General features: G+C 44.6%; 10 protein-coding genes, 2 long non-coding RNA genes, 9 other non-coding genes and 1 pseudogene across 41 annotated transcripts; 17 read left to right on the top strand and 5 right to left on the bottom strand.

Annotated features, from left to right (window-relative positions):
- The first annotated feature begins 1070 nt into the window (after positions 1-1070).
- trnat-ugu lies at positions 1071-1143 on the top strand. The gene has a single exon. It is a non-coding gene; the product is annotated as a tRNA-Thr (tRNA).
- Positions 1144-3317: 2174 nt separating this feature from the next.
- Positions 3318-3390, top strand: trnat-ugu. Its single transcript has one exon. It is a non-coding gene; the product is annotated as a tRNA-Thr (tRNA).
- Positions 3391-5570: 2180 nt separating this feature from the next.
- trnat-ugu lies at positions 5571-5643 on the top strand. The gene has a single exon. It is a non-coding gene; the product is annotated as a tRNA-Thr (tRNA).
- Positions 5644-7827: 2184 nt separating this feature from the next.
- On the top strand, positions 7828-7900 carry trnat-ugu. The gene has a single exon. It is a non-coding gene; the product is annotated as a tRNA-Thr (tRNA).
- A 2177-nt stretch (positions 7901-10077) lies between these two features.
- trnat-ugu lies at positions 10078-10150 on the top strand. Its single transcript has one exon. It is a non-coding gene; the product is annotated as a tRNA-Thr (tRNA).
- A 2180-nt stretch (positions 10151-12330) lies between these two features.
- Positions 12331-12403, top strand: trnat-ugu. The gene has a single exon. It is a non-coding gene; the product is annotated as a tRNA-Thr (tRNA).
- A 2185-nt stretch (positions 12404-14588) lies between these two features.
- Positions 14589-14661, top strand: trnat-ugu. Its single transcript has one exon. It is a non-coding gene; the product is annotated as a tRNA-Thr (tRNA).
- A 2182-nt stretch (positions 14662-16843) lies between these two features.
- Positions 16844-16916, top strand: trnat-ugu. Its single transcript has one exon. It is a non-coding gene; the product is annotated as a tRNA-Thr (tRNA).
- A 5384-nt stretch (positions 16917-22300) lies between these two features.
- trnat-ugu lies at positions 22301-22373 on the top strand. Its single transcript has one exon. It is a non-coding gene; the product is annotated as a tRNA-Thr (tRNA).
- A 15519-nt stretch (positions 22374-37892) lies between these two features.
- LOC112236807 lies at positions 37893-46378 on the bottom strand (annotated as a pseudogene).
- An 11389-nt stretch (positions 46379-57767) lies between these two features.
- Positions 57768-61586, top strand: LOC112236806 (SPRY domain-containing SOCS box protein 2). 2 transcript variants are annotated; one of them, XM_024405415.2, is made up of 4 exons: positions 57768-57968; positions 58203-58414; positions 59616-60387; positions 60650-61586. In XM_024405415.2, the coding sequence occupies exons 3-4, from the start codon at positions 59682-59684 to the stop codon at positions 60778-60780; spliced, it is 837 nt and encodes a 278-aa protein (XP_024261183.1). In that variant the 5' UTR covers positions 57768-57968; positions 58203-58414; positions 59616-59681; the 3' UTR covers positions 60781-61586. The 2 variants fall into 2 exon arrangements, with proteins under 2 accessions (XP_024261183.1, XP_024261185.1); XM_024405417.2 differs by lacking the exon at positions 57768-57968 and having other exon boundaries at positions 58005-58414.
- A 10367-nt stretch (positions 61587-71953) lies between these two features.
- msh5 (mutS homolog 5) lies at positions 71954-90376 on the top strand. 4 transcript variants are annotated; one of them, XM_042319297.1, is made up of 26 exons: positions 71954-72412; positions 72599-72700; positions 72800-72923; positions 73191-73271; positions 73527-73580; positions 73700-73821; positions 74376-74485; positions 74604-74639; positions 74784-74866; positions 74997-75042; positions 75213-75351; positions 75463-75525; positions 75626-75754; positions 75856-75928; positions 76196-76305; positions 76595-76675; positions 76762-76849; positions 79797-79864; positions 79953-80071; positions 80201-80327; positions 80502-80651; positions 81906-81980; positions 82144-82206; positions 82548-82685; positions 83915-83988; positions 89567-90376. In XM_042319297.1, exons 2-26 carry the CDS (start codon positions 72611-72613, stop codon positions 89676-89678), a joined length of 2355 nt encoding a protein of 784 aa, XP_042175231.1. In that variant the 5' UTR covers positions 71954-72412; positions 72599-72610; the 3' UTR covers positions 89679-90376. The 4 variants fall into 4 exon arrangements, with proteins under 4 accessions (XP_042175231.1, XP_042175230.1, XP_042175229.1 ...); XM_042319294.1 differs by having other exon boundaries at positions 71957-72412; positions 82144-82290; XM_042319296.1 differs by lacking the exon at positions 75856-75928 and having other exon boundaries at positions 71956-72412; positions 75626-75779; positions 82144-82290.
- On the bottom strand, positions 90353-103756 carry LOC112236811 (sperm acrosome membrane-associated protein 4). 2 transcript variants are annotated; one of them, XM_042319298.1, is made up of 3 exons: positions 101290-103756; positions 91074-91214; positions 90353-90903 (listed from the first exon to the last, which is right to left on the bottom strand). In XM_042319298.1, exons 1-3 carry the CDS (start codon positions 101318-101320, stop codon positions 90683-90685), a joined length of 393 nt encoding a protein of 130 aa, XP_042175232.1. In that variant the 5' UTR covers positions 101321-103756; the 3' UTR covers positions 90353-90682. The 2 variants fall into 2 exon arrangements, with proteins under 2 accessions (XP_042175232.1, XP_024261188.1); XM_024405420.2 differs by lacking the exon at positions 101290-103756 and adding an exon at positions 94759-95172.
- Positions 103757-104429: 673 nt separating this feature from the next.
- LOC112236802 (lethal(3)malignant brain tumor-like protein 3) lies at positions 104430-123208 on the bottom strand. The gene is made up of 21 exons (XM_042319282.1): positions 122910-123208; positions 118411-118546; positions 118153-118330; positions 110759-111305; positions 110512-110629; positions 110364-110415; positions 110069-110163; positions 109871-109975; positions 109606-109741; positions 109296-109387; positions 108944-109172; positions 108769-108854; positions 108430-108540; positions 108244-108361; positions 107833-107932; positions 107503-107700; positions 107271-107381; positions 105582-105646; positions 105304-105467; positions 105073-105135; positions 104430-104880 (listed from the first exon to the last, which is right to left on the bottom strand). Exons 1-21 carry the CDS (start codon positions 122960-122962, stop codon positions 104752-104754), a joined length of 2886 nt encoding a protein of 961 aa, XP_042175216.1. The 5' UTR covers positions 122963-123208; the 3' UTR covers positions 104430-104751.
- A 478-nt stretch (positions 123209-123686) lies between these two features.
- Positions 123687-126113, top strand: LOC112236809 (transmembrane protein 244-like). Of its 2 annotated transcripts, XM_042319329.1 has the most exons (6): positions 123687-123841; positions 124319-124404; positions 124687-124766; positions 124847-124972; positions 125374-125418; positions 125592-126113. In XM_042319329.1, the coding sequence occupies exons 1-6, from the start codon at positions 123809-123811 to the stop codon at positions 125684-125686; spliced, it is 465 nt and encodes a 154-aa protein (XP_042175263.1). In that variant the 5' UTR covers positions 123687-123808; the 3' UTR covers positions 125687-126113. The 2 variants fall into 2 exon arrangements, with proteins under 2 accessions (XP_042175263.1, XP_042175262.1); XM_042319328.1 differs by lacking the exon at positions 124319-124404 and having other exon boundaries at positions 123755-123841.
- A 13960-nt stretch (positions 126114-140073) lies between these two features.
- LOC112236808 (tyrosine-protein phosphatase non-receptor type 3-like) lies at positions 140074-169343 on the top strand. Of its 9 annotated transcripts, XM_042319347.1 has the most exons (48): positions 140079-140323; positions 141400-141567; positions 141905-141997; positions 142232-142357; positions 142812-142854; positions 143604-143685; positions 143975-144019; positions 144124-144176; positions 144453-144570; positions 144684-144771; positions 144857-144945; positions 145030-145093; positions 145194-145396; positions 145490-145615; positions 145725-145886; positions 145993-146092; positions 146189-146266; positions 146350-146406; positions 146504-146660; positions 146749-146924; positions 147079-147169; positions 147381-147442; positions 147556-147702; positions 148170-148298; positions 148881-149026; positions 149104-149239; positions 153882-153986; positions 155815-155857; positions 156294-156372; positions 156671-156715; positions 158634-158686; positions 158836-158956; positions 159959-160046; positions 160124-160212; positions 160330-160399; positions 160634-160803; positions 161640-161752; positions 161915-161945; positions 163026-163059; positions 163202-163323; positions 165075-165226; positions 166424-166539; positions 166629-166739; positions 167640-167692; positions 167793-167951; positions 168136-168271; positions 168412-168539; positions 168657-169343. In XM_042319347.1, the coding sequence occupies exons 3-48, from the start codon at positions 141929-141931 to the stop codon at positions 168718-168720; spliced, it is 4629 nt and encodes a 1542-aa protein (XP_042175281.1). In that variant the 5' UTR covers positions 140079-140323; positions 141400-141567; positions 141905-141928; the 3' UTR covers positions 168721-169343. The 9 variants fall into 9 exon arrangements, with proteins under 9 accessions (XP_042175284.1, XP_042175282.1, XP_042175281.1 ...); XM_042319348.1 differs by having other exon boundaries at positions 140077-140323; positions 141400-141997; positions 146011-146092; XM_042319346.1 differs by having other exon boundaries at positions 141400-141997.
- Positions 169344-170819: 1476 nt separating this feature from the next.
- Positions 170820-189007, bottom strand: esrp1 (epithelial splicing regulatory protein 1). Of its 7 annotated transcripts, none has more exons than XM_042319278.1 (15): positions 188629-189007; positions 188192-188320; positions 187190-187306; positions 186381-186492; positions 185268-185447; positions 185115-185169; positions 184881-184991; positions 184651-184783; positions 183047-183409; positions 179683-179907; positions 179306-179573; positions 177423-177600; positions 174862-174988; positions 173913-174039; positions 172684-172820 (listed from the first exon to the last, which is right to left on the bottom strand). In XM_042319278.1, the coding sequence occupies exons 1-14, from the start codon at positions 188758-188760 to the stop codon at positions 173938-173940; spliced, it is 2232 nt and encodes a 743-aa protein (XP_042175212.1). In that variant the 5' UTR covers positions 188761-189007; the 3' UTR covers positions 172684-172820; positions 173913-173937. The 7 variants fall into 7 exon arrangements, with proteins under 7 accessions (XP_042175209.1, XP_042175211.1, XP_042175210.1 ...); XM_042319280.1 differs by having other exon boundaries at positions 179318-179573; XM_042319279.1 differs by having other exon boundaries at positions 184881-184988.
- LOC121846134 lies at positions 183531-184415 on the top strand. The gene is made up of 3 exons (XR_006083060.1): positions 183531-183678; positions 184086-184241; positions 184290-184415. It is a non-coding gene; the product is annotated as an uncharacterized LOC121846134 (long non-coding RNA).
- Positions 189008-189842: 835 nt separating the features above from the next.
- Positions 189843-212795, top strand: virma (vir like m6A methyltransferase associated). The gene is given in 27 exon segments (XM_042319274.1): positions 189843-189989; positions 190627-190739; positions 193139-193225; positions 194532-194580; positions 194692-194852; positions 194959-195019; positions 195021-195084; positions 195274-195513; positions 199776-200494; positions 200594-200731; positions 201104-201330; positions 201435-202117; positions 202847-202929; positions 205697-206179; positions 206264-206419; positions 206614-206791; positions 206794-206848; positions 208099-208348; positions 209178-209395; positions 209534-209666; positions 209819-209968; positions 210072-210226; positions 211244-211340; positions 211417-211580; positions 211682-212031; positions 212135-212287; positions 212436-212795. Coding segments are annotated over 27 exon segments (5403 nt in total). The 5' UTR covers positions 189843-189926; the 3' UTR covers positions 212609-212795.
- Positions 212796-212993: 198 nt separating this feature from the next.
- On the bottom strand, positions 212994-218132 carry LOC112241092. The gene is made up of 5 exons (XR_006083059.1): positions 217794-218132; positions 217532-217671; positions 214137-214300; positions 213831-213949; positions 212994-213754 (listed from the first exon to the last, which is right to left on the bottom strand). It is a non-coding gene; the product is annotated as an uncharacterized LOC112241092 (long non-coding RNA).
- Positions 218133-219712: 1580 nt separating this feature from the next.
- Positions 219713-242981, top strand: LOC112236411 (DNA repair and recombination protein RAD54B-like). The gene is given in 16 exon segments (XM_042319342.1): positions 219713-220158; positions 220682-220854; positions 221994-222189; positions 234437-234658; positions 234853-235152; positions 235264-235426; positions 235567-235716; positions 235718-235772; positions 236620-236706; positions 236863-236983; positions 237064-237203; positions 240218-240508; positions 240574-240737; positions 241543-241804; positions 241991-242255; positions 242761-242981. Coding segments are annotated over 15 exon segments (2805 nt in total). The 5' UTR covers positions 219713-220158; positions 220682-220686.
- Positions 242982-279375: 36394 nt separating this feature from the next.
- On the top strand, positions 279376-283424 carry gem (GTP binding protein overexpressed in skeletal muscle). The gene is made up of 4 exons (XM_024385404.2): positions 279376-280200; positions 280454-280530; positions 280683-280887; positions 282673-283424. Exons 1-4 carry the CDS (start codon positions 279846-279848, stop codon positions 282954-282956), a joined length of 921 nt encoding a protein of 306 aa, XP_024241172.1. The 5' UTR covers positions 279376-279845; the 3' UTR covers positions 282957-283424.
- The last annotated feature ends 4934 nt before the right edge of the window (positions 283425-288358 follow it).

The following is a 288358-nucleotide window of genomic DNA, read 5'->3' as shown; positions in this document are numbered from 1 at the left end:
TCAGATAATCACATGGTATGCTTCCGCGGTAAAGCCTTTTGAAATCTGGCAATGTATTTGGATTAACAAGCAGTTAAGCTTTTAAATGATATGACACACTTCTATCTTCACGAATGTTTAATATTATGACTTTGTCATTTGAATTTGGCGCTCTCAATTTCACCGGATGTTGTCGGAAGAGGGTATTACTGTCAAGAGGAGTGAAACAAGGTTGTCCACTGTCGACATATCTATTTATTATGGCCATCGAAATGTTAGCTATTAAAATCAGATCCAACAATAAAATCAAGGGGATAGAAATCCGGGGCTTAAAAACAAAGGTGTCATTGTATGCTGAGGACTCATGCTTTCTTTTAAAACCACCATTTGGATCGCTGCACAGCCTCATAGACAATCTAGATCATTTCTCGAACCTCTCTGGAATACAACTGAACTATGATAAGTGTACCATTATAAAGTTGGATGGTTTTCAGAGATTGGTGGGAGGGGTTGAGGGTAGCTGAAGGGTGGGACTAAAATTAAAAATATGAAAATATGACTAATGTAAAATATACTGTGTCCCTAATATGTTTATACTATGTATAAGCTAGAAGTAGAAGTCTAAGTATTGATGTTCATTAATTTACTCCAATTAGGGGAGGGGTGGTAGGGTTAAGGGAAAATAATGCAATGGAATGTTTGTAAAAAAAAAAAATGTATGGGGGATTGGAAATGATGCAGACAGTTACATTGAAAGGACACACAATCTATCTGCAGTATTAAAGCTGATCTACCCCTAAAAATAACAAAATAGATGGTCATGAAGGAGAGGAGACAATGAAAGGAGGAGAGGAGACAATTAAAGGAGAATTCTGAAGAATGATGACCACTAGACCAGACCTGCCTGTGGGTCACATAGACCTGGGAGAGTTTGTCATTAAATGTATAACAAAGGATGTCAAGGAATCTGCTTTTACTGTAGGAGCCAGACTGGGAAACCTGCATGTTTGGTTACTTAGGTGTGTCTCTTTTTTTAACTGTATGACGTGTGTGTTCTTTATAGCGTTCCAATTATTCATACATAGCTGTATGGCTCCATAGCTCAGGGGTTAGAGCACTGGTCTTGTAAACCAGGGGTCGTGAGTTCAATTCTCACTGGGGCCTTAATTTTGACACTACCCTCAGTGACATTCATCTGAAACTTTGCAAAGGGTGGGAGTTACCATTTGCCGATTCTGTCCTGGGCTGCCCATCATGATTTAAAAAGTGCTGAAACTAGAGACAGGAGTAGCAGAGGTCATGTAGTCCAGTGATGCATGTTGAAAGAATAACAACATTAACTTGAACTTTTCCTTATATTAACTGTAACTCAGTAAAAACATTTCAATTGTTGCGTGTTGCATATATATTTTTGTTCAGTATAGTAAATAATGGCTACTTCTGAGAAAGTATTAAAACTTCTTAAGGATAGGGGGCAGTATTCTGAATTTCTGCCTGACTGACGTGCCCAAAGTAAACTGACTGTTATTCAGGCCCAGAAGCTAGTAAATGCATATAATTGGTAGAATTTGATGGAAAACACTTTGAATTTTCTAAACGGTTAAAATAATGTTTGTGAGTATAACAGAATTCATATGGCAGTCGAAAACCCAAGGAAAATCCATCCAGAAATCGTTTTATTTTTTGGCGCTAAGAAGCCTTTCCAATGCAAGTCTATGGGTCTGTATATAAAAATTCCTCCCAGATTGCTGTACCTATGGATTCCACTAGATGTCAACAGTCTTTAAACAGGGTTTCAGGCTTGTTTGTTGAAATACGAACTACTAATAGTAGTTTTTCCCAAGGGAGCTCAACAGGAAAAGTAGGCTTTTGGCGCCCATGAATGAGGGTGCGCTCTTCGCTATTTTCCTTTCCTATTGAACACCGTTCTTTCTGTCTGGAGTATTATCCTTTATTTACAAATTAGGGTAACTGAGGATTGAATAGAACATTGTTTGACTTGTATGAACAAAGTTTAGCGGTAGCTTTTTGGATTCCTTTGTATGCATGTTGAAGGAGTGGATTACTGAAATCAATGGCGCCAACTAAACTAACTTTTTTGGATATAAAGAAGGACTTTATCAAACAAAACGAACATTCATTGTGTAGCTGGGACCCTTGGGATTGCAAACAGAGGAAGATCTTCAAAGGTAAGTGATTTATTTCATCGCTATTTGCGATTCTGTGAAGCCTGTGCTGGTTGAAAAAATATTTTGATGTGGTGCGCTGTCCTCAGATAATCACATGGTATGCTTCCGCGGTAAAGCCTTTTGAAATCTGGCAATGTATTTGGATTAACAAGCAGTTAAGCTTTTAAATGATATGACACACTTCTATCTTCACGAATGTTTAATATTATGACTTTGTCATTTGAATTTGGCGCTCTCAATTTCACCGGATGTTGTCGGAAGAGGGTATTACTGTCAAGAGGAGTGAAACAAGGTTGTCCACTGTCGACATATCTATTTATTATGGCCATCGAAATGTTAGCTATTAAAATCAGATCCAACAATAAAATCAAGGGGATAGAAATCCGGGGCTTAAAAACAAAGGTGTCATTGTATGCTGAGGACTCATGCTTTCTTTTAAAACCACCATTTGGATCGCTGCACAGCCTCATAGACAATCTAGATCATTTCTCGAACCTCTCTGGAATACAACTGAACTATGATAAGTGTACCATTATAAAGTTGGATGGTTTTCAGAGATTGGTGGGAGGGGTTGAGGGTAGCTGAAGGGTGGGACTAAAATTAAAAATATGAAAATATGACTAATGTAAAATATACTGTGTCCCTAATATGTTTATACTATGTATAAGCTAGAAGTAGAAGTCTAAGTATTGATGTTCATTAATTTACTCCAATTAGGGGAGGGGTGGTAGGGTTAAGGGAAAATAATGCAATGGAATGTTTGTAAAAAAAAAAATGTATGGGGATTGGAAATGATGCAGACAGTTACATTGAAAGGACACACAATCTATCTGCAGTATTAAAGCTGATCTACCCCTAAAAATAACAAAATAGATGGTCATGAAGGAGAGGAGACAATGAAAGGAGGAGAGGAGACAATTAAAGGAGAATTCTGAAGAATGATGACCACTAGACCAGACCTGCCTGTGGGTCACATAGACCTGGGAGAGTTTGTCATTAAATGTATAACAAAGGATGTCAAGGAATCTGCTTTTACTGTAGGAGCCAGACTGGGAAACCTGCATGTTTGGTTACTTAGGTGTGTCTCTTTTTTAACTGTATGACGGGTGTGTTCTTTATAGTGTTCCAATTATTCATACATAGCTGTATGGCTCCATAGCTCAGGGGTTAGAGCACTGGTCTTGTAAACCAGGGGTCGTGAGTTCAATTCTCACTGGGGCCTTAATTTTGACACTACCCTCAGTGACATTCATCTGAAACTTTGCACAGTGCTGCAAAGGGTGGGAGTTACCATTTGCCGATTCTGTCCTGGGCTGCCCATCATGATTTAAAAAGTGCTGAAACTAGAGACAGGAGTAGCAGAGGTCATGTAGTCCAGTGATGCATGTTGAAAGAATAACAACATTAACTTGAACTTTTCCTTATATTAACTGTAACTCAGTAAAAACATTTCAATTGTTGCGTGTTGCATATATATTTTTGTTCAGTATAGTAAATAATGGCTACTTCTGAGAAAGTATTAAAACTTCTTAAGGATAGGGGGCAGTATTCTGAATTTCTGCCTGACTGACGTGCCCAAAGTAAACTGACTGTTATTCAGGCCCAGAAGCTAGTAAATGCATATAATTGGTAGAATTTGATGGAAAACACTTTGAATTTTCTAAACGGTTAAAATAATGTTTGTGAGTATAACAGAATTCATATGGCAGGCGAAAACCCAAGGAAAATCCATCCAGAAATCGTTTTATTTTTTGGCGCTAAGAAGCCTTTCCAATGCAAGTCTATGGGTCTGTATATAAAAATTCCTCCCAGATTGCTGTACCTATGGATTCCACTAGATGTCAACAGTCTTTAAACAGGGTTTCAGGCTTGTTTGTTGAAATACGAACTACTAATAGTAGTTTTTCCCAAGGGAGCTCAACAGGAAAAGTAGGCTTTTGGCGCCCATGAATGAGGGTGCGCTCTTCGCTATTTTCCTTTCCTATTGAACACCGTTCTTTCTGTCTGGAGTATTATCCTTTATTTACAAATTAGGGTAACTGAGGATTGAATAGAACATTGTTTGACTTGTATGAACAAAGTTTAGCGGTAGCTTTTTGGATTCCTTTGTATGCATGTTGAAGGAGTGGATTACTGAAATCAATGGCGCCAACTAAACTAACTTTTTTGGATATAAAGAAGGACTTTATCAAACATAACGAACATTCATTGTGTAGCTGGGACCCTTGGGATTGCAAACAGAGGAAGATCTTCAAAGGTAAGTGATTTATTTCATCGCTATTTGCGATTCTGTGAAGCCTGTGCTGGTTGAAAAAATATTTTGATGTGGTGCGCTGTCCTCAGATAATCACATGGTATGCTTCCGCGGTAAAGCCTTTTTGAAATCTGGCAATGTATTTGGATTAACAAGCAGTTAAGCTTTTAAATGATATGACACACTTCTATCTTCACGAATGTTTAATATTATGACTTTGTCATTTGAATTTGGCGCTCTCAATTTCACCGGATGTTGTCGGAAGAGGGTATTACTGTCAAGAGGAGTGAAACAAGGTTGTCCACTGTCGACATATCTATTTATTATGGCCATCGAAATGTTAGCTATTAAAATCAGATCCAACAATAAAATCAAGGGGATAGAAATCCGGGGCTTAAAAACAAAGGTGTCATTGTATGCTGAGGACTCATGCTTTCTTTTAAAACCACCATTTGGATCGCTGCACAGCCTCATAGACAATCTAGATCATTTCTCGAACCTCTCTGGAATACAACTGAACTATGATAAGTGTACCATTATAAAGTTGGATGGTTTTCAGAGATTGGTGGGAGGGGTTGAGGGTAGCTGAAGGGTGGGACTAAAATTAAAAATATGAAAATATGACTAATGTAAAATATACTGTGTCCCTAATATGTTTATACTATGTATAAGCTAGAAGTAGAAGTCTAAGTATTGATGTTCATTAATTTACTCCAATTAGGGGAGGGGTGGTAGGGTTAAGGGAAAATAATGCAATGGAATGTTTGTAAAAAATGTATGGGGGATTGGAAATGATGCAGACAGTTACATTGAAAGGACACACAATCTATCTGCAGTATTAAAGCTGATCTACCCCTAAAAATAACAAAATAGATGGTCATGAAGGAGAGGAGACAATGAAAGGAGGAGAGGAGACAATTAAAGGAGAATTCTGAAGAATGATGACCACTAGACCAGACCTGCCTGTGGGTCACATAGACCTGGGAGAGTTTGTCATTAAATGTATAACAAAGGATGTCAAGGAATCTGCTTTTACTGTAGGAGCCAGACTGGGAAACCTGCATGTTTGGTTACTTAGGTGTGTCTCTTTTTTAACTGTATGACGTGGTGTTCTTTATAGCGTTCCAATTATTCATACATAGCTGTATGGCTCCATAGCTCAGGGGTTAGAGCACTGGTCTTGTAAACCAGGGGTCGTGAGTTCAATTCTCACTGGGGCCTTAATTTTGACACTACCCTCAGTGACATTCATCTGAAACTTTGCAATTGCTGCAAAGGGTGGGAGTTACCATTTGCCGATTCTGTCCTGGGCTGCCCATCATGATTTAAAAAGTGCTGAAACTAGAGACAGGAGTAGCAGAGGTCATGTAGTCCAGTGATGCATGTTGAAAGAATAACAACATTAACTTGAACTTTTCCTTATATTAACTGTAACTCAGTAAAAACATTTCAATTGTTGCGTGTTGCATATATATTTTTGTTCAGTATAGTAAATAATGGCTACTTCTGAGAAAGTATTAAAACTTCTTAAGGATAGGGGGCAGTATTCTGAATTTCTGCCTGACTGACGTGCCCAAAGTAAACTGACTGTTATTCAGGCCCAGAAGCTAGTAAATGCATATAATTGGTAGAATTTGATGGAAAACACTTTGAATTTTCTAAACGGTTAAAATAATGTTTGTGAGTATAACAGAATTCATATGGCAGTCGAAAACCCAAGGAAAATCCATCCAGAAATCGTTTTATTTTTTGGCGCTACGAAGCCTTTCCAATGCAAGTCTATGGGTCTGTATATAAAAATTCCTCCCAGATTGCTGTACCTATGGATTCCACTAGATGTCAACAGTCTTTAAACAGGGTTTCAGGCTTGTTTGTTGAAATACGAACTACTAATAGTAGTTTTTCCCAAGGGAGCTCAACAGGAAAAGTAGGCTTTTGGCGCCCATGAATGAGGGTGCGCTCTTCGCTATTTTCCTTTCCTATTGAACACCGTTCTTTCTGTCTGGAGTATTATCCTTTATTTACAAATTAGGGTAACTGAGGATTGAATAGAACATTGTTTGACTTGTATGAACAAAGTTTACCGGTAGCTTTTTGGATTCCTTTGTATGCATGTTGAAGGAGTGGATTACTGAAATCAATGGCGCCAACTAAACTAACTTTTTTGGATATAAAGAAGGACTTTATCAAACAAAACGAACATTCATTGTGTAGCTGGGACCCTTGGGATTGCAAACAGAGGAAGATCTTCAAAGGTAAGTGATTTATTTCATCGCTATTTGCGATTCTGTGAAGCCTGTGCTGGTTGAAAAAATATTTTGATGTGGTGCGCTGTCCTCAGATAATCACATGGTATGCTTCCGCGGTAAAGCCTTTTGAAATCTGGCAATGTATTTGGATTAACAAGCAGTTAAGCTTTTAAATGATATGACACACTTCTATCTTCACGAATGTTTAATATTATGACTTTGTCATTTGAATTTGGCGCTCTCCAATTTCACCGGATGTTGTCGGAAGAGGGTATTACTGTCAAGAGGAGTGAAACAAGGTTGTCCACTGTCGACATATCTATTTATTATGGCCATCGAAATGTTAGCTATTAAAATCAGATCCAACAATAAAATCAAGGGGATAGAAATCCGGGGCTTAAAAACAAAGGTGTCATTGTATGCTGAGGACTCATGCTTTCTTTTAAAACCACCATTTGGATCGCTGCACAGCCTCATAGACAATCTAGATCATTTCTCGAACCTCTCTGGAATACAACTGAACTATGATAAGTGTACCATTATAAAGTTGGATGGTTTTCAGAGATTGGTGGGAGGGGTTGAGGGTAGCTGAAGGGTGGGACTAAAATTAAAAATATGAAAATATGACTAATGTAAAATATACTGTGTCCCTAATATGTTTATACTATGTATAAGCTAGAAGTAGAAGTCTAAGTATTGATGTTCATTAATTTACTCCAATTAGGGGAGGGGTGGTAGGGTTAAGGGAAAATAATGCAATGGAATGTTTGTAAAAAAAAATGTATGGGGGATTGGAAATGATGCAGACAGTTACATTGAAAGGACACACAATCTATCTGCAGTATTAAAGCTGATCTACCCCTAAAAATAACAAAATAGATGGTCATGAAGGAGAGGAGACAATGAAAGGAGGAGAGGAGACAATTAAAGGAGAATTCTGAAGAATGATGACCACTAGACCAGACCTGCCTGTGGGTCACATAGACCTGGGAGAGTTTGTCATTAAATGTATAACAAAGGATGTCAAGGAATCTGCTTTTACTGTAGGAGCCAGACTGGGAAACCTGCATGTTTGGTTACTTAGGTGTGTCTCTTTTTTTAACTGTATGACGGGTGTGTTCTTTATAGTGTTCCAATTAATCATACATAGCTGTATGGCTCCATAGCTCAGGGGTTAGAGCACTGGTCTTGTAAACCAGGGGTCGTGAGTTAAATTCTCACTGTGGCCTTAATTTTGACACTACCCTCAGTGACATTCATCTGAAACTTTGCACAGTGCTGCAAAGGGTGGGAGTTACCATTTGCCGATTCTGTCCTGGGCTGCCCATCATGATTTAAAAAGTGCTGAAACTAGAGACAGGAGTAGCAGAGGTCATGTAGTCCAGTGATGCATGTTGAAAGAATAACAACATTAACTAGAACTTTTCCTTATATTAACTGTAACTCAGTAAAAACATTTCAATTGTTGCGTGTTACATATATATTTTTGTTCAGTATAGTAAATAATGGCTACTTCTGAGAAAGTATTAAAACTTCTTAAGGATATGGGGCAGTATTCTGAATTTCTGCCTGACTGACGTGCCCAAAGTAAACTGACTGTTATTCAGGCCCAGAAGCTAGTAAATGCATATAATTGGTAGAATTTGATGGAAAACACTTTGAATTTTCTAAACGGTTAAAATAATGTTTGTGAGTATAACAGAATTCATATGGCAGGCGAAAACCCAAGGAAAATCCATCCAGAAATCGTTTTATTTTTTGGCGCTAAGAAGCCTTTCCAATGCAAGTCTATGGGTCTGTATATAAAAATTCCTCCCAGATTGCTGTACCTATGGATTCCACTAGATGTCAACAGTCTTTAAACAGGGTTTCAGGCTTGTTTGTTGAAATACGAACTACTAATAGTAGTTTTTCCCAAGGGAGCTCAACAGGAAAAGTAGGCTTTTGGCGCCCATGAATGAGGGTGCGCTCTTCGCTATTTTCCTTTCCTATTGAACACCGTTCTTTCTGTCTGGAGTATTATCCTTTATTTACAAATTAGGGTAACTGAGGATTGAATAGAACATTGTTTGACTTGTATGAACAAAGTTTACCGGTAGCTTTTGGATTCCTTTGTATGCATGTTGAAGGAGTGGATTACTGAAATCAATGGCGCCAACTAAACTAACTTTTTGGATATAAAGAAGGACTTTATCAAACAAAACGAACATTCATTGTGTAGCTGGGACCCTTGGGATTGCAAACAGAGGAAGATCTTCAAAGGTAAGTGATTTATTTCATCGCTATTTGCGATTCTGTGAAGCCTGTGCTGGTTGAAAAAATATTTTGATGTGGTGCGCTGTCCTCAGATAATCACATGGTATGCTTCCGCGGTAAAGCCTTTTGAAATCTGGCAATGTATTTGGATTAACAAGCAGTTAAGCTTTTAAATGATATGACACACTTCTATCTTCACGAATGTTTAATATTATGACTTTGTCATTTGAATTTGGCGCTCTCAATTTCACCGGATGTTGTCGGAAGAGGGTATTACTGTCAAGAGGAGTGAAACAAGGTTGTCCACTGTCGACATATCTATTTATTATGGCCATCGAAATGTTAGCTATTAAAATCAGATCCAACAATAAAATCAAGGGGATAGAAATCCGGGGCTTAAAAACAAAGGTGTCATTGTATGCTGAGGACTCATGCTTTCTTTTAAAACCACCATTTGGATCGCTGCACAGCCTCATAGACAATCTAGATCATTTCTCGAACCTCTCTGGAATACAACTGAACTATGATAAGTGTACCATTATAAAGTTGGATGGTTTTCAGAGATTGGTGGGAGGGGTTGAGGGTAGCTGAAGGGTGGGACTAAAATTAAAAATATGAAAATATGACTAATGTAAAATATACTGTGTCCCTAATATGTTTATACTATGTATAAGCTAGAAGTAGAAGTCTAAGTATTGATGTTCATTAATTTACTCCAATTAGGGGAGGTGGTAGGGTTAAGGGAAAATAATGCAATGGAATGTTTGTAAAAAAATGTATGGGGATTGGAAATGATGCAGACAGTTACATTGAAAGGACACACAATCTATCTGCAGTATTAAAGCTGATCTACCCCTAAAAATAACAAAATAGATGGTCATGAAGGAGAGGAGACAATGAAAGGAGGAGAGGAGACAATTAAAGGAGAATTCTGAAGAATGATGACCACTAGACCAGACCTGCCTGTGGGTCACATAGACCTGGGAGAGTTTGTCATTAAATGTATAACAAAGGATGTCAAGGAATCTGCTTTTACTGTAGGAGCCAGACTGGGAAACCTGCATGTTTGGTTACTTAGGTGTGTCTCTTTTTTTAACTGTATGACGTGTGTGTTCTTTATAGCGTTCCAATTATTCATACATAGCTGTATGGCTCCATAGCTCAGGGGTTAGAGCACTGGTCTTGTAAACCAGGGGTCGTGAGTTCAATTCTCACTGGGGCCTTAATTTTGACACTACCCTCAGTGACATTCATCTGAAACTTTGCACAGTGCTGCAAAGGGTGGGAGTTACCATTTGCCGATTCTGTCCTGGGCTGCCCATCATGATTTAAAAAGTGCTGAAACTAGAGACAGGAGTAGCAGAGGTCATGTAGTCCAGTGATGCATGTTGAAAGAATAACAACATTAACTTGAACTTTTCCTTATATTAACTGTAACTCAGTAAAAACATTTCAATTGTTGCGTGTTGCATATATATTTTGTTCAGTATAGTAAATAATGGCTACTTCTGAGAAAGTATTAAAACTAATTAAGGATAGGGGCAGTATTCTGAATTTCTGCCTGACTGACGTGCCCAAAGTAAACTGACTGTTATTCAGGCCCAGAAGCTAGTAAATGCATATAATTGGTAGAATTTGATGGAAAACACTTTGAATTTTCTAAACGGTTAAAATAATGTTTGTGAGTATAACAGAATTCATATGGCAGTCGAAAACCCAAGGAAAATCCATCCAGAAATCGTTTTATTTTTTGGCGCTACGAAGCCTTTCCAATGCAAGTCTATGGGTCTGTATATAAAAATTCCTCCCAGATTGCTGTACCTATGGATTCCACTAGATGTCAACAGTCTTTAAACAGGGTTTCAGGCTTGTTTGTTGAAATACGAACTACTAATAGTAGTTTTTCCCAAGGGAGCTCAACAGGAAAAGTAGGCTTTTGGCGCCCATGAATGAGGGTGCGCTCTTCGCTATTTTCCTTTCCTATTGAACACCGTTCTTTCTGTCTGGAGTATTATCCTTTATTTACAAATTAGGGTAACTGAGGATTGAATAGAACATTGTTTGACTTGTATGAACAAAGTTTACCGGTAGCTTTTTGGATTCCTTTGTATGCATGTTGAAGGAGTGGATTACTGAAATCAATGGCGCCAACTAAACTAACTTTTTTGGATATAAAGAAGGACTTTATCAAACAAAACGAACATTCATTGTGTAGCTGGGACCCTTGGGATTGCAAACAGAGGAAGATCTTCAAAGGTAAGTGATTTATTTCATCGCTATTTGCGATTCTGTGAAGCCTGTGCTGGTTGAAAAAATATTTTGATGTGGTGCGCTGTCCTCAGATAATCACATGGTATGCTTCCGCGGTAAAGCCTTTTTGAAATCTGGCAATGTATTTGGATTAACAAGCAGTTAAGCTTTTAAATGATATGACACACTTCTATCTTCACGAATGTTTAATATTATGACTTTGTCATTTGAATTTGGCGCTCTCCAATTTCACCGGATGTTGTCGGAAGAGGGTATTACTGTCAAGAGGAGTGAAACAAGGTTGTCCACTGTCGACATATCTATTTATTATGGCCATCGAAATGTTAGCTATTAAAATCAGATCCAACAATAAAATCAAGGGGATAGAAATCCGGGGCTTAAAAACAAAGGTGTCATTGTATGCTGAGGACTCATGCTTTCTTTTAAAACCACCATTTGGATCGCTGCACAGCCTCATAGACAATCTAGATCATTTCTCGAACCTCTCTGGAATACAACTGAACTATGATAAGTGTACCATTATAAAGTTGGATGGTTTTCAGAGATTGGTGGGAGGGTTGAGGGTAGCTGAAGGGTGGGACTAAAATTAAAAATATGAAAATATGACTAATGTAAAATATACTGTGTCCCTAATATGTTTATACTATGTATAAGCTAGAAGTAGAAGTCTAAGTATTGATGTTCATTAATTTACTCCAATTAGGGGAGGGGTGGTAGGGTTAAGGGAAAATAATGCAATGGAATGTTTGTAAAAAAATGTATGGGGGATTGGAAATGATGCAGACAGTTACATTGAAAGGACACACAATCTATCTGCAGTATTAAAGCTGATCTACCCCTAAAAATAACAAAATAGATGGTCATGAAGGAGAGGAGACAATGAAAGGAGGAGAGGAGACAATTAAAGGAGAATTCTGAAGAATGATGACCACTAGACCAGACCTGCCTGTGGGTCACATAGACCTGGGAGAGTTTGTCATTAAATGTATAACAAAGGATGTCAAGGAATCTGCTTTTACTGTAGGAGCCAGACTGGGAAACCTGCATGTTTGGTTACTTAGGTGTGTCTCTTTTTTAACTGTATGACGGGTGTGTTCTTTATAGTGTTCCAATTATTCATACATAGCTGTATGGCTCCATAGCTCAGGGGTTAGAGCACTGGTCTTGTAAACCAGGGGTCGTGAGTTAAATTCTCACTGTGGCCTTAATTTTGACACTACCCTCAGTGACATTCATCTGAAACTTTGCACAGTGCTGCAAAGGGTGGGAGTTACCATTTGCCGATTCTGTCCTGGGCTGCCCATCATGATTTAAAAAGTGCTGAAACTAGAGACAGGAGTAGCAGAGGTCATGTAGTCCAGTGATGCATGTTGAAAGAATAACAACATTAACTAGAACTTTTCCTTATATTAACTGTAACTCAGTAAAAACATTTCAATTGTTGCGTGTTACATATATATTTTTGTTCAGTATAGTAAATAATGGCTACTTCTGAGAAAGTATTAAAACTTCTTAAGGATAGGGGCAGTATTCTGAATTTCTGCCTGACTGACGTGCCCAAAGTAAACTGACTGTTATTCAGGCCCAGAAGCTAGTAAATGCATATAATTGGTAGAATTTGATGGAAAACACTTTGAATTTTCTAAACGGTTAAAATAATGTTTGTGAGTATAACAGAATTCATATGGCAGGCGAAAACCCAAGGAAAATCCATCCAGAAATCGTTTTATTTTTTGGCGCTAAGAAGCCTTTCCAATGCAAGTCTATGGGTCTGTATATAAAAATTCCTCCCAGATTGCTGTACCTATGGATTCCACTAGATGTCAACAGTCTTTAAACAGGGTTTCAGGCTTGTTTGTTGAAATACGAACTACTAATAGTAGTTTTTCCCAAGGGAGCTCAACAGGAAAAGTAGGCTTTTGGCGCCCATGAATGAGGGTGCGCTCTTCGCTATTTTCCTTTCCTATTGAACACCGTTCTTTCTGTCTGGAGTATTATCCTTTATTTACAAATTAGGGTAACTGAGGATTGAATAGAACATTGTTTGACTTGTATGAACAAAGTTTACCGGTAGCTTTTTGGATTCCTTTGTATGCATGTTGAAGGAGTGGATTACTGAAATCAATGGTGCCAACTAAAGTAACTTTTTTGGATATAAAGAAGGACTTTATCAAACATAACGAACATTCATTGTGTAGCTGGGACCCTTGGGATTGCAAACAGAGGAAGATCTTCAAAGGTAAGTGATTTATTTCATCGCTATTTGCGATTCTGTGAAGCCTGTGCTGGTTGAAAAAATATTTTGATGTGGTGCGCTGTCCTCAGATAATCACATGGTATGCTTCCGCGGTAAAGCCTTTTTGAAATCTGGCAATGTATTTGGATTAACAAGCAGTTAAGCTTTTAAATGATATGACACACTTCTATCTTCACGAATGTTTAATATTATGACTTTGTCATTTGAATTTGGCGCTCTCCAATTTCACCGGATGTTGTCGGAAGAGGGTATTACTGTCAAGAGGAGTGAAACAAGGTTGTCCACTGTCGACATATCTATTTATTATGGCCATCGAAATGTTAGCTATTAAAATCAGATCCAACAATAAAATCAAGGGGATAGAAATCCGGGGCTTAAAAACAAAGGTGTCATTGTATGCTGAGGACTCATGCTTTCTTTTAAAACCACCATTTGGATCGCTGCACAGCCTCATAGACAATCTAGATCATTTCTCGAACCTCTCTGGAATACAACTGAACTATGATAAGTGTACCATTATAAAGTTGGATGGTTTTCAGAGATTGGTGGGAGGGGTTGAGGGTAGCTGAAGGGTGGGACTAAAATTAAAAATATGAAAATATGACTAATGTAAAATATACTGTGTCCCTAATATGTTTATACTATGTATAAGCTAGAAGTAGAAGTCTAAGTATTGATGTTCATTAATTTACTCCAATTAGGGGAGGGGTGGTAGGGTTAAGGGAAAATAATGCAATGGAATGTTTGTAAAAAAAAATGTATGGGGATTGGAAATGATGCAGACAGTTACATTGAAAGGACACACAATCTATCTGCAGTATTAAAGCTGATCTACCCCTAAAAATAACAAAATAGATGGTCATGAAGGAGAGGAGACAATGAAAGGAGGAGAGGAGACAATTAAAGGAGAATTCTGAAGAATGATGACCACTAGACCAGACCTGCCTGTGGGTCACATAGACCTGGGAGAGTTTGTCATTAAATGTATAACAAAGGATGTCAAGGAATCTGCTTTTACTGTAGGAGCCAGTCTGGGAAACCTGCATGTTTGGTTACTTAGGTGTGTCTCTTTTTTTAACTGTATGACGGGTGTGTTCTTTATAGCGTTCCAATTATTTCATACATAGCTGTATGGCTCCATAGCTCAGGGGTTAGAGCACTGGTCTTGTAAACCAGGGGTCGTGAGTTCAATTCTCACTGGGGCCTTAATTTTGACACTACCCTCAGTGACATTCATCTGAAACTTTGCACAGTGCTGCAAAGGGTGGGAGTTACCATTTGCCGATTCTGTCCTGGGCTGCCCATCATGATTTAAAAAGTGCTGAAACTAGAGACAGGAGTAGCAGAGGTCATGTAGTCCAGTGATGCATGTTGAAAGAATAACAACATTAACTTGAACTTTTCCTTATATTAACTGTAACTCAGTAAAAACATTTCAATTGTTGCGTGTTGCATATATATTTTTGTTCAGTATAGTAAATAATGGCTACTTCTGAGAAAGTATTAAAACTAATTAAGGATAGGGGGCAGTATTCTGAATTTCTGCCTGACTGACGTGCCCAAAGTAAACTGACTGTTATTCAGGCCCAGAAGCTAGTAAATGCATATAATTGGTAGAATTTGATGGAAAACACATTGAATTTTCTAAACGGTTAAAATAATGTTTGTGAGTATAACAGAATTCATATGGCAGGCGAAAACCCAAGGAAAATCCATCCAGAAATCGTTTTATTTTTTGGCGCTAAGAAGCCTTTCCAATGCAAGTCTATGGGTCTGTATATAAAAATTCCTCCCAGATTGCTGTACCTATGGATTCCACTAGATGTCAACAGTCTTTAAACAGGGTTTCAGGCTTGTTTGTTGAAATACGAACTACTAATAGTAGTTTTTCCCAAGGGAGCTCAACAGGAAAAGTAGGCTTTTGGCGCCCATGAATGAGGGTGCGCTCTTCGCTATTTTCCTTTCCTATTGAACACCGTTCTTTCTGTCTGGAGTATTATCCTTTATTTACAAATTAGGGTAACTGAGGATTGAATAGAACATTGTTTGACTTGTATGAACAAAGTTTACCGGTAGCTTTTTGGATTCCTTTGTATGCATGTTGAAGGAGTAGATTACTGAAATCAATGGCGCCAACTAAACTAACTTTTTTGGATATAAAGAAGGACTTTATCAAACAAAACGAACATTCATTGTGTAGCTGGGACCCTTGGGATTGCAAACAGAGGAAGATCTTCAAAGGTAAGTGATTTATTTCATCGCTATTTGCGATTCTGTGAAGCCTGTGCTGGTTGAAAAAATATTTTGATGTGGTGCGCTGTCCTCAGATAATCACATGGTATGCTTCCGCGGTAAAGCCTTTTGAAATCTGGCAATGTATTTGGATTAACAAGCAGTTAAGCTTTTAAATGATATGACACACTTCTATCTTCACGAATGTTTAATATTATGACTTTGTCATTTGAATTTGGCGCTCTCAATTTCACCGGATGTTGTCGGAAGAGGGTATTACTGTCAAGAGGAGTGAAACAAGGTTGTCCACTGTCGACATATCTATTTATTATGGCCATCGAAATGTTAGCTATTAAAATCAGATCCAACAATAAAATCAAGGGGATAGAAATCCGGGGCTTAAAAACAAAGGTGTCATTGTATGCTGAGGACTCATGCTTTCTTTTAAAACCACCATTTGGATCGCTGCACAGCCTCATAGACAATCTAGATCATTTCTCGAACCTCTCTGGAATACAACTGAACTATGATAAGTGTACCATTATAAAGTTGGATGGTTTTCAGAGATTGGTGGGAGGGGTTGAGGGTAGCTGAAGGGTGGGACTAAAATTAAAAATATGAAAATATGACTAATGTAAAATATACTGTGTCCCTAATATGTTTATACTATGTATAAGCTAGAAGTAGAAGTCTAAGTATTGATGTTCATTAATTTACTCCAATTAGGGGAGGGGTGGTAGGGTTAAGGGAAAATAATGCAATGGAATGTTTGTAAAAAAATGTATGGGGGATTGGAAATGATGCAGACAGTTACATTGAAAGGACACACAATCTATCTGCAGTATTAAAGCTGATCTACCCCTAAAAATAACAAAATAGATGGTCATGAAGGAGAGGAGACAATGAAAGGAGGAGAGGAGACAATTAAAGGAGAATTCTGAAGAATGATGACCACTAGACCAGACCTGCCTGTGGGTCACATAGACCTGGGAGAGTTTGTCATTAAATGTATAACAAAGGATGTCAAGGAATCTGCTTTTACTGTAGGAGCCAGACTGGGAAACCTGCATGTTTGGTTACTTAGGTGTGTCTCTTTTTTTAACTGTATGACGGGTGTGTTCTTTATAGCGTTCCAATTATTCAAATATAGCTGTATGGCTCCATAGCTCAGGGGTTAGAGCACTGGTCTTGTAAACCAGGGGTCGTGAGTTCAATTCTCACTGGGGCCTTAATTTTGACACTACCCTCAGTGACATTCATCTGAAACTTTGCACAGTGCTGCAAAGGGTGGGAGTTACCATTTGCCGATTCTGTCCTGGGCTGCCCATCATGATTTAAAAAGTGCTGAAACTACAGACCGGAGTAGCAGAGGTCATGTAATCCAGTGATTCATGTTGAAAGAATAACAACATTAACTTGAACTTTTCCTTATATTAACTGTAACTCAGTAAAAACATTTCAATTGTTGCGTGTTGCGTATATATTTTTGTTCAGTATAGTAAATAATGGCTACTTCTGAGAAAGTATTAAAACTTCTTAAGGATAGGGGGCAGTATTCTGAATTTCTGCCTGACTGACGTGCCCAAAGTAAACTGACTGTTATTCAGGCCCAGAAGCTAGTAAATGCATATAATTGGTAGCATTTGATGGAAAACACTTTGAATTTTCTAAACGGTTAAAATAATGTTTGTGAGTATAACAGAATTCATATGGCAGGCGAAAACCCAAGGAAAATCCATCCAGAAATCGTTTTATTTTTTTGGCGCTAAGAAGCCTTTCCAATGCAAGTCTATGGGTCTGTATATAAAAATTCCTCCCAGATTGCTGTACCTATGGATTCCACTAGATGTCAACAGTCTTTAAACAGGGTTTCAGGCTTGTTTGTTGAAATACGAACAAGTAATAGTAGTTTTTCCCAAGGGAGCTCAACAGGAAAAGTAGGCTTTTGGGGCCCATGAATGAGGGTGCGCTCTTCGTTATTTTCCTTTCCTATTGAACACCGTTCTTTCTGTCTGGAGTATTATCCTTTATTTACAAATTAGGGTAACTGAGGATTGAATAGAACATTGTTTGACTTGTATGAACAAAGTTTACCGGTAGCTTTTTGGATTCCTTTGTATGCATGTTGAAGGAGTGGATTACTGAAATCAATGGCGCCAACTAAACTAACTTTTTTGGTTATAAAGAAGGACTTTATCAAACAAAACGAACATTCATTGTGTAGCTGGGACCCTTGGGATTGCAAACAGAGGAAGATCTTCAAAGGTAAGTGATTTATTTCATCGCTATTTGCGTTTCTGTGACACCTGTGCTGGTTGAAAAAATATTTTGATGTGGTGCGCTGTCCTCAGATAATCACATGGTATGCTTCCGCCGTAAAGCCTTTTTGAAATCTGGCAACGCATTTGGATTAACAAGCAGTTAAGCTTTTAAATGATATGACACACACAGCAAATAATATTCCATCACATATGATATGGTAAGGGCTATAGTGTATAACACAGAACCTCACAATCCCCCTTTTTACACCCCTGTGGTTTGTAACCACACCATCCGATACACTAGGTTGCTGATGAACCCAGGAACTTTAAACCTTTATTTTGTGAATATATGAAGTGATGCACATCCCTTTGTTGATTAACATATATATATAAACTGGAGTTTTTGATTCCCCCTTTTGACACCCACAAGGGTGTCAGTCATTATGCTTTATTTCAGTGGTCCCAACATAGTAATATGTTAATAGCATTTCATGAAAATAATAAAAAGTATATTATTTATTTAATTTGTTTATTTTTACAGAAAAACATAAAAGAAAAATCAACAACTAAAAATATGCTTTTGTCTCTCCCTTTTGACACCCACAAGGGTGTCACTTATCAAAAATAGGATAAAACTTTATTGTTTATTGCCATGTTAGATATAGGATAAAACTTTGGTCATGGAAAACAGAGTAAAGCAGAGAAAAACATTATTATAAACCATCTGGTCCTCTTAGCTATTCCTATCCTGTACCAGGTGGGCTCCTTGCCACTCAGGGACTCTAACCCTTCACATAAGAGAGGACAACTTATATCGTACATGTTATGTATTTAAGAAGTTATCATTCCACGACCTCACCCACAGCAAACCAGGGGTCATCCTCAGACAGCCCCATCTTTCTAGATGTTAGAAGTTAGATTCCGTATCTGCATCTCCTTCAGGAGCATCAAGCAAGGGCATTATACCTGAAGCCTGTACCACATCTGTAACAGACTTCTTCAAACAAGGTATGATGCAAGCAGCACAACACATCAATAACAAAAACACTAAAATTAGGGTCAGAAATCCAGTAACCACCATGCATACTCACCAAGCCACACTCCCATCCAAGACATCCAGCCAGACTCCTCCACCCCAGCCACGCCCTTCATTTCTGCCGAAAGCTTTTCCAACCCAACCAATGCTTTTGATATACTCCCATCAGGACTGGTATTGTTAGGTATAAATGTACAACATTATTCACCAAACATTTTGTAAACCCCTCCTTGGCTGGCCAGGATCATATCTAAAGCCAACCTATTCTGCCTGGCGGTCCTGGTAGTAGCCTCCAATTGCTCAGCCATACCAGTAAGAGTTGTGTGGGTGTAATTAACAAAACGTTGTTGATTATAGTATATATAATTTATCCATGAGGTCTGTTTGGCATCCACAATAGCAGGGCCAAGAATTGGTAGTAGATGCCATAAACCATAATTCCTGTTTAGGGCCTAGAATTCCTAAGGAACACCTACTGGTAAACCTAGTAGGTTGAAATGTATATTATCTGTTTCCTCAGACCAAGGTGCATCACGCTTACATCTGGAGTACGGGTGAACATCATTAGGTGCTTTTCTAGTAGATCCCAGGAGCTGATTAGCTGTAACTTCAATAATGGTTAGTGGTATTATCAGACTGGCTAAAGCACACGTATCTTGACAGTTACCTCTAAGGACAGGTGTCAAATGCCTGTTTGGGCCACACATCCACCATACATCAGCAACACCCTTAGTTTGATTCAAGCCTTTCACTGGCCAGGTGGCATTAATGGTTATGTAATTACTACAATCTGCTGCAGGCAACTGCCCATAGTCAAAACCCCTACCTGTACCAGTGATGCAACTGTAGTTACCTCTGTATGCCTTAACACCCCATGGAGCCTTTTGAGGAGGGACTTCCGGGAACACTAGAGACAGAGTCTTACAAAGGGTGGAGTTGGGTTTATCATGGTAAAAACTTTCTAGTATACACATCCATCCTTCCCCCTTTCCCAAGGCAAATGGTTGAGTAGCCAATACAGGCCTAGTATGAGCACAAATAACACAGTCCTTCCTTTGTAATGTCTTGGCAGTATATCGCATGTATGCCAACCACATATGTTCCCTACTGTCATATCCAGTTTCAGTACCCAATTGGTAGCTATCTGTGATAACCTTAACATTAATTACATGGATAGGGTTTGGTATTTTGGTAGGTGGAGGCAGGGTTGGGCCTGGAGTGGTGGAGGAGTGTGTCTGGGTCTGGCTCTGGTTCGTCTGGGACCACTGTGGCCTCGGCAGCACTTTTACAGAGAACACACCCATCGTGTCAGCCCCATTCCTTTCCAGACCGAGGGTATAGGTTCCTGCATCAGAAAGCTTAATGGACCTAATGGTTAGTAGGATTTCATCACCTTTACAGAGTTCAACAGTGCTCCCAGGTTTTCCCCATATCATGGAAAACCTATCCATCTTTGTGGGATCCCCTATGCTATAAGGATACCTTCTTCTCCAATCCCAAAACTGTCCCAAGTTGGTTATCATGTAATCCCTTCCCCATTACACAGGTACACTGGCACCCTCCTATACACAGGTGTTAAAACCAAACACAAATATCTCAATTTCTTCCCTGCCCTGTTGGCTCAAAATATGTCCTAAATACTTAACATGAGTCTACCTTAATTAACACTTATCCTAGCTAATTTTCACACCACATTCATGAGAGAAAATATAATGACACTATAATGTAAATTTCACTGCCTTTTTGTATTAAATTACCTTAATATCAGTATTACAAATGACCCTAGATTCTCCATCCAAATGGCTTTCCAATGAGGCTGATCAGACCACAAAGGAAAGTCACAATGGAGGTCATAAGTCATACCACCCCTCCAAAGAAGTGTTTCTTACTATATTAAACAACATTCCTTTATCAAAAGATTTAACCTATTTAATTAAGACTCAGACAATAAAAACTTCTAATATTTCATATGTGAGTGTGCCCCTTTAAGATATCATGTCTCTGGGAAAAATGGAAATGTACTCCCTCCAATCATTAGTTTTAAATTTACTCGATGTTTCATGTAACTCATTCAATCTTTCTCCAAATAAACTCAACCTGCAATCCATTGTGGTTGTTGGTATTGTTGACCTTGTGAACCCCCTCTCTGACCCTGCCAGCTCTCTGAGTTCCTGCGTGTCCCCCATTGGCCTCTCCCCCTTTTGGGTCCAAAAGGTCCCCTACCTCTTCTCCAGACTACTCCTGATGACTGCCCACAACTCCATGCCCAGTGACCATAGCCTCCACTTCTATAACAGGTGAGGTTAGCCCTCTGTCTGGATCTTGATTGTAGCTTGGCCATCCTGTGGAGGGTGGTTGCCCCCCCATACGCATTCCTTTGGGGTGTCATCAATCCCACCATAGTCTGCACCACAGCAGTAACAGTGTCACTGGTGTTGGCTCCAGAAGGTTGTGGTGCAGGTTGAGGAGTGCTGGTTAGAGGCATCTGTTTTGCTGGCTTATCCTCTGCCAGTTGCTTCTTCAAGAATTTCTTCTGTAGTTGCTTTATTTCATCCTCTTCCTTCCTTTTTCCTTCTCTCCATCTCTCCACATGGTGTTGAGCAATCTCAGTGAATTCCATCACATTCTTCGCAGTGATCCCCACCACTTTTTCACACTGTGCGCACCTGGTCCGGCAGCCCTTTCATGCACTGTTCCAGAAATAGATGTTTCATCTCATTCTTATCTGGCTCAGCATTCCAGGCCTGTCTCCACAGGATCCTGGCTTTTTTCATATAAACCGGCACAGTTTCATCCTCTTCTAGGGTCAATGATTTCATCATCATTAAATCATTTGATTTTACCCTTACTCGGCTCTCCTCCCTGTTTCCACTCGGAACAGGTTTTGTATGCTTTACGCTTCAGCGCTTCCAGCATTCTACCAGGCTCCCCGTCGACTGGGAGCCAGTTGGGAGAGGCAATACTGCCCTCTTCGTCTGTATAATTTTTCTCCTTTCTTTCTCCAATCTTTTCCCTCTTTTCCTCCATTGGTCTCTAATGCTGATTTCAATGTTTTCAACACCTTCTCTGCCTCCTGATTAGCCATTGTCTGATGTATTTCAATTACTTGTTTTAATTTGAAAACAATATAAATTATCAGGTTCAATTGTGTGCTGCCTTTAGAATATGTCCCAATCTAGCCACTGTCTAGTAAACACCGTGCACTTCTCCTTTACCGTTTCAAAACATAACCTAGGTCTCACTCCTGTTATTTATCTTTTAAGTGTATGACGGGTGTCTTCTTTATAGCGTTCCAATTATTTATACACAGCTGTATGGCTCCATAGCTCAGTGGTTAGTGCACTGGTTTTGTAAACCAGGGGTCGTGAGTTCAATTCTCACTGGGGTCTTGATTTTGACTCTAACCTCTGTGACATTCATCTGAAACTTTACACAGTGCTGCACAGGGTGGGAGTTACCCTTTCTGGAGACCTGGTGCATGGTACCGGGCTGAGGACACGCACCTCAGGGCGAGAGCAGGCACAGGACATACTGGGCTGTGGAGGAGGTCTGGAGTGTAGAGCTGACACAACCCGTTCTGGCTGGATGTTTATACTTGCCCTGCAAATGCAGGGCACAGGGCTGTGCAGACTCACAGTACGCAGAGCCGGCGCAGGATATACTGGTCCATGGAGGTATACTGGAGACCAGGAGCGCTGAGCCTGCACCCTCCTTCCTGGCTGGATGCCCATTCTGGAATAGAGCGCACCGGGCTAGAAATGCGCACTGGAGACACTGTGCGTTCACTGCATAACATGGTGCCAGACCAGTAACACGCTCCCCACGGTAAGCACGAGAAGTTGGCTTAGGTCTCCTACCCGACTCAGCCAATCTCCTCGTGTGCCCTCCCAAAAAAATCTTGGGGCTGCCTCTCGGGCTTCCGTGCTAGCCGTTCCTCCATTCTCCCGTATCCCTCCTCGCACTGTCCCATAGAATCCCAAGCGGGCTCTGGTACTCTCCCTGGATCGATCGACCACCTCTCTATCTCCTCCCAGGTTGTTACCCACTCATCCTTCTCCCGGGTCCATTTTTCCACCAAGCGCTGTTCCTCCCATTCACGCTGCTTGGTCCTTGTTTGGTGGGTTATTCTGTCACGTTTGTTGAATGGAGGAGACCAAGGCGCAGCGTGATGTGAATACATTCTTCTATTTATTAACGAAGAACACTTAAACAAACTTTACAAAACAACAAAACAAACATGAAGCCATATATAAACAAGTGCAGACACAGGCAACTAACCATAGACATATAAAACTCCTAGACAGGAACAAAAACACATACATCACCCATGTCACACCCTGACCTAACTCAAATAATAAAGAAAACAAAGAGTACTAAGGTGACGGCTTGACAATATGTGCTATTTATTTTTATTTTTTTACAAGAGGTAGAAGCGATTTTCGAGTCTCTGCCCCAGATAGTTTCATTAGAGACAATGAAAATAATTACCAAGATCTACTTGATCCAATTGAAGAGTAAGAAGGCTATATTTAAGTTGTGATATCGATAGGAAATATTTAGGCCTACTATGTTAAGGCAAATTTGGTTTGTTTAGAAATAATATTGATTTTAGAGTGGTTTCTATCCAAATCTACCAATTATATGCATATCCTAGCTTCTGGGCCTGAGTAACAGGCAGTTAACTTTGGGCACGCTTTTCATCCTGAGGTGAAAATAGTGCCCCTACCCTAGTGAGGTTTTGGCAAATTTGGTTTATTTGGAAATAATTATTTTTTGTTGATAACGTATGGTCGAAAGCAAGTAGGCAATATTATTTACTGAGGAGTTCATATGTTTTCCCAGAGGGTTCGTGCTATCCAGAATCCTTGGGATGTCCCTATCTCTATCAAGTATAAATGTATAAAATGGTTAAGTTTAGTGTTAGTTTAGGGTTAGTTTAGTGTTAGTATAGTGTTAGTTTAGTGTTAGTTTAGTGTTAGTTTAGTGTTAGTTTAGTGTTAGTTTAGGGTTAGTTTAGTGTTTAGGGTTCATGGGTTTAGGGTTCATGGTAAGGACGTTCCAAGGAATCCGGATAGGGTTAGTTTAGTGTTAGTGTAGGGTTGGTTTAGTGTTAGTTTAGGGTTCATGGTAAGGACGTTCCAAGGAATCCGGATAGTGATAGTTTAGTGTTAGTTTAGGGTTAGTTTAGTGTTAGTGTAGGGTTGGTTTAGTGTTAGTTTAGGGTTCATGGTAAGGACGTTCCAAGGAATCTGGATAACAGTGACCATTCACAGAGAGAGAGACTGGCACGGTATTTGAGAGCTAGGCGGCAACACAGACATTCATTTGTTTGTTCTCCCTCCACAAGTAACCACATCCTCTTCTCCTGTTCAACTACTTTGCCACCACACTAAAAATGACTGTACATATATCCCTGTGCCCAACTCAGTGTAACATGATCCATCCAAGGCCTCAGTTGGATGCCTGAAATGTAAGCAAGAGACTATAGTGTGTGTGTGTGTGTGTGTGTGTGTGTGTGTGTGTGTGTGTGTGTGTGTGTGTGTGTGTGTGTGTGTGTGTGTGTGTGTGTGTGTGTGTGTGTATGTGTGTGGATGGAGTTCTAAGTAAAGACTTTATAAGATGGCAAAGGAGATAGTGATGATAGTGAGAGCATAGAGTATGAAAATAAAGACCCCTGGGATCTAAAATGAGTGTGGGGTGCCTCTTGTGTCTCCTTTTTGTCTGTTTGGGGATACTACAGTCACCCCTGGTGGAGGTTTTTGGAACACTGCAATTTAAGTCTGAGCAGAGGTTGACGAAAACCTTCAAAGGTGGTGGTGCTATGTTGCATGTTATCTGGAATACCAGGCAGATGTTAGAGAACAGAATCAAATGGTGTGAACTTAACAGGCTAAACTTGATGAGTACACTCTTGGAGAAAGGGGTTCCAAGAAAAGGGTTCCCTTATAGGGACTGCGGAAAAATCCTGTTCGTTTGCAGATAGCACCTTTTTATCTGAGTGTAGGCCTATATTGCAGTCGTGGTTCGTGGATATCTATGAAAAAATTAAATAATTGGTGGTGGTGAGATAATTAGAAATACTGTGAAACATCCCCGCTTTTAGCACATATTTGCAAGCAGGCAAAGTAACCTATGTGTGCTGAGGCATGTGTGATCACTCAACATTGACAGGACCAACAAACAAAAAAACATGCTTTGGACTTCTGAGTGGCGCAGTGGTCTAAGGCACTGTATCTCAGTGTAAGAGGCATCACTACTGACCCCTCGTTTCCAGGCTGTATCACAACCAGCTGTGATTGGGAGTCCCATAGGGCAGCGCACAATTGCCCTAGCGTCATCCGGGTTAGAGTTTGGCCTGGGTAGGTCGTCATTGAAAAATAAGAATTTGTTCTTAACTGACTTGCCTAGTTAAATTAAGGTTCAATAAAATATAAAAAACAAGGCGAACAAAAGATGTCTAACTTGCACATCATGACTCCCCTCCATTTGTTTTGTACAATGCTGCTACTCGCTATTTATTATTTATGCATTGTCACTTGTCACTTCACCCCTACAAATGACCTCAACCTGTACCCCCCCGCACACTGGTTCCCCCTGTATATAGCCTCGTTATTATTATGTTATTGTGATACTTTTTATTATTTTTTATTTCATTGTTTACTTTATTTAATAAATATTCTCTTAAACTCTTCTTGAACTGTTCTGTTGGTTAAGGGCTTGTAAGTAAGCATTTCACGGTAAGGTCTACACTTGTATTCTGCGCATGTGACAAAGTTAGATTTGAACTAGCTAATTCTGGCTACCAATGTTCTAGTGTTCATCTATAGAGGCAAGCAGATCAGAAATGTCAAGGTGGTACTCAAGCATATGCCATGTTTATGTGACACACATATGTATGGTCATATTTTAGTTTTTTTATTTTGTTTATTTTGCCTCCCAGGTATTTGTATTTAATGTATGTATATAATTTCTACCGCTAGGGGAGCTGTGACGTCAATAAGTGAGTTGGGGAGATATTTAACATTTCTTCTTCATTATGGAAAATGACTAGTTCTGAAAACGAACGTTTCTCAGTCTCATCATATTACCCTATTATTTCAAGTATGTAATGTGCAAAAATGCAATATGACTCAAAATATTGAGTTAACGTGGTTATTTACATAGTCCATGAGTTTGGTGATGTTTGAAGGTAATTTTAACTGAGTGAAAAATTGGTTGGTAATTCCCCCATTGTAAGTCAATTAAAGGAGTTAGGCTAGGTTGCTAATGGTTTACATGAACGAGAAGGGATTAACATGGCGTCCAAACTTTCTGCACTTTTTTTTTCAACGTTATGGATACAATTTTATTTTCTATGAACAAAGGCTCAGAGTACTTTAGGTAATATATGTAAATATGTGATGACACGATCAAATGTGTTAGTGTTAATATTTGTACGAAAATAGCGTTTTAACAGTTCGCTAGCTTGATGCTAACCAAATTTAGCTTGGCTAAGCGCCATAGTAGTTAGCTCTAGCCTAGTTAGTTTTAGTCAATGTCATTTAAATGTAATGGTTGTAGTATTGTTTCGCATAGACATCCAGTAATTTAGAGGGGAGGGGGTTTCGAAATTGACAATGAAAGGACAGTGAGTTATATATATATATATATATAATGTGAATGTGTAGATGTATGGTGACTCCGGGCTGGGGACACACACCTCATGGCGAGTGCGGGGAGGAATGAATGGACCAACGGGACTGCCATGGGCAAGTCCCTTGACGGGTACCAGGAATGGTGGAAAGACAATCTAAAGGTAATTATCTTTGCACACAACACAGCAGTGTCCATGCCTCCAGAGTATTCACTAAATCATCTGCTGTATGGAGGGGAGCCACAGCAGTTAACTGACGTAAACAATGCAATTGTATATAACATTATTGCATATACTGTAGTATACATTTTTTTATTTACTTAGTGTTTTTCTTTTGCTGTTTTTGTATATTGTACTTTGAGGTCACTAATACTCCACCTGATGTGGTGGAAGTAGTCGAACCAGATCAGAACGCCTTCGAAGATCCCCTTCAGGCACGGACTGAGAAGGATGTGGAGGTTTTTGGCCAGGTAAAAATTATTGTCCACTGATCATTTATTTTCTGGCCTTCCAAGAGATATAATATGTGATAATATGAAATATAATTGCATTTATTTCTATCAATCAAGGTGAGACTGAACATGGACAGGGCGCATGAGAAGGAGAGCCACCTGAGAAGAATCAAGGGGACCAAGTGTTTCGACATCTGGGTGAATGACATGGAAGAAGGATGAAAGGAAGGCGAGACCCAGGAAAGCTTGCTGCTCTTGTAACCGATGTGAAATGGCTAGCTAGTTAGCGGTGGTGCACGCTAATAGCGTTTCAGAACACTATCATACTGGGTACATAATGTGAGCTGCACAGATTAGCTAAAAACATTATCACTGCAAACACTCAGAACAAAGAGGGGAGCAGTTCCTGGACTTTGCAGTTTCCCTCTTCGAGTCCACTACCTGTTGAAAAACAAGTGACAGGCAGAACCTCCCATCCACACCTCCTCTCTATTCCACACACCAGAATGCTGTATTTTAGTCTATGATTGCCATGTGAGTGTACTAAAAATCTGAAAGTAAATTGACCAAAATTGTATAAATGGTTATGTATTTAAGTCTAAAATATTTCTAGATTGGTTTTCACAGCTGTTTCATAAGGTGTTCGTTATTGTAAATTCTAACGTATCCCTTGATGGTATTTGTATCATAAGACATACAATAGACATATACTCAACCACAAGGATGTAATAATGAGCTATAATGTTTTTTAAATCATACATTTTATTTCACCTTTATTTAACTAGGTAGGCTAGTTGAGAACAGGTTCTCATTTACAACTGCGACCTGGCCAAGATAAAGCAAGCTGTTACGACTTCCGCCGAAGTCGGCTCCTCTCCGTTCGGCGATCGACGTCACCGGCTTTCTAGCCATCGTCGCTCCATTTTTCATATCCATTTGTCTTGTCTTGTGCCATTGTATTTAACCCTCTGTTTTCCAACATGTTTTGGTGTGTTATTCTGTCATCAGGTGTATAGAGGCGAAGTCATTTGCAGGAGAGTAGAGTGATGTAGACAGGCGCACTTTTATTTTAGTTCCAAAAAGGAGAGCACTACATAAATCAAACGCACTCAAAACACAGAACATAACAAAAGTAAAGCGCGTAAAAAAACACCACAATAACATGAAACAGTTACACACAAAACATGATGGGAAACAGAGGGTTAAATACCAGTAGATTGATTGGGGAAATGAACACCAGGTGTGTATGGAAACAATACAAAACAAGTGGAGCGGCGATGGCTAGAAAGCCGGTGATGCCGAACGCCGCCCGAACAAGGAGAAGAGCCGACTTCGGCGGAAGTCGTGACAAGCAGTGTGACTCAGACAACAACACAGAGTTACACATGGAATAAACAAGTCAATGACGCAGTAGGGAAAAAAAGTCTATATACAGTGTGTGCAAAAGGCATGAGGAGGTAGGCAATAAATAGGCCATAGGAGCGAATAATTACAATTTAGCAGATGAACACTGGAGTGATACATGAGCAGATGATGATGTGCAAGTAGAGATACTGGTGTGCAAAAGAGCAGAAAAGTACATTTAAAAAACGTATGGGGATGAGGTAGGTCGATTGGGTGGGCTATTTACAGATGGATTATGCACAGCTGCTCAGACAGCTGATGTTTAAAGTTGGTGAGGGAAATAAAAGTCTCCAACTTCAGCAATTTTTGCAATTCGTTCCAGTCACTGGCAGCAGAGAGCTGGAAGGAAAGGCGGCCAAAAGAGGTGCTGGCTTTGATGACCAGTGAGATATACAGTGGGGAGAACAAGTATTTAATACACTGCCGATTTTGCAGGTTTTCCTACTTACCAAGCATGTAGAGGTCTGTAATTTTTATCATATCACTTCAACTGTGAGAGACGAAATCTAAAATGAAAATCACATTGTATGATTTTTAAGTAATTAATTTGCATTTTATTGCATGACATAAGTATTTGATACATCAGAAAAGCAGAACTTAATATTTGGCACAGAAAACTTTGTTTGCAATTACAGAGATCATACGTTTCCTGTAGTTCTTGACCAGGTTTGCACACACTGCAGCAGGGATTTTGGCCCACTCCTCCATACAGACCTTCTCCAGATCCTTCAGGTTTCGAGGCTGTCGCTGGGCAATATGTACTTTCAGCTCCCTCCAAAGATTTTCTATTGGGTTCAGGTCTGGAGACTGGCTAGGCCACTCCAGGACCTTGAGATGCTTCTTACGGAGCCACTCCTTAGTTGCCCTGTCTGTGTGTTTTGGGTCGTTGTCATGCTGGAAGACCCAGCCACGACCCATCTTCAATGCTCTTACTGAGGGAAGGAGGTTGTTGGCCAAGATCTTGCGATACATGGCCCCATCCATCCTACCCTCAATACGGTGCAGTCGTCCTGTCCCCTTTGCAGAAAAGCATCCCCAAAGAATGATGTTTCCACCTCCATGCTTCACGGTTGGGATGGTGTTCTTGGGGTTGTACTCATCCTTCTTCCTCCAAACACGGCGAGTGGAGTTTAGACCAAAAAGCTCTATTTTTGTCTCATCAGACCACATGACTTTCTCCCATTCCTCCTCTGGATCATCCAGATGGTCATTGACAAACTTCAGACGGGCCTGGACATGCGCTGGCTTGAGCAGGGGGACCTTGCGTGCACTGCAGGATTTTAATCCATGACGGCGTAGTGTGTTACTAATGGTTTTCTTTGAGACTGTGTCCCAGCTCTCTTCAGGTCATTGACCAGGTCTTGTCGTGTAGTTCTGGGTTGATCCCTCACCTTCCTCATGATCATTGATGCCCCACAAGGTGAGATCTTGCATGGAGCCCCAAACTGAGGGTGATTGACCGTCATCTTGAACTTCTTCCATTTTCTAATAATTGCACCAACAGTTGTTGCCTTCTCACCAAGCTGCTTGCCTATTGTCCTGTAGCCCATCCCAGCCTTGTGCATGTCTACAGTTTTATCCCTGATGTCCTTATACAGCTCTCTGGTCTTGGCCATTGTGGAGAGGTTGGAGTCAGTGTGTGGACAGGTGTCTTTTATACAGGTAACGAGTTCAAACAGGTGCAGTTAATACAGGTAATGAGTGGAGAACAGGAGGGCTTCTTAATGAAAAACTAACAGGTCTGTGAGAGACGGAATTCTTACTGGTTGGTAGGTGATCAAATACTTATGTCATGCAATAAAATACAAATTAATTACTTAAAAATCATACAATGTGATTTTCTGGATTTTTGTTTTAGATTCAGTCTCTCACAGTTGAAGTGTACCTATGTTACAGACCTCTACATGCTTTGTAAGTAGGAAAACCTGCAAAATCTGCAGTGTATCAAATACTTGTTCTCCCCACTGTACCTGCTGGAACATGTGCTACGGGTGGGTGTTGTTATCGTGACCAGTGAGCTGAGATAAGGTGGAGCATTACCTAGCATAGACTTATAGATGATCTGGAGCCAGTGGGTCTGGCGACGAATATGTAGCGAGGGCCAGTCGACGAGAGCATACAGGTTGCAGTGGTTGGTGGAATAAGGTGATTTGGTATGGCACTGTGATAGACTGCATCCAGTTTGCTGAGTAGAGTATTGGAGGCTATTTAGTAGATGACATAGCCGAAGTCGAGGATCGGTAGGATAGTCAGTTTTACTAGGGTAAGTTTGGCGGCGTGAGTGAAGGAGGCTTTGTTGCAAAATAGAAAGTCGATTCTAGATTTGATTTTGGATTGGAGATGTTTAATATGAGTCTGGAAGGAGAGTTTACAATCTAGCCAGACACCTAGGTATTTGTAGTTGTCCACAAATTATAGGTCAGAACCGTCCAGGTTGGTGATGCTAGTCGGGCAGGCAGGTGCGGGCAGCGAACAGTTGAAAAGCATGCATTTGGTTTTACTAGTTTTTAAGATCATTTGGAGCCAACGGAAAGAGTGTTGTATGGAATTGAAGCTCGTTTGGAGATTAGTTAGCACAGTGTCCAAGGAAGGGCCAGAAGTATACAGAATGGTGTCGTCTGCATACCCCCATAGAGACTGCCAGAGGTCCGGACAACATGCCCTCCGATTTGACACACTGAACTCTGTCTGCAAAGTAGTTGGTGAACCAGGCGAGGCAGTCAAATTGAGGACTAAAATTATTTCAGTGTAGATAAGGGAATGCCTGTTTAAAATGAAAACATGACAGCCAGACAAGCCAGTGTATGAATCAAATGTATTTCCATATGAATGGAGTGGAAATTAGCTCACTTTGTGATCTGTAAGGTAAGTAACATTAATGTGTGTGTGGGTCATGGAAATGATATTATGTTTACACTGATGCCTGTTTATTCATAAAAAGCAGAAGATGGTAAATAACATTAATCGCAATGGTTAGCCTATGCAAATGATTAGGAATACATTTAGCCTAATTGGTAATGAATATGACGTGGGGGAAAATCGGGATCTTATTCAGGCTTTTGTTTGTCAATTCCAGATTAAATATAGGTCTTCACGTGTATCAAATCTATAGGCAATTGTGGGCTAAATCAATGACAGACAGCTTAAATGTTCAGGCTTCATCATGGTCTGTGATCAAAACAGGCTGGGGTGTTTTCGGTTCCGTTTAGTCTAAGAATATGAGTAAGAACGCAATTGCACTGAAATGAATAGCCTGATTCAATGGGATTCTCCTGAATAATATATGTAATTATTTGTTAAACTGTTTGGTCGATGCATAGGCCCACACCGATTCTAACTTTTTGGTATTTTGCGTTAGGCATAGCTCTAAATTGCAAAGCATTTAATAAACCAACCACATTTTCCTGTGATGTTTAGGCTGCGCAAGACCTTCGATAGGCTAGTAGACTATGCTGAAATAATTGTGGAGTGAATCATTGTTATAGCCTAGTTCGCTTTATATAATATGGACCGTTGTTTTTCCTAAACCTAAGCAAACAAGTGGTAGCATATGCTTTTTGCACATCTCTATAACAAGGCCTATATCCTCACATACCCCCTGTCATGACGTTGCCCTTCTTGGGTACAGCAAGCCCCATCCCTCTCTCCCTGCCTCCTTCAAGTAGGCTGCTGTGGTCAGAGAGGTCGTAAATTCCCAGGGAAGACCCTGCCTCATGGCCACACAGTATAGAGACAGAATGAAGTGTCATAGAGAACAAAGGAATTTCTTCCACCTCACAGAACTTGAGGTCCGAACAACATTTATGTTCCGGAGAAGGTATAAAAGATCGGTGAAGAATCCAGCTACGAACTGGTCCGTTTGTTACAACTTGGTAAAACTCATGGGATACGGTGTGGCCACATTACCATAACGCTGTTTATATAATAGCCTAAGATATGAGGTTTACACATAATTGTTGTATAAGATGAATGAGTGAGGATGATACTGTTTGTAAAATTGTGTAATGTGATTTTGGACTGTTTAATGAAGGAAACTCCAATTCCCTTTTGAGTTTAACTAAATCAGAGGACCGCCCATGAGCCCAGTTAGGGTCAGGCATCCTGGGACAGGCCCTTTTCTGCAACTCCTGAATAAAACCCCAACTTTGAGAAATTCTCAACAGACCATGTTTTTCTCCATTACGAGAGGATTGCAGGGTTGCAGACCATTTCTGAATCTTTTAACCATACCACGTGGTTAAACTCTTAGACTATTGATACTGACAGAATAAGAACAAGTCTTTGATATTAATTACTAGTCTGCAGCAAGGAATTCGGTATCATTGAACGCGAAGAATGACAACCGCCGAAACATCCATTCTATAACGAAATTAATGAATGTCACTCTGAACAATCTATCCTAACCACGGCAGAGAGAGAGAGGACGGAAACTCTCCAAAAGAAACTAACTTTTCAGCAGCTAATAAGACGACACACTGAGCGTAAATATATACACTACTCCAAAAAATAAAGGGAACACTTAAACAACACAATGTAACTCCAAGTTAATCACACTTCTGTGAAATCAAACTGTCCACCTAGGAAGCAACACTGATTGACAATAAATTTCACATGCTGTTGTGCAAATGGAATAGACAACAGGTGGAAATTATAGGCAATTAGCAAGACACCCCCAGTAAAGGAGTGGTTCTGCAGGTGGGGACCACAGACCACTTCTCAGTTCCTGTGCTTCCTGGATGATGTTTTGGTCACTTTTGAATGCTGGCGGTGCTTTCACTCTAGTTGTAGCATGAGACGGAGTCTACAACCCACACAAGTGGCTCAGGTATTGCAGCTCATCCAGGATGGCACATCAATGCGAGCTGTGGCAAGAAGGTTTGCTGTGTCTGTCAGTGTAGTGTCCAGAGCTTGGAGGTGCTACCAGGAGACAGGCCAGTACATCAAGAGACGTGGAGGAGGCCGTAGGAGGGCAACAACCCAGCAGCAGGACCGCTACCTCCGCCTCTGTGCAAGGAGGAGCACTGCCAGAGCCCTGCAAAATGACCTCCAGCAGGCCACAAATGTGCATGTGTCTGCTCAAACGGTCAGAAACAGACTCCATGAGGGCCTGACGTCCACAGGTGGGGGTTGTGCTTACAGCACAACACCGTGCAGGACGTTTGGCATTTGCCAGAGAACACCAAGATTGGCAAATTCGCCACTGGCGCCCTGTGCTCTTCACAGATGAAAGCAGGTTCACACTGAGCACGTGACAGAGTCTGGAGACGCTGCCTGCAACATTCTCCAGCATGACCGGTTTGGCGGTGGGTCAGTCATGGTGTGGGGTGGCATTTCTTTGGGGGGCCGCACAGCCCTCCATGTGCTCGCCAGAGGTAGCCTAACTGCCATTAGGTACCGAGATGAGATCCTCAGACTCCTTGTGAGACCATATGCTGGTGGTTCCTCCTAATGCAAGACAATGCTGGACCTCATGTGGCTGGAGTGTGTCAGCAGTTCCTGCAAGAGGAAGGCTTTGATGCTATGGACTGGCCCGCCCGTTCCCCAGACCTGAATCCAATTGAGCACATCTGGGACATCATGTCATGCTCCATCCACCAACGCCACATTGCACCACAGACTGTCCAGGAGTTGACGGATGCTTTAGTCCAGGTCTGGGAGGAGATCCCTCAGGAGACCATCCGCCACCTCATCAGGAGCATGCCCAGGCGTTGTAGGGAGGTCATACAGGCACGTGGAGGCCACACACACTACTGAGCCTCATTTTGACTTGTTTTAAGGACATTACATCAAAGTTGGATCAGCCTGTAGTGTGGTTTTCCACTTTAATTTTGAGTGTGACTCCAAATCCAGACCTCCATGAGTTGATAAATTTGATTTCCATTGATAATTTTTGTGTGATTTTGTTGTCAGCACATTCAACTATGTAAAGAAAAAAGTATTTAATAAGAATATTTAATTCATTCAGATCTAGGATGTGTTATTTTAGTGTTCCCTTTATTTTTTTGAGCAGTGTATATTGATTGCAATTGTTCCAGAATGAGTGAGAGGTTCATGTGCAAAGGATTAGCATTTCAATTGTTATAATTATCAACTGTCTGTTGTCTACTCAGTCGACCCCCACTTCCCTTTTGTACAACAAGCCGCCATGCCGGTTTAGCCCACTAGGGCACATTCCCTTATCATTTCTTGTAACCATATTTACATTGTTTGTTTGTTTATGCATTTCTGTGAATTACTTAGTTAGTATATAAATGATTTAAGACAATTGATGTATGGATGACTCAAAGAAGAATGAAGAATGAAGACTGGGTTTGTGCAGATAACCAAAAATTTACGACGTTTGGAATGAGACTAACGTGAGGTAAAATAAATAATTCATTAATTCGAAGACTAATTGATCAGATATAAAATATCTGAAAAGTTATATTAGGAAATTATAACTTTGTAATCTGAATATTTTCCTTGGTGCCCCGACTTCCTAGTTAATTACAGTTACATGATTAATCAGTTTAATCACGTAATACTAATTACAGAGAATCTTTGATAAAAACTAAGTCTTCAATTTAATGATAGTACAGACAGGACACCCCTCAATTCGAACCCTGCTTTTAACCATAAAACATCTCCACATAAATGTATAGATGAAGGGTTGCATGGTTGTGTCTGTGTCTGTTAATCCGGTAAACTGGGAAGTGGGGGGGGGGACGAGGTCAAATCATGACATCAATGATTTTCAGGTCAAAACAAAATCAAAATCCCAGTCTGACCTAGTTTTTTTCAGAGTTCCAGGTTGTCTTGAACGCGCTGAAGTCAGAAGTAAGAGATTGCTGACTTCTGAGTTGTTTTGAATTCGCCCCTAGAGACCTAGACTCCCTCCACAATTGAAATATGCATTTAACCCAACCCCTCTGAATCAGAGCATTGCGGGAGGCTGCCTTAATCAAAATACAAGTATTCAGTCACCCAGAGAACCAGCTTTGGGATTTGATTTAGCAATCTTTCAGCTACTGGCCCAATGCTCTAACCACTAGGCTACCAAGAAGCCCTTGATTTTCTGTTGATGCAAGAAATAGGCATATCTACACAGTAATGGTGGCTGCGATATCAACTAGCCTAATAATTCTTGTATTGAGGTGATAGGCCTATTTTAGCTAAATCGACAAATGAATTTGATGAACTACACAGACACTTAAACTAACATGTAACATGTAACACATGTAGGCGTTTTTAAGACTTTCATGGTAAGATCATTCATAATATACTTAAACACAAACTGACGTGGCGTGTCAGTGACATGTTACGCGATGTGAACACCACGTGAACACTACGTCTACATGATGTGTATGTGTCACATGACGTGAACACGTCGGCAGTTTGATGCCTTAGAAACAAACTTGTCTCCATTGACAGTCCATGTTAATTCATGCCATTAATTTATGAAGACGTTAGGTGACTTGGTGAGAGGTATCAGTAGCTTCACAAAGCTTAATTCTGGCATGAATCACCCCACATAAGGAACCACTGTGGTCTGGGCCGGCAGCCTTGCAAGGGTTAACACGTTTAAGTGTCTTACTCACATTAGCCACGAAGGAGGAGGAGGGGGGCGCAGTCCTTGGTGGCAGGCCGCGTCGGTGGCACTGTATTATCCTCAAAGCGGGCAAAGAACGTGTTTAGTTTGTCTGGAAGCAAGATGTTGGTGTTCATGACTTGGCTGGTTTTCTTTTTGTAGTCTGTGATTTCCTGTAGTCCCTGCCACATAAGTCTTGTGTCTGAGCCATGGAATTGCGACTCCACTTTGTCTTTATACTGTTTATACTGTTCACTTGTTTGATTGCCTTGCGGGGGGAATAACAACACTGTTTGTATTCGGCTATATTCCCAGTCATCTTTCCATGCATCTGAAACTTTACACAATGCTGCACAGGGTGGGAGTTACCATTTCTCTCACTCTATACAGGAGAAAGATCTAAATGTGACAACAAACTGACAATATCACCCTGCAAAAATAATTATTCGCTGTACTACTGCTGTAAAAGACATTACCAAACAAACTGAGGATACGATTCCATGTTTGCTGATTCTGTCCTGGGCCGCCCATCATGATTAACAAAGGGTTGAAACTAGAGACAGGAGTAGCAGTGGTCATGTCAGTCTGTTGAGATTAAATAAAGCATTACAGATCATGTCAAGAGCATTGTGATGAAGGATTGCCATAGGCTGAATTGAGAGACTGGGCTAAATAGTTTAGTCCCAATGTAGAAGATTTATTTTCTTAAAAATTCTAACTTAACAAAAAATACTTGAGTCCTTTTAGCTCCTTGTAGAGCAAAGACACAAAAATAACAAAAGCAATATTTTCTCAATCCTGACAAACAATATAGTACTGCTGACTAACAAAAGCAATATGTTCTCAAACCTGACAAAGAATGTACTAATGCTGACTAACAAAAACACATGTAGCTTACTGGGTTTAAAACCTGTTAAGGAGGCTGCAAATTTTCGCAGCTTTTTGTTAAAAATCATGCAACATTTCAGCGTCCTGCTACTCATGCCAGGAATATAGTATATGCATATGATAAGTGTGTGTGTATAGAAAACACTCTGAAGTCTCTAAAACTGGTTAAATCGTGTCTGTGGCTATAACATAACGTGTTCAGGAGTAAAAATCCTTCGAAAAACTGTTCACCAAAAACACAAAAATAATATTCATCCGCCAGTCAATGTATTGTCTAAGGCTGAAGAAAATACATGGGGATCCCCTGTAAACGCCTACAGCTTCCACACGATGTCGCCAGTACTGGCATTTTCAGTCTCCTTTATCCTTGGTTTGATGACGTATAGGCACTTCCTGTTTTGGGGCTCACCACAGGATGTTATGAAATTGAAAACATGGAAGATGATTTCAAGACTTGCTGCTATCGAATACAGATCACCCCGTGATCAATTTGATAGATTATTAACGTTTATTAATACCTAAAGTTGGTTTAGAAAAGTAGTTTGAAGTGATTTGTAAAAGATTATAGGCAACTTTTGTAATTTTAAAAAGTGACGTTGCGTCTTGTAAAGGGGCATTTTTCTGGATCAGACCAGTCTTCAGCAAATCACATTTTGGGTATACAATGACGGATTTAATCGGGAAAAAGACCCAATTGTGATGTTTATGTGACATATAGGAGTGCCAAGAAAGAAGCTCGTCAAAGGTAAGGAATGTTTTATATTTTATTTCTGCATTTTGGGTAGCGCCGGCTACCGCAAAATCTGTTGTTTTGTTGACGGTCTGGTATTCTGGGGGGTGCATGCTATCAGATAATAGCTTCTCATGCTTTCGCCGAAAAGCATTTTACAAATCTGACTTGGTGGCTAGATTCACAACGAGTGTAGCTTTAATTCAGTACCTTGCATGTGTGTTTTAATTAAAGTTTGAGTTTTATTGAAAACTATAGGTGGCGCTCTAAAATTTCCGCTGATTTGATCCCGCCACAGGGACCAAGTCCCTATCAAGTTTTAAACCAGTGAAGCATGTTGAAAGAATAACAATTTTAACTTTACCTGACTTCAAAATCATCATCAAATCAAAGTTTATTGGTCACGTACACAGATTTGCAGGTGTTATGGCAGGTGCATGGAAAAGATTGTGTTACTAGCTCCAACAGTGCAGTAGAATGTCTCGCAAATACAATCCAAATACACAATCATGAAAACAATCCAAACAACAAATCAAGAAATAGGAGAAATAAGAACAGGGGGGTGTAGTAGTAAGTTTATCAGAACAGGGGGGTGTAGTAGTAAGTTTATCAGAACAGGGGGTGTGGTATTAAGTTTATCAGAACAGGGGGTGTGGTATTAAGTTTATCAGAACAGGGGGGTGTGGTATTAAGTTTATCAGAACAGGGGGGTATGGTAGTAAGGCCAATAGCAGTCTACCATGTCTTTGGCCTCCTCGTATGTGGTCAACTCACAGGTGGGGGAAATTGGTGGCGTTCCTGGCTCACAGAATCTCAGATGGCCTCTCAAATTGTACATATCGAAGTTCAACATCTGAGAGGAACAGAATTTTTCATAATCTTAATTGATAACTAGACTTTTGATTGCTGATTGTAAAGTCTTGCTGCTTTGGCAACATTGTTGTACCTTTAAAAGTTATACCAACAAAGCAGTTGTCTTAAAACCTATCCTGGAGAGATACAGGGTGTGCAGGGTTTTGTTCCAGGCACCACTTACACACAGATTACACTTCTAAAGGTCTTGATAATTAGTTGCTTAATTGAATCAGGTGTGTTAGAGTTGGGCTAGAACTAAATCCTTTACACCCTGTTACTTTCCGGTACAAACATTGTTGATCCAATCAATAGAGTTGATGTGAAATCTAACCTGTGAACCGTCCATGTGGAACGCTACAGCAATGTTGTCCCAAACGTAGAACTGGTGTTTCTGTGGATCAGGGATCAGGTGGGCTACATCCTGGTTCTGGTAGGGCTTTGGCACCAGTTTGAAGCTGTGGAAAGGAAGTAAAAGTGTGAGTCAATTCAAATTGTAATTAAAGCATCCCATGCTATAATTGAGAGTGATTTTTGTACCTATTATTGCTACGTTACATCTAAAGTAACTGACATATTTAGCATTGCATGGAAATGTTTTGAGTCTGCACATTGTTTACATTGATCTGTGAATTATACCAGGGGCGCAATTTGGTTTTTGAAGTGGGGGGGGGATAACCGCTCTAAGGCTTCCACATTGTCCTAAAGCCCACCGGTGCCACGTTTTGTATCACAGTGCAATGATAAAACTGGGGGGAACAAACATCCAATTTCAGAATGTGGAGGGGTCATGCCCCCCCGTCCCCAGTAAAAGTTGTGCCCACTCTAACCTGTGTGTCTCACACATGGCCTCGGGTCTCCAAATGATTTGTCCATCTCTGTAAGCGCAGACTCCATCGTCATTGTCCTCTTCTCAAAGAGGTCGTTGTTGAAGTGACTGTGGACTAGCACTGAGTACATCACCACCTGTTTGTACAGGACTGTCTCATACACACGCAGGATTGGCTCGTGTCCAACGCATAGCTAAAAAAAAAGACAAACACCTTCAATATCATTAAATGACATGCTCTTGTTTCTTTAAATTATTTGACCACAAATTCTCACATCTGGTTTCACAAATTCTCGGTATATACCCAGCAGTCCTGTATGTTTATTCTGCAGATGTTTTAACAGTTCCATTAACAAGACTTCAGTACCTGTTCCCGGTATCTCTTAAGCAGCTCCTCCAGGGGGAAGGTGAATCGGTAGGAGCCCAGCCGAGAGGTGTTCAGGAAGGCAGGTGAGGTGGCGAACCTCTGCAGGAAGGATTTCTGCTCCCTGGCCTGCTCCTCTGTCCTGTCAGGGTACCTGGTCTGGAGCAGACGTTGTTCAGCCAAGGCCATCTCCTCTGCTCCCAAAGACAAGCTCCACCACAGCAGGTCCAAACCCTCTGGCCCCTCTTCTGGGTCCTCTGGCCCCTCTTCTCCGTCCCTAGCACAGAACCCCCCTTCGCTTTCGACGGCTATGCCAAATAGCCCACCTTCATTCGTGTCGTGTCTGAGCTGGGAAACCCAGAACTCTGGCCTTGGGTATTCTGGGATGTTGTCTTTGAAGAGGTACTTATTGTGAATGCCCTGAGCTTTCAGTCTAAGTCCTAGGTACGGCAGTTTCAAGTGCTCGGCCTGGACAGCAAACTCCTGGTGTCCTCTGTGGTTATGGCGCACAACCACGTCCATGTTCTGCTCTCACTTCAGCGTTGTCTGACGAAAATTTGGAAGAAAAGTTTAAAATACCAAAAAGGCAAACATTAGTCTAACGAACGAGAACTAATGTGTCTTCTGAAACCACCAACATACAGTAACACAGAGTGATGTGGGATGTTTGGAAAGTATTGGAGAAAGAAGAAGTGTCAGTCTGCGTTTACTCAGTCAGCAATTTAATATGTAGGCTACCATAAAAATGTACTGTACAACCTAAAGGTTAAAGAGGTGAACCATTGCCCACAGGGTTGCTGGTTCAAATCCCATGCCTGTTGAGATTAGGAATGTGGGACAGCAAAAGCTCTGGACCAGAGCTAGTCTGTCAGTAAACTAAGAGCTCAAAATACTTTGAGAATTTACAGCTTGAGCACATGTTGAAAAGTTGGTCAGCACTGTAGCAACATCTTTACTTAGGTGACCAATGAAAGAATATTGAAGCCAGTCACGTGATCCCGACCCTCCCATCGTAAAAAACACCAACATTATTCGACTTAAAGTAACTGTCCAGTGAAAATAGACAGTTATACCCAAATAATGTTGACTCATCTTATACTCATATATGGCCAAAGCATATATATATAAAAATTTAAAAATAACACCTTAAACTTGTATCTCAAACAGACATTTTAAAAAAATGCTTGCTTTTTCCTCAGAGTATGATGCCATACTCCTGAGGAGGATGATCTGGTCAATCAGTGGTCTACTTGCATGAATATTTTAATTACTGGTGTAGAGGAGTGGCCTAACATTATGATAATGTCTATTTAATTGGGTAACTAATGGTGTATTTCAAATATGTGTTTTCTATATTCCACCATAAACAGGGCACCATCTATCATTTCAATTGATAGGAAACTTTCTTAGTGAGTAGGGATAAAACATAGGCCTATGTGTCACAATTATAATCTGAAGGTAAGCAAGGGTGCTTTCCAGTTACCAACTACGCTTATGTCTGAGCAGCAGAAGGATTTCGGTCGGCAGTGGCCATTATTCGAGCCACGCTTTTATAATTCAGTTCGAATGGAGAGTGAGGGCGGGGCTAGGTGCTGTGGCTCCTTGCCTGACTGGCTGAAACGTTCTGTGTTCTCGCTCAGCAGGGAAGGAAAGGTCTCGTTTACCCAGCCCTGGGAGGAGAGTCCCTTTCCTTAGGGCATGGTTCCCCAACTGGCGGCCCGCGGGCCAAATCTGGCATGCCAGCAAAATGATTTGGCCCCTACCTAAATAATGAAAAGGTTACATTTTAACTTCATTCATGTGGAGAGAGAATGCAGGATACAGTGAATTAATAAAAAAGTTGGCGGACCATTTTGTGGTGGTGAAACGTAAAGCTGCAACCGCGGCGCATTCAATAGGAGGTGAACAGCACCTGGTACTGAAAATATAGCTAACTTGTGTGGGAGTTAATGCAATGTAACTAGGTGCAGTTGCCATGCTGAGAAAACAGGACAATAATCACATTAACAGGAAGTAGAAGTGATATCATCTAGTGCATTTGTTTCTTCTGGGCAAAACAAACATGCCAATGATTACATTAAAACAATGTACATGAGTACATTAGCTAAGGCCATAATTACATTTGTTACATCTGGACATACTAATGACAGGAGAACGTGAAGGGAGGATGGTAGCGAAATGACCAACATGTGAAACGTGAAGTATGCAATAAATGTATTATTTTTTGTATTACATAAGGGGTCCTGCCACCATTATAATCTAACCTGAAGCAGATGTGGGCGTTACTAGGCGTGAACAAGCAAGAATTCGGACTAAAAGATAATGGTGGTGGAAGGACAAGGGGAGTGATTTCATTTACATATGGGGTGTACCATATGCTGTGTGTGAGGCTGCAAAGATATAAAGGCAGAGCTCTGTGCTCAGATAAGTTGGTTGTTCCATGGATCAGCACGGCTTTGCTACTCTGTATTAAAATCTATATTGAATTCACAAGTTCTAGTAAGAGTCTTGCTATGCAAGTGTAGCACAGCAACATATATAAAAAACCTACACCAGTTCAACACTAATCTTCATTTTAATTGGACTTTACAAACAACACCAGGGCTTAATTTAAGTATATTTCTTCAGAGTCTAGGCCTATATGAAATACTGGCTGAGGTGGGCTATGAGGCTTAACATCATCTTTCACAATGAAAAAATATTTGGCCTAATAGAAGTAGGATTTTTTTATGAGGACTACTTACAATTGCAATTGGACAAAAATGTAGCATCCAACATAAAACCATAATTTAAGAAAAAAGGCGATGTCTGTAGCTCAATGTCTGTATCTGAATGTCTGTATCCGGATAGACGTGTAATGACAGAACAGAAAATGCTGTCAGCTTGAGACCTAAATATCCCTGGATAAGCACTCACAATAATGTTAGTATTTACTAAATACATTCATATAGGCCAATAAGTTACTTACTCAATGGGAGATGGATGTGATTTTGATGCGCAGGCAGTCCTCGATTGACTTATATGAAATATTTTTCCTGTCGTGAATCTATATTGCGTTCATGGAGGAAAATGAGGACTCGCAGGAGTAAATCGATCCAAACATTGTTAGCAAATAAAATGCAAGTTTCTTTATTGTGCTGTATTCCTCTGAGCATGCCACCCAAAACGCTACAAGGCCTCCGCACTCCTGAGCACATCCCTGCGAGGGTATCGTTTTCTTAACAAGGGAGGAGAATTCTCCACCTGTGCGGACTGTGAGAGGATCATGTAAAAACGCAATGATATCCGTGGGCATGGTGCAGTCTTCAAATCCCAGCCAAATCTGGTGGAGAAGTTGTCCCTCAGCTGGTTGATGAAATCTTGAAATCACATCTGTAACAATGCTGGGCATGGTCACTCTCCCTGTCGTTTATTCCCTGTGCTGAAGTGCAGTAGCCTTCCAGATTATTAATCCAAATCGAACAACTCAATCTTCCTAGTAAAGGCCTCAAGTTTTTCCACCATGTCTACGACTGTTTTCCCTCTTACTTATAACTGCACTTTTAACCTGTTTAAGTGACAGAGTATATCAGCTTGCCGTTAATGCTTCAGTGTTTCTACCTGGGCCTCTGTCTCGGGCGGGAAGGCCACTTTGAAAGTTACATGCTTAGATTCATAATGATCTCTGAGATGTAATTATTTCCAAACAGGGACATTTTCATCTCTCTGTACACTCTTCCTTGAAATTTCGATTTTCATTATCCAACTTTCTTTTGATACTTTTTAAGAGCAACATTTTGTCTTGATTTAAAGCTAATCGTTCTGAACGAATGTTGACTTAAAAGATTAGTGTAGCCTACAGTAGAGAGACAAAAATCACATGGTGATTTTTTGATTTTTATGTTATTTGTTGTTGTTTGGTTTGCAGAATACCCCTTTAAGAAACACCACCAATCTGAAAAGACACATTTCTTATATGTGGGGGAAAAGGGCACCCATAGACCCCTATCTGTGTGTGCCTGAATAGGGGCCCTTATCCTTCCACAGTGTTACATTGAGCCTGATTAAAAGTGTTTTCCACGCCATCTTGAGCTGTTGTCATCTGATCATAAGTATAAGTAAACACAAAACATTGTGTGGGACCAAACACTTTACTTGCAGGTCAACAGGAATTTATGGAAGTGTTGAAGTCAGTTGCAGGTCAAGTGGTTCTCTCTCGGGCCATGCATAGCTGGCCTGGCTAGCATAGATAACGGTCCTCTTAATAATATAGCACCATCTGCTCTGGTAGTTTTCCATTGTGAAAGGTTGGTTCTGAGTTCTGTTCTCAGTAAAAACCAGCACAAATCCTCTGTAGGTCAAATATTCCCAATCTCTGAATGGAGGGTGTCCTCTGATCATTTTTAAAAAATCTACAAAAAACTATTGTTGTCCATATCCTTTTTGAATGAACACTGCACTATATTTCCTTGGTTTGATCATTTCCAACAGACCCTAACACTCTGCTGTGTTAAGCCATTGGTTCATTATCCTTTGAGTAGGAGTCACCATATATATGGCTCTATATTGCAGAAAAGACAATGTGTCTAAATATGACAACAAACTAACAGTATCACCCTGAATGAATTATGACCTACTGCACTACTTACTGTAAGATACACATCACCCTGCCAAACAAACTGACTTCCTACATTTACATTTTGAGGATAACATTCCTTGTTTGCCCATCCCACCTTGGGTATCACTTAAAACGGTCTGAAACTAGAGAGGATTAGCCGAGGTCATGTCAGTCTGTTGATATTAAATACAACATTAAAGATAATGCAAAGAGCATTGTGATGAAGGATTGCCATAAGCTGAATTGAGAGACTGGGCTGTGTAGTTTAGTTATTATCTAGAAGATGGATTTTCTCCTACATTTTCAAAAGTAAGTACAGTGCACTGGTCGACAATGCGCATTTGACTCAATCCCGGCTGTTGTACTGTCTGGCTTTGACATCAGAGGAGGTATTTTATTCAAATGGCCACTGGTTGATTATCAAGGGGCCCAAGTAGCCTAGGGGGGGTGTTATAAGAATTTCCAGGTGAACAAAAGGGAGAGCAGTGGAAGGTAAAGTAAATCAACAATCAATCCGGTTTATTTCAAGTTACAACAGGGAAACACCACCCAGCACAGAAACTTTCTCTGATTGCAGTGGTAGAAAAAGTACTACATTTTCAAGTAAAGCTCCCTTAATAGAAAATGACTCAAGTAAAGCTCCCTTAATAGAAAATGACTCAAGTAAAGCTCCCTTAATAGAAAATGACTCAAGTAAAGCTCCCTTAATAGAAAATGACTCAAGTAAAAGTGAAAGTCACCCAGTAAATTACTACTTGAGTAAAAGTATTTGGTTTTAAATATACTTAAGTTAAAAAAATAATGTAGTTGCTAAAATATAGTTAAGTATCAAAAGTTAAAGTTATATTATGAATAATTAAAAATTCTCTATTAAGCAAACCAGACATCACAATTTTCTTGTTTTTTATTTATTTAGCCAGGGTCACACTCCAACATTTAGACATCATTTACAAACAAGGCATTTGTGTTTAGTGAGACTGCCAGATCAGAGGCAGTTGGGATGGCGAGTGACGTTCTCTTGATAAGTGTACAAATTACCATTTTATGTCATGATACGCATTCAAAATGTAACGGGTACATTTGGGTTTCAGGGAAAATGTATGGAGTCAAATGTACATCATTTTCTTTAGGAATGTAGTGAAGTAAAAGTAAAAGTGGTCAAAAATATAAATAGTAAAGTAAAGTACAGATACCCCCAAAAAACTACATTTGTAGTACTTTCAAGTATTTTTACTTAAGTACTTTACACCATTGCTTAATTGATGGTGCTGCTGTCTGCATTAGGGCAAATAAGTCAGGCTGAGTTTCACCAGCCTGTGCGACAGGGTCTAGGAGTGTTTTATACATGGCATGGAACATTAATAATAAAGTACTTACGGTCAAGTTGAAGACTGCTAAACACTGCTAAGCTTTACTTGACGCAGGATCACTGTTGAAGCAGGACCAGTGTCTTGAAAAGCAGGCTCACTTTACACTGCTAAGCTTTACTTGACGCAGGATCACTGTTGAAGCAGGACCAGTGTCTTGAAAAGCAGGCTCACTTTGTCTTATTCTTTTCCTGTTCTTTTGTGTTTATTTTTTCCTCACCACCACTCTGAACAGCATCAATAGTTAGGCTCAACTTTCGTTTCTTTCAACGCTGATCTTTCAGGGGGTATCCAGTCCGCAAGCTGCAGTAGCCAATCACGTCCAGTATCTACATACCGTTACCGTATTACCCTCACTGTTTCCTTTTGTCTACTTCAAACTTGCAGACGCTTTAACCGACTCCAAAACTATTTCTACACCATGTTTTCAGTTTACAAGGCCTGATGAAGACAATGCACAGTTGTGAATGCTACAGTCATTTTGTGAAAATGTATTATTTGTCTAAAAACATTTTTTCTCGATGGGTACTCAGACTACTATAGGCTGTAGATATGCCATACCAGATCCCACATATGCTATACCAGCTCACACTGAGGTAATACCAAGACGGCTATTTGGCCTTAGGTACTGTTGGATCCTGTGTTTTACATTATAGCCATTACCATATATATGATTGAATATTATCTGCTGTTGGCTTGTGTGGATGTATGTATGTGTTATGCAACATAGCTGACTTGAAACATTGTTAAAAGTATCAGGGCCATGGGACTTTCTCATGATGGAAAAATACAGAGAAGCATGAAGACAGGAACTGTTCAAATTAGTTGGGAGGGGGGCACATTCAGAGCGGGGTGTTGCGAGAACAAGCGGTTTTTTGTTAGATAACAGGAGCCAGATGCGAGATAACCGTATGGAGCATGAGAGCCTGGATGTTCTTCACAAGCAAGTTACATCTATCAAAGAAGCGCCAAGAGGCGGGGACCCGCCTGAGCGCCTGCAATAGGCTGAGCAAGTTTAAACCACGCCCGGTCTCTACTGTGATAGACAGTTCCAACCCGTCTGTTGGCCTATCACAGTATAAAGAATACTGTTTTACATACGTCTTGTCAGTTCCCTGTTCTGCCCTGCGTGGTATTACAGTGAGCCCCTATATACGAAAGTTGCATTTGCCATTTATTACTTAGCTAATAAAAAATACATAGTATAAAATCGGTGACTCATTGTTATATTTATCCTGATACCAGATTCGAATTTACGCAACTCTAACAGTACTCAGACAAGGCTGTAGTAGAGTTGTGAATACTACACTTTTTTTGAACATTTTTTGCTTTTTGAAGACAATTTAGAGTTTAGAATGCTTTTTTTGTGAAACGAATTGTGTGTCTGAAAGCATGCATTTTTCTAGCTCTGGGTACTCAGACAAGGCTGGAGATCAGGGTTCATCAACTAGGTTTTGCCTCGAGACAAAATATTTCTGAGCTAATAGTCGGTGGGCCAGAACATAATTATTATATAATATTAGCACAATTAATTGCCCTACACTACAAATTCAACAACAATTTTAACACATCTGATTAGTACATAATACATTCAGTGGCAATAATATAATAATTTCGATCCGATTACACTCATAAAATCACCATGTCTCTATTAAATCATTATTTTTGTCTATTTCTCTGTGAGTTGATTGCTGGGGGAAAACAGGTCAACATAGACTACTGTAGGCTACATTAATCTGTTTTAAGTCAACTTTCGTTCAGAACAATTAGCTTGATAGAAAGATAAATTATCCTCTTAAAAAGTATTAAAAGAAAGGTGGATAATGGAAAGTTTCAGGGAAAAATATACAGAGAGATATGCGTTCATCTTACCATATTATTTTCTCACTGCCAAGCCAGTGTGACTAATTTATTTGCAATGAAAATGTCGCTGTTGTCAAATAACTCAATCTCAGACGTTATTATGAATCCAAGCATGGAACTTTCAAAGTGGCCTTCCCGCCCCAGAGGCCCGACGCAGAAACATTGAAGCATTAACTGCAAGCTAGACACACAGCTTTTTTGGCTGACATATTCTGTCACTTAAACGGGTTAAATCTGCAGTTACAAGTAAGAGGGAAAACAGTCGTGGGCATGGTGTAAAAACTTGAGGCCTTTACTAGGCAGCTTGAGTTGTTCGATTTGGACTTGTAATGCTGCTGCACTTCTGCACACTGAAGAAACGACAGGGAGAGTGACCAGGCCCAGCATTGCCTGGTCACAGATGTGACGCAAGATTTCGTCAAGCAGCTGAGGGACAACTTCTCCACCAGATTTGAAGACGACAGCAGGCCCAAGGATATCATTGCGTTTTACGTGATCCTCTCACAGTCCACCTTGGTGGAGAATTCTCCTCCCTTGCTAAGACGATGATACCCTCGCTGGACGAGGCCGCAATTCAAACTGAGCTGATTGAATTCCAGACATTGAGCCACATCAATGATGTGCATTCGGAAAGTATTCAGACCCCTTGACTTTTTCCACATTTTGTTACTTTACAGCCTTATTCCAAAATTGATTAAAAAAAACGTTTTTCCCTTATCAATCTACACACAATACCCCATTATGACAAAGCAAAAACATGATTTTAGAAATGTTTGCAAATGTATTACAAATAAAAACTGAAATATCACATTTACATAAGTATTCAAACCATTTACTCAGTACTTTGTTGAAGCACATTTGGCAGCTATTACAGCCTCAAGTCTTCTTGGGTATGATGCTATAAGCTTGGCACACCTGTATTTGGGGAGTTTCTCCCATTCTTCTTTGCAGACCTTCTCTAGCTCTGTCAGGTTGGATGGGGAGCATCGCTGCACAGCTACTTTCAGGTCTCTCCAGAGATGTTCGATCGGGTTCAAGTCCGAGCTCTGGTTGGGCCACTCAAGAACATTCAGAGACTTGTCCTGAAGCCACTCCAGTGTTGTCTTGGCTGTGTGCTTAGGGTTGTTGTCCTGTTCGAAGGTGAACCTTCGCCCCCAGTCTGAGGTCCCCTGGAGCAGGTTTTCATCAAGGATCACTCTGTACATTGCTCCGTTAATCTTTCCCTCGATCGTGACTAGTCTCCCAGTCCCTGCCGCTGAAAAACATCCCCACAGCATGACGCTGCCACCACCGTGCTTCACCGTAGGAATGGTGCCAGGTTTCCTCCAGATGTGATGCTTGGTATTCAGGCCAAAAGGTTAAATATTGGTTTCATCAGACCAGAATCTTGTTTCTCATGGTCTGAGAGTGCTTTAGGTGCCTTTTGGCAAACTCCAAACGAGCTGTCATGTGCCTTTTACTGAGGAGTGGCTTCCGTCTGGCCACCACTCTACCATAAAGGCCTTATAGGTGGAGTGCTGCAGAGAAGGTTGTCCTTCTGGAAGGTTCTCCCATCTCCACAGAGGAACTCTGGAGCTCTGTCAGAGTGATCATCAGGTTCTTGGTCACCTCCCTAACCAAAGCCCTTCTCGCCCGATTGCTCAGTAAGGCTGGGTGGCCAGCTCAAGGAATAGTCTTGGTGGTTCTAAACTTCTTCCATTTAAGAATGACAGAGTCCGCTGTGTTCAATGCTGCAGAAATGTTTATGTACCCCTGACTGTATGCATTAGAAAGTTACCAACAATGATGTATAAAAACAATGATGTTATATAACATCATCATGTATATAACATCATTGGTTACCACTAGTTGAGTTCTGTACTCCAAACCTCCATTATCCTGAACCACTAGAGGGGGCCATACACTAACTTGCTGGCACCAAAACCCTCCCTGCAGAAAAAGATCAACACAAAGTTATATGGTGAATTTTTTAACCATTGTCACCACCCACAAGGTGTATAACCAATAACAATAAATAAGAGTAAAAATGATAATAGATACAAAACAAAAACGTGAAGTACATAAATCAATCAACTCTAATTAGCATATGAGGGACATTATGCAAATGTTTGTGCATGGACTTTAAGATGTATTTCTCACATGTGCAGCACATATTATTGGTTTTACAGTACTTTGGGTGGCAGAATTGGCATCTCCTCTTGCCTGCCCCAGCTGCAGCCTCAGGTGGATCAGGACAAGGATCAGAACAAGATTCAGCCCCCTGAACAGCTTTCACAAGCGCTGTAGAGGCTGCTGTCTTTTTTGAATGTGTAGGGTTACAAGTGCCTTTCCGAGCTGCTCCAGGAACACCCTCCTCTTGTTCCGCTTATCAGGCATCCAGGTAGGGTTGATCTTGTTCCATATCACGAAGGCATTGTATGAGGACACATCAATGATGTTATGGAAGATGACCAGGGGCCAGCGGGCAGTCATCCTCCTGCAGCTGTAAGTTCCATTCACCTTGTCCAGGTCGTCTATGTCTCCTTTGTTGTGGTTGTAGTCCAAGATGATGGCTGGCTTCCTGTCCTCCCGATCACTGATCTCAGCCGTCTTGTGCAGTGTGCTCAGAAGGACCACATTCCTGTTGCTGTTTGGGATGTAAGAAACTAGAGTGGTGGTGGGGGTGAAGACAAACTTTGATGAGAAGTCCTCTCTCCCCCTTGTTGCGAGGAGTGCAGGGGGGAGCTTAGGCTTGTTCTTTCTAACTGTGCCAATCATGGTGATCTTCCTCTTCAGGAGCTGCTGGCTGAGTTCATAAGAGGTGAAGAAATTGTCACACGTGACATTGTGTCCTCTCAGTCCATCTGTCACATCAACCACAACCCGCATCTCCTGGTTCTTCTCCGGGCCTCCACTGGTCGGCTTCCCTGTGAAGACTTGCATCTTCCAAGCGTAGCTGGATTGTGTGTCACAGGCCACCCATGTCTTGAGGCCATACTTTGCTGGCTTGCTGGGCATATACTGCCGGAAAGGACAGCGACCTTTTGACAAAAGAGATTACTATCAGTAATTAGTATCAGTGTCACAGAAAACAATCACATAAATCAATGATATTACAGCAATACATAATAAAATTAACAGTGAAAATCACTTACATTACAGAGATGAAAATAAAATGTACCTCTGAATGGAACCAATTGCTCATCCACTGTTACTTCAGGCCCAGGGTTGTAGAGGTACAGTATGGCAGACGCTCCACCCATTTCTCCCAGACCTCTCTTATGGCCGCCAGTTTGTCTCTCACATGTCTTGCAGGTCTTGACTCATGGTTATCAAATCGTAGCATTCTTGAGAAAGTGTGAAAGATTTTCAGTGGCATCGTGGCACGGAAAATTGCCCTTCCACTCTCTGCATCCCAGAGACTACATGTAGCCTCGCCTTGGGACCTATACACACCTGCTAAGATTAGCAGCCCTATGTAGACATGCAGGTCAATCTCATCCATCTTTTTCCAGTTGCCTCCATATTTACGGAAACTCTCCAAATTTGTAATACCCAGGATGATTTTTCAATGGCTGGTGTAATGAACATGTAGAATGTTGAGGCGATGTCCTGGGCATGGGCAACTGCATGTATTGTGGGCCCTAGGGTCATTGTTATGTCATTTTATGCTGCCATCCTGCCCTGGTTGTCATATGGTGACAAGGACCATGTTATTTTGCTGTTCTTTGACAAAAATGTCTCTATTTCAGCTTGGGGTATTTCTTCTTCATCTGTAGATGATGCATCGTGCTCTGGGTTGTATTCTTCTTCATCTGTAGATGATGCATCGTGCTCTGGGTTGTATTCTTCTTCATCTGTAGATGATGCATCGTGCTCTGGGTTGTATTCTTCTTCATCTGTAGATGATGCATCGTGCTCTGGGTTGTATTCTTCTTCATCTGAAGATGATGCATCGTGCTCTGGGTTGTATTTCTTCTTCATCTGAAGATGATGCATCGTGCTCTGGGTTGTATTCTTCTTCATCTGTAGATGATGCATCGTGCTCTGGGTTGTATTCTTCTTCATCTGTAGATGATGCATCGTGCTCTGGGTTGTATTCTTCTTCATCTGTAGATGATGCATCGTGCTCTGGGTTGTATTCTTCTTCATCTGTCGATGATGCATCGTGCTCTGGGTTGTATTCTTCTTCAGATACCTCCTCCTCTTCTAAATCATTGTTCTCTTGTTCCTCCTGGACATCTGAAAAAATCAGATCTACGACCTGTTCTGCACTGAAACATGCACTCATGGCTTCAGCAGAGAGAGAACTGGGAGGACTGTCATCTGCAGCACCTTTATAGCCTCTGACTGCATTCCCTATTAGTAAACAACGCTTTCAAGTTTTATTTTTTTTTGTCTGAAATTTTGTTTATTTTGTCTGAAATAGTTTCTTATTTTGTCTGTGAACTTGAGTCATGTGTGGGGTCGTGGAGGGGAGATGCTGCACAAGCACAATAAAGTTTTGTCTGAGTTCAATCAGTAGCACACATAATCTCAATTTCTCATTCTGTTTGTGTGTGTGTGTGTGTGTGTCTTTGTGGTTTTTGTGGTGTGTAAATTATTTTATAACCGCCAGGTCAGAAATGACCCTAAGACAATCTTTGTACCCTGGTGGTGTGCAGCTTTCATGTAAATTTGAACAAAGGCAATGTTTAACTTTTTCTAATGTTGGGGTCACTCTAGGAAAAGTCATCCAATTTTCTCTGCTGTTAAACATAGTGGCGGGTCATTTCTGACCCTTAAGACAACACAAGGGTTATGACATGACTCTGCTATGCCATTGTGCTGTATCATTTCTGAATTTTGTCGCCTATATAAGCGTCACTTTACAAATATGCATAGTCACTTTACAAATTACCTCGACTAACCTGTACCCCAGCACATTGACTAGGTACCGGTGCCGCCTGTATATAGCCTTGTTATTGTTATGTAATTGTCTTGTGTTACTTTTGGATTTGATCTTTTTACTTTAGATTATTTAGTAAATATCTTCTTAACTCTATTTCTTGAACTGCATTGTTGGTTAAGGGCTTGTAAGTTAGCATTTCACTGTAAAGTCTACACTTGTTGTATTCAGCGCATGTGACTAATGAAATTGATTTGATAATAAATTCTAGACATTTGTTTATACTGGACTAAGCATACTGTCATGACGTTGGCCTGAGGGGGAGGTTTATGACCAACCATAAATACCTTTCCCCTTTTTCCTCTCTCTACTCCACCAATGTGACTATTGAAAATCCCTTTGTTAACATTGAGAGAGTCTGGTGACATCAAAAGATCGGAAACGGAACCATATTTCGGTAATCCAACCAGTTGAAAATATGCGTTGGGACTTAATGAATATGATGTCAGTTCAGTTGGCGTCTGAGACATGATTACTGATGATAGGACGACATAAACTGTATCTTGGAAAATCTACACATTCTAGTTATCAGATTCACATGGAATTGTTGTGCAATTTAAATGTTTCAATATTTAACTATTTGTGAAAAGATTAAATGTACTTTTTAGCTCCTAAATGAGAGAATTGGTTTTCATGAGTAAACTATGCTCAACTCAGTGTCCCCGCCCATGTGTACAAACACTGGTTGTAAAACTATGAAACACGGCCCTCTCTCCCAATCCTATATAAGCCCCTTGACGAAAATGTAACTTTCTGTGCCAAGGACGTGAGGACTTACCATCCCCACGTTGAAAGGACAAAGACCACCTACAGAACTAAGCCAACATCAGCAAGAACCTAACACAATTGGCATCGAATTTCAATGTGAAGGTGACGACCTTCACGCCAGAAGGATGAATTTCGACTATACCAACCAGAATATAGCATGAGCTTAAAGTATGGCAACTTGGTATGAACTTTGAACTCTTATTCACGAAAGAAGTGCTACCCCATCCGCATTCTAAACGTGGGCTAAACGTGGGCTAGGAGAGGATGGACAGAGTATCCATTCTACCACACTCCAGTTCACCACTAGACAGTCTTCAGAGGACCAGAGATCCATGCTGGACCAACCAGGCCTACCATCTACGAACAATCTACCGAAGCGCAGCTCAGAGTAAATATTTATTGCATTCTCCTTTTTCAAATGGGCTGTTATTTATAATGCATAAGATACTGTATTTACGATAGCATAGCTGCCTCCAAACTTTTTTGCGCTTCAGTCTTCCCGCTCTTTCACTCAAACCCAACCCCCTCTCTTTGTGTAACCAGCCATCGTATCTGTTCCGTACTCTAGGGACGTTTTCCTTTATGACATAATTTGTAATACATTTATTTTACCTTTATTTAACTAGGCAAGTCCATTAAGAACAAATTCTTATTTTCAATTTCGGCCTAGGAACAGTGGGTTAACTGCCTTGTTCAGATTTGTATCTTGCAACCTTCCGGTTACTAGTCCAACGCTCTAACCACTAGGCTACCCTGCCGCCCCAATGTATGATTGACATTCTGTGTGTATGTAATTCTGTGTGATTATTTAGATATTTAGTAAATAAATAATTAAACCAAATTTTGTATTGCTGATTCAACTTGTTAGCCAGGGTTTGTGCAGATAACCAAGAATTTACAACTTTCAGATGAGACTGAATAAGGCGAGGATTAAATATTGACCGCTATTGATGTAAAAGATTACTAGGTTTTTAAGAGTTTATTCGGAAGATAACAGCTCTATAAACATTATTTTGTGGTGTCCCGACTTTCTAGTTAATTACATTCACCTGATTAGCTTAATCAGGTAATATTAATTACAGAGAAATGATTTTATAGAATAGCATGTCATGTCACTTAATCCGGCATAGCCAAAGACACGACAGTACATTTTCATTAACTGTCATTTTCGTTAACGGTCCCTCCATCTTGTGCTAACGTCAGTTATTTTTAAATCTTGGCTGCAATAGTTAATATTTTTTTCTAAGTGTTTGTCAGTTGGGTATGCGCTCTGCAAGGTTTTGTTACTTATCATATGAACATAATTTTCTGACTCAAATAAAATTCCCTTAAGGTTTCACATTTTAAATGATAGAGAATGCGTTTTGTTAAAATACTAACAATCTTTGCTCTTGAGAAGAATAAAACAATATGTCAACTTATTATTATCACTGCTTCAGCGTCTCCTTGTATGTTTACCACTCAATCGTAAAATGAAGAAATGTTAGTTCAGAGGCCTGGGAGTTCGGTTTAGTCTAGTCGACAACCTTGTTAACAAAAACCCTTTCATCAAAGCAATGAGACAAAAAAATACAGAAGGGGGGAAAAGTAACAATAGTTGTGCTCTGTACATACCTACATGTGTGTGATTGAATTACAAATTAAAAAGGTTTTGAAAAGGCTTGGCAAATATAAAGCATGGAAGTGAATTCATAATCTTTACTTGACTTAAAAATAGTCATTTATAGAAGAGCTAACAAAGAATGTGTGTTAAAGTAAAGATTGTCCTTGCTGAAGATGTCATATGATGAGATAAACTATGCAAATAGTTTACTATACATTACAGTCTATGACTCAGATGCACTGGCTTCCATTGATGAGGAGGAATGTTCCAGTAGCCACCCACAGCAGCCCCTGAGTCAGGCCCACTCCAGAGAATACAGCAGGACTAGCACTGGACCCACTCAGTTTTGGTTCTGGAGGAAAGGAGTAGGACACATTTCATCCATGTTTAATTTCACATGCTCAAATACTTCATTATATTATTAATCTATAAATTAATGGAAATCAGATCGCCTGAATATAACATCCATAGATTAATAGAACCTGCTCCCCCGTATCTCTCACCCCAGAACCTGTTGGGAGTGTATAGTCCCACGGTCACTCCCTCAGTCACCTCCAGGTTGTTCCTGGTCCATCTGACTCTGACAGACAGGGTTAGAAATTATTCACAAAGCAGATGAGGGAGCTGCTCCTTTCCAGATCCACCTCATCCTCTGGGTACAGAACAACCTCAGGGGGCAGTAAATGAGGCTGAATGAACTGTTTCGCTGCCTGGCAAGGCTCCGCTGATAGCAAGGTGCAGCAGTTGTAAGGTGTTGGGACTGCTGTTGGGACTCTTCTGTTGGGACATCTTTATGTAGGCCCTAACAGTTTGTGGGCACCGTTTGTCACTGTTATAGTGCAATTAATGTACTGTTTAGTGTTGTGTTGCGTAGTGGCTTTGCTGGCATCCAACATTTTTGTTTTTTGTTTGTCCCACCAAGATTTACATGCTAAAATCGCCACTGACTTAGTGTGAAATGCAGTTCCCTATCACAACTGGCAGCACTGCCGTAGCTTGCTTAAGTCCTCCGACGGTGATACCTTGGTTATACAGTCGGAAACAAAACGCTGAATAAAAAAAATATTATCTCTCAGGACCTCTACAAGCCAGAATGTTCAATAAAATCACATTTGAACTTACTCTATTGGTTGTCTGTGTGATTGTCCTTTTCAAATCAAATCAAATCAAAGTGTATTTGTCACGTTCGCCGAATACAACAGGTGTAGACCTTACAGTGAAATGCTTACTTACAGGTTCTAACCAATAATGCAAAAAAGGTATTAGGTGAACAATAGGTAGGTAAAGAAATAAAAACAACAGTAAAAAAGACAGGCTATACACAGTAGCGAGGCTATTAAAGTAGCAAGGCTACATACAGACACCGGTTAGTCAGGCTGATTGAGGTAGTATGTGCATGTAGATATGGTTAAAGTGACTATGCATATATGATGAACAGAGAGTAGCAGTAGCGTCTTTTGCATAAAATGTGGTGAGTAGTTTTCTCAAAGAGAAAGACAATAGTTGATCAGTTTTTAACAAATAAAGAAGAAATAGAGAGAGAGAGAGAGAGATAGAAAGAGAGATTTCATCATTTTTTTCCCACTTTCAGTTTCACAAACTTAGCTAGCAAATGCAGCTAGCTAGTTTAGCCTACTCAAACACCCTGCTCAAATAGAGGGACGCTATGTTAGCTAGCTGGCTATACATTTCCAACAATACAATGGAACTCTTCCAAGTCAAGGTAAGTTTTTGGTTTTACAAATGTTTTGCCACCAGGGCCTGTCGGTTTAACTGCTAAACTGCTTACTGACTATACACTGTAATGTTGCTGCATGATTGTAGCGGGTTACTAATGCGTTAGTTATATTGGGCTATGTTGACTATGATGTTACTTGGTGATATGGTGTTACTTGCTAATATGGTGACAACTATATAAGTTGTGTGTAACGGTTATGATATGGTTTGGCTTGGAAAGATTTATTTGCCTGGTCACATACAGCTGATGTGTTGTGCAAAGAAGTCCACAAATGAAGGGGAGAGTGCATAGATGCGAGAAGGAATACAATGTGGTTGCTATGAAAGTGAACTGTGTTTATGAGTGATCATGGGTGTATTCATTCCACTGATTCTGTTTAAAAACATTTCTTAAACAGAAGCAAACAGAACGAAACAGGGCGAAACATTCCTGAATTTGTCCAATAGAAACCCTTGTTTGCAACTGTTGGACTAATAATTACACCCTAGATCCGCTAGATGTAGGCAAGAGTGGGCAAGGCGGTATTGAATATGTCACTGTCTGTCCATGTCGACCAATGTGCACCTGCATTGTAAACTTTCATTCATAGGCTAGGTTGGAACAACCCCATGATGGGTATAGGGAAAATTAGATTGTCATGTAGGAGCCTATGTAACAGATGTGAAATAGCTAGCTAGTTAGCGGTGGTGCGCGCTAAAATAGCGTTTCAGTCGGTGACGTCACTTGCTCTGAGACCTTGAAGTAGTGATTCCCTGGTGTTTTTTGTGGAGCGATGGGTAACGATGCTTCGTGGGTGACTGTTGTTGATGTGTGCAGAGGGTCCCTGGTTCGCGCCCGGGTATGGGCGAGGGGACGGTCTAAAGTTATACTGTTACACCTAAACCTATCAATGTTACATTGAACTGGGTGAATGGAATATGAATGACAGTCATCCAATATGCTATAATAGAAAAAAGGCCATTCTCATTTAGAAAAAATTGTCCTCCCCAGTTTAAACTGCACCGACCGCCACTGTTTGCTAACATGTCCTTTATAAATAAAAACAACGTTAAAAAAACAGCCTACTGTTGAGATCATGATGGAAGTGTGTGAGCTGTAGCAAGCAGTAGGCTATAACTGCTATTGTAAACGTTTAGCCTAGCTATTGAACTACAGACAAGAAAATAAACTCGGAAAATAACCAGCGACTACCTAGAGGACGCACAGAAGCGGACATTCTTTCTGCGCATGCTCTCTCTCGCTCTCTCTATGAGCCGATTCTGGTTCTATCTTCTTTTTATCTTTTTCTCAATTAAAAGCCCTAGCCTCATCCTCTTCGTCTGTTTCGCGGTGTATTTGTTCATCCACTACAGGACGCGATAGAGAAAGATGCGAAGACAGGGAGGGGGCGATGGAGAAAGAGGTGAGGGAGGGAGGGAGCCAGCCAGTAGGGAAGGAATAGGCCTATAGTCTAATATACAGTCGATGTGAGAAAGGCTGTTGACGTTTTAATACGCAATCATGTATGATGCATGCATCAAACTGTAGCAGACAAAATTGTAGAATGCAAATTATGTTTACCCCCTATTATGACATACTATCCGTTGTTTGTTTGTCTCAAAATCTCTCGCATATCCATCATCACTTCACTACATAGGTCGCAGAATCTCGTGCCCTTGCACTGGCAATCTGTGTGACGTGGTTCCGTGATTTCGGAACGTGCTGTTCTCTCCGCCGAGGTCGTCAGACGCACTGGACGGCATGGTTACGTTACAGTCCCGCTAGCGTCCGGTGGGGGGAGCGTAAGAGGAGTTAAAACATGGTCATGAGGGACCATGTCCATTAATACGAAGGGCAAGAGAACGTGTGGTAAGCTACTATCTATTTACCTAAACAAGTTAGCCTACGTTTATTTATCCAACGACAATTACTCCAAACAATCATCATCTGATTAACCTGATCTAATGTAAAACATTCTGGGAGAGATTATAGTGATGTCAATTTTGTATGACTTATTTTTTTTATTTAAAGGAGCTATATGTAATTCTTTGCATTGCAATTTCACAAAATATATCTAGAGTAATACTAGGATGATAGTGTTTTACAATATTTCACCCCCCAAAAAAGTAATTGGGACCACACAAAATTGCTTTTAAATGGTGCAGCCTTCATATTGGTCAACAAAAGACAGACCTTTTCTTGTTGTCAAAATGATTGGGGCCAGCAAATCTCTTGTTGTCAATGCAACAAAGGACCAGCCAATTTAACAAGAGATTTGCGGCACCAGTAAATTTGACAAAAAGAGATGGTTCATTGTTGAATTGTTACATGAGGTCTAGTACCTTTAAATTGTATGAATAATACTTTAGGACTTTGGCCAGTCTTGATTCAAAATCTTGCTGTCATGACAGAAAAGTATTTATAGGCTACCTCAGTACTAGTTATAAATTAGTCCTTTATGTTCTTATCATAGGAACGCCATGATACTGTGTGTAAGGATAAGATAACGTTTTATTATATAGTTTTTTTTACTCTCGTTTCTCCCCAATTTCGTGATATCCAATTGGTAGTTACAGTCTTGTCCCATCACTGCCACTCCCGTACGGACTCGGGAGAGGCATGCGTCCTCCGAAGCACAACCCTGCCAGCACTGCTTCTTGACACACTGCTCGCTTAACCCGGAAGCCAGCCGCACCAATGTGTCGGAAGAAACAGTGTACAGTTGGTGACTGAAGTCAGCTTGCAAGCACCCGGCCTGCCACAAGGAGTCGCTAGAGCGTGATGGGACAAGGAAACCCCGGACGGCCAAACCCTCCCCTAACCCAGACGACAGTGGGCCAATTGTGAGCTGCCTCATGGGTCTCCCGATCACAGCCGGCTGTGACACAGCCTGGGATCAAACCTGGGTCTGTAGGAACACTTCAAGCATTGCGATGCATTGCCTTAGACCTCTGCGCCACTCAGGAGGCCCAAGGATAGGATATTTAACTTGTGATGAATGACATCACTATGAAATGTGGATTGCTCGATTGAGAATAACAGTCTAACATGATTTCTGTTTTCTCCACAGCCTTGATAAACCCTAGCTCAGCCAGTGTCTGAGTAGTGAACATTGTGTGTGTGTGTGTATGCTATAATGGGTCTGTCACTGTCTGGATGGCTGGGTGGCATCCCAGCCAAGATGAAGAAGGATGCTCCCTCCTCTTCCTCCTTCCTCCCACTGTCCATCCCTACCTCCTCACGCCTTTCACTCCTCCTAAACTCCTCTCCCGTTGACCCTGGAGACCCCCGGTGCCGCTGGAGCCCCACACACTGTTCACCTCACTTCCTGCTGTCCCAGTGCGGGGAGGAAGTGACACGCGCACCCACCCAGCAGATCAGCGACGGGGCTCGGGGGGAGAAGGGGGAAAGGGGAGGAATGCACGTCTGGGAGGTGCTCTGGTGCCCCACCCACAGAGGAAGTCATGCTGTGATTGGTGTATCCACAGAGCACTGCCCGCTACAAACCTCTGGTTACACTGCACTGATGGGCGGAGACTCACAGTCCTGGGGATGGGAACTCACAAACAATCAGCTGTGGCATGCAGGGCAAGCCCTGGGGAGGTACCCCGGGGAGAGAGGGGTGCAGGCGGAAGAGCAATCTGTGTCCCCCCCTCACCCTGTCCCGGAGCGCGTGCTGCTGGTTCTGGACGCAGACACAGGAACTCTGGGATATGTAGTAGATGACTGCTTCCTGGGCATGGCCTTTAAGGACCTCCCCCAAGGGGTGGAGCTTTTCCCAGCCATTAGCAGCGTACGGGGTGGAGCCTTCATACGACTACGCTACCTCAACGGAGCTACCCGTGAGTATAACTTCATTATTATAATACAATTTAACTTTATTATCCCTTGGCATGTTGCTTGGCTTTTAGCATCAACACACACAGGCAACATTTAGCACAGTTTTACAGCTCTCAAACTGAACACAGTGCAAATAACACAACTAAAACAGTTCAGAACTATTCATGATGCCCTTAAACCCAAACGTGCCCACACCAAGTACTTATGTTTGCAGGTATGTTTATTACATTTCTCTCTCTCTTTCCTTCCCTTTATTTCTCTCAGGTGAGCCTCCTGCACTGATGGCTCTCTGTGGTCTGTCCATCCATGTGTCCATGGGGAAAGAGAGAGAGACTCAGACAGACAGACTGCCTCTGCCTCCTCCTCTTCAACGCTACATCCTGCCCAGCATGTGACACACACACCCACACACAAACTATAGAGTAAATAGGAACGTTCTCACTGACTCAAGGTCCATATACGGCTAAATTACAGTTTTTAATTGAATTAAGCAGGTCATCCATAAAATAAATTAGCCTCTGTATTGTAGGGGCCAATGAGTGGTTTGTGTAACAGCAACCATCATTGGACAGTGCTGCACACATTGTGGTGTTAGCTCCTCTCTGACCTGGGACATCCATGGTTACTCTCTGTCCAATCACATTTCTTCCCCTGTGTCGTGTTTTTGCCAGGTTGAATCCAGCTTCATCCACAAAGATGAATGTATGTGCAGTTTGCCTGGCTTCCATCTCCATTACTCTCTAAAATACAGTAAATCCACAGTTTTACAGTACTTTACATTATGCATAGCTGTGTATATACCCTGTTTAGTTAATGAACATACATCTTAGCTGGACATATTGATACCAGAGTTCTTTCACACGTTCACCGTTTCTCTCAAAGGGTACAGTGTACAACTGCTTCATCCTTATTTTATGTTTCTCTAGGACACTTGGGTAGGTTTTCAGCTGAAATTGCAATCAGCTGTGTTTGGAATGATTACATATTCTGCTGAGATGTTCTATATGTTTCTATCTGGTTACTGCAGAAATACACAACATTTGCCATCATTCTGTTTTGAACACTTTTGGAAACAGTGTGTTAGTGGGAAGAAAAAGAAAGTGAACCCTTTGGAAATACCTGGATTTCTACATAAATTGGTCATAAAATGTTATCTGATCTTAATCTAGGTCACAACAATAGAGAAACATGGTCTGCTTAAACTAATAACACACAAACAATGATATGTTTTCGTGTATTTATTGAACACTACGTGTAAACATTCACAGTGCAGGGTGGGAAAAGTATGTGAACCCTTGGATTTAATAACTGTTTGACCCTCCTTTGGCAGAAATAACCACAACCAAACGTTTTCTGTGGTTGCGGATCAGACCTGCACAACGGTCAGGAGGAATTTTGGAGCATTCCTCTTTACAAAACTGTTTCAGTTCAGCAATTTTCTTAGGATGTCTGGTGTAAACTGCTCTCTTGAGGTCATGCCAATCATATCCAAGATGGCGTAGCAGTTCAGGCGTCTTTGTTTTGTCGTGTCCCTTCTATATATCTTTTTTTTCCTTTGTATATATTTTGTGTATATTTTTTATATTTTTAACCTTAATTTCAACATACTCTCCTGCAACCCGCCTCACCCAATGTGGTATGGATCTGCTATTTTCTATACTTTAGAACCGGAACCCCCAACAGAAGCTAACCAGCTAACTAGCTACTAGCTAGTAGTCAGTTAGCCACTGCTAGCATTCATCAGCTAACCATAGCCCGGTCAACTCCCGCTCGATTCAACCCAGAGCATACCAGACTGCTTTTTTCCCACATCTCCGGATTTCTAGCGCAAGCTCTGAACCTTTTCACCTGGATCATCGCAGCTAGCTAGCTGCTATCTGAGTGGCTACTCCTGGCTAACGTCTCTGTCCCGAAGAAGGCACCAGTTAGCCTGGAACTAGCTTTGTGCTAGGCCCATCTCCCGGCTATCTGAAGAGGTCCATCAGTCACTCCTTGGGCTACAATGCCTATTTTGCCAATTGGCCTGGACCCCTTTTACTGCCGACACAGAGCCCCGCCGATCCATCACAACTGGTCTACCGACATAATCCGCCCGAGGGGATTTCAACAGGCTCCTCCGTCGCGACGCTCCCTGAAGGCCCATCTGCTAGCCGCATCCGGCTAGCTGTCTAGAGCATATCAGACTGTTAGCTGAAGAGGTCCATCAGCCAATTTCTTGGGCTACAATACCTATTTTGCCAATTGGCCTGGACCCTTTTACTGCCTACACAAAGCCGTGCCGATCCATCACGACTGGTCTGCCGACGTAACCGTCCGAGGGGGCTACAACAGACTCTTCCGTCGCGATGTCCACCTAAGGCCCTTTTGCTAGCCGGCTAGCCCCGGACCGCTAGCTGTCTGAATTTCCGTGTCTCCAGCTCGCCTAGCTACTCACTGGTTCCGATGATCACTCAGCTACGGATGCCTCTCCCTAATGTCAATATGCCTTGTCCATTGCTGTTTTGGTTAGTGATTATTGTCTTATTTCACTGTAGAGCCTTCAGCCCTGCTCAATATGCCTTAGCTAGCCCTTTTGTTCCATCTCCCACACATGCAGTGACCTCACCTGGTTTAAATGGTGTCTCTAGAGACGAAACCTCTCTCATCGTCACTCAGTGCCTAGGTTTACCTCCACTGTATTCACATCCTACCATACCCTTGTCTGTACATTATGCCTTGAATCTATTATTCCGTGTCCAGAAACCTGCTCCTTTAACTCTCTGTTCCGAATTCATTAGACGACCAGTTCTTATAGCCTTTAGCTGTACCCTTATCCTACTCCTCGTCTGTTCCTCTGGTGATGTATAGGTTAATCCAGGCCCTGCACTGCATAGCTCCACTCCCATTCCCCGGGTGCTCTCATTTGTTGACTTCTGGTTTCATACATGTTAACATTAGAAGCCTCCTCCCTACGTTTGTTTAATTCACTGCTTTAGCACACTCTGCCAACCGGGATGTCCTAGCCATGTCTTTATCCTGGCTTAGGAAGGCCACCAAAAATCCAGAAATTTCCATCCCTAACTATAACATTTTCCGACAAGATAGAAGTGCCAAAGGGGGCAGAGTTGCAATCTACTGCAGAGATAGCCTGCAGAGTTCTGGTATACTATCCAGGTCTGTGCCAAAACAATTCAAACTTCTACTTCTAAAAATTCACCTTTCCAGAAACAAGTCTCTCACCTGTCTCCCCAAATGTTTTTTACCCTTATTGGAATGTATTGGCCACCTTCCACCAAAAGTGTGTTTTTGATCAGTTTAATAACATGCTTAGGGAATGTGATTTTGGGAAAGAGGTTATCTTGATGGGAGATTTTAATATTATTTATGAAGACAAGTCTTGTAGGAAAACCCTCAAACGGATCACTAATACTTTTGACATTACACAGCTAGTTAAAGGGCCAACCAGGGTGACTTGTTGCTCTAAAACACAGATTGATTTGGTGTCCAGTAATAAACCAGAGAGAGTGACTAAATCATTCAATATGGTTACTGGGCTATCTGATCATAATCTTACACTTATAGCCAGAAAGCTGTCTAAGAGCAGGTTTAATCTCTCTACTGTTAGAAAGCTGGCTCAACTAAGAATACCTAAGAGTGAATTAAACTATTTTGAAAAAGCAATTAAGGGAATTAACTGGAAGGATCTCTTGTCCTATACAGACGTGGAAGCTGATAGTCAGGTTTTTCTATCCACAATCCAGACTACAATAAATGGTTTCCTAAAGAAAAGAAAATCCAAACCTGGCCAAAAGAGCACTCTTCCTTGGCTAAATGGAGAAATCTGGAAATAGCCCTAAGATCCAAATTATAGCATGACAGACATAGGTTTACCATGTTGAGAAATAAGGTGATGAAAGAAATCAGAAAGGCCAAGGCAAACTTTTTTATTAACATAATTGGTGAAGCAAAGGGAAATTATAAATCTAAAAAAGTTAACAGGGAAAGACCATAGTAACACTGCAAAAAGACTAGAAATCATGGTGAATAACAATCTAACACAGGATGCAGTCAAAATAGCAATAGCCTTAAATTCCTACTTTATTGACTCTGTCAGGGTACTGACACAGAACCCCTCCATTGGTTTCTTGGGCTCAGTGCTAGTAAATGACACTCAACCTGTCTTCATCATAAGGGAGGTTTCTGAGTCCAAGGTGAACAAGGTGATTAGCTCACTAAAGAACTCTAACGCCAAATATGTGTTTTGGCTGGACTCTACCTTTCTTAAAAACTACAAAGAGTCCCTCACTGGCCCCATTACTAAGGTCACCAACACATCTATTGGTCAGGGGGTGTTTCCAAGGGTATGGAAGTCGGCCATAATAACAGCCATCTTTAAATCGGGCGACCCTGCTGACGTGAGTAACTACAGGCCCAGTAGTATACTACCTGTGGTGTCAAAGGTTGCTGAAAAGTGTGTAGCAGAACAACTGATTGCTCACCTCTACAAAAGCCCCTTCACATTACACTCCATGCAGTTTGGCTTCAGAGCGAAACACTCCACAGAAACGGCCAACTGCTTTCTTCTGGAAAATGTGAAGTCAAATCAAATCAAATTTTATTTGTCACATACACATGGTTAGCAGATGTTAATGCGAGTGTAGCGAAATGCTTGTGCTTCTAGTTCCGACAATGCAGTAATAACGAGCAAGTAATCTAACTAACAATTCCAAAAAAAAACTACTGTCATACACAGTGTAAGGGGATAAAGAATATGTACATAAGGATATATGAATGAGTGATGGTACAGAGCAGCATAGGCAAGATACAGTAGATGATATCGAGTACAGTATATACATATGAGATAAGTATGTAAACCAAGTGGCATAGTTAAAGTGGCTAGTGATACATGTATTACATAAGGATGCAGTCGATGATATAGAGTACAGTATCAACGTATGCATATGAGATGAACAATGTAGGGTAAGTAACATTATATAAGGTAGCATTGTTTAAAGTGGCTAGTGATATATTTACATCATTTCCCATCAATTCCCATGATTAAAGTGGCTGGAGTAGAGTCAGTGTCATTGACAGTGTGTTGGCAGTAGCCACTCAATGTTAGTGGTGGCTGTTTAACAGTCTGATGGCCTTGAGATAGAAGCTGTTTTTCAGTCTCTCTGTCCCAGCTTTGATGCACCTGTACTGACCTCGCCTTCTGGATGGCAGCGGGGTGAACAGGCAGTGGCTCGGTGGTTGATGTCCTTGATGATCTTTATGGCCTTCCTGTAGCATCGGGTGGTGTAGGTGTCCTGGAGGGCAGGTAGTTTGCCCCCGGTGATGCGTTGTGCAGACCTCACTACCCTCTGGAGAGCCTTACGGTTGAGGGCGGTGCAGTTGCCATACCAGGCGGTGATACAGCCCGCCAGGATGCTCTCGATTGTGCATCTGTAGAAGTTTGTGAGTGCTTTTGGTGACAAGCCGAATTTCTTCAGCCTCCTGAGGTTGAAGAGGCGCTGCTGCGCCTTCCTCACGATGCTGTCTGTGTGAGTGGACCAATTCAGTTTGTCTGTGATGTGTATGCCGAGGAACTTAAAACTTGCTACCCTCTCCACTACTGTTCCATCGATGTGGATGGGGGTGTTCCCTCTGCTGTTTCCTGAAGTCCACAATCATCTCCTTAGTTTTGTTGACGTTGAGTGTGAGGTTATTTTCCTGACACCACACTCCGAGGGCCCTCACCTCCTCCCTGTAGGCCGTCTCGTCGTTGTTGGTAATCAAGCCTACCACTGTTGTGTTGTCCGCAAACTTGATGATTGAGTTGGAGGCGTGCATGGCCACGCAGTCGTGGGTGAACAGGGAGTACAGGAGAGGGCTCAGAACGCACCCTTGTGGGGCCCCAGTGTTGAGGATCAGCGGGGAGGAGATGTTGTTGCCTACCCTCACCACCTGGGGGCGGCCCGTCAGGAAGTCCAGTACCCAGTTGCACAGGGCGGGGTCGAGACCCAGGGTCTCGAGCTTGATGACGAGCTTGGAGGGTACTATGGTGTTGAATGCCGAGCTGTAGTCGATGAACAGCATTCTCACATAGGTATTCCTCTTGTCCAGATGGGTTAGGGCAGTGTGCAGTGTGGTTGAGATTGCATCGTCTGTGGACCTATTTGGGCGGTAAGCAAATTGGAGTGGGTCAAGGGTGTCAGGTAGGGTGGAGGTGATATGGTCCTTGACTAGTCTCTCAAAGCACTTCATGATGACGGATGTGAGTGCTACGGGGCGGTAGTCGTTTAGCTCAGTTACCTTAGCTTTCTTGGGAACAGGAACAATGGTGGCCCTCTTGAAGCATGTGGGAACAGCAGACTGGTATAGGGATTGATTGAATATGTCCGTAAACACACCGGCCAGCTGGTCTGCGCATGCTCTGAGGGCGCGGCTGGGGATGCCGTCTGGGCCTGCAGCCTTGCGAGGGTTAACACGTTTAAATGTCTTACTCACTTCGGCTGCAGTGAAGGAGAGACCGCATGTTTCCGTTGCAGGCCGTGTCAGTGGCACTGTATAGTCCTCAAAGCGGGCAAAAAAGTTATTTAGTCTGCCTGGGAGCAAGACATCCTGGTCCGTGACTGGGCTGGGTTTCTTCCTGTAGTCCGTGATTGACTGTAGGTCCAAGATGATTGACTGTAAGTCCAAGATGGACAAAGGGGGCATTGTTGGGGCTGTGTTTCTGGACCTAAGGAAGGCTTTTGATACTGTTAACCATGAGATTCTCATCACAAACTTTGTCCAAGTTCAACTTTCCCCCGATGCATTGATGGATGAAATCATACCTTGAAGGCAGAACTCAGTGTGTCAGAGTGAGCAATGAGCTGTCGCCCACTCTTTGCTATGATGTGGGCGTGCCCCAAGGGTCAATACTGGGGCCCTTCCTGTTAAGCCTGTACAGTAATGATCTGCCTTCTGTCTGTACTGGGTCTGAAGTTAAAATGTATGCAGATGATACAGTGATATATGTGCATGCAAAGAGCAAACAACAAGCTGCACAAGAACTCACTACTGTAATGGTCCAGGTTACAAAGTTGCTCAGTGACTCGTGTTTGCATCTCAATGTGAAAAAAACTGTTTGCATGTTCTTCACAAAGAGGGCAACAGATGCTACAGAGCCAGATGTCTATGTGTCAGGGGAGAAGCTCCAGGTGGTATCTGATTTTAAGTACCTTGGCATCATACTTGATTCCAACCTCTCTTTTAAAAAGCATGTGAAAAAGGTATTTCAGATAACCAAACTCAACCTAGCTAATTTCCGATTTATACGAAATTGTTTGACTACAGAGGTAGCAAAACTGTACTTCAAATCTATTATACTCCCCCACTTAACATACTGCTTGACTAGTTGGGCCCAAGATTGCTGTACAACGTTAAAACCTATTCAGTCTGTCTACAAACAGGCTCTCAAAGTGCTTGATAGGACGCCCAATAGCCATCATCACTGTTACATCCTCAGAAAGCATGAGCTCCTGAGTTGGGAAAATCTTGTGCAATACACCAACGCATGTCTTGTATTCAAGATCCTAAATGGCCTGGCTCCCCCTCCACTCAGTATTTTTGTTAAACAGAAAACCCAAACATATGGCAGCAGATCCACAAGGTCTGCCATGAGAGGTGACTCTATAGTTCCCTTAAGGAAAAGCACCTTTAGTAAATGCGCTTTCTCTGTGAGAGCTTCTCATGTCTGGAATACACTGCCATCAGACACATAACTGCACCACATATCACACTTTCACAAAATGCATGAAGACATGGCTAAAGGTCAATCAGATTTGTGAACATAATCCCTAGCTGTGTATTGCCGCTTTCCATGTGGTCTGTTGTCTGTAGCTTGAGGTGTGGAAACACTTTGTTGCTTTTATGAATTTTGTCTTGCTGCTTTTTGTTCCATGTTGCTCTGTCTGTATGCTACATCTTGCTTGTCCTATGTTGCTCTGTCTGTATGCTATGTCTTGCTTGTCCTTTGTTGCTCTGCGTGTGCTCACTGCTCAATGACGGTCTATATTGTAATTGTTTTTAATAACCTGCCCTCGGACTGCGGTTGAAAATTAGCCGGCTGGCTAAAACCGGCACTTTTACTGAAACGTTGATTAATGTGCACTGTCCCTGTAAAAATAAACTCAAACCATTGCCGCTTGTTATAGACCACCTTCAGCCCCCAGCTGTTCCCTGGACGGACACCATATGTGAATTGATTGCCCCCCATCTATCTTCAGAGCTCATAATGTTAGGTGACCTAAACTGGGACATGCTTAAACACCCCGGCCGTCCTACAATCTAAGCTAGATGCCCTCAATCTCACACAAATTATCAATGAACCTACAAGGTACAACCCCAAATCCGTAAACACGGGCACCCTCATAGATATCATCCTGACCAACCTGCCCTCTAAATACACCTCTGCTGTCTTCAATCAGGATCTCAGCGATCACTGCCTCATTGCCTGCGACCGTAATGGGTCTGCAGTAAAATGACCACCCCTCATCACTGTCAAATCCTACCTAAAATACTTCAGCGAGCAGGCCTTTCTACTCGACCTGGCCCGGGTATCCTGGAAGGATATTGACCTCATTGCGTCAGTAGAGGATGCCTGGTTATTCTTTAAAAGTGCTTTCCTCACCATCTTAAATAAGCAGGCCCCATTCAAAAAATGTAGAACCAGGAACAGACATAGTCCTTGGTTCACTACAGACCTGACTGCTCTTGACCAGCACAAAAACATCCTGTGGCGTACTGCATTAGCATCTAATAGCCCTGTGATATGCAACGTTTCAGGGAAGTTAGGAACCAATATACACAGGCAGTTAGCTTTTGCATTCCTATTTTTCAAACAGAGATTTGCATCCTGTAGCACAAACTCCAAAAAGTTCTGGGACACTGTAAAGTCCATGGAGAATAAGAGCACCTCCTCCCAGCTGCCCACTGCACTAAGGCAAGGAAACACTGTCACCACCGATAAATCCACGATCATTGACGATTTCAACAAGCATTTTTCTATGGCTGACCATGCTTTCCACCTGGCTACTCCTACCCCGGTCAACGGCCCTGCACCCCCCACAGCAACTTGCCCAAGCCTCCCCATTTCTCCTTTACCCAAATCCAGATAGCTGATGTTCTGAAAGAATTGCAAAATCTGGACCACTACAAATCAGCTGGGCTAGACAATCTGGACCCTCGCTTTCTAAAATTATCAGCCTCAATTGTTGCAACCCCTATTCTTAGCCAGTTCAACCTCTCTTATCGTCTGAGATCCCCAAAGATTGGAAAGCTGCCGCGGTCTGTCCCTCTTCAAAGGGGGAGACACTCTAGACCCAAACTGTTACATACCTATATCTATTCTACCCTGCCATTCTAAGGTCTTCGAAAGCCAAGTTAACAAGCAAATCACCAACCATTTTGAATCCCACCCTACCTTCTCCGCTATGCAATCTGGTTTCCGAGCTGGTCATGGGTGCACCTCAGCCACGCTCAAGGTCCTAAATGATATCATAACCACCATCAATAAAAGACAATACTCTGCAGCCATATTCATTGACCTGGCCAAGGCTTTCGACTCTGTCAATCACTATATTCTTATCGGCAGACTCAACAGCCTTTGTTTCTCAAATGACTGCCTCGCCTGGTTCACCAACTACCTCTCAGACAGAGTTCAGTGGGTCATGTTGTCCTGACCTCTGGCACTCTCTATGGGGGTGCCAAAGGGTTCAATTCTTGGGCCGACTCTTTTCTCTGTATACATCAATGATGTCGCTCTTGCTGCTGGTGATTCTCTGATCCACCTCTACGCAGACGACACCATTCTGTATACTTCTGGCCCTTCTTTGGACACTGTGTTAACTAACCTCCAGATGAGCTTCAATGCCATACAACTCTCCTTCCATGGCCTCCAACTGCTTTTAAATGCAAGTAAAACTAAATGCATGCTCTTCAACCGATCGCTGCCCGCACCTGCCCGCCCATCTAGCATCACTACTCTGGACGGTTCTGACTTAAAATATGTGGACAACTACAAATACCTAGGTGTCTGGGTAGAATGTAACTTCTCCTTCCAGACTCACATTAAGCATCTCCAATCAAAAATGTAATCTTGAATCGGCTTCCTATTTCACAACAAAGCATCCTTCACTCATGCTGCCAAACATACCCTTGTAAACCTTACTATCCAACCGATCCTTGATTTCGGCAATGCCATTTACAAAAGAGCCTCCAACACTCTACTCAGCAAAAAGAAAGATATACCTGCTAGAGCGTGTGCTACGGGTGGGTGCTGCTATGGTGACCAGTGAGTTGAGATAAGGCGGTGCTTTACCTAGCAAAGACTTATAGATGACCTGGAGCCAGTGGGTTTGGCAACAAATATGAAGCGAGGGCCAGCCAACGAGAGCATACAGGTCGCAGTGGTGGGTAGTATATGGGGCTTTGGTGACAACAGATGGCACTGTGATAGACTGCATCCAATTTGATGAGTAGAGTAGAAAGAGGAGGAAGGGAAGCGCTACTAAGCTACACAATAGTACATTTTGGTAGACAGAAGGTGCTCTTTTGTAAAAGGGGTGAATTGGTCATCAAAAAGAAAGGAGGACCAAGGCACTCTTCATATAATTAATTAAAATGCCTTTATTTGTATGGCATGTTCAATAGAAACAACGTTTTAAAAATCCGACGCGTTTCGGCTGCATGGCCTTCGTCAGGAAGTACAAAGAAATAATACAATGTCCTCTATTGAACAGATTTTCCAATTAGCCCTAATTTGAAGAGGGAGAACACTATAACACAGCAAACATGAACAACAACAGTCTAAACTTAGCTGAGGGCAATTGAGCAAAATGTCCACTAGAAGACAGCAAATGAACCTATCACGAACCTACAGGAAGGGTGAGAAATCCAGGTTCGTGATAGGTCCATTTTCTGTCATCTAGTGGACATTTTGCTCAATTGCCCTCAGCTATTTTTAGACTGTTTTTGTTCATGTTTGCTGTGTTCTAGTGTACTATGGAATATATTGCTTTCTTATTCTTGACACTTCTCCCAGTCATATCTAAGTGTTCTGATATTTCTAGCTTGGAGTTTAATTTTTTTGACAACATAGCTACAGTATTTCACTTTTTAATGTGTATAGTATTGCTTACTAGGTGTGTCCAATCAATTTTGTAACCACTCCCTCTTCAATTACTTCACCACTACGGCCTATTTATTGCCTTACCTTCATAATCTTACCTCATTTGCACACACTGTATATAGATTTTTTATTTTGTGTAATTGACTGTACGTTTGTTTATTCCATTGAGAACTTTGTGTTGTTGTTTGTGTCGCACTGCTTTACTTTATCTTGGCCAGGTCGCAGTTGTAAATGAGAACTTGTTCTCAACTGGCCTACCTGGTTAAATAAAGGTGAAAAAAAGGTTATGGATGTGTCCCTGCAACCATAAAGGTCCTCAATGATGTCACCATTGCCCTTGATTCTAAGCAATATTGTGCTGCTATTTTTATTGACTTGGCAAAAGCCTTTGATACAGTAGACCATTCCATAATAAAAAGGTCAGGACTCTGACTGGGCCACTCCAGCGTATTTTCTGTTGTTGGTTTTCTTCTGTGTTTTGGGTAGTTGCCCTGTTGCATTACCCAACTTCCGTTGATCTTCAATTGGTGAAGAGAGAGCCTAACATTCTCCTGCAAAATGTCTTGATAAACTTAGGAATTCATTTTTCCGTCGATGATAGCAAGCTGGCCAGGACCTGAGGCAGCAAAGCAACCCCAAACCATGATGCTCCCTCCGCAATACTTTACAGTTGAGGTCTCGTGTGCTGTGCCTTTTTTTCTCCACATATAGTAGGATACATCTTTGGCTTTAATTCTGCTGCAGCCACGCCAGCGCACGTGGGGATGAATTTAGCGCGCTTGACATGCCTCGCGCCCGCTGCCAGATCACAGTGAGAGACGCGCTTAAAATCAACTACACACACTGCAACAAAAAGCCGAGTAAACGTTGAAGTCAGTTGAGATAGACCACCCGTAAGTTGCTAACTAACGGACATGTCATAACTGAGGCGCACATTATATATGTATGTAAACGGAAAGGGCTAGGCCTACTACATAAGTGAAATTCAAAGTAGTTTACGTTAGCAAATTAGCCAAATTATGATATAATGATTGACGTGACAAAGTTCAGGCCAAAGTTGTCTGCGTGTCTTTGTGTAGCCTAGAGAGTATATGGCGGTGCCTGGTGATGTCAGAGGAAGAGGCCTGTCTGGGCTCCCCAATATGAATGGAGAAGAGGAGGAGGAGGAAGAATCACATGAGGTGAGAGCAACAGTGAAAACACACACACATGTCATGTGTGCTATACAAACTACAAACAATGGGCCAAGGCAGATTAAGATAATGTGTGTGTGTGTCCAGGTGTTGCTGAGTGTGTTTGCCCAGCATGGGCAGTTGGGGTTGTGTTTCTATGATAGCAGAGACTTCACTCTGCACTACATGCCTGACACCTCAGACAACCACGAGCTCCAACTGTTGGCCAGAGGTATATACTAAAGTTATACACACATACACTTACACACACTAACCAGAGGTACACACCTAAACTACTAACTGACCCAAACACATTTCTCCGTCCCCCTGTCCCTCCCTCCCCCTGGTCCCCTTCTCCCCTGTCTCCTTCTCCTCTCCCTCCCCCCCGTCCTCTCTCCCTCCCCCGTCCTCTCCCCCCCCCTCCCCTGTTCTCTTCTTCTCCTCTCCTTTCCCCGGTCCCCTGACTCTGCACCCTCCCCTCTCCCCCTCCCTCTCTCAGTGGTCCAGGAGGTGAGCCCTCATGTGATCATTACCAGTGCTAAGCAGGAACGCTGCATGGTTCAGTTCATGCAGGGACTGGGTGAGGAGGAGCACCGCACAGGGAGTACTGGGGAAGGGAAAACTTTAGGCTGGCCGGGGAGGGGTGATGGTTAAGGTGGAGGGTAAAGGTTAATGCTAAAAAATCTTTATACATTTGCACTTTCTCCCCCTTTCTCACTTTATCTGCTTGCCCTTCTAAAGCTCTCTCAAGCTCTCTTCTATCTCTAACTCTCTTCTTTTTCACTCTTCTATCCCCCTCTCTCTTTCTGACTCCCTCTCTCCTCCCTGCTTCCAGGAGCCAACCCAGACTACAGGCCTGAGGTGGTGACCTATCCCTATGTGGACTTTGGTAAGAACAGCTGCCTTGCCTGTGGTAATACACTAGGTATTGTTCTCAGTGTAACTTTTGAACATCAATAGTCAAGTTTTCAGTTACAGATTCTCTCTCTCTCCCTCTTTTTACCACAGGTCTGGAGGTCAGTAAGCAGAGGCTGTTGTCTGCCCATTTTCCCTTCCTTCCTCCCGCCGTCTCCGAGAGAGAGAGAATCTCCTACCTCTCCTCCTGCATCTCCTTCTCCTCCCCCCTCATGGTGAGTTCTCCTCCCCCCTCATAGTGAGTTCTCCTCCCCCTCAAAGTGAGTTCTCCTCCCCCTCAAAGTGAGTTCTCCTCCCCCTCATGGTGAGTTCTCCTCCCTCCTCATGGTGAGTTCTCCTCCCTCCTCATGGTGAGTTCTACTCCCCCTCATGGTGAGTTCTCCTCCCCCTCGTGGTGAGTTCTCCTCCCCCTCGTGGTGAGTTCTCCTCCCCCTCGTGGTGAGTTCTCCTCCCCCTCGTGGTGAGCTCTACTCCCCCTCGTGGTGAGCTCTACTCCCCCTCATGGTGAGTTCTACTCCCCCTCATGGTGAGTTCTACCCCCTCATGGTGAGTTCTACTCCCCCTCATGGTGAGTTCTACTCCCCCTCATGGTGAGTTCTTCATGGTTAGTTCTACTCCCCTCATGGTGAGTTCTACTCCCCCTCATGGTGAGTTCTCCCCCCTCATGGTGAGTTCTCCCCCTTGTTCCAGGAAAATAACCTCACACTGACATTTGAGATTAAATTGAAAATGGTGTGTGTGTGTGTGTTTATTTGTGTGTGTGTCCTAGCTGCGGTCAGTAGGTGCGTTGCTGAAGTGTCTGGACAAGAGGAGAGTGGGAGTGGAGCTAGAGGACAGCAGTGTGGGAGTCCCCATCTTACAGTTCCACACCTACACACTGTAAGACACACACACACACACAACACACACAACACACACATGCAGAGAGATAGGTCAGTTGTGTATATGTATTGTGGTTGAATGTTTTTTTCACATCTGAATTTCATTCCTCTTACAGGAAAGACGTAGTGTACGTGGACCAGGATACTTACAGGTCAGTCCCCCTGGAGACAAACACACACACACACACACACACACACACACACACACACACACACACACACACACACACACACACACACACACACACACACACACACTCTCTGCCATGTTTGTTGTGTGTGTGTGTGTGTTCCAGCGTGCTGCAGATCTTCAAGTCGGAGCTGCACCCCTCTGTGTACAAGCTGCAGTCTGGGGAGAAGGAAGGGCTCAGTCTCTATGGTAACACACATTATGGGAAGTTAATGATGTGATGTCAGTACATTGTCACACTCGCATTATGAGAAGCGGTGATCTCTCAGTTGTGTTTCCTGTAGCGATGATGTCATGAGTGTTGGTGTCTCTGTTTCAGGGATACTGAATCACTGCAGGTGCAAGTTTGGCTCCAAACTGCTTCGGTGAGGAAAACCTGTTCTCATGGTTGAAGTGTCAGAAACCAACCACACACAGATTATATCTGAGAAACATAATCAATACCTCAGTACCTGTTTGTGGTACGTAGTCATAATCTCTATCCCTCCTTGTTCTGCTAGATGTTGGTTATTGTGAAATCCTCTCTCTCTCTCAGCCAGTGGTTTCTGAGGCCTACTCGTGACCTGGCGGTGTTAAACAGGAGACAGGAAGTTGTGAGATTCTTCTCCTGTCCACGCAACTCTGACTCCCTAAACACTTTGCAGTCCTCCCTACGCAACATCAGGAACATCCCGGTAACCATGACCTGTGAACTTTACCCCTCAGCGCCATGCAGGCCTCAGTCTGCAACATCAGTGATGAGTATGAATTTTCTGTAATAAAGAGTATTATTTCTCCTGCTGTAGACTCTCCTGCGTTCGATGTCTCTGTCTCACACCAAAGTCTCTGACTGGCAGGGTCTCTACAAGGTAGGAGTTCTACGGCCATTTATCTATATGAATAGCATGTCTGTATGTGTATTAGACAATCTACGGTGCATTGTGAATAGTGTGTGTGTCTGTGTTGTAGACAGTGTATAGTGCGGTGTGTATCAGGGACACAGTGCGCTCCCTGCCTCAGTCCATCCAACTCTTCCAGGAGATCAGTGAGGGATTCTCAGATGACCTTTACTACATCGCCTCGCTCATCAGCAGAGTGGTGGGACACACAGTACACACGTCAGGTGCAGCTCAGCTCCCATGTTCTGTATGTCAATGTGTTTCATTCTCATTTTATTCTGTGATTTGTGTCTTGTATAGGTGGACTTTGAGGGCAGTTTAGCAGAAAACCGTTTCACTGTCAAACCCAATGTGGACCCTGCTATAGATGAGAGTGAGTGTTCATAACATTAGGGAATGATAAAGGTTAGAGTTATGTTAGGGTTATGTTTGTTGAAGGTTATGTTTGTTGAAGGTTAGGGTTATGTTTGTTGAAGGTTAGGGTTATGTTTGTTGAAGGTTAGGGTTATGTTTGTTGAAGGTTAGGGTTATGTTTGTTGAAGGTTAGGGTTATGTTAGCTGAAGGTTAGGGTTAGCTGATGGATAAAGTAAGGTGAAGGTTAGGGTAATCTTACTCTCCTCCGTCTGCTTTCTCTGCCAGAGAAGAGGAGGATGATGGGACTGTCTGACTTCCTGACGGACGTGGCTCGCAGAGAGCTGGAGCACCTGGACACCCGCATCCCCTCCTGCTGCGTCATCTACATCCCCCTGGTCTGACATCTACTACTATTGTCTGTCAACATCCCCCTGGTTTGACATCTACTACTACTGTCTGTCTACATCCCCCTGATCTGACATCCATCATGGGGTCACCCATCCCTGGTTTACATGCTAACAAGGATGCTAAACGCTAAACAAATACATCTAAAGTGTACCTTGCTGACTGTCAGGATCAACAGGATGCTGATGCTTTCTAAATATCCATAAAATGAGGTTAAATTGTAATCTGGATGTCCTATCCTATCAACATAATTTATTTATCTCTTTCTTTCTCTCTCAGATAGGGTTCCTGCTCTCGGTCCCTCGGTTGACCAGCATGGTGGAGAAAGAGGACTTTGAAATAGAGGGCCTTGACTTCATGGTGCGTGTATGATACATGTGTATGTTTGCTCCCACTGTGAGTGTGAGTTTATGATGTGTGTGTGTTCTCACTGTGTGTGTGTTTAGTTTCTGTCTGAAGAGCGTCTGCACTACCGCAGTCAGAGAACCAAGGAGCTAGATGACCTGCTGGGAGACTTACACTGTGACACCAAAGGTCAGGCTGTCAGCCCTCCCCTCTCTTTCTCTCGCTCCTCTTCTCTCATCTCTCTCTCTGTCCTCTCTAAAATGGGGACACACATAATCCAGAAAAATAAATATCAGAACGAGCAATGTCAGAAACCGGGAATATAAATATATATACCACGGGGTTGGTGACACCTTAATTGAGGAGAACGGGCTCATGTTAATGAAGTGGAATGGTATCAAACAAATCAAACATGCGCAGAATACAACAGGTACAGTGAAAGAAATAAGACTTTACCATGAAATTATTACTGACAAGCCCTTAACCAACAGTACAGTGAAAGAAATAAGAGCTAAGAAAATATTTACTAAATAATCTAAAGTAAAAAATGTAATAAAAAGTAACACAATAAAATTACATAACAATAACAAGGGTATATATACAGGGGGTACCGGTACCAAGTCAATGTGCGTTGGTACCAGTGGCGATTTTAGCATGTAAATCTTGGTGGGGTGAAAAAAACTATTGTGGGATTCATGCCAGCAAAGCCACTACACAACACGACACTCAACAATACATTAATTGCACTATAATGGTGACAAACGGTGCCCAATAACTGTTAGGGCCTCCATAAAGCTGTCCCAACAGAAGAATCCCAACAGCAGTCCCAACATCTTTCCACTGCTACACCTGGCTGTCAGCGGAGACTTGTCTGTCAGCGAAACAGTTCATTCAGCCTCATTTACTGCCTTTAAAAAAAAACATAGCTGATATGTAACCTTTATTTAACTAGGCAAGTTAGTTAAGAACTAATTCTTATTTACAATGACGGCCTATCCCTGCCAAACTTGGACGACACTTGGGCCAATTGTGGGACTCCCAATCACGCCCGGATTGGATACAGCCTGGAAATGGCTGACTTGTTTAAACAAATGTGGTTTCTACTGACAATTGAGATGTACAAACTATGGCATAAGGGGACGACGTGAATAATAGGCAATCTGTAATTTTGATTAAGACATTCGTGAGCAAGCTAGGACGGACGTAGTCAATATAATTATTTGTTCAGCACTTTTGAAATGTACAGCAACAGAACTCAGAACATGTGCCGTTCTTAGTGTTCTCCCTGTACACCAAGTCAAAACTGTAGGATAAATAAAGGGGGCATATAAGCAGACAATGAAAGGTCTTTCAATATTCAATGATTACATTTCTAAAAAACAGGTTACAGGCTACATGTGCACCTCCAAGTCAGAACAAAATTAAGTGAAAATAGACCAAATTATTTGGGTGAGGCACATGGGCTGCTAATGTCTTACTACACAACATACACTTAGTATTACTTTCTCAGCTACAGTATACATATCTCCCTGCCATATTACATAATTTATGCAGCAGCATACAAGACATTTTTGGACTCACCTTGTGCTGTGCTCACTTGAACAGGAAGGTGGCGCGGCAGTCCTTTGTGGGCAAATTCTGTCATCAGTCTGGCATTTTCTGGATTTATGGTGCTTTCAAGACAACTGGGACTATAGGAAAAAGGAGGACCGAACAGGCCCTTATTAATATCGCGGGGCTGAAGTGGAGCGGGTTGAGAGTTTCAAGTTCCTTGGTGTCCACATCACCAACAAACTATCATGGTCCAAACTCACCAAGACAGTTGTGAAGAGGACACAACAACACCTTTTCCCCCTCAGGAGAATGAAAAGATTTAGCATGGGTCCCCAGATCCTCAAAAAGTTCTACAGCTGCATTCTGACTGGTTGCATCACCACCTGGTATAGCAACTGCTTGGCATCTGACCATAAGGCTCTACAGAGGGTAGTGCGTACGGCCTTGTACATCATTGGGCCAATCTTTCTGACATCTAGGACCTATATACTAGGCAGTGTCAGAAGAAGGCCCCAAAAAATTGTCAAAGACTCCAGTCCCACCCAAGTCATAGACTGTTCTCTCTGCTACCACATGGCAAGTGGTACCGGGGCTCCAAATCTAGAACCAAAAGGCTCCTTAACAGCTTCTACCCCCAAGCCATAAGACTGCTATTATTAACCATTAATCAAATAACCACCTGGACTATTTACATTGAACCCCCCCCCCTTTGTTTTTACACGGCTGCTACTCGCTGTTTATTATCTACGCATAGTCACTTTACAAATTACCTCGACTAACCTGTATCCCCGCACGTTGACTCGGTACCGGTACCCCCTGTACATAGCCTCGTTATTGTTATGGAATTTTCTTATTATCTTTAAGATTTTTTTATTTTTTACATTAGTTTGTTTAGTAAATATTTTCTTAACTCTATTTCTTGAACTGCAGTGTTGGTTAAGGGCTTATTGTTTTCAGTGCATGTGACAAATACAATTTGATTTGATCCAATATGATTACGTAGTACCAGTCTTGGACGAAATCAAACCAGGACGAGAAGCTAGTAACGCTAGCTAGCTATGCTAACTGATGCTGCAGTGCGTGCGCTTTCTCATCCGACAGTTACAAATAACATCAACTCTTTTCAAAATATTAAGTAGCAGTCTGCCTTTTAATTCCATCTTCCTTTGATTAGATATCTCCTAACTTTTGCCTCACATGGAGACTATGACTGTAGCCTATTGGCACTTTGATGACTTATGATTGGCCAACAACAAGCTACACGCATCAATCTCCACTCTTCTGAAAAGCTTGACCAGCAGCATAAATTATACAATTTCTGTCTTGTCTCTCTGCTGCAGCAGTCGCATTCTGATATTTACAGGCCCTTCCGGACAAGTCAGTTAAAATTACACGTACCCAAGACCTGTGACAATCATATGAGATCCGACCCAGACCTGTGACGTTATTTACAATTCAGGATCCGTACCTGCTCGGGTCCCGGATCGGGTATTCGGGTACAGGTTGACCCCTTTTTGGAAAAAAAGTAGACCATACTTTCTACATGTCTGAATCTCTCTCTCTCTCTCTCTCTCTCTCTCAGACATGGAGACAGCGGTTATGACACAGCTGCAGACCACAGTGCTGGGGAGAAGCGCCTGTCTGTACAAGGTGTGCGTCTTTAAGCGGTATCTCTGTGTTCACACTTACCTTTTTGTGGGATTATGCTACGTGTGTGTGTGTGTGTGTGTGTGTGTAGGTTCTGGATCTGAGTGCTGAGCTGGACTGTCTGATGGCACTGAGCCATGCCTCCCAGGAGTACGGATACACTACCCCCACTCTGGCCAACCACCACAGGATAACACTCAGACAGGCCAGGTACGCACACTCAGACTCCATTCCAGCTGGCTAGACGCCTGTATGAACCCCTAGGGTATCCAGGGAGGCGGTTAGAGAGGCAGATAAGGGTTGTTGTTGCTCAGATCTCTCTTTCTCTCACTCTCTCAGACACCCTCTGTTGGAGTTGTGTTCTCCTATGTTTGTGTCTAACTCCTTCCTGAGTTCTGAGACTCGTGGACGGGTCAAGATCATCACCGGACCCAACTCATCTGGCAAGAGCATCTACCTCAAACAGGCAAGGACACACACTCACTCACTCACTCACTCACTCACTCACTCACTCACTCACTCACTCACTCACACTTACTGTCACACACACACGCACACACAGAAAGTGTCAAAGACAGATCCAGTTCTTGAGTTGTTTCAGGATAGATTGTTTCCTCTTCCTTCTGATTGGCTGGGTCAGGTGGGTCTGATTGTGTTCATGGCTCTGATTGGTTCTGACGTGCCAGCGAAGGAGGCAGAGATTGGTCTGGTGGACGGAATCTTCACACGCATGCAGAGCAGAGAATCTGTGTCTGTAGGACTCAGCACCTTCATGATAGACCTCAACCAGGTACACACACACACTACACACACACATACACACTACGCCAATGGTGGAAAAAGTACCAAATTGTCATAATTGAGTAAAAGTAAATATACCTTAATAGATTAATAGAAAATTACTCCAGTGAAAGTCAGAGAGAGAGAGAGAGAATTAGAGGGAGCATGCTTAAATTCACACAGGACACCAGATAAGGCAGGAGAATTACACCAGATATAACAGACTGACCCTAGCCCCCCCGGCACATAGACTATTGCAGTATAGATACTGGAGGTTGAGACGGGGGGACACACACACACTGGCCCTGTCCAACGATAGCCCCGGTCAGGGCCAACCAGGCAGTATTTGGTTTTAAATGTACTTAAGTATTAAAATGACATGTAATTGCTAAAATATGCTTAAAGATCAAGATGCACTATTCATAAATCGCTCTGCCATTTCCTGGATGCAAAAATCCAAGTAGTTTGCCAAATTTCAGTTTTTGTGACAAAACAAGCAGTCATTGTGTAGAGAATCATTGTATCATCTAAACCGCTGTGAAATATATTTTCCGTAACCAAAACTATTGTATATTCAGCTTTTTGAAGCTGGTGTACAAAACCAAAAGTGAAAGACGCAAAAACAAACTTAAGAACGCAAAGCATAGAAATAGCCCACATACAACAGATCTATCGCTTCCAAGACTTGCTTTCAATGGGAATGAAAGATCTATAACTCGCAATTCTATGTGAATTTGGTCAGGTCAACCAAAACAATTACATTATGTATCAAAAGTAAAAGTATAAATCATTTCACATTCCTTATATTATGGAAACCAGACAGCACAATTATTATTATTTATGTTTTAATATTGATAGCCAGAGGCACACTCCAACACTCAGACATCATTTACAAACAAAGTATGTGTGTTTAGTGAGTCCGCCAGATTAGAGGCAGTATGTAGGCAGGGAAGTTCTCTTGATAAGTGTGTTTATTTGACTATTTTCCTGTCTTGCTAATAATTTAAAATGTAACAAGTACTTTTGGGTGTCCAGGAAAATGTATGGGAGTAAAAATTACATTATTTTCATTAGGAATGTAGTGGAGTAAAGGTTTCACAAATATAAATAGTTAAGTACAGATACCCCCCAAAAAAACGACTTAAGTAGTACTTTTAAGTAAAAATACTTTAAATACTTTACACCACTGCACTACAGACACACATGCATTTACCTATTCTCAGTGTGTCATACACGTATGTGTGTGTGTATGTCTGTGCTACAGATGGCTCATGCTCTGAACCACAGCAGCGGTCACTCACTGGTCCTGATTGATGAGTTTGGGAAAGGAACTAACACGGTGAGAGAGAGGGAAAGAGGGATGAAACACGTGAGACATGAAAGGAGGGATGGAGGAGAAAGGTCTCTCTTACACTGCCCAGTTATTTGCCTTTCTTTGGGTCTTTCTATGTTTGAGTGTTTCAATGTGGGTCCAAGTAAACTGTTGAACTGTTTCTCACCAGGTGGATGGGCTTTCCCTTCTGGCGGCATCTATCTCTCATTGGCTGAAAAGAGTTCCAGCCGAGGTTCCTCACATTCTATTGGCCACTAACTTCCACAGTCTGCTACAGCTGGGTCTCCTACCTTCCTCAGGCCTGCTGTCACTACTGGTACTGCGTGTGTGTGTGTGTGTGTGTGTGTGTGTGTGTGTGTGTGTGTGTGTGTGTGTGTGTGTGTGTGTGTGTGTGTGTGTGTGTGTGTGTGTGTGTGTGTGTGTGTGTGTGTGTGTGTGTGTGTTATCTGTCCCTTTCAGTATGTAAGGCTGGGATTTGTTGGGGAAAAACCCTTTAAAAAGTGTATTGTCTGCCCTAAGCATGCCTTGGACTGAATCCCAGCCTTGATATGTGTGTGTTTTGTGTGTGTGTAGACTCTGGAGACAGCGGTGGATGGGGATGAATTGGTGTTTCTGTACCAGCTGAAGGAGGGGATCTGTCGCTCCAGCTATGCAGCCAACATCGCTACACTGGCAGGCCTTCCCCCCAGCCTCGTACAGAGAGGAGTGGAGGTACGCTACACCACACACACACTAGCATAGCTGTGGGAAGTAGGGGTGCTGCAGCACTCCCTGAAAAATCTGAAGATTTTCTTTTATATATAGAGAGTGTATTCGGAAAGTATTCAGACCTGGACTTTTTCCACGTTTTGTTACATTACAGCCTTAAATACACACAATACCCCATAATGACAAAGTGAAAACAGCTTTTTAAAAACATTTTTGCACATTTATTACAAATAAAAAACATACCTTATTTACATAAGTATTCAGACGCTTTTGCTATGAGACTCGAAATTGAGCTCAGGCGCATCCTGTTTCCATTTGTTGAAATGAAAAATGCAATTGCAACCTATTTGCAATTAGGAATTGAGACCAAAAGCTCAAGAGAAGTTAAGTGTTTAATACCAAGGATACAGTCAGCTGAGTGCATGCATTTAGAAAGTTCACAAAACATTTTGTTTATTTTACTAGGCAACTCAGTTAAGAACAAATTCTTATTTTCAATGACGGACTAGGAACAATGGGTTAACTGCCTGTTCAGGGGCAGAACGACAGATTTGTACCTTGTCAGCTCAGGGATTTGAACTTGCAACCTTTGGTTACTAGTCCAACACTTTAACCACTAGGCTACCCAGCCGCCCCGCCCTTGTACTCTTCCCTCCTTTTGGTCCCCACCTTCTTGCAGTTGTCACCTTCCCAGCTATACATTTTATAACCCCAATGAGTTTCCCTGTTTTCCCCTGTGGAATCTCCATGGTGCTCACTTTGTTTAGCTAGATGTCAGAATCACACCCCGTCCATCTTCATTGTCCTGAGCCTGACCCTGCTATTTGATCCTAGGCAATTTATTCTTATCTGATTAGGTCAACCTTTCTAAATGAGCATCCACACAGTTTCATGGCCTAAACTCATTAATACTCACAGTAATCATTCACTAAACAGGATACAAACTACAAACTATATTTATTTTTTTCTCCACAAAAGTAGTGCACTCCATCTTTAATAGTTCTGTATTAACGGACTGATATAGCATCTGTAATGCAGCCCAAAAATATTTTTCCAGCACCCACCCTCAAATATATTTTTAAACAATTTTATTTCTACCAAAAATGAATATATAACGCAACTCCCAAACTACTTCCTGTGTCTATGCACACAAGTACAATAAGGCATCACATTTTTTTCAACAGAAATGCAAACTAAGAGTAAGTTATGTATGTACGTGTGTGTTTGTGTAGGTATCTGAACTGTACAGAACAGGAAAGACCATTAAACGCATCGACCGACCATCTACAGAGGAGCAGGCAAACAAGTAAGTCACACAATCACAGTGAACACACACACAAAGTCGAATCAAATGTTCTTGGCCGAAATACAACAGATGTAGACAGTGTAATGCTTACTGACGAGCCCATTCCCGACAGTACAGAGTTAGAATAAGACAAATATTTCCTCAATAAATAGGAAATAGTAACACAATAACAAAAATAACGAGGCTAAATACGAGGAGTACCTGTACCGGGTCAATATGAGACCACCAGATTTTACATTTCAATAAGTTGAGATAAAAGAATGCATGTATATGTGAACATGAATGAATGCCTCCACTTCAGTTTACGCTTAACGTTTTTTCTTGCACTGTAACCAATGATTTATGAAAACTGACTTGATAGGTTGATGTCCTCATTGTGGTTTTACACACATTATTTGAATAGTTATGAAATAAATGCACATTGTTATATTTGGTAACACTTGCTTATTTTCCCTCGACAACAACCCCATTCGATGCATTGAACGGATGTGGGTGGATCAATGTCTACATAAGAATGCTTGTCTGCGATTTGGGGATATATGCAATCTGTGTATTATTCTTAATTGGATTGCTCTAGTACGATTACATATAGATATTGTTTTTGCATATCTCCAAATGTCCTCCCACATCTCTTCGTCAATAGTAACAGACAATTCTTTCTCCCACACTTGTTTCACCCTCTGTGTGTTGACAGCAGAAAAGGACCTTAAAGTATCATAAAACAGATTACAGACATTTTCCTTTGTGGGGAAAAAAAGCATTCTTTCAATGACAGACACATCAGGGTTACCAATTAAGGTGGTGCTCTTCAGAATATAATGTCTTACTTGTAGGAAGCGGAAAAAGTCCTGCTTTGGGAGTCGATATTTCTCGACCATCTGCTCAAATGACAACAAAATCTTATCAGCAAATAAGTCATTTAGCCTGCGTATGCCCTTATTAAGCCATAAATTAAAGCCAGCATCCAGCAATCCTGGACTGAAATCTGGGTTGTTAAGAATTGGGGTAAGAGCAGAGGTTAGTTTGGACCTTCCCAGGAAGTGTTGAACTGACCTCCATACTTTGAGTGTTTTAAGTATAACGGGTTTAATTGCAGTGATTTTCTACAGACCTGAAACTTCTGAAAAATAAAAGATCCTGTAAGGGGTATTTTGAAAGAGAAGTCTCAATGTCTAACCAAATAGAGGAGTCATCATTTGTGATCCAGTCAGAAATATAACAAAGGTGGGCACCACATTGATAGAACCTGATATTGGTCAGGTCCAAGCCGCCCATAGAACTTGGCAGCTGCAATATTGCCATCTTAAGTCTTGGCTTGCGTTTACTCCATATAAAGGAACTTAGCCATCCATTTACATCCTTTATTACCTTATTGGAGAGTAATACTGGGATAATTTGGATTGGGTAAAGTAGTCTAGGTAAAATGTTCATTTTCAAGAGGGATATTCTACCCAACCAAGAAATCGGGAGAGAGTTCCAGTGCCCCAGATCCTGTCTTATTGTATCAAACAAGGGAACAAAATTGGCTTTGTACATTTGCTGGAATTTAGGAGTTATAAATATACCCAGATACATGAAACCTGAGGGAGACCATTTAAAAGGGAAGGGGGGAGAAGTATTAGGTACAGAGTGTAGGCTACCAAGTGGCATAGCCTCTGACTTAATAAGGTTAATCTTGTAGCCTGAGAATTCGCTGAATAATTCAATAATATTAATAAGAGATGTAATTGAAGTCTCGGGACTAGATATGAATATCAGGACATCATCAGCATACAAGCTTATTTTATGGTGAACATCGCCAATGAGCAGCCCCTGTATAGCAGGCGTTACCCTGATGGCCTCGGCCAGTGGTTCCATAACGAGTGCAAAGAGGAGGGGGGATAAAGGACAGCCCTGTCTGGTACCTCTGTGTATAGAGAAGCTATTTGACCGTAGCCCATTAGTAAGGACAGCAGCCTGAGGATCATCATATAAAACTTTCACCCATTTTATAAAGTTGTCCCCCAGACCAAATTTATTTAGAGCAAATAATAGGTAAGACCACTCCACACGATCAAATGCTTTCTCAGCATCTAGGGAGAGCACAAGACCATCCACAGCACTTTGTTGGTAGGCTTGAATTACATTAAGAAGCCACCTGACATTGTTGCATGACTTTACGGCCCTTAATGAAGCCAGTTTGGTCTCCTTTCACAATTAGTGGCAGTGAGTCCTCTAATCTTGTGGCTAGAATTTTAGAAAGCAATTTTCTATCCACATTCAGAAGGGAAATTGGTCTGTAGGAGGAACAAGACTCTGGACATTTTCCCTTTTTGAGAATAAGTGAAATGTTGGCTTCTCTCAGCGTTTGAGGGAGTTGGTCATTTGAAAATGAGTGGTTAAACATATCACGCAATGGCTCAAGGATCAGGCCATGGAACTCTTTATAGAACTCACTACAAAACCCGTCTGGTCCTGGGTCCTTACCCTTTTGCAGATTCTTAATTGCGAACATTATCTCTTCCTTGGTAATAGGGGCATTAAGGAGGGACCTCTGCTCAATCTTACAAAATAAGTTCTCCATTAATTTGAGTGCATCCTTTGGCAGTTCTGAGGCATAAAGGTTTGTATAAAATTTCTTAAATGAGTCACTTATCAATTTATTTTCATATAAATGATTACCATCAGAATCAGTAATAGTAGCAATTGACTGAGAGTCGGCTCCCTTTTTAGCTAGGTATGCCAAGTACTTTCCTGGCTTATCGCCATGTTCATATAGCTTTTGCCTGACAAATCTCATTTTCTTTTCAGCGTCCTGTGTTAGGAGAGAGTCTAACGTTGATCTAATGACTGATATTTCCTTTAATAGGGCAGGAGTGGGCGTTTTAATGTAGTCCTTCTCTTTAGTTCCTTTAGTTCCTAATTCACCCTCTAACATTTTTTGCTTTTCACGCTTTTTCCGTCTCTTAGTAGCTGTGTATGACATAATCAGACCCCTGGCATACGCTTTACAGGTTTCCCAAAGGAGCGAGGGGGTTGTCTGTTGATTGAGAGTTAGAGAAAAATGCTTTAAACTCTGTAATAAAATGTGATGTGAATGTATGGTCTTTAAGAATGGTTGTGTTCAACCTCCAATGTCTTGACCGATTGAATGCCCCGTTGAGTTTTATGTCCAGGATCACCTCAGCATGATCAGATATGACTATGCTTCCTATCCTAGCGGATAAAACAGACTGCAAAGACGTCCTGGGCATAAAAAAATTATCTATTCTAGTCTGACATCCATGAGGTGCAGAGAAAAAAGTGAACTCTGTTGGAGGGATGAAAAGCTCTCCAGACATCCACATACCCCAGATCATCACAAATAGCTTTAAGTGACTTAGCTTGAGGAGAGAGTGAAGCTATACCGCTGGGAAACTTATAAGGGGGTTCAACAAGCAGTTAAAATCTCCTCCAACCACTGCAGTGTCCGAGTTTAATTCTGAAAAGTCTAGAAATACCTTAGTGAGGAAATCAGGGGGGTGAGATATTAATTATGGAAATGTTCTGCCCTTGTAAAGTACCATTAATTATTACAAAGCGACCAAATTGATCTTTCACACAATTCAAGACCTTAAGTGGTAAGTTCTTTTTCACCAGAATTGCTACACCTCTACTTCTGGATGTAAATGATGAGAAAAACACTTGACCAAACCCTCCTTGTTGTAATTTCAGGTGCTCCTTATCATCCAAATGAGTTTCTTGCAACAGGGCAATATCAATATTTTCTTTTTTCAAAAAAGACAGTACCTTCTTCCTTTTAATGGGGTTATGGCTCCCTCTAATGTTCCATGTACATACACGCAGTCCGTTACCTGCCATTGTATCTTGACCATTCAATATCCAGACTGTAAAAGTGGGGTGGTACCTTTTTCCATGTGTTGAACTCTCCTCTATCTCACCGAGCATAAACAAACGATATGAACCCTGAACTCGAACTATACTAAACCCAAAAATTAAACATGTAAAGATCCAAAAGGGGGTTTTCCCACTAGCTAACATGCAGGGGATTTCAACTCTCCAATGTAGACTCTTAAGTCCGCATTGCCGCTCAATAGCCTCATCCTTTATATGTATGGAAAAGAAAATCAATAGAAGAAGATTGAGGCTCTTCCACCTAAAACCAAGCCTGGGCACCAATATGGATTCACACATATCTCAGCCTGAGCTATAGCGGCTATTACTTTAGCAAGAAAAATAATAAAGATACGAATATTACTGAGCCGGAATACGTGAGGACTCACACCACTGTTCCATGATCAGATTCAACCAAAAATAAACAAAGTTATCCAATGCTGTGGAGGTGCAGCTTAAAGTTATTTACCTGAGAGAGTCAATAAATGTAGCAGCCTCTTCAGGTGTGTAGAGCTTTTTAGGTGATCCGTTGACCATAATCTTCAATGTGGCCGGGTACAACAGTGCGTAGTCCATCTTCATTCTCCTGAGTCGAGCCTTCGCCTCATCAAACGCTTTGCGTCTTCGTACAACCGCAGTGGAATAATCATTGAAGAATGGGACCTTTGGACCTTTATGTTGACTACCATCAGAGCTGATGTTTCTAGCCGCGTCCATGACGCGCTGCTTGTCGGTGAAGTTGTGGAACTTTATAACCACCGGCCGTGGGCGCTGATTGGGACCGGTTATCGGTGCTTGAGAGCGATGGGCTCTGTCCAGCTTCACACGACAAGCCTTAGTGTCCATTTGTAGGTAGCCAGGGATCCATTCCTCAAAGAATTTTACTGAATGTGTCCCTTCAGAATTTTCCGGGAGTCCCACAACACGAATATTGCATCTGCGTCCTCGATTATCCAAGTCGTCAATGTGCTCCGCCATTGCGCGCACCTGTTTCTCAAGTGCTTTTATCTTAGCGTCCATAGATGTAGTTGAAGTTTCCACTGCAGCAATTCTTTCTTCCGCCTCAACAACACGTTTCACAACCCTCTGTATTTCAGCTGAATGGCCTGCTATTGCTTCCGAGACTGTTCTTATCTTAGCATCGATCACTTTAGTAATGTTATCAGTCATCTTTTGAATCACCAGGTCCATTGTGCCTGGATCCGCAATGGTGTTAGCTTCGCTAACGTTAGCTAGCTCCTCATGCACATCCACAGGGGTGGTGGTTTTGGTCTGCTTCTTAGTAGTTCTATTGGGCATGTTGCCTGAGATTTTTGCGAAATAGCCGTCAAGACTCATTATATGGTAACTTATTTAGCCAATTCTACCACTTTTTCAAGCTAGGAGATTAATGTAAAAATATAAATTTACGAATGCGACGAGAGCCCGCTGAAACACCGTGTTCTCTCTACGGCGCCATTTTGTCCCCTATACATAAGGTTGCTAATTATAAACATTCACAAATGCTCTGAGGGAGGTCTTGAAGTCGATACGTAAAGTTATTCAAGATCAGTGTGCGGGTTTCTTCTTTTTCTCATCTTATTCAGCTGTTACCATTCACCTGCAACAAAGATGGCTCAGATGAACATTTAAATAAGTTATTCTGCCTGCAATACATACGCACAATCACCCACAGGTGTTTTCTTTGTGTGTGTGTCCCTGTCAGGTGTGTTTGTGTGGTGAAGAAGTTTCTGAGTGTGAACCTTGAGGACAAGAGTGTGGATCTGCAGCGCTATATGAAGGAGGAGCTGCTTCCCTCTGGAGGAGACCTGCTCTAACAGCAACACTATTGTTGTCTGTCTAGCAGCAACACTATTGTTGTCTGTCTAGCAGCAACACTACTGTTGTCTGTCTAGCAGCAACACTACTGTTGTCTGTCTAGCAGCAACACTACTGTTGTCTGTCTAGCAGCAACACTACTGTTGTCTGTCTAGCAGCAACACTACTGTTGTCTGTCTAGCAGCAACACTACTGTTGTCTGTCTAGCAGCAACACTACTGTTGTCTGTCTAGCAGCAACACTACTGTTGTCTGTCTAGCAGCAACACTACTGTTGTCTGTCTAGCAGCAACACTACTGTTGTCTGTCTAGCAGCAACACTACTGTTGTCTGTCTAGCAGCAACACTACTGTTGTCTGTCTAGCAGCAACACTACTGTATACCAGTATGACCTCAGCTTCACTGACTGTAGGAGGAAGTTGCCCCAAGATGCTGATGGTTTTAGAGAGGTTAAGATGATCCTAGATCTGTGCCTATGGGTCTGAGAGATTGATGCCTACTACTTTAGGATTTACCATAACACTAAAGTCAATGGGAGATACTGTAGTATTCTCTATGGAAATATTTTGGTTTGGAGGAGAACATAAAAGTAATTTTGACGTGTTTAAAATATCCCAACCAAGATTGAGGACAATGTAAATTCGTATTATGTTATTAAGTTACAATTCAGAATGTTCAATAAACATGATTGGATTTTATTTTCTGTCTCCTTTTCTAGTTTATGCCAACAACAGAATGAGAAAATTACATTTATTCAAAATTGAATTACATAAAACCATCTAACCAATTTTCCCAAGCCCAGAGACAGCTTCTAAGGGTTGAACATGAGACTTTTGCCTCAATCTGGCACATCTACATATGTTAATTACTGTCCATATTCCTTGACAAATAAACACAGAATATTAACAGAATTAAGAAAATTGAATAAATGTGTGCTGCTGGGGACTTTATGATGCATGGTGGTTATTGTATTCTGTTGAAGGTGAGGATCATGGTTATTGTAGTCAGTGACAGGGAGAGGAGAGGTGGATGATGGTTATTGTAGTCAGTGACAGGGAGAGGAGTGTGTTGAGGGGTAGTGTGTGTCCGGTGTTGCAGAAGTGTGTGTCGCAGCAGTGCCTGGTCATCATGTAGATGGTTGTGTTGGAGAAGAGCTCCACATTGGTCACCAGCTCACACTCCTTCGCCTTGACACAACCCAGCAACTTAACTTCCAACACATCACCTACAGAAACACACACACACAGTTAACACACATAGACACTGTCAACACACTAATATGCTCTGCTTCACACTTCTCTGCCAAAAATCCACAAAACCCAGCACCGTAATGTCCCACACACAGAAAACACACACACACAACACCCGCCGGCCATGTCTATCCATGTGACCCACCTGCCTTCCCTCGGCCAGTGTAGCACTTCTCCCCGATATTGCAGTTGGTTTTGGTGGTGTAGCAGGCATCCCAGAAGCCCAGGTCACAGCGGAAACACTGCAGAGGCCCCTCCTCCCGTTGCTCCTCCTGATCATCCTCATCTAAGACCACAGGGTAATATCATATACAGTACACTCTCACACAGGGACATAATCGCTACAAGTCATGAGTGTTTTATTGATAGAATTGATCATTTAAAGTCGAAGGCTGCTCCTGACGGAGATAACATTACATACATGAAAAAAGATTGAAGGTTTACTTCTATTGTGACCCTCTTTGGCAAATAATATGAAAGGTGTGCAAGATCGCATTGTACACACTGTGTGTGACTATCTTATTCTCAGTGGTGTAACATACTTGAAGTAAAAATACCTGAAAGTACTACTTCAGTAGTTTTTGGGGGTATCTGTACTTTAGTATTTATGACAACTTTTACTTCACTACATTCCTAAAGAAAATGATGTACTTTTTACTCTGTACATTTTCCCTGACACCCAAATAAATGTAGGACAGGAAAATGGTCTAATTCACAAACTTATCAAGAGAACATCCCTGGTCATCCCTACTGACTCTGATCTGGTAAACACACATTTCATTTGTAAATGATGTCTGAGTGTTGGAGTGTGCCCCTGGCTATCCGTAAATTAAAAAAATAAGAAAAGGGTGCCGTCTTTGCTTAATATAAGGAATTTGAAATTATTTATACTTTTACTTTTGATACTTAAGTATATTTTAACAATTACATGTACTTTTGATACTTAAGTATATTGAAAACCAAATACATTTAGACTTTTAATCAAGTATTTTACTGGGTGACTTTCACTTTTAATTGAGTCATTTTATATTAAGGTATCTTTACTTTTACTCAAGTATGACAATTGGATACTTTTTCCACCACTGCCTATTCTGAGTTTTCTGAAGCTTATTCTTGAGGCACACACATAATTCATTATGTAATCAAAATGACACTGCACAAGGGGCCCTGCCAGTGTCTACAGTATTTTCCTATCATGACAACATTATTTCCTTGCCAGAAACCTTACTTTTTGGTTCACCTTTGAGAGATTTTAAGGCCATACTCTCACCTGATGGGTCACTATCTTACTCACATTCAAGGTAGCTCAGTGCATCTTTGGCGGTACCCACTGCGTCTATAGTAGACTACAGAAGACTGCGTCTATAGTAGACTACAGAAGACTGCGTCTATAGTAGACTACAGAAGACTGCGTCTATAGTAGACTACAGAAGACTGCGTCTATAGTAGACTACAGAAGACTGCGTCTATAGTAGACTACAGAAGACTGCGTCTATAGTAGACTACAGAAGACTGCGTCTATAGTAGACTACAGAAGACTGCGTCTATAGTAGACTACAGAAGACTGCGTCTATAGTAGACTACAGAAGACTGCGTCTATAGTAGACTACAGAAGACTGCGTCTATAGTAGACTACAGAAGACTGCGTCTATAGTAGACTACAGAAGACTGCGTCTATAGTAGACTACAGAAGACTGCGTCTATAGTAGACTACAGAAGACTGCGTCTATAGTAGACTACAGAAGACTGCGTCTATAGTAGACTACAGAAGACTGCGTCTATAGTAGGCTGCGTCTATAGTAGACTACAGAAGACTGCGTCTATAGTAGACTACAGAAGACTGCGTCTATAGTAGACTGCGTCTATAGTAGACTACAGAAGACTGCGTCTATAGTAGACTACAGAAGACTGCGTCTATAGTAGACTACAGAAGACTGCGTCTAGAAGACTGCGTCTATAGTAGACTACAGAAGACTGCGTCTATAGTAGACTACAGAAGACTGCGTCTATAGTAGACTACAGAAGACTGCGTCTATAGTAGACTACAGAACTGCGTCTATAGTAGACTACAGAAGACTGCGTCTATAGTAGACTACAGAAGACTGCGTCTATAGTAGACTACAGAAGACTGCGTCTATAGTAGACTACAGAAGACTGCGTCTATAGTAGACTACAGAAGACTGCGTCTATAGTAGACTACAGAAGACTGCGTCTATAGTAGACTACAGAAGACTGCGTCTATAGTAGACTACAGAAGACTGCGTCTATAGTAGACTACAGAAGACTGCGTCTATAGTAGACTACAGAAGACTGCGTCTATAGTAGACTACAGAAGACTGCGTCTATAGTAGACTACAGAAGACTGCGTCTATAGTAGACTACAGAAGACTGCGTCTATAGTAGACTACAGAAGACTGCGTCTATAGTAGACTACAGAAGACTGCGTCTATAGAGCACCAGGATGTTACAGTAAGAGGGGAAACTAAAGTAGTTTAGTCAGGTAATTTTCTTAGGTAGCTGTGTCTTGTGTTCATCTGCCAGCAGCATACCACAATGCATCCCTCTACTTGAAAGCATTAAGGGTGGATGAGGTAAGTTTGTAAAGCACTTTGAGCACCTACAGTAGGTGGAAATTAGGTTTAGGTGGTAAGTCTAACCCTATGTACAAATTCGGGTTAGACTTACTGCTTATAGCTAGTCCAGCTATACTGTTGCTCCATTACCACCTGGCATGGACATCAACCTCTGGTGGGAGCAGCTCCTAGTGCTAATCCAAACCCTGAGTTTCAGTGATGTTCCTAATCTCTGGTCATCAGCCTCTCTCATTCTGTTAGCTTGTTAGCCCCTGCCAGCTCAGGTGAACACTAATTGGCTAGAGGGTTGTGTGTGCACAAACTCACCAACTAAAACTAGGAAGTATTTCATCCAGTGTTTGCTATATCACTGGGTTGGAACAAAGACCTGCATGCACACACCAGGACTACAGTGGACCTAATGATTACTATATGGATTACAATAGCTACCTAAAACTAATTCCAGTAAATCCCAAACCAGAGGAGGCTGGTGGGAGGAGCTATTGGAGGATGGGCTCATTGTGATGGAATCAATGGATTGGTATCAAACATATGAAAACCATGTTTTACTCTGTTCCATTCCTCCTATAGCTCATCCCACCAGCCTCCTCTGTCCCAAACATAGAGTCACCCAACTCAACCTCAACTTAACTCTCTTCCAGTAATTATCTTCTCTTCCAGTAATCATCCCAAACATAGAGTCACCCAACCCAACCTTTTTTCAGTAAAAAAAGCACAACTACCTTCAGGAGAGCGACTGCAGGACTGGTGGAGGTGTTTAAAGACATGAAATGCCCATCCTCTTCAATCAGAACAATCCCAGTATTTGTATAAAACTGATTCTGGCATATTTGTATGACATAATATAATTATTTCCATAGTGAATATGTTCATGGAGGCTCTGTGTAGCTACAATGTCATGTTTATGTTCTTATTGACGTGTTATGTATGCTTTATGAACACACATTTAAGTATATATATATATATATCTTATGTGCTGTAGCAGTTTGGAGTTTTTTATTTTATGTATTTAACAAGGCAAGTCAGTTAAGAACAAATTCTTATTTACAATGACCCTGGTCTGTAGTTGGTGTTAAACAACATCAGGAAATATATATAATATAATTCTATGATTATAACATTTTAATTTTATGTCCCCCACATTCTGTGTGAAAAACTTCACATCCCATACCTAAAGTATAGCCTACCTAAATACTATGACCCAGATCAGAGAAAGACCAATTCATCTCGATTTACCTGCAGAAGCTGTTAACATCGCCAGGGCAAAAACACAGAGCATCAATCCCCTCATTTCAGAAATAAATCCTTCAAACTATCCAGAGAAGGGCCAGTTGAGACCACAAAACGAGGAGTGTCCCTGAGGAAGTCAATGAGCTCCATTGTGAAAGTAGGAGCAGGCACCCCTGTAGCTAGAATTGGATTAAGACGCATTATACCTGTCTATTCTCACAGACCAATCACTGTTGTTGTCAGAGGCAGCACTGCGCAGTGGGCCAGCCATCCGGAGCAGAGAGGTAAAGACAGAGGCTCTCTATAAGCTGTCTAAATATATATATACACTGTATATAGGTAGCTCTGATCCGGAGCATGTTATTGCAGTAGTGGAAAAAGTACCCAATTGTCATACTTGAGTAAAAGTAAAGATATTGTAATACAAAATGACGTGAGTAAAAGTCACCCAGTAAAATATTACTTGAGTATCAAAAGTAAATGTAATTGCTCAACTATACTTAAATATCAAAAGTATAAATAATTTCATATTCCTTATAATAAGCAAACCAGATGGCATAATTTTCTTGTTTTTTTTAATAGTCAGGTCACACTGCTAAATAGTAAAGAAAAGTATAGATACCCCCCAAAACGACTTCATTAGTACTTTAAAGTATTTTTACTTAAGTACTTAACTGTGTTATTGTAAAGCTAAGACATTTAGTTAACCAATCAGCTCAGACAAAGATCTGTTTGTAACTAGTCTGGGCTACTTTGACTAGTTACTATTCACTAGCTCATGAAAATATCTGTACTTCCCCTATATTAAACTAACACCGTAGCATCATCAGAGTGAATGTTTTTTGAGAAACAGCTGTTGGATTCTTAGAAATGCTCCTTATGTGGGATCTAAATACTTATTTGATTTCACCTTTATTTTGACAGGGAGTCATGCTGAGACCAGGGTTTATTTACAGATGAGCCGTGTAATTACAAAAATACACTACAAAAAGCAAAAAAATATGAATTTAAAGTTACAAAGGAAAGAACAGGTGGAGAGGATTAGGTTATCTCGCAGGGCCGCTGGAAAAAGCCTGTTACACTTCATTATTTCATTTACATGTTTAAACACCTCAAAGGGAATAATGAGATGTCCTAAATCAACAATGGGGGTTAGATGACTAATGGACATCTGTACTTGACTGAATGGTCTACCACATGAAGGGGGGCGCTATTGAAATCCTACTTTATGTGAAGGTGTTGTTGCTGTGGGTCCCAGGTGTCCCAGGTGTTGTTGCTGTGGGTCCCAGGTGTTGTTGCTGTGGGTCACAGATGTCCCAGGTGTTGTTGCTGTGGGTCACAGGTGTCCCAGGTGTTGTTGCGGTGCCAAGTTGAAACACTAACTTGAGATCCTGACTATCTACTGATCAATGGGATATTTGCACAAAATTGTGATTTGCATGTTAGGATTGGTGTTAGGATTCAGCACTCTGTCTCTGGTCCTGTAACCACAGTAGGGTCTCCCTCCTCGGTAAAACACACGTGTCTGACTCAGCGAGGAGTTAAGCAGCTTAGAGACAGTGCTCCCAGTCCCACAGTACTGATCCTGCATAAACTCTAATAAAATGTATGACTGACATTAGAGGGAGACTAAAACAACTGTCCTGTTTGTGGGATTGTGTAACACAGAGACAGACTGAGACAGTTAAACAAACCTAGGCAACAGCAAGAGTAGAAATACAATGCACAGGTTATCTCCGTGTGGGACAGAGAGGGTGTGTGCGTGTGCTTATGGGAGGCCATAGGTGGAGCATTGTGAGAGTAAGTGTTAGGGTCAGGCAGGGATTACATGTGAATTTAATCTGATGTTCAGGATTACAGTCCAGCAATCAAACACTGACTGACCACATAATTCAGCTGCTGCATTAAACTCACAAAAACACACACTTCCCAGTATTAGCAGTCAGAAGCGAGAAACTAAGTACTGGTCTATCACTGGTAGTGTCACTGGTGGTGAACCGGGGTTAATGGGTTCAAAAGCAGTACGAGGTGTGTGATGTTTAGCATGTGTGAAAGCATGCATGCGGTTGTGTGTATGTGTGTGTGTGTGTGTGTTGTGCCTGTGTCGTGTAGATGTGTCTGGCTGTGCAGGGCAAGGTAGTCTTGGCGTTCCTCACTAATCTCAATGGCATTATCCCAGCATGTGTCTGAACAACAGAGGAAATACTCTGCAGTCCTGAAATACCAATAAAAAACCCTTGGTCGGTTCCACAGTGTAATTGGAAGCTAGAGGAGAACACTCAGGACAATTAAATTCACCCCTCCCTCTCCCCCCTTCATCTCTCCCTCCTCCTCCCCCCTTTTACTGCATCTGCATCTGTGGGCTCTATTCAATTAAACCCAGTCTAACATCCTAATGGTTTTGTGTACCTTAAAGACCAAAGGTTTGCTGCATACACGCTGCAAAGATATACTTCATATATGCACTGCAAACAGACTGGGCACATTTGGTTGAGTTGTCAGCTAACGTGAATTCAACGTGAAGTCAACAAAACAAATTCACAATGATATTGGATTTAGGTTCAAATTTGGGTGGGAAAAGGACGCAATTGCCTTACGTTGATTACTTTTTGCAAATGTTTTGTTGAAATGAAGTGGAACAACGTGGATTCTACCAGTTATTGGCCAGTAACATCTAACTCAAGTAAAGAGTAAGCATGTAGACAGCCAACAGCCAACTATGAGAAGCCATTAACTTTGTTTTCATTGCTATGATTTCCGTCCATCTCTTGAGCCAGGTTTGGGTGTGTGTAAACAGAACCCCTATAGGAGAACAGCCATGACAAACAGAGTCACTAATATTAGATCAAACTTTGAGTTACAGTTAAAACGACATCATGAATCAAAGTTCTCCAAAGCAGCCTGTTCCATAGTGGAATGTCTGGCCGTATTTAGTGTGTGTACATGCATCATTCAGGATGGCACCACAGTCACTGTCTGCAGTGGAATCCTCTCCTAAGCCCAAATACAGTCAAACACCCCTGAGAGAGACTTTACTACACAACAACAAGCTGACATGACCTAGCCCTGTCTCCCCCAGGCCCTGCCGTCCTAGAGGGGTAGAGAGAGATGCCCAACACACTCCACTGCATCTACAGCCTATAGAAACCACAGAGAGAGATGGAGAAATATGTGGTGCATTTATTTAGAAAAGCGTGTACAGATGTGAGTACAGTAGTATCTCAGAGTTGGAGAATAGAGTGGATAGGGGAGCCTGTCTGAACGTTATAGTTGATCTCACTGGAGTTACAGGAGTCAGAGTACACAGAGGAGGGGGCTGGGGAGGGACAGGAGGAGGGGGGGTCCTGGTGGTGCAGGACTCTGGTCAGCAGGGTTGACCCCCCTTTACCCCCCACCTCTCTGACTCGCTCTTCACGCCCCTGTCCCTCCCCTGGTAGCAGTGAGCTCAGCGCCCCCACAGAGAGAATGTTCAACTCTGACCCCTCCTGTCTAGGCACTCTGGGAGGCAGGGGGGGCGGGCACTCCTCAGGGAGAGGGGAGTGTCTGTCTGAGGGCTCTCTCTGGTTCCCCTGTTCCACATCCTCATATTCACGGTTCTCCCGGCGCCAATCCCTTGTTTTCTTGTGTTTGCATTTCCCCTGATCCTCAGGGTTCTCAAGGTTCTCACGCTCTCGGTTCTCACGGCCCCGGTTCTCATACAGCAAGGTTCCAGCACAGATGAAGATGAACAGGCCGATGCCCATCACGACAGGGCCGAGCAGTTTCATTCGCTCGCTGTGGGAGCTGCCTCGCCCACCCACAGGGTTAGGGGTGGAGCTAGCATACCCGGCCACGGCCACAAACATTCCCACCATCACCACGACAATGCCCGCTAGTAGCCACGCCCCAGGAGGGGAGCGGAGGCGGAGTCTGACTTCGAGCTCATCCTTCTGTTGCCGTGGGAAGCAGAGTGGGCAGGGCCATGTGGTTTGTGGGCAGGTTGTTTTAGGTGAGTGGGAGGAGTCTTGGGTGCAGACGGCGTTGACCGCTCCACTGGACCCAGCTGCTGTCATCCTCTACCACAGACTGGATAGACAGAGGACAAGTACAGGAGAGAGAGAGAGAGAAGACGAGGACAGGAGAAAGAGAGAGAGAGAGAGAGAGGATGAGGACAGGAGAGAAAGCAAGGACAAAGACAGGATAGACACGGAGAGAAGACAAGGACAGGAGAAAGAGGGAGAATGAAGACAGGAGAGAGAGAGAGTGAGAGGACGCGGACAGGAGAATGAGGACAGGAGAGAGTGAGAAGACGAGGACAGGAGAGAGAAGAGACGAGGACAGGGGAGAAAGCAAGGACAAAGACAGGATAGACACGGACAGGAGAAAGAGGGAGAATGAAGACAGGAGAGAGAGGGAGGACGAGGACAGGAGAGAAGACGAGGACAGGAGAGAGAGGGCGGATGAGGACAGGAGAAAGAGAACAGAAGAGAGGACGAGGACAGGAGAGGACGAGGACAGGAGAAAGAGAACAGAAGAGAGGACAGGAGAGAGAGGACGAGGACAGGAGAGAGAGGACGAGGACAGGAGAGAGAGGGAGTGAGGACAGGAGAAATAGGGAGGATGAGGACAGGGGAGAGAGAGGACGAGGACAGGAGAGGGAGGAAGGGAGAGAGGATGAGGACAGGACAGAGAGAGAGAGAGGTAGAGGACAGGACACAGAGAGAGAGAGGTAGAGGACAGGACAGAGAGAGAAGACGAGGACAGGAGAGAGAGAAGACGAGGACAGGAGAGAGAGAAGACGAGGACAGGAGAGAGAGAAGACGAGGACAGGAGAGAGAGAAGACGAGGACAGGAGAGAGAGGGAGGGCAAGGACAGGAGAGAGGACGAGGACAGGAGAGAGAGGGAGGGAGAGAGGATGAGGACAGGACAGAGAGAGGTAGAGGACAGGACGAGGACAGGAGAAAGAGGGAGGACGAGGACAGGGGAGAGAGAGGACAGGAGAGAGAGGATGATGACAGGAGAAAAAAGGGAGGACGGGGACAGGAGAGGGAGGAAGGGAGAGGATAGGACAGAGAGTGAGGTAGAGGACAGGACAGAGGATGAGGACAGGAGAAAGAGGGAGGACGAGGACAGGGAGGAGAGAGGACAAGGACAGGAGAGAGAGAAGACGAGGACAGGAGAGAGAGGGAGGGCAAGGACAGGAGAGAGAGGGAGGACAGGAGACAGAGGGAGGACGAGGACAGGAGAGAGGACGAGGACAGGAGACAGAGGGAGGACAAGGACAGGGGAGAGAGAGGACATTGACAGGAGAAAAAGGGAGGACGGGGACAGGAGAGGGAGGAAGGGAGAGAGGATGAGGACAGGACAGAGGATGAGGACAGGAGAAAGAGTGAGGACGAGGACAAGGGGAGAGAGAGGATGATGACAGGAGAAAAAAGGGAGGACGGGGACAGGAGAGGGAGGAAGGGAGAGAGAGAGGATGAGGATAGGACAGCGAGAGAGGACGAGGACAGGAGAGAGAGAAGACGAGGACAGGAGAGAGAGGGAGGGCAAGGACAGGAGACAGAGGGAGGACAAGGACAGGGGAGAGAGAGGACATTGACAGGAGAAAAAAGGGAGGACGGGGACAGGAGAGGGAGGAAGGGAGAGAGGATGAGGACAGGACAGAGGTAATGGGGAAGAGAAAGGGGTTAAATCAGAGGAAGAGAAAAAAAAACAGGGGGAAAAGGGTGGGGTGGAGTGAGAGGGATTGTTGAGTTGACTTTGTAAACAACAGGAAGTGACAGAGGTGATAAGAACCCCAGGAGTTAATGAGATGCAGTATGTGAGTCTCTCGCGCCTCCTTCTAAACTCCACGCTAGATTACCCTGTACACAAGCCCGTTCACTGTAGCCGTCACATTTAAACTCGAACTAAATATTCCACAATAGCCTATGTAAATAATAAAATAAAGCACTGTCAAGACAGACATATCAATGGCGTCCAATTCTGATCTAAATTGATAATATATGGTCCCAGTGGTAACTCTCAATTGACCAAGTCCCAGATGTAGCTTCTATTAGATTTCACATAAAGTAATTTCGTCTGATTTGAGGCTTTCCTTGAACATAACATTCAATCATTCCGTCACTTAAACAAAGAACATGAATGCAAAAAAACGAGACATTTAGTAAAGATTACAAAAAGTTAAGAAATTGTAGGATTTTACATAACATTATATAAATGATGGCAATAACATCGGTCAAAAACGTTAATCGAAGGGTTGAACTTGTGCAACATTGTAGCAGACCCTCGACAACTTTTCTCGAGAGAGAGAGAGAGAGAGAGAGAGAGAGAGAGCGGAGTTGCGTTGTCCGATTCCGTATGCAATGTAACGGTAATCTTTTAATTTATGGTTATCTGACGCTAAAGCCTTTTTGACATTGGGGATGTCTGAATAATGTTTTAAAAGGTAAGTCAACACTATTGACCAAATACAAACTAAAATTAACAAGTAACACTTGCTTTTCATGTGCTGCGCTCTGATTTTTGAGAACGTTCCGATAATGGTTACTTGCCTCGATTTGGCTGTTGCTCGGTTGTGGACATTTCCGCGTCGCTCCTGCTGCTGACATATCTGGAACTATTTTCTCAACATGATGCCCGTTGTTTATTTTGTCCCTACATTAATATGGTCAGCGTTGACTCTTTAGCTCCCTCTTTAAAATGTTTTCCCGGAGTTTCACCCCTCAACCAGGCTGCTTAACATCTGTCCAGCCTTGGTTTAAAGCGGCAAGTAGGCTACTACGGCGCATGCGAGATCTTGGTGCTCATAAATTCCCGATGAGTAAATATGCCTAAACGTTTCAGTTGCCTTTTGACTTGACTCTATACTATGCGCACACTTTTCTTTTTGGAATTGTTCGATGTTTCAGAAGCAGTAAGCCAGACGCTCTGTGAATGTTTTTTTGGTTTTAATATCCCAACTAGGGTAATTTTGCTGGACCCCACAAGGAAAATTCTACTTTAGGTTTAGGGTTTACAGTTAGAATTAGGGATTAGGTCTAGGGGGTTAAGGTTAGGTTAATTAGATTTTTGAATATGAATCAATTGCTTGGTCCCCACAAGGATAGTTAAACAAGACTGTGTGTGTCTGTTAGCAAAATAAGCTGTGTCTGGTTGTGAGGGGTCGTGGGAATCGTTGGCTGGTTTGGGCCAGTCCCCAGGGATCCTAGTAGTTATTATTAGTTAGAACAGCAGCATACTGGGGGGATGAAGGGAGGAGAAGAGGGATTGATAAATAGATTGGTGTGGGCCAGGATGGAGAAAAGCTTATGACATAACCAGGTGTATCCGTAGACAGGACAGGTGTTGTGTCAGTTCCTGTGAATCAGAGACATGATACAGACATCACTGACACAAGGTAATGATGACCACAGATCAGTGTGGTTAACAGATCAGAAGAGTGGATAACCAAGCCCTCAGGCAGTATGCACATTAGAAGAATATACAACCCCAGAGACTGCATTTCATTTATTCCATTCCACTCACACACTCCAGCAAACGCAAACCATCATGCACCTACACCACTCACACCATCTCACAAGTCAACAGCACTTATCAATGCCCCTTAAATTCAAATACATAAATCCCGGTTTTGAATATAAACTATATTGTTGATACACACATTTAAGCTCATTGCAACACACTTCCAAGGTATCGCACGGAGGAGATTGACAAAAATAATAGTTTACAAAATTTCACTAAAGCTTTAAAAGATGAATTCCTCAGTTCAATGAAGAAAAAAATTTTTTTTTTTAATTTCTTGGAAAAGATTGGTATTGATTTGCATAAGCTTCCAAATAAACACTTCCTATAGGGATGCAGGGTGTCACAACCCCAGAGCTATAATACACTATTTACACTGTGTACACCAAAGATCAATGAAACAGGAAACAATATTCATTCAGAACAAATTGATGAATTTTGTCTTTCTTTCTTTACGTTCCAATTTCATTAGTGTTTTACCATTAGCTCTAAAGCAGGTACATAGAAAAACATCTCTCTTCAGTTGAATTAGACCTGAAGTCCAGCTTTCCTTAAAGTTCCAATGCTATAGCATTCACCCTTTTAAATAAACATCTGACTGACGCGCGCGCACACACACACACACACACACACACACACACACACCAATCCTCTCCCTCCACCCAAGCCTTGAGACGTGCCAACCTCTTCCTGCCCTGGACATGTAGGGGAATGTATCCATCTGACAGAGAGGTAAACTACATGGTGAGTTTCTTTCACAACAATAAATAAGAAATCAACAAGTATTCCAGTAAAAACATGTATGGACTAATCTGGTGCCATCTGCTCAGGGCTGAGCACCATTTCCTCAACAATTATATATTTAAAAAAAATTATAATATTAAAGGTGGACGCAGCGATATGACGTAGATGCTGAAAGTAAACAGCATTGTGGATCAATTCCCACAACAACTACGAGCGTTAAAGCGCGAGGCTTAACTTCTCCGCTGTTTTGATTCCCGGTAGCCAGGCCAGGGAACAGTGTGAAGCGAACCCATCCACATCTGAGGGGAGGACGGCTCATAGTAATGTCTGGAATGGAGTGAATGGAATGCTATCAAACACATGGAAACCAATACCATTCCATTGATTCCATTCCAGCCGTTACTATGAGCCCGTTTTCCCCAATTAAAGGGCCACCTGCTCCGCAGACACCGTGTGTGTGAGGTCCTGCATCTCACTCATCTCAATATCTGTGGAGCTGCTCGTGGCAACGTCATTTCACTGAGTCTACCTTAAAATTGAATTCAATATCAATACTTTAAAGATGAATGAACTTTAAAGGTGCCCACTGCTCATTTCTTACTCACTCAGAAAAACATTTAGGTTAATGGGGCAATCTGCAGTTGCTACATACATTTTTTGATATATACCCATTGATTCTCAAAGAATATCTTATAAATGCCTCATGAGCTTAGTTCAACTGTCGTACCCCATCAGAACCCCAACACACCAAATATAAGCTTGTTCATCTTCAATGTTGGTAAACAAAGTAAATGTAAACAAACACGGTATAGCCTCAAAACATGGTTCAAACTATCATTTTGATGATGGTCAGTCCTTGTATACATAGTTCTGTCTATGAATTTGAGAGCAGTAACATTTCTCCAGCCCCATCCATCCCTCAGCTTTTGGCCAAAACAGTGGTGGGGTTACTGCTTTGTTATTGTTTCAACTCCGGATTGCCCCTTTAAATTATAATTGTTGCTATGTTATAGTATAAAACACTTTCTTGGTTGTCTGTGATGTCTGTCTGACAGGTAAGATCTCAATTGCATAATCCTCGCGTCCTCTCTCCTCTGGCTCTCTCATCTAATGGGTTTTGAGGAGATGAGGAGAGGACGTGAGGAGTATGCAATTAAGATCTTCCAACAGACACCACAGGTACCTCCTCTCTACTCCTCTACACTGACACCAAGTACATCCTCTCTACTCCTCTACACTGACACCAGGTACATCCTCTCTACACTGACACCAGGTACATCCTCTCTACACTGACACCAGGTACATCCTCTCTACACTGACACCAGGTACATCCTCTCTACACTGACACCAGGTACATCCTCTCTACTCCTCTACACTGACACCAGGTACATCCTCTCTACTCCTCTACACTGACACCAGGTACATCCTCTCTACTCCTCTACACTGACACCAGGTACATCCTCTCTACTCCTCTACACTGACACCAGGTACATCCTCTCTACTCCTCTACACTGACACCAGGTACATCCTCTCTACTCCTCTACACTGATGTGGAAGAACAGGATAGCTGAAAGCAGATTCCTGGTGGCCATCCATTACGTTGCTCTGACCTATCCTACGGGCTCAGATCAGTGCAGATGAAGACCAAAGAGGATAAGGTGAGGAGGCAAAGAAAGGAGATTAAACTTCTCTAGACTATTCAGATACAGCGGTCGGGTGTGGGAGGAAATGAAGCGTGAGGGGGCGTCTCACTCCTCATCAGCGTTCTTCAGCATGAGTATGGCGTTGTATATCTTGAGGGCAGGGCCTAGTTTGATTGACAGGATCTTGACTATGTCTGCTTGGGTGAGAAGCAGGAAGGCCTCTCCATCCATTTGCTGGAGCGATACACAGAGACACAAAATAAGTTCCAACACAGAACGTGTGTGTGAGTGTTTGAATGTCAATGGCAGAATTGAATTTGACTTAGTTGAATTGTCATAGGATACACCAACCAGGAGCAGCAGATGAGAGGAGTGTGTGTGTCTATTACGATTCACAAAGTTGGGTTTTTAAATGGTAGCTCTTACCTCTGTCCTGAAGGTGGCAGCATGCTCTTTGCAGCCTGGGAGCCCTTTGACAAAACTGGCCACCTGACCCACAGGGAAACAAACATTAACACACACACACACACGATTAAAATGCAATAGGATACACAAAGCTATTGTATTGGGTGTATGTGTAATGTATGTGTTTTGCACAATATGTGAGTTTGTACAGTATGCGTATATGTTTGTATTGCTTATGTGTGCGTGTCTGACCTCGTCGGCGGTCCAGGTTGCAACTCTCTTAGCTGTGAGGCCCAGGACCTCAGGGAGCAGCTGGCAGTGTTTGTCCCAGCACAGAGCCACCCTGTGAGGGGGAGAGGAGGAGCCACCTGGGGAGAACACTGACTCATGGAGCGCCTGCTGGAGAGACAGGGAGTCTGGGGGAGAGGGAGGAGAAATTAGCTGTAAATATCTTCAATAGACATGCACAGACAATATATAATCCACACAGCGTTACACTCATTCTCTATTTCTGAGAGCAGAAACTCTACCTTTCCCATCTCCACTCTCCTGCTTGACGACGTGCAGCTTCAGATACTTTGGGACTGGAGCAGACCTGTTGAAAGACAACATACAACGCCTTCAGAAAGTATTCACACCCCACAAATCTTTCCACATTTTGTTGTGTTACAGGCTGAATTTAAAATGAATTAATTAGAGCTGTGTTTTGTCACTGGCCGACACACAATACCCCATAATGTCAAAGTGGAATTGTTTAAAAACATTTTTTTTTATTACTAATTAAAAATGAAAAGCTGAAATGTCTTGAGTCAATAAGTTCAGGAGTAAAAATGTGCTTAACAAGTCACATAATAAGTTGTATGGACTCACTGAGTGCAATAATAGTGTTTAACATCTCTGTACCCCACAAATACAGATAATTGTAAGGTCCCTCAATCGAGCAGTGAATTTCAAACACAGATTCAACCACAAATCCAGGGAGGTTTTCCAATGCCTCGCAAAGAAGATCACCTATAGGTAGATGGGTAAAAAATACATTAAAAAAACAAGACATTGAATATTCCTTTGAGCATGGTGAAGTTATTAATTACACTTTGGATGGTGTATCAATACACCCAGTCACTACAAAGATACAGCCGTTCTTTCTAACTCAGTTGCTGGAGAGGAAGGAAACTGCTCAGAGATTTCACCATTAGGCCAATGGTGACTTTAAAACAGTTACAGAGTTTAATAGCTGTGGTAGAAAGATGGATCAGCAACACTGTAGTTACTCCACAATACTAACCATACTGAGAGTAAAGGAAAGAAGCCTTTACAGAATATAAAATATTCCAAAACATGCATTCTGTTTGCAACAAGGCACTAAAGTAGTACTGCAAAAAATGTGACAAAGCAATTAACTTTATGTCCTGAATACAACATGTTATGTTTGTGGGCAAATACAATACATTACGGAGTACCACTCTCCATATTTCAAGCATAGTGGTGGCTGCATCATGTTAAAGGTATGCTTTTAATCATTAAGGACTGGGGAGTTTTTCAGGTTAAAAATTAAACCTAATGGAGATAAGCACAGGTAAAATCCAAGGGGAAACCCTGGTTCAGTCTGCTTTCCACCAGACACTGGGACATGAATTCACCTTTCAGCAGGACAATAACCTAAAACAACAAAGCCAAATCTACACTGAAGTTGCTTACCAAAAAGACAGTGAATGTTCCTGAGGCCGAGTTAAAGATTTGACTTAAATCTACTTGAAAATCGATGGCAAGACCTGAAAATGGTTGTCTAGCAATTATCAACAAACAATTCGACAAAGCTTTAAGAATTTTGCAAAGAATAATGGGAAAGTGTGGAAAGCTCTTAGCGAGACTTACCCAGAAAGACTCACAGCTGTAATCGCTGCCAAAGGTGCTTCTACAAAGTATTGACTCGGGTGTGAATACTCATGTAAATGAGACATTTCTGTGTTAATTGGCAAAAAATTGGCTAACATTTCTAACATCATGTTTTCACTTTGTCATTAGATGTGCAGATGGGTGGGAAAAAAATATATGTAATCCATTTTGAATTCAGGCTGTAACACAATAAAATGTGGAATAAGTCAAGGGGTGTGAATACTTTGTGAAGGCATTGTACTCTCTTAGTAAACCAACAACAAACACTCTGCTCCATCATGCATTCTAGAGTTTGGTAGGAGAGAGTGGAGTCTGTGTGCTACCTCTTGGCCTTGGCTCCGTCGTTGATGGGCTCAGTGGAGCCCCCTAGTGGCTCACTCTGACTGCTGCACCTGGATCGTTCACCCTCGTCAACCGTCGGCCCCCTAGTTACACTACCATAGAAACAACTGTTACCATGGAAACAAGTCCACAACTCCAGACTTTATTTGCAGTCAGATAAACAAAGTCATGGAAGCTCTTCCAAACCCCTTCTGTTACATGTTCCACACATACCTGGTCTGAGGGGAGTCGTCTGCAGGCTCGGGCTGCTCCGGTGTGGTGGGGCTGTTTGTCTGGGTGTGTGGAGGAGGGTCTGGGCGTCGCCCACGGTGATGAGGTCCACTCAGGGTCATAGGTCGTTCTCCACTCAGACGGTCTGGTACCTGGCCCTCCCTGTTCAGGTTCATCTCTGAGTACGGACAGCTCACCCCCCTACACACACACAAGTTCAGAACAGGAACACACATCACCTCACAGATTACAGCACACAGAACACAAGTCATTGTACGACGTGTTCTGATAACAAAACTTTTTTGACAGTTAGTGTGTGTGTTTGTTACTGACGTGTAGTGGGTTCCGTAGCGGGGTCCACGGATGTGACCAACCCCATTGCATCCTGGGGTAGGACAGCCCTGCCCTGGGAGGACCAGCAAATCAGTGGAGCCTGAAACACACCGCAGAGTTAATACTACACACAGAGACACACATACACAGAGACAAAAACACCAGAGAGAGTGACCTGACCCCACACACATAAAGCGACAGAAACACACCACCACCATATAGTGTTTATGTCCCCACAAACCAACAGCTCCAGCAGCTGTGAAGAACCAGAATCATTTGAGCTACATGTCTTTTCTCTGCATGCACCTTTTTGCCAATCTTACACTTTGGGACTGATTGGGAAATGTTTATGGATTTGAGCAAAGTTATAATCATGTAAATTTTTTGGAAGTGTGTGCGTGTGTGTCTCACCATTGGAGGGGTGTTGTAGGGGATGACTGGTCTTCTGACACCAGCCCACAGGGTGCAAGTCTGGGCAGTCAGCATCCACCCAGTAGTCGTACTCCTCACTCCAGCCATCGAAATGGATCTGAGAAAGACAGAGAGTTACACACACTACTCCACAATAATCATACTGCACTCTCACACACAGCATACCCTCAGTCGGTGGTCCTCCACCTCTGCGATGGTTGCTACGCGGATGAGCATGGGATTCCTCTTATCGACGGCTTCCAGCTTCATTCCAGCCTGGAACCCATGGCACGGACGCTACAGGACACATTCAAGAGTTAACAGGTGATACAGATGGATTAATATGCATGTTCTGTAACGGGTGTAGCTGACATAAATAAAGACTGTCAGTGGACCCAGAACAGAGCCCTGGGGAACTTCATGTGAAATTCCCCCAGGCCTCCCAATCAACACCAACAATGTAATTTGCATGTGTCATATGTTTTGAGTGTCAACTCTGTGTGTGCGAGAATGTGAGTGTCTTACCAGTTTGAAGGCACGTGCAGGGGCTGCCTGTGTGCCAGTCTCCTCCATGTATTTATCCCAGGAAAAACTCCTCGGGTGCTTATACTCTGAGAGGAGAAACCACAACACACACCCTTATACAATGTTTCATGGTGTATCCAAATAAAGCGTTGAAATATGTTTGTGTGTGTCTCACCAGCAGGGGTGGTGAGGGTCAGCTCAGCCTCCTCACAATAGCCTACAGGGTGGATGTAGGGACTGCTGGCATCACACCAGTAGTCATAGGTGTCGTCCCAGTTGTCAAAGTGTATGAGGAGTCTGTTGTCAACAGCAGCCGCGATGGACGCTACGCAGATCAGATATGGGTTCTTCTTATCCACCGCCTCTAGCTTCATACCCGCACGGAACCCTGACGGAGTCACCGACTACACACACATGCACCCACATAGTTCATATACAAACTTGCTTGAATGGGCCTAAGGTCACCAACTAATTCAGAACACAAACACACTATTAATGGATCCACACAGGCTGTCAGGTAGGCTCACCGTGTTGAGGCTCTTGAAGAGGTGTTTGGGGGCCAGCTGACCTCTGCAGTTCTTCACATACATGTTCCAGTTGAACTCCCCATCCTTACAACCTACACACAAAAGGTTGAAGGTTATAGTCTTGTCTATCTACACACACACAACATTGTACAGTCGGTAGAATATGCATGTGTGTCGGGTGTGTGTGTGTCTGGTGTGTTTGTATCTGTGTCTGGGGTGTGTGTGTATGTGTGTCAGGTGTGTGTCGGGTGTGTGTGTATGCGTGTCGGATGTGTTTGTATCTGTGTCTGGTGTGTGTGTGTGTGTGTACCTTTCGGCAGTAGCAGCTTGTGTCCCATCTTCTCACACCAGCCTGCCGGCTTTACATCCCAGGTGTCAGCATTTACCCAGAAGTCATAGCACTCTGGATACCCGTCAAAATGAAGCCTTACCCTATAACCCTGGATCTGAGACAGACAGAGAGAGAAAGAGACAGAGAGGAAGGAACGCAAAGAAATGAGAGAAAGCGAAGGGTTAGTTGTTCGAAAGCAGACATTCCTCCTATATCTTATTGGTCTGACCTGTTAGACACGTACCTCAGCAACACTGAGCACACAGAACAGAGAGGGGTGACAGGGGTCCAGTCCTTCTAACTTCATCCCCACTTTGAAGGCATTCCTGCTCTGAGGGAACGACTGGTGCTGCGAGGCACACACACATATAACACTCTTTCACATGTCTGTACAGCTGTGTGTGTGTGTCAGAGAGAGTATGATAAAGTGTGCGTGCCTCACCTCCTTGAACAGTTTAAGGGGGGCAGCTATAGCCTTCTCCTCCTCCATGTAGGAGGGCCAGCTCCAGGGTCGCTTCTTATTGGGTGGGGCTGTCACTGGGGGTGGGACAACAAAACAGTCACATCAGCCAATCAGTGACATGAAAACCAGCAGGATTGCAGGACTCATGACCCCTGGACTACCTGATTGGACAAACTTTCCAGCCCCTGTCATTCCCAACAAATCCATCCCTCCATCTAGCCATCCTCTCATCTATCCATCCTCTCCCTCCCCTCAGTGTAATAATAGGACATACCTAGCTTTGCCAGCTTAGCAGCTCTCCTCCCTTTGACAGCCTTGGACTTGTCCTGTAGAGAGAGACAGTCACTCATCGGCAGGTGAGCTGCCACACACACAACATTACAATGCTTTTCAGGACCAGCGTTGGCCACTTCTATCATCACCTCTTCCTCCTCCTGGTTGTCTTCGTCTTCATCACCAGAGTCCATGTAGATCTTCCTCTTCTTCCTCACTCGTTTCCCCAGTCCCCCCTCCCTCTCCCTCCGCTCTCCGGGTGATGACCTAAACACATACGGAACAGAGGTCATTCTAGGAACTATGCTCATGTGATGACTGTTTTGGATCTTAACTGTTACTGCTATCAATATGCTTTCTAAAATACAGTACAGTAAGAACAGCTAACATGTTTACCTGCCACTGGAGGGCTGGACACAAATGGAGCTGCAGTATTTGCCCTGGAGGAAACTCTCCAGTGGACCGGAGCCCCCACACGACCTACAGCTAGCCATCGCAGCCCTGGGGCCCGCCTCCGCCCTGGGGCCCGCCATCGCAGCCCTGGGGCCCGCCTCCGCCCTGGGGCCCGCCTCCGCCCTGGGGCCCGCCTCCGCCCTGGGGCCCGCCTCCGCCCTGGGGCCCGCCTCCGCCCTGGGGCCCGCCTCCGCCTCCGCCCTGGGGCCCACCTCCGCCTCCGCCCTGGGGCCCACCTCCGCCTCCGCCCTGGGGCCCACCTCCGCCTCCGCCCTGGGGCCCACCTCCGCCTCCTCCCTGGGGCCCACCTCCGCCTCCTCCCTGGGGTCCACCTCCGCCTCCTCCCTGGGGCCCACCTCCGCCTCCGCCCTGGGGCCCACCTCCGCCTCCGCCCTGGGGCCCACCTCCGCCTCCGCCCTGGGGCCCACCTCCACTCTCGGCTCCTCCATAGTGGGACCCTCCTCTAGAGACAGAAGCACAGGGCCTTGAGCTGGGGGAAAGAGCAGAATAATATTGAAGCTTTGTAATTCTATGCCCCCATCTGCAGAGCACCCAGTATGTAGTATGCTAATATACACAGTGCTGACATATATCAGAGCTATATCAGAGCTAAATTCGACACACTTATTATAAACAGTCAAAACTATGTAGAGTCAAGTCGAAGGCGGAGCTAGCATGTTGGAGTGAACGGCTGTGCGTGAGAGGCTCCTGCAACTTTTTTGCGAAATAATCTAATTTAACCTACTTTATGACACTTTTTACAACAAACATTTCTTTCTAATACAAGATTGTAACTTTTTATATGAAAATTCCGAGTAATAAGCGACCAAAGGACAATAAATCCACAGCGGAGGCCTACTCCCCACTAAACAACGAGACAGACATGGCGGGAGGCACATGCAACAACGTGACACTTACAGAACTTACCCGGGCTTTGGGGGAGCTACGTGTTGCTATAGCTGAGGATATTAAGGCCACTATTGCTGAACTGGACACCAAAATCGAGAGCATCATTCGAACGGTCGCTTCGCATGGCCAGAGTATTGTGGACCTTGAGAAAGCTTCTGAATTCAACGCTGGTAGGATCGACGAGTTAGAGAAGCTATGCACGTCATTGCAGGATACTGTGCAGAGGCTTTCTGTGAAAGTGGTGGACCTGGAGGGCCGATCCAGACGTAATAACCTTTGCGTTGTTGGTCTGGCAGAGGGGGTAGAGGCGGGCTCTCGCCCCACCGACTTCTTCGCCAAGCTATTGAAGGATGCAATGGGATCGGATGTTTTGGATTCGGATCCCCAGCTGGACCGCGCACATCGCTCCCTTGTCCCAGTGCCTGGACCGGGCCAACGTCCTCGCCCGTAATCATCTGTTGTCACAGTTTCAAGACCAAGGATCTTATCCTGCGTGAAGCTCGAATGAGGGGCAACCTGTCACATAAAGGGCATCCATTCCGTGTCTATGAGGATTATGCGCCCGATGTGGCAAAGCATCGCGCCGACTACAGAGATGTCATGACCAAACTCTACAAACTCCATCTTCGCCCAGCCTTACTCTTCCCTGCAAGACTAAGAATTACCCCGCCAATTACCCCGCCTTCCGGTGAGAAGATTTGGCTCTCCTCGGTTTTGGACGCAGAGAAGTTTATCCGGGGATATACACCAATCCCCCATACAGGTTAGAGTGCCTTGTTATTGCGTGTTAGGGTCTGCTCAAGGACTCGAATCCATACTATACCATATTGGGTGAAACCGTATTAAACGGGCTCAACAAGGGCTACCGAACATGTAAGACGCTGAGCAGACCAATGAATGGCGGTCAGAGCTCTCATTTAACGTTAAATTCACTTTCATCCCGGCTGTGCTCAGAGCGATGCATATTTTTTACTTCCTGGTTTGATCACTGACACCTTCGGACGGATATACATATATTCCCCCACTTTTGTTTTGTTTCGTTATTTATTTTACAATCCTTACATTATTCTTACTACCATACCAGTTATTTATTGCTTGCGGGGGACTGGGGGTGATGGTTGGGAGGGGGCAGACACCTGGTTAGCAAGTTGATGTTTTGTGCCGTTCTGCCTTTGTCTTGCCGTGGGCCTCTCTCCCGACTGGAGTCCCACCAGCCCTCTGCAGTGCTTATGTCTGTGTAGGTGTGCGTACATATAATTACTATTTGTACTTTATTTCTATTTTCTCTTAGCATTTTAGTATTATGTGTGTGTATATTTTAAATCAGTGTAGATTGTTATTCTGGGGTATGAATGTGTATATGTGCATATGGATGTATATACATATTCTTTAAATATATATTTTTATATATGATTTTTTTGTGTGGGTATATGTACATACATGTATATAGGTGTGTATGTATGTATATATATGTGTGTATGTATATGTATGTATATAGGTGTGTATGTATGTATATGTATGTATATGTATGTATACGTGTGTATGTGTGTGTATGTATGTGTATGTATGTATATGTGTGTATGTGTGTGTATGTATATATATGTATATATATGTATATGTGTGTATGTATGTATGTATGTGTACATGTGTGTATGTGTATGTATGCATATATTTTTCTTTCTTTCTTATTAAACATGTTTTTTTATGGGGGGAACGTTTAATTTAACAAATCCTTGTTCCGATCTCCTGACCCACAGTATGTAAAGGTACGGCTGACTATGTCGGTTGCGGATGGTTTATTTTTTGACCGGCAGTGCTTAGCAATATAATCTTGAGGCTATATCTTGCTTATCTCTGGGATTGACCCAGGATGACGCTTAAATGCGCAATATGTTTAAGTTGCAACTTATTCGGTTTAGGTTTATTAGATGCTAACTGAACACTTAACTCGCGGGAGCCTCCTCAGTTCATATGTTAGTAGAAGTTCTAGGATAGTGAGAGGTGAACGTATAGTTGGGATTTTATTTTTGTTTTACCTCTTGTTCGAGGTCACGCCGTGTTTTTTTGGCATCGTCCAGACAAATTGTTTATTATTTCTATTTTTCCTTTTTTTCCCTCCTGTTTGTACATTCCTGTTAAATGTGGGTTGATGGGGGGGGTAAGTGTTGGGGAAATTAGGGGTACAGGGTGGGAAGTAAAGGTGCTTGCAGGGGGGGAGGGGTGGGTTGGATACTGCTCGGGTGTAGGTGCTACATATGCTGATCGTGATGGTTTGGTGCGCTTTCTTACCTTTTTATCAAGTTACATGGTATGCAGGCCACCATAGGAACTACAAACGAGAGGAGGGCGGGGCTTACATTCACTTCCTGGAATGTCAAGGGTTTAAACGAACCAATTAACAGGGGCAAGGTCCTAGCCCACTTGAAAGCACTCTCGTCTGATATTATATTTTTGCAAGAAACCCATCTGAAGAATAACTCTCATAGCAGACTTAAGTGTAGGTGGGTGGAGCAAGTGTATCACTCTAACTTCTCTGCCAAAACGAGAGGCACAGCGATTCTGGTACGGAAAGGAATTCCCTTTCTACATAAAACCACTATTGCGGATAAAGAGGGTCGGTATGTGATCGTAATAGGAGAAATCCACTCCACCTCAGTAACTCTACTAAATATCTATGGGCCAAACATTGACAACCCCTCTTTTTTCAAAAGAGTCCTTGCCCTGATTCCAGATATCTCCCATACTAACCTGGTCATTGGAGGGGACCTTAACTGTGTGCTAGACCAATATTTGGATAGATCCTCAACCCGGCGAACCCCTACCTCCTATTCAAGCGAATTCTTGAATACCTACATAAAATTTTTTAACTTATTTGATATATGGAGGATCGCTAACCCTACGGGTAAGGAATACTCCTTTTACTCTCATGTTCACAAGGTTTACACTCGAATTGTTGTTGATTGCTAGACTACTCCCCTATACATGTAATGTGAGGTATCATGATATTATAATCTCGGACCACAGTCCACTCACCTTCTCCCTGAGATTGGGTGACATTGTACCAAACGAGAGGGTCTGGAGGTTGAATCCTCAGCTCCTCACAGAACCAACATTCTGTGAATATCTTAAAGACCAAATTATATTTTTCTTTGATACCAACGACAACACAGAGACCTCCCCAGCATTATTGTGGGAAACACTGAAGGCTTATCTGAGAGGCTGTATCATCTCCTTTCAGGCTGCCAGGAGTAGGCAAAACAGAGGAAAACTGGAAGAACTGGAGGGACAAATTCACTTACTGGATAGGGAGAATGCTAGCCACCCATCTATGGAGAAACATAAAAAAATTACCTCTTTAAAATTTGAATATAATCAGATTCTCTCAGCTAAAATTGCTAAGTCTTTGCCAAGCAATGCCAAGCAAAAATATTTTGAGTTTGGTGACAAACCACACAAATTACTCACCAGACAACTTCGAAAAAATGTGAGTGACCGAATGATTCACAGGGTTAAATCTGCATCTGGGGAATTACTCTCTTCCCCCAAAGACATCAATGACAGATTCCGGCAGTTTTATGAGACTCTATATACATCTAAAGCGGATCCTAACCCCTTAATTATGCAAACATTTTTGGAGGACTGTAATCTTCCTGCCCTGAACCAGGAAGATTCTAACTTCCTGAATAAGGAAATATCTCTTGATGAAATTCGAGAAACAATTAAATCTCTAAAGAGTGGCAAGACCCCGGGCCCAGATGGATACCCTGGTGAATTCTATAAAACATTCAGCAACATGCTCTCTCCCTACCTGCACAAAATGTTGGTTCAGGCCAATGAGGATGGAGCTCTCCCTTCTACTTTGGACGAAGCGTTCATTACAGTTATACATAAGAAGGGTAAAGATCCAGAAGAGGTAGGGTCATACAGACCAATATCTCTCCTTAATACAGACCAAAAGATTTTAGCAAAAACTCTGGCTAACAGGCTTAGCACTTTAATTGGCAAATTGGTCCATTCGGATCAGACCGGCTTTATCCCTAACAGAAACTCATTCTTCAATCTCAGGCGCCTCTTCAATATTATGTATTCTCAGAGGTTACCCAACGTGGACCTTGCCGTCATATCTCTTGACGCCGAAAAGGCCTTTGACCAAGTTGAGTGGCCCTATCTATTCAAGGTCCTACAGAAATGTAATATTGGAGATAGGTTCATAAATTGGATCCAGCTTTTATATAGGAACCCCTGTGCCAGAATACTCCCTAACCAATCATTGTCGCCCCGATTTAACCTCAATAGGGGGACAAGGCAGGGTTGTGCGCTGTCGCCTATGCTCTTCGCCCTAATTATCGAACCGCTCGCTCAGACGATTAGATCTCATGCAGCAATACACGGCTATAATACTAAAGATACCCTAAATAAGATCTCCCTATACGCAGATGACATCCTCCTCTATGTAACAGAACCCCAGGCTAGTATCCCAGCTATTCTTGATGTGATCAATTTGTTTGGTACCTTCTCGGGATACAGAATAAATTGGAACAAGAGTGAATTAATGCCCATACGGTCGCAAAATACCTCCTGGCTAGAACATCTCCCATTTAAGTTATCTTCAGAAAAATGTACCTACCTAGGAATTGTAGTTACCAAACAATACTCTTTACTATTTAAAGAGAATTTCCCTCTCTGATACAAAAACTCAAAGCAAACATACTATTTTGGAGAACTCTACCAATTTCTCTGCTCGGAAGAATTAATGCCATTAAAATGGTCTTCCTCCCACAACTGCTCTACCTATATCAGAACATCCCAGTATTCATACCTAAATCCTTTCATAAACAACTGGACTCAATTATCAATCCTTTCATCTGGGATTATAAAACACACAGGATAGGTAAAAAACACCTCTGTAAATCCAAGATGGAAGGAGGATTGTCTCTCCCAAATTTTATATTTTATTACTGGGCCGCTAACCTCCGCGTTGTTACGTTTCTGTTGGACGACGTACTTCCGGCATCCAGCTGGCTTAGTATGGAACGTGAGGAGTGTCACCCCTTCTCTATTGGCGCTGTGATTTTGTCGCCTGTCAATCTGGAGATGTCACTTTATTGTAACAATCCTATTATACATAGCACAGTCCGAATCTGGAAGCAAATTAAAGTCCACTTTGAGCTTAGACCAATGTCATTCATGCTCCCTGTCGCCAGGAATCCCTCCTTTGCCCCTTCTAACCTTGATAACACCTTTGAGCGATGGGGAGAGCTGGGGATAAGTACCATAGGGGATTTATACATAGAGGGGACCTTTGCTTCCTTTGAGTTGCTGAGGGAAACTTATAATCTTCCCAGAAGTAATTTTTTCAGATACCTACAAATTAGAGACTACGTTAGAAAACACCTCCCAACATTTGGGAATGCTAAACCTTCCATGTTTGACGGATGCATAAAAATATGCCCCACCTCAGATAAACTGATATCGCGTCTATATGATACTTTTCAATCTGTTAGCACACCTTCTACAGATGCCATCAAGGCAAAATGGGAGGAAGAACTAGGGACTGACATCTCGGTGGCAGACTGGGAAGAGAGCTTGGAGTATATCCACACATGCTCCATTAATTCCAGACATCGTCTCATACAATTCAAGGTATTACACAGATTACACTATTCCAAAACTAAACTGCATAGGATATTTCCTGACACATCCCCTACATGTGATAAATGTCAGGCTACGCAGGGTACACTACTCCACTGCTTTGCCCTATGCTCTAGCTTGCATGGTTATTGGTGTGGAATTTTTGGGATCCTCTCTGAAGTTTTGGAGACTTCAATAGATCCAGACCCGCTTCTGATAATCCTGGGAGTATCTGAGTCCCTAAACGGATTAACCAACCCCCAAAAACAACTAATCTCGTACAGTCTCATCTCAGCAAAAAAACGAATCTTGTTGTTTTGGAAAAGGAGGGAAGCGCCCTCTACCAAATTATGGCTCAGTGAATTGGCAAACACTGTACACTTAGAAAGAATTAGATATATTCTGAACAATAAATTATCAACATTTGATCAAATCTGGCAGCCTTCGTCCTACTTGGACGAGTCGGCGCTGTGAATTTGTTCTTATTAACGCACTCTCAATTGTAATATTTTAATCTACCTTTGGGCAGCATGTGCTGGCCCTGCCACCCGAGCAGTTGGGGGGGGGAAATCTTTCCTCTTTCTTTCTACGTGTCCTTGTTTTGTATGTCGTGTTTTGTATTATTTGTTCTGCACCCAGAACTCTGGGTCTTGTTGTTCCTGTATGCTCTTTTATGTTTAGATAAGAATTGTATACCTGTCATGTATACCTATACACCATTCTTGTGTGTGTTTAATAAAAATATTTGAAAAAAAAAAAACTGTTATACCTCCTTCATAACCATATGTTTACTTTACCCTTAGGTGCAAGTGGCTGGACTTCCTTGGCTGCAGAAGAGGCTGCACTGCTCTCCGATTGGGCCTCTGGTGGAGGGGTGGGGCTTTTTGACTGGGCAGGGTTCTGGGGGGTTGGCCCTGCCTCTTTGACCTCTGGCTCTGTCACGATCTCCAAAGTTCCAAACTCTGTCATACGGAACTGAGAGATACCAGTCAGTCACACACCTGTCTGTAGTACCTGTCTGTAGTATCCACACACACAGACACACAAACACAAACCTTGATGTCGCTGCCGGGCAGTGTGGCGATGCCGTCCTGCCAGTCCAGAGCGCCCATCATGTCAAACTCTGCCCCCTGGGAGGGGCCATCGCTGGGCGGGGTGTCAGTCATCTCTCCCCGCTCTCCTCCTCCTGCACTGACATCAATCAATCCAGCAGTCAAAATCAAATCAAAATAAAATGGTATTTGTCACATGCGCCGAATACAACAGGTAGACCTTACAGTGAAATGCTTACTTATACAAGCCCTTAACAACAATGCAGTTTAAAAAACAAATAATATACCTAAAAATAATAAATTTAATAAATAATAGAGGATAATTAAAGAGCAGCAGTAAAATAACAACAGCGAGGCTATATACAGGGGTATATAACCAACTTTGCTGCGATTCTAAAGATATAGGGGATACAAATTAAAGTGATATTTGAGACCTCTCTCTAACCAATTAATTGTACACATGTTATGTTTTCAGTTTGTGAGTGTGTGATATAGAAAAGTTTATTTCGACATCTATGAAGAAAAACATTTATACACAATAGCAGGTATGTTGACACTGCCATGTTGATCTTTTATTTATTTTACGTTTATTTAAATAGGCAAGTCAGTTAAGAACAAATTCTTATTTTCAATGATGGCCTAGGAACAGTGAACTGCCTGTTCAGGGGCAGAACGACATATTTGTACCTTGTCAGCTAGGGGATTTGAACTTGCAACCTTTTGGTTACTAGTCCAACACTCTGACCACTAGGCTACCCTGCTTTCTGTTGGAAAGCCATTACTTGGGCCGGGAAGATACCAGTATCGCGATTCTCGTTAGGATCATGGCAAGGAAACAAATTTCTTTAGGAAAGAAGCCGTATAGGTGGAAATAAGCGGTATTATGTTGTCATCCAGAATCACATTGATTTATTTCCAAGCTATAGACACAATATTTTACATACAGCAGGATTTTAAAGGACCAAAGTGTTTTGTCTGCCTCGGGTTTGAATTTTTGCTGTGTAAAAAACATTGCGATACACAGCTAACCATTACAGTGTCCGACATTTGGTTGTCGCAGATGCACCTCGCCTGACTTTACTCGTTAAGACAAAGTTTTGTTAGCCTTACTACTTGAACACACCCAATCAATCAATAACCATACAGGTGTCACATCCAAATTACCTCGTACCCTTGCACATCGACTCAGTACACAGTACCTTGCACATCGACTCAGTACTATAGCTAAGTTGTCCGGACCTCTGTCAGTCTCTATGGGGGTGCTACAGGGTTCAATTCTTGGGCCGACATCAATGATGTCGCTCTTGCTGCTGGTGATTCTCTAATCCACCTCTATGCAGACGACAGCATTCTGTATACTTCTGGCCCTTCTTTGGACACTGTGTTAACTAACCTCCAGACGAGCTTCAATGCCATACAACTCTCCTTCCGTGGCCTCCAACTGTTCTTAAACAGAAATAAAACTAAATGCACGCTATTCAACCGATCATTGCCCGCACCTGCTCGCCCATCCAGCATCACTACTGTGGACGGCTCTGACTTAGAATACGTGGATAACTACAAATACCTAGGTGTCTGGCTAGACTGTAAACTCTCCTTCCAGACTCACATTAAGCATCTCCAATCAAAAATTAAATCCAGAATCGGCTTCCTATTTCGCAACAAAGCTTCCTTCACTCATGCTGCCAAACATACCCTCGTAAAACTGACCATCCTACCGATCCTTGACTTCGGCGATGTCATCTATAAAATAGCCTCCAACACTCTACTCAGCAAACTGGATGTAGTCTATTACAGTGCCATCCGTTTTGTCACCAAAGCCCCATATACTACCCACCTCTGAGACCTGTACGCTCTCGTTGGCTGGCCCTCGCTTCATACTCGTCGCCAAACCCACTGGCTACAGGTTATCTACAAGTCTCTGCTAGGTAAAGCCCCACCCTATCTCAGCTCGCTGGTCACCATAGCAGCACCCACTCGTAGCACACACTCCAGCAGGTATATCTCACTGGTCACCCCCAAAGCCAATTCCTTCTTTGGTCGCCTTTCCTTCCAGTTCTCTGCTGCCACTGACTGGAACGAACTGCAAACATCACTGAAGCTGGAGATTCCCATCTCCCTCACTAGCTTTAAGAACCAGCTGTCAGAGCAGCTCACAGATCACTGCACCTGTTCACAGCCCATCTGTATACAGCCAATCTATCTACATCATTCCCATACTGTATTTATTTATTTTGCTCCTTTTGCACCACAGTATCTCTACTTGCACATCCATCTTTTGCACATCTACCATTCCAGTGTTTAATTGCCATATTGTAATTACTTCACCACCATGGCCTATTTATTGCCTTAACTCCCTTATTTGCACTCACTGTATATAGACTTTTTCTTTTTTTCTACTGTATTATTGACTGTATGTTTTGTTCATTCCATGTGTAACTCTGTGTTGTTGTATGTGTCGAACTGCTATGCTTTATCTTGGCCAGGTCGCAGTTGCAAATGGGAACTTGTTCTCAACTAGCCTACCTGGTTAAATAATGGTGAAATAAAAAAGTAATCCTTACTCATTGTGGATTTATTCCTTGTGTTCTAATTTTTTCTATTACTTTTCTATTTTTCTCTCTGTATTGTTGGAAAGGGCCCATCAGTAAGCATTTCACTGTTAAGTCTACACCTGTTGTTTAGGATGCAATAACATAACAAATACAAATAACAAATACAAATAACATTTGATTTGAATTAAGACAGCACGCCCACTTCAGCAGTGGATGGGGAAACACTGCCAAATGACATCTGTTTGTCTCTTATGTTAAGACAAGATGTGTGGGTGTTTGTTCATGCAAGGATATGGGCTAGAATAGGTCTGTCTGTATGTTCTCAAAGTAAAACTGAAATTGTATCCATTTAACAGATCTTTCTCAAATGTCTATCTATGTGTTGTCTCTCTCTCTCTCTCTCTCTCTATATATATATATATATATATATATATATATATATATATATATATGTCTGTATATATATTTGTATATCTATTTTATTTTTCCACCATGTACTTTAGGGACCACAATGGGAATAAGTTACTGACTTTATTTAGCAATCCCTGTTAATTTTTTAAAAATGAATGTAGTGTGTATGTCTTTTTTTTAAATTAGCTAATAAAAACAAATCAATCAATCAATCAATCAAATGACATTATCCAAAAAGGGGAACTCTAAAAAAATCCCTGGCACAAAAAGTACAGGTAGGTGGGTGGGTACCTGCAAGAAGTCAACCAGCGCGTGCAAATCGGGTACTAAAGAACCGCATCCCATCGCCACTAGAGGGCGACTGTTGTGGAATACATGCATGCACTTATATGAAGCAAAACAAGTAAATATTTTACTTTTTAAAGCTAAATAGCACAAAATAAACGCACAAGCACTCCTGCATGGATTGGCCTAGAACACAAGTATTGACAAACACCGTGAGAGACGTGTCAAATACAAGTTAAAAGAACAAGTTCAGCTTTTCCTTGTTTTAACAGTATCTTATTAAATCGGCTGTTTGCATTGACGCGGACAACAGAGGTGGTAGAATAATCAATGATTTTAAAGAAAGCAATGTGTCCTGCATAGAAATGTCAAATTTACGTGTTTTTTAATCAAACCAAGACCACGATATAACGTTTTCGCCTCGACACTGCATCAACACTATATTTTGGTCAGAAATAATATTTTTTGACTGAAATATACGGATGGGAAGTAAACAATCAAGTGTGCTGTTCAACAGCTGTCAGTTTACGTTCCCAAGTTTATAAACCTCGAATTTATTCGACCATAAATAAAGTGTACGTGCGCCCATGATTAGCATTCGTCTTATACAAAATGGCGGAGCAAAGGAAGAGGCCACCAACACGTTAAAACTATGTAAATGACTCAAGTTATTTATTGAAACACAGAATGCAGGGCCGTGTCTGTCAAATAAAACCACATATATACCCTGCAATTTCATAGGTTAGTGTTTTCCCTCATCATTGCCATTTTCTTTACTTTCCCCTTGTCTCGGAATGTCAGCCAGCTAGCTGCCAGCTAGCTTGCTAACTGCTTCTGGCTAGCAAAGCGTCACTACGGTTCAATTCAAACTGGTAGCTAGACTGCTAGGAACTGGGACTAGCATTTTGGCTTGGTGTAAGCGAAGTAAGGACAACCAGTAATAAATAAGTTTCCATGTTTTGAACGTTAGAAAATGCTTAGGAACGGACTTCCACATTAGTTGGTATAAATAAGTAAATAACCGCCCCTACACTGCCTTATTTGTTCAAGGCTAAAATATAGAATTGCTTGCTTTTAATTTCTTCAATAGAAACTTGACTCTCCGATTTATCTTTACGGTTTTAAATCACAGTACAAATAATAAGAACCGGTGCAAATTATAAAACGAATGATTCTTTATCGATTACTGTTGTTATTTGCAACATTTAATGATTAACGGCGATTATATTGTTTGAAAATTATGGAACTCACCTCGTTTCTGTTTTAACTCTTATTTTGAGCTGGATAGTGGATGCAATGCGCATGCGTTCAATGAACGCTGCCTGACAACTTTGGATCTCGGTAAACTTGAGCACACAACTATCGATGGTCAATAGGTACAGCAAGACGGACGCTTAGAGTGGACATATAGTTGATTAAATATTGTATTCATGCCTTGGGACTTGTCTTTCTCCTTCGTGTATTTTCAGAATCTCAGAGAGCATCAAATCGGAGCGCAGGGGCGTGCAGAGTCTGTTTGGCGTGGCGCGCGATTTCCATTGTGGTCATGTCGCTGTATGCTGTCAATAACTCTTTACGTCACCACCAGTCAATATTGTCTCCATATGTTAAAAGAAAGATGACAGTAGATTAATCATAAACCCAACTTCTAGCTGTTTTATTTGCTTGGCCACACTTCCAACCAGTAATTCAGCAAAAAAAGTAAGAACAGTCAAGTCCAGACGCCAAATAGGTCTACAGTAGTTAGACCGTACTATTGATTACAACAAGGTCTATAGGCTATCAGCTCTTAATGTTTTTTTTTTGTAAAACGTGATGCCTTTTCATGTTTGTTATCTATGCCCAACCAGACCAGACGTCTGGAATAGAAGCTCTCTGACTTTGCTATTTTAAGGGTTCATGTATAAGACATCCCTACTGTTCTTATTACAAGTGAAACGTTGGACTGGAAGAAACGTTGAACTAGTCTATTTGGCATGAGATGCAGTCTTCAATGGCAGTGTCGCCTATAAATAAGCCTGCTTTTTCCAGTCGCTACCGCTAGATGGCAGTGTAATGCTGTTTTCTGACGGATTACACTGTAACATCTCAGTAGCCCAGTCACATACATTATTCTCAACATCAGAAGAACGACAGATGCAAACCATGAGATGGCCTTCAGGGGTAAAGTGGCCGACACGAGGGTAAGAGGACTGTTTACTCGGATTTTACACTCACGTGCAGCCGTGGGTCAGACATGGGCGCTGTTATAATAAAATACGAAATCATCAGGTGTCGTTGTTGGCGACTATGAAACATAAGCTATCAGCCTATCATTTCTATTCAGCGACTGATATTTCATTTATCGTGAATGGCAAATGCAACATATAAAGATCATTCAGTCTGTGCAAATGAAGGTCTTCTGTCCTCTGCTGCTCCCCCGCAGTGCGCATCCCCTGCAGAGTCTGTTGGAGTTCTGCCATGGGAGCTTTTACACCTGCTGAATGATCCACGGTTCAGTTGACAGTGCTGTCACGGCTTTGCTACAGTGTCTTGGCGGCTGATTTGAGTATAGCCTAGGTCTATGATGTGCGATATATTATTATTGGGATGAATGACTCTGACTCTCTCGATCTCTTTCTCTCTTTCACTCTCTCTTTCTCTCGATCTCTCTTCCCCAGACAGTGCTTGTGCACATGCTGCTGTGCCTCGTCATATTCTACTCTCTCTACTACATGATTGGGAGTGTGTGTTTCGGCGCTTTCAGGTTTGACACTTTTCTTTTCCTCTCTCTGCGTGCACGTGTGGTTATTGGGTAAGTGACCTTGCTGGAACGGTGAGCAGTCCTCAGGCGGCTTCTATAAACCTGGTGCCAGGTGACAGAAGAGAGGGGGAGGGATTCGTGGAATACACAGCAACTATTGGTCTGTTTTTATTGATTGGAATGACAGTCAGTTTCAACCACCCTGGTTCCCTCCTAGCTCCTCCTTTTGAATATCCTGTTTGTTTGTTTGTTTGTTTTATCTGCTGCTCTTCTGTTTGCATTCAGGTTGGATCACTTTGATGGACTTATTCCCTTTGACTTTAAGACTGAACCAACCAATTTGGAGTCCAACTCCAAATACCTGGGTGAGTGAAGATGTGTATGGTAGTGTGTGTGCGCGTGCATGTCCTCTACATATGGTTACGGTCTTATATTGTTGTTCCAGTGAACCTGCTGTCCATGGAGTTGACCTATTTCTGCAGTGGTCTGCTGTTTGCAGCCGTGGTGAGGAGATGGGTCTGGGACTACGCTCTCACAGTCACATTACTGCATGTACTGCTCACCAGCCTGGGTGAGACACACACACATACACACAGAAATGCATACACATGCCTGAACACATACACACATACACACACACACACACACACACACACACACACACACACACACACACACACACACACACACACACACACACACACAGGCTTAACTCAGAATAATCCCTTGCTGGCAGAGCAGAGTGCTCAGGGCCAGCTTTGATGACATCATGACAGGACGGGAAGTGGGGTTAGAGTTGAGAAGCAGCTGGGCCCAAAACAAGGCACATATATTGACCCTATCCCATGGTCTTCTTTAATTCCCCTTCCTCATGTGTAAGGATTGGATGGGTCTAGCTCTAAAGCAACACGATACACTCCCCATCCTTAGTTCTGTGTGGCATATTGCCTGTTTGTAATGTGTGTGTTTCAGTGATGTTGGAGTTTCCCTTGGTATGGCAGTGGTGGCTGGCCCTTGGTAAGACCTGTACCTCACCCTCACTTCACCTCACCCACACATGTTCTGTTTTATTGTGTGAAACCTTCTGAGTAGTTATAGATGAGTAGTTAGTTATGTCTCTTCTTTATTAATGGTTTTGTGTGTGTGTGTGTGTGGTTTTATGTGTGTGTGTGGTTGTGTTTTGTTTGAAGGCAGCGGGTTGTTTCTGATGATCTGTAACGGTCAGCTGATAGCTTACTTCACCTGCCAGAGTGACCAGAGTTACCCCACCTTCAACAGCTACTGAGTACACACACACACACACACACACTGACTAGAGTTCTTTGCAGTGAGTCCGGTGGAAATGGAGGGAAACCAAATGTTCCTGTTGACTTGGTTACCTGTTTGATTGTTGCACATTGTTTCTGTTGGACCGGCTTCCCAGACACCAATTGAGCCAAGTGATTCTCCAATGAGCAAGCTTTTGAGTCCAGGAAACAGCTTGTATATGTCATATCTGTAGTATGTAATATCTGTAGTATGTCATATCTGTAGTATGTAATACCTGTAGTATGTCATATCTGTAGTATGTAATATCGGTGGTATGTAATATCTCTGGTATGTAATATCTGTAGTATGTAATATCTGTGTTCTCTATGAATGTTAATCTTATGTCAGACAATGTTAATCATGTAATTTATCATCTTAGAACTATTAAACCAGCTGTAACCTCGCACACCTGGGCTGGCTCTACACACACACACACACACACACACACACACACACACACACACACACACACACACACACACACACACACATTCTTATCACATCTTGGTTTAAGCCTAACCTTAACCAAGTATTGTTACTTACCCTAACCTCAACCCTTACCTCAACCACAACCCTTATCCTAACCTCAACCCTTACCTCAACCACAACCCTTACCCTAACCTTCTCCCTTTGACCCAAGGTGCAGGAGGCCAACTCCAGGTAGCTCCGGTTCAATTTAACCACTGGTTCTAACCCGGCCTGAGCCTCCGTTCTCTGTGAGATATAAACAATCTGATACATGATAGGAAAATGCATTTTAATTTATTCAAAACACAAATAATATCAGAATGATATCAGGGCTCTGTGACTCCAACCTCAGCCGGAGACATATAGGAGAACCCTGGGAAGGCTCCATTGGCCACGTCTCCCAACATGTCACTCAAACCGAGGGAGGGGGGGCTGGAAGAGGCGTGGACTCTGGGTCAAAATACCGCATATCACACGGACCAGACTGAAAGAGAGAGGGAGGGAACGAGTGACCAGACACACATTCAGGTAGTCACAGATCTAAACTGACCCATACCCCCTATAAAACACACACACACTCACCAGGTTGGGAATGAATGGGGGAGGGACTTTCCTGGCTAGCAGGTCATCCCAGTTGATGGACAGGAAGAAGGTCTGGCCCTGCAGCTCAGCCTACAAACAAAGTGAGACAGCACGTCAATGTGTGTATGGGTGTGTGTGTGTGTATGTGGTCTTGCATGTATGTGTCAGGACTCTGTGCCAGGTGGGGTAATGGAGGGTGCTTACAAGGTCATGTTCCCCCCCAAGGCGTTTGGTACAGTCTCTCTCAAGCAGGCTCTGCAGCAGAGTCCGGGCAGACTGGGACACACTTCTATGGAGCTGCAGGGGGCGTGAAGGATGTTCTCAAACATCTCGGCCTTACTGCGACTGTAGAACGGGGGCTGAGGAACAGAGAGAGAGAGAAAAGAAGAAAGAGGGGAGAGGGAGCCAGATAAGTGTGCAGTGGATGGAATATGCTAGTTGAAAAGTAACTGAAAGAGAAACACTCACCAGTCCATGAAGCATCTCATAAAGTACACTCCCCAGCCCCCACCAGTCCACAGGTCCACAGCAGGTGTGGCCTAACAGCACCTCTGGCGCCAGATACTCAGGGGTTCCACAGAACGTTTGCATAGTCCCACCCACAGACATGCCCTCTTTACACAGCCCGAAATCCGTCAGAACCACATGACCTCCACTGTCCAATAGGATGTTCTCTGGCTTCAGGTCTCTAAGGGGGGGTACCGAGGGTTAAATCACTGTGAGGAAAATGCGCTCTCTCTCATTGTGTGTGCATGTGTGTGTGTGTGCGCACCTGTAGACTATGTTGAGGGAGTGGAGGTAGCCCAGGGCTGAGGCCATCTCTGCAGAGTAGAATGTTGCTCTGGGCTCCGGGAAGGCTTCCTCCCTCTGGAGATGAGATGGTAGAACAACTCTCCTCCATTGATGTAGTCCAGTTCGAATAAGAGAGTGTGAGAGGTCTGGAAGGAGAAGTGGAGCCCCACCAGGAATGGATGTTGCAGTCCCTTCAGCAACACACTCCTCTCTACCATCACATGTCTCTGCCGGAAGGAGAGAGAGAGAGAGAGGTATAGATAATGGATATAATTGAATGGAATGGAAATAGAATGAAATGGAAATAGAATGGAACGGAAATAGAATAGAATGGAAATAGAATGAAATGGAAATAGAATGGAATGGCAATAGAATAGAATGGAAATAGAATGGGATGAAAATATAATAGAATGGAAATAGAATGGTGTCACAGCTGTTGAAAGGAGGTGCAGCGTGGTGAGCGTACATGTTCTTTAATTAAGAAAAGACACCGAACAAAACAATACACACTACAAAACAAAACCGTGAAGCTTAAGGCTAAGTGCTATAAAGAAAGTCAACTTCCCACAAAGACAGGTGGGAAAAAAAGGCTACCTAAGTATGGTTCCCAATCAGAGACAACGATAGACAGCTATCTCTGATTGGGAACCATACTTAGGTAGCCTTTTTTCCCATCTGTCTTTGTGGGAAGTTGTGGCTGAGTCAGGTTGGAGACCTGCGCCAACTCGCCGGGCTTACCGTTGCGAGCATGTGACTGGTCAGGCCCCGTGCTATGGGGTGATGTGCACTTGTTGAGGTTGAGCATTCACAGGCCGGGTGGAAGCGGGCATCCAGCCAGAACGGGTGGTGCCAGCTCTGCGCTCGAGACCGCCAGTGTGCCTCCAGGGCCCAGTGTATCCGGTGCCTCGGCCAAGGAAGAGGCCTCCTGTATGTCTCCCCAGCCTGGTGAGTCCTGCGCCCAGCCCAGAGCCTCCAGAGACGGCTTCCAGCCCGGTCCCTCCAGAGTCGCCCTCCAGTCCGGACCTTCCAGCGACGCTCTCCAGTCCGGAGCCTCCAGTGTCGCCCTCCAGTCCGGAGCCTCCAGAGGCGCTCTTCAGTCCGGAGCTTCCAGCGACGCTCTCCAGTCCGGAGCCTCCAGTGTCGCCCTCCAGTCCGGAGCTTCCAGAGGCGCCCTCCAGGAGACGACGCCTCAGGAGACGACGCCATCCAGTCCGGAGCCTCCAGCGACGACGGTCGCCAGTCTTGGGCCCGCAACGAGGGTGCCCAGTCCAAGGCCCACAACAAGGGCGCCCAGTCCGGGGCCCACAACGAGGGCGCCCAGTCCGGGGCCCGCAACGAGGGAGCCCAGTCCGGAGCCCCCAACTAGGGTGCCCAGTCCGGGGCCCGCAACTAGGGCGCCCAGTCCGGGGCCCGCAACGAGGGCGCCCAGTCCTGGGCCCGCAACTAGGGCGCCCAGTCCGGGGCCCGCAACGAGGGCGCCCAGTCCTGGGCCCGCTACGAGGGTCCCCAGTCCGGGGTCGGCGGTGAAGGTCCCCGCACCAGAGGTGCCACCAAAGTGGGGTGAGCCAGCGGTGGAGCGGGATCTGCGTCCCGCACCTGAGCCGCCGCCGCGGATAGATGCCCACCCAGACCCTCTCCTATAGGTTTAGGTTTTGCGGCCGGAGTCCGCACTTTTGGGGGGGGGTACTGTCACGCCCTGACCTTAGAGATCCTTTTTATGTCTCTATTTTGGTTTGGTCAGGGCGCGAGTTGGGGTGGGCATTCTATGTTTTGTGTTTCTATGATTTTCTATTTCTGTTTTGGCCGGGTATGGTTCTCAATCAGGGACAGCTGTCTATTGTTGTCTCTGATTGGGAACCATACTTAGCTACCCTTTTTCCCACCTGTGTTTGTGGGAAGTTAACTTTGTTTGATGGCACATAGCCTTAAGCTTCACGGTTTGTTTTGTATTGTTTATTGTTTTGTCGGCGTCATTTCGAATAAAAGGAGAAAATGTACCCTGACCACGCTGCACCTTGGTCCAGTTCTTCCTTCAACAGCCGTGACAAATGGAATGGAAATAGAATGGAATGGAAATAGGATGGAACGGAAATAGAATGGAACGGAAATAGAATGGAACGGAAAAAGAATGGAATGGAAATAGAATGGAAAGGAAATAGAATAGAATGGAAATAGAATGGAATGGAAATAGAATAGAATGGAATGGAAATAGAATGGAATAGAATGGAAATAGAATGGAATGGAAATAGAATATAACGGAAATAGAATGGAATGGAAATAGAATGGAATGGAAATAGAATAGAATGGAAATAGAATGGAATGGAAATAGAATATAACGGAAATAGAATGGAATGGAAATAGAATGGAATGGAAATAGAATAGAATGGAAATAGAATGGAATGGAAATAGAATAGAATGGAACAGAAATAGAATGGAAAGGAAATAGAATGGAACGGAAATAGAATAGAATGGAAATAGAATGGAATAATAGATACTTCTTTCTTCCTCAGTATGACCTGTTCCTGTAGAACCTTTACGGCGTACATACTTCCACTCTTTCTGTGTCTCGCTAACACCACCTGCAACAAGATAAATACATCACCAACACAACAAACACACACCGGCCTACTCATAAACACACACACACGTAAAGGGACACACACACTTGCTCCCACCATCCAAAAGCTTCCTTTGCAGATGACCTTCAGGTAGTGGATATCAGAAGGCTTCCCCCTGGTAAACATGACAACAGAGCAGAATGAGTGTGAGGTCTGATGATTTCCATTGGCTATGGGCAACTCAAGGAAAAACTCCTGGCCATAACTTTGGGGTACTCACCGAGTCTCCTCCAGTAAACTTGGCAGACGCTGATAGAGAGAAAAAAGGACGGGGGGGGGGGTAGATTTGGGTCAGACAGAGATTATATAAACGGGTCATAGGTGTCCTGGCTGTATGCCTATAAATACTCACCGATGTTCCCCCCTCTCTCTCCTCTCTTTCTCTCTCCTCCCTCTCTTCTCTCTCCTCTCTCAGGCTCTCCTGCAGCAGGATGGTCTGGGCGTCTAGGCTTCACAGAGACAACATGGACAGTGTGTGTCTCTGTGTTAATTATAACATAATACGTTATTTTAGATCATCAATATGGAGTACAATCATACTACAGTAAGTTGCAACTCACTGCTGAAAGATTTGGTGGTCGGACACCAGTTTGTGCAGGAAGTTGCTGAAGCCCTTTTTCTTCCCTTCAAGCAGAGCTGAAACACAGGAGAGGGTTCTTACATAAGACTATGTCAGTATCAATATCAGTAGGCTCTCAAAATGTCGATATAACTAAACTCACTATAAAGGAGCTGAAAATCGAATGAAAAACATTGAACGGATCTGAAGGTAAAAAAATCTCTAGTAACATGATGTAAGACATCAAGGGCGTCATACATGCTATTTAATGACATTAACGATGTGTTATACACTATATATAGAAAAGTGTGTGGACACCCCTTCAAATTAGTGGATTCGGCTATTTCAGCCACACCCGTAGCTGACAGGTATATAAAATTGAGCACACAGCCATGCAATCTCCATAGACAAACATTGGCAGTAGAATGGCCTTACTGAAGAGCTCAGTGAATTTCAACGTGGCATCGCCATAGGATGCCACCTTTCCAACAAGTCAGTTTGTCAAATGTCTGTCCTGCTAGAGCTGCCCCGGTCAACTGTAAGTGATATTATTGTGAAATGGAAACGTCTACGAGCAACAACGGCTCAGCCACGAAGTGGTAGGCCACACAAGCTCACAGAATGGGACCACCTTGTGCTGAAGCGAGTAGCACGTAAAAATCATCTGTCCTCGGTTGCAACACTCACTACCGATTTCCAAATTGCCTCTGGAAGCAACATCAGCACAAGAACTGTCTCTGTCAGGAGCTTCATGAAATGGGTTTCCATGGCTGAGCAGCCTCACACAGGCATAAGATCACCATGCCCAATCGCCTGGAGTGGTGTAAAGCTCACCGCCATTGGACTCTGGAGCATTGGAAACAAATTCTCTGGAGTGATGAATCATGCTTCACCATCTGGCAGTGCAACGAACAAATCTGGGTTTGGCAGATGCCAGGAGAACACTACCTGCTCCAATGCATAGTGTCAACTGTAAAGTTTGGTGGAGGAGGAGGAGTAATGGAATAATGGTGTGGGGCTATTTTTCATGGTTCGGGCTAGGTCCTTTAGTTCTAGCGAAGGGAAATCTTAACACTAAAGCATACAATGACAATCTAGACGATTCTGTGCTTCCAACTTTGTGTCAACAGTTTGAGGAAAGCCCTATTCCTGTTTCAGCATGACAATGCCTCCATGCACAAAGCGAGGTCCATACACAAATTGTTTGTCAAGATTGGTGTGGAAGAACTTGACTGGCCTGCACAGAGCCCCGACCTCAACCCTATTGAACACCTTTGGGATGAATTAGAATGCTGACTGCGAGCCAGGACTAATTACCCAACATCAGTGCCCGACCTCACTAATGCTCTTGTGGCTGAATGGAAGCAAGTCTCAGCAGAAATTTTCCAACATCTAGTAGAAAGCCTTCCCAGAAGAGTGGAGGCTATTATAGCAGCAAATGCAGGACCAACTCCATATTAATGTCCATGATTTTGGAATGAGATCTTTGAGGAGCAGGTGTCCACATACTTTTGGTCATGTATTGTACCTGTTATTGACAATGCTTTATAACCCCATAATAACGCATTGTAGCAGTTGTTCAGAAAAGGTGTTAGGCCACCGAGCATTCAAACACTAGAATCTGAAAACACATAGTTGTAACTACATTCATAGAATTCCATGGAATGTCAAACTTACCAGTAAAAAATGGCACACGCCCTTTCATTTTGGCATAGGACATTCTGCGCCTTGGCTGCATAACTCCCATCTGGATGAAATAATAATGTCCAGTAAAAGGAGCGAACAAACTGAGATGTTCTTTAACTCTGGTGGCTGGGTCTGAAGAGTTCAGCACCACTGACAGCGCACGCTCGGCAGGCAGGCTATTTACAACAATCTCACACACTCTCCCGTCAAAAGACCTCTCTGACTCTCTGAGGTAGGCCTAATTGAGTCCAAGGCACCCCTGTAGGCTACATTATTGTGTGGGCATTGGGCTCAAGTCACTCATCCACGAAATCCTGACAGGGGCTCCCGGGCGCCCCGGGTGTACTGTCGAATCAATGCTCCTATCAATGGAAGACCTTCTAAAACTTTGTAAGAGCTCTGCATGGACAGACACTGTGCTACTGCTTTGGGGAATGTGTGTATATATATGTGTGTGTGTGTGTGTGGTAGATACTCTGGTTCCTCTAAAGGGTCCTATATCCTGATAAATGAACTCTGCTGACAGAACACACAGAGGGGAGATCAATAGTGACCAATAGTTTCCACTGACCATTCAGAAAGACAGACCAAATAGAACAAAAGAGACAAGGAGAGACAAATACACACAATGAGTCACAGCAGGGGCTGTAGGGCAAGAGTCCGACCGTGCTGTTTTCCAAACTACCCCAGGAAGTTACACATGTCAATGTCATCTGCTTTTGTCCAGATACAGGTACACTCTGTTCAGAGTCACTACAGACTGTAGGCTATATAGACCTGCCTGAGGAGGAATGACTACTGTAGATTTACCACACTCAACGTTGACCTGATCTATGACCTCTGACATTTAACCTTCCTCTCATTGGCCATTTAGAGAACACACTTGCACGCACGCGCACACACACACGCACGCACGCACGCTGACAGGTCTGTATTCTGTGTATGCCAAAAAGTGTATCAATATTACATAATATAATAAAACAAATCATGTAATTCATTACATAATATGAGTTTTTTCCCAAATGGCTATATATCAATTTTCATTAATGTTGGCAAATTAGCTTTTATTGTTTAAAGAACTTATGAAAAATATTGGTGTTTTTTCACTATAGATGGCATCATGAGCAAGGAAAATTGTGTGGATATATTGAAGCAGCATCTCAAGACATCAGTCAGGAAGTTCTGACTGATGATCTGATCTGATCTGGAATTTTCCGAGCTGTTTAAAGGCACAGTCAACTTAGTGTATGTAAACTTCTGACCAACTGGAATTGTGATACAGTTAATGATAAGTGAAATAATCTGTCAAACTATAGTTTGTCAACAAGAAATTTGTGGAGTGGTTGAAAAACAGGTTTTAATGACTCCAACCTAAGTGTCTGTAAACTTCCGACTTCAAATGTTTATATATATAAAACTTTGACGTCTATATAAACAGTTGAAGTCAGAAGTTTACATATACACATTTACATAAACATATACATATATACAGTGCCTTGCGAAAGTATTCGGCCCCCTTGAACTTTGCGACCTTTTGCCACATTTCAGGCTTCAAACATAAAGATATAAAACTGTATTTTTTTGTGAAGAATCAACAACAAGTGGGACACAATCATGAAGTGGAACGACATTTATTGGATATTTCTAACTTTAACAACTCAAAAACTGAAAAATTGGGTGTGCAAAATTATTCAGCCCCCTTAAGTTAATACTTTGTAGCGCCACCTTTTGCTGCGATTACAGCTGTACGTCGCTTGGGGTATGTCTCTATCAGTTTTGCACATCGAGAGACTGAATTTTTTTCCCATTCCTCCTTGCAAAACAGCTCGAGCTCAGTGAGGTTGGATGGAGAGCATTTGTGAACAGCAGTTTTCAGTTCTTTCCACAGATTTTCGATTGGATTCAAGTCTGGACTTTGACTTGGCCATTCTAACACCTGGATATGTTTATTTTTGAACCATTCCATTGTAGATTTTGCTTTATGTTTTGGATCATTGTCTTGTTGGAAGACAAATCTCCGTCCCAGTCTCAGGTCTTTTGCAGACTCCATCAGGTTTTCTTCCAGAATGGTCCTGTATTTGGCTCCATCCATCTTCCCATCAATTTTAACCATCTTCCCTGTCCCTGCTGAAGAAAAGCAGGCCCAAACCATGATGCTGCCACCACCATGTTTGACAGTGGGGATGGTGTGTTCAGGGTGATGGGCTGTGTTGCATTTACACCAAACATAACATTTTGCATTGTTGCCAAAAAGTTCAATTTTGGTTTCATCTGACCAGAGCACCTTCTTCCACATGTTTGGTGTGTCTCCCAGGTGGCTTGTGGCAAACTTTAAACAACACTTTTTATGGATATCTGTAAGAAATGGCTTTCTTCTTGCCACTCTTCCATAAAGGCCAGATTTGTGCAATATACGACTGATTGTTGTCCTATGGACAGAGTCTCCCACCTCAGCTGTAGATCTCTGCAGTTCATCCAGAGTGATCATGGGCCTTTTGGCTGCATCTCTGATCAGTCTTCTCCTTGTATGAGCTGAAAGTTTAGAGGGACAGCCAGGTCTTGGTAGATTTGCAGTGGTCTGATACTCCTTCCATTTCAATATTATCGCTTGCACAGTGCTCCTTGGGATGTTTAAAGCTTGGGAAATCTTTTTGTATTCAAATCCGGCTTTAAACTTCTTCACAACAGTATCTCGGACCTGCCTGGTGTGTTCCTTGTTCTTCATGATGCTCTCTGCGCTTTTAACGGACCTCTGAGACTATTACAGTGCAGGTGCATTTATACGGAGACTTGATTACACACAGGTGGATTGTATTTATCATCATTAGTCATTTAGGTCAACATTGGATCATTCAGAGATCCTCACTGAACTTCTGGAGAGAGTTTGCTGCACTGAAAGTAAAGGGGCTGAATAATTTTGCACGCCCAATTTTTCAGTTTTTGATTTGTTAAAAAAGTTTGAAATATCCAATAAATGTTGTTCCACTTCAAAGTTCAAGGGGGCCGAATACTTTCGCAAGGCACTGTATATGCGTTAAATCAATACAGTAATATGAGATCTGCATGTAAAACATTTACATTTGACATTTTAGTAATTTAGCATATGTTCTTGTCCAGAGCGACTACAGGTAGATCATTCATCTTAAGATAACTAGGTGAGACAACCACATATCACAGTCAAATATACAGGATACAAACATTCCATTCCAGCTAAACAATGGATATACTGTATAGCGTTTTGCAAAAAAAAAAAAAAACATTTTAATACACACCTACAATCTATGAATAAAAAAAAAAAAACATTTTAATACACACCTACAATCTATGAATAAAAAAAAAAAAAAAAACATTTTAATACACACCTACAATCTATGAATAAAAAAAACATTTTAATACACACCTACAATCTATGAATTAAAAAAAAACATTTTAATACACACCTACAATCTATGAATAAAAAAAACATTTTAATACACACCTACAATCTATGAATAAAAAAAAAACATTTTAATACACACCTACAATCTATGAATAAAAAAAACATTTTAATACACACCTACAATCTATGAATAAAAAAAAAACATTTTAATACACACCTACAATCTATGAATAAAAAAAAACATTTTAATACACACCTACAATCTATGAATAAAAAAAAACATTTTAATACACACCTACAATCTATGAATAAAAAAAAAAACATTTTAATACACACCTACAATCTATGAATAAAAAAAAAAACATTTTAATACACACCTACAATCTATGAATTAAAAAAAAAAATTTTAATACACACCTACAATCTATGAATAAAAAAAACATTTTAATACACCTACAATCTATGAATAAAAAAAAAAAAAAACATTTTAATACACACCTACAATCTATGAATAAAAAAAACATTTTAATACACACCTACAATCTATGAATAAAAAAAACATTTTAATACACACCTACAATCTATGAATAAAAAAAACATTTTAATACACACCTACAATCTATGAATAAAAAAAACATTTTAATACACACCTACAATCTATGAATAAAAAAAAACATTTTAATACACACCTACAATCTATGAATAAAAAAAACATTTTAATACACACCTACAATCTATGAATAAAAAAAACATTTTAATACACACCTACAATCTATGAATAAAAAAAACATTTTAATACACACCTACAATCTATGAATTAAAAAAAACTGAGAACAGTAATATTTTACACACACATGAAAAACATGAAAAATGTATGGAGACAGAATTTTGGAAATAAACTCTTTATATGTAACCAGAGAGAGAACTTTCTGAATCAGACACCATCTAGACTCTAGTCAATAGGTTCACACTGTCCTAATGAGAAAGTACATACATGTTGCCCTAACGAGACAGACAAATGGGGCCACGCACTGCTCCAACGATGACAACACCAACAACACACTCTGCCCATCACACAGAGGAAGACCATCAGAAAGAGAGGGACAGAGAGAGAGGGGTGGGGGAGACCAATACAAAAGAAAATGTGTTAACATTGCCAAAGCAACTGAAGGAGATAATAAACAAAAGTGAAAGAAACAATACAAATTAACAGTAAACATTACATTCACAAAAGTTCCAAAAGAATAAAGACATTTCAAAGACATTTATCTCTCTCTCTCGACCACTCTCTTTCTTTCTCTCTCTCTAATTCTCTCTCCCCCTCTATCTCTCTACCACTCTCTTTCTCTGTCTCTCTCCTTCTTTGTTTCTCCCTCCCTCCCCCTCTCTCTCCTTCCTTGTTTCTCACTCCCCCTCTCTCTCTTTCTCTGTCTCTCTCCTTCTTTGTTTCTCCCTCCCCCTCTCTCTCTTTCTGTCTCTCTCCTTCTTTGTTTCTCCCTCCCCCCTCTCTCTCTTTCTCTGTCTCTCTCCTTCTTTGTTTCTCCCTCCCCCTCTCTCTTTCTCTGTCTCTCTCCTTCTTTATTTCTCCCTCCCCCTCGCTCTCTTTCTCTGTCTCTCTCCTTCTTTGTTTCTCCCTCCCCCCTCGCTCTCTTTCTCTCTCTCTCTCTCTATGTCACTAGCCTCTATATTTGGGGCAGTGGAGTTCAGGGGACAGTTAGTGCTGTTGTGTCTTGGTTACTGCAGCAGTAAGATGACACACAGAGAGAGAGAGGCAGAGGAAGTTACCCCATCATATCACTCCCCTGACAGAGAGATGGTTGGGGGGTCACCCCATTAAGAGTCAGAGGAACCGGTCTTTTCTGGTTATAACTCACCATCTTACTCTATATAACCTCTGACCTTCGTAACCTACTGGCACAGCAACTGGAGACACGACACATTGTAACACGTCCGTAACCCTCCAACATCTCACAGAGTAGAAGCACTCTCTTTTGACGACACCACAACGGCCACTCTCTGGATTGGGACACACCTAACCATTGGTTAGTGGAATAGAATCGGGTTTGTTAGTACTGGGCTGGAACACAAGCCTGCTGCATACACTGTAGCTCTCAATCGCTGAATTTCAGAAAATCCCTTTATGCTTACATCCATGCAATGCTGTCCATGGAGGGGAGTGAGCAGGTGTCCATGAGGGGGAGTGAGCAGGTGTCCATGAGGGGGAGTGAGCAAGTGTCCATGGGGGGAGTGAGCAGGTGTCCATGAGGGGGAGTGAGCAGGTGTCCATGGGGGGAGTGAGCAGGTGTCCATGGGGGGAGTGAGCAGGTGTCCATGAGGGGGAGTGAGCAAGTTTCCCGAGAGGGAGTAATCAAGTGTCCATGAGGGGGCGGGAGCAAGTGTCCATGAGGGGGAGTGAGCAGGTGTCCATGAAGGGGAGTGAGCAGGTGTCCATGGGGGGGAATGAGCAAGTGTCCATGGGGGTGTGAGCAAGTGTCCATGAAGGGACGTGAGCAAGTGTCCATGGGTCAGAGTGAACAAGTGTCCATGAGGGGATGTGAGCAAGTGTCCATGGGGGAGTGAGCAAGTGTCCATGAGGGGAGTGAGCAAGTGTCCATGAGTGGGTGTGAGCAAGTGTCCATGAGTGGGCGTGAGCAAGTGTCCATGAGTGGGTGTGAGCAAATTTCCATGGGGGGCATGAGCAAGTGTCCATGGGGGCGTGAGCAAGTGTCCATGAGTGGGTGTGAGCAAATGTCCATGGGGGGGCATGAGCAAGTATCCATGGGGGGAAGTGAGCAAGTGCACATTCTCTGAAGAATGGTATGGGATAAGAAGCCAGCCCTTTCCTACTCTTGGGAAAAGTACAGGGGTGGGCAACAAATATTGTGATTATTTTGGATTTTAAAAAACACTCCAGGCCACTCTTGAATGTCTAAAACAAGATAGAAATGTTGTTGAAATTATAATGGACCTACAGTATGTATTTATATAAATTATAATGGACCTACAGTATGTATTTATATAAATTATAATGGACCTACAGTATGTATTTATATAAATTATAATGGACCTACAGTATGTATTTATATAAATTATAATGGACCTACAGTATGTATTTATATAAATTATAATGGACCTACAGTATATATTTATATAAATTATAATGGACCTACAGTATAGATTTTCAAATAACTCTCCCTTTTCTGGCCTGCAAATTGATTTTGACAAGCAAATCGGTCCCCCAAAAAATCTGTGCGGCCCTCGAACCAAAAAGTTTGCCCAACCCTGTCCTTGGTGGGCCGAGTGTCTGCGGATTTTTGCTCCTCCCTTGTACTTGATTGATCAATTAACGCCATTGATTAGTTAGGATCTCTCCTCACCTGGTTGTCAACACAAATTAATTCGACACGAATTGAAAGGATAGCCTAGTGGTTAGAGCGTTCGACTAGTAACCGGAAGGTTGCAAATTCAAACCCCCGAGCTGACAAAGTCCAAATCTGTCTTTCTGCCCCTGAACAGGCAGTTAACCCACTGTTCCTAGGCCGTAATTGAAAATAAGAATTTGTTCTTAACTGACTTGCCTAGGTTAAAGAAAATAACAAACACCCGCTTCAGCAGTACCCCGTCTTCCCTGGAGATGGCAGCAGAACTCCAGAGAGGTTCTATGGGAGTAAATTACAGGCTGCATCTCAGGCTGTTTGACATAGGATTTCAACATATTCTGTTAGGACACAGATCGGTACATTGATAGTAATATGATTGTCTCGATCGGATAAGAAAAACCTATTTTAATTGGGGATGTAATTAGACAGGTTTCATTCTCTTCATCTGCCCTGGAATGGAAAAAACTGGAAATATCTGACTTTATGGATGAGTACAGATGAACGAGGAGATGAGACAATGAGATGGAGTCATTAGACTATTGAGATAAAGGAGAGGAGACAATGAGATGACGCTGAAATATGAGAGGGTGCGAGCCCCTGACTGGACCATGGATGAGCATCCTCACGACAGGACATGTGGAAGCTATGCTGAGGCACCATTCGTTTTCTCATATGAATAAGTAACATAGGCTACTTCAAGGAAGGAAGGAAAGAATTATTCGTTCCCAAAGTAGTCCCAATGAACAAAACCGGAGGGACTCCACTCTTTTGCGGACCAGCCAAGAACCTAGACAGAGTTTCACTTTCACATCTCTGGAAGTTGAGATTTTTTTCAAAGTATATTCCACACCTTGTTCTGGTGAATCAGAGTGTCACTCTACAGTTCTGTAGGGCTGCGTGAACAGATGACATGATATCTTCTTCCTCTGATGAAAGAATATGATATGCTGTAGGCTACAGCGGGGGTGGTTGAGGACCAGAACACGCATCCATCAAGGCGGGAGCGCGCATTGTGAAGAGGCGGGGCAGCGGGAATATCTCTTTCCGGATATTTACCTCCACCTGCCCGCGCGACGCGCCCAGTTCCAAGGTTTTTAACAGCGGTAGTATCAACGGACATGACAAAGTTCCCAAATCCAGGACTACTGAGGTATTTTAACTGATCTTCTCGAGCTAGATTGTCTGTGTTCTCATAACAATCCTCCAGGATCAACTTGATATCTGAAGTGAAGTAACGTTAAAGTAGCTGAATGGCATGTTGAGCGTAGCAGCAGAAGAACCTACAACATTTACGTTTATGTTGGTCGTTCATAGAGCCTACTTAGTTTAAAGTTCACGTCGAGGCTGTATGTTTCAATATACTATATGGTAGGTTATCTTATTCTCCGTGTTAATCATTGCGATACACTAGTTTAATCGATAACCGAGATGACGTTGCTCATCTGAAAACAAGTTCGCCAATGCAACCAGGTGCAAATCTCAGGCCTAGCTGACACACTTTAAATAGGCAATGTTGTATACCAATACTGCCCACTCAACAGTCTAGACTTGGCAAAAAATTCTGTCCTAAAATAGTTTAGGCAGCTCAGTTTAACTGGTGTGAATGTCATTATCATCATGGAAAATCAGGCGTGAGAGTGCTCTACTCACTGTAATGTATTCAAAGTATTCAGAGTGAGTCCAAACATTAACGTGTGTGTGTGTGAGAGAGAGAGAGAGAGAGAGAGGGGGGCCTACAAAAATACCTGTCCCACTCCCCTTAGCCTACATTAACAAGCACACACACAGGGCTGTTATTAAAAGCGTGGGTTGATGCCCAGTAGAACTGGTGTGTAAACAACACTGCAGCTCGTGTGTGTGCATGTAGATCTGAGATCAGTTCCTAGGCCTGTGGATGGACCAGCTTGTCTCTGACAATGTTTAACATTCTTATCATTCAGCAGTCTGCACAGGGCGGAGGAGAGAACAGGGAAAAAAGGACATGTTCAGACTCTGGACAAATAATAATGTATTACCAACATACACACTGCATTACTCATTGTAGCATGATACTGCTTCAGACACACAAATTACTCACTGGGCCTGTGTGTGTGAAGTAGAAAAGGGTCTGTTCACTGCAGACAATGTCATCCTTAGGGAGGGGCTAAACTACATGAACAGATATCATCACAGTTTCCAGAGTCTGGAGGTGTTTCATTAAGATGTGTGTGTGTTATCTCTCCCCAGGTTGTGGAGAGATGGACTGAGGGTTGTGTCAGTGTGTGTGAGTGAGTGAGTGACGTGTAATTCAGAGTGCAAAGACACAGAGAGACGTGACAGTCCCGCGTCCCATTGTGACATAGCTACGCTGCTCTGAGACCACTGTCTGCAGGGGGGAACACACAGCCATAACGGGTACCTCCCCAACATTCCCAGCCAACGCGGCTCTGAGACCACTGTCTGCAGGGGAACACACAGCCATAACGGGTACCTCCCCAACATTCCCAACCAACGCAGCTCTGAGACCACTGTCTGCAGGGGGGACACACAGCCATAACGGGTACCTCCCCAACATTCCCAACCAACGCAGCTCCACATACTCGTCCCTCTATTGATTTGAATGTGTTGACAGTTGGAGAAATAGCTTGAGCCGCATTGAGAATTAGAAAAGTATGAAAGCCAATGGTCCAATATTCTAGAATACTGCTGTGCCGGGACATTTTGGACTCTGATAGACGTGTGTTTGTAAGAGGTTGAGTAACCCGCGGTAACAGACATGCCCAAACCTGATCTACTCTGTTTGGTTCAACTACTGGACAACACTATCCAGACCTTTACAGTCAACGTGAGTACACACAGTCCTGAGTAAAGTGGGAATGATAGACTGGGAGACACAGATATCAGCTTCCTAATGATAGACCGGGAGACTCAGATCTCAGCTTCCTAATGATCTCAAAACACAACCTTGACCTGGAGAACACACTCACTAGAAAAGCTTTACCAAAACACACTGTACTGCAATATCACACACACACACACTGACCGACTCCCGGTATAAGGTGTGTTTTGCGTCTCTCAGAAGCAGGATGCAGGGGAGGTTTTACTGGAGCAGGTGTGTAACCAGTTGGGTCTGCTGGAGAGACACTTCTTCAGTCTGCAGCTACGAGACTCCAACACCACCATTGTCACTCAAACACACTCTCCTGTGAGTAGCTACACTAACACAGCTCAAACACACTCTCCTGTGAGTAGCTACACTAACACAGCTCAAAACACACTCTCCTGTGAGTAGCTACACTAACACAGCTCAAAACACTCTCCTGTGAGTAGCTACACTAACACAGCTCAAAACACACTCTCCTGTGAGTAGCTACACTAACACAGCTCAAACACACTCTCCTGTGAGTAGCTACACTAACACAGCTCAAACACACTCTCTCTGTGAGTAGCTACACTAACACAGCTCAAACACACTCTCCTGTGAGTAGCTACACAACAGATGCTCAAACACATGTCTTTGATTAACATAGTTTGTGAGTAGCTCTTGCAGAGGTGGCTGGAGTAGCTACACAAACCACTTAGTGAATACTCTGAAAAAGAACACAAAGATGGACCTGAATGTAGCATTATGTCTTTGATTAACATAGTTTGTCTTGCAGAGGTGGCTGGAGGCCAACAAACCACTGAAGAAGCAGCTGAAAGGTAAGAAACACTAAATGAGACCTTAAATGACACTAAATGAGACCTTAGCCTGAGCCCAGTGACGCCCTACTGTTTAGCCTGAGCCCAGTGACGCCCTACTGCTTAGCCTGAGCCCAGTGACGCCCTACTGTTTAGCCTGAGCCCAGTGACGCCCTACTGTTTAGCCTGAGCCCAGTGACGCCCTACTGTTTAGCCTGAGCCCAGTGACGCCCTACTGTTTAGCCTGAGCCCAGTGACGCCCTACTGTTTAGCCTGAGCCCAGTGACGCCCTACTGTTTAGCCTGAGCCCAGTGACGCCCTACTGTTTAGCCTGAGCCCAGTGACGCCCTACTGTTTAGCCTGAGCCCAGTGACGCCCTACTGTTTAGCCTGAGCCCAGTGACGCCCTACTGTTTAGCCCAGTGACGCCCTACTGTTTAGCCCAGTGACGCCCTACTGTTTAGCCCAGTGACGCCCTACTGTTTAGCCCAGTGACGCCCTACTGTTTAGCCCAGTGACGCCCTACTGTTTAGCCCAGTGACGCCCTACTGTTCAGCCCAGTGACGCCCTACTGTTTAGCCCAGTGACGCCCTACTGTTTAGCCTGAGCCCAGTGACACCCTATTGTTTAGTCCAGTGTGCATTTTGATAAATGATAAATATAAGATTGAATTCTGTGGAAGGATTGTGGGGGTCATATTAAGGTCAGGGGTGATGGATTATTAAGGTCAGAGGTCATTGGGCTGTGTCTAACAGCATCTCTGTCCTACAGGAGTTGTCTCTCCATTCTACCTGACCCTCCGAGTCCGATTCTTCATCTCAGACCCCAACTCTCTACAGCATGACCAGACCAGGTATGGACATGAGAGATCATGGCCTCGTGATGAGGGAGCCCTGCCTGACACTTCAAATTCACTGGAACCTTTGGCCCAATAGGGAATTTCCTCTTGGTCTAATGGTCAAGAGGTTGGGTTCTCCTATGGGAGACCTGGGTTCAGAGCCTCCTGTGTGTGTGTGCGCACCTGTAGACTATGTAGAGTGTCTGTGTGTACCTGTAGACTGTTGAGAGAGTGTGTGTCATTAGCTTGTACTGTACATGTGTGATTTAGATAATGTTTCCTCTACTGTCCTGTGTGTCTTCAGACATATGTACTTCCTCCAGATCAGGAGTGACATCAGAGAGGGCAGGTCAGACACTACGAGCTTCCACCTACACATGCATTCCCTCTTACTCCACCTAGTGATGTAAACAATGTGACGTTACATTGAGAAAGTGTGTGTGTGTCCTGCAGGTTGAAGTGTCCTTTGAGTGCAGCTGTAGTACTGGCCTCCTATGCTGTGCAGTGTAAGTTACACTCTTCTTTGGTCTTTTTAGTGTGTTGTCTGTCTGGGGGTTTAACATAATCTGTTTCACCCCCCCCTCTCTCTCTCCACTTCTCTCTCACACCCCCTCTCCTTCTCTCTCTCTCTCTCTCTCCCCCCTCTCTCTTTCTCTCTCTCTCTCTCACCCCCTTCTCTCTCTCACCCCCTCTCTCTCCTTCTCTCTCACCCCCTCTCTTTCCTTCTCTCTCTCTCACTCCTCATTCTCTCTCTTTCTCCCCCTTCTCTCTCTGTGTTGTAGCTGAGCTAGGTGACTACTCCCCAGACCTTCTCCCTGGTTACCTGTCCAAAAGCCACTTCCTCCCAGAGCAGGATGATGACTTCCTGTCTAGAGTGGAGGCTCTGTACCCAGGGCACAGGTACACACCCACACCAGGCATGTGTACAGCACCCCCCCTAGCCTACTAGAGGACATGGTGGAGCTGTTAGCATAATGCTGATACCAACCTATCCTATTCATGGGCTGTTTCAGGGGGCTGAAGCAGAGTGAGGCAGAGCTGTGTTTTCTCAACACAGCAAGAACTCTGGAGATGTATGGAGTGGAGCTACACACTGCCATGGTAAGTACCTCCATATGTCTCCCTCTGACTCACCCTCGTCTTCCCTCTTCTCCCTCTTATGTTTCCATCTCTTTCTTTCTCTCAGGACTCTGACAGTTCCCCTCTATTGGTGGGATTGGCCTCAGGGGGTGTGGCTATCTTCTATAACATGATTTGCTCCAGTTTCTTCCCCTGGTGAGCACCTGGACTTCTGATCAGACACACACACACACACACCACACACACATACACACCCTAAGTGTGTATTGTCTCCTACAGGGTGAACATCATCAAGATATCCTTCAAGAGGAAACGCTTCCTTATGCAGCTCAGACGCAAACATGTGAGTCCTGATTGGCTCAAAATTGTGTCCTGCTCTCCTATTGGCTGACCTTAGTGTTGTCTTCATAACCTGTGTGTATGTGTATGTGTGTGTGTTCCAGGGGGAGACGCAGGACTGTGTGGTGAGCCTGGTCCTGCCGTGCCCCAGGGCCTGTAAGAACCTGTGGAGGTCATGTGTGGACCATCACTGCTTCTTCCACACCAACCTGGCAACCCGCAGCCCACACCACACCAACCTGGCAACCCAGATACACAACAAGCTGCTCTCACAACACTGGGCCTTGGGCAACACTAAAACAGACAGGCAAGCGCGCACACCCACACACACCTATCATACACACTATCTTTCTGTCTTTCTTTTACTCATCTGCACACACACACACTGTCTCCTCTGCAGTGGTCCAGTGTGTAAGAAAGTGATGGGTGGGATGGAGTGGAACCCAGCTCTGAGGGGATCCACCTCATCAGAACACCTGGAGACCAAGAGCCTACCGTCCCGATCCCCCCCGCTCACACCCAACTGGTACTACTGACACCACAGCCTCACACACTGCTACAGCAGGAGATACCATGTAAGGGGTAGCTGTGACTAGGGGTAACTTCATCATACCTTGTCTCTCTCTCTCTGTTAGGCGGAGTCCTCGTGTGCGTCATGGCGCCCGTAAACCCCGCCCCTCCTCAGTGGAGCTGAACAATGACCTGCGCGACATGTCGGAGGGGGAGGATGTCTTTTACACCTACAGGGTCTCCCTCAGCAGCAGCAGGGGCAGCCAGGAGGGCACGCCTACACACAGGTCAGACACACACACACACACACACACACAATTTCATACCGTGTGTGTATCAGTGTAACGTACATTCTCATGTTGGAGTCAGTTCTGAACACAGTATCTATCTCAGTGTTTCTGGCACTCACAGCCAAGGAGGTGGATGGTCGCAGGTTGATGACATCAGCACAGGAGAGGAAGACATTAAGGCCACCTCTCACTACCGGGACAAGGTCAGTTACCCAGACAGACAAGGGAGTGATCCAGTATTTGTGATAAAGTATCTCATCTGTGTGTGCCAGACTCAGTAAACTCTGTGTGTGTTGCAGCGTGCTCTTGGTGATGGCGACCTGCTATTGGTGCGTCTCGCTCCTGATGACGATGGAAAGTTTGGTTTCAATGTCAAAGTTAGTCTCCCCTTCAATTAATCACACACCTACTCTCTTACATGCAGTACCATTCCTGTATCCCTGACTGTTCCTCTTCTCAGGGTGGCGTGGACCAGAAGATGTCCCTGGCCATATCCCAGGTCAACCCTGACTCCCCTGTAAGTCTGTTCTGGTTTGCCTGTGTAGATAATGAATTTGTTAACAGTACTTTAGATTAATCCAATGTGATTTGACTTGTTGATGAATTGATTGTAGGCGGGGCGGGTTGAGCCAAGGTTGTTGGAAGGTGACCAGGTCGTGCTGATCAACGGTCGCGACATCTCTGAACACACGCATGACCAGGTGGTCATGTTTATAAGAGCCAGCAGAGAGTCCCACTCCAGAGAACTGGCTCTGCTTATACGACGCAAAGGTAACACACACTAGAGAGAGCAAGAGAACGGTCCTGCTAATCAGACACTGATGCAGGTAACACACTGTGTGTGTGTGTGTGTGTTTAGGTCCAGGGCGTGTGGCCCCCCTGCTGCAGTTTCCCTCTGCCCTGTCTCTGACTGGCCAATCACACAGTGATCCACTGCTTCTGCCTGGCCAATCAGAACAAGGCCAGACACTTGAAGAGTCCATGAAACAACTGGAGAGGGGAATCCAGACAGGCACTCTCACCTTCCACTTCGAGGTGTGTTTTAGTTAGACAACGACACTATGAAAGGGACTTGCTTCTGTGTTAAATGTAACAGATGCACTTTGGGAATAACTTGTCAATAAGACCTGCTGTTGACCATCCAGACAGAAGAGCATGGTGAGTGATGGTGGTGATGTGTGTGTTGTAGAACCTGTACATGAGGAAGCCTGGCCTGTCGGTAGCCTGCGCTCGTCTCCCTGAGAACACAGACAAGAACAGATACAAGGACGTGCTGCCCTGTGAGTACACACACCATCTCACACACTGTGTGACCTAGTAGGAGTGACTCGACATGCCAGTGTACCCATCTTCCCTAATGTCCTGAATCTGTGGAGATGGAGGACAGGACACTTTGTTTGTTGGTGCTTTGTTTGTTGAGCTGGTACGGTGGTTTGGGTGGGTCTGGAGGGCCCTGGTTCTGACTCCATCTCTAATTCTTTGTTCTGTCAGATGACATCTCCAGAGTGGTACTTCAGGACCAAGAGGACTACATCAATGCAAGCCACATCACGGTCAGTACACACTGTGTTTAGTGTTGTCTTTGTTGGCTTGTTTGTGTATAGTGATGCTGTGTGTGTGTTGTCCTTGTTGGTTTGTGTATAGTCATGCTGTGTGTGTGTCTCAGGTGATGCCCCCAGGGTCTGGTGTGTGTCTGCGCTACATTGCAGCTCAAGGACCGCTGCCTCAGACCTGCACTCACTTCTGGCAGAGTGTGTGGGAGCAACACACACACACCATCATCATGCTCACCACACTCACCGAGAGAGGACGGGTATGCACACGGACCCCCCCCCCCTCTCTTTCAAAGAGTGAAACACATTTAGTGAATGAGAATGGGTACAGCACACACAGGTTTACCAAGGTCCCAGGCTCATTGTGAGTCGCTGTCTGCGTCTTTGCCTGCCTGTTGCTTGGTAACATGAAGCTCTCACTGATTGATTGTCTTGCTGATATTCCACAAGTGCCCTGGTTTATCACACACACACATATACACATACACACACACATTCATGCTGACAGTCAGTTTCCACTCATCTCCTGATGTAATACAAGTACTGGCCCTGAGAATGTCCTGAGATGTTTGGGAGAACACAGTGAGTGAAGCACTGACTCAGAAATATGAAACACAGCTCAGTAAAATAACATTTCTCAGGGCTTAAAGATTACAGACTCTATAGTAAATAAATATGAATGAATGTCAAAATCAATCATGTGTGTATGTATGTGTGTGTATTTCAGACTAAGTGCCACCAGTACTGGCCACACCCTCCTGAAGTGAGGGATTATGGGTACCTGAGGGTCAGCTGCCACTCTGAGGAATGCAACCTGGCCTACGTCACACGCCAGTTCACCCTCACACACACACAGGTAACACACAAACATGACCTGGCTCACAACAGGTGTGTGTGTGTTCTCCACAGGAAACATTGACCAAACTATCCCCATCCAGCTCCACATGTTTCTGCTTCCATTGGCATTGTTTATTTACCTTTACAACACAGAGGTTAATATAGAACATGTTCTCCTTTAAAATAATAGCCTGCCAAAGAGTACACACACACACACAACACTACACTGCTGTGCAGACCCATCTGTTCCTCTGGCTGTCAGTTAATCCCTGCATGAACCACAGGCTGGACAACACACTCCTCCTCCATCTCTCCCTCTCCTCATCTCTCCCTCTACTCTCCTCAATCTCTGCCTCTCTCCATCTCATCTTTCCTCTCTCCCTCTACTCTCATCCTCCATCTCTCCTTCATCACAGTAACTAATGAGTTACCATACCCTATACTTTTCTCAGTTTCTCTCTCCTCATCCATCTCTCCCATTACAATCATCACATATCCAAGTTAATTTATGAAAATATCTTTAATGAGAGACAGATGGGGGGGGTGTGTTCTCTCAGCTGTTTTCCATCTGTTTATCCTATGTGTGTGTGTGTGTTTCCAGCTGGGAGAGGAGCGTTCGGTGACCCACCTGCAGTATGTAGCATGGCCAGATCATGGTGTACCTGATGACCCCTCAGACTTCCTGCTGTTCATCACCTCTGTTAGAGAGAGGAGGACAGGAGATACACCACTTATGGTGCACTGCAGGTACACACACACACACACACACACACTAGGGTTACAAGATTTATAACACCTCATGTATGTTGTTGATGTAATTGCAGCGCAGGGATTGGGCGTACAGGTGTTCTCATTACCATGGAGACGGCGTTGTCGCTGTTGGAGAGCGGTCGACCTGTGGTCCCTCTGGACATCATCAGGACGCTCCGAGACCAGAGGGCCATGATGATCCAGACCACGGTACACACACGCCTATACTTCTAACCATTAGCTACTCTCCTACCAAGATCAGCATTGAAACCCTAATGACTATGTCTGCAACTTCCTTTGGTATGTTTGTATGTGACTGGACTGTTTTTGTGTTCAAGTGTCAGTTCCGGTTTATGTGTGAGGCCATCCTGCGTGTCTACAGAGAGCGAGAGGAGACCATTCTGCAGCACCACCCTCAGCACTGCTAATGGACCATTAACAGGAGGATGGGGGGACAGCTATCCACAATGCTAGGCTAACAGGAGAAGAGTACTGCTAGCCCCAGCGCTAGGCTAACAGGAGAAGAGGACCGCTAGGCTGTAGCCTTAGAGAGCCATAGCACTCCACTAGCCTTAAGTGCTCGGCAATGGCTTGCCTTCTGTTGCTACAGCACATAACGAGCCATAGTGTCGAATGTGCTCAGCTAGTCCTATCCTTATGTTAGCCATAGAGCACCGCTAGCAGGAAGGACCATGTACTGCAAAGGTCTTTTTTTTTCTTTTTTTCGTAATTCTCTGGACCAAAGTGCTACTGTATGAGTGACTGAAGACTGTATCTCAGTTCCTCCTGAGTGGAGGCTATATAGCCTTCCTAATGGTGGCCCGCGGCTAGTTCCTCCTGAGTGGAGGCTATATAGCCTTCCTAATGGTGGCCCTCGGCTAGTTCCTCCTGAGTGGAGGCTATATAGCCTTCCTAATGGTGGCCCTCGGCTAGTTCCTCCTGAGTGGAGGCTATATAGCCTTCCTAATGGTGGCCCTCGGCTAGTTCCTCCTGAGTGGAGGCTATATAGCCTTCCTAATGGTGGCCCTCGGCTAGTTCCTCTTGAGTGGAGGCTATATAGCCTTCCTAATGGTGGCCCGCGGCTAGTTCCTCTTGAGTGGAGGCTATATAGCCTTCCTAATGGTGGCCCGCGGCTAGTTCCTCCTGAGTGGAGGCTATAGAACTAGGCCTTTTCTAGACTAGAGATTGACTGGTCTGTCTGTATTGTTGGGAGAGTGTTGAGGCTTCCAGTGGATTCACAGTAGAGATGAACACTGTCAGAGCCACCACACACTAAACCCACTCCCACCTTCCCTAAATTATTGACACACTGAATAAACACACTGACATCTACTTGGAGCTCTTCGTCCGTTTGTTGACGGGGTAAATCAGTTTATGGTATCTTACATTCTCAGAGTGAATTTTACAGATGAAAGATGTCTGATATCAGTTCCAGGTCCATTTTTATGTATATTTGTGGTCTGTGGAGTCGCCTGCACATATCAAAACATTGTAGGAGTGGAGTCCTACAGGCTGCAGTGCAGTTAGACCCCATTTAAACACATTCCTGTGACCTGCCTTAGACGCACGCTCCAGTTCAGTGCCAACATAAGTCCCAGACCATGTTGTACATTCTACTCAAATCATAGAAAGATTTGAGGGGCAGAGTAGCCATTACTACTAAACAACCATAGCAGGCAGATATCCGGAGTTAGTCAAATTAATATTTGTTTTAGGAGAGGTGAACTCTGCACTTTCACTGGTGTGTGTGTTTCTTTCTGCTTGAATCCCTCGGCTAAACCATAATCCTACCTGTTTGTTCTGAAATGTGATTATTTTTTGCTTGTCCTCAATATTACATTGTCCCTCTTGTTGTTTGTCCTCCACCGCGCTGGCCGTGGTGTCGCCTCTGGCCGGCAGGGAGCGCTGCTTCGCTGACAGCCTGGCCCCAGTATAAAAAAAAAGTTTGTTCTGCGTTGTTTTTACGCAGGCGCAAAGCATGCTGTTTGTCCAGTTTCTCTGGTTGATTTACCTGTGAGGTGGAGCAGTTTCGGTTCTTCGTGAGAGGATTAATTAATACCGGCCACGGGTTTAGGTAAGCGCGTCCCGGGAGATTGTAACATCATTCCTCGGTATGTGAGACTATAGGGACGCCCGCTGCGGAGCTGCTCGAGATTTCTCCAGGATATCAGAATCTGTGCAACAGCAGGTGCGCGAGCGGGGACAAACGGTGAGAGGAGACGAAGAGGGGGGGTGTGTGCTTCCGTGAGTGAGTTCACTATTGAAACAGAATAAATTATTGGGAAATTCAACTGGTTAGTTTTTTTAATGCCGAATTGTCGGGTCCTGCTCAATTATGCTGCTGGAGATCCCCACGGCTGCCGAATTTCAGGATTCAGCGGCAGCCTGAAACCTCCGTGCCTGCGGTGAGGGACTCTTCGCCCCGGGGTGGTGGCAGTGGGACAAACGCCACACACATTGTTTCCGTGTAGTAAGCCTCCCCGTGGACACCGAACACGGTGCTCGCGCTGTGGGTAGAATTAACAATTGGAAAGATGATGGGCTTCCTACGCCGGACGTTTAGCCATCGCTCGCGCAGACGGTTTCAGACAGCGGACGAACGGGACGGGAAAGGAAGAGGGGGTACCGCGAACCCCGCGCTCCTCGCGCACCAACAGCAAGTCGTCCACGCGCCCGCCGTGGTGACAGGGGGAGCGGCCGTGCACATCCCGGCGGCTGGGACCGACAAGGATGCAATGACCTGCCGCGTGCTGCTGCTGGATGGGTCGGACGTTAACGTGGATATTCCAGTGAGTGTGTGTGTGGTGTCTCCATATTATTTTCAGACATATTTCTCTCAACAGAATATAAAGTGACTTCTATGGTTTAGGTCATTCAGCACCATGGAGTTTTAACACCTGTCATTGTGTGTGTTCTGTGCAGTTAGGGGTAGGGCTACAGATGGTGTTGTGATTAGCCAATTCACATTACTTCCCCATTCTGACTGTTGGCAGGAAGCTCCCTCCCTCTCTGCCCAATCTCCCTCCCTCTCTGCCCATCTCCCTCCCTCTCTGCCCATCTCCCTCCCTCTCTGCCCAATCTCCCTCCCCAATCTCTCTCTGCCCAATCTCCCTCCCTCTCTGCCCAATCTCCCTCCCTCTCTGCCCAATCTCCCTCCCTCTCTGCCCAATCTCCCTCCCTCTCTGCCCAATCTCCCTCCCTCTCTGCCCAATCTCGCCATCCTCAGTTTTCTATCTCTGTCTCTCTCTCTTCTCTGTGAGGGAGTGGTGCGATTTATCTCGTGGTGCTGTGACAGAGAGAATGTGTGTGTCCAGGGGAGATGTAGACGTGTGTGTCATGTTGTATTAAAACTCTTATCTTAAAGGTTGAGTTTGTGTGTGTGTCATCGTGGTCAGTGAAGCCGTCTCATGCGTCACCTTTTGAATACATACAGGAAGTCAGACTGCTGAGGGAATCAAAAGGTCATAGATGGAGAACCTATGACCTAATGTTACAGTAGAGATGCTAGTAGTTTATCGTTATGTTAATACGTTTGATTTGTATCAGGCAAAATATTATCTGGCAAATAGACAATACATCAGAACATGAGAGCAATTCACTGTGTGTGAGGATGTAAATTGTTGAAGTTAAATTAGTGCGCTGCAGGTGCATGGAGCCATGGTGTAGTTAATGTGCTTTATGAAGTTTGACTCCGGAGATGATTTCTTGCAGTGCGTGGAAAGCATCCTCTTCAGAACGAAACAGTACATTCAGTAATATCACATTAAATCTATTCCAAACAGTAGGCTGTAACTTTGCCTTAGAGAATACAGGCTTGTGTATGTAAGGACTATTTCCTTTGTTTTCTCTTGTTAATTAGAACTAGCTCATGCTAACGTCCACCAGACGTCAGCTGACTGAAACCAGAGTCTATATAGCGCTCTAACAGGAACAAGCCTGAACATGACTGCTGAATCTTCCCTCAGGGATTCATCTACAGGTGTATTGAGTTGAAATGAATTCAATTGAACTCTTGTCTTCATCCAAAATCGACCTGCTAGGGCCTGCTCCCTAGGGGAAGATGTTTAGGGGTGGGGGTGCTCATACAGGAGTAGTAAAGGCCAAGGGCATGACATTTCATTTTGTGAAAAAAATCTTAGGTATTTAAAATGTTTTTCTTGTGATATATCAGGGGGTGCAGTAGCACCCTCAACACCCCAGTGCTATGCCCCTAGGCACTTTCAGCTAGACACTACCCCCTAAACACTCATCTAGAGATTATTTGATGGGTACTAAAACTATGGTGTTCACCTTTTCTGCCTTTCTTTAAGCTTGGTGGACTTTGTCCCATTTTACTTGCACCTGCTGTCTAATCCAGATCTACACAGGAGCTTTGGGGATAATATCTAGGGGGAATGTCTGTCTAGGGAAAGGGCTTTGGGTAGGGGCTGGTTTGGGAGTGTGTGTTTTGTTGTGCTGTCCTTTGACAAGAGCTGGAGAGGAACAGGAAGGGCAAGAGTTTATTTATTGTGACCTCCCACTCCATAACCACACACACAGGTTGGCAGGTTCATACTTGTTATCAGGGAACAAAGTACAAGGTTATCCTCTCTCTTTTAAAAACACACTTTGAGGGGTGCAGCTTTTTAGTAGTTAAAGAAATTGCATCTTGGTGGGTGTTCAGCTCAAGAGCACTATGGATTGTGGGTGTTTCAAAGACAAAGGCCTGAATTATGGCTTCTCCCTCTGATTCTGCCCCAGATGCAGTAATGACCCACACTCTGTCATTCTGCTCCATATCCACTCACAAGGTCTAGGCTGTTTATTCTCCAGCCTCCCTATTGTGACTATAATACATGTGTGTGTTTAATAGAAAAGGTCAAAGGGCCAGGAGCTGTTTGACCAGATCAGGTATCATCTGGACCTGGTGGAGGCTGACTACTTTGGACTGCAGTTCATGGACCCAGAACAAGTCTCAGTGAGTAGATATACATAAAGCCTCTGAACACACACACCACTACCTGCCATTGCTGAGGGGATTCCCTATGATGTAATGACACTAGTTAAATCAATCACAGTGTGGTGTTAAAATGATTGATCTGATGCTCCAGCTGTCTGTCGTATTCTCTGTGTCTCTCTCCATCATTATGTCTGTCTCTGCCTGTTGCTGTCTCTCTCGCTACCTTTTATTCTTAGGGGTAGATCAGCTTTAGTATTGCAGATAGATTGGGTTCTAATCAATGTAATTGTCTGCATTTCCAATCCCACAATTTTTTTTCATATTTTCCTTTATTATTTTCCTCTACCACCCCTCCCTAATTGGAGTAAATTAATGGACAACAACACTTAGGCTTCTACTTCCAGCTTATACATATTACGGACACAATGTATTTTACAATAGTCATCTTTTGTTTGTTTTTGAGTCTCAGCCTTCAGCTCCACTCACCCCTCCCATCCATCTCTGAACCCCTCCCATCCATCTCTGAACCCCTCCCATCCATCTCTGAACCCCTCCCATCCATCTCTGAACCCCTCCCATCCATCTCTGAACCCCTCCCATCCATCTCTGAACCCCTCCCATCCATCTCTGAACCCCTCCCATATGGCCAGCAGCATAACACAACACCCTGCATGCCACTGCTGGCCTGCTTCTGTAGCTAAGCAGGGTTGGTCCTGGATGGGAGACCAGATGCTGCTGGAAGTGGTGTTGGAGGGCCAGTAGAAGGCACCCTTTCTTCTGGTCTAAATATATCCCAATTCCCCAGGGCAGTGATTGAGGACATTGCCCTGTGTAGAGTGTCCTCACTCTCTATGGTCAATAAAGATCCCATGGCACTTATTGTAAGAGTAGACGTGTTAACCCCGGTGTCCTGGATAAATTCCCAATCTGGCCCTCATACCATCATGGCCACTGTCACGAACCGGCTCAAAGCCCGTAACAAAGGAGTAACAAAATATATATTTATTAACTAAAGCAACTAAGGAAAATATACAATGGTGTGTGTAATCAGTAGTGTAAGTGAGTGTTTTGCATGCATGAATGTGATAATGCAGGGTGTTGAAAGGTGCCAAAGCAAACAAACAAAAGGCCACCAAGAACCACAACACAATCTACAAAGATGTCTGCATGGAGAGTCTCCTCCATGAATGTGGAAGAGGTCTATTTATCCTGGGAGACACCTGGCCCAGGTGTTTCCCATGAAGCTGACGACCCTCCCAACTCCGCCCACCGGCATCCTAATAAGGAAACAAGAACAAAGACAGAATACGGCAGACAGAGTGGGAGGGTCGTCACACCACCTAACCATCCCCAGCTTACAATTGGCTCATTCATCCCCTCTCCTCTCCCCTGTAACTACTAACTTACCTGGTAAAATAAGGGTTAATAAATAAATACATTCTCTGAACCCATCCCATCTGTATTTGACCACAATCCTGTTTTGATTTCTATTTGCCATTTATTTTTCAGCTGTGATGTTTCACAAACGTTCTGAACCTTTCTATTCTCATAGTTTCTACAGATTGTAAATTAAAGAAACAAGTTTGACAAAGTGTTATATTATTGATTGATTGACTATGACTTTTCAGATCACCCAGCAGTGCAATTTGAAGCGTTAGCTGCAGGTAAATGTTGCAATTCTTGTGCCATTCCTGGACCTGCGACCAAAAACAAGCTAAATATGGACAGTACCAAAACAAATGCTCTAATGATTCTGTCTCTTCACAGCACAATCCGCAGAGCTGGGATGGTTGTAACCCCTCGTATGTATAACATTCTGTTGTCTACTTCTTTGTGTCTCTTGCAGCACTGGCTGGATGTGTCCAAGCCCATAAAGAAACAGATCAGAGGTCAGTCCATTCACTCCCACTATCTAATATTCTTAGTGTTTGTGTGGTGTATATTAATAACAAGCGAAGGCCAGCTACTTTTGCCAGACTGTTGGTAGTGTCCTCTACTTAATGTGTGCACTGTATACAGTGGGTTTGTGTGTGTAGGTAAGTGGGAAGGCAGGTGGTTCATTACCAGCTGTTGACATGGTGATTAGTGAGTGGTGCAGGGTGATGCCAATGTTTACTTTGTCAGGAAACGCCCCTCTCACAGAGAGGGCTGCCTGGTTCTTACCCGGAGTCTCCAGACAATTTTTAAATTAAGTGCCTGATGTTCCCAGAGTTTTTTATTTATATATATATTTTATATACAATATGTGGTAGAATGATAGATTGGCCTGACTATCTTCTTTCGCCTAATTGAATCTCTCTCGCTTGGTCTGTTTCTCTTTTTCAGATGGTCCTCCATACAGACTGTTTTTCAGGGTGAAGTTCTACTCCTCAGAGCCCAATAACCTACATGAGGAGTTCACCAGGTAACACCACCACTGGCTGCCTGTGCTCACACTCTAGCACACATGAATACACACACACTCTCGTATACATACTGTCTCATTCACACAATCTCACCCCCTCCTCGGTGTAGTGTAGAGGTGTAAGGGGGCAGTGTAGCTAATTACTTTGGTCCAGTGGGGAAGAGACTAATTAAGGCAAAATGGACTGAGACCTCTTCAGAGAGAGAAAGACTGTCTGTCAGTCAGTGTGAAAGAGAGAGGGAGAAAGATTGATTCTACATCAGTGGTTTTATTCTCACTCCTTTTGTCTGTGTTCCAGGTACCTGTTTGTGCTGCAGCTTCGACAAGACATTCTGTCCGGCAAGTAAGCAGCTCCCAACACCCCCAACACACACTCAGACACACACACACACACTAAACCTCTCTCACTCTCTCTCTGTCTCTCATTCTCTCTCTCCATCTGGGTCGTGTCTCCTGTGTGTAGCTCTATAATAAAGTACAGGATCAGAACATCAGGGGGCTGCTAATTTAAAGAAAAGGACCTCTCCTCCCCAACACACACACACACACACACACACACACAGTGCATTCGGAAAGTATTGAGACCCCTTCCATTTTCCACATTTTGTTACGTTACAGCCTTATTCTAAAATGAATTACATAATTTTTTACCCTCATCAATCTACACAAAATTCCTCTTAATGACAAAGCAAAAACAGGTTTTTAGAAATGTTTGCAAATGTATAAAAAACAGAATGCCTTATTTACGTAAGTATTCAGACCCTTTGCTATGAGACCTTGAAATTGAGCTCCAGTGCATTTTGTTTCCATTGATCATCCTTGAGATGTTTCTACAACTTGATTAGAGTCCACCTGTGGTAAATTCAATTGATTGGACATGATTTGGAAAGGCACACACCTGTCTCTAAAAGTTCCCACAGTTGACAGTGCATGTCAGCAAAAACCAAACCATGAGGTCAAAGGAATTGTCCATAGAGCTCAGAGACAGGATTGTGTCAAGGCACAGATCTGGGGAAGGGTACCAAAAAATGTCTGCAGTATTGAAGGTCCCCTAGAACACAGTGGCCTCGATCATTCTTAAATGGAAGAAGTTTGGAACCACCAAGACTTTTCAGAGAGATGGCCGCACTGCCAAACTGAGCAATCGGGGAGAAGGGCCTTGTTCAGGGAGGTGACCGAGAACCTGATGGTCACTCTGACTGAGCTCCAGTTCCTCTGTGGAGATGGTTGTCCTTCTGGAAGGTTCTCCCATCTCTGCAGCACTCCACCAAACAGTTATTTATGGTACAGTGGCCAGACAGAAGCCACTCCTCAGTAAAAGGCACATGACAGCCTGCTTGGAGATTGCCAAAAGGCACCTAAAGAACTCTCAAACCATGAAACAAGATTTTCTGGTCTGATGAAACCAAGATTGAACTCTTTGGCCTGAATGCCAAGCGTCACATCTGGAGGAAACCTGGCACCATCCCTACGGTCAAGCATGGTGGTGGCAGAATCATGCTGTGGGGATGTTTTTCAGTGGCAGGGACTGGAGACTAGTCAGGATCAAGGGAAAGATGAATGGAGCAAAGGACAGAGAGATCCTTAATGAAAACCTGCTCCAGAGCGCTCAGGATTTCAGACTGGGGTGAAAGTTCACCTTCCAACAGGACAATGACCCTAAGCACACAGCCAAGGCAATGCAGGAGTGGCTTTGGGACAAGTCTCTGAATGTCCTTGAGTGGCCCAGCCAGAGCCCGGACATGAACTCAATTGAACATCTCTGGAGAGACCTGAAAATAGCCGTGCAGCGACGCTCCCCATCCAACCTGACAGAGCTTGAGAGGATTTGCAGACAAGAATGGGAGAAACTCCCCAAATACAGGTGTGCCCAGCTTGAAGCGTCATACCCAAGAAAAGGCTGTAATCGCTGCCAAAGGTGCTTCAACAAAGTACTGAGTAAAGGGTGTGAATACTTATGTAAATATAATATTTCAGCTTATTTTTTTTATACTTGTAATACTATTTAAAATCTGTTTTTGCTATGCCATTATGGGGTATTGTGTGTGAGATAATAAGGACATTACATTTTTTATAAAAAATTGAAAAAATCATTTTAGAATGAGGTTGTAGCGTAACAAAATGTGGAAAAGGTCAAGGGGTCTGAATACTTTCTGAATGCACTGTACATACATACAAACACAGATAGTGTTGGAAGTAACGCTGCATGCGGTGTGTGTGGTGTGATCTCTCTGCTCTGGAACCTTCCTCTCTCCCTCCAGGTTGAAGTGTCCATATGATGTCTCAGTAGACCTGGGGGCCTACTGCTTACAGAGTAGGTGATGATTTACACACTACGGTATCTCTGGAATCAGCATTCATGTTTCTTTTACACCTGACTATAACGCGTGTGTGTGTGTGTGTGTGTGTGTGTGTGTGTGTGTGTGTGTGTGTGTGTGTGTGTGTGTGTGTGTGTGTGTGTAGGTGAACTGGGGGACTGTGACCCTCTAGAACATTCTCCTGAGCTGGTGTCAGAGTTTCGCTTCACACCCAAACAGAGTGAGACCATGGAGGCAGACATCTTTAACACGTGGGTGGACCTAAGGTGAGTTAAAACGCCATGCAACAGGACATCTTCACTGGTGTCTGTCTGAACAGACTGTAGGTGTGTCTGGATAAGAACACAGGACATCTTCTCTGGTGTCTGTCTGAACAGACTGTAGGTGTGTCTGGATAAGAACACAGGACATCTTCTCTGGTGGCTGTAGGTGTGTCTGGATAAGAACACAGGACATCTTCTCTGGTGTCTGTCTGAACAGACTGTAGGTGTGTCTGGATAAGAACACAGGACATCTTCTCTGGTGTCTGTCTGAACAGACTGTAGGTGTGTCTGGATAAGAACACAGGACATCTTCTCTGGTGGCTGTAGGTGTGTCTGGATAAGAACACAGGACATCTTCTCTGGTGTCTGTAGGTGTGTCTGGATAAGAACACAGGACATCTTCTCTGGTGGCTGTAGGTGTGTCTGGATAAGAACACAGGACATCTTCTCTGGTGGCTGTAGGTGTGTCTGGATAAGAACACAGGACATCTTCTCTGGTGTCTGTAGGTGTGTCTGGATAAGAACACAGGACAGGTGATAACCGCATGAACAATGTCTGGTTCTTTAACTTCACGCAGGTAGAGGAGTGTATCACTCTGGTGTTTTCTAGTGCTGTATCAAACCTATGTAAATCACCCTCTATATCTCTCTGTTTGCCTCTGTCTGTGTGACGGATCAAGGGATTAATCCCTGGAGCGTCTTGATTGAATCCAGGCAGTATTTAACCCTGCTAGTGTATGATCGCTCCAATCTCAGATTAGATGACGCACACAGATTACACACACATACACTGGGGCTCACTGAGCTGATATGACACCAGTGAAAGCGAGAAACCAAAGAGAAACCCTACTGAGTTCTGCTCTCTCTCTATTGGCCAGATAAACTCCTAGACCCTAATCTGTTGTGTACATCTGAACTGGATTACTGCAAGAAATATGGAGGACATTCCACCCAGAGGGCAGGGTATGTGTGTTAGAGACTGAGCATGTGGTTTTGTTTCCCCAGGGGTACGGATCCATCCCAGGCAGAGACCAGCTTCCTCAACAAGTGTAAATGGCTGGAGCTGTACGGAGTGGACATGCACTTTGTCAAGGTTGGTGCGTGTGCTGCTGTTGTCAGTGTTTGATGTTGTAGAGTAGCACTGAGCGTGTGTGACTGTGTTGTCCTCAGGGAAGGGACGGAGCAGAGTACGCTCTGGGTCTGACTCCCACTGGCATCCTTGTGTTTGAGGGCTCCACCAAGATAGGCCTCTTCTTCTGGTAAACACACACACACTTTGACATGAACTCTCCAAAACACACAATGATATATTCTTGAAAACAGCTGTGTAGTCTGCAATGTCAAGTGTGTGTGTGTGTGTGTGTGTGTGTTTCCAGGCCCAAGATCACCCGCCTGGATTTCAAAAAGAGTCGACTCACCCTAGTGGTGACGGAGGACGATGATCAGGTGAGCAATACACAAATACCCCTGCCCATGACCCCACTCTCCGAGGGTGTCTCATATATGCAAAGAAAAGCATTTCCATTCAACACCACCACACATTTGCAGGCTACACACTTGTATGTGATCGCCCCCTATTTCACCTTTTGACTTGACAGCAGACACCATTTCATTGACATTGAAATATTTGGACTGCTTTTGTCAGTGGTGTTTGATTGTGATTGGCTGTTGTGTGTTTAGGGGCGGGAGCAGGAGCACACCTTTGTGTTCCAGTTGGACAGTTCGAAGACGTGTAAACACTTGTGGAAATGTGCTGTGGAGAGCCACGCCTTCTTCCGGCTGCGCCAGCCCACAGCTGGGAAGGCCTCCAGCAGTGACTTCACACGCCTTGGATCACGTTTCAGGTTCAGGTGGGTGGGGCTCGCACCAACACTCAACTCTACAACAGAGATTGTGCCCAAAATGGCATCCTATTCCCTATATAGTGCACCACTTTTGACCAGAGTTCTAGGGTGCACTATATAGTGAATAGAGTGCCATGTTGGATGCACTCTGAGACTAGGTAGGGTTCTGGTCAAAAGTAGTGCACTAACTGAGGACTAGTGCGCCATCTGAGATGCAAGTTCTGTCTCTATGGTTACATGATGGAAGCTATGGTTACAGGGAAATGCCATTTGTTTACATGTCAAACTGAAATGACCTCTTCAGATATATTCCAGGCATCTATCACCAACATACAGGGACGCAGTATGTTGAGTCATGTAACTGTTCTGTACATCCTGACATGCCAAATACAGTGATGCCAGCTACTGTTCATAGTTGTTAAAGGGAATCTTGGGGGTTTTGGCAATGAAGCACTTTATCTACTTCCTCAGAGTCAGATTGACTCAACGATACCATTTTTATGTATCATCTCACTTAATTCTGGATGCAAATAGCAGTTTCACGAGCCAATGCTAACTAGCATTAGCGCATGATTGGAAGTCTATATCTACTAGCATGCTAGTAGTTACCATAGACTTCTAGTCATTGTGCTAATGCTAGTTAGCAATTACGCTAACGCTAGTTAGCAAATTCCTTTAAACTGGGTTGGTATATTCTCCCCAGTACACACTATAGCCTATATCCTACAGCTGTACATCCCTACAGCTCCCAGCAGGGACATAAAAATGGTATCAACGAGTTTATCTGACTCACTGCCAAAATCCTGAAGTATCCCTTTTAAAGTGTTCTCTCTCCTTCTCAGTGGAAAGACTGAGTACCAGGCGACCCACGGAGGGAGGCTGAGGAGGGCCAGTACGTTTGAGAGGCGACCCAGCAAGAGATACCCCTCCCGCACTCACTCACTGGGTGGCAAGGGTTGGTATATTCTCCCCAGTACACACTATAGCATATACCCTACATCCCTACAGCTCCCAGTTCCCCCATACAGTAAAACACCCATACAGGCAGTTTCCCATGTCAATTCTCCTGTGCTTGATTCACTGACCTGATGTAACCTGGCTTCCTCTCTCTCTACAGCCCTCTCTCCAGCCAAACCACCACATATCAGGTGGGTCCCTGAGAGCACAGGACAACCAAGCATGTACAGAGCCCTTAGAAAGTACTCACACCCCTTGACCTTTTTCTACATTTTGTTGTTACAAAGTGGGATTAAATGGATTTAATTGTAACTTCCTGTCAACGATCTACACATTATATACTAATGTCAAAGTGGAAGAAAAATTCTAAAACTTGTAAAAAATAAACACATGTTTAGATAAGTATTCAACCACCTGAGTCAATACATTTTATAATCACCTTTCATTGTCTTTCTGGGTGAGTCTCTGAGATTTCCACACCTGGATTGTGCAACATTTGCCTATTTATTATTATTATTTTTTCTAAATTCTTCAAGCGCTGTCAAATTGGTTGTTGATCATTGCTAGACGACCATTTTCACTTTCAGGTCTTGCCATAGATTTTCAGGCAGATTTAAGTTAAAACTATAACTCGGCCACTCAGGAACATTCACTGTCTTGGTAAGCAACTCCAGTATAGATTTGGTTTTAGGTCATTGTCCTGCTGAAAGGTGAATTCATCTCCCAGTGTTTGGTGGAAAGCAGACTGACCAGGTTTTCCTTTAGGATTTTTCCTGTGCTTAGCTCCTTTACATTTTCTTATTTTTCCTGTGCTTAGCTCCTTTACATTTTCTTATTTTTCCTGAAAAACTCCCCAGTCCTTAACAATTACAAGCAATACCCGCATTGTAAAACCTCCCTGGTCTTTGTGGTTGAATCTGTTTGAAATTCACTGCTCGACTGAGGGACCTTACAACCATCTGTATGTGTGGGGTACAGAGATGAGGTAGTCATTAAAAAATATATTATTTCACACACAGTGAGTCCATGCAACTTATTTGACATGTTAAGCACATTTTTACTTCTGAATTTATTTAGGCTTGCCAAAACTAAGGGGTTGAATACTTATTGACTCAAGACATTTCAGCTCTTGATTTGTAATTCATTTGTAAACATTTCTGAAAGCATAATGTATGTACATTTTATAACAATGTATGGAAGTTACATATGTTTCGATTAATGATCTGTCTGTAAATGTGATCTTATTGAGCAGTTATATTGTTCTGTTTCAGCGCCCACACCAGCCCCGAACCTAGTCTACACCCAGTAAGACACACACACACACACACACACACACAATGGTTCCTCATGGATATGAAGGTTAAAAAAGAAAATGTCAGTGGATACCTTTGTGACTGATTACCATGGCAATGCACCTGCAATATTCAACTGAATATTATTTTCTCAGTCTTTTTCTCCATCTATCTCTGTTCAGTACCAGCGTAACATCCCTATAGCCCATGAGCCTTGGCACCCAGCCCTCACACCCCCCATCTACCTACAACACTCAGGACACACATCCCCGCACAGGTGAGACAGACAGACAGACATAGGTAAGACAGTTGTCTTCTTAATGGTGTATAGTGAGTCCCCCTAGCGCCCAGAGTTCTCTCATTTCAGAGGTGCTCTCTCTCTCTCTGTCGGGTATCTCCGCTATCTTTTTCTTTTTGAATGTCTCTTTCACGTCATATCACTGTTACATCATTCATGTGTTGCATCATTTAGACAGGCTGTGTGTGCGTGTGTGTATGCTTACTGTGTCTGTGTATGCGTACCGTGTGTGTCATTTCCCATGTCCAGAGCGCCTGCTGCAGTAGCAGTGAGTCAAGAGCCCAGTCATCGGTCAGTACCAGAGAGGTCCAGCGGGTCTTTCCCAGGATCCATCAGTGTGGTGTACAGAGACAAGGTCATGACTGCACTCTGACCCCTCCACCCTAACCTCTACAGCCCTGTCCCAGGACCCTGTCCCAGGACCCTGTCCCAAACCCACATCTAAATCTAAACTCTAACACATACGCACATGCATACGAGACAACTGGAATACAGAAGACTGAGAGAGACACTCTGGTTGTGGACTCATGGACCAAAATACATCATCCTCCTCCTCATCACCATCATTACACACCAGCCTTGTCTACCATGTGTCTTCTCCATCAGATCACCACCATGCTGTGGAGACAGAAAGAGACTCCTAACAGAAAGAGAGAGACTTTAAACACAGAGATCTCTCTCTGAGTGGGTTGGAACATGATGTTTGATGTTCAGTACCTTGTTAGTTCATGTAATTGTTGTTGATACTTTAGTGGCTGAATGTTACGAAGTCCTCATGTAACTGAGTAAGATTGAAATTCCGTTTATGCTTTACAAAACAATCATACCGCGACATTAATTTTCTGCCCAGTTAGCACGTAGATTTGCTTTTAGCCAAATCCTTTTAGAGCAAGCCAAATAATTTGTTTAAAAAAGTTATCCTAGCTCAGGATTCACTGTTTGAATGTAAGATGCCAAAATCATTTGAGTGTGTGTGAAGTAGTCTGTGTCATCATAAACTGCTTTAACTAGGGATCACATGGTTCTACATTACATCTGTAGGGGAATATGGCTACTTTGGAAATCTCAGCTAAACGATGAAGGAAAATGTTCTTGTTAAATCCTTATCAGCAATATATACATTACAATATATACATTACAATAGCATGTCATGTTATGGAAGTCTTGCGTCTGTTGCTGCATATCTGCCTTTATTCTTCAGAGGCATGAACGTTGTGTGTGTGTGAGGGGTTCTGACTCAGCTTAATCAACCCCCATAGATCAATAGAATGGCTCTGATGGCCTTGTTTACCTGTGTTAATGCTGATTGTGTTTACATCCTCTCCATGCTCAACATTCCTTCCTGTTGCCTTAAAATTGGTACTCTTATCACAACCAGCCTTAGATTGGTTGCTACAGCCTTGTTGATTAAACGCACTGCTTAAACTCCTTCACTGAAGTTGAATAATGTACACACACACACTCTGAATGACTGTTCAAATGATGTGCTATACACACACCACACACAGACTACCAAAGCACAGGTGGCTGATTGTACCTTAATTGGAGAAGACGGGCTCATAGAAAGTTATCAAATGTGGTTTCCAATAGCTGCCCTCCCCTCAGCTGCCTGTGTACCAAAGAGAGGTTTTAAAAACTGGTGTTACTGTGTGGTAAAGAAGGTGGGACAGGGTGCTGGTCTGGTTCTGGGTTTCTGGACTGTGTGTGTGAGTGTGATGTGCTGTCCCCAGTTTCCCTCGGCGTGGTCCTGTCCTGGGAGGGGAGCAGCAGTTCAGTGTTGAGGAGAACGAGACGCCGTACTCTGGAAGCATACACCATCGCCACCGCAGACACACACACTACGACAGCCAGGAGACTTACTGTCACACACACAGCAAGAACAGTGAGTATACACCCACGGGTATACACACCACAGGCAGCCAGGTTATACACGCCACGGCAGCCAGGTTATACACGCCACGGCAGCCAGGTTATACACGCCACGGCAGCCAGGTTATACACGCCACGGCAGCCAGGTTATACACGCCACGGCAGCCAGGTTATACACGCCAAGGCAGCCAGGTTATACACGCCACGGCAGCCAGGTTATACACGCCACGGCAGCCAGGTTATACACGCCACGGCAGCCAGGTTATACACGCCAAGGCAGCCAGGTTATACACGCCACGGCAGCCAGGATATGCACACCACGGCAGCCAGGTTATACACGCAGGGTTATACATACCATGGCAGGCCGGTCATACACACCACGGCAGCCAGGTTATACACACCATGGCAGCCAGGTTATAGACACCACAGGCAGCCAGGTTATACACGCCACGGCAGCCAGGTTATACACGCCAAGGCAGCCAGGTTATACACGCCACGGCAGCCAGGTTATACACGCCACGGCAGCCAGGTTATACACGCCAAGGCAGCCAGGTTATACACGCCACGGCAGCCAGGTTATACACGCCACGGCAGCCAGGATATGCACACCACGGCAGCCAGGTTATACACGCAGGGTTATACATACCATGGCAGGCCGGTCATACACACCACGGCAGCCAGGTTATACACACCATGGCAGCCAGGTTATAGACACCACAGGCAGCCAGGTTATAGACACCAGGTTATTAACGCCACGGCAACCAGGTTATAGACACCACGGCAGCCAGGTTACACAAACCACCGCAGCCATTGTATACACACCACGGCAGCCAGGTTATAGACACCAGGTTATACACACCACGGCAGCCAGGTCATACACACCAGGTTATACACACCATGGCAGCCAGGTTATACACACCACGGCAGCCAGGTTATACACACCAGGTTATACACACTACAGCAGCCAGGTTATAGATGCCAGGTTACAGACACCGCGGCAGCCAGGTTACAGACACCGCGGCAGCCAGGTTACAGACACCGCGGCAGCCAGGTTATAGACACCAGGTTATGAACACCACGGCAGCCAGGTTATAGACGCCACGGCAGCCAGGTTACAGACGCCACGACAGCCAGGTTAATGACACCACGGCAGCCAGATTAATGACACCACGGCAGCCAGGTTATATGTTAACACTGTGTGTGTGTTTAGAACACAGAGCCCCTCCCTGTCCTGTAGATGAGTTGGAGCTCTGTCTGTACAACCCCTTGGAGACAGACAGCAACACCTCTCCCTGGCCTTCACTACATGTCAACATGGACAACAAGGTACGGTTACACACCAGGTCAGACATATTTAAGCAGTTATTTTATTACACATTTAGACTCCTCCTCTCTCTCTCTCTCTCATCTCTCAGGCAGAGGAGAAGCAGTTGTCTGAGAAGTCTCTCCAGCCCTCCTCTCCCTGCAGCTCTCCAGACCATCTCAAGTGTAACATCTACAAAGCTCAGATGGAGGCTGTCTTTAGAGTGAGTACTGACCCCTAGTGATGGAGGCTGTCTATAGAGTGAGTACTGACCCCTAGTGATGGAGGCTGTCTATAGAGTGAGTTCTGACCCCTAGTGATTAAGGCTGTTTATAGAGTGAGTACTGACCCCTAGTGATGAAGGCTGTCTATAGAGTGAGTACTGACCCCTAGTGATGGAGGCTGTCTATAGAGTGAGTTCTGACCCCTAGTGATGGAGGCTGTCTATAGAGTGAGTACTGACCCCTAGTGATGGAGGCTGTCTATAGAGTGAGTACTGACCCCTAGTGATGGAGGCTGTCTATAGAGTGAGTACTGACCCCTAGTGATGGAGGCTGTCTATAGAGTGAGTACTGACCCCTAGTGATGGAGGCTGTCTATAGAGTGAGTACTGACCCCTAGTGATGGAGGCTGTCTATAGAGTGAGTACTGACCCCTAGTGATGGAGGCTGTCTATAGAGTGAGTACTGACCCCTAGTGATGGAGGCTGTCTATAGAGTGAGTACTGACCCTATTGAGTGTGTGTTTGCAGTATCCGTGTAAAAGCTAACATCCTCTCTCATCCTCTTGTCCTCTTCTCCTCTGTCGTCCTCCTGTCCTCTCCTCTTCTTCTGTCATCCTCCTGTCCTCTCCTCTTCTCTCATCCTCCTCTTCTCTTCTCTCTCATCCTCCTCTTCTCCTCTGTCATCCTCCTGTCCTCTCCTCTTCTCTGTCATCCTCCTGTCCTCTCCTCTTCTCTCTCGTCCTCCTCTTCTCTTCTGTCATCCTCCTGTCCTCTCCTCTGTTGTCGTCCTGTCCTCTCCTCTTCTTCTGTCATCCTCCTGTCCTCTCCTCTTCTGTCATCCTCCTGTCCTCTTCTTCGGTCATCTTCCTGTCCTCTCCTCTTCTTCCTCTCTTGATGAAGGATGCTCCGCTGACGCCCAGAGGGAAGACCTGTAGTCAGGAGATCAACGACAGGCCAGTACTAGCAGTAATACAATACTCCTCCCAGTGTGTGTGTGTGTGTGTGTGTGTGTGTGTGTGTTTGGTGGATGATAATGGTATGTGTGTATCTCAGGTATCAGAGCTCCAGTCAGGACTCTCGAGACTCTGCCACTTCCAGTCTGACCACAGAGAGAACCTCCCTCCGCCCCGACCACAACTCAACCACAGACAGACCCGCCAAGTCTAACCCTAACACCAACCGCAGGAAAAGACTGGTCAGGCAGTTCAGCTTGTAAGTATGGCAGGGTATTCACAACCTGCTCTGGGATTCCATACGATGCTCACAGCTGTGTCCTGTATTCAAAGTACTGTCATAACCTAGCCACTACACAAAAACCTATGATGTTAGTTATTCACTACTCATGTGATACATTTAGAATGCTGTGGCTGAACACTGTCCTGTAATTGGTCCTCAGTAACCATGAGGACGAGGATAATCTCCCAGAGGCCCTTGCAGCAATCTCTTCCCGGAGCACTGGGAAGTGTGGATCTAACAACTCACTGGACAACCAGACACAACCCTCCATATACCCTCAGGAAACAAACACACAGGTTATCATACCCCAGAGCACTCAGCAACACACACTTTTCATAGCAGAGCATTCGTCCATTTGGATCAGAGCCTTGTCATTTCTAAGCAAATACCAGGATAATAGTGTATTGTGAACTAAACTGTTTTGTGTGTGTTGCAGATGGACATGCCGATACTGGAGCTGAGGAGTCCATGCTGTGAGCGTTCTCACTCTCCCCACCTATCCCCTTCCTACTACCACACCTCCATCCCTCCCCTGGTACCCTGCCTCGCCTCTCACACCAACAGGTAACACACATTCAGGTTACACACACACTCAGGTTACAGACACACTTAACACACAAATCCCAGTCATGTAACATTCCTCATGATGATCTGTGTGTGTGTGTCCCTGTCTGTGTGTAGCGGGGAGGAGATGAGGTTGGGCAGAGAGAAGATTCTCAGGGCTCTCCTGATGACGGAGCTCTGAGTCTGTGACCCCTGTGACATCATGGATGCCTCATGGACCTGGTGTGAGACGACCTTCAGGAGTCCCACGTCCACTGGCTGTACTCAGCAGTCAGCATTTACTGTACATAATGCAGTCAACCTTTCTAGATTTGCATACAAAATAATTTGCTTAAGTGTTATTTTAAAAGGAACATGTTTTATGTCTACCTACACTACACACCCTGTAATAACATGCTCCTACACTACACACCCTGTAATAACATGCTCCCACACTACACACCCTGTAATAACATGCTCCCACACTACACGCCCTGTAATAACATGCTCCCACACTACACACCCTGTAATAACATGCTCCCACACTACACACCCTGTAATAACATGCTCCCACACTACACACCCTGTAATAACATGCTCCCACACTACACGCCCTGTAATAACATGCTCCCACACTACACGCCCTGTAATAACATGCTCCCACACTACACACCCTGTAATAACATGCTCCCACACTACACACCCTGTAATAACATGCTCCCACACTACACACCCTATAATAACATGTGTAACGGATGTGAAACGGCTAGCTTAGTTAGCGGTGGTACGCGCTAAATAGCGTTTCAATTGGTGACGTCACTTGCTCTGAGACCTTGAAGTAGTGGTTCCCCTTGCTCTGCAAGGGCCACGGCTTTTGTGGAGCGATGGGTAACGATGCTTTGTGGGTGACTGTTGTTGACGTGTGCAGAGGGTCCCTGGTTCGCGCCCGGGTATGGGCGAGGGGATGGTTTAAAGTTATACTGTTACACATGCTCCCACACTACACACCCTGTAATAACATGTTCCCACACTACACACCCTGTAATAACATGCTCCCACACTACACACCCTGTAATAACATGCTCCCACACTACACACCCTGTAATAACATGCTCCCACACTACACACCCTGTAATAACATGCTCCCACACTACACACCCTGAAATAACATGCTCCTACACTATACACACCCTGAAATAACATGCTCCTACACTATACACACCCTGAAATAACATGCTCCTACACTATACACACCCTGTAATAACATGTTCTGAGAGAATCACATATCCCTGCAGACAAGACAGACAGACAGGCAGGCAGACAGAGGGAAAGGTGACGATGAAAGATTCATGTTAAAGTAGTAAGGTTACTGCTGGGAATCCTACACGATCAAAGCCCTAACTGTTTAAATGATGACACAAGCAATTTGTCATGACTTATTGTATTGTCATGTTGATCTGCTCTGATGAAACTGCTACATGCTGGTAACTGTTCCCAGGTGAAAATCTGCAGAGCTGCAGTCCCGGTCTTGTCCTGTAGATGGAGACAGACCCAAACAGACTACAGCTTGGAACAGTTGTAGTTGCCCATAACCACTACCTGGATCAGGCCTTTTTACATCCTCCTTATGGTTAATCTTAGAACTAATCTGATCCTAGGCCTGTGGTTACATGGAACTAACTGGAGAGTTTGGGTCAGAGCTCAGGTTACAGCTCTGCCATGTTTCTGTGTAGTTCCTTATTGCTGTTCTTGTCTGTTCTATACCCCTGTGTTTAACCTTAATAAAGACATGTTAACTTTAACAAACATTCTGCTCTCTGCTCGGGAAGTGTGTTACTGTGTGTGTGTATCAGGTGAATCAAGAGAAACCGGTGCATTAACAGGATCAGGTAGTGTGTTGTGGAGTGAGAATGTGGGTGGGGTCGTAGTGTTATACAAAGCTAGTTCTGCCCTCGGGGTCCTAGTGCTTCTTGTTTTCTCTCTTCCTCTACCCTCATCTCCCTCCAGTTTTTACTGCTAGAATTATGTTTCAGGATGACAATAGTACTGTTATAGTACCTCACACACCTTTTCTCACACTGAGTCAGTACACCGTGGCAGGGAGTTCTCAGTCTTCCTCCTCCAGCCACATTCTGTCAACAGCGGCCTCACCTTAGTAGTACGAGAGAGGTGTGGGAGTGTGTGAACACAGCAAATCACAGACCCACTCATCATAGGCTCTTCACTCCAATTTGGTCATTTGATTGTTATAATGAATTCGCAGTGTGTTTGATTTGTAATCAATGAGTTTCTCAGACAGGCTTGTTTCACATGTTCTATTTATTAGTGTCAGTGTGGTCACAGGAGAGTTCCCTGGACAGCCAGGGACCCACAGTCACAGCAGACATCAATGTATTACATCATTAACGTATTACATCATCATAGGCCATTTATAGCTCTACTGTCTAATCTGGCCTTCATGGGAGTAAAACACACTGGTTGAGTTTCAATAGTCTGAAGCGCGGTCCTCTCCTTGCCTCATCTCCTTGCCTCCCCTCCTTAGTCTGCACTGATTTGAAAACTCATGATAGATGAGAACGTCAGTGAAGTAGACTGTTGAGATGCAGGCACAGTGACATTACAGTAAAGAATCAGAGAGCACAGTGGTACATCTCCATCACAGTGAGTTGGGACCGAGCTGGGTAAGGCAATAGACAGTGGTGGGAAAAGTACTCAATTGTCATACTTGAGTAAAAGTGAAGATGACTTAATCGAAAATAACTTTAGTAAAAGTCTAAAAGTATCTGGTTTTAAATGTCCTTAAGTACAGTGGTGGAAAAAGTACTCAACTGTCGTAAAAAAGTAAATTCATTAACAAACGCAGTATTTTATTTTCGTGAGTCCGCCAGATCAGAGGCAGTAGGGATTACAACGCGTTATATTGATAGGTGTGTGAATTGGACCACATTACTGTCCTGCCTGAGCATTCCAAATGTATGGAGTAGAAAGTACATACTTTCATTTTGGAACATAGTGGAGTAAAGTAAAAGTTGTCAAAAATATAAATAGTAAAATAAAGTACAGATACCCCCCCAAAACTACTTAAGTAGTATTTTAAAGTATTTTTACTTAAGTACTTTACACCACCGGCAACAGGAATAGTAATCTCCTGGCTCTGGGCTCAGCTTGGCATCACATACAAAAGGCAAGGGTGGAGTGGAACTAGGCAAACATAAACAGGTTAGATGGGAGGGGTGTGGGAGTGATTCAGCATTTGACTAACTACATGTAACTTATGTCAGACACTATGCTGTTGATATACAGTATAATCTGTATAGTAATCTGATTGGTTAGCAGTGCTTTATATTTTCCATAACATGTAAACATCTGAGTGTAGCTAGCACTACTAACTTCTTCATGCAGGAGGCTTCCTAATACAACGTTCTAGTATTGGATTGTACAATTATAGAAAGTATAAAGAAATAAAATGTAATATAACGTTTTTAGACAGTATAAAATAAAAATATATACATATAGTATCTAGAGAGAAGTGCACTATGCACATTCCTCTCTCTCTCTCTCACGCACTTACGGCACACATCCACACACACTTATACACACACACACATCCACAAATGCATGCAAGTCATGAAGAAAGGTTGAGATGAATAATTAGTACTAAACGCAGCTCTACTTCTAACAGACGTCTCCTGAAGTGGTTGTAACATCTTAGAGCGTCTCTAGAAAAGCTTTTTTTAAATACTATGTGCAATATAAGACAGAGCTGCTGTTTGGCTGAGGCAAAGCTCTGATATAAAATACATTTCTGCTCTCATGCATTTACACTGTATATACCACAAAACTCAGACAGGGAACACACATCAGAGCTGGAGGCCAGGACATTCCCCCACATGTCCTTTGGGGGGGTGCATGCTCACGTGTGTGTTGTGTGATATTGTGGTGCAGGCAGGTCAAACTTTCGACACAGTTTAATATCGAGAGCCATGTCTTTTATATATATATATATATATATATATATATATATATAATTTAAAAAAGGGAAATATAACCACTTTTCACTGTGGCCCTCCAGATCTGGATGAAACCCCAATGTGGTCCTTGGGGTAAAATGAGTTTGACACCCCTGGTATAGTGTGTGGGTAGTGAGTGTCAGTGTGTGGATCTTTGAGCCTTCTACAGCATGTTTAGGTCCAGGTAGTGCCCTCCCTGCTTGGTCAGGAGAGGGGGGAAGGGCATCAGAGCATCACCGCTGCTGGACTGACCAATCATACTGCTCAGTACAGGCAATGCCTCCATAGGACTCTACAGAGAGAGGGAGAGAGGCAGGGAGAGAGGGTGAGGAAGATAGAGAGGAAGTGAAAAGAGAAAGGAAAGGAGTCTATGTGGTTTGAAGGTTTCCTTGTCCCAGCACCAGAGGATTCCATCACCTAGTCCACCACCTCCCCACCTGACACTAGTACAGCAGTGATAACACTATCTAGCACACTACAGCGCCCCAGGGAGGAAATGGGAACACACCTTGGAAGGGCTGAGTCAGACAGCACCAGGTAGAAATTGACCATATAGAACAGGTACGGTTCTAGGTTCCACCAGAGAATGTGGTTAGAGCGTTGGGCCAGTAACCAAAATAGTTGCTAGGTCGAATCCCCGAGCTGACAAGGTAAAAATCTGTCATTCTGCCCCTGAACAGGCAGTTAACCCACTGTTCCTTGGCCATCATTGTAAATAAGAAGTTGTTCTTAACTGACTTACCTAGTTAAATTAAATAAAAATCTGATCCTAGATCTGAGGTTAGGATTGGGTGTGTGGTGTATTCTGATCCTAGAGGTTAGGATTGGGTTTGTGGTGTATTCTGATCCTAGATCTGAGGTTAGGATTGGGCGTGTGGGATAATCTGATCCTTGGGTTTGTGGGGTAATCTGATCTGCACTGTAAAAATATAGATGTCAAGAAGGAAATCAGCTAGAATAGGATTGTGAGTTTTCTCAACAAATATGTTGTTTAACAAACTCACAATCCTATTGCAGCTGGTTGCCACAGATCTAGGATCAGATTATCCAACACACCCCATCCTAACCACAGATCTAGGATCAGATTACCCCCCCCCACACACACACAATCCAAATGTGAACCATCAGGGGGTAGAAGACATCTGATCCTGGACCAGTGGTTGAGGGGGGAACATCTACTCTGTGTCCCGATCAACACAACCTTCTCTGGTGGAACCATCATCTTTTTTTACAGTGTGGTTTGGGGCATTGCAATCCCCCCTAGCTAGACTCTACCCCGTGACCCCCTAGTAACCCGGAATCTCAAACCACACCCACAACCACGTCGTCTCGGAGACGAAGGAAAGGAGAAACACGCCCCATGACCCTGTCAGCCAATCCTTACCTTCCGCCTGCCTAGGACACACCCCTTAAATACACACCCACTCTTTGGGCTGCGTGAGCAGGGTCCGGGAGGGATCGTGATCGTGCATGTTAGCATGAGCATGCACAAGGCCATCCTCAGTAGCGTACTATAGTGTTGAGGGGGACAGAGACACAGGGGACTGAGACAGAGACAGGCTGGGCTGTGTGTTCAGAAGAGTCAGCCTTTACAAGATGATTACTGCTGATTTATCTACAGTATATAGTATCACCTCAACTTCCAAACTAGTGTTCATTAGCACAGGCTGAACTCACTGGCTATTTCCTAGTGTATCAGTGAGGAGCAGCCTCTTGTACATCAAGTCCATGCAGGCAGTGGAGATCCACCCAACAGAATGCCTGTGGGTGTTTGTGAGGGAGGGAACAGAACAGGGAGGGTAGACCTGACTAACTTGTTTGATAGCCTCCAGGCAAACACAGTGGATACCTGACAGTATAGTACACTCCTCCCTTAGCAGATTTGAATACTTCCTTTGGATCGACCGTGAGACATGAGAGGACACGGTAACACATACTATACCGGTCACATTGCACACACACTTTCTCTAACACACATGAACGTACACACAGTCTTGTATATCTAACCGTGTGGGGACACACAATTCAGTCTCATTCAAAATCCTATTTTTCCTAACCCCTAAACCTATCCTAACCTTAACCCTAACCTTAACACCAAAACCTAACCCCTAACCCTAAAACTAACCCTAGCCCCTAAACCTAAACCTAATTCTAACCCTAACACTAATTCCAACCTTAACCATAAACTTCCTAGAAATAGCGTTTCACCTTGTGGTGACTAACAACATGTTTGTTTACTATTCATGTGGGGAATTAACTTCCCCACAAATATAGTTAAACACATCCAAGTGCACACACACACACACACGCACATGCACACACACACTGTTTACCTGGTATCCCTGAATGGTGTTGAGCAGTTCTTTATAGGCGAGGCCATGCATACGGACCACTCCCCCAGGGGAGGACAGGGGAGTGGGAGAGGGGTAGTACCCTATAGTGTTGGGAGAACCTGGGGGACTGGAGAGAGGGAGGGAGGAGAGAGAGAGTGAGAAGAGAGGAGAGAGAGGGGGAGAAGAGAGGAGAGAGAGGGTTAGGAGAGAGAGGGTAAGAAGAGAGAAGAGAGAGGGTGTGAATAGAGGAGAGAGAGAGGGAGAAGAGAGGAGAGAGAGAGGGAGAAGAGAGAGAAGAGAGGAGAGAGAGGGAGAGAAAGGGAGAAGAGAGTGAGAAGAGAGGAGAGAGAGGGAGAAGAGAGAGAAGAGAGGAGAGAGGGGAGAAGAGAGTGAGAAGAGAGGGAGAGGAGAGTGAGAGGGAGAAGAGAGAGAAGAGAGGAGAGGAGAGGAGAGAGAGAGAGAGAGAGAAGAGAGGAGAGAGAGAGAGGGGAGAAGAGAGTGAGAAGAGAGGAGAGAGAGAGAGGAGAGAGAGAGAGAGAGAAGAGAGGAGAGAGAGGGAGAAGAGAGTGAGAAGAGAGGAGAGGGAGGAGAGGAGAGGAGAGGAGAGGAGAGGAGAGGAGAGGAGAGGAGAGGAGAGGAGGGAGAGGAGAGGAGGGGAGAAGAGAGTGAGGAGAGGAGAGGAGAGAGAGAGAGAGAGAGAGAGGGAGAAGAGAAGGAGAAGAGAGTGAGAAGAGAGGAGAAGAGAGGAGAGATTATACATCCTGAAATGCCATGAGGTGTGTTAGAGTCATACAGTAAATATCCGTTAAGGAAAAACCACACAATTTCACATGTGGAAAATCATGTGAAAATATGTTTTTTTGTAACACTTCATGTGTTTTCAGTTTCATGTTATCACATGTTGCTTTACATGTTGTCACATTAACTTCATATAAGATCACATGAAAACGTGCTTTTGGAAAACGGGAGAAGAGTTCAAGATGTGAGAGAGGGAGTGATCAGAAGATATCAGAAGAGAAATGAAGAAGAATGCTGAGGGGAGGAGAGGAGAGAGAGGGAGAAGAGAGGAGAGAGGGAGAAGAGAGTCAGAAGAGAGGAGAGGAGTCTTCTGAGAGAGAGAGAGACTGTTCAGTCAGAGGAACTACCCTCGAGAGTATGAGAGGAGAGGAGAGGAGAGACCAAGAGAGGGAGGGAGGGAGTATATGACTGAGATGGTTAATGGGGCTAGAGTTCTTATCTGGAAGGCACTGAGATCAGGAAAGACCCTTGTGTAGGTCCCCTCCTCCCAGCCCCCAAGGGAGAAGAGAGGGAGAAGACTGAGATGAGAGGAATTGGGGCTAAGAGTTCTTATCTGGGGCACTGAGATGATTAAGAAAGAGAGTGTATGTCCTTCCTCCCAGAGAGAGAGAGGGAGAAGAGAGTGAGAAGAGAGGAGAAGAGAGGGAGAGAGAGAGAGAGAGGGAGAAGAGAGGAGAGAGAGGGAGAAGAGAGTGAGAAGAGAGGAGAGTTCTTATCTGAGAGAGAGAGGGAGAAGAGAGTGAGAAGAGAGGAGAAGAGAGGAGAGAGAGAGAGAGAGGGAGAAGAGAGGATAGAGGGAGAAGAGAGTGAGAAGAGAGGAGAGGAGAGTTCAGAAGAGAGTGAGAAGAGAGGAGAGGAGAGGAGAGCCTTCCCCAGCCTGGGAGAGTAGGGAGAAGAGAGGAGAGAGAGGGAGAGAAGAGAGGAGAAGAGAGGAGAGGAGAGAGAGGGAGAAGAGAGGGAGGGAGGGAGAGGAGAGGAGAGGACCTGCCCAATGGAGGAGAGAGAGAGAGGAGAGAGCCTCAGAAGAGAGGGAGAAGAGAGGGAGAAGAGAGTGAGAAGAGAGGAGAAGAGAGAGGGAGAGAGGGGGGGAAGAGAGGAGAGAGAGGGAGAAGAGAGTGAGAAGAGAGGAGAGGAGAGAGAGGGAGAAGAGAGGGAGGGGGGAGAGGAGAGGGAGGAGAGGAGAGGAGAGGAGAGGAGAGGAGAGGAGAGGAGAGGAGAGGAGAGGAGGAGAGAGAGAGAGAGAGAGAAGAGAGGGAGAAGAGAGGGAGGGAGGGAGAAGAGAGGAGAAGAGAGGAGAGAGAGAGAGAGGGAGGGAGAAGAGAGGGAGAAGAGAGGAAAATCATGGAAAATCAAGTGAAAATGTGTTTTTTGTAACACTTCATGTGTTTTCACTTGTAGTTTCATGTTATCACATGTTGCTTTACATGTTGTCACATTAACTTCATATAAGATCACATGAAAACGTGCTTTTGGAAAACGTCACGTGTTCACATGTGGTTTTTCCATCAGAGATATCACATCCAAATGAACTTCAATGCTGAGGGGGAGGGGAGGAGAGAAAGGTCATTGTGGTCTTAGTCTTCTGATACCACACTACTGTTCAGTCATTAACTACCCTCGTGTATGTCCCCTCCCTCCCAGCCCCCAAGCCACTTATAGTATATGACTGGATGGTTAATGGGGCTAACAGTTCTTATCTGGGGCACTGATATCATTAACTACCCTCGTGTATGTCCTTCCCCACAACCCGTAATAGTCCTTACCTGGGATAGTATGCAGTGTAGTTCATGTAGAGCTGAGTGCTAGCTGGGTAGTAGGCGTGTCCCGGTCCTAGGGGACGGGGACTCAGCAGCACCTGCCCAATGGGAGGGAAGAGGCCGGCAGCCTCAGCCGGCATGATGGAAGGGATGGGTGGGAAGGAGTAGGAGGGAGGAGACAGACCTGGGGAGGGGGGATTGGGGGTGGGGGGGGTAGTTAGACAACACGCCAAGGCAAGGACACGGAAAGGACACATGCCCAACACGGCACACAGAGAACTACAGATCCCCTGGTCCCCTCTAAAGATGGCTGCTGTAAGCAGACTACAGTGTGCTTCCCAGTCGTCTACAATGGCAATGTGACATGGTCCGGTCGTAGTTTATTTCTAGGAGAGGCTTCTGCAACAACACCCTCCTCAATGAACACCTTTAGTTTCTACAGACGTGTGTTTGGGCTTGACTCCTGACTCCACTAATGACCTCAATATTATATCACCATGACTGTTTTACATTTGAGTCATTTAGCAGACGCTCTCATCCAGAGAGACTTGAGTTGTTGAACAGTGTTGAGTTCACACATTTTCATACTGGTCCCCGGTTGGAATCAAAACCCACAACCCTGGAATTGCAAGTGCCATGCTCTACCAACTGAGCTACACAGGACTACACACCAGAGCTCAATGACTAGACACCACCATCACTACACACCAGAGCTCAATGACTAGACACCACCATCACTACACACCAGAGCTCAATGACTAGACACCACCATCACTACACACCAGAGCTCAATGACTAGACACCACCATCACTACACACCAGAGCTCAATGACTAGACACCACCATCACTACACACCAGAGCTCAATGACTAGACACCACCATCACTACACACCAGAGCTCAATGACTACACACCAGAGCTCAATGACTAGACACCACCATCACTACACACCAGTGCTCAATGACTAGACATCTCCATCACTACACACCAGAGCTCAATGACTAGACATCACCATCACTACACACCAGAGCTCAATGACTAGACACCACCATCACTACACACCAGAGCTCAATGACTAGACACCACCATCACTACACACCAGAGCTCAATGACTAGACACCACCATCACTACACACCAGAGCTCAATGACTAGACACCACCATCACTACACACCAGAGCTCAATGACTAGACATCTCCATCACTACACACCAGTGCTCAATGACTAGACATCACCATCACTACACACCAGTGCTCAATGACTAGACATCTCCATCACTACACACCAGTGCTCAATGACTAGACATCTCCATCACTACACACCAGTGCTCTGCTCCACCCACCTCTCCCACAGCCCCACTGATTGGACACACTCCGACTGGAAGACTCAAGCCCAATCCTAAATCAATCCTGAGTCCCTACCTTCAAGTCACTTTTGTAATATTACTTACGCACCTATCCAATACTTCCAGTACATTGGGATCCATTTGGAATTGGGCAAGAGGCCTCACACATGCCAAGCACACATAAACCATTGGAACACACTATTTTTAATCAGAGTGTGTGAAGAAGATGTTTTCATTGAACAGTCAGTGAACTACAGATTTCTCCCCGCATGCAAATTCACCAAAATCACACAGAATTTTCCCAAACCACAAGGGGTAAACACACACACTCACACACACACCACACCCCAGGTTCCTACCCCTCTGGTCAGGTCAGACGCTCCTGCCCTCCCAGAGTTCTAGATCAGAGAGAACCCAGACAGAAAAGAAGACAGGGGGCAAGATTTTACCTCTGACCTCTATCCCCTCACCCTTTCCTGCCCCCTGGTCTGTGGCAGCCCACCTACCCTGCGGTCCCGAAGCGCCCAGCTCCCAGCAGCACTTACGTCTGGACTTACATGGCGGCGGGCTGAGCCCTGTCCCACTCCTGGTCCGGGTGTGTGTGTGAATGTGTGTGTGTGAGAGGGAGCCTCCCATCAACACCAGACCCATCTCTTCAGCGCTACAGGGGAACACCTCCACATAGCGGCTGTTTACCCCTCGCTTGCCAGCCTGGCCCGGACCAGACATCACCTGCTTGTGGACCCGCTGGGAGGCAGAGAAAGCCCGCTCCGCTGAATGCATCTGGATGAAACAGTCCCCTGACGGACGACCCTATGGAGATACACACACAAAGCAGGGTAACTTTAGTATCAGTATGCATAGTGTGTGTGTGTGTGTGTGTGTGTGCGTGCGTGAGCAGGCTTATATAGTGTGTACCTACCTGTTGGTTGACCACCATGTGTACTCCGTGTGGTCTGATGTCGTGTGTGTATTCTCCTAGGAAGGCCAGTATGTCCTCTATGGTGGCGGTGTAGGGCAGCCCCCTCAGCCTGAGGCAGTCCCTCACACCACCAGGAGAGGGCAACAGAGACACAGAGGGCAACATTGACACCAGGGGGGCTGGAGCCACAGGGATCAGAGGGGCTGACGTGTACCTGTTCAACACCTACACACACAGAGAGAGTTATACGGTTAGATGGTTATAAGTGCTGGTTCAGCAACAACATACACACATAAACAAGAATATTCTCTCTGGAGTTCCTGGTTTTAATCTGGCAGGGGTATTCCGATTAAGTGTGTGTAGGTGTGTCTGTATTGAAAAGATGTGTGTGTGTGTGTTTGTGTGTTGACAGTAGGGATCTGGCTGGTTGCCAACAGGATATCACAATGTTTACCGTCCTGGAGAAGAACTGTAACCCAGCCCCCTCAGGGTCACTCACTACCACTGAACTCTGACCTCTCACCTTCAGACATCTAAAACCACTAGAACATTTAAACCTGTACTGTGTAGGAGTCTAAAACCACTAGAACATTTAAACCTGTACTGTGTAGGAGTCTAAAACCACTAGAACATTTAAACCTGTACTGTGTAGGAGTCTAAAACCAATAGAACATTTAAACCTGTACTGTGTAGGAGTCTAAAACCAATAGAACATTTAAACCTGTACTGTGTCCCCAGTCCACCTGGCTGTGCTGCTGCTCCAGTCTGTTCTGCCTGTGAAACCAATAGAACATTTAAACCTGTACTGTGTAGGAGTCTGAACTGGCCACCCTGGTTCCTCTCTAGGTTTTGGCCTTTCTAGGAACCACGTGCTTCTATGCATTGCTTGCTGTTTGGGGTTTTAGGCTTAAACCTGTTTGTACTACTGTGTAGGAGTCTAAAACCACTAGAACATTTAAACCTGTACTGTGTAGGAGTCTAAAACCAATAGAACATTTAAACCTGTACTGTGTAAGTTTAAACCTGTACTGTGTAGGAGTCTAAAACCACTATAACATATAAACCTGTACTGTGTAGGAGTCTAAAACCACTATAACATTTAAACCTGTACTGTGTAGGAGTCTAAAACCACTAGAACATTTAAACCTGTACTGTGTAGGAGTCTAAAACCACTAGAACATTTAAACCTGTACTGTGTAGGAGTCTAAAACCACTAGAACATTTAAACCTGTACTGTGTAGGAGTCTAAAACCACTAGAACATTTAAACCTGTACTGTGAAGGAGTCTAAAACCACTAGAACATTTAAACCTGTACTGTGTAGGAGTCTAAAACCACTATAACATATAAACCTGTACTGTGTAGGAGTCTAAAACCACTAGAACATTTAAACCTGTACTGTGTAGGAGTCTGAAACCAATAGAACATTTAAACCTGTACTGTGAAGGAGTCTAAAACCACTAGAACATTTAAACCTGTACTGTGTAGGAGTCTAAAACCAATAGAACATTTAAACCTGTACTGTGTAGGAGTCTAAAACCACTAGAACATTTAAACCTGTACTGTGTAGGAGTCTAAAACCACTAGAACATTTAAACCTGTACTGTGTAGGAGTCTAAAACCACTAGAACATTTAAACCTGTACTGTGAAGGAGTCTGAAACCACTAGAACATTTAAACCTGTACTGTGTAGGAGTCTAAAACCACTAGAACATTTAAACCTGTACTGTGTAGGAGTCTAAGTGCATGGGAATGTTACTACACTGAGAGCTGAAACACCTGCTTATCAATGAATAGGGCTATTAAGACTATGAGAGGTGAGGTGAGGTGAGGTGAGGTGAGGTGAGGTGAGGTGTGTATGTGTATGTGTGTGTGTATGTGTGTGTGTGTGTGTGTGTGTATTAGGAGGGTAATCTTTCACAGACCAGATCATTTAAGTGTTTGCTCAACAAACCTCCCATTAACCGCACACACACACACAGCCACACACACAAACACACACAAACACACACACTGACACACACACACACACACACACACACACACACACACAGCCACAGACACACGCACACAGACACACACAGCCACACACACACACACACACACAGACACACACACAGACACACACACACACTCGCTTATCCAGTTGTTAATTAGAGTAAATGCCAGTGTTCTATTGAAGCTCTGTGTCACACCCTTAAACCTTTAAATCCTCTGCTTAGGTTTCCTACAGAAACCCCCACCAGGACTATACCAACACACACACACACCAACACACACACACACATGCATGCACACTCCCTCCCTCTTTCTTTCTACCTGTTGCACCTTAGCAGACAGACAAACACACCCTTCCCCCAAAACACAGACACACACCTTCCACCTCAACAGACAGATGCAAATCCCTCCTCCAACACACAGACATACCTGTCCCACCTTAACAGACAGACAAACCCTCCCCCTCTTCATACCTGTCGCACCTTAACAGACAGACAAACCCCCCCCCTCTTCATACCTGTTGCACCTTAACAGACAGACAACCCCCCTCTTCATACCTGTTGCACCTTAACAGACAGACAAACCCTCCCCCTCTTCATACCTGCACCTTAACAGACAGACAAACCCTCCCCCTCTTCATACCTGTTGCACCTTAACAGACAGACAAACCCTCCCCCTCTTCATACCTGTTGCACCTTAACAGACAGACAAACCCTCCCCCTCTTCATACCTGCACATACCTGTTGCACCTTAACAGACAGACAAACCCTCCCCCCTCTTCATACCTGCACCTTAACAGACAGACAAACCCTCCCCCTCTTCATACCTGCACCTTAACAGACAGACAAACCCTCCCCCTCTTCACCTGTTGCACCTTAACAGACAGACAAACCCTCCCCCTCTTCATACCTGTTGCACCTTAACAGACAGAACCCCCCCCTCTTCATACCTGCACCTTAACAGACAGACAAACCCTCCCCCTCTTCATACCTGCACCTTAACAGACAGACAAACCCTCCCCCTCTTCATACCTGTTGCACCTTAACAGACAGAACCCCCCTCTTCATACCTGCACCTTAACAGACAGACAAACCCTCCCCTCTTCATACCTGCACCTTAACAGACAGACAAACCCTCCCCTTCTCCATACCTGTGTGCACCTGAGAGACAAACCCTCCCCGAATCTTCATACCTGTTGCACCTTAACAGACAGACAACCCCTTGTCACCACTCTACATACCTGTTGCACCTTAACAGACAGACAAACCCTCCCTGGTCATACCTGTTGCACCTTAACAGACAGAACCCCCCACTGGAGGTTCATACCTGCACCTTAACAGACAGACAAACCCTCCCCCTCTTCATACCTGTTGCACCTCAGCGGCGGTGCTCTTGAACAGCTCAATGTATCTCTTTCCCAGGATGTCTTTGTGCTTCCTGAGAGCGCACTGAGCATGCTCCTCACTGGCGAATAGGACAAAGGCGTCGCCTGTTGGCCTTCCATCAGGGAAACGCACAAATAGGATGCCATCCTTGTCACCACTGACAGGACACGCCTCTTTAGGCCCCTCCCCCTGGGAGAAGAAGGCCAGCACCTGGTCAGGTGTGGCGGTGAAGGGAAGACCTCTCATCCTGACAATCACCTGGTCCTCGCGAGACAGAAACAACGCCACCTCACTGGAGGTACCGCCTGCTATCTTAAGGAAGTCTTCTCCTGTTGCCTTGTACACCTGCAGCAGAAAATACATGGCATTAACTCCTGCTCTTTGTGCTCCAGCTGTTATTTACAGGTTATGTTTACTTATTTACTGGTGTTGTTAGTATCTGAGCCACACCATAGATAGAGTTAGTAAAAGGTTGATAACAGGTTATTAACAGGTCACCTCTATGTATCGTTGGTTAGTGGTAGGGTTAGTAAAAGGTTGATTATAGGTTTAATAACCAGGTTACCCCTATGTATCGTTGGTTAGTGTTAGGGTTAGTAAAAGGTTGATAATAGGTTATTAACAGGTTTTTATTTTACCTTTATTTAACTAGGCAAGTTTCAGGAAAAACTAATTTGCTTATTTTCAATGAAAACATCTGGTTCTTCAAAGGTAGGAACAATGATTTTCTGGTTAAAATGGTCTAGGAACAGTGGGTTAACTGCCTGTTCAGGGGCAGAACAACAGATTTGTACCTTGTCAGCTCAGGGGTTTGAACTTGCAACCTTCCAGTTACTAGTCCAACGCTCTAACCACTAGGCTACGCTGCCGCCCCTACGCTACCTCAATGTATCGTTGGTTAGGGATAGTAAAAGGTTGATAATAGATTATTAACAGGTTACCTCTATGTACAGTTGGTTATGGTTAGTAATAGGTTATTAACAGGTTACCTCTATGTACAGTTGGTTAGGGTTAGTAATAGGTTATTAACAGGTTACCTCTATGTACAGTTGGCTAGGGTTAGGGTCAGTAATAGGTTATTAACAGGTTACCTCTATGTACAGTTGGTTAGGGTTAGTAATAGGTTATTAACAGGTTACCTCTATGTACAGTTGGTTAGGGTTAGGGTCAGTAATAGGTTATTAACAGGTTACCTCTATGTACAGTTGGTTAGGGTCAGTAATAGGTTATTAACAGGTTATGTCTATGTACCATTGGTTAGGGTTAGGGTCAGTAATAGGTTATTAACAGGTTATGTCTATGTACCATTGGTTAGGGTTAGGGTTAGTAATAGGTTATTAACAGGTTACCTCTATGTACCATTGGTTAGGGTTAGGGTCAGTAATAGGTTATTAACAGGTTATGTCTATGTATCAATGGTTAGGGTTAGTAATAGGTTGATAATAGGTTATTAACAGATGACCTCTATGTATCGATGGTTAGGGTTAGTAATAGGTTAATAATAGGTTATTAACAGATGACCTCTATGTATCGATGGTTAGGGTGAGGGTTAGTAATAGGTTGATAATAGGTCATTAACAGATGACCTCTATGTATCTGTTGCCCATGTGGTGTTTGTGTCTCTGCAGGGCCATGTCTCTGTGCTCTTCACTGATGAAGCGGACCATAGCCTCTCCGTTCCTCCGACCCTGGGCGTTCAGACACAACGCAGCACCACCTCTGGACAACACATATTAAAACAATTTCAATACACTACACACCATCATAACAGCAATGAGTCAAACACAACACACCACTAGACAATGAACACACATACTTGGCAATGTTGAGTCCTCTGAAGAAGCGAGCGATGTCCTGGTCAGATGACTGCCACGGCAACCCCCTCGCTCTGATCACTGTGTTGTCACACACACGCTCCATCTTACTGCTACACACACACACCAGTTAGCATCAAATCACTCACCCGCTCCATCCAACTATGTAAGAACACCAATGAATAGTGTCTTATCATCTACCTTACTGCTAATCTTATCTTAACGAGTCTAGTTACCAAGTGCCACTTTCAAACTTCTCAGTGACTCTCTCTGGGTTTGAGAATGTGTGACCTACAACAAACAGAAGACCAGAGCAGAAGTCAAAGATAAGCAACAACGACAACATTGTGAGGAAAGTCAGAGTTTGTGTAAGTTAGTGTGTCACCCACATAAGGGTTCCAGTAGCAGGGCTAGAACGATGTTGGCCATGGTCTGGACCTGCAGTGCTGCTGTGACCGGTGACAACATGGCCGTCGGATCCAACATGGCCGTCGGATCCAACACAGCCGTTGGGTCCAGTACGGTCGGCGGCTCCAATATGGCTACTGGCTCCACAGTTACACTGAGAGCTGAGGAAACCGTGGTCAAGAAGAAAACTACAGGAGAGGAGCAAGCAAAGTGTGTGTGCATGTGTGTGTGTTAGTCCTGCTTCCTGGTAGGTGTGTAGGGCTGGTCCTGTTGGCTCAACACACAGCATGTTCCTCTTGGAGCTACAGTGAGATACGTCAATTGTGTCTCTATTTGCATTTCAAAACCTCTAGTCCCACAGCCAACACCCTGAGGCCTGCAGACACCTCCCCCATGGGAGTGTGTTAGTATCACACACACTTTAGTGCTCTCTCTCTCACAACCACGCACACGTGTTAGCGAGAACACACACACACACCCACATGCACTAACGGCATGAAGCTACACTACAGAAGCAGGGTTCATGCAAAGCTGTAAAATGAACCAAGTGTCATTGCTGTGAGTGTCATTGCTGTGAGTGTCATTGCTGTGAGTGTCTTTGCTGTGAGTGTCATTGCTGTGAGTGTCTTTGCTGTGAGTGTCTTTGCTGTGAGTGTCATTGCTGTGAATTGCTGTGAGGGTTCATTGCTGTGAATTGCTGTGAGTGTGTCATTGCTGTGAAAATTGCTGTGAACTGTGAGTGTCATTGCTGTGAGTGTCATTTCTGTGAGTGTCATTGCTGTGAGTGTCATGGCTGTCTTTGCTGTGAGCGTCATTGCTGTGAGTGTCATTTGCCATTGCTGTGAGTGTCATTGCTGTGAGTGTCTTTGCTGTGAGTGTCTTTGCTGTGAGTGTCATTGCTGTGAGTGTCTTTGCTGTGAGTGTCATTGCTGTGAGTGTCTTTGCTGTGAGTGTCATTGCTGTGAGTGTCATTTGCTGTGAGTGTCATTGCTGTGAGTGTGTCATTGCTGTGAGTTTCATTGCTGTGAGTGTCATTGCTGTGAGTGTGTCATTGCTGTGAGTGTCATTGCTGTGTTTCTCAGTTGTAAGGATACATTCTGCCATGTACTGCACCTCCAGGCTCTTGGTGTCTGCAGACGGGAAGTGCTTCCTGAACTCTTTCCTCAGGTCAAAAAAGGAGTTGAAACATTCTGGCAGTGCCAGGTTCTGCCGAGGAAGACAACTGCAGACATTACACACTGGGCACAGACGTCAATTCAACGTCTATTCCAAGTTGGTTCAACGTAATTCTATTGAAATGACGTGGAGACAACGTTGATTCAACCAGTGTGTGCCCAGTGGGTAAAGTCACATACATTAACCCAGGGGACCTGAATGTGGCTTGTGCTTGGATCACCAGAGTTTGAGTCTTGCACGGACCAAATATACTGTAGTATGTTCCTTTAAAAACGTTCTGACCATATTGTTATTGATTGAACAGTAGAGAGGAGGAAGAGAATATGTGCAGCCTACCATTGACAGCTGTTAGGTGTTGGTTCATATCAGGAGCTACGCTGTCTGTTTACTACCCTCATTTACATATTTACTCATGTCAATAAAGTTAGGTTCCCCATGGGTCTGTACATCATACTAGATGTGAGGGGGCTCAAGATATAATAGGAGAACGGTGTGTGTGTGTGCCGTAAGATGTAATAGGAAAACGTGTGTGTGTGTGTGTGTGTGCGCGCATTCATGTTCAAACAAAGCCAAGACAATATGTCAAGACAACCTCCCATTTCAACATCATGTAGAGCAGGATCTTGACAAAACATTTGACATAACACATTTCTTTATGGTTCTGTGAACACCAAACACTTCTGCTGGAGGTAATTGTGCTCCCCGCCCTGCCAGCCTGTACCCTTACCTTGCCCGCAGCTTCGGGGTGGAGAACCTGGCGAATGTGGAGCTGCCCGTCCGTACACACACACACTGACGTGCCCGCGCCTAAGCTGTTCACCTCATTGGTCAATCTCAGATGGAACTATTCATAACATAGGAAGAGAACAGCTACAATGTAAACTCTTTAAATCAAGATCAGATAATACATCTGTAATAAACAATTACAGAACAACTCACTGGTAATATTGAAAATCCACTAACATTTTATTGGTTAAAAGTGTGATCATTATTTTGGTGATGATGAATAACAATGCAGCATTTATAATCTCATTATTCAGCAAGCGCCATAACATTGACCACAGTATACAATTTCATCCAATGAGTTATAACTGTTTCCTACTGACTAATAAACAACCTATTAATGCTGTTTATAGACTATTTAAACTGAGTCTACTTTAATGGAAAGTATTACCATAAAGACAAAATATTTACAAAAACATCCAAATATAGGCTTACAAATTACTGCTTGTGATAAAGTCCAACTTGAAAGGCTTGTTGTTACTTTCAAGTGGCTGGAAACGATTTGTGGGGTGATGTCATCGATGTTTGTGTGTGTATGTCTGTCTATTGTCTTTTGTCTATGTATGGTTTATAGTTTTGGTTTCAGAGAACAAGCACTTTAATTGCTGCTAAGCCTCATTATGCAAATTGGGTGGTCATTTGCATTACTAAGCTCTAAAGATCCACACCTCCTCATCACTCAATGGACTTTTATAAATGTCCCTCAGGCTGTCAAGTGAAATGCCATCAAATCTATAGGGATCAAAAACGATGATTCATTATTAGCCAATTATAATTAGATATCCCAGGATCAAGGCCTAAATAAACAATCAATTGTTATAAAACTCCAATCAATGCATTGGTGCCCCTGATTTCAAGTGAAGGAGGAATGGATGGCAAAGCAGAATATGTTGAGTTCAAAAATGTATTTCATAAAAAATCACGAGACAACAGATACCGTCTGTACCTGGTTTATCGCGTGCTCCAAGCCTGTGACTGTAGAGACAGACTCCTCGCTGTCCTCTCTCTCCCCCAGACAATCTTCTGTAAGGTCCGAGTGCTCAGGCCTTATTAACACCTCATTCACCTTTCCCAACTGGACCAGAGAGAAAACACTTCAGTACATTTCAAATAACAATGTGTACACTTAAAAAAACACTTTAATATGCATAATGGAGTAGCCGATTATGGCACACTTATGATCAGTTTTGTCATTAGACCTCATAAACAGAAGAAAGGTGGTGTCTTTTAAACCAAATAGGGCACATTGACGCAGAGAGCAATCTGGTTATGTTGAATGAATATTTTGTCTTTCTATAGATTACCTCATCTAGCTCCTCCTGAAAAAATAATAGTCATTATCATATTATCTTAATAAAGAAAGGAAAATATTTTAAAGATGACCTTTTTGTTCTTCAAGTCCACGAGCTGCCACACCAACTGCTCGAGCTCCGTCTCGTCCGAACCCAAGAGGTCTCCGCTCGCGCCAGATGTGGTCGTGAACAACACCGCCAGGTAGTCTACCTGAGCCGTCATTTTCAGGATAAATACAAAAAGAAACTACTCTAATTACACCCAAAGAAATAGAAAATAACCTATAGATACACCCCCAGAACAGTATAGAACCCAAAGAATCCAGCCACCCACACCCAGACACCTATGCGCAAAGGTGTGCTCAGCAACTCCAGATATTTTTAGTGGCTTCTTGATTGCTTGATAATCTATGCAAAATCTCCGGCACACCTCATCGCAGTGTAATGGCTGAATGTTCCCTTTTTGTGATGCACCTACCTGTGTGCGCTGCGGACCACGTGACCCAGGTAGCTACCTGCATGGGGCGTATTCATTACGCCTATTCCGTTGCATAGCGCTTCTTAAACGGAAGCAAACGGGACGAAACGGAGAAGGGCCTACCTGCATTTGTCCAATAGAAACTCTTGTTTCCTCTGTTTGCTTCCGTTTGGTTCTTAACCTGTTAACGGTGTCCGTAACGAATATACCCCCTCTCTTTATGAGTGCTGTCCTCATTGGTGCTTTCAAACAGGGACGTGGCACGGCATCGCGACAAACCCATCCGCCCGACCTGAAGAACATACATGAGAAGAACAACAATCTCATATACTAGCCTACAAACTGATCATTGCCTAGTTTTTATCTCTATTCATGAGTAGACGAGGGCATAGGTTATTTCCAAATGCTACAATTGGCATATAGGCTGCAGTGGGAAATGTTATTGAAAACAATGTAATATCACATAATGTTGTTTTATGCATTTCTGCTACTGCTGAGAAAATATTGAGACCAGCCAATCGTGGCAAATCAGTGAAATAATTGCAATAAAGTTTATAAGGCCTATTTACAAATAAAAAAAACACTGATGAAAAATATGTAGATCCATTGTTTTCATTTAGGCTATTGTAAAATACATATATCAAATAGTCAAAGTCAGGCTACTGCCTGTTTTATTACGGCATCTTTAATAACTTATTACGAGAGTGCCATTGGCAGAAGCCTGAATAATGTTGGATGAACTCTCCACTATGCACCGATATCAGATCAGTTTGTATTTTTACACATTAGAAAAAATTAGATTTAAACTGATTCAGGGTCTGTCTTTACAGAACTGCTTGCCGTCGGGTTTTAAAACCCGGAAACCGTTGTGGCTAGATCCGGAAGTTTACCCCAAGTGAAAACAGAAAAACATGGCGGGTGACACTTTAACGGAGCTACTTTTTCTGGATACGTTCAAACATCAAAGTGCAGAGGTAGATAAATTTGTTAATAGCATTGGCTATTTTATCCCAGGGGTGTACTTAGCTGAGATTCCAGTTAGCTAGCTAACTACGACTTCTGATTCCCCCGTTCCCCTAGGCTAATGCTAACACGGTGGCCACCTTGCATAATAACTCAAATCGTCCTTCCAAACTAAGTGTGATGCATTGTTTCCTAAAAACGTATTATGTTTTTAAGTAGGTCACGGGTTCTTATATTCAGTGGTCTCTTCTACAGTTGCAGCGGGGATAGGGATACGCGAAACTAGCTAGCCATAACAGATAACGGGACAGTCGGCAACGGCGTGTGCGCAGATTGTTTACCCGCTTGCTACTCACACAGCTAACGTGTATGTTTACTTGCTAGTTAGCGACTCACACTATTTACGTTACACAGACAGTTTTCCGACTGTTCATCTTAACAGATATAGCCTACAGTTACTGTCTGAAGATGAATACACGAAATTCCCAGTTTTTTTTTTTTGTATGGCACAAAAATGCTGACTGTTTTTGTTGTGCACTAACATGGTCTAAAATAAAAATCGAATCACATTTTATTGTTCACATAGGCTGAATACAACGGATGTGGTAGGCCTTACAGTGAAATTATTCAAATGTGTTCTGTCTGTAGCTGACCAATGTGGATGTGGTGCGGTTCCCGTGTGGGGTCCTGATCACAGAGGTGCGCGTCATTCCTCCTGGAATTAAAGCACACACCAGCCTGCCAGACAACAGGGCATTCGGGTAAGAAACCATCATTCAAGGTGTATAAGGGAGATATATATAGATATGTATATATATACTACTAGCTATGTGCATGTGACATCTGAGACTGGGATGTGTATGAGGGGAACTTCAGGGGCCTCAAACAATCATGCATAGGCACAAATATGTGCTTAAACCATGCGTGGGATCCTTTCCACTCAAAGTGTGCGATTTATCAATATGAACATTTGCCATGACAGTGCCAAGTGGTGGAATAATGCCTTGATCACATCTACAGCCTCATTGCGCAAAATGGTATGAGCGTGAGTTCAACATTCACCTTCTGCTACCATTAATGTCAAACCGTCTACCATACGATTTGATGCATAAATTTAAAAAATCCAATGTATGCACCACATAGAACAGACTGTAACGCAATTCTGCAAGGCAAACGCAGCATTCCATTGGGACTTCTAGTGTACCAAAACGCAATGATGCTGTCGGTGTGATCGAGGTGTAAGTGAACTGTCAAGCGTAGAATGGGGGGGAAATATATGTTGAAAATGTCTGAATTTGTGATGGAGTATTTCCATTGTGAATTCATGTAACATATCTTGACAGGCATATCATTTGACCACCAGTGTATTTGTTACTATAATAATTCACATAAAGTACAGTCATTTGTTAAATTTATTTAAACTTGATTTAACTAGGCAAGTCAGTTAAGAACAAATTCTTATTTACAATGACGGCCTACCCCGGCCAAACCCAGACGATGCTGGGCCAATTGTGTAACCACCCTATGGGACGCCCAATCACGGCAGGATGTGATTTGAACCAGGGACTGTAGGGATGCCTCTTGCACTGAGATGCAGTGACCTAGACCGCTGCGCCACTCGGGAGCCCAAAGTTAGAGGCATGTGTGAAAGTGAAACCATTGTTGAAATATGATAAAAGACTTTAAATAATGGGAAATTGAATGAGAGGTTGATCAAATTTGACACATATTTAACAGATGTTATTGCAGGTGTAGTGAAATGCTTGTGTTCGTAGCTCCAACAGCAGTAGGATCTGTGCAGTAGTATGATCTTTCTCAGAAAGTACTGATTGGTTTTGGGAAATTATATCTGATGAGCCAATCTTCTAGGATTTTTGTGAGGACTTAAGACTTACTTTAAAAAGGCAACTGCAGCCATTCCGGTGCATCTCACAGCTTCGATGAGACAGTGTTTTGGATGCAATCATCAGTAAAACAAACTGTAACGTACAATTTCCTTACACCGTTGCCCAACAGGTTGAAGTCAAGAGGGGTTTCTTTGCCATCAATGGGTTCTGAAATACGAACGGAGCAACAGACTGCACCCACTTCGCCATAAAAGCACCATCCTAAAACGAGTTGAACTATGTGGACAGAAAAGGCTTCCACTCTTAATGTGCAGGTGATCATTTATGTGATGGGCAGAAGACACTGCTGAATGTGGTGGCCAATGTTGGCCTATACGCCTACAGGAAGGATTGTTGAGGATGGATGGCTTATTCCTGACTGTTGTCTACTCATTTGATGTAGATTTGCCATTGCTAATGCAACTCATTATCTTCATGGTTTTACTGGTCAAGCCACAACTGAGAGATACAAATAAAACCTTTTGGTTGTACTCAATCTCTGACACTAGCACCTCCTATTTTCTTATCTTTCTTTGGTTGCGACGTTGTATATCCTGGTACGGTGTGGTATATTCCCCACAGGCTTTAAAGGGATGATTTATACCATGTATGATTAATTGGGGGCACTTCAAAATGCAAATAGCCACGGTCGTGCACGAGCACTGAGGCTGAGAACATTTGGTATTTATCAACGATTATCTCCTTCCGGCGATTATCTCCTTCCGGCGATTATCTCCTTCCGGCGATTATCTCCTTCCGGCGATTATCTCCTTCCGGCGATTATCTCCTTCCGGCGATTATCTCCTTCCGGTGTACGCATGAAGCTCGTAGGATTGTTTGATAAATCAAACTTTTTCTGTTTACGAACATTCTAAATTCCGTTCGTAAGAAGTATTTTAAGGAAGTTTCTACTCAATATTGATTTGGGGTGGCAGGGTAGCCTAGTGGTTAGAGCGTTGGACAAGTTCAAACCCCCGAGCTGACAAGGTACAAATCTGTGGTTCTGCCCCTGAACAGGCAGTTAACCCACTGTTCCTAGGCCGTCATTGTAAATAAGAATTTGTTCTTAAATGACTTGCCTAGTTAAATAAAGGTCAAATAAAACAATTAATTGATAAATGAGGCCCCAGAGCTGTAATGTTCAGTTTGGCCTCATTCTCACCGGGGTAGTTGGGTGATTTGTGAGGTAATCGTAGCCGGACAGACAGGATCTCTCATGTGGCTGAAAGGGGGGCTGAGTGGTGATGTCATATCCTGTTCCTGTCTGTTTCCAGGGAGACATCGCCTCATTCCTTCCAGCTGGAGCTTTTCTTCAACAACCTCACTAAACCCAGCAGCGCCTGCTTCCACAGACTGGGCAGGTCAGTAACACTTTGTACATTCTATTTGAATTGAATGTGTTTGTGTAAAAGACATATACAACAGAAATGTACAATGTGGACCCAGAGGATAGCACTTAAAAGTATTCATTAAAGCACTTGTTTCCAAAGAGTGGTTCTCGACTATACCTTTACTTCTCTCAAGCTCTGTATCCCTCTCTCTCTACCTCTGCCTCTCTCTGTCTGTATCCCTCTCTCTCTACCTCTGTCTATCTCTGTCTGTATCCCTCTCTCTACCTCTGCCTCTCTCTGTCTGTATCCCTCTCTCTCTACCTCTGCCTCTCTCTGTCTGTATCCCTCTATCTCTACCTCTGCCTCTCTCTGTCTGTATCCCTCTCTCTCTACCTCTGCCTCTCTCTGTCTGTATCCCTCTCTCTCTACCTCTGTCTCTCTCTGTCTGTATCCCTCTCTCTCTACCTCTGCCTCTCTCTGTCTGTATCCCTCTCTCTCTACCTCTGTCTCTCTCTGTCTGTATCCCTCTCTCTACCTCTGTCTCTCTCTGTCTGTATCCCTCTCTCTCTACCTCTGCCTCTCTCTGTCTGTATCCCTCTCTCTCTACCTCTGTCTCTCTGTCTGTATCCCTCTCTCTCTACCTCTGCCTCTCTCTGTCTGTATCCCTCTCTCTCTACCTCTGTCTCTCTCTGTCTGTATCCCTCTCTCTCTACCTCTGTCTATCTCTGTCTGTATCCCTCTCTCTCTACCTCTGTCTCTCTCTGTCTGTATCCCTCTCTCTCTACCTCTGCCTCTCTCTGTCTGTATCCCTCTCTCTCTACCTCTGCCTCTCTCTGTCTGTATCCCTCTCTCTCTACCTCTGTCTCTCTCTGTCTGTATCCCTCTCTCTCTACCTCTTCCTCTGTCTCTCTCTGTTGCTCCTGCCCTCCCAGTATCTGTCTATTTATCTCTCCCCACCCCTTCCTTTTTTTCACTTCCCAGAATGTGTCTATAAAAGTATTTGAGAGCTCAAGTCTCACCTGTAGAAGCTGTCAGGGCAGAGACCAATCTGTGACTACTGTCTTAGTCCTTGTTCACTCCGAGATGGGTCGCCAGACACTTAGCCCTGTTGCTGCACCTGCAGAATCACACACAACAGAATATGGAACCCAGAATGCCACATCGATCATTCCAACTGAGAACACAGGCACACCCTAATGTTAGTCAAGCGCTCACAGGCCGTTGTTCACCTGAGAGAGAACTTGCAGTACACCAGCCCCTCTACTGTAGCCTGCTCCACTACTAATGGAAATGTGATAATTCTGTCTCTCTTTCTCTCGCTGTCTCGTCCTTACAGTTTTGAATATGACGAAAACAAGTCCATCGTTTTCAGGCCCAATGGAAAGGTAAAGACTCCTTCCCCCTCTGTCTGTAGAAAGGTCACTGTTCTCTCTACAGGTGAACTGTGTTGTGTGTGTCGCTGTGTGTTTGTAATGGTGAGTGTGTGTGTTGTGTAGGTGAACACAGATGGTCTGGTGCTGCGTGGATGGTACACCAGTCTGACGGTGGCAGTGTACGGTACAGCAGAAAGGTCACATGGTCACGACCGGGACTCTCCCCCACCTCCCCCTCCCCCACCCCCCCAACAACAGACGGGCCTCAAGAGGATCATCAAACAAGGTGAGTAAAGACTCATACTGGGGTTGCCAGGATACCACTATCACAATACTATCATATTTCCCATGGCAAAAAGGAAAACACAAGGTGGACTAAACTGTGTGTGTCTCAGAGTGGGATAAGGAGGAGCAGTATAATGGCAGTCCCCCCAGACCAGCTCCCAGAGGCCCCCCGCACCCCTCCTGGACCGCCCCCACCAGATGATGATGATGAGGAGCCGGTCCCAGTGACCGGTAACACACACACTTCTCTACGTCTCTATGTTCATCTCACAGGGACAGATTTCATACTGTATATTCAACTAGCTAACCTTGCCAAAAGAAACGTTTCCATTTATTTGTGCAAGCTTGTATCCGTGTATACCTGATGCCCTCTTTGGTTGCCTTGATAACCGACTGTGGTGTCCATGGTGACTGTCTCAGTTGGAGTGGCCAAGGCGGAGCCGACTGAAAGAGGGGAGGACTACCTGGAGGCGGTCTCACCTGAGCGCAGCTCACTGCCTGCTGACGAACCCTACTCAGACGCCGAGCCTGAGGAAGAGGGGGAGGAGGAAGAGGATGAAGAGCCGGAAGAAGAGGACGATGCACGGACGGAGTGTAGCGCCCCTGAGGATGAGGAGGAGGAAGAGGAGGAGGGTGAGGAGGAGGAAGAGATGGAGGAAGGTAGGGGGGCTCCTGTGTGACGGCAGGACAGACAGTTTGTGTGTGCCTCGGCATGCTGCTCAGACCCCTCAACCCTACACCCTAACCCTACACCCTGCTCAGACCCCTCAACCCTACACCCTTCTCAGACCCCTCAACCCTACACCCTGCTCAGACCCCTCAACCCTACACCCTGCTCAGACCCCTCCAACCTACACTCTGCTCAGACCCTTCCACCCTGCTCAGACCCTTCCACCCTGCTCAGACCCCTCCACCCTGCTCAGACCCTTCCACCCTGCTCAGACCCTTCTACCCTGCTCAGACCCTTCCACCCTGCTCAGACCCTTCCACCCTGCTCAGACCCCTCCACCCTACACCCTGCTCAGACCCCTCAACCCTACACCCTGCTCAGACCCTTCCACCCTGCTCAGACCCCTCCACCCTACACCCTGCTCAGACCCCTCAACCCTACACCCTGCTCAGACCCTTCCACCCTGCTCAGACCCTTCCACCCTGCTCAGACCCTTCCACCCAGCTCAGACCCCTCATCCCTACACCCTGCTCAGACCCTTCCACCCTGCTCAGACCCTTCCACCCAGCTCAGACCCCTCAACCCTACACCCTTCTCAGACCCCTCAACCCTACACCCTGCTCAGACCCCTCAACCCTACACCCTGCTCAGACCCCTCAACCCTACACCCTGCTCAGACCCCTCCAACCTACACCCTGCTCAGACCCTTCCACCCTGCTCAGACCCTTCCACCCTGCTCAGACCCCTCCACCCTGCTCAGACCCCTCCACCCTACACCCTGCTCAGACCCCTCCAACCTACACCCTGCTCAGACCCTTCCACCCTGCTCAGACCCTTCCACCCTGCTCAGACCCTTCCACCCTGCTCAGACCCCTCCACCCTACACCCTGCTCAGACCCCTCAACCCTACACCCTGCTCAGACCCTTCCACCCTGCTCAGACCCCTCCACCCTACACCCTGCTCAGACCCCTCAACCCTACACCCTGCTCAGACCCTTCCACCCTGCTCAGACCCTTCCACCCTGCTCAGACCCTTCCACCCAGCTCAGACCCCTCATCCCTACACCCTGCTCAGACCCTTCCACCCTGCTCAGACCCTTCCACCCAGCTCAGACCCCTCAACCCTACACCCTTCTCAGACCCCTCAACCCTACACCCTGCTCAGACCCCTCAACCCTACACCCTGCTCAGACCCCTCAACCCTACACCCTGCTCAGACCCCTCCAACCTACACCCTGCTCAGACCCTTCCACCCTGCTCAGACCCTTCCACCCTGCTCAGACCCCTCCACCCTGCTCAGACCCCTCCACCCTACACCCTGCTCAGACCCCTCCAACCTACACCCTGCTCAGACCCTTCCACCCTGCTCAGACCCTTCCACCCTGCTCAGACCCCTCCACCCTACACCCTGCTCAGACCCCTCAACCCTACACCCTGCTCAGACCCTTCCACCCTGCTCAGACCCCTCCACCCTACACCCTGCTCAGACCCCTCAACCCTACACCCTGCTCAGACCCTTCCACCCTGCTCAGACCCCTCCACCCTACACCCTTCTCAGACCCCTCAACCCTACACCCTGCTCAGACCCCTCAACCCTACACCCTGCTCAGACCCCTCCAACCTACACCCTGCTCAGACCCTTTCACCCTGCTCAGACCCTTCCACCCTGCTCAGACCCCTCCACCCTGCTCAGACCCCTCCACCCTACACCCTGCTCAGACCCCTCCAACCTGCTCAGACCCTTCCACCCTGCTCAGACCCCTCCACCCTACACCCTGCTCAGACCCCTCAACCCTACATCCTGCTCAGACCCTTCCACCCTGCTCAGACCCTTCCACCCTGCTCAGACCCCTCCACCCTTCCACCCTGCTCAGACCCCTCAACCCTACACCCTGCTCAGACCCTTCCACCCAGCTCAGACCCCTCATCCCTACACCCTGCTCAGACCCTTCCACCCTGCTCAGACCCTTTCACCCTACACCCTTCTCAGACCCCTCAACCCTCCACCCTGCTCAGACCGCTACACCCTGCTCAGACCCCTACACCCTTCTCAGACCCTCAACCCTACACCCTTCTCAGACCCCTCAACCCTACACCCTGCTCAGACCCCTCCAACCTGCTCAGACCCCTCCAACCTGCTCAGACCCTCCACCCTACACCCTGCTCAGACCCCTCCAACCTGCTCAGACCCCTCCACCCTACACCCTGCTCAGACCCCTCCAACCTGCTCAGACCCCTCCACCCTACACCCTGCTCAGACCCCTCAACCCTCCACCCTGCTCAGACCCCTACACCCTGCTCAGACCCCTACACCCTGCTCAGACCCTTCCTCCCCGCTCAGACCCCTACACCCTACACCCTGCTCAGACCCCTCAACCCTACACCCTGCCCAGACCCCTCCACCCTGCCCAGACCCCTCCACCCTGCTCAGACCCCTCCACCCTACACCCTGCTCAGACCCCCTCAACCCTACACCCTGCTCAGACCCCTCCACCCTGCTCAGACCCTTCCACCCTACACCCTGCTCAGACCCCCTCCACCCTACACCCTGCTCAGACCCCTCCACCCTGCTCAGACCCCTCCACCCTACACCCTGCTCAGACCCCTCAATCCTACACCCTGCTGAGACCCCTCAACCCTACACCCTGCTCAGATCCCTCCACCCTCCACCCTGCTCAGACCCTTCCACCCTGCTCAGGCCCCTCCACCCTGCTCAGGCCCCTCCACCCTGCTCAGGCCCCTCCACCCTGCTCAGGCCCCTCCACCGCTCAGATCCCTCCACCCTGCTCAGACCCCTCCACCCTACACCCTGCTCAGACCCTTCCACCCTGCTCAGGCCCCTCCACCCTGCTCAGGCCCCTCAACCCTACACCCTGCTCAGGCCCCTCAACCCTACACCCTGCTCAGACCCCTCAACCCTACACCCTGCTCAGACCCCTCAACCCTACACCCTGCTCAGACCCCTACACCCTGCTCAGACCCTCAACCCTACACCCTGCTCAGACCCCTCCACACTACACCCTGCTCAGACCCCTCCACCCTGCTCAGACCCCTCCACCCTGCTCAGACCCCTCAACCCTACACCCTGCTCAGACCCCTCCACCCTGCCCGACCCCCCCCACCCTGCTCAGACCCCTCCACCCTACACCCTGCTCAGACCCCTCCACCCTACACCCTGCTCAGACCCCTCCACCCTACACCCTGCTCAGACCCCTCCACCCTACACCCTGCTCAGACCCCTCCACCCTACACCCTGCTCAGACCCTCCACCCTACACCCTGCTCAGACCCTTCCACCCTACACCCTGCTCAGACCCTTCCACCCTACACCCTGCTCAGACCCTTCCACCCTACACCCTGCTCAGACCCCCTCCACCCTACACCCTGCTCAGATCCCTCCACCCTGCTCAGACCCCTCCACCCTACACCCTGCTCAGACCCTTCCACCCTGCTCAGACCCTTCCACCCTGCTCAGGCCCCTCCACCCTGCTCAGGCCCCTCAACCCTACACCCTGCTCAGGCCCCTCAACCCTACACCCTGCTCAGACCCCTCAACCCTACACCCTGCTCAGACCCCTCAACCCTACACCCTGCTCAGACCCCTCAACCCTACACCCTGCTCAGGCCCCTACACCCTGCTCAGACCCTCAACCCTACACCCTGCTCAGACCCCTCCACACTACACCCTGCTCAGACCCCTCCACCCTGCTCAGACCCCTCCACCCTGCTCAGACCCCTCCACCCTGCTCAGACCCCTCCACCCTGCCCGACCCCCCCCACCCTGCTCAGACCCCTCCACCCTACACCCTGCTCAGACCCCTCCACCCTACACCCTGCTCAGACCCCTCCACCCTACACCCTGCTCAGACCCCTCCACCCTACACCCTGCTCAGACCCCTCCACCCTACACCCTGCTCAGACCCCTCCACCCTACACCCTGCTCAGACCCCTACACCCTGCTCAGTGCTGTTATAACCAGCCTAACCAGCTGTAATCATAAGGCTTAGAGCCATGGCTGTTGCTGCTGTAGTATCAGATCCCCTTGCATGACAAACTAACTGTGCCTGTCTGCTGTGGTTCTCTAACATTCTTAACTCTTGGTTGAGTGAACTGTAATTAATGTTATAAATGTTTTAGCACTTATGTCAGTGTTGTGAGGCCTTTTCTTTTGCTGTGTTTGTGTTTTTGTTGTTTTACAATATTTTTCCCTCCCTCACCCTCTTTCTCTCACCCTCCCTCCCTCCTCTCTCCAGGTGATGGTTATGAGGAGATCAGTAGTGATGAGGATGACTTGGACAATGGGAGTTTTAAGCTGCCCAGTTTTGACATTGACTACACCCCTGAAGACCTGGCCTCTGTGCCCCCAGTCCAGTACGACCCCTATGAAAGAGAGCTACGCCCACTGCTCTACTTCACCCCTCCCTACAAGACCCGCTTCGACTCCCAGCTGGAGAGGGCTAGGGGGGCTGTGTGTGTTGGTCCAGAGGGACCTGGAGGTGGAGAAGGGGCAGAGGCTGAGGTTGTTGCCCAGATGAGAGAGCTCCTGGCTGGGATAGGAGAGGACCGTGACTCCCGCTGGGTCACGGCCCTAGAGCAGGCATCAGGGCTGCTCGCTAGAGGGCTGGGCTTTCTGATTGGACAGGGGGAATGGGAAGGGCCTATTGGAGCTCTGGTCCAATGGGCTCTCCAGGGTCTTAGTATGGAGATAGCGCTGACTCAACCCATTGCTCTAAACCTCAGGCAGCTGAAAGCTGGAGCTAAGCTGGCTTCCTGCTTGGCCGAGTGCCCACAGGGCCTCACTGCGCTGCTGCACGAGGGAGCCCTGGAGCTCCTACTGGAGCTGCTCCAGGTGGACCATGTGTCGTCCACACTGAAGCTGTGTATCCTGAGGGCTCTGGATGCTCTGACCAGTGCCCCCGCTGGTGTGGAGGCCTTCCTACAGGAGGGGGAGATAGAGAGGAGTGGATACCAGGTGAGAGGGGCCATAGACATACGGTACACATGAAGACCTTATAATAGAGAGGCTGCGTGTGTTTCTAACTGAGGTTGTGTGTGTGTCCCCCCCCCGCAGCGGTTGGTGCAGCTGTTCCTGGGGGAGGAAACCGTGCGGGTGGTAACCGCGGGCAACGCCATTCTGCAGAAAGGCCACGCCTATGAGGTTATGACTGACCTGCAGAGGACAGCGGCAGCCTGGAGCGAGCCTCTGCAGGTAAGCACACACTGACTGGAGATCTGCGTTTTAAGAACAGTTATTTGGGTCTAATAAAGTTTCCCATTTCATAACCAGTTCCCAGTTCAGTGTGGAACTCTGGGGTTTCTATGACAGGGCATACTGTCCATATAATTACTACAGTATATCAGTGTATGGGGCGGCAGGGTAACCTAGTGGTTAGAGCGTTGGACTAGTTGCAAGTTCGAATCCCCGAGCTGACAAGGTACATATCTGTCGTTCTGGCCCTGAACAGGCAGTTAACCCACTGTTCCTAGGCCGTCATTGAAAATAAGAATTTGTTCTTAACTGACTTGCCTAGTTAAATAAAGGTAAAAAATATATAATAATTATTAGTGTTGTTTTTTTCAGGATGAGGGGGAGGAGCCTGACATAGCCATGGAGGAGGAGACATCATTAGGCCCCTCCCCTGTCAGCGAGGCTGAGCTGGATAGGTTGGCTGGAGTTCTAGAAGAGTTACATCACCTTCTAGAGACCGCTCCCCACACCATGGTCCAGCCCCCTGGAAAGGCCTTCCCTACAACCGCACGCATTACTGGTCCACAGGAGAGAGACGACCCCTACCCTACACTGTACAGGTAGGTACAACACAGAACACACACACACACACACACACACACACACACACACACACACACACACACAGTCATTTGTACTAATAACTCTCCCCCCCACCCCACAGGTACATGCATGCATGTCACTTCCTGGAGAGCTCGGCGGTGGTGTTGTCAGCAGCAGTGGCGGCAGGGCATACAGGTGTCACTCACGCCACCAGGGAAGTCCTGCACTTTCTGTCTCTCACCCAATCAGGACTGCTGTTCATGCTGGCCCATCCCACGCCTACCAACCTGCTGCTCCGCCTCCTAGCAACCGTCGCCGAGGTTGAGGGAGAGGAGCCTATGGTCACTGGGGGCGACGGCGGGTTCTCGGGCCCCGGATTGGGTGAAGAGGGTTTGGGGGTGTGGCTGATGCAGGCGCTGCATGCCCTCCAGAGTGTGTCTGAGCTGATGAGTCACGTGACTGCTGGTGGGGAGGGAGGGGTGGGGCTAGAGGAGGGGGACAGTGCGGAGGTACTGAGCATGCTCCATGCCCTCTACCTCATCACCTTCACACAGACTGGGAGGAGCGCTGTGGCCCACGTCTTCAGCCTGGAGAACAACCTCTCCTGTCTGGTTACGCTGCTGCAGCACCACAGCAAGGACGGACACGGGGAGGCCAAGGCCCGGAAGGCGGTGACCTATAACTATGCGTGTATGCTGGTGCTGATGGTGGTTCAGAACTCCAGTGATCTCCGTAACATGGAACAACACGCTGCTCCTCTACTCATCCTGGCCAAGGCTGATGACACCAACGCTAAACTACAGGGTGCGTAGCTCCTGACCCCTGACTATAACAACGCCAGGTTGGTATCCAACCTTAACCCCTAACCTCTGACCTATAACTCCAAACCAACCTTATCAACAATGGGTGAACTGGTAGTCCCTAAAACTTAATCTTAAAAATACTTCTACACCCAACTCTATCATTGTAATGACATAGCCCTACCCATCACCCCTTAGAAATGTATTGAAGGCCTCCCAAGTGGCGCAGCGGTCTATGGCACTGCATCGACGGATTCGATCCCAGCCTGTATCACAGTCGGCCGTGACCGGGAGACCCATGAGGCGGCGCACAATTGGCCCAGCGTCGTCCGGGTTAGGGGAGGGTTTGGCCGGCTGGGATTTCCTCGTCCTATCGTGCTCTAGCGACTCCTTATGGCGGGCCGGGCGCCTGCAAGCTGACTTCGGTCGCCAGCTGGACGGTGTTTCCTCCGACATGTTGCGGCTGGCTTCCGGGTTAAGCGAGCGGTGTTTCAAGAAGCTGTGCGGCTTGGTGGGTCGTGTTTCGGAGGACACATGGCTCTCAACCTTCGCCTCTCCCGAGTCCGCAGGGGAGTTGCAGCGATCGGACAAGACTGTTACTATCAATTGGATATAACGATATTGGGGAGAAAAGTACCCCCAAAAAAACATGTGTTAAACTACTATTCAGAATTCCTTGCGAAGGTGAACTGCAACACTAAGTGATCCTCTCAGTGTTGGTGTTGTGTTCCAGAGCTGAGTCAGTGGCTGGAACCTCTGGACAAGGTGAAGTTGGAGATGGGCAGCATCCCCAGCCTCATAGACTACATCAAACAGGTGAGCCGTTACACTACATGTCCCCAAGGAGTGATAACCTGTTGTTGCTGTTTGTTTAATCCTTCATAATGATGACTTGGCTGCAGGCCTTCAGCTCCCTACGCGCGCACACACACACACCGACTTGCTTTGATATAACTAGCTGACTAAACTCCACTGATTGGTAAAGGAAGATTCTGATGAAATCCACCAATGAGTGAAGCAGAGATCAGGCTTTGTGGAATTCAGCAATGACTACATCGATTCGCCCAAGGTCAATACTTTAAAAAAATATATTATAATTATGAAACGTTAACTTGTACCTGTGTTTGTCCTCTGTAGTTGCGTGCCTTTGGTTTGCTGAAATCCATACTTTTTCAATAACGTTATTCAAAAACATCCACCGACTGTTTCCTTGTTGAGATTCAATTGACAAATGCTAATATGTGCTGAGTTGCTATCTTAGAGCAACAGCAACTGACAAACAGTCGGTGGTTGTATTTGATTAGCGTCCATACTTGAAAAAGTATGGATTTCAGCTAACAAAGACAGGCACGCAATTAAAGGACAAACATAAGTACAAGGTAAGCGTTTCATAATCCATTTTATTCATATAGTCGGACCTAAATTCCACAAAGCATGGTCTCTGCACCACTCCTTTGGTGGATTTCAGCAGAGACGTCCTTCACCATGGAGTCAGCTAGTTTGATTTGAATTATTAGGATCTTCAATGGCGACAGCTTGTCTTACTGGGGTCCCACTGGGGTTCCGACTGGGGTTCTTACTGGGGTCCCACTCGGGTCCAACAGCGGTTCCCACGGGGGTTCCGACTGGGGTCTTATTGGGGTTCTGACTGGGGTCTTATTTGGGTTCCAACTGGGGTCTTACTGGGGTCCCACTCGGGTTTGACTGGGGTTCCGACTAGGGTCTTACTGGGGTCCCGACTGGGGTCTTACTGGGGTCCGACTGGGGTCTAACTGGGCTTCCCACTGGGGTCTGACTGCGGTACGACACATAACAAAAAATACATTTGAGACAAGACTTGACAAACATTAACGTATGTGTGTGTGCGCATCGATTGGTTATACATACATGTCAGTACATATGCACAACAAGACTTGACAAACATTAACGTATGTGTGTGTGCGCATCGATTGGTTATACATACATGTCAGTACATATGCACAACAAGTAGGTCACATGCAGGAAAGGCCTTGTGCCGTGAGGTGTTGGTTTATTTGTTCTTTTCAACCAGGTTTGAAGTTCACTTGTGCTGTATAAGATGGAAGGGAGTTATTTGCAGTCATGGCTCTGTATAATACTGTACACTTCCTTGAATTTGTTTTGGACCTGGGGACTGTGAAAAGACCCATCTGGCATGTCTGGTGGGGTGTGTGATTGTGTGTGTGGTGTCAGTCCTGTGTGTAAGTTGACTATGCAAACATTTGGAATTTCCAACACATTGCTTCACTTCTTGTTTTTATAAGAAGCAGTCAGTCTTTCCTCAACTCTTAGCCAAGAGAGACTGGCAGCATAGTGTTAATATCAGCCCTCTGGTTACAATGAAGAGCAGGACGTGCCGCTCTGTTCTGGGCCAGATGCAGCTTAACTAGGTCTTTCTTTGCAGCACTCGACCATATGACTGGACAATAATCAAGATAAGATAAACTAGAGCCTGTGGAGTGTGGTGTCAAAAAAACATCTTTCCAACCGTTGAATCTATATGTTTTGACCATGACAGTTTACAATCTAAGGTAACACCAAGTAATTTAGTCTTCTCAACTTGTTCAACAGCCACACCATTCATTACCATATTCAGCTGAGGTCTAGAACTTAGGGAATGATGTGTACCAAATACAATGCTCTTAGTTTTAGAGATGTTCAGGACCAGTTTATTACTGGCCACCCACTCCAAAACAGACTGCAACTCTTTGTTGGGATTCAGTGACTTCATTAGCTGTGGTTGCTGATGCGTATACGGTTTAATCATTCGCATACATGGACACACATACTTTGTGTAATGCCAGTGACAGGTCATTGGTAAAAAAGAAAACAGTAGAAGGCTTAGAGAGCTGCCCTGCGGTACATGCAAATCGTTGTGACAGTGGCTGACCCAGATCTTGGAGAGAGAGAGAGCGCGTCTTTGTAAAGTATTCAGACCCCTTGAATTTTTACGTTACCGCCTTATTCATCCTGTTTCCATTGATCATCCTTGATGTTTCTACAACTTGATTGGAGTCCACCTGTGGTAAATTCTATTGATTGGACATGATTTGGAAAGGCTCACATCTGTCTATATAAGGTCCCACAGTTGACAGTGCATGTCAGAGCAAAAACCAAGCCATGAGGTCGAAGGAATTATCCCTAGAGCTCAGAGACAGGATTGTGTCGAGGCACAGTTCTGGGGAAGGGTAACAAAACATTTCTGCAGCATTGAAGGTCCCCAAGAACACAGTGGCCTCCATCATTCTTAAATGGAAGAAGTTTGGAACCACCAAGACTCTTCCTAGAGCTCATTTATTTATTTATTTATATTTGCAATGTTAATTTTTTTTAAACTGTTTTTGCTTCGTCATTATGGGGTATTGTGCGTAGATTGAGGGGGAAAAACAATTTAATCAGTTTTAGAATAAGGCTGTAAAGTAACAAATGTGGAAAAAGTCAAGGGGTCTGAATACTTTCCGAATGCACTGTGTGTGGCTGATGTAAATAAAATAGTGTATGTACATGGTCATATTACTAACAGAAAAGCCATTCTGTCCTGTCTGTCCCGTGTGTGTCCCTGTAGAACGTCCAGAACGTGTTGACTCTAGAGGGAAGTGGACTGATCTCTGCTCTGAGGGTCCTCTGCCAGATCGCCTGTCCACCTCCCGCCGTAGAGGCTCAGCAGAGAGATCTGAAGTGGAGTCTAGCAGGGGTGCAGTTGTTTTCTGGGGAGGGCTTGGACACGTGTGTTTGTGTGCTCCAGAAGCTGTGTAGCGTGCTGCTGCCTGCCTGGCGTGTGCACGGACACATGGGACCCACCCCACAGCGCTGTATGATCCTTGGCGTGTGCGCTAACACGCTAAAGCTGCTGCGGACCATGCTGACAGAGCTGCTGCGCAGCGGGGCCTTCCAGTTCAGGGACACGCGTGTGGCGAGCACGTTGGTGACTCTACACATGGTCGTGTGTTCAGCCCCATCCTCTGGACGTCTAGACTGGGAGGAGACCAAGGTTCAGGCCCTCATCGTAGATGTGCTGCTCACCTTCACACAGGGAGTCAGCGAACAGGTAGAGCTCTTTTCTGATTGACCTTTAACATAATGTTGTGTGTGTTGCGTGCGTGTAATAAATTGGGTATCATTTCCCCTGTAGATGACCCACACAGAGGAGACTCTGCTCAGTAACACATGGTCTCTGATGCTGAAGGAGGTGTTGGGCTCTCTACTGAAAGCACCAGAGGGACTCTTCTCTGGCCTCACTCTGCTGTCTGAACTGCTGCCACTTCCCCTGCCCATGCAGAGCACGCAGGTACACACACACACACACCTGCTGCTTCTCATGTTGCTACAGCCATCATCAGCAACAGTCTGGAGGTCGTCGGATTGACACTTAACAAACTAATCAATGCATGAGGATCGAAAGCTGTAGGACTTTCATGTTGGAAACATCTAAACCGAAGGGAAACAGATTTTTAGTTGTGTGTTGTGCCGGTCCCCCTCCAGGTGATCTCTGTCCAGGACGTGGCTGTAGCGTTGAACACCAGGAAGTTGTGGAGCATGCACCTGCGGGTGCAGTGGGGTGTGTTTGCGGACGCCCTCGGGTGTGTGTGTGGAACTAGCTGTCCTCCGCTGCTGGCCATGCTGCGACGTGTGTGTGTCCAGCTGGCTGACCTCTCCTCTCCACCGCCACCCTCATCATGAAGACCCTGCTGGAATTCCTGCTGGGGGAACTACAGCCGTAAGACAGTCGCAAACACACCCTTATGCTCCTCTTGAACTAAGATGGCAAGCCAAATAAATCCCAAATTGGCTTTGGATATTATTTCACGTCCATATTAGAACCACCTTCTTTGTTGTGTGTTTGATTTTGGCATGTGTGGTTGTGTTTTTGATTTCGGTATGTGTGGTTGCGTTTGTGATTTCGGTATGTGTGATTCTGTTTTTGATTTCGGTATGTGTGATTCTGTTTGTGATTTCGGTATGTGTGATTCTGTTTGTGATTTCGGTATGTGTGGTTGTGTTTGATTTCGGTATGTGTGATTCTGTTTTTGATTTTGGCATGTGTGGTTGTGTTTTTGATTTCGGTATGTGTGATTCTGTTTATGATTTCGGTATGTGTGATTCTGTTTATGATTTCGGTATGTGTGGTTGTGTTTTTGATTTCGGTATGTGTGGTTGTGTTTTTGATATCCGTATGTGTTTTTGATTTCGGTAGGTGTGGTTGTGTTTTTGATTTTGGCATGTGTGGTTGTGTTTTTGATTTCGGTAGGTGTGGTTGTGTTTTTGATTTCGGTAGGTGTGGTTGTGTTTTTGATTTCGGCAGGTGAGGTTGTGTTTTTGATTTCGGCAGGTGTGGTTGTGTTTTTGATTTTGGTATGTGTGGTTGTGTTTTTGGTTTAGGCATGTGTGGTTGTGTTTTTGGTTTTGGCATGTGTGGTTGTGTTTTTGATTTCGGTATGTGTGATTCTGTTTTTGATTTTGGCATGTGTGGTTGCGTTTGTGATTTCGGTATGTGTGATTCTGTTTTTGATTTCGGTATGTGTGATTCTGTTTGTGATTTCGGTATGTGTGGTTGTGTTTGATTTCGGCAGGTGTGGTTGTGTTTTTGATTTTGGCATGTGTGGTTGTGTTTTTGGTTTTGGCATGTGTGGTTGTGTTTTTGGTTTTGGCATGTGTGGTTGTGTTTTTGGTTTTGGCATGTGTGGTTGTGTTTTTGATTTTGGCATGTGTGGTTGTGTTTTTGATTTTGGTATGTGTGGTTGTGTTTGTGATTTTGGCATGTGTGGTTGTGTTTTTGGTTTTGGCATGTGTGGTTGTGTTTTTGGTTTTGGCATGTGTGGTTGTGTTTTTGGTTTTGGCATGTGTGGTTGTGTTTTTGGTTTTGGCATGTGTGGTTGTGTTTTTGGTTTTGGCATGTGTGGTTGTGTTTTTGGTTTTGGCATGTGTGATTGTGTTTTTGGTTTTGATATGTGTGGTTGTGTTTTTCAGTGTTGAGGGTAAGAGTCCGGGTTGGGGGCAGGTCCTGCGTCTCCTCTCTCTATTCGACACCCTGGTTTCCCAGAGAGCCTGTAAGATCGCAACGTTACACCTGCTCTCTGGCTCCACCCCTGGAGATGAGCCATTGGCTGATGTCTTCCCCCTGCTACTGTCCCTATTGGTTCCCGCTGCTGACCACGCCCTGCCACAACAGCACTGTGCAGAGCTGGTGGGAACTGTCCTGCAGTCACTGTGTGACCAGGTAACACACGAAGCACCTGGTATTGTATGAAGCTAATGCACTTCATCCACTAGCTGATAACAATGGAGAGGTATGGGGTGAATTGATGCGTGTTATGTTCATAAACATGTAAGTCTTTGTGGATGCTCTTTAGTCTGAACTATGTGTCAGACTAGCAGGGGGTCGTATATCAGGCTGAGCCAGGTAAGAGGGAGCGGTAGAGGGATAGAGAAAGGTGTTTAACCCCATCAGTCCCAAGACATGTCCAGCTGTTATATTTAGTCTCACAATGAAGTGTTTTACCATGTTCTTTTCAGGACAACCAGGGCTACAAGTAGAACACCTAACTATTTGACATAAACAGTTGCATTCATGAGTTTTATTGACAGAGCAAAAACCCAATAGAACTGTAGTTATAAGAATGCTCTAAGTACAGAAATGGTTTGCTCACTGGAAAATGAATATCTAACTAGTCAGTGACAACTGTTCAGAGTTTATAACAGCAACTATGTGAGCTTATCACAGTGTTATAGACACTATGTCCTGGGATTTACTATGGTCGCCTATGTAGAAGAACCTCTTACAGTGTTATAGACACTATGTCCTGGGATTTACTATGGTCTTCTATGTAGAAGAACCCTAACCTTCTAACGACTCTTGTGTAGTTTATGAGCATCAGAGACGAAACATGTTATGTGTTTGTATTCCTGACAGTCAGCTTTTGCCAAGCATCTCAAATCATTCTGACTCTACAGATGTTTTTGTAAATGGTGGGACACATTGGGTTAACTCTGCTGTGTGTGTGTGTGTGTGTGTGTGTGTGTGTGTGTGTGTGTGTGTGTGTGTGTAGGACATCTCTCTGGTGGTGCCCCACCCAGGTGAGGGGTGTGTGTCAGAGGCTGAGCAACTGGCCAATGCCCTGCCAGGACGGGAAATGATCTCATCAGTGTGCGACTCTCTGATGGAGGTTTTGGGGAACGGAGAGAGCAGTGCCGCTCTGCTCCTCACCTGTCTCAGGACACTCATGTTCCTCACAGAACATGACTATGGACTCTACCACCTCAAAGGGTACACACACACACACACACTCCTCACTGCCAGGAATTTAGATCAATGCAAGTGTAGCATGTGTATATAGACAATAGTAGTGGTTACAGCACTGAACCCTGTGGAACACCGAATTCAACTTTAGAGGTGTGTTTTTAGGGCTCTGAAGAAGCACAGTGCCAGTGTGTGTGCTCTGTTGAAGAGACAGGTGTTCTCCTTCAGGAAAGACTCAGCTGAACTCCTCTCTGCTCTGCTGGACTTCCTACGACAGATCCTCAACACTGACCCTCTGGTAAAACCCCAAACAAGTCCATTTCAACATGATCAACCATTATTAACATGATCAACCATTATCCAGTTAACCATTATCTGCCGATGTGAAGGCCGATCCGCCAGTATTACATTAATCATCGTCTCTGTCACTCTCTCTCTTCTCTTACCCAGGGTTGCTGTGGGGAGGAGAGTGGAGGGGAAGAGTCCGGGCTGGTCCCGCCCCCAAGGTCTGTGGCTCTGACTGGGTCAGAGATGAAGGCTCTGCTGCAGTGGGAGGAGGCTGACACACACCCTCTAAACACACTAGAGAAACACATCACGGTACACACACACACACACACACTTTATGCATAGTAATGATTATAAATGCAAATACAGATCTCTGGTCGGAAGTAGTGGAAGTAACTGTTGTGTGTGTTTGTAGAAGCTGTGCAAGGAGGAGGATTCATTGGAGACCCTGTTGGAGAATGTGATTGGTCTACGACAGACGCTGGAGAGCACTATGGACACATCTTCTCCCCCTGAGACGGAGCCCACTCTACCCAATCCTGACACGTTATTGACCCAGTTCAACCACAGGTACCGCCCACTGACACTGTTGGCCCAATAGACACCGTTAAAGCTGCAATATGTAACTTTTTGTGCGAGCTGAACAAATTCACATAGAAATGTGAGTTATAGATCTGTCATTCTCACTGAACGCACGTCTAGAAGCGGTAGGTCTGTTATATGTGCGCTATTTTTATGCTTCCAGTTCTTAAATTTCATTTTTGCATCTTTTACTTTCGGTTTTGCACACCAGCTTCAAACAGCAGAAACAGTCATGGAAGATATATTTCACTGAAGCAATAAGGCCCGAGGGGGTGTGGTATATGTCCAATATCAAATCAAAGTTTATTTATCATGTGCGCCAAATACAACAGGTGTAGAGTGAAATGCTTACTTACAGGCTCTAACCAATAGTGCGAAAAAAAAGGTGTGTGTGTAGGTAAGTAAAGAAATAAAACAACAGTAAAAAGACATTGAAAATAACAGCAGCAAGGCTATATACAGACACTGGTTAGTCAGGCTGATTGAGGTAGTATGTACATGTAGGTAAGTGACTATGCATATATGATGAACAGAGTAGCAGTAGCGTAAAAAGAGGGGTTGGCGGGTGGTGGGACACAATGCAGATAGCCCGGTTAGTCAATGTGCGGGAGCACTGGTTGGTCGGGTCAATTAAGGTAGTATGTACATGAATGTATAGTTGAAGTGACTATGCATATAAGATAAACAGAGAGTAGCAGCAGCGTAAAAGAGGGGTTGGGGGGGCACACAATGCAAATAGTCCAGGTAGCCATTTGATTAGCTGTTCAGGAGTCTTATGGCTTAGGGGTAAAAACTAGTGACCAGGAAATGACAGAGATTTCTGCATAGTGCACCTTTTAACAAAAGTGCAATTTTAATCAACTGTTTTTTAAATTATGGCCTGTATGAACTCAATCTGTTTGGGGAATTTGGCTTGTCTTGAATGACCCACTGACATGCTATGGACCCAGTTTTGACCCGAAGCTGTGTGGGTCCTGTTCTGACTGTCTGAGTTCTCTCCTGCAGGACGGTGTTTGTGTTGTCAGAGGTGTTGGATGAGCAGCTGAAGGCTCTGTGGTTCTCCCCCTTCCACACTGACGACATGGAGGCTGAACTAGACATGGTGAGACACCTGTGTGTTGTGTGTGTTTGTGTGTATGTGTGTGTGTGTGTGTGTGAGTAAACGTCTCTGTCTCTAGGTGAAGGTGGACCTGCTAGGCCTGGCCCAGGAGTGTTGTCCAGAGTTGGACCTGAAGTCAGAGCTGGAACGCTCCTTCCTGTCTGAGCCCTTGTCTCCCAGTCATACCAAAACTAACAAGGGCTTCAGGCTGGGCAAGCACAAACACGAGACCTTCATCACCAGGTACACACACACACACTTTTATCACCTTCAGGTACATAATGCGATTGTATGTGACCCACATGTTAACAAAGATGCCTGTGTCGTCCTCTTCCTCCCTGCAGTGGTAAGTCAGACTACATCGAGCCAGCTAAGAGAGCCCACATGATGGCTGCTCCTCGCGGTCGAGGTAGGGGGGGCTTCGGGGGACAGCCCTTTCGCTCCAACGACATCTTCCGCCAGCGCAAACAGAACACTTCGCGCCCTCCCAGCATGCACGTGGATGACTTTGTGGCGGCGGAGTTTAAAGATGTTGGGACTCCCCTGGGCCTGTTGCCCCCCAAGCGACCCCCTAAGAGCTCCCCCAAACCCCCCACCAGAGGCCTGTTCACTGGGAACAGAGGCAGGGCTGCCTTCCACAGCCAGCAGACACGCTTTTTCACCCCACCGCAGCCTAAAGGAGTGCTGCTGTCTGGTATGTTGACACACACAAACAGATCGCTGTAAACTAACAAGTGGGTCTGTTGTCTTTTAAAGAAACTTTGACTAACATGTCTTCCCATCCCCCTCCCTTCTAGGTAACTATAATGCCCGCCGTGAGGGTGGGCGAGGTGGCACGTCGTGGAGTGGTCTGTTGCCACCGGTTACCCACAGAGGAACATACAGTGATGCCAGGGGCGGGCAGAGCAACTTCACACGCGGCCCCCTGCCCTCACGCCAGCAGCCTGCAGGTACACACACACACACATACTCGTATGCACACGTACATACTGTATGAGCACACACATACATATTCAGAGAACAACATGAATACAAGATAATACTTTCATGCACAATTACTGATGGTCACCCTTGTTCTTCTCGCTCCCTCTCTTCCAGGTGCATATCGCCTGGCTCCGCGGGACCGCGCCCCTCGAGGTCGTGGGGGTACAGGCCTGTCGTGGCTGAGTCAGGGAGGAGGAGGGGGGAGGGGATCCCAGGGGGGGAAGTTTAGTGGTGGGGGAGGCAGCGGAGGAGGGAGGGGACGACACGTTCGCTCCTTCACCAGGTAAACAAACCTGGCCAATGACTGCAGCCCGTCCCGGCTCTTAACGGACCAATCAGGAATAATGAGTTCATCATCTCCATGGAAACGTGTCCTCTGTGGGATTCTATTGATGATGATGTGTGGAATTTGTTGTATTATGTTTTAGTTCTTTTACATTGTTGTTCAGACTCAATAAAGTTCTGTGATTGAGAGCGCTGTCTGGAGTAGTGTGTTAGTGTTCCTCACTGTGGTATGTTAGTATGGATGGATTGATTGATGGTTGGATTGACAGACGGATTGATGCATGGTGTATATGCAATGTAAGAAATCCATGATGAGCTGTATATAATTCCAATCCATTAGAGTAGATGGAGTAAGACTATTGTACCTTAAGAGGACCAGAGATCAGAGGTGTTTCAGCAGACTTTATTTAGGATCTCAGCAGGCTGGTTTTCTCTGAGTTGAAGCAATGTCACAGGTATCTGCCAATCATCAAGGGTGCATTCAGGGGATGCCACACCAGATAAAAATGTTTTGAGACGGTTAAATGAAGAAGGAATTGAGGAAGTTAAAGCATTTTCTCTCATTTGTGCCTACTGAACATAACCTAGTACTGAACATAACCTAGTACTGAACATAACCTAGTACTGAACATAACCTAGTACTGAACATAACCTAGTACTGAACATAACCTAGTACTGAACATAACCTAGTACTGAACATAACCCAGTACTGAACATAACCCAGTACTGAACATAACCCAGTAACATTAGGAATGGCCCCTCAGATGACGGTGACCTCTGCTCTTGATGCAGTCGAGGGTAAGGCTGCGGGGGCAGGCCATGCGTGACCCCTCCCCTGGCTGTGGGGGTAGGCGGGTATAAGGCTGGAGTAGGCAAAGCCGAGGGTAGTGATTGGGTAGAAGCCTGTGTTGGCCCTGACCTCAGCAGGCCCCTGGTTGGGTGTTCCACTTGAAGCTGGCTCCTAATTGTCCTGTCTTCTTGATGCAGTCCTCTGATTGGCTTGTCTCTGTTCCGCTGGCCCCTGCATGGCTGCAGGCTCCGGAGCATCTCCAGTAGCTCCCTCTTCTCTAGATCCGCTTCTGCCAGCTCCTGTCTCCGCAGGCGCTCTGCCCCCAAGAGAGCCCACACATCACCCTCGACACCTGGCCCTACACACACACACAGGGATGTGTCATAACACACACACACACATTCCTATAGGTAGTACATATAAGTGTGTGTCACCTTGAGGTCCTCCACCTCACTCTTCAGCAGAGACTCTTTCTGCACCATGTGTCTCCTCTGAGAGTCCAGCCTCGACTCCATCTCACGCCTCACCTCCTCCACCTTACCCAACATCTGCCCTGCAACACACACAAACACACGCATGTGTCACAATGAATCACAATATCCAATGTATAAAAGCAATGACATCGCCCTTGAGGTTCTAAAATATTGTAAATATTGGCACAGCTTTGTCAAGGATTTGTTAGGATCGACACAGATATAACATCCTAATATATCTCAATCCATCACCTCAAACACACAAACCTGAGCAGCTCCAATTCTGTTCGTAGCTCCGCAACAGAGTTGTGCTGTGATTGGTCTACAGAGAGGAGGGTGTGGCCACAGCCGCTAGGACACGCCCTGCTGCGGAACTCACACTTCCAACAGGTGAGACTCCAGACCCCTCCTCTCCACCTGCACCAGACAACCTGGGGAGGTGGAGAGAGGAAAGAGGAGGAGAGGGATACAGACAGTAACAGAAAGACGAAGTTAGAGAGCAACACTTGAGACGTACTGAAAGTCTCTCACTGTCTTTCTCACCCCCAACCCCTTCCTCTACCCCGCTCCGCCTTCCTCTACCTCGCTCCGCCTTCCTCTACCCCACTCCACCTTCCTCTACCTCACTCCGCCTTCCTCTACCTCACTCCGCCTTCCTCTACCTCACCTCCTCTACCCCCTCTACCTCTACCTCCGCCTTCCTCTACCTCGCTCCGCCTTCCTCTACCCCGCTCCGCCTTCCTCTACCTTTCCTCTACCCCCGCTCACCCCGCTCCGCCTTCCTCTACCCCTACCCCGCCTTCCTCTACCCCACTCCTCTACCCCACTCCGCCTTCCTCTACCTCACTCCGCCTTCCTCTACCTCACTCCGCCTTCCTCTACCTCACTCCGCCTTCCTCTACCCCACTCACTCCGCCTTCCTCTACCCCTCCCCCACCTCACTCCGCCTTCCTCTACCTCACTCCGCCTTCCTCTACCTCACTCCACCTTCCTCCTCTACCCCCTTCCTCTACCCCACTCCGCCTTCCTCTACCTCACTCCACCTTCCTCTACCTCACTTCCACCTTCCACTCTTCCTCTACCTCACTCCACCTTCCCTCTACCCCACTCCGCCTCCTCCTCCCGCCTTCCTCTACCCCACTCCGCCTTCCTCTACCCCACTCCGCCTTCCTCTACCTCCTTCCTCTACCCCACTCCGCCTTCCTCTACCTCACTCCGCCTTCCTCTACCCCACTCCGCCTTCCTCTACCCCACTCCGCCTTCCTCTACCCCTCCGCCTTCCTCTACCCCACTCCGCCTTCCTCTACCCCATTCCTCTACCCCACTCCGCCTTCCTCTACCCCACCTTCCTCTCCCCCTTCCTTCCTCTACCCCACTCACTCCGCCTTCCTCTACCTCACTCCGCCTTCCTCTACCCCACTCCGCCCTCTCCTCCACTCTACCCCGCTCCTTCCTCTACCCCACTCCGCCTTCCTCTACCCCACCCGCCTTCCTCTACCCCGCTTCCTTCCTCTACCCCACTCCACCTTCCTCTACCCCACTCCACCTTCCTCTACCTCACTCCACCTTCCTCTACCTCACTCCACCTTCCTCTACCCCACTCACTCCACCCCCACTCCTCTACCTCACTCCGTCTTCCTCTACCCCACTCCGCCTTCCTCTCACCTCCCCCTTCCTCTACCTTCCTCTACCCCACCTCACCTCCACCTTTCCTCTACCCCTCCACCTTCCTCTACCCCACTCCACCTTCCTCTACCTCACTCCACCTTCCTCTACCCCCCACTCCACCTTCCTCTACCCCACTCCGCCTTCCTCTACCCTCTCCACCTTCCTCTACCCCACTCCACCTTCCTCTCCCCACTCCTACCCCACTCCGCCTTCCTCTACCCCACTCCACCTTCCTCTTCCTCCCCACTCCGCCTTCCCCCACTCTACCCCTCTACCCCACTCCGCCTTCCTCTACCCCACTCCGCCTTCCTCTACCCCACTCCGCCTTCCTCTACCCCACTCCCCTTCCTCTACCCCCGCCTTCCTCTACCTCCTCCACCTACCCTCTCCACCTTCCTCTACCTCCACCTTCCTCTACCCCACCCCACCTTCCTCTCCGCCTTCCTCTACCCTCTACCTCACTCCACCTTCCTCCCCTACCCCTACTCCGCCTTCTCTACTCACCCCACTCCACCTTCCTCTACCTCGCTCCTTCCTTCCTTCCTCTACCTCACCCCACTCCGCCTTCCTCTACCCCACTCCGCCTTCCTCTACCCCTCCACCTTCCTCTACCCCACTCCGCCTTCCTCTACCCCACTCCACCTTCCTCTACCCCACTCCGCCTTCCTCTACCCCACTCCGCCTTCCTCTACCCCACTCCGCCTTCCTCTACCTTCCCCCACTCCGCCTTCCTCTACCCCACTCCGCCTTCCTCTACCCCACTCCGCCTTCCTCTACCCCACTCCGCCTTCCTCTACCCCACTCCACCTTCCTCTACCCCACTCCACCTTCCTCTACCTCACTCCACCTTCCTCTCCACCCCACCCCACTCCGCCTTCCTCCTACCTCACCCCACTCCACCTTCCTCTACCTCACTCCACCTTCCTCTACCCCACTCCACCTTCCTCTACCCCACTCCACCTTCCTCTACCTTCCACCTTCCCCACTCCCCACTCCACCTTCCTCTACCCCACTCCACCTTCCACCTTCCGCCTTCCTCTACCCCACTCCGCCTTCCTCTACCCCACTCACTCCGCTTTCCTCTACCTCACTCCACCTTCCTCTACCTCACTCCACCTTCCTCTACCCCGCTTGCCTTCCTCTACCCCACTCCGCCTTCCTCTACCTCACTCCGCCTTCCTCTACCTCCCTCCACCTTCCTCTACTCCACTCCACTGCATGGCACTCAAGCACTCCCCCACTCAGAGAGGCAGTAGCAAAAGTTCAAATGAAGATTGAAGGATAAGAACGTATGTTTTTAATCATGCAAATGAATGAAACACAATCCAATCCAATACCACACAAATGCAAACACCCTGATACCTACCGCACTGGTAACATATGTAGTCTCCACCTGCCAACAACAGGTCACAGACATGTGAAAGTTCACCTAATACCACCCCCCCCCAATCCATCTGTTGCATTGGCGCTCATCCTCTGGGGGATGTTTCACATTAAAAATGTAGGTGGGATCTCTCCCTGAGTTGTTGGATGTTTCCCCAATACAGATCTAGGGTCTTTTATTTTCATTTCACCCATAATCGTAAAGGTTGGGATTTGGTTAAGGTAAGATGATCCTAGATCTGTACCTAAGAGCAACTGCTACCTGGAGCTAAGGTCATTGTTCATCCCAGTTGGGCTCTGTATGATGTCACCATGACAACTGGTCTACCACCTGCTCCCCTCACACAGGTGGTATATCATTTCTGCTCCGTCTAAACTAAACACACTTCCATGTAGTATACTATACATTTCTCTAATACACTTACACACACACTCTGTATTGTAATACACTGTAATCAGTGGAGGCTGCTGAGGGAGGATGGAATGGAGTCAATGAAATGGTATCAACCATGGAAACCACATGTTTGTTACCATTCCATTCCAGGCATTATTATGAGCCGTCCTCCCCTCAGCAGCCTCCCCTGACTGTAATACACATTGAGCTGTAGTACCTGTGGAGGGGCAGGATATGAAGGTGAATGGACACTCGTCCTCGTGTGTGTGAACTGTCTCCAGGCAGCACACGGCATCACAGCCCTGGCCAGAGTTAACACAACGGATCTGGAGCCTGGACAGGTCATTACGCATGTACCTAACACAGACCAGACCAGACAGTGGTTGTTGGAATAACCATATTATAGTGTGTGTATGTTTCTGTGTGTATGTGTCTGCGTGGGTGTTTCTGTGTGAGTGTTTCTGTGTGAGCGTGTGTACCTGTGCAGTGGTCTCAGAGTGCTGATGTCCAGTGGAAGTCTGTCCTCAGGGCAGGAGTGGTGGTGTATGAGCCAGGAGCTGATGCAGGCGTCGCAGTAGGCATGTTCACAAGGGGCCTGGAGGGGGCGCTCCAACACATCCCGACACACAGCACAGAAGCCCCTCATTCACGTACCCCACAAACCTCTCCAGGTCATCAGCACACACAGACACACAGATCCATGCAGAGAAAAACAGCCAGAAACCCATACAGAAACATACAGCAGTGTTAACTTCCTCCTCAATGTTCCTGGTTTCTCTGTTTTTGAGCCCCTATGACTCTCCATTCTACTGGCATTCTATTTTACAGAATACACTGAACCTTACCTGAGACTCTCTATGACTCTCCTTCTCTTCCCTCAGTCCTTTCTTCCTCTTTGGACCTCTCCTTTCTCCACCTCTTCTTCTCTCTCCTGTCTCTGTAGTTTACCCTAGGTGAGGGTTTCTTCTGACCCCTCCTCTATTTGCTCTCTCATGGCCATGTCTCTGTGGTGAAGTCTCCCTAGCAACAGGGATCCTCTGCCCAGGCAGCCAGCTGCTGGACGAGACCGCAGACAGACAAGAGTTACACACACACACACACACGTTAAGAGCAAGTGATGAAAGGAAGACTAGGCCTACTGTAAGTAATTCTGATTTATCTATTTGTTTTATTCAGACATTTTGGTGGGATACATCCCTTGGGATGAATCATTATGTTCTACAGGGGGTCCTGATGAAGCAACACACACATTAAAGGCAGTTCCATTCAAACAGGAACATGGTGTATCTACAAACATGTTTTCTCCCTCATCCCTTTCCCTCTCTGTCTCTTTGGATGTGGGATTATCATGGATTACGCTCCCCTCTTCTCTGATTGGATTACAGACTCCATGACAACATCCCCACTGCACTCTTACCCCACATCAGAAATCAAAAAGCAACCCCGAAAGAGTGAGTGAGTGAGTGAGTGAGTGAGATGATGAGTGAGAGACACATATTTCCCTCAGATTACAAAGACCCACAAAGAATTCAAAAACAAATCCAATTTTGATAAACTCCTATATCTATTGGGTGAAATACCACAGTGTGCCATCACAGCAGCAAGACTTGTGACCTGTTGCCACAAGAAAAGGGCAACCAGTGAAGAACAAACACCATTGTAAATACAACCTGTATTTATGTTTATTTATTTTCCTTTTTTATACTTTAACTATTTTCACATCATTACAACACTATATATACATTATATGACATTTGAAATGTCTTCATTCTTTTGGAACTTTTGGTAATGTAATGTTTACTGTTATTTTTTATTGTTTATTTCACTTTTGTTTATTATCTATTTCACTTGCTTTGGCAATGTAAGCATATTGGTCCCATGCCAATAAAGCCCTTAAATTGAATTTAAATTGAATTGAGAGAGACAGATGAGAGAGGGAGATGTCAACCAAACAGGCAATAAACAAAGAGATATCATAGTTATGATGATGAAATCACCACCACATGTCAGCAACACCATAGGATATAAAGCCTAGCTCTCCAGCCTACTAGCCCACTACTTATACCATGGCCATTGACTATGTGCTTTCAATATGCATTTTTAATATCATGCATTATGATAATATGGAAAATATAAACTCTAGTGTAACTCAATAGCAGTTTATGCATTTCAGTAAAACTTCTGTATTCTGCGATGTTGAATATCAATTCTGCATGCAACAACCTTCTGACCAGTACCTGCTTTTTGCAATGTGTGGGATTTAGCAGAAATGCTTGCCAGGATGTAATTTATTTGACCATTTATTTGATTTTTTATTTTCTTTAGAAGTGTTTACTTACCACCAGCGCTCAGTCCATGACAGATGACATCTCATTGGAATCATCATTTAATTCCGCAAACTCCTTCAAATTGACGTGACATTTTTTAACACAAATATCCATGCAATCAATATCGATCGGTTTCATAAATGAGTCAGAATGGCCTACTGTAGGGCAGGCAGGCTATTATCGTAAATCGGTTAAATTAACCATGGCATCATCTGGCGAAAATCAGATTATTTAGATATCAAATGTACACTCGTTTTACCTCTACCGGCATGACACCGGTTGACAGCGGTAGATTGTGTTTCTTGTCGCAAGACGACCGAACTAGAGCAAACTCCACTGTTTGGGGACGCGGGAGTAGAAAACGAGAGCACTCACTAACACTGGACTCCGCCCCTCTACGTAACACGTAGCCAATAGCAGTTTACGCCACTTTAGCGGGAGAATTCGTCTCTGAAGAGTTGTGTATCATTGTTTTCTTGTAACTAACTGTAAAGCAGAGGCTTACTTGACTAAATAGGTATGTAATTAAACACACATTTATGCCTTATGTTATCTTTCCAACATATTGTCACAAGCTAGTTGGTTGTTATAGACGATGAGATGAAAATGTTGAAGTGTTAAATGTAAGTGTTCTGCACTAATTTGGGCTAACTAGCTACATTAACTTTAGCCAACAGTTAACGTAATGTATCTATCTGAACCAACAATGACGTGTATAAACTCATCATTGGTATAAACCCATACATCTCATTGATCTGAACTAACTATTCAAGGGCCATGTACACTGAATGGAAGTAATATATAGCTATGTTATGTAAATCTGTTATTTAACTAGCTGCCTTTTACTAATCAGCTGCTTACTAGAACATTGATTAGCTAGTTAGCTCGCTGAATAAGGTGTTACAGTAGGAAACAAAAGCCTCCATACCCAGGACCACTAGTACTTGTTCTCCAGGGGGCTCAGGGTTGGCTACCCATAAGCCCTCTTATCGATGTGAAATGATTTTATCAAATATTACAAACACCCCCCTCACTCACAGACAGGATGCGTCGCTCAGGGGCCCCCAGCCAGGTCTTTGGTAACATGGCGAAGAAGCCCCGGTTCGTCCCTCCTGGAGCCTCCCTGGCTGGTCCTCCTGATCCCCCTGTGGGTACTCTGCTTGAACCGGAGCCTCTGGCCCCTAAACTCTCCCCGGGAAACGTGCTCTACAAGGTGAACACACGGTCCACTTCACTTTCATCCTTAGCCACAAATGTGACCCCTATTACTATTGTAGTAACTAATCATAGGAGTCATATTGGAGCTACTTCTCTCTCTAGCCAATGTGAGTAAGACCTTTAACAAATTAACATTCACAAGGCCGCAGGGCCAGACAGATTACCAGGACGCGTACTCAGAGCATGCACTGACCAGCTGGGAAGTGTCTAAACTGACATTTGCACGACTCCAACACCATTAAGTTTGCCGACGACATAACGGTGATAGGCCTGATCACCGACAACAATGAGACATCCTATAGGGAGGAGGTCAGAGTCAACAACCTCTCCCTCAATGTCAGCAAGACAAAGGAGCTGATGGTAGACAACAGGAAACGGAGGGCCGAGCACACCCACATTCATATCAACAGGGCTGTAGTGGAGGGGCAGCATCACCACTTGGTATGGCAACTGCTTGGCATCCGACCGCATGGCACTACAGAGGGTAGTGCGTACGACCCAGTACATCACTGGGGCCAAGCTCCCTGCCATCAAGGACCTCTATGCCAGGCGGTGTCAGAGGAAGGCCTGAAAATGTTCAGACTCCAGCCACCCAGAACATCGACTGTTCTCTCTGCTACCGTACGGAAAACACTACCAATGCACCAACAGGACCCTGTACAGCTTCTAGCCCCAAGCCATAAGACTGCTAAATAGTTTGTTTTAAACTATTAAATGGTTTACATTTACATTGTAGTCATTTAGCAGACACTCTTATCCAGAGCTACTTAGTGCATCCATCTTAAGATAGCTAGGTGGAACAACCACACATCTCAGTCATAGTAAGTACATTTTTCCTGAAAGTAGCTATCAGCAAAGTCAGAGCTAGTCAGGGGTGTTAGTTAACAAATGATTTTTTTGTCAACTTCTCAATACTCATTGTGTATCTATTTTATTATTATGTGTTTTTTCTATTATTTCTCTGTTGTAAAGTAAGTAAGCATTTCACTGTTCATCCAGACCTGTTGTTTACAAAGCATATGACAAATAACATTTGAATTTCTTTGACTTCATCCAAGACTGTGTAAAGGGTTTCACTCCTACTGCGACATGTGGACCTTCTCAGACCTATCTAACAGTTCTCCTTCCTTGCAGGTCCAGCGGAGCCTCTCAGCCCCTGCACCGCCGCTTGCCCTGCCTGTGAAGGCCTTCAGCCTGGTTAAGAGCAGCCCCCAAGCCCCAGGCCTGCCCAGAGCTCTAGCCAGGGTGCTAGGTGCAGCAGACAGTAAGAAGAACGAGCTAGAGCCTGAAGACCCTTCCTTTACAGAGGAGAACACTGGAGACCCAGCTGGTGAGTCAGACATGGGAGGATGGGAGGTGGGTTGTGGTGGTGGCACAGTAAACGGTTGCCATTGAAACCAGGTATTCCTGGTGTAGATCTAATGCATTTAAATGTGAAGCAGTACTTCTGGTAAGCTTTGGATTTACTCTCTATGTCAAAAGCAGAAATCCTGGTGATGAAAATCACAGATTTATAAAGCAACAAAGTTACTACAAACCAACGATGATGGTAAGAATAGTCAGGAACATTTTGTGTGCCATAAGAAATGCAGTATATTAACTATGTAGCATATATTGTTTCCATTTCACTGCTGTTGCTAAAGATGTTCTGAAACATTGTTTGAAAGATGCTGGGATTTTGTATAGGTTAACGATTGAGTTTAAGACCCAAAATGGTGAGGCACGGGTAGGAACTGTATTTTGCCTAATGAAATAGGGCTATTTTTTATTTAAGCAGGCAAGTCAATTAAGAACATACAGTGCCTTCAGAAAGTGTTCAGACCACTTGACTTTTTCCGCACTTTGTTATGTTACAGCCTTATTCTAAAATGGATTAAATAAAAACTCATCCTCAGCAATCTACACACAATACCCCATAATGACAAACCGAAAACAGGTTTTTGAAACATTTTCAAAATTTATACAAAATGTAAAACCGATACCTTATTTACATAAGTATTCAGACCTTTGCTATGAGATTCGAAATTGAGCTCAGGTGCATCCTGTTTCCATTGAGCATCCTTGAGAGTCCACCTGTGGTAAATTCAGTTGTTTGGACATGATTTAGAAAGGCACACACCTGTCTATGTAAGGTCCCACAGTCAACGGAATTGTCCGTAGAGCTCCGAGACAGGATTGTGTCGAGGCACAGATCTAGAGAAAGGGTACCAAAACATTTCTGGAGCATCGAAGGTCCCCAAGTACACAGTGGCCTCCATCATTCTTAAATGGAAGAAGTTTGGACTCTTCCTAGAGCTGGCCACCCGGCTAAACTGAGCAATCGGGGGAGAAGGGCCTTGGTCAAGGAGGTGACCAAGAACCCAAAGGTTACTCTGACAAAAGGCCAGCAGGCCAAAAGACGGAAGCCACTCCTCAGTAAAAGGCACATGACAGCCCATTTGAAGTTTGCCAAAAGGCACCTAGAGATTCTCAGACCATGAGAAACAAGATTCTCTGATCTGATGAAACCAAAATTGAACTCTTTGGCCTGAATGCCAAGTGTCACGTCTGGAAGATACCTGGCACCATCTCGAGTGAAGCATGATGGTGGCAGCATCATGCTGTGGGGATGTTTTTCAACGGCAGGGACTGGGAGACTAGTCAGGATCGAGGCAAAGGTGAATGGAGCAAAGTACAGAGGTCCTTGTTGAAAACCTGCTCCAGAGCTCTCAGGATGTCAGACTGGGGTGAAGGTTCACCTTCCAACAGGACAACGACCCTAAGCACAAAGCAAAGACAACACAGCAGTGACTTTGGGACAAGTCTCTGAATGTCCATGAGTGGCCCAGCCAGAGCCCGGACTTGAACCTGATCAAACATCTCTGGAGAGACCTGAAAATAACTGTGCAGCAACGCTCCCCATCCAACCTGACAGAGCTTGAGAGGATCTGCAGAGAAAAAATACAGGTCTGCTAAGCTTGTAGCGTCATACCCAAGAAGACTCAAGGCTGTAATCGGTGCTTCAACAAAATACTGAGTAAAGGGTCTGAATACTTATGTAAATGTAATATTTCAGTAAAAGAAATATCTAAATGAGCAAACATTTCTAAAAACCTGTTTTTGCTGTCATTATGGGGTATTGTGTGTAGATTGATGAGGAGAAAAAAAGTGATTTAATCCATTTTAAATTAAGGCTGTAACATAACAAAATGTGGAAAAAGTCAAGGGGTCTGAATACTTTCTGAAGGGACTGTATACTTATTTACAATGACGGCTTAGCAAAAGGCTAAACTTTCCAGTTTGAGTGTGTTTTGCAGCTTGTTCCAGTCTCTAGCTGCAGCGAACTGAAAAGAGCAGCGACCCAGGGATGTGTGTGCTTTGGGGACCATTAACAGAATGTGACTGGCAGAACGGGTGTTATTTGTATTGTTTTATTTAACCTTTATTTAACTAGTCAGTTAAGAACAAATTCATATTTTACAATGATGGCCTACCCCGGACAAACCCTCCCCTAACCCGGACGACACTGGACCAATTTGTGCGCCGCCCTATGGGATTCCTGATCACGGCCAGTTGTGATACAGCCTGGGATCGAACCAGGCTCTGTAGTGACGCATCTAGCACTGAGATGCCGTACCTTAGACCGCTGCACCACTCCGTAGGGATGCAGTAGGTATCTCAGATGGGGCAAGTGAGGGCTAAGAGGGTTTTATAAATAAGCATCAACCAGTGGGCCTTGCACTGGATATACAGAGACTGCCAGTTTACAGAGTGCCGTGATGTGTCCTATAAGGAGCATTGTTGGCCGACTGGTAAAGAACATCTAGCTGCTCGAGAGTACCTTTACCTGCCGATCTATACATTTCATCTCTGTAATTTAGCATGGGTAGGATGGTCATCTGAATCAGGGTTGATTCAGGGTTGAATCAGATGAGTGATTACGATAGAGGAAACCAAGTCTAGATTTAACCTTTGGGTTATTTCCAATGTGGTCCTTGATGTAAAAGACAGGAAAAGATGCTACGACCTCCGACAAGACATCAAACATGCAAAAGGACAATATAGGAGGACGGTGGAATCCTATTGCATCGGCTCCGACGCTCGTCATATTTGGCCGGGCTTGCACACGATAACGGATTACCTAGGGAAACAGCCATGAGTTGCCTAGCGATGCAGAACTCCCAAACGAGCTCCATGCCTTTCGTGAAAGCCCCTGTTTTTCCAGATGACTGAGATCTCGCTCTCCGTAGCCGATGTGAGTAAAATGTTTAAACAGGTTCACAATCACAAGGCTGGAATACCAGAGCGTGTTCATCAAAGCATGCGCTGACCAGCTGTGTCAAGTGTCTTAACAGAAATGTTCAATCTCTCCTTGTCCCAGACTGAAATGTCAACATGTTTCAAGCTGACCACCATTGTCCCTGTTTCTGAGATCTCCAAGGTAACCTGCCTAAATGACTAGTCTTGTGGCACTCACATCTGTAATTATGATGTCCAAGGCTGGTCATGACACACATCAACACCATCATCACAGACACCCTAAACCCACTCCAATTCACATACCATCCCAACAGATCCACAGATGATGCAATCTTGCACTTCACACTGCCCTCTTCCACCTGGAGGGGAAATAACTGACAATGCTGTTCATAGACTACAGCTCAGTGTTCAACACCATAGTCCCCCTCCAAGCTAGGGACCCTGGGACTGAAACCTTGGACTGAACCCCTCCCTCTGCAACTTAACCACAAAGCACTACAGAGGTTGGTGCGGGAACCCAGTGCATCACTGGGGCCATGCTCCCTACCGTCCAGGACCTCTATATCAGAGGAAGGCCTGAAAAATTGCCAAAGACTCCAGCCACCCTAACCATAGACTGTTTACTCTGCTACTATCTGGCAAACGGTATTGGAGCACCAGCTCTCAGACCCACAGGCTCAGTTAAAAAGCTGTTATTTTTTTGTCAGTCTGATTTAGGCCTTAGCCGATACTCGTTGGTGTATTTTAATTATGACTACAAATTAAATTATTTTTTATTTGCAAACCCTCACGTGTGCCTGGACTTAGAATATTTTATGCCACTTAACACCTATTTGTGGATAGAATCTTTCCTTGAAACCAAGATCATGTATATGCTGCTTTAGAAAGGAAATGCAGCAAACCGGTATGGCCTTTCTAAGGTGAGCAACATTTAGTCTATCCATTTAGGACTGGCAGGGATTTATTTGATGCTCTGGCTTGGGCTTCAGGGAAACAAACACACACTGAATGAAGCCTAGCCAACTGTAACAAGCCTATGTTTTAATGACAGCAGGTCCAGCATTATGCAAATGAGCGTGGGTAGTGCAGCGGCAGCGCGAGGCAGATTAGAGCTGTGCCTGGGATCAGTGAGCACACGCGCTCTGTCCCCCTCTCTCTCAGAGCAACTAGTGCCTCTTTCTGTCTCTCCTTTCTCCGCTTTTCCTATCTCTTTAGCTTTTCACTAGTTTTTCCCTCATTCTGTTGTTCCCATCAGCGGATGATTCGTGTGTTTCTCTTTGAGAAGCAGCGTTGATTTTCCTTTGTGTAAAAAAAAATAATCGCGCATTCGCACGGACTCGCGCTGCGCGCACACCGCTCCGGTTAAACCAGCGCCGTTTTCTCTTTTCTAGTTAAACGGAAATAAGAATAAAGAAAATGCATCTTTACAATTTCATCGGTATTTCCCCATGTAAGCACACACTCCCCCGTATGTTAGTATTTGGTGTATAGCAGTTAGAACGAGCGCTGGTTTGAGGTTTAGAGAGACCGGGCTGTAAGTAGGTCGGGCTGGGTTTAAGCGGCTTTAGCCTGCGTCAGCCTAAGCTGGGAGGAATTCACCCAAAGCCCTCCGCGGTAGGCGGGGGCCTAAACGAGGCTGGCCTAGTTAAGCCTGATTCTTATTGTTGCCGTGTGTGTTGTGTAACACAGAGCAGAGAAGACCTCGGGTGAGAGAGAGTACATGCAGTTAGACAGAGACTGTTTGATTGAGAATCCATGAAAGGGGGAGAAAGAAGAGGGACAAGGAAGAGAGTGAGTGAGAGTTAAACCAGTATTAGCCTGATCCTCATCACAGAACAGAAAGAAAGGGGAGGTAGAGAACCAGACCAAATCTCAAAAGAAGGAGAGGAAAATAAGCAAGATATTGTGTTGAGTTAGTGCTGGTGTCTAGGCCTGGCTCGGTCCAGTCTGGTTCCCTGGGCTATGTTCTAAGATGGCGTCTGGGTCCGTCTACATGTCGTCCAGTATGGTGGGTAAGGCTCGCTCCTCCAACTTCACCCTGTCTGAGAAACTGGACCTGCTGAAGCTGGTCCGCCCACACATTCTCATCCTGGAGGAGCACACCAACAAGCACGCTGTCATCGTGGACAAGAACAAGTGCTGGGACACAGTGTCTGATCAGTACAACGTCCTGGGGGGGGACAGGCCCCCCCGCACTGCCCAGGGCTTACGCACCCTCTACAAGAGGCTGAAGGAGTCGGCCAAACAGGAAGTGATGCAACGGAGACACGCCCAGCCAGAGTACAGAGGAAGTATATCTGAACCAACCAGGAGAGTGATGGAGATGATACCTCACCTTTTCCATCATGGCGCTATCCACCATGATAAAGACCCAGCGACGATGCACAGGTGAGACTGAGACACACACACACACACACACACACACACACACACACACACACACACACACACACACACACAGGCTGCTCTGTACAGCTCTCAGAGAGGTGAGGGGCTGCTATACTAGTAATTAGAGGGGAGGGGTTGCACTCTACTAGAGAGGAGAGGGGCTGCTCTGTAGAGCTCTACTAGTAACTAGAGGGGAGGGGTTGCTCTGTGGAGCTCTACTAGTAACTAGAGGGGAGGGGTTTCTCTGTAGAGCTCTACTAGTAACTAGAGGAGCGGGGAGGGGCTCTCTGTAGAGCTCTACTAGTAACTAGAGGGGAGGAGCTGCTCTGTAGAGCTCTACTAGTAACTAGAGAGGGGAGGGGATGCTCTGTAGAGCTCTACTAGTAACGAGAGGGGAGGGGCTGCTCTGTAGAGCTCTACTAGTAACGAGAGGGGAGGGGCTGCTCTGTGGAGCTCTACTAGTAACTAGAGGGGAGGAGCTGCTCTGTAGAGCTCTACTAGTAATTATAGGGGAGAGGCTGCTCTGTAGAACTGAACACAGAGCTAACCTCAATCAGTTTACACATGCACACATACACACTCCTCATGCTCACACTCTTGACCTCAGAATAGCCTCAATTCGTCAGGGCATGGACTCTACAAGGTGTTCCACAGGGATTATGGACCATAGTTGTGTCTGGTTGACTGGATGTCCTTTGGGTGGTGGAACATTATTGATACACACGGGAAACTGTTGAGTGTGAAAAACCCAGCAGCATTGCAGTTCTTGACACGTACAGGTGCACCTGGCATCTACTACCATACCCTGTTTAAAGGTTCTTACATTTTATGTCTTGCCCATTCATCCTCTGAATGGCACACATTCTCAATTGTCTCAAGGCTTAAAATCCCCCTTTAACCTGTCTCCTCCCTTTCATCTACACTGATTTCAGGCAGATTTAAAAAATGACATCAATAAGGGATCATAGTTTTCATCTAGATTCACCTGGTTAGTCTGTCATGGAAAGAGCGTTTGTTCTTAATGTTTTGTATACTCAGTGTATAATTTATTATTATATGATAGTTCCAGCTTTAACTAAGACAACAAACAAAATGTGAGTTTACAGCACCTCACACGTCACGTTTACAGCACCTCACACGTCACGGTTACAGCACCTCACACGCCACGGTTACAGCACCTCACTCTCAACGTCACGTTTACAGCACCTCACACGTCACGGTTACAGCACATCACACGTCACGGTTACAGCACCTCACACGTCACGGTTACAGCACCTCACACGCACCTCACGGTTACAGCACCTCACACGTCACGGTTACAGCACCTCACACGTCACGGTTACAGCACCTCACGGTTACAGCACCTCACACGTCACGGTTACAGCACCTCACACGTCGCGTTTACAGCACCTTTACAGCACCTCACACGTCGCGTTTACAGCACCTCACACGTCACGTTTACAGCACCTCACACGTCACGTTTACAGCACCTTACACGTCACGTTTACAGCACCTTACACGTTTACACCTATCACCCCATTCACTCTGTCCAGTTCAAAATATATTTGAGTTGTGGAGATGAGTCTATCAAACCCGCTTTTCAAGAGGCAGAAAGTCAACAATCTGGTCAATTCACATTTGAAACGTAGGAGAGGTGTTAGCCCACAGTAGGAGAATGCATTCTTTAGCAAAGTATGAGATGGTCATGAAAAGGGTTTTAAGAAGAATGTTTTTGACCGTCCCGAAGACCGGCTGTGTTTCTACACAGCCGGTCTTCTACATCTGCATTGCTTGCTGTTTGGGGTTTTAGGCTGGGTTTCTGTACAGCACTTTGTGACATCGGCTGATGTAAAAAGGGCTTTATAAATACATTTGATTGATTGAATACTCTCAATACCCCCACCTAGTGCCACTTATACATGTATGGCTGTAGTAATAAAGCTGTATTCTATTCCATATTCTCTCTGTAGGGTGATGTATAATGAGACAGTAATAACGCTGTATTCTATTCCATATTCTCTCTGTAGGGTGATGTATAATGAGACAGTAATAACGCTGTATTCTATTCCATATTCTCTCTGTAGGGTGATGTATAATGAGACAGTAATAAAGCTGTATTCTATTCCATATTCTCTCTGTAGGGTGATGTATAATGAGACAGTAATAACGCTGTATTATTCTGTTAATCTGCAGGGTGATGTATAATGAGACAGTAATAACGCTGTATTCTATTCCATATTCTCTCTGTAGGGTGATGTAGAATGAGACAGTAATAACGCTGTATTATTCTGTTAATCTGCAGGGTGATGTATAATGAGACAGTAATAACGCTGTATTATTCTGTTAATCTGCAGGGTGATGTAGAATGAGACAGTAATAACGCTGTATTATTCTGTTAATCTGCAGGGTGATGTAGAATGAGACAGTAATAACGCTGTATTATTCTGTTAATCTGCAGGGTGATGTAGAATGAGACAGTAATAACGCTGTATTATTCTGTTAATCTGCAGGGTGATGTAGAATGAGACAGTAATAACGCTGTATTATTCTGTTAATCTGCAGGGTGATGTAGAATGAGACAGTAATAACGCTGTATTATTCTGTTAATCTGCAGGGTGATGTAGAATGAGACAGTAATAACGCTGTATTATTCTGTTAATCTGCAGGGTGATGTAGAATGAGACAGTAATAACGCTGTATTATTCTGTTAATCTGCAGGGTGATGTAGAATGAGACAGTAATAACGCTGTATTATTCTGTTAATCTGCAGGGTGATGTAGAATGAGACAGTAATAACGCTGTATTATTCTGTTAATCTGCAGGGTGATGTATAAGCATGACTCTCCCATGGAGCAACCTGGCAGCAGCTCCTCCCTCCCAGACTACCCATCAAACCCCGTCACCCACCACCTGGACCAGGATGTGATGTATAAGGTCAGGCTGGACCAGGATGTGGTCAGGCTGGATGTGGTCAGGCTGGACCAGGGACGTGAAGCCTCCTCCAGACCTGACTATCCTCTCCACGCGTGTGGGGGTGGTGCTAGGAGGAGAGGGGGCGGAGGAGGAAGATGAGGACTTGGGCAGTGTCCATGGTTATGACGGCTCCCTCTCTCCCTGCCCATCCTCTGTCGTCCTGCCCCTCTCCACCTCACCCGTTCCACTGCAACGTGACCTTTACCTTCATGACCACTACCCCAGCCGTGACCCTGACAGGCTCCGTCCCCTTCAGCTGGCCAAGGAAGAGCACGAGCAGGTCATGACCAATCACAGAAAGATGGGCGTATACCTGGAGGAGAAGAGGGAGGGGCTAAAGAGGAAGCAGGAATTGGAGGAGGAGCTTCTGAGAGCAAAAATCAAAGTAGAGAAACTGAGGGCAGCCAGGCTGAGACATGGACTACCACTGCCACTATAACTAACACACCCATGGTCTGACTGGACTGACCATATGGAACTCAGGAGGAGGCTCTGAACTGTTTCTATGTCTGTGTTTAGTGTGTGGAAGAGGGGTTTGGCCTGAGAAATCATGTTTGTGTGATGAACAGTGAGTTTGAGGGAGGATTTAAAGGTCCAATGCAGCCTTCTCAATCTCAAATCATTTCTGGGTAACAATGAATTACATTACTGTGATTGTTTTCTATTAAAATGCTCAAAAAGAGAAAAAAATAGATTTTTAGCAAAGTTCCATTTCTCAAGTAAGAATTTTGCTCGGATTGTCTGCGAGTGGTCTGAGTGGGGAGGGGGAAACTGATAACAAACTGTTATTGGCCGAACGGTTTTCAACTCTCTTTCTTATTGGTCTATTAACACATTTATGGTGATGTCACCAGGCAGGCCAAAACTCCATCCCACCAAAATGGGCTGAAATTCCAGCTGATCTTTTATAACATCTCTTAAGCTAAAAAGGCATTATCATAGTTTTCACCATTTCACAGTATTCCAATCTCATAGTGTGGAAATATACAGTACCAGTCAAAAGTTTGGACACATCTACTAATTGAATTGTACTATTTTCTACATTGTAGAATAATAGTGAAGACATCAAAACTATGAAAAAACACAATGATTTTTTTTTAAACAAACACACATTGCACTAAAAAAAGTGTTCAACAAATCTAAATATATTTTATATTCTTCGAAGTAGCCACCCTTTTGTCTTGATGACAGCTTTGCACACTCTTGGCATTATCTCAACCAGCTTCATGAGGAATGCTTTTCTTACAGTCTTGAAGAAGTTCCCACAAATGCTGACTACTTGTTGGCTGCTTTTCCTCCACTCTGAAGTCCAACTCATCCCAAACCATCTCAATTGGGTTGAGGTCGGGTGATTGTGGAGGCCAGGTCAGCTGATGCTGCACCATCTCTCTCCTTGGTCAAATAGCCCTTACACAGCCTGGAAGTGTGTTTTAGGTCATTGTCCTGTTGAAATGCTAATGATAGTCCCACTAAGCGCAAACCAGATGGGATGGCGTATCGCTGCAGAATGCTGTGTTAACTATGCTGGTTAAGTGTACCTTGAATTCTAAATTAATCACAGATAGTGTCATGAGCAAAGCACCATCACACCTCCTCCATGCTTCACGGTGGAAACCACACATGCGGAGATCATCCATTCACCTACTCTGCGTCTCACAAAGACAAGGCGGTTGGAATCAAAAATCTCAAAATTGGACTCATCAGAGCAAAGGACAAATTTCCACCAATCTAATGTCCATTTCCCGTGTTTCTTTGCCCAAAAAAGTATCTTCTTATTGGTGTCCTTTAGTAGTGGTTTCTTTGCAGCAATTAGACCATGAAGGCCTGATTCACACTGTCTCCTCTGAACAGTTGATATTGAGATGTCTGTTACTTGAACTCTGAAGCATTTATTTGGGCTGCAATTTCTGAGACTGGTAACTCTAATGAACTTATCCTCTGCAGCAGAGGTAACTCTGGGTCTTCATTTCCTGTGGCGGTCCTCATGAGAGCCAGTTTCATCATAGTGCTTGATGGTTTTTGCGACTCCACTTGAAGAAACTTTCAAAGTTCTTAATGTTCCCTATTGACTGACCTTCATGTCTTAAAGTAATGATGGACTGTCGTTTCTCTTTGCTTATTTCAGCTGTTCTTGCCATTATATGGACTTGGTCTTTTACCAAATAGGGCTATCTTCTGTAAACCACCCCTACCTTGTCACAACACAACTGGTTAGCTCAAACTCAATAAGAAGGAAATAAATGTTTTAATAAGGCACACCTGTTAATGGAAATGCTTTCCAGGTGACTACCTCATGAAGCTGGTTGAGAGAATGCCAAGTGTGTGCGAAGCTGTCATCAAGGCAAAAGGTGGCTCTGTTTTAAGAATCTAAAATATATTTTGATTTGTTTAACACTTTGTTTGGTTACTACATGTCTAGATTTCATAGTTTTGATGTCTTCGCTATTATTCTACAATGTAGAAAATAGTAAAAATGAAGAAAAACCATTGAATGAGTATTTCTGTCCAAACTTTTGACTGGTACTGTATATAAAACACAGGGAAATCTAGTTTTTGACTGCACTGGGCCTTTTGAACAGTGTATTTGCGTAAGGAAGTGTGTGTTTTGAGTGAGGATTTAAACAGTGTGTTTGCGTGTGGGACAGTGTGTGTGGTGACTACGGTTGAGCTATGACTCTGGAGCTAAAGACAATACAGATCTCTGCTTTTGTCAGACGAGAGGCGCTACTATCACTGGTTTCGGGTACTAACGGGTACTATTTTGACTGGTTTCATTTGGTTCAAAACCCTGTGTTGCTTTACCATCCCATTAGGAGGGAAGATGATAGGTGATGAGGAGGGGTTTAGAAGGGGGTGTTGCTGTTACAGTGGTGTGATGTTCAGTGTTTCTTGTTCAGATCTGTGGTTTCATTGTTTTCTATTAAAATATTTTTTCTAGTTTGGTTTTGTGCTTTATCATCTTCCTCTTCCCTTCTCCAACCTCCCCTTCTCTATCCCTCTCTCTTCCCTTCTCCAACCTCCCCTTCTCTATCCCTCTCTCTTCCCTTCTCCAACCTCCCCTTCTCTATCCCTCTCTCTTCCCCTCTTCTTTAGCCCCTCACCCCCACATCTCTCCTCACCTTTCCCCTTCGCTCTGGACTCAATATGAAGTTATCTTCACTGTAAGCCTGCTACCTGTAAGAGTGAATGTTTTTAATTCAGACCCTGTCTGCAGGTAACTGTTACACTAGTGAAGAAGTGAGGTAAAGCACAGATGCAGTGATGCTTAACTACAGTGACTATACAGTCCTAATATAGTAATTTTTTTAGAAGAAACTGGATTAAATGTTTCTCTGTAAGGCAAGGGAACCCTCTATAGAGATAAATATAGTGAAATGGCTTGGACAGCCTCTTGCGGCCCAGGGCTGATGTCTCATCCTGGGCATGGCACTGTAGGAAAGTCCCAGGCTGCAAGTAGAGTGGAGGCCTCAGTGAAGTAGCAACCTCAACTGGTGAACATGTGAACTGCCACTCAGCAGATCTTGCATAAAACCTTAGTGAATCATAATTTGACATTTGTGTACACACGCAATTCACACTTTCCTAAATTGTATGTTGCTGCTGTCAATAACATAATTGAAAACAAATGTATTTAGAAAGCAATTCAAATCCTTGGTTCAGGGTGTAGTATTTTATTATTAGGAGCCCCATTAGCTACTGCTGAAACAGCAGATACTCTTCCTGGTGTCCACACGAAACATGACATAATACTGAACATTAATGGACAGAACTACATACATTTAAAATAGGAATTCACGCTTTTATACCTGCTTTAGCTTATATAAAAGACCAATCAGTATCTTGTACTGAAAAAGAGTTGAGCTACTTGTCTCCACTGGTGTTTGTTCCAGTATATTTAGTTTGCAGGCTGCTGTTTGTGTGAGCAGTAATGTGTGTTAATGCTCTGATTATTAGTGTTGATGTTTTCTGGGTTTCAGATTTCAGATGTTCCTCACAGAGTCCGGCAGGAGGCTGTGGTCCAGTTGGGGTCGGGGCAGGGTCTGGTAGCGGTGCTGGTTCTGACGGGCCGCGGTACTTCAGTGTGATGTGGTGTAAGGCCAGTGGGAGGAAACACAAACGCTGGCAGGGAGACGCTGTCCTGGTGACACGAGGGCGCACCGCCACGCTTAAAGACATGGAGGGCAAGGACATCGGCACAGGTGAGTGTGTGAACATTTTAGGTTTCCCCAAACACAGATTAAACATAGTTCTTGACTAAAAATCATGCTCAATGGAGAATTCTGATTTGAAAGTGGTTTTAGTCCAGAACTAGGGCTACTCTGTGGCCAGGAGACCGGCCCTGAGAGGGTTATTTTCCGAGTGCATCGGAGAGTGATTCAGATTGTGTGTGTAGATAGTGGCTATAAGGTATCAGAGCTGGCATCGCTGGGTGAAGGAGAGACCTTGATGATAGGAGCTAAACAGGTGGAGGTGATGGGACTCATATCAGAGCTGAACTACAATAAGGGCCGCTGTTTCCTTGACGTCCATGTGGAGAAGGTGGAGCCTAAGATATCAGCTCCTCCCCCCTCACAACGCCCAGCTTCCAAACCGTTCTGCCGTCCGACGCTATTGGGCGGAGAGACTGATAGGGGAGTGGCCAAGCCTCAGGAGGAGGGGCCCTGTAAACCACGCCATGACCCTCTAGCACCAGGTAAATACACAGACATACAGTACACTCTCTCATCACACACACACATGAAGTTACACATTCTCACACACTTCAAACACACCATACTCATCATCTCTCTAATGGTGTGTGTAGGAGCCATTGTCATGCCCCGGCCCTCAACCAATCACCAGTGGACGTATAACAAGGCAGGCCTCCCACTGGTGGACGTGGTGGTTGACCCCTACTTGACCTCTCACCTCCGACCCCACCAGCGAGACGGCCTGCTGTTCCTCTACGAGTGTGTCATGGGGATGAGGTAATAGGAGATGTGTGTCTGTTCATGATGAATCCTCTGATCACTCCAAAATGTAATGTTGTGTTCCACAAGGCTCTGTGCTTGGGCTGCTATTTATTTACTTTGATTAATTATCTGTGTGTGTGGGTGGTGTGTGTCAGGGCTACATGTAGGTACGGTGCTATCCTGGCAGATGAGATGGATCTGGGTAAGACCCTCCAGAGCGTGGCTTTGACATGGACGCTGCTAAAGCAGGGCCCATACGGCGGGAAGCCGGTTGCTAAGCTTGTGCTGGTGGTTGCCCCTGGCAGCGGAGTTTAAGAAGTGGCTTGGCCGTGAGAGGATCAACGTCTACACTGTTAACCAGGTAGGGGTGTGTTTGATCAGCATCTACACTGTTAACCAGGTAGGGGTGTGTTTGATCAGCGTCTACACTGTTAACCAGGTAGGGGTGTGTTTGATCAGCATCTACACTGTTAACCAGGTAGGGGTGTGTTTGATCAGCGTCTACACTGTTAACCAGGTAGGGGTGTGTTTGATCAGCATCTACACTGTTAACCAGGTAGGGGTGTGTTTGATCAGCATCTACACTGTTAACCAGGTAGGGGTGTGTTTGATCAGCATCTACACTCTTAACCAGGTAGGGGTGTGTTTGATCAGCATCTACACTGTTAACCAGGTAGGGGTGTGTTTGATCAGTGTCTACACTGTTAACCAGGTAGGGGTGTGTTTGATCAGTGTCTACACTGTTAACCAGGTAGGGGTGTGTTTGATCAGCATCTACACTGTTAACCAGGTAGGGGTGTGTTTGATCAGCATCTACACTCTTAACCAGGTAGGGGTGTGTTTGATCAGCATCTACACTGTTAACCAGGTAGGGGTGTGTTTGATCAGTGTCTACACTGTTAACCAGGTAGGGGTGTGTTTGATCAGTGTCTACACTGTTAACCAGGTAGGGGTGTGTTTGATCAGCGTCTACACTGTTAACCAGGTAGGGGTGTGTTTGATCAGCGTCTACACTGTTAACCAGGTAGGGGTGTGTTTGATCAGCGTCTACACTGTTAACCAGGTAGGGGTGTGTTTGATCAGCGTCTACACTGTTAACCAGGTAGGGGTGTGTTTGGAGGAGGAGGAAGAGGGGGAGTGTGTTTCCCTGTAGTGCTGTTTCTGATCCATATGGTGATGTGTGTGTTCTGTGTTGTGTTGGTCATTAGGACCACAGGGTGGAGCTGTTTGCAGCATCTCCTCTCCACAGTGTATTAGTGATCAGCTATGAGATGCTGCTTCGCTCTCTGGAAGTGGTGAGTTGGTTCACAGCAGCTTATCTAACAGGGGTGGGAAGTACCACTGTTACAACACTGTTGAATTACACCTCAACTCCTAAATGACACAGATTAGGAGTACGATGGATGATACACTCATGGGACATTATAACGTTGTGTGTGTGTGTTGTGTAGGTACAGAAGCTGGAGTTTGGGCTGGTGATCTGTGATGAGGGTCACAGGTTGAAGAACAGCAGCATCAAGACTTCCTCTGCCCTCAGCAGTCTCAGCTGTACACGCAGAGTTATTCTGACAGGTACACACACAGCCCTCTGTTTTATTGACCTTTTACTTTCTCCTAGTATTTTCTCATCTATTGTGTTTGCTGTACTGTAGGTACTCCTGTCCAGAATGACCTGCAGGAGTTCTATGCCATCATAGAGTTTGTGAACCTGGGCATTCTGGGGTCGTCTGCTGCCTACAGGAAGGTGTACGAGGAGCCAATCCTCCGCTCTCGACAGCCCATCTGCACTGAGGTACATTAACCATCTACACTCTATATCTGTCTCTATACCTCTACACTATCTCTATTGTACGCTCACAACAGCCCTCCTGCACTGAGGTACATTACCCATCTCTACTCTGTCTCTATACCTCTACACTATCTCTATTGTACGCTCACAACAGCCCTCCTGCACTGAGGTACATTACCCATCTACACTCTGTCTCTATACCTCTACACTCTCTCTATTGTATGCTCACAACAGCCCTCCTACACTGAGGTACTGTCTGCATCTCTATCTCTGTCTCTATACCTCTACACTATCTCTTTATTGTACGCTCACAACAGCCCTCCTGCACTGAGGTACATTACCCATCTACACTCTGTCTCTATACCTCTACACTATCTCTCTATTGTACGCTCACAACAGCCCTCCTGCACTGAGGTACATTACCCATCTACACTCTCTGTCTCTATACCTCTACACTATCTCTCTATTGTATGCTCACAACAGCCCTCCTGCACTGAGGTACATTACCCATCTACACTCTCTGTCTCTATACCTCTACACTTCTCTCTATTGTATGCTCACAACAGCCCTCCTGCACTGAGGTACATTACCCATCTACACTCTCTGTCTCTATACCTCTACACTTCTCTCTATTGTACGCTCACAACAGCCCTCCTGCACTGAGGTACATTACCCATCTACACTCTCTGTCTCTATACCTCTACACTTCTCTCTATTGTACGCTCACAACAGCCCATCTGCACTGAGGTACATTACCCATCTACACTCTCTGTCTCTATACCTCTACACTATCTCTCTATTGTACGCTCACAACAGCCCTCCTGCACTGAGGTACATTACCCATCTACACTCTCTGTCTCTATACCTCTACACTATCTCTCTATTGTACGCTCACAACAGCCCTCCTGCACTGAGGTACATTAACCATCTACACTCTGTCTCTATACCTCTACACTATCTCTCTATTGTATGCTCACAACAGCCCTCCTGCACTGAGGTACATTACCCATCTACACTCTCTGTCTCTATACCTCTACACTCTCTCTATTGTACGCTCACAACAGCCCTCCTGCACTGAGGTACATTACCCATCTACACTCTCTGTCTCTATACCTCTACACTTCTCTCTATTGTATGCTCACAACAGCCCTCCTGCACTGAGGTACATTACCCATCTACACTCTCTGTCTCTATACCTCTACACTTCTCTCTATTGTATGCTCACAACAGCCCTCCTGCACTGAGGTACATTACCCATCTACACTCTCTGTCTCTATACCTCTACACTTCTCTCTATTGTACGCTCACAACAGCCCTCCTGCACTGAGGTACATTACCCATCTACACTCTCTGTCTCTATACCTCTACACTTCTCTCTATTGTATGCTCACAACAGCCCTCCTGCACTGAGGTACATTACCCATCTACACTCTCTGTCTCTATACCTCTACACTATCTCTCTATTGTACGCTCACAACAGCCCTCCTGCACTGAGGTACATTACCCATCTACACTCTCTGTCTCTATACCTCTACACTTCTCTCTATTGTACGCTCACAACAGCCTTCCTGCACTGAGGTACATTAACCATCTACACTCTGTCTCTATACCTCTACACTTCTCTCTATTGTACGCTCACAACAGCCCTCCTGCACTGAGGTACATTACCCATCTACACTCTCTGTCTCTATACCTCTACACTATCTCTATTGTATGCTCACAACAGCCCTCCTGCACTGAGGTACATTACCCATCTACACTCTGTCTCTATACCTCTACACTATCTCTCTATTGTATGCTCACAACAGCCCTCCTGCACTGAGGTACATTACCCATCTACACTCTGTCTCTATACCTCTACACTATCTCTCTATTGTATGCTCACAACAGCCCTCCTGCACTGAGGTACATTACCCATCTACACTCTGTCTCTATACCTCTACACTATCTCTCTATTGTATGCTCACAACAGCCCTCCTGCACTGAGGTACATTACCCATCTACACTCTCTGTCTCTATACCTCTACACTTCTCTCTATTGTACGCTCACAACAGCCCATCTGCACTGAGGTACATTACCCATCTACACTCTGTCTCTATACCTCTACACTATCTCTTTATTGTATGCTCACAACAGCCCTCCTGCACTGAGGTACATTACCCATCTACACTCTCTGTCTCTATACCTCTACACTCTCTCTATTGTACGCTCACAACAGCCCATCTGCACTGAGGTACATTACCCATCTACACTCTGTCTCTATACCTCTACACTTCTCTCTATTGTATGCTCACAACAGCCCTCCTACACTGAGGTACATTACCCATCTACACTCTGTCTCTATACCTCTACACTCTCTCTATTGTACGCTCACAACAGCCTTCCTGCACTGAGGTACATTAACCATCTACACTCTGTCTCTATACCTCTACACTCTCTCTATTGTATGCTCACAACAGCCTTCCTGCACTGAGGTACATTAACCATCTACACTCTGTCTCTATACCTCTACACTCTCTCTATTGTATGCTCACAACAGCCCTCCTGCACTGAGGTACATTAACCATCTACACTCTGTCTCTATACCTCTACACTATCTCTCTATTGTATGCTCACAACAGCCCTCCTGCACTGAGGTACATTACCCATCTCTATCTCTGTCTCTATACCTCTACACTTCTCTCTATTGTATGCTCACAACAGCCCTCCTGCACTGAGGTACATTACCCATCTACACTCTGTCTCTATACCTCTACACTTCTCTCTATTGTACGCTCACAACAGCCCTCCTGCACTGAGGTACATTACCCATCTACACTCTGTCTCTATACCTCTACACTCTCTCTATTGTACGCTCACAACAGCCCTCCTGCACTGAGGTACATTACCCATCTACACTCTGTCTCTATACCTCTACACTTCTCTCTATTGTATGCTCACAACAGCCCTCCTGCACTGAGGTACTGTCTGCATCTCTTTCTCTCCCTTCATTCCTTCTCTATATCTCTCCCTGTAGGAGGAGAGAGTTTTGGGGGAGGAGCGAGCGGCTGAGCTCTCTCGTCTGACTGGTCTGTTTATTTTGAGGCGGACCCAAGAGATCATCAACCGCTACCTGCCGCCTCGTCTTGATTGGACAGTGTTCTGTAGCCCCTCCCCCTTGCAGCGGGAGCTGTACCAGGCTCTCCTCTCGCACCGTGTCATCCGAGCCTGTCTACAGGGGTCGACACAGACTCACACACACCTCGCCTGCATCACCGCCCTGAAAAAGCTCTGCAACCACCCAGGACTGCTCTACTCCACTGTACAGGTATGACACACAAAGACACGATGATGATGACAACAATGATGATGATGATTGTGTGTGTGTTCCAGGAGCGTTCTGATGGCGGCTCAGCAGAGATTTCTCTGTATGAAGGGCTAAGAGGTGTCTTTCCAGAGTCTTACTCTTCTGGGGGCTTCAGTACAGCTGACTCAGGGAAACTACTGGTCCTGTCTGACCTACTGACCACTATTCACCACCTCAGCTCTACTGACAGGTAGGTGTGTGTGTCTGTGTGTGCGTGTTAGTATGAAGTGTGTCCAGGGATCCAGGCACACTGGCATTGGTTTGTTGACACCATAGGGATCCTATTAAATTACTAGATGGGCTGTCATAAACCCTCAAAGTTCCAGAATGGAGTGAAAATGGCAGCCATATTAGCCAGGGAGAATCCAAACCTGTCTAATTGGAATGAATGACCATAGAGGCAGAATCCAGATGTTTCTTATAGAGGAAAATAAAAGCAAAGCATGTGATATCAGAAATTGTGTAATAGAATTATTGTCAACCTAAAATATTGTCATATAATTATAAATACAATGTATATGGATTTTATACACATTTTCTGTATAAATAGCCTCTGTATAAATATATGTGAACAGACCATAAATGTCAACATTTTAGTTTTCTTGGAAAGCTGTGAGTTATATGATACAATGTCAGTACTTGTTGCATTTACAATTTGTCTCAGTCCCATCGTCAACTGATGTCAGCCAGTGTCTGGCTGTGGATTGACTGTGTTGTTTCAATGGAATGTTGGCAGTTAATTAGAAACATTTATAGAATAATTCCTCTAAAACTGTCTGGCTAACAAACACACGGCAGATAAATTCTTAAAATGCATTACTTCATATAATATCACAGAAATCCCTGACCAACATGGCTGATCTTTAGACCATCATAAGAAGGTTCATGTCCAGTCTAGTATTCTAATTCTATGGTTGACACACTCATACTCTGGTACATAACCGTGAGATGATCTTGACCATCTTGATCCTGTGTGTGTGTGTGTGTGTGTACAGGGTGGTGTTGGTGTCCAACTACACTCAGACGTTAGACCTACTCCAGGACCTGTGTGTCCACCTGGGCTACACCTACTGTCGCCTGGACGGCAACACCCCCACCATCCAGAGGCAGCGATTGGTGGACAACTTCAACAGCCCTCACTCCGCCCACTTCCTCTTCCTCCTGAGTTCTAAAGCCGGAGGGGTGGGGCTTAACCTGATCGGGGCCTCCCACCTGGTCCTATACGACATCGACTGGAACCCTGCCAACGATATACAGGTACACACTCTCACTCACCAGCATTAGTGTATGTTTCATTCACATCTGAAACACACATGTACACGTTACTGGTCAGTCAGTACCTGCTATGCTCTTGGAGGAGTGAGGATGAGGAAGAGGCCTTCCTCCTGATGTGATAGTTGGGCTGATGTGTGTGTGTCTGTCTGTGTGTCTGTCCCCCTCCAGGCAATGTCACGAGTGTGGAGAGACGGACAGAAGAAGACTGTTCACATCTACCGCCTGCTCACTGCAGGTACCATAGAGGAGCGTATCTTCCAGAGGCAGGTGTCCAAACAGGGGCTTTCTGGGACAGTGGTGGACTTGGGGAAAGGGGCGGAGCACACCAGCTTCTCCTCCAATGAGCTGTGAGATCTCTTCAGCCTGACGGACACACCCTGTCTCACTCACGACCTGCTACACTGCAGCTGCAGTATGGACGGATCAGCCCCGGGTAATAAATATATATATATATATATATATATATATATATATATATATATATATATATATATATATATATATATATACTGCTCAAAAAAAATAAAGGGAACACTGAAACAACACAATGTAACTCTAAGTAAATCACACTTCTGTGAAATCAAACTGTCCACTTAGGAAGCAACACTGATTGACAATAAATTTCACATGCTGTTGTGCAAATGGAATAGACAACAGGTGGAAATTAAAGGCAATTAGCAAGACACCCCCAATAAAGGAGTGGTTCTGCAGGTGGTGACCACAGACCACTTCTCAGTTCCTATGCTTCCTGGCTGATGTTTTGGTCACTTTTGAATGCTGGCGGTGCTTTCACTCTACAGTTTGATTTCACAGAAGTGTGATTGACTTGGAGTTACATTGTGTTGTTTAAGTGTTCCCTTTATTTTTTTGAGCAGTGTATAATCACACCCGTTGTCTGCTTGTGTTTTTATTTAATGTGTTTCTTGTGTTTATTATAGAAGAAGGAGAGGATGAGGCACCTGCGTCTGATAGGCCGTGCCAGCTGGGTCGTCAAGGTGACCGTGGTGGGGCGGGGCAGAAGCATCTGAGCATGTCAGAGCTGATACAGTGGAGACACTTCACAGGGGACACACACACCTTCAGAGATGCTTACCTGGACCATGCACGAACCCACATCTCCTTCGCCTTCCAGTCCACCATCTCACACACCACTCAGTAATACACACACAGGCTTTCCACAAATGACCTCGTGCAGAGACCTAAGAATTGTCCCTTTCTGAGAAACATTGGACTATGTTATTCTTTCTTTATATTCTCTACTGTTTTTACAGTTTGATAGAAGAGAACGTGTAAATTATGGAATAAACTGCTACGTTATATTGTGTATTCCATCTGTCTTTTTTTCTGTTGCAGAAATAACAAGATGAATCAAACACTGCAGATGAATCATACACTGCAGATGAGTCATACACTGCAGATGAGTCATACACTGCAGATGAATCAAACACTGCAGATCAAATCAAATGTTATTTGTGACATGCACCGAATACCACAGGTGTAGTAGACCTGACCGTGAAACGCTTACTTACATGAATCAAACACTGCAAATTAATCAAATCAAATTGTATTGTTCACACACATGTTTTGCAGGTGTAGTGAAATGCTTGTGTTCCTAGCTCCAACAGCACAGTAGTATCTAAACACTGCAAATGTATCAACCACTGCAGATGAATGAAACACTCTCCATTAAAACCTGTGTTTCACTTTTAGGGATGGAGAGGTGGAAATGACTTCTGGAATGAGAGGTATCCAGCTGAATGAGTGTCCATGTCAACTGTTTCATTCTTGGCAAAGTGTGTTTCCACTGCTTTCAACTGTTTCATAAAGGTTTATATTATCTGAGTTATAGTCCAGGACCACACACACAGCAAGGCTGGCATGAAGGGAATGTGAACACACGCCACCACCCTGGGAGAGCCAGCCTCAGTACTGTAGTTACAACTGGTAGAGATGGAGCCTCAGTACTGTAGTTACAACTGGTAGAGATGGAGCCTCAGTACTGTAGTTACTACTGGTAGAGATGGAGCCTCAGTACTGTAGTTACTACTGGTAGAGATGGAGCCTCAGTACTGTAGTTACTACTGGTAGAGATGGAGCCTCAGTACTGTAGTTACTACTGGTAGAGATGGAGCCTCAGTACTGTAGTTACTACTGGTAGAGATGGGGCCTCAGTACTGTAGTTACTACTGGTAGAGATGGAGCCTCAGTACTGTAGTTACTACTGTAAGGGAACACCCCCCTAAAATGGACAAAAATGAATGGGAAGTCATTGGCACTGGACAAACCATATACACGGTGTCCAATACCACTCAATTCGGCGTCGTTTCGTTCAAAGTTGATTGCAAATGCCATATGGCAAATGCCAGGTGTAACACTTTGAAAATCCAACAGGTGGCGAGCGCGCTCCACCGTGGTTTTTCATATTGCAATTGCAACAAGTCAACATCCAAAAGCAAAATTTTGAAAAAGTGAAAAAAAATTCTAAAACTTACCACCCCCATAAAAAAGTGCTTTCTGGACCATTTTTTAAAATTCTTTAGATTTTTTTCATCAAATACACATGTGTAAGAACTGTATGAATATACTTTTGTCCAATTTTATTATCATAATTTATTTTTGAAAGCATGAGATAAGGCATATGTTTTGTCCATTTGCAATATGATTTCATAGGAAGTCAAAAGTCAAAATTAGCAGAAATTTTGAAAAAACTTCACACACCTTTAAAGTGCTTTCTGGACCGTTTTTCAAAATTATTTCGATTTTTGTGTCAATTAAACATGTATAAGAACTGTATCAACATACTTTAGTCATATTTATTATTTTTTTAAATTAAAAAAGTCATTATTTTTTTAACTACTTTTTAATCCAACTTTGCATAAGGCATATGTTTTCTCCATTTGCAAATGATTTCATAGGAAGTCAAAAGTCAAAATGATGGCAAAATTTTCTTCCAAAATCTTCACCCGGACCCTTAAAAAGTGCTTTCTGGTCTGTTTTTCGAAATTCTTTAGAATTTTGCGTCAATTACACACGTATAAGAACTGTATCAATATACTTTAGTCATATTTTATTATCATCATTTAAAAAAAAAAATTTTTTACTTGTGCATAAGGCATATGTTTTGTCCATTTGCAATATGATTTCATAGGAAGTCAAAAGTCAGTCAAAAGTAACTTTTTTGGGGGCCAAATGCCATAAGAAATTTGACGTGCTCAAAAATCCTGCAGAAATGCTATATAGACTGGGCTGATGAACACAGGATGGCCGGGCAGTGATAGTTGTTTCTTTCCATCACTCGTTGTGTTGATTTCATCATGTCCATTTGGTGATGTTTTTTTCACTATTGACTGTGTGTGTGTGATTTAGTTTTTCTTTGACATTTTATGGGAAAAATGACTGATTTACAGTTCATGGGGGTTGCCTAATCACACATATGAAGTTTTGGAAAGATCTGACTTTTTTAACCCTTCGAAACAGCCCCTGTGACACCACTTATGGCACTTCCGGTTGGCACCGGAAGCTATAATTAAACACAGATCCTCATTGGGGTATGCCTTTACAGAATCCTGAGTTTTAAGTGTTTACGTTAAGAACCGACCGATTTACACAGGGTTGAATGCACTATTTATAACAAACTGCTGATTGGGTATGGAAAAACACATTTAGGGTCATTTTTAACCACTTCCGGTTGCTTCAGGAAGCTTAGAATCGACACAGGTAGACCTCATAGTGTCCTGATGGACTGTCATTGAAGACAGGTTCATAGGCTTCAGGTTGACTTTAGAGGAGCAGGTCATGTATTCCTATAGGGAGAGATGTCATTGTAATCTGTGAGATCAAAAAACCCTGTTTTACTGTTAAGGGTTAATGCCACACGGTCAAGTTTAGGCTTGCACAGATCGGGAGGACCTCAGGAACGTACCTGAGGTCGAATTGTGCTTCTCACCCTAACGGTTCTCTCACTGTCACCCAAAAGCAAATGACATTTAGGGCCAGGCTCACGGTCGCTGCATTCAGAGCGAGCTACGGTCAAGCGGGGCATCTCGTTGAACTTGGCACGGCTTAGAGAATATGGAAATATGGAATATGGCTCTGTGTCTTTAAGCACCGCATTTTGTCACTCCATCCTTGCTGTGTGTGTGTGAGAGCTTTTCTTTGACATCTGTTGGGAGAAATGAATGACTTACAGTTCATGGGGGTTGCCTAATCACACATATGAAGTTTTGAAAAGATCTGACCTTTTTAACCCTTGGAAACAGCACCTATGACACAATTTTAAGGCACTTCCTGTTTACACAGGAAGCTGAAAGTAAACACATATCCTCCTTGGGGTAGGCAATTATAGCATTTTGAGTTTTAAGTCTTTATGTTAAGAACTGACTTATTTAGGGAGTGTTTAGTGAGTGTGTGTTATTTCAGAAAATCACAGAAATCTCTGGTCAGAGCTTTATTAATTTGGTCAGGCCAGGGTGTGACATGGGTTTTAAAAAGATTTTGTCTTGGGGTTTTTGCAACTGGTTTGTAACTTTAAAAAAAGTCTATGAAAAATGGTTCTCAATCTATTTTTGAACATCAACCAATTTGACATTGTTCCTGATTTCTCTTAAATGACTGTTTAGATAAATGGCTGGTTTCTTTTTTATTTATCTTCATTAAAAATCATGACACCGGAGGCTGATCCTTGACTTTGACGAGAAGTGGAAAAAATTATTGCTCTATTTTCATTTTGGACCTTTAAAAAATATATTTTTTTTTCAGAAAAATGGCCATAACTCAAAAACCGTTGAGGCCTAGACGCCATCTTGTTCGGGGACAACTGCCCATTATGCCAAACCTACGCTCACATAGTTTCCTCTTCGAAGTCTTTTCCGTTTTGGAGATAAGGCCACGTTGTGATTTGTGATGTTTTGTACATTTGCAATATGATTCCATTCGCCCTCTTGTGGGATTTATCGGGACAGCGGAAAAATGACCAAAACTTGATTATTTTATAAAACGGAAACCGAATGTCCGAGAGAGTTCGTTTGATGACTTCCCGGTAGATCCGGCCCTGCCGCACGGCCCGACGCCGTCCGCGAATTTTACAAACGTGTTTGGACATCTGGTAAGGGACCGTACATTTGCAATATGGACTTTCTCACTAACCATATGGCGAATGTCAAAATGTTCCCTTAATGTATGGTAGAGACGGAGCCTCAGTACTGTAGTTACTACTGCTAGAGATGGAGCCTCAGTAATGTAGTTACTACTGGTAGAGATGGAGAGCCTCAGTACTCTGGTTACTACTGGTAGAGATGGAGAGCCTCAGTACTGCAGTTACAACTGGTAGAGATGGAGCCTCAGTACTGTAGATTCTACTGGTAGAGATGCAGAGCCTCAGTACTGTAGATACTACTGGTAGAGATGGAGCCTCAGTACTCTAGATTCTACTGGTAGAGATGGAAAGCCTCAGTACTGTGGTTACTACTGGTAGAGATGGGGCCTCAGTGCTGTAGTTAATACTGGTAGAGATGGAGAGCCTCAGTACTGTAGTTTCTACTGGTAGAGATGGACAGCCTCAGTACTGTGGTTACTACTGGTAGAGATGGAGAGCCTCAGTACGGTGGTTACTACTGGTAGAGATGGAGAGCCTCAGTACTCTAGATTCTACTGGTAGAGATGGAGAGCCTCAGTACTGTGGTTACTACTGGTAGAGATGGAGCCTCAGTACTCTAGATTCTACTGGTAGAGATGGAGAGCCTCAGTACTGTGGTTACTACTGGTAGAGATGGAGCCTCAGTAATGTAGTTACTACTGGTAGAGATGGAGAGCCTCAGTACTGTGGTTACTACTGGTAGAGATGGAGAGCCACAGTACGGTGGTTACTACTGGTAGAGATGGAGAGCCTCAGTACTGTAGATACTACTGGTAGAGATGGAGCCTCAGTACTCTAGATTCTACTGGTAGAGATGGAAAGCCTCAGTACTGTGGTTACTACTGGTAGAGATGGAGAGCCTCAGTACGGTGGTTACTACTGGTAGAGATGGAGAGCCTCAGTACTGTAGATACTACTGGTAGAGATGGAGCCACAGTACTGTGGTTACTACTGGTAGAGATGGAGAGCCTCAGTATTGTGGTTACTACTGGTAGAGATGGAGAGCCTCAGTACTGCAGTTACTACTGGTAGAGATGGAGCCTCAGTACTGTAGATATTACTGGTAGAGATGGAGCCACAGTACTGTAGTTACTACTGGTAGAGATGGAGCCACAGTACTGTAGTTACTACTGGTAGAGATGGAGCCTCAGTACTGTAGTTACTACTGGTAGAGATGGAGAGCCTCAGTACTGTGGTTACTACTGGTAGAGATGGAGAGCCTCAGTACTGCAGTTACTACTGGTAGAGATGGGGCCTCAGTACTGTAGATTCTACTGGTAGAGATGGAGAGCTTCAGTACTGTAGTTACTACTGGTAGAGATGGAGCCTCAGTACTGTAGATTCTACTGGTAGAGATGGAGAGCTTCAGTACTGTAGTTACTACTGGTAGAGATGGAGAGCCTCAGTACTGTAGGTACTACTGGTAGAGATGGAGCCTCAGTACTGTTGTTATTACTGGTAGAGATGGAGCCTCAGTACTGTAGTTACTACTGGTAGAGATGGAGAGACTCAGAACTCTAGTTACTACTGGTAGAGATGGAGAGCCTCAGTACTGTGGTTACTACTGGAAGAGATGGAGAGCCTCAGTACTGTAGTTTCTACTGGTAGAGATGGAGAGCCTCAGTACTGTGGTTACTACTGGTAGAGATGGAGAGCCTCAGTACTGTAGATACTACTGGTAGAGATGGAGCCACAGTACTGTGGTTACTACTGGTAGAGATGGAGAGCCTCAGTACTGTAGTTTCTACTGGTAGAGATTTAGCCTCAGTACTGTAGTTACTACTGGTAGAGATAGAGCCTCAGTACTGTAGTTACTACTGGTAGAGATGGAGAGCCTCAGTACCGTAGTTACTACTGATAGAGATGGAGAGCCTCAGTACTGTAGTTACTACTGGTAGAGATGGAGCCTCAGTGCTGTAGTTACTACTGGTAGAGATGGAGCCTCAGTACTGTAGTTACTACTGGTAGAGATGGAGAGCCTCATTACTGTGGTTACTACTGGTAGAGATGGAGAGCCTCAGTACGGTGGTTACTACTGGTAGAGATGGAGAGCCTCAGTACTGCAGTTACTACTGGTATAGATGGAGCCTCAGTACTGTAGTTACTACTGGTAGAGATGGAGAGCCTCAGTACTGTGGTTACTACTGGTAGAGATGGAGAGCCTCAGTGCTGTAGATACTACTGGTAGAGATGGAGCCACAGTACTGTAGTTTCTACTACTGGTAGAGATGGAGCCTCAGTACTGTAGTTACTACTGGTAGAGATGGAGCCTCAGTGCTGTAGTTTCTACTGGTAGAGATTGAGCCTAAGTACTGTAGTTACTAATGGTAGAGATGGAGCCTCAGTGCTGTAGTTACTACTGGAGGAAATGGAGAGCATCTGTGCTGTAGTTACTACTGGTAGAAATGGAGAGCCTCAGTACTGTAGTTACTACTGGTAGAGATGGAGAGCCTCAGTACTGCAGTTACAACAGGTAGAGATGGATTAACAGTACTGTAGATTCTACTGGTAGAGATGGAGAGCCTCAGTACTGTAGTCACTACTGGTAGAGATGGAGCCTCAGTACTGTAGTTACTACTGGTAGAGATGGAGAGACTCAGAACTCTAGTTACTACTGGTAGAGATGGAGAGCCTCAGTACTGTGGTTACTACTGGAAGAGATGGAGAGCCTCAGTACTGTAGTTACTACTGGTAGAGATGGAGAGCCTCAGTACTGTGGTTACTATTGGTAGAGATGGAGAGCCTCAGTACTGTAGTTTCTACTGGTAGAGATGGAGAGCCTCAGTACTGTGGTTACTACTGGTAGAGATGGAGAGCCTCAGTACTGTGGTTACTACTGGTAGAGATGGAGCCTCAGTACTGTAGTTACTACTGGTAGAGATGGAGCCTCAGTGCTGTAGTTACTACTGGTAGAGATGGAGCCTCGGTACTGTAGTTACTACTGGTAGAGATGGAGAGCCTCAATACTGTGGTTACTACTGGTAGAGATGGAGAGCCTCAGTACTGCAGTTACTACTGGTATAGATGGAGCCTCAGTACTGTATATACTACTGGTAGAGATGGAGCCACAGTACTGTGGTTACTACTGGTAGAGATGGAGCCTCAGTACTGTAGTTACTACTGGTAGAGATGGAGAGCCTCAGTATTGTGGTTACTACTGGTAGAGATGGAGAGCCTCAGTACTGCAGTTACTACTGGTAGAGATGGGGCCTCAGTACTGTAGTTACTACTGGTAGAGATGGAGAGCCTCAATACTGTGGTTACTACTGGTAGAGATGGAGAGCCTCAGTACTGCAGTTACTACTGGTATAGATGGAGCCTCAGTACTGTAGTTACTACTGGTAGAGATGGAGAGCCTCAGTACTGTGGTTACTACTGGTAGAGATGGAGAGCCTCAGTACTGTGGTTACTACTGGTAGAGATGGAGAGCCTCAGTACTGCAGTTACTACTGGTATAGATGGAGCCTCAGTACTGTAGTTACTACTGGTAGAGATGGAGAGCCTCAGTACTGTGGTTACTACTAATAGAGATGGAGAGCCTCAGTACTGTAGTTACTACTGGTAGATATGGAGCCTCAGTACTGTAGTTTCTACTGGTAGAGATGGAGCCTCAGTGCTGTAGTTTCTACTGGTAGAGATGGAGCCTCAGTACTGTAGTTACTACTGGTAGAGATGGAGAGCCTCAGTACCGTAGTTACTACTGGTAGAGATGGAGAGCCTCAGTACTGTAGTTACTACTGGTAGAGATGGAGCCTCAGTGCTGTAGTTACTACTGGTAGAGATGGAGAGCCTCAGTACTGCAGTTACAACTGGTAGAGATGGAGCCTCAGTACTGTAGATTCTACTGGTAGAGATGGAGAGCCTCAGTACTGTAGTTACTACTGGTAGAGATGGAGCCTCAGTACTGTAGTTACTACTGGTAGAGATGGAGAGCCTCAGTACTGTAGTTACTACTGGTAGAGATGGAGAGCCTCAGTACTGTGGTTACTACTGGTAGAGATGGAGAGCCTCAGTACTGTGGTTACTACTGGTAGAGATGGAGAGCCTCAGTACTGCAGTTACTACTGGTAGAGATGGAGCCTCAGTACTGTAGATTCTACTGGTAGAGATGGAGAGCCTCAGTACTGTAGTTACTACTGGTAGAGATGGAGCCTCAGTGCTGTAGTTACTACTAGTAGAGATGGAGAGCCGACTGTAGTTACTACTGGTAGAGATGGAGCCTCAGTACTGTTGTTACTACTGGTAGAGATGGAGCCTCAGTACTGTAGTTACTACTGGTAGAGATGGAGAGACTCAGAACTCTAGTTACTACTGGTAGAGATGGAGAGCCTCAGTACTGTAGTTACTACTGGTAGAGATGGAGCCTCGGTACTGTAGTTACTACTGGTAGAGATGGAGAGCCTCAATACTGTGGTTACTACTGGTAGAGATGGAGAGCCTCAGTACTGCAGTTACTACTGGTATAGATGGAGCCTCAGTACTGTATATACTACTGGTAGAGATGGAGCCACAGTACTGTGGTTACTACTGGTAGAGATGGAGCCTCAGTACTGTAGTTACTACTGGTAGAGATGGAGAGCCTCAGTACTGCAGTTACTACTGGTATAGATGGAGCCTCAGTACTGTAGTTACGACTGGTAGAGATGGAGAGCCTCAGTACTGTGGTTACTACTGGTAGAGATGGAGCCTCAGTGCTGTAGTTTCTACTGGTAGAGATTGAGCCTAAGTACTGTAGTTACTAATGGTAGAGATGGAGCCTCAGTGCTGCAGTTACTGTGGTAGAGATGGAGCCTCAATACTGTAGTTACTACTGGTAGAGATGGAGAGCCTCAGTACTGTGGTTACTACTGGTAGAGATGGAGAGCCTCAGTACTGTGGTTACTCTGGTAGAGATGGAGAGCCTCAGTACTGTAGTTTCTACTGGTAGAGATGGAGAGCCTCAGTACTGTGGTTACTACTGGTAGAGATGGAGAGCCTCAGTACTGCAGTTACTACTGGTAGAGATGGAGCCTCAGTACTGTAGTTCTACTGGTAGAGATGGAGAGCCTCAGTACTGTAGGTTACTACTGGTAGAGATGGAGCCTCAGTACTGTAGATACTACTGGTAGAGATGGAGAGCCTCAGTACTGTGGTTACTACTGGTAGAGATTGAGAGCCTCAGTACTGTGGTTACTACTGGTAGAGATGGAGAGCCTCAGTACTGCAATTACTACTGGTAGAGATGGGGCCTCAGTACTGTAGATTCTACTGGTAGAGATGGAGAGCTTCAGTACTGTAGTTACTACTGGTAGAGATGGAGCCTCAGTACTGTAGATTCTACTGGTAGAGATGGAGAGCTTCAGTACTGTAGTTACTACTGGTAGAGATGGAGAGACTCAGAACTCTAGTTACTACTGGTAGAGATAGAGAGCCTCAGTACTGTAGTTTCTACTGGTAGAGATTGAGCCTCAGTACTGCAGTTACAACTGGTAGAGATGGAGCCTCAGTACTGTAGTTACTACTGGTAGAGATGGAGAGCCTCATTACTGTGGTTACTACTGGTAGAGATGGAGAGCCTCAGTACGGTGGTTACTACTGGTAGAGATGGAGAGCCTCAGTACTGCAGTTACTACTGGTATAGATGGAGCCTCAGTACTGTAGTTACTACTGGTAGAGATGGAGAGCCTCAGTACTGTGGTTACTACTGGTAGAGATGGAGAGCCTCAGTGCTGTAGATACTACTGGTAGAGATGGATCCACAGTACTGTAGTTTCTACTGGTAGAGATGGAGCCTCAGTACTGTAGTTACTACTGGTAGAGATAGAGCCTCAGTACTGTAGTTACTACTGGTAGAGATGGAGCCTCAGTACTGTAGTTACTACTGGTAGAGATGGAGCCTCAGTACTGTAGTTACTACTGGGAAATGGAGAGATCTGTGAGTTACTACTGGTAGAAATGGAGAGCCTCAGTACTGTAGTTTCTACTGGTAGAGATTTAGCTCACTGTAGTTACTACTGGTAGAGATGGAGAGCCTCAGTACTGCAGTTACAACTGGTAGAGATGGAGCCTCAGTACTGTAGATTCTACTGGTAGAGATGGAGAGCCTCAGTACTGTAGTTACTACTGGTAGAGATGGAGAGCATCAGTACTGTGGTTACTACAGGTAGAGATGGAGAGCCTCAGTACTGTGGTTACTACTGGTAGAGATGGAGAGCCTCAGTACTGTAGTTTCTACTGGTAGAGATGGAGAGCCTCAGTACTGTGGTTACTACTGGTAGAGATGGAGAGCCTCAGTACTGCAGTTACAACTGGTAGGGATGGAGCCTCAGTACTGTAGATTCTACTGGTAGAGATGGAGAGCCTCAGTACTGCAGTTACTACTGGTAGAGATGGAGCCTCAGTACTGTAGATTCTACTGGTAGAGATGGAGAGCCTCAGTACTGTAGGTACTACTGGTAGAGTTGGAGCCTCAGTGCTGTAGTTACTACTAGTAGAGATGGAGAGCCGAAGTACTGTAGTTACTACTGGTAGAGATGGAGCCTCAGTACTGTAGATTCTACTGGTAGAGATGGAGAGCTTCAGTACTGTAGTTACTACTGGTAGAGATGGAGAGACTCAGAACTCTAGTTACTACTGGTAGAGATGGAGAGCCTCAGTATTGTGGTTACTACTGGTAGAGATGGAGAGCCTCAGTACTGCGGTTACTACTGGTAGAGATGGAGCCTCAGTACTGTATATACTACTGGTAGAGATGGAGCCACAGTACTGTAGTTACTACTGGTAGAGATGGAGAGCCTCAGTACTGCAGTTACTACTGGTAGAGATGGAGCCTCAGTACTGTAGATTCTACTGGTAGAGATGGAGAGCCTCAGTACTGTAGTTACTACTGGTAGAGATGGAGAGCATCAGTACTGTGGTTACTACAGGTAGAGATGGAGAGCCTCAGTACTGTGGTTACTCTGGTAGAGATGGAGAGCCTCAGTACTGTAGTTTCTACTGGTAGAGATGGAGAGCCTCAGTACTGTGGTTACTACTGGTAGAGATGGAGAGCCTCAGTACTGCAGTTACTACTGGTAGAGATGGAGCCTCAGTACTGTAGATTCTACTGGTAGAGATGGAGAGCCTCAGTACTGCAGTTACTACTGGTAGAGATGGAGCCTCAGTACTGTAGATTCTACTGGTAGAGATGGAGAGCCTCAGTACTGTAGGTTACTGGTAGAGATGGAGAGCCTCAGTACTGTGGTTACTACTAATAGAGATGGAGAGCCTCAGTACTGTAGTTACTACTGGTAGAGATGGAGAGCCTCAGTACTGTGGTTACTACTAATAGAGATGGAGAGCCTCAGTACTGTAGTTACTAATGGTAGAGATGGAGCCTCAGTGCTGTAGTTACTACTGGAGGAAATGGAGAGCATCTGTGCTGTAGTTACTACTGGTAGAAATGGAGAGCCTCAGTACTGTAGTTTCTACTGGTAGAGATGGAGCCTCAGTACTGTAGTTACTACTGGTAGAGATGGAGAGCCTCAGTACTGTAGTTACTACTGGTAGAGATGGAGCCTCAGTACTGTAGTTACTACTGGTAGAGATGGAGAGCCTCAGTACTGTAGGTACTACTGGTAGAGTTGGAGCCTCAGTGCTGTAGTTACTACTAGTAGAGATGGAGAGCCGAAGTACTGTAGTTACTACTGGTATAGATGGAGCCTCGGTACTGTAGTTACTACTGGTAGAGATGAAGCCTCAGTACTGTAGTTACTACTGGTAGAGATGGAGAGCCTCAGTACTGTAGTTTTTACTGGTAGAGATGGAGCCTCAGTACTGTAGTTACTACTGGTAGAGATGGAGAGCCTCAGTACTGTGGTTACTACTAATAGAGATGGAGAGCCTCAGTACTGTAGTTACTACTGGTAGAGATGGAGCCTCAGTACTGTGGTTACTACTGATAGAGATGGAGAGCCTCAGTACTGTAGTTACTACTGGTAGAGATGGAGCCTCAGTGCTGTAGTTACTACTGGAGGAAATGGAGAGCATCTGTGCTGTAGTTACTACTGGTAGAAATGGAGAGCCTCAGTACTGTAGTTTCTACTGGTAGAGATTTAGCCTCAGTACTGTAGTTACTACTGGTAGAGATGGAGAGCCTCAGTACTGTAGTTACTACTGATAGAGATTGAGAGACTCAGTACTGTAGTTACTACTGGTAGAGATGGAGCCAGTGCTGTAGTTACTACTGGTAGAGATGGAGCCTCGTACTGTAGTTACTACTGGTAGAGATGGAGAGCCTCAATACTGTGGTTACTACTGGTAGAGATGGAGAGCCTCAGTACTGCAGTTACTACTGGTATAGATGGAGCCTCAGTACTGTAGTTACTACTGGTAGAGATGGAGAGCCTCAGTACTGTGCTTACTACTGGTAGAGATGGAGAGCCTCAGTGCTGTAGTTACTACTGGTAGAGATGGAGCCTCAGTACTGTAGTTTCTACTGGTAGAGATGGAACCTCAGTACTGTAGTACTACTGGTAGAGTTGGAGAGCCTCAGTACTGTAGTTACTACTGGTAGAGATGGAGAGCCTCAGTACTGCAGTTACTACTGGTAGAGATGGAGCCTCAGTACTGTAGATTCTACTGGTAGAGATGGAGAGCCTCAATACTGTGGTTACTACTGGTAGAGATGGAGAGCCTCAGTACTGCAGTTACTACTGGTATAGATGGAGCCTCAGTACTGTAGTTACTACTGGTAGAGATGGAGAGCCTCAGTACTGTGCTTACTACTGGTAGAGATGGAGAGCCTCAGTGCTGTAGATACTACTGGTAGAGATGGAGAGCCTCAGTACTGTAGGTACTACTGGTAGAGATGGAGCCTCAGTACTGTAGTTACTACTGGTAGAGATGGAGAGCCTCATTACTGTAGTTACTACTGGTAGAGATGGAGAGCCTCAGTACTGTAGTTACTACTGGTAGAGATGGAGAGCCTCAGTACTGCAGTTACTACTGGTATAGATGGAGCCTCAGTACTGTAGTTATGACTGGTAGAGATGGAGAGCCTCAGTACTGTGGTTACTACTGGTAGAGATGGAGCCTCAGTGCTGTAGTTTCTACTGGTAGAGATTGAGCCTAAGTACTGTAGTTACTAATGGTAGAGATGGAGCCTCAGTGCTGTAGTTACTACTGGAGGAAATGGAGAGCATCTGTGCTGTAGTTACTACTGGTAGAAATGGAGAGCCTCAGTACTGTAGTTTCTACTGGTAGAGATTTAGCCTCAGTACTGTAGTTACTACTGATAGAGATTGAGAGACTCAGTACTGTAGTTACTACTGGTAGAGATGGAGCCTCAGTGCTGTAGTTACTACTGGTAGAGATGGAGCCACAGTACTGTAGTTACTACTGGTAGAGATGGAGAGCCTCAGTACTGTGGTTACAACTGGTAGAGATGGAGCCTCAGTACTGTAGATTACTACTGGTAGAGATGGAGAGCCTCAGTACTGTAGTTACTACTGGTAGAGATGGAGAGCATCAGTACTGTGGTTACTACAGGTAGAGATGGAGAGCCTCAGTACTGTGGTTACTCCTGGTAGAGATGGAGAGCCTCAGTACTGTAGTTTCTACTGGTAGAGATGGAGAGCCTCAGTACTGTGGTTACTACTGGTAGAGATGGAGAGCCTCAGTACTGCAGTTACAACTGGTAGGGATGGAGCCTCAGTACTGTAGATTCTACTGGTAGAGATGGAGAGCCTCAGTACTGCAGTTACTACTGGTAGAGATGGAGCCTCAGTACTGTAGATTCTACTGGTAGAGATGGAGAGCCTCAGTACTGCAATTACTACTGGTAGAGATGGGGCCTCAGTACTGTAGATTCTACTGGTAGAGATGGAGAGCTTCAGTACTGTAGTTACTACTGGTAGAGATGGAGCCTCAGTACTGTAGATTCTACTGGTAGAGATGGAGAGCTTCAGTACTGTAGTTACTACTGGTAGAGATGGAGAGACTCAGAACTCTAGTTACTACTGGTAGAGATTGAGCCTCAGTACTGCAGTTACAACTGGTAGAGATGGAGCCTCAGTACTGCAGTTACTACTGGTAGAGATGGAGCCTCAGTACTGTATATACTACTGGTAGAGATGGAGCCACAGTACTGTAGTTACTACTGGTAGAGATGGAGAGCCTCAGTACTGCAGTTACAACTGGTAGAGATGGAGCCTCAGTACTGTAGATTCTACTGGTAGAGATGGAGAGCCTCAGTACTGTAGTTACTACTGGTAGAGATGGAGAGCATCAGTACTGTGGTTACTACAGGTAGAGATGGAGAGCCTCAGTACTGTAGTTACTACTGGTAGAGATGGAGAGCCTCAATACTGTGGTTACTACTGGTAGAGATGGAGAGCCTCAGTACTGCAGTTACTACTGGTAGAGATGGAGAGCCTCAGTACTGCAGTTACAACTGGTAGGGATGGAGCCTCAGTACTGTAGATTCTACTGGTAGAGATGGAGAGCCTCAGTACTGCAGTTACTACTGGTAGAGATGGAGCCTCAGTACTGTAGATTCTACTGGTAGAGATGGAGAGCCTCAGTACTGTAGGTACTACTGGTAGAGTTGGAGCCTCAGTGCTGTAGTTACTACTAGTAGAGATGGAGTGCCGAAGTACTGTAGTTACTACTGGTATAGATGGAGCCTCGGTACTGTAGTTACTACTGGTAGAGATGAAGCCTCAGTACTGTAGTTACTACTGGTAGAGATGGAGAGCCTCAGTACTGTAGTTTTTACTGGTAGAGATGGAGCCTCAGTACTGTAGTTACTACTGGTAGAGATGGAGAGCCTCAGTACTGTGGTTACTACTAATAGAGATGGAGAGCCTCAGTACTGTAGTTACTACTGGTAGAGATGGAGAGCCTCAGTACTGTGGTTACTACTAATAGAGATGGAGAGCCTCAGTACTGTAGTTACTAATGGTAGAGATGGAGCCTCAGTGCTGTAGTTACTACTGGAGGAAATGGAGAGCATCTGTGCTGTAGTTACTACTGGTAGAAATGGAGAGCCTCAGTACTGTAGTTTCTACTGGTAGAGATTTAGCCTCAGTACTGTAGTTACTACTGGTAGAGATGGAGAGCCTCAGTACTGTAGTTACTACTGATAGAGATTGAGAGACTCAGTACTGTAGTTACTACTGGTAGAGATGGAGCCTCAGTGCTGTAGTTACTACTGGTAGAGATGGAGCCTCGGTACTGTAGTTACTACTGGTAGAGATGGAGAGCCTCAATACTGTGGTTACTACTGGTAGAGATGGAGAGCCTCAGTACTGCAGTTACTACTGGTATAGATGGAGCCTCAGTACTGTAGTTACTACTGGTAGAGATGGAGAGCCTCAGTACTGTGCTTACTACTGGTAGAGATGGAGAGCCTCAGTGCTGTAGATACTACTGGTAGAGATGGAGCCACAGTACTGTAGTTTCTACTGGTAGAGATGGAGCCACAGTACTGTGGTTACTACTGGTAGAGATGGAGCCTCAGTACTGTAGTTACTACTGGTAGAGATGGAGCCTCAGTACTGTAGATTCTACTGGTAGAGATGGAGAGCCTCAATACTGTTTACTACTGGTAGAGATGGAGAGCCTCAGTACTGCAGTTACTACTGGTATAGATGGAGCCTCAGTACTGTAGTTACTACTGGTAGAGATGGAGAGCCTCAGTACTGCAGTTACTACTGGTAGAGATGGGGCCTCAGTACTGTAGATTCTACTGGTAGAGATGGAGAGGTTCAGTACTGTAGTTACTACTGGTAGAGATGGAGCCTCAGTACTGTAGTTACTACTGGTAGAGATAGAGCCTCAGTACTGTAGTTACTACTGGTAGAGATGGAGAGCCTCAGTACCGTAGTTACTACTGATAGAGATGGAGAGCCTCAGTACTGTAGTTACTACTGGTAGAGATGGAGCCTCAGTGCTGTAGTTACTACTGGTAGAGATGGAGAGCCTCAGTACTGTAGTTACTACTGGTAGAGATGGAGAGCCTCAGTACTGCAGTTACTACTGGTATAGATGGAGCCTCAGTACTGTAGTTACGACTGGTAGAGATGGAGAGCCTCAGTACTGTAGTTACTACTGGTAGAGATGGAGCCTCAGTGCTGTAGTTTCTACTGGTAGAGATTGAGCCTAAGTACTGTAGTTACTAATGGTAGAGATGGAGCCTCAGTGCTGTAGTTACTACTGGAGGAAATGGAGAGCATCTGTGCTGTAGTTACTACTGGTAGAAATGGAGAGCCTCAGTACTGTAGTTTCTACTGGTAGAGATTTAGCCTCAGTACTGTAGTTACTACTGGTAGAGATGGAGAGCCTCAGTACTGTAGTTACTACTGATAGAGATTGAGAGACTCAGTACTGTAGTTACTACTGGTAGAGATGGAGCCTCGGTACTGTAGTTACTACTGGTAGAGATGGAGAGCCTCAGTACTGTAGTTACTACTGGTAGAGATGGAGAGCCTCAGTGCTGTAGATACTACTGGTAGAGATGGAGCCACAGTACTGTAGTTTCTACTGGTAGAGATGGAGCCTCAGTACTGTAGATACTACTGGTAGAGATGGATCCACAGTACTGTAGTTTCTACTGGTAGAGATGGAGAGCCTCAGTACTGTAGTTACTACTGGTAGAGATGGAGCCTCAGTACTGTATATACTACTGGTAGAGATGGAGCCACAGTACTGTAGTTACTACTGGTAGAGATGGAGAGCCTCAGTACTGCAGTTACAACTGGTAGAGATGGAGCCTCAGTACTGTAGATTCTACTGGTAGAGATGGAGAGCCTCAGTACTGTAGTTACTACTGGTAGAGATGGAGAGCATCAGTACTGTGGTTACTACAGGTAGAGATGGAGAGCCTCAGTACTGTGGTTACTACTGGTAGAGATGGAGAGCCTCAGTACTGTAGTTTCTACTGGTAGAGATGGAGAGCCTCAGTACTGTGGTTACTACTGGTAGAGATGGAGAGCCTCAGTACTGCAGTTACAACTGGTAGGGATGGAGCCTCAGTACTGTAGTTACTACTGGTAGAGAATGGAGAGCCTCAGTACTGCAGTTACTACTGGTAGAGATGGGGCCTCAGTACTGTAGATTCTACTGGTAGAGATGGAGAGCCTCAGTACTGTAGTTACTACTGGTAGAGATGGAGCCTCAGTACTGTAGTTACTACTGGTAGAGATAGAGCCTCAGTACTGTAGTTACTACTGGTAGAGATGGAGAGCCTCAGTACTGTAGTTACTACTGGTAGAGATGGAGCCTCAGTACTGTAGTTACTACTGGTAGAGATGGAGAGCCTCAGTACTGTGGTTACTACTGGTAGAGATGGAGAGCCTCAGTACTGTAGTTACTACTGGTAGAGATGGAGAGCCTCAGTACTGTGGTTACTACTAATAGAGATGGAGAGCCTCAGTACTGTAGTTACTACTGGTAGAGATGGAGCCTCAGTGCTGTAGTTACTACTGGAGTGGAGAGCTGTGCTGTAGTTACTACTGGTAGAGATGGAGCCTCAGTACTGTAGTTACTACTGGTAGAGATAGAGCCTCAGTACTGTAGTTACTACTGGTAGAGATGGAGAGCCTCAGTACCGTAGTTACTACTGATAGAGATGGAGAGCCTCAGTACTGTAGTTACTACTGGTAGAGATGGAGCCTCAGTGCTGTAGTTACTACTGGTAGAGATGGAGCCTCGGTACTGTAGTTACTACTGGTAGAGATGGAGAGCCTCAATACTGTGGTTACTACTGGTAGAGATGGAGAGCCTCAGTACTGCAGTTACTACTGGTATAGATGGAGCCTCAGTACTGTAGTTACTACTGGTAGAGATGGAGAGCCTCAGTGCTGTAGATACTACTGGTAGAGATGGAGCCACAGTACTGTAGTTTCTACTGGTAGAGATGGAGCCACAGTACTGTGGTTACTACTGGTAGAGATGGAGCCTCAGTACTGTAGTTACTACTGGTAGAGATTGAGAGCCTCAGTACTGTAGTTACTACTGGTAGAGATGGAGAGCCTCAATACTGTGGTTACTACTGGTAGAGATGGAGAGCCTCAGTACTGCAGTTACTACTGGTATAGATGGAGCCTCAGTACTGTAGTTACTACTGGTAGAGATGGAGAGCCTCCGTACTGTGGTTACTACTGGTAGAGATGGAGAGCCTCAGTGCTGTAGATACTACTGGTAGAGATGGATCCACAGTACTGTAGTTTCTACTGGTAGAGATGGAGAGCCTCAGTACTGTGGTTACTACTGGTAGAGATGGAGCCTCAGTACTGTATATACTACTGGTAGAGATGGAGCCTAAGTACTGTAGTTACTAATGGTAGAGATGGAGCCTCAGTGCTGTAGTTACTACTGGAGGAAATGGAGAGCATCTGTGCTGTAGTTACTACTGGTAGAGATGGAGAGCCTCAGTACTGTAGTTACTACTGGTAGAGATGGAGCCTCAGTACTGTAGTTACTACTGGTAGAGATGGAGCCTCAGTACTGTAGTTACTACTGATAGAGATTGAGAGACTCAGTACTGTAGTTACTACTGGTAGAGATGGAGCCTCAGTGCTGTAGTTACTACTGGTAGAGATGGAGCCTCGGTACTGTAGTTACTACTGGTAGAGATGGAGAGCCTCAGTGCTGTAGATACTACTGGTAGAGATGGAGAGCCTCAGTACTGTAGTTTCTACTGGTAGAGATTTAGCCTCAGTACTGTAGTTACTACTGGTAGAGATAGAGCCTCAGTACTGTATATACTACTGGTAGAGATGGAGCCACAGTACTGTGGTTACTACTGGTAGAGATGGAGCCTCAGTACTGTAGTTACTACTGGTAGAGATGGAGAGCCTCAGTATTGTGGTTACTACTGGTAGAGATGGAGAGCCTCAGTACTGCAGTTACTACTGGTAGAGATGGGGCCTCAGTACTGTAGTTACTACTGGTAGAGATGGAGAGCCTCAGTACTGTGCTTACTACTGGTAGAGATGGAGCCTCAGTACTGTAGATACTACTGGTAGAGATGGAGAGCCTCAGTACTGTAGGTACTACTGGTAGAGATGGAGCCTCAGTACTGTAGTTACTACTGGTAGAGATGGAGAGCCTCAGTGGTTACTACTGGTAGAGATGGAGAGCCTCAGTACTGTGTTACTACTGGTAGAGATGGAGAGCCTCAGTACTGCAGTTACTACTGGTATAGATGGAGCCTCAGTACTGTAGTTACTACTGGTAGAGATGGAGAGCCTCAGTACTGTGGTTACTACTGGTAGAGATGGAGAGCCTCAGTTGTAGATACTACTGGTAGAGATGGATCCACAGTACTGTAGTTTCTACTGGTAGAGATGGAGCCTCAGTACTGTAGTTACTACTGGTAGAGATGGCCTCAGTGCTGTAGTTTCTACTGGTAGAGATTGAGCCTCAGTACTGTAGTTACTACTGGTAGAGATGGAGCCTCAGTGCTGTAGTTACTACTGGAGGAAATGGAGAGCATCTGTACTGTAGTTACTACTGGTAGAGATGGAGAGCCTCAGTACTGTAGTTTCTACTGGTAGAGATTTAGCCTCAGTACTGTACTACTGGTAGAGATGGAGAGCCTCAGTACTGTAGTTACTACTGGTAGAGATGGAGAGCCTCAGTACTGACTCAGTACTGTAGTTACTACTGGTAGAGATGGAGCCTCAGTGCTGTAGTTACTACTGGTAGAGATGGAGCCTCAGTACTGTAGTTACTACTGGTAGAGATGGAGAGCCTCAGTGCTGTAGATACTACTGGTAGAGATGGAGCCACAGTACTGTAGTTTCTACTGGTAGAGATGGAGCCTCAGTACTGTAGTTACTACTGGTAGAGATGGAGAGCCTCAGTATTGTGGTTACTACTGGTAGAGATGGAGAGCCTCAGTTCTGCTTACTACTGTAGAGATGGAGCCTCAGTACTGTATATACTACTGGTAGAGATGGAGCCACAGTACTGTAGTTACTACTGGTAGAGATGGAGAGCCTCAGTACTGCAGTTACAGCTGGTAGAGATGGAGCCTCAGTACTGTAGATTCTACTGGTAGAGATGGAGAGCCTCAGTACTGTAGTTACTACTGGTAGAGATGGAGAGCATCAGTACTGTGGTTACTACTGGTAGAGATGGAGAGCCTCAGTACTGTGGTTACTCCTGGTAGAGATGGAGAGCCTCAGTACTGTAGTTTCTACTGGTAGAGATGGAGAGCCTCAGTACTGTGGTTACTACTGGTAGAGATGGAGAGCCTCAGTACTGCAGTTACAACTGGTAGGGATGGAGCCTCAGTACTGTAGATTCTACTGGTAGAGATGGAGAGCCTCAGTACTGCAGTTACTACTGGTAGAGATGGAGCCTCAGTACTGTAGATTCTACTGGTAGAGATGGAGAGCCTCAGTACTGTAGGTACTACTGGTAGAGTTGGAGCCTCAGTACTGTAGTTACTACTGGTAGAGATGGAGAGCCTCAGTACTGTAGTTACTACTGGTAGAGATGGAGCCTCAGTACTGTAGTTTTACTGGTAGAGATGGAGCCTCAGTACTGTAGTTACTACTGGTAGAGATGGAGAGCCTCAGTACTGTAGTTACTACTGGTAGAGATGGAGAGCCTCAGTACTGTAGTTACTACTGGTAGAGATGGAGAGCCTCAGTACTGTGGTTACTACTAATAGAGATGGAGAGCCTCAGTACTGTAGTTACTACTGGTAGAGATGGAGCCTCAGTACTGTAGTTACTACTGGTGGAGAGATACTGCAGTTACAACTGGTAGGGATGGAGCCTCAGTACTGTAGATTCTACTGGTAGAGATGGAGAGCCTCAGTACTGTAGTTACTACTGGTAGAGATGGAGCCTCAGTACTGTAGATTCTACTGGTAGAGATGGAGAGCCTCAGTACTGTAGGTACTACTGGTAGAGATGGAGCCTCAGTGCTGTAGTTACTACTAGAGATGGAGAGCCTCAGTACTGTAGTTACTACTGGTAGAGATGGAGCCTCAGTACTGTAGATTCTACTGGTAGAGATGGAGAGCTTCAGTACTGTAGTTACTACTGGTAGAGATGGAGAGACTCAGAACTAGTTACTACTGGTAGAGATGGAGAGCCTCAGTACTGTGGTTACTACTGGTAGAGATGGAGAGCCTCAGTACTGCAGTTACTACTGGTAGAGATGGAGCCTCAGTACTGTATATACTACTGGTAGAGATGGAGCCACAGTACTGTAGTTACTACTGGTAGAGATGGAGAGCCTCAGTACTGCAGTTACTACTGGTAGAGATGGAGCCTCAGTACTGTAGATTCTACTGGTAGAGATGGAGAGCCTCAGTACTGAGTTACTGGTAGAGATGGAGAGCCTCAGTACTGTAGGTTACTACTGGTAGAGATGGAGAGCCTCAGTACTGTGGTTACTACTGGTAGAGATGGAGAGCCTCAGTACTGTAGTTTCTACTGGTAGAGATGGAGAGCCTCAGTACTGTGGTTACTACTGGTAGAGATGGAGAGCCTCAGTACTGCAGTTACTACTGGTAGGGATGGAGCCTCAGTACTGTAGATTCTACTGGTAGAGATGGAGAGCCTCAGTATTGCAGTTACTACTGGTAGAGATGGAGCCTCAGTACTGTAGTTACTACTGGTAGAGATGGAGAGCCTCAGTACTGTGGTTACTACTAATAGAGATGGAGAGCCTCAGTACTGTAGTTACTAATGGTAGAGATGGAGCCTCAGTGCTGTAGTTACTACTGGAGGAAATGGAGAGCATCTGTGCTGTAGTTACTACTGGTAGAAATGGAGAGCCTCAGTACTGTAGTTTCTACTGGTATAGATGGAGCCTCGGTACTGTAGTTACTACTGGTAGAGATGAAGCCTCAGTACTCTAGTTACTACTGGTAGAGATGGAGAGCCTCAATACTGTGGTTACTACTGGTAGAGATGGAGAGCCTCAGTACTGCAGTTACTACTGGTAGAGATGGAGCCTCAGTACTCTAGTTACTACTGGTAGAGATGGAGAGCCTCAATACTGTGGTTACTACTGGTAGAGATGGAGAGCCTCAGTACTGCAGTTACTACTGGTATAGATGGAGCCTCAGTACTGTAGTTACTACTGGTAGAGATGGAGAGCCTCAGTACTGTGCTTACTACTGGTAGAGATGGAGAGCCTCAGTGCTGTAGATACTACTGGTAGAGATGGAGCCACAGTACTGTAGTTTCTACTGGTAGAGATGGAAAGCCTCAGTACTGTGGTTACTACTGGTAGAGATGGAGAGCCTCAGTGCTGTAGATACTACTGGTAGAGATGGAGAGCCTCAGTACTGTAGTTTCTACTGGTAGAGATGGAGGCCTGTAGTTCTACTGGTAGAGATGGAGAGCCTCAGTACTGTGGTTACTACTGGTAGAGATGGAGCCTCAGTACTGCAGTTACTACTGGTAGAGATGGAGCCTCAGTACTGTAGTTACTACTGGTAGAGATGGAGAGCCTCAGTACTGTGGTTACTACTGGTAGAGATGGAGCCTCAGTACTGTAGATTACTACTGGTAGAGATGGAGAGCCTCAGTACTGTAGGTACTACTGGTAGAGATGGAGCCTCAGTACTGTAGTTACTACTGGTAGAGATGGAGAGCCTCAATACTGTGGTTACTACTGGTAGAGATGGAGAGCCTCAGTACTGCAGTTACTACTGGTAGAGATGGAGAGCCTCAGTACTGTAGATACTACTGGTAGAGATGGAGCCACAGTACTGTAGTTTCTACTGGTAGAGATGGAAAGCCTCAGTACTGTGGTTACTACTGGTAGAGATGGAGAGCCTCAGTGCTGTAGATACTACTGGTAGAGATGGAGAGCCTCAGTACTGTAGTTTCTACTGGTAGAGATTTAGCCTCAGTACTGTAGTTACTACTGGTAGAGATAGAGCCTCAGTACTGTATATACTACTGGTAGAGATGGAGCCACAGTACTGTAGTTACTAATGGTAGAGATGGAGCCTCAGTGCTGTAGTTACTACTGGAGGAAATGGAGAGCATCTGTGCTGTAGTTACTACTGGTAGAAATGGAGAGCCTCAGTACTGTAGTTTCTACTGGTAGAGATGGAGCCTCAGTACTGTAGTTACTACTGGTAGAGATGGAGAGCCTCAGTACCGTAGTTACTACTGATAGAGATGGAGAGCCTCAGTACTGTAGTTACTACTGGTAGAGATGGAGCCTCAGTGCTGTAGTTACTACTGGTAGAGATGGAGAGCCTCAGTACTGCAGTTACTACTGGTAGAGATGGGGCCTCAGTACTGTAGATTCTACTGGTAGAGATGGAGAGGTTCAGTACTGTAGTTACTACTGGTAGAGATGGAGCCTCAGTACTGTAGTTACTACTGATAGAGATGGAGAGCCTCAGTACTGTAGTTACTACTGGTAGAGATGGAGCCTCAGTGCTGTAGTTACTACTGGTAGAGATGGAGAGCCTCAGTACTGCAGTTACTACTGGTAGAGATGGGGCCTCAGTACTGTAGATTCTACTGGTAGAGATGGAGAGGTTCAGTACTGTAGTTACTACTGGTAGAGATGGAGCCTCAGTACTGTAGTTACTACTGGTAGAGATAGAGCCTCAGTACTGTAGTTACTACTGGTAGAGATGGAGAGCCTCAGTACCGTAGTTACTACTGGTAGAGATGGAGCCTCAGTGCTGTAGTTACTACTGGTAGAGATGGAGCCATCAGTACTGTAGTTTCTACTGGTAGAGATGGAGAGCTTCAGTACTGTAGTTACTACTGGTAGAGATGGAGCCTCAGTACTGTAGTTTCTACTGGTAGAGATGGAGAGCCTCAGTACTGTAGTTACTACTGGTAGAGATGGAGAGCCTCAGTACTGTAGTTACTACTGGTAGAGATGGAGCCTCAGTACTGTAGTTACTACTGGTAGAGATGGAGCCTCAGTACTGTAGTTACTACTGGTAGAGATGGAGAGCCTCAATACTGTGGTTACTACTGGTAGAGATGGAGAGCCTCAGTACTGCAGTTACTACTGGTATAGATGGAGCCTCAGTACTGTAGTTACTACTGGTAGAGATGGAGAGCCTCAGTACTGTGCTTACTACTGGTAGAGATGGAGAGCCTCAGTGCTGTAGTTACTACTGGTAGAGATGGAGCCTCAGTACTGTAGTTTCTACTGGTAGAGATGGAACCTCAGTACTGTAGATAATACTGGTAGAGTTGGAGAGCCTCAGTACTGTAGTTACTACTGGTAAAGATGGAGAGCCTCAGTACTGCAGTTACTACTGGTAGAGATGGAGCCTCAGTACTGTAGATTCTACTGGTAGAGATGGAGAGCCTCAATACTGTGGTTACTACTGGTAGAGATGGAGAGCCTCAGTACTGCAGTTACTACTGGTATAGATGGAGCCTCAGTACTGTAGTTACTACTGGTAGAGATGGAGAGCCTCAGTACTGTGCTTACTACTGGTAGAGATGGAGCCTCAGTACTGTAGATTCTACTGGTAGAGATGGAGAGCCTCAGTACTGTAGGTACTACTGGTAGAGATGGAGCCTCAGTACTGTAGTTACTACTGGTAGAGATGGAGAGCCTCATTACTGTGGTTACTACTGGTAGAGATGGAGAGCCTCAGTACGGTAGTTACTACTGGTAGAGATGGAGAGCCTCAGTACTGCAGTTACTACTGGTATAGATGGAGCCTCAGTACTGTAGTTACTACTGGTAGAGATGGAGAGCCTCAGTACTGTGGTTACTACTGGTAGAGATGGAGAGCCTCAGTGCTGTAGATACTACTGGTAGAGATGGATCCACAGTACTGTAGTTTCTACTGGTAGAGATGGAGCCTCAGTACTGTAGTTACTACTGGTAGAGATAGAGCCTCAGTGCTGTAGTTTCTACTGGTAGAGATTGAGCCTAAGTACTGTAGTTACTAATGGTAGAGATGGAGCCTCAGTGCTGTAGTTACTACTGGAGGAAATGGAGAGCATCTGTGCTGTAGTTACTACTGGTAGAAATGGAGAGCCTCAGTACTGTAGTTTCTACTGGTAGAGATTTAGCCTCAGTACTGTAGTTACTACTGATAGAGATTGAGAGACTCAGTACTGTAGTTACTACTGATAGAGATTGAGAGACTCAGTACTGTAGTTACTACTGGTAGAGATGGAGCCTCAGTGCTGTAGTTACTACTGGTAGAGATTTAGCCTCAGTACTGTAGTTACTACTGGTAGAGATAGAGCCTCAGTACTGTATATACTACTGGTAGAGATGGAGCCACAGTACTGTGGTTACTACTGGTAGAGATGGAGCCTCAGTACTGTAGTTACTACTGGTAGAGATGGAGAGCCTCAGTATTGTGGTTACTACTGGTAGAGATGGAGAGCCTCAGTTCTGCGGTTACTACTGGTAGAGATGGAGCCTCAGTACTGTATATACTACTGGTAGAGATGGAGCCACAGTACTGTAGTTACTACTGGTAGAGATGGAGAGCCTCAGTACTGCAGTTACAACTGGTAGAGATGGAGCCTCAGTACTGTAGATTCTACTGGTAGAGATGGAGAGCCTCAGTACTGTAGTTACTACTGGTAGAGATGGAGAGCATCAGTACTGTGGTTACTACAGGTAGAGATGGAGAGCCTCAGTACTGTGGTTACTCCTGGTAGAGATGGAGAGCCTCAGTACTGTAGTTTCTACTGGTAGAGATGGAGAGCCTCAGTACTGTGGTTACTACTGGTAGAGATGGAGAGCCTCAGTACTGCAGTTACAACTGGTAGGGATGGAGCCTCAGTACTGTAGATTCTACTGGTAGAGATGGAGAGCCTCAGTACTGCAGTTACTACTGGTAGAGATGGAGCCTCAGTACTGTAGATTCTACTGGTAGAGATGGAGAGCCTCAGTACTGTAGGTACTACTGGTAGAGTTGGAGCCTCAGTACTGTAGTTACTACTGGTAGAGATGAAGCCTCAGTACTGTAGTTACTACTGGTAGAGATGGAGAGCCTCAGTACTGTAGTTACTACTGGTAGAGATGAAGCCTCAGTACTGTAGTTACTACTGGTAGAGATGGAGAGCCTCAGTACTGTAGTTTTTACTGGTAGAGATGGAGCCTCAGTACTGTAGTTACTACTGGTAGAGATGGAGAGCCTCAGTACTGTGGTTACTACTAATAGAGATGGAGAGCCTCAGTACTGTAGTTACTAATGGTAGAGATGGAGCCTCAGTGCTGTAGTTACTACTGGAGGAAATGGAGAGCATCTGTGCTGTAGTTACTACTGGTAGAAATGGAGAGCCTCAGTACTGTAGTTTCTACTGGTAGAGATTTAGCCTCAGTACTGTAGTTACTACTGGTAGAGATTAGTACTACTGATAGAGATGGAGAGCCTCAGTACTGTAGTTACTACTGGTAGAGATGGAGCCTCAGTGCTGTAGTTACTAAATGGAGGAAATCAAATGGAGAGTCACATCACATGCTGTAGATACTACTGGTAGAAATGGAGCCTCAGTACTGTAGTTACTACTGGTAGAGATTCCAGCCTCAGTACTGTAGTTACTACTGGTAGAGATGGAGAGCCTCAGATGATATGTAGAGATGATACTGGTAGAGATGGAGCCTCAGTACTGTAGTTACTACTGGTAGAGATGGAGAGCCTCAGTACTGTGGTTACTACTGGTAGAGATGGAGAGCCTCAGTACTGCAGTTACTACTGGTAGAGATGGAGCCTCAGTACTGTAGTTACTACTGGTAGAGATGGAGAGCCTCAGTACTGTGCTTACTACTGGTAGAGATGGAGAGCCTCAGTGCTGTAGTTACTACTGGTAGAGATGGAGCCTCAGTACTGTAGTTTCTACTGGTAGAGATGGAACCTCAGTACTGTAGATAATACTGGTAGAGTTGGAGAGCCTCAGTACTGTAGTTACTACTGATAGAGATGGAGAGCCTCAGTACTGTAGTTACTACTGGTAGAGATGGAGCCTCGGTACTGTAGTTTCTACTGGTAGAGATGGAGAGCCTCAATACTGTGGTTACTACTGGTAGAGATGGAGAGCCTCAGTACTGCAGTTACTACTGGTATAGATGGAGCCTCAGTACTGTAGATACTATTGGTAGAGATGGAGCCTCAGTACTGTAGTTACTACTGGTAGAGATGGAGAGCATCAGTACTGTGGTTTCTACTGGTAGAGATGGAGAGCCTCAGTACTGTAGGTACTACTGGTAGAGATGGAGCCTCAGTACTGTAGTTACTACTGGTAGAGATGGAGAGCCTCAGTACTGTGGTTACTACTGGTAGAGATGGAGAGCCTCAGTACTGCAGTTACTGGTAGGGGATGGAGCTACTGTAGTTCTAGAGATGGAGAGCCTCAGTACTGTTACTACTGGTAGAGATGGAGCCTAGTACTGTAGATTCTACTGGTAGAGATGGAGAGCCTCAGTACTGTAGTTACTACTGGTAGAGATGTAGTTACTACTGGTAGAGATGAAGCCTCAGTACTGTAGTTACTACTGGTAGAGATGGAGAGCCTCAGTACTGTAGTTTTTACTGGTAGAGATGGAGCCTCAGTACTGTAGTTACTACTGGTAGAGATGGAGAGCCTCAGTACTGTGGTTACTACTAATAGAGATGGAGAGCCTCAGTACTGTAGTTACTACTGGTAGAGATGGAGAGCCTCAGTACTGTGGTTACTACTAATAGAGATGGAGAGCCTCAGTACTGTAGTTACTAATGGTAGAGATGGAGCCTCAGTGCTGTAGTTACTACTGGAGGAAATGGAGTCTGTGCTGTACTACTGGTAGAAATGGAGAGCCTCAGTACTGTAGTTTCTACTGGTAGAGATTTAGCCTCAGTACTGTAGTTACTACTGGTAGAGATGGAGAGCCTCAGTACTGTAGTTACTACTGATAGAGATGGAGACTCAGTACTGTAGTTACTACTGGTAGAGATGGAGCCTCAGTGCTGTAGTTACTACTGGTAGAGATGGAGCCTCGGTACTGTAGTTACTACTGGTAGAGATGGAGAGCCTCAATACTGTGGTTACTACTGGTAGAGATGGAGAGCCTCAGTACTGCAGTTACTACTGGTAGATGGAGCCTCAGTACTGTAGTTACTACTGGTAGAGATGGAGAGCCTCAGTACTGTGCTTACTACTGGTAGAGATGGAGAGCCTCAGTGCTGTAGTTACTACTGGTAGAGATGGAGCCTCAGTACTGTAGTTTCTACTGGTTGGAACCTCAGTACTGTAGATAGGTAGAGTGGAGAGCCTCAGTACTGTAGTTACTACTGGTAGAGATGGAGAGCCTCAGTACTGCAGTTACTACTGGTATAGATGGAGCCTCAGTACTGTAGTTACTACTGGTAGAGATGGAGAGCCTCAGTACTGTGCTTACTACTGGTAGAGATGGAGCCTCAGTACTGTAGATTCTACTGGTAGAGATGGAGAGCCTCAGTACTGTAGGTACTACTGGTAGAGTTGGAGCCTCAGTGTTGTAGTTACTACTAGTAGAGATGGAGAGCCAAAGTACTGTAGTTACTACTTGTATAGATGGAGCCTCGGTACTGTAGTTACTACTGGTAGAGATGAAGCCTCAGTACTGTAGTTACTACTGGTAGAGATGGAGAGTCTCAGTACTGTAGTTTTTACTGGTAGAGATGGAGCCTCAGTACTGTAGTTACTACTGGTAGAGATGAAGCCTCAGTACTGTAGTTACTACTGGTAGAGATGGAGAGCCTCAGTACTGTGGTTACTACTAATAGAGATGGAGAGCCTCAGTACTGTAGTTACTACTGGTAGAGATGGAGCCTCAGTACTGTAGTTACTACTGGTAGAGATGGAGAGCCTCAGTACTGTGGTTACTACTAATAGAGATGGAGAGCCTCAGTACTGTAGTTACTACTGGTAGAGATGGAGCCTCAGTACTGTAGTTACTACTGGTAGAGATGAAGCCTCAGTACTGTAGTTACTACTGGTAGAGATGGAGAGCCTCAGTACTGTGGTTACTACTAATAGAGATGGAGAGCCTCAGTACTGTAGTTACTAATGGTAGAGATGGAGCCTCAGTGCTGTAGTTACTACTGGAGGAAATGGAGAGCATCTGTGCTGTAGTTACTACTGGTAGAAATGGAGAGCCTCAGTACTGTAGTTTCTACTGGTAGAGATTTAGCCTCAGTACTGTAGTTACTACTGGTATAGATGGAGCCTCAGTACTGTAGTTACTACTGGTAGAGATGGAGAGCCTCAGTACTGTAGTTACTACTGATAGAGATTGAGAGACTCAGTGCTGTAGTTACTACTGGTAGAGATGGAGCCTCGGTACTGTAGTTACTACTGGTAGAGATGGAGAGCCTCAGTACTGCAGTTACTACTGGTATAGATGGAGCCTCAGTACTGTAGTTACTACTGGTAGAGATGGAGAGCCTCAGTACTGTGCTTACTACTGGTAGAGATGGAGAGCCTCAGTGCTGTAGTTACTACTGGTAGAGATGGAGAGCCTCAGTACTGTGCTTACTACTGGTAGAGATGGAGAGCCTCAGTGCTGTAGTTACTACTGGTAGAGATGGAGCCTCAGTACTGTAGTTTCTACTGGTAGAGATGGAACCTCAGTACTGTAGATTATACTGGTAGAGTTGGAGAGCCTCAGTACTGTAGTTACTACTGGTAAAGATGGAGAGCCTCAGTACTGCAGTTACTACTGGTAGAGATGGAGCCTCAGTACTGTAGTTACTACTGGTAGAGATGGAGAGCCTCAGTACTGTAGTTACTACTGGTAGAGATGGAGCCTCAGTACTGTAGTTACTACTGGTAGTGATGGAGCCTCAGTACTTTAGTTACTACTGGTAGAGATGGAGCCTCTTATCTCCTGCTGCTAGAGGTCTGCCCATTTGAATTGTGTGTCCTTTGGTGTGTGTGTGTCGTAATTGGCTCGTTTTTGTCTGCATGTGTGTGTCCTTTGTCTGCTGCAGCACCAAGCAGCTGCGTGGGACTTATGGATCAGGGTGTGTCCACTGTCCTGGTTTCAGATGATTTAGTCTGTGTTTGTGTATGTGTGGCATTGTGGGTTGATTTGTATGGCAGATTGAATGGAGTCTGTCTGACTTGCCCTGTCCTCAATAGAAACACAATTATTACAATTATTACACAACACAAGTGATCAGGCTCACACCCTGTGTTTGTCAGCTAGGGGGGTTGTGTAATAACTCGGTCTGAATTGCATTCAGCTCTCCCTTTTAGTGTACTTATATAGGGGAAACTGCTGGAGTGGGCCTTGATCCAGTAACCCTGCGCTTAGTTACAGGGCAATTTCTCTACCTCCTATGACATAAAGGCCCAGACTATTGACAGAGGAAGTACTGTAGGTCTGACCCACTTGGTATTATTGTGTCACGTTCTGACCAGTTCTTTTGTGTTTTCCTTGTTTTAGTTTTGGTCAGGACGTGAGCTGGGTGGGCATTCTATGTTGTGTGTCTGGTTTGTCTATTTCTATGTTTGGCCTGATATGGTTCTCAATCAGAGGCAGGTGTTAGTCATTGTCTCTGATTGGGAACCATATTTAGGTAGCCTGTTTTGTGTTGGAATTTGTGGGTGGTTGTTTCTTGTCTTTGTGTCTATGCCCCAGATAAGACTGTTTTTGGTTTTCACATTTAGTGTTTTGTAGTTTGTTCATGTTAAGTGTCTCTTATTAAAGAACCATGAACTATAACCACTCTGTGTTTTGGTCTGCCTCTCCTTCCCAGGAAGAAAGCTGTTACATATTGAACCGGGTTCATCCCCGAGCCTCAAGACCATTATCCTACAAAGCTAAAGCCTAAATATATTGGCACTTTTAGACAATTTATAATTTCTTCTAAAATCAGTCGACATTGAAAAACGTTCGGTGTTAACACGTGTAATTGTTTGATTAACAATTTCACAGGACCTAAACAATTATAATAATCGAAACTGAAATTGAGATTTGTCACTTCAAAGTAAAAAATAAATAAAAAATGTATTATTACAAATTTTCATTTCTTTGGTTCGAGGCAAGTGATACTCGGCAAGTGTAGTTTATCTCACCTGTGGTAAGTACAGGTGCGTACTGGGTAAAAATAGCCATTCAAGCAGTTTTGAAAGAGAAAACAAAACATTCTGCCCCATTGCACTCCATTGTAAAGTACAAGGTTGCCAATATATTTGACCGTATTGGTATATGCATGAGATTCGAGTCTTCATGGCACAGACAAGATGACTCATCATACGAACGCAGTTTCCCAAACCACTTCCTCTACATCTGCGTCCATACAGAGAGAAGAGACAGTTAAAGTACTACCTTGAGTTCTTAACAAAATGGAATCACCATAGCAACCATCTCTGTGTAACTCATGATCGCATTCAGCCTCGCACTCCCGCTAAGAGCACGTCATGGTGCCTTGAGATGCATCTCGCCTCAGACACAGTGCATTGTGGGTTCTATAGACCATGTTGTTTTTCACGTGTCCAGCAGACAAGAGAGTCAAACAGTCACTGTCTATCCAGACAGTGATCTTTGTTGAGAGGACATGAGACACACTAATGGAAAGTTGTTAGAAACGCTCCTGTGTGTCTAACACGCACACACAAGGACACACACTCACAGACAAGTAGACTGTGTGTGAGTCCAGGCTTATTGTTGAAGAAGGTATGAATAGAGATGTGGTACATCCATTCACTAGGTACATCCATTGTGGTACATCCATTCACCAGGGCCCACAGACTCACCGTTTTACTGTCGTGTCTATTCATCAAAAGTATATTAATAGCAAACAACAAGCATTAGCAGCAGATGATAAAAGGGCATGTTTGGGACTGGAATGGCTGCTCTGACTCTGACTGACTGGACTGGCTGCTCTGACGCTGACTGGACCGGCTGCTCTGACTCTGACTGACTGGACCGGCTGCTCTGACTCTGACTGGACCGGCTGCTCTGACTCTGACTGACTGGACCGGGACGGCTTTGACTCTGACTGGACTGGCTGGCTGCTCTGACTCTGACTGGACTGGCTGCTCTGACTCTGACTGGACTGGCTGCTCTGACTCTGACTGGACCGGCTGCTCTGACTTTGACTGGACTGGCTGCTCTGACTCTGACTGACTGGACCGGCTGCTCTGACTCTGACTGGACCGGCTGCTCTGACTCTGACTGGACTCTGGCTGCTCTGACTCTGACTGGACTGGCTGCTCTGACTGGACTGACTGACTGGACTGGCTGCTCTGACTCTGACTGGACTGGCTGCTCTGGCTCTGACTGACTGGATCGGCTGCTCTGACTCTGACTGGACTGGCTGCTCTGACTCTGACTGGAACTGGCTGCTCTGACTCTGACTGGACCGGCTGCTCTGACAGACTCTGGACTGGCTGCTCTGACTCTGACTGAACGGCTGCTCTGACTCTGACTGGACACGCCTGTTGTCACCCAGGCAGAGAAGTGGTACTGTGAGAGGAGATTTGTTGTTTTGGTCCAAGTTCAAGAACAAGACTTGCAGTCCTACCTTGGTCCTCTGCTGTCTCAGGAGCTGAACAGCCAGGACTCCAACAGCAGCTACAGCAGCCTCTCCTCTCTGACCAGGACCTGACACCACAGCAGTGGACATGAGAGTGTCAGTGTGCAGGGCAGGACTGAGGGACCAAGTGTACAGGGCCAAGCACCTGGGGTCTGCTGCATCTGCTGGGCTTATGACATAACGCTATGAATGTCTGACGTAGCATGCACTAGGTCAGACCAGCCCATTATACCTGTTGCACCACCCAGATGTAACATCCAGGCGGGTCCTTCCTACACTCGGTGAACAGGCATAGGTTTGAAACTCAGCCCCATCCTTCATTGTCTACAGCAGTGTGTGTGTGTGAGCACTCCTCATCTTTGCTCTCTGCCTGCCTGTCGGTCTGGCTGTCCTCAGGTGAATCTGATTGATCCTGACCCCAAGTTAGAACAGCTCCAGATTACAGTGTTAGGATCAGTGATAGAGGTTGTGAGCCAACCAACCTTCATGCTGTTACCTGAGGAGACCTGAGGATGTGACAACCGTTTGGACTACTGCACAGTTTCCCAAACTAGGTCCACATGGGTGCACATTTAGGTTTTTGCCCCAGCACTACACAGCTGACTCAAATAATCAAAGCTTGATGAGGAGTTGGTTATTTTAATCAGCTGTGTAGTGCTATTGCAAAAAACTAATTGTGCACCCATGGGGGGGTTGGGAAACCCTGGACTACTGCACCTTATACACATGTGAAATGAAACCTGGCCCAATAATGTGAATAGTATAAATGTGGATGACAGGACTCTTGTCTGGTGCCTGAATTGTGAAAGAGTGTGTGAGTGGATATGTGCATGTGGAAGTGTGATTGTGGGGACTTATCACTGTCATTATTTTAGTTTGTTAGGTAGGAAAAGAGATGCTATTGCATAGGTTGGGTGAGGACATCAGAGGACTGTGTGACTCGTAATGTAACTCCTAGCCCAGTGTGACTCATGGTTTCCCTCCTGGCCCAGTGTTACTTGTGGTGTAACTCCTGGCCCAGTGTGACTCATGGTTTTACTCCTGGCCCAGTGTGACTCATGGTTTCCCTCCTGGCCCAGTGTTACTTGTGGTGTAACTCCTGGCCCAGTGTGACTCATGGTTTCCCTCCTGGCCCAGTGTTACTTTTGGTGTATCTCCTGGCCCAGTGTGACTCATGGTTTTACTACTGGCCCAGTGTGACTCATGGTTTTACTCCTGGCCCAGTGTGACTTGTGATGTAACTCCTGGCCCAGTGTGACTTGTGGTGTAACTCCTGGCCCAGTGTGAGTCATGGTTTTATTCCTGGCCCAGTGCAACTCGTGGTTTTACTCCTGGCCCAGTGTGACTTGTGGTTTTACTCCTGGCCCAGTGTGACTTGTGGTTTTACTCCTGGCCCAGTGTGACTTGTGGTGTAACTCCTGGCCCAGTGTTTCATCTCATTGGCGGTATTAATCTAAGTCTTCCGTAAGCCTACTGCAGGAAGGCGACCTCTAAATCTATCTGTTCAATCAGCTTCTTTACCAGTCAGAGGTTAATGGAGACATAGACCTGCTTCAGGAGGAGTGATAATAACATCATAAAGGCATTCTGATGCCCTATATACCTCATCTAGAGGCAACAAAGTACCTGGGGATGGGGGGAGGGGGGGAGGCACTAAAGAAACAATTGATTCTCTGCTAAAATCTGGGTAAAAGACTAAAAGGAATGTGTGTCTTATTCATTACATTTAGTAATGTCTTTCTTTTCTAAAGTCTACCAACCTTGCCAGCAGGCTTGTTAGATAGACAAGCTACAGTGCATTTGGAAAGTGTTCAGACCCCTTGACTTTTCCCACATTTTGTTACATTTCAGCCTTATTCTAAAGTGGATCAAATAATGTTTTTACCTCATCAGTCTACACACAGTACCCCATAATGACCAGTGAAAACAGTTTTTTAGATATTTTTGCAACTTTATTCAAAATAAAAAACAGAAATACTTTATTTACAGAGGTATTCAGACCCTTTGCTATGAGTCTCAAATTTGAGCTCAGGTGCATCCTGTTTCCATTGATCATCCTTGAGATGTTTCTACAACTTGACTTGAGTCCACCTTTGGTAAATTCAATTGATTGTACATGACTTGGGAAGGCACACACCTGTGCCTTTTCTGGTCCCACATTTGACAGTGCATGTCATATCAAAAACCAAGTCAAGAGGTCGAAGGAATTGTCCGTAGAGAAGGGCCTTGGTCAGGGAGATGACCAAGAACCCGAAAGTCACTCCGACAGAGCTCCATCGTTCCTCTGTGGAGATAGGAGAACCTTCCAGAGGGACAGCCATCTCTCAGGCCTTTATGGTAGAGTGGCCAGATGGAAGCCTCAGTAAAAGGCACATGACAGCATGCTTGGAGTTTGCCAAAAGGCATCAAAAGGGCTCTCAGACCATGAGAAACAAGATTATCTGGTCTGATGAAACCAAGATTGAACTCTTTGGCCTGAATGCCAAGCGTCACGTCTGGAGGAAAACTGGCACCATCCCTATGGTGAAGCATGGTGGCGACAGGATCATGCTGTGGGAATGTTATTCAGCGGCAGGAACTGGAGGACTAGTCAGGATCGAGGCAACGATGAACGGAGCAAAGTACAGAGAGATCCTTTACGAAACCTGCTGCAGATCGCTCAGGACCTCAGATTGGGGATGAAGGTTCACCTTCCAACAGGACAACGACCCTAAGCATACAGCCAAGAAAACGCATGAGTGGCTTTGGGACAGGTCTCTGAATGTCCTTGAGTGGCCCAGCCAGAGCCCGGACTTGAACCCGATCTAACATCTCTGGAGAGACCTGAAAATAGCTGTGCAGCGACACTCCCCATCCAACCTGACAGAGCTTGAAAGGATCTGCAGAGAAGAATGGGAGAAACTTCCCAAATACAGGTGTGCCAAGCTTGTAGTGTCATACCCAAGAAGACTCGAGGCTGTAATCGCTGCCAAAGGTGCTTCAGCAAAGTACTGAGTAAAGGTCTGAATACTTACGTAAATTGAACGTTTACGTTTTTTTTTTATACATTTGCAAACATTTCTATTAACCTGTTTTGGCTTTGTCATTATGGGGTATTGTGTGTGGATTGGTGAGGGAAAAAAACAATGTAATCAATTTTATAACAAGGCTGTAATGTAATAAAATGTGGAAAAAGTCAAGGGGTCTGAATACTTTCCAGATGCACTGTAGCTACTCTAACTTGATAGCCTGAAATGGCTCTTGGTAGCTAGTTATGAGGCTAGCTAAAGCCAACTTCATAAAACATCTATGTGGCTAGTAGTATTACAGAGAAACAATAACAACATGTCTTTTTTATTATTCTTATTTTTTAAACAGGACACATCTGAGGGGGCATGTGCCCTTGTGCCCCCTGTGGGCTTGATGCCTCTGCCTAGAGAAGAATGTACTGGGGCCTTCTGTCACTCAAATGCATGGCTTTATATGACCTTTTTCCATTGCAGCACCAGAGTGTAACCAGTGATTATGTTAATGTGAGCTCTACTGTTATTTTTGGGGAAGTGTGTTTCCATCACCCAGTGTGACACTAAAGACGTGTGAAGAGGAGAATCAACAACTTCTGCATAATCAAAACAGTTGCTTTGTGAGAAAGTGTTAACCTTGGGTCTTAATGCATGTTCACAGTTAGCCATTGTTATGTAAAGGACACCATGTAGCCATACCAAACATAACATATCATACTACCACTATACTAATTTGGTATCCCGGAATTACGTTTACTATGTTATGTCTAGTCTATGAGACCAGGCTGTTATGATATGTCCCTGCTCAGCCTCTACAGTACCAGAAACATTGGCAGGGATACAGTAGCCTACACATGTGGAAACACACATCTCCACTTATCCACTGCTGCCTCTGGGTGGGGGGGGCAGACCCCCTCAACACCACTGGTCCCGAGCCGTGAGAACGCACAAGGGTGAGGGAGGAGACACAGACTTGACGTCAAGGAAACCTTATCTCGCGCTGAGCCCTTCTTTATATAAATCTCGCCGCGGAAGAAATCCCATTATAACATTAGAGAGAGACCAATTTACGGGATTACACGCGCTCAGTGTTCAGAGACCTCAACAACCAAACAGCCTCTTTCTTTCCCATCTCGAGGATTTAACTGTCTACCTGCACTAATGCTTGACTTCCACTGATGTGGGACAACTTCTGACATTTGCTCGTAGCTCTTGATGAACTCGTATTCCTGAGTTTGGACTTTCGGTTGTATGCAGTCTTCATCCATTTCACTCAATTATGGACTTGTAGGATTTATTTTACTTTCTGAGAATACTTTGGAGATTCTCATCTGTTCCATTATTTGTTTTATAGTCCAGTCCAGTGGTGTTTTTTTCAGCGCACCTTTATTTTTAAAGGGCGAGTTTTATTAGTTTGACTTATTTTATTATCTTATCATCATGCTGTTGAGTATGCGACGACACAGTCTGCGGCTGCAGCACCAACTCCACCGGTGGAGCATCAGTGATACCGGGAGCCACCTATCAGACAGCCTCGCGTCTCCAGCGTGCATGTCCCGCTCCAAATCCTGTACGAACTCCGCCGGGGAATCGGATGGGAGCCGCGACAGCTGGGCCTCTTTAGACTCCACAGACTCCGTCATCTCCACTGGGTCTACCGGGAATACCGGCGGCAGCTCGAGACCGTTTCGCGTGGTGCTGCTGGGCGCCAGAGGGGTCGGTAAAACCGCGATTGCCAGCATCTTTGCTGGAGCGGCGGACAGCATGGACAGTGACGAGTGCGAGCTCTATGGAGGTGAATGAATTACAATGCGCTTGATAATAAGGAAAATATGCTTTATAGGGTAGGCCAATATTATGACTTTGTGATGGAGGTATTTAATGCTGTTGTGCGTAATGGGCACATAGGGAAACATCCACTTGGGCTCCTTTTTACGCATCCCTCTTACATCAATATAAAAGTAAGATGCTTGAACAATACTAATTGTATGAATATAAATGTTGGTTGTAAATGTGGTTCTTAACACAGTGATTGGTTTGTTCTTCAGATGAGGTGTGTGAGCAGACCATCACAGTGGATGGAGAGAAAGCCACAGTCACTCTAGTGGACAACTGGGACTCAGAGGTAAGAGAGAAACTTCTAATGGTTACTTGATGAAACTGTAGTCTGTAGGCCTAGTTTCAACTCTGTCTTGCTGTGTGTGTGTTTTAGCCATACTCTAACAGTTTGTTTACATGTCACAGCTCTAACGTAGTCTCTATTTGTGTTCCCTTCAGGATGAGGGAGGGTCGTCTCAGGACCAGTGTATACAGACAGGCGATGCGTACCTGCTGGTCTACTCTATAACTGACCGGTCCTCCTTCCTGCAAGCCTCAGAGCTACGTATATCCCTCCGCCAACACCGCCCTGCCCACCACACGCCAATCATCCTGGTGGGAAACAAGTGTGACTTGGTCCGCCGCAGAGAGGTGTCAGTTAACGGTGAGATTAGAGGCACAGGTTTGGTGTGTGTGTGTGTGTGTGTGTGTTTGCATGCGTGCACATGTGTATACAGTTGATGTCAGAAGATCACATACACTTAGGTTGGAGTCATTAAAACTTGTTTTTCAACCACTCCACAAATTTCTTGTCGGCTAGGACATCTACTTTGTGCATGACACAAGTAATTTTTCCAACAATTGTTTATAGACAAATTATTTCACTTATAATTCACTGTATCACAATTTCAGTGGGTCAGAAGTGTACATACACTATGTTGAATGTGCCTTTCAACAGCTTGGAACATTCCAGAAAATGATGTCATGGCTTTAGAAGCTTCTGATTGGCTAATTGACATAATTTGAGTCAATTGGAGGTCTACCTGTGGATGTATTTCAAGGCCTACCTTCAAACTCAGTGCCTCTTTGCTTGACATCAAGGGAAAATCAAAAGAAATCAGCCAAGACCTCAGAAACAAATTGTAGACCTCCACAAGTCTGGTCCATCCTTGAGAGCAATTTCCAAACGCCTGAAGGTACCACGTACCACACATCTGTACAAACAATAGTACGCAAGTATAAACACCATGGGACCACGCAACCATCATACCACTAAGGAAGGAGATGCGTTCTGTCTCCTAGAGATGAACGTACTTTGGTGCGAAAAGTGCAAATCAATCCCAGAACAACAGCAAAGGACGTTGTGAAGATGCTGGAGGAAACAGGTACAAAAGTTTCCATATCCACAGTAAAACAAGTCCTATATTGACATAACGCGAAAGGCTGCTCACCAAGGAAGAAGCCACTGTTCCAAAACCCCCATAAAAAGCCAGACTATGGTTTGCAACTGCACATGGGGACAAAGATCGTACTTTTTGGAGAAATGTCCTCTGGTCTGATGAAACAAAAATAGAACCGTTTGGTCATAATGACCATCGTTATGTTTGAAGGTTAAAGGGGAGGCTTGCAAGCCGAAGAACACCATCCCAACCATGAAGCACGGGGGTGGCAGCATCATGTTGTGGGGGTGCTTTGCTGCAGGAGGGACTGGTGCACTTCACAAAATAGATGGCATCATGAGGGAAGAAAATTATGTGGACATATTGAAGCAACATCTCAAGACATCAGTAAGGAAGTTAAAGCTTGGTCGCAAATGGTTCTCCCAAATGGACAATGACCCCAAGCATACTTCCAAAGATGTGGCAAAATGGCTTAAGGACAACAAAGTCAAGGTATTGGAGGGGCCATCACTAAACCCTGACCTCAATCCTATAGAAAATGTGTGGGCAGAACTGAAAAAGCGTGTGCGAGCAAGGAGGTCTACAAACCTGACTCAGTTACACCAGCTCTGTCAGGAGGAATGGGCCAAAGTTCACCCAACTTATTGTGGGAAGCTTGTGGAAGGCTACCCAAAACGTTTGACCAAAGTTAAACAATTTAAAGGCAATGCTACCAAATACTAATTGAGTGTATGTAAACTTCTGACCCACTTGCAATTTGATAAAATAAATCAAATCTAAAATAAATCATTCTCTCCACTATTATTCTGACATTTCACATTTTTAAAATAAAGTGGTGATCCTAAATGACCTAAGACAGGGAATCTTTACTAGAATTAAATGTCAGGAATTGTGAAAAACGGAGTTTAAATACATTTGGCTAAGGTGTATGTAAACTTCCCACTTCAACGGTATGTTACAGAGGGCTGTGGATGAGCTTTGGTGTTTGATGGTGTATTTATGAGTTTCTCAGCAGCTATCTGACTATGTGTGACTGTTTTTCCCTCCAGAGGGCCGTGCGTGTGCTGCAGTGTTTGACTGTAAGTTCATCGAGACGTCAGCAGCGATGCAACACAACGTCTGGCCAGCCTTCCATGGCATTGTACAGCAGCTACGACTACGCAGAGACACCAAGGAGAACAACGACCGCCGCAGACACACACACTCACACACACGCTGCGACAGCATACCCAAAAAGGCCAAACGCTTCCTGGACAAGATGGTGGCCAAGAACAATGCCAACGTCGCATTCCGCCTGAAGTCCAAATCCTGCCATGACCTTTCAGTGCTCTAAGACCCAGGACACACACACAACCCCCTCCTACTGCAGTCTACATTAGACTGACCCCTCAAAACTGTCACCCCATTCGCCAGCCTCTGTGACGGTCTGGAGAATCAACCAATGGACATGCAGTGTTCTGACAATCTCAGCCGACAGAGCGATTAAAATAGTAAAAGAGAGAGGTGCTAGATAATTAGTGATCTCTAATCCTTTTAGGATCCCTCACTGAGAGTCTCTCCTCTCTCTCTCTCTCTATCATCTCTTGTTCTCTCTCCCAAGTCCTTTAACTAGGTTATCCGGACAATTTGAATTCTGATAACAAGGTGTTTGTATGTCTGTGGTTTTGTACATAGTCCTATCTGTCCGATTGAGATAACTGACAATCTGCACTGCTCATCTTGTGTATGTTTTGCTGTGTGTGGATATTTCCCATTGGTTTTGTTTAGCAGTGGAATAAAATCCATCTTTTCTTTAAAATGTTATAATGTTCACTTGTTGTATTTGTCTTGCTAGACTCCAATAACATCACACACACACACATGCTATTGGAACAAATCAAATCAAATTTATTTATATAGCCCTTCGTACATCAGCTGATATCTCAAAGTGCTGTACAGAAACCCAGCCTAAAACCCCAAACAGCAAGCAATGCAGGTGTAGAAGCACGGTGGCTAGGAAAAACTCCCTAGAAAGGCCAAAACCTAGGAAGAAACCTAGAGAGGAACCAGGCTATGTGGGGTGGCCAGTCCTCTTCTGGCTGTGCCGGGTGGAGATTATAACAGAACATGGCCAAGATGTTCAAATGTTCATAAATGACCAGCATGGTCGAATAATAATAAGGCAGAACAGTTGAAACTGGAGCAGCAGCATGGCCAGGTAGACTGGGGACAGCAAGGAGTCATCATGTCAGGTAGTCCTGGGGCATGGTCCTAGGGCTCAGGTCAGTTGAAACTGGAGCAGCAGCATGGCCTGGTGGACTGGGGACAGCAAGGAGTCATCATGTCAGGTAGTCCTGGGGCATGGTCCTAGGGCTCAGGTCAGTTGAAACTGGAGCAGCAGCATGGCCTGGTGGACTGGGGACAGCAAGGAGTCATCATGTCAGGTAGTCCTGGGGCATGGTCCTAGGGCTCAGGTCTTCCGAGAGAGAGAAAGAAAGAGAGAAGGAGAGAATTAGAGAATGCACACTTAGATTCACACAGGACACCGAATAGGACAGGAGAAGTACTCCAGATATAACAAACTGACCCTAGCCCCCCAACACATAAACTACTGCAGCATAAATACTGGAGGCTGAGACAGGAGGGGTCAGGAGACACTGTGGCCCCATCCGAGGACACCCCCGGACAGGGCCAAACAGGAAGGATATAACCCCACCCACTTTGCCAAAGCACAGCCCCCACACCACTAAAGGGATATCTTCAACCACCAACTTACCATCCTGAGACAAGGCTGAGTATAGCCCACAAAGATCTCCGCCACGGCACAACCCAAGGGGGGGGCGCCAACCCAGACAGGATGACCACAACAGTGAATCAACCCACTCAGGTGACACACCCCTTCCAGGGACGGCATGAGAGAGCCCCAGTAAGCCAGTGACTCAGCCCCTATAATAGGGTTAGAGGCAGAGAATCCCAGCAGAAAGAGGGGAACCGGCCAGGCAGAGACAGCAAGGGCGGTTCGTTGCTCCAGAGCCTTTCAATTCACCTTCCCACTCCTGGGCCAGACTACACTCAATCATATGACCCACTGAAGAGATGAGTCTTCAGTAAAGACTTAAAGGTTGAGACCGAGTTTGCGTCTCTGACATGGGTAGGCAGACCGTTCCATAAAAATGGAGCTCTATAGGAGAAAGCCCTGCCTCCAGCTGTTTGCTTAGAAATTCTAGGGACAATTAGGAGGCCTGCGTCTTGTGACCGTAGCGTACGTGTAGGTATGTACGGCAGGACCAAATCAGAGAGATAGGTAGGAGCAAGCCCATGCAATGCTTTGTAGGTTAGCAGTAAAACCTTGAAATCAGCCCTTGCTTTGACAGGAAGCCAGTGTAGAGAGGCTAGCACTGGAGTAATATGATCAAATTTTTTGGTTCTAGTCAGGATTCTAGCAGCCGTATTTAGCACTAACTGAAGTTTATTTAGTGCTTTATCCGGGTAGCCGGAAAGTAGAGCATTGCAGTAGTCTAACCTAGAAGTGACAAAAGAATGGATTCATTTTTCTGCGTCATTTTTGGACAGAAAGTTTCTGATTTTTGCAATGTTACGTAGATGGAAAAAAGCTGTCCTTGAAATGGTCTTGATATGTTCTTCAAAAGAGAGATCAGGGTCCAGAGTAACGCCAAGGTCCTTCACAGTTTTATTTGAGACGACTGTACAACCATTAAGATTAATTGTCAGATTCAACAGAAGATCTCTTTGTTTCTTGGGACCTAGAACAAGCATCTCTGTTTTGTCCGAGTTTAATAGTAGAAAGTTTGCAGCCATCCACTTCCTTATGTCTGAAACACATGCTACTAGCGAGGGCAATTTTGGGGCTTCACCTAGTTTCATTGAAATGTACAGCTGTGTGTCATCCACATAGCAGTGAAAGTTAACATTATGTTTTCGAATAACATCCCCAAGAGGTAAAATATATAGTGAAAACAATAGTGGTCCTAAAACGGAACCTTGAGGAACACCGAAATTTACAGTTGATTTGTCAGAGGACAAACCATTCACAGAGACAAACTGATATCTTTCCGACAGATAAGATCTAAACCAGGCCAGAACTTGTCCGTGTAGACCAATTTGGGTTTCCAATCTCTCCAAAAGAATGTGGTGATCGATGGTATCAAAAGCAGCACTAAGGTCTAGGAGCACGAGGACAGATGCAGAGCCTCGGTCCGATGCCATTAAAATGTAATTTACCACCTTCACAAGTGCCGTCTCAGTGCTATGATGGGGTCTAAAACCAGACTGAAGCATTTCGTATACATTGTTTGTCTTCAGGAAGGCAGTGAGTTGCTGCGCAACAGCCTTCTCTAAAATTTTTGAGAGGAATGGAAGATTCGATATAGGCCGATAGTTTTTTATATTTTCTGGGTCAAGGTTTGGCTTTTTCAAGAGAGGCTTTATTACTGCCACTTTTAGTGAGTTTGGTACACATCCGGTGGATAGAGAACATGACTTAGCAGATGACACAGAGCAGTTATCCTCCCCTCAGAGGTAATGTGTGTGTGTGTGTGTGTGTGTGTGTGTGTAGGTGGGTGTGTGTAGGTGGGTGTGTGTTCCCACCAGGATGATTGGCACTGACCCCCTAGAGACCTGGGATTGGGGCCAGGGCAGTAGCGTGTGTGAGAGAGGGATAATTAGGCTACCTTCAGCCAGAGTGGGAATGAGAGAGCCATGTCTGGATTAATGACTGATTGGAGAGGGCTGCCTTTAGAAACACTCCTTCAATTGAGGAAGGGGAACTGGACACACAGATATGTCTTGTACAGTGGCATCTCAGATTGTGAGAAGTGAGTGAGTTGTCAAGGTAACATCCTGGAGGAGGAGTCAAGAACCAGGAAGTGGTTAGATAGAAGTCTGATTAAATTGTGTTTGTCTGTCTGTGTGTGTGTCAGGGGCATAGGCATGGGTGGGCTGGGGTGGACACAGGCCCATTCACTGGGGTGACAGGCCCTGCCAGGTCCACCCAATTAGATTGAGCAAAAACAAAAAAATGCAGGCCTATCCACAAATGAATTTCTGGCTATTTCCCTGGTGTATGTGTATGTGTGCATGCGGGTTTATTTGCGTTCCTTATCTCAGAGGCAAGGTAGATTAGGTTGATCTAATCTTGTTTCAGTACTTTAACACTGATTGATCAAAGTAGATAATTATCGATTATGGATCACCTACTGAACGAGTCAGCATGGAGATGAATACCTTCGTCCTCATCATCATCATCATTGAAGGGTTTGCAGGATGGCAGCACTATTACTGACCAATCTTTCATGGAGGGACAGAGAACTACAGAGATATGGGTTTGTGGTTATACATTTGGGTAATTCTCAACTAATCACATGGTACCTTTAGTTTAGACAAGTGGTTTTGAACTTTCCAATTAATTTTTTTATTTTACCTTTATTTAACTAGGCAAGTCAGTTAAGAACAAATTCTTATTTACAATGACGGCCTACCCCGGCCAAACCCAGATGATGCTGGGTCAATTGTGCTCCACCCTGTGGGACGCAGCCTGGAGCCTTTTGAATCTTCTTGTGATGCTAAGTGCACAACACCAAGTCAGCAACTGTAAATACGACCAGATCTGGCCTGTCTGACTATTTGGGATACAGGTCCTTATTCCACCAATCAGCACACTGTATCAGTTCATTATTACAGGGGACCTATCAGAGGTGTGTGTCTGTGTGAGAAGCAGTCATATCTGTCTCAGCTAAGCTCCTCTAAACAGCTTACTACTAGGCATTCTCAGACAGGAAGCAGTCATATCTGTGTCTCAGCTAAGCTCCTCTAAACAGCTTACTACTAGACATTCTCAGACAGGAAGCAGTCATATCTGTGTCTCAGCTAAGCTCCTCTAAACAGCTTACTACTAGACATTCTCAGACAGGAAGCAGTCATATCTGTGTCTCAGCTAAGCTCCTCTAAACAGCTTACTACTAGACATTCTCAGACAGGAAGCAGTCATATCTGTGTCTCAGCTAAGCTCCTCTAAACAGCTTACTACTAGACATTCTCAGACAGGAAGCAGTCATATCTGTGTCTCAGCTAAGCTCCTCTAAACAGCTTACTACTAGACATTCTCAGACAGGAAGCAGTCATATCTGTGTCTCAGCTAAGCTCCTCTAAACAGCTTACTACTAGACATTCTCAGAAAGGAAGCAGTCATATCTGTGTCTCAGCTAAGCTCCTCTAAACAGCTTACTACTAGACATTCTCAGACAGGAAGCAGTCATATCTGTGTCTCAGCTAAGCTCCTCTAAACAGCTTACTACTAGACATTCTCAGACAGGAAGCAGTCATATCTGTGTCTCAGCTAAGCTCCTCTAAACAGCTTACTACTAGACATTCTCAGAGACAGGAAGCAGTCATATCTGTGTCTCAGCTAAGCTCCTCTAAACAGCTTACGACTAGACATTCTCAGACAGGAAGCAGTCATATCTGTGTCTCAGCTAAGCTCCTCTAAACAGCTTACGACTAGACATTCTCAGACAGGAAGCAGTCATATCTGTGTCTCAGCTAAGCTCCTCTAAACAGCTTACTACTAGACATTCTCAGACAGGAAGCAGTCATATCTGTGTCTCAGCTAAGCTCCTCTAAACAGCTTACGACTAGACATTCTCAGACAGGAAGCAGTCATATCTGTGTCTCAGCTAAGCTCCTCTAAACAGCTTACTACTAGACATTATCAGACAGGAAGCAGTTCATAAAGTCAAA

The sequence above is a fragment of the Oncorhynchus tshawytscha genome, unplaced genomic scaffold, assembly GCF_018296145.1.
Source record: "Oncorhynchus tshawytscha isolate Ot180627B unplaced genomic scaffold, Otsh_v2.0 Un_scaffold_17_pilon_pilon, whole genome shotgun sequence".
NCBI lineage: Eukaryota > Metazoa > Chordata > Actinopteri > Salmoniformes > Salmonidae > Oncorhynchus > Oncorhynchus tshawytscha.
Note: the sequence above shows the minus strand (reverse complement) of the source record. Positions and strands in the feature narration are given on the sequence as shown.

What these genes read in the sequence shown, in the direction of transcription:
- LOC112236806 (XM_024405415.2), top strand. Translation starts at nt 59,682, where the DNA reads ATGGGTCTGTCACTGTCTGGATGGCTGGGTGGCATCCCAGCCAAGATG. An exon ending in CTACCTCAACGGAGCTACCC is followed by an intron (nt 60,388 to 60,649) that starts GTGAGTATAACT and finishes TATTTCTCTCAG; the next exon opens with GTGAGCCTCCTGCACTGATG.
- msh5 (XM_042319295.1), top strand. Translation starts at nt 72,611, where the DNA reads ATGGCGGTGCCTGGTGATGTCAGAGGAAGAGGCCTGTCTGGGCTCCCC. An exon ending in CAGTTCCACACCTACACACT is followed by an intron (nt 74,486 to 74,603) that starts GTAAGACACACA and finishes TTCCTCTTACAG; the next exon opens with GAAAGACGTAGTGTACGTGG. An exon ending in AGAGCATCTACCTCAAACAG is followed by an intron (nt 80,328 to 80,501) that starts GCAAGGACACAC and finishes TGGCTGGGTCAG; the next exon opens with GTGGGTCTGATTGTGTTCAT.
- LOC112236811 (XM_024405420.2), bottom strand. Translation starts at nt 94,813, where the DNA reads ATGAGGGGATTGATGCTCTGTGTTTTTGCCCTGGCGATGTTAACAGCT. An exon ending in GATGTTAACAGCTTCTGCAG is followed by an intron (nt 91,215 to 94,758) that starts GTAAATCGAGAT and finishes CTGTGGTCTTAG; the next exon opens with ATGAGGATGATCAGGAGGAG. An exon ending in CACTGGCCGAGGGAAGGCAG is followed by an intron (nt 90,904 to 91,073) that starts GTGGGTCACATG and finishes GTGTTTCTGTAG; the next exon opens with GTGATGTGTTGGAAGTTAAG.
- LOC112236802 (XM_042319282.1), bottom strand. Translation starts at nt 122,962, where the DNA reads ATGCGCATTGCATCCACTATCCAGCTCAAAATAAGAGTTAAAACAGAA. An exon ending in AGAGTTAAAACAGAAACGAG is followed by an intron (nt 118,547 to 122,909) that starts GTGAGTTCCATA and finishes GATTGATGTCAG; the next exon opens with TGCAGGAGGAGGAGAGCGGG. An exon ending in ACAACCAGGAGGAGGAAGAG is followed by an intron (nt 110,416 to 110,511) that starts GTGATGATAGAA and finishes CTCTCTCTACAG; the next exon opens with GACAAGTCCAAGGCTGTCAA.
- LOC112236809 (XM_042319329.1), top strand. Translation starts at nt 123,809, where the DNA reads ATGGCCTTCAGGGGTAAAGTGGCCGACACGAGG. An exon ending in GTCCAACTCCAAATACCTGG is followed by an intron (nt 124,767 to 124,846) that starts GTGAGTGAAGAT and finishes TTGTTGTTCCAG; the next exon opens with TGAACCTGCTGTCCATGGAG. An exon ending in TGTACTGCTCACCAGCCTGG is followed by an intron (nt 124,973 to 125,373) that starts GTGAGACACACA and finishes TGTGTGTTTCAG; the next exon opens with TGATGTTGGAGTTTCCCTTG.
- LOC112236808 (XM_042319347.1), top strand. Translation starts at nt 141,929, where the DNA reads ATGCCCAAACCTGATCTACTCTGTTTGGTTCAACTACTGGACAACACT. An exon ending in GGCAACACTAAAACAGACAG is followed by an intron (nt 145,397 to 145,489) that starts GCAAGCGCGCAC and finishes TCTCCTCTGCAG; the next exon opens with TGGTCCAGTGTGTAAGAAAG. An exon ending in TGGACCCAGAACAAGTCTCA is followed by an intron (nt 153,987 to 155,814) that starts GTGAGTAGATAT and finishes TGTCTCTTGCAG; the next exon opens with CACTGGCTGGATGTGTCCAA.
- esrp1 (XM_042319275.1), bottom strand. Translation starts at nt 188,760, where the DNA reads ATGACGGCTCAGGTAGACTACCTGGCGGTGTTGTTCACGACCACATCT. An exon ending in GCCGCCATGTAAGTCCAGAC is followed by an intron (nt 177,601 to 179,305) that starts GTAAGTGCTGCT and finishes CCCCCTCCCCAG; the next exon opens with GTCTGTCTCCTCCCTCCTAC. An exon ending in TACACTGCATACTATCCCAG is followed by an intron (nt 174,989 to 177,422) that starts GTAAGGACTATT and finishes CCCTCTCTCCAG; the next exon opens with TCCCCCAGGTTCTCCCAACA.
- gem (XM_024385404.2), top strand. Translation starts at nt 279,846, where the DNA reads ATGCTGTTGAGTATGCGACGACACAGTCTGCGGCTGCAGCACCAACTC. An exon ending in CGAGTGCGAGCTCTATGGAG is followed by an intron (nt 280,201 to 280,453) that starts GTGAATGAATTA and finishes TTTGTTCTTCAG; the next exon opens with ATGAGGTGTGTGAGCAGACC. An exon ending in CAGAGAGGTGTCAGTTAACG is followed by an intron (nt 280,888 to 282,672) that starts GTGAGATTAGAG and finishes TTTTCCCTCCAG; the next exon opens with AGGGCCGTGCGTGTGCTGCA.